At 39.1% G+C, this 230,022-nt stretch overlaps 7 protein-coding genes across 8 annotated transcripts; 4 read left to right on the forward strand and 3 right to left on the reverse strand.

Moving 5' to 3' along the window:
• Positions 1 to 14,640: 14,640 nt before the first annotated feature.
• On the forward strand, positions 14,641 to 24,277 carry LOC136990578 (dicarboxylate carrier UCP2-like). Its single transcript, XM_067288971.1, has 7 exons — positions 14,641 to 14,751; positions 16,006 to 16,131; positions 16,200 to 16,368; positions 17,161 to 17,386; positions 21,114 to 21,320; positions 23,543 to 23,825; positions 23,891 to 24,277. The coding sequence occupies exons 3-7, from the start codon at positions 16,246 to 16,248 to the stop codon at positions 24,012 to 24,014; spliced, it is 963 nt and encodes a 320-aa protein (XP_067145072.1). The 5' UTR covers positions 14,641 to 14,751; positions 16,006 to 16,131; positions 16,200 to 16,245; the 3' UTR covers positions 24,015 to 24,277.
• Positions 24,278 to 50,923: 26,646 nt separating this feature from the next.
• Positions 50,924 to 82,286, forward strand: LOC136990576 (spondin-1-like). The gene is given in 16 exon segments (XM_067288969.1): positions 50,924 to 51,165; positions 51,296 to 51,328; positions 51,331 to 51,416; positions 51,531 to 51,664; positions 56,531 to 56,604; positions 56,669 to 56,794; positions 56,866 to 57,017; positions 62,894 to 63,148; positions 63,218 to 63,416; positions 63,910 to 64,180; positions 64,246 to 64,429; positions 71,376 to 71,571; positions 71,631 to 71,804; positions 78,244 to 78,336; positions 78,396 to 78,635; positions 81,870 to 82,286. Coding segments are annotated over 16 exon segments (2,619 nt in total). The 5' UTR covers positions 50,924 to 50,942; the 3' UTR covers positions 82,049 to 82,286.
• A 62-nt stretch (positions 82,287 to 82,348) lies between these two features.
• On the reverse strand, positions 82,349 to 95,958 carry LOC136990580 (inositol 1,4,5-triphosphate receptor associated 2-like). Its single transcript, XM_067288972.1, has 8 exons — positions 95,813 to 95,958; positions 95,492 to 95,661; positions 95,358 to 95,379; positions 95,077 to 95,217; positions 94,883 to 95,014; positions 82,947 to 83,150; positions 82,776 to 82,880; positions 82,349 to 82,526 (listed from the first exon to the last, which is right to left on the reverse strand). Exons 1-8 carry the CDS (start codon positions 95,819 to 95,821, stop codon positions 82,401 to 82,403), a joined length of 909 nt encoding a protein of 302 aa, XP_067145073.1. The 5' UTR covers positions 95,822 to 95,958; the 3' UTR covers positions 82,349 to 82,400.
• Arp6 (Actin-related protein 6) lies at positions 95,941 to 146,819 on the reverse strand. Its single transcript, XM_067288970.1, has 11 exons — positions 146,663 to 146,819; positions 141,871 to 141,988; positions 136,441 to 136,509; positions 134,367 to 134,490; positions 116,804 to 116,939; positions 110,596 to 110,751; positions 105,544 to 105,658; positions 102,238 to 102,361; positions 96,406 to 96,481; positions 96,273 to 96,335; positions 95,941 to 96,102 (listed from the first exon to the last, which is right to left on the reverse strand). The coding sequence occupies exons 1-11, from the start codon at positions 146,737 to 146,739 to the stop codon at positions 95,973 to 95,975; spliced, it is 1,188 nt and encodes a 395-aa protein (XP_067145071.1). The 5' UTR covers positions 146,740 to 146,819; the 3' UTR covers positions 95,941 to 95,972.
• Positions 146,820 to 153,146: 6,327 nt separating this feature from the next.
• On the forward strand, positions 153,147 to 161,760 carry LOC136990617 (L-sorbose 1-dehydrogenase-like). The gene is made up of 10 exons (XM_067289012.1): positions 153,147 to 153,249; positions 155,547 to 155,986; positions 159,104 to 159,256; positions 159,335 to 159,438; positions 159,503 to 159,676; positions 159,907 to 160,060; positions 160,167 to 160,315; positions 160,798 to 160,981; positions 161,048 to 161,270; positions 161,361 to 161,760. Exons 1-10 carry the CDS (start codon positions 153,188 to 153,190, stop codon positions 161,509 to 161,511), a joined length of 1,794 nt encoding a protein of 597 aa, XP_067145113.1. The 5' UTR covers positions 153,147 to 153,187; the 3' UTR covers positions 161,512 to 161,760.
• A 1,712-nt stretch (positions 161,761 to 163,472) lies between these two features.
• On the reverse strand, positions 163,473 to 182,637 carry LOC136990609 (glucose dehydrogenase [FAD, quinone]-like). 2 transcript variants are annotated; one of them, XM_067289004.1, is made up of 11 exons: positions 182,476 to 182,637; positions 177,009 to 177,211; positions 176,745 to 176,934; positions 174,876 to 175,007; positions 173,204 to 173,325; positions 172,968 to 173,138; positions 172,703 to 172,856; positions 171,845 to 172,008; positions 170,594 to 170,771; positions 165,784 to 166,006; positions 163,473 to 164,009 (listed from the first exon to the last, which is right to left on the reverse strand). In XM_067289004.1, the coding sequence occupies exons 1-11, from the start codon at positions 182,603 to 182,605 to the stop codon at positions 163,811 to 163,813; spliced, it is 1,866 nt and encodes a 621-aa protein (XP_067145105.1). In that variant the 5' UTR covers positions 182,606 to 182,637; the 3' UTR covers positions 163,473 to 163,810. The 2 variants fall into 2 exon arrangements, with proteins under 2 accessions (XP_067145105.1, XP_067145106.1); XM_067289005.1 differs by lacking the exon at positions 182,476 to 182,637 and having other exon boundaries at positions 176,745 to 176,948; positions 177,009 to 177,065.
• Positions 182,638 to 192,870: 10,233 nt separating this feature from the next.
• LOC136990587 (PIH1 domain-containing protein 1-like) lies at positions 192,871 to 213,528 on the forward strand. The gene is made up of 8 exons (XM_067288979.1): positions 192,871 to 193,014; positions 197,365 to 197,517; positions 197,748 to 197,865; positions 202,493 to 202,636; positions 210,430 to 210,529; positions 210,601 to 210,742; positions 212,257 to 212,400; positions 212,460 to 213,528. The coding sequence occupies exons 1-8, from the start codon at positions 192,949 to 192,951 to the stop codon at positions 212,499 to 212,501; spliced, it is 909 nt and encodes a 302-aa protein (XP_067145080.1). The 5' UTR covers positions 192,871 to 192,948; the 3' UTR covers positions 212,502 to 213,528.
• Positions 213,529 to 230,022: the final 16,494 nt, after the last annotated feature.

Here is a 230,022-nt window from a genome sequence, read left to right on the forward strand (position 1 = left end):
TCTTGCAGTTCGGATAGTTGTGTTTGTCGTTCGTTTCTAATAATAATACTCTTATGCAGGTATGAGCAGTAAGCATTATCAAATGTAGACAGGTGTAAATCTTCATAACGTTATAATTAACGAAAAATAATAAATTAATCAACATGGCAAAATAAGCAACCTTTTTTTACCAGTCTAAATGTTATATTTCTCATTCTTGACATAGTTTAATGTATCTGTATACTTATATATTACTCAATATACTCGTATATTATGTACAACATTTTTATGAAACTAATATTTTTAAAAGTATTTTAAACTTACGTGTGTCAAAAATATGGAAACTTTTTATTTACTTTGACAAACTTCCCAGGAAGTTTGTCAAAGTAAATAAAAAGTTTTCTCTGCAAGTTGATTTCCTTTTACCTTTTTAACTGTAATCTTTTTTATTCATTGTTAACACAATGTTTTAGAAAATTTTTTAGTTATACAATATCCATAAGTCAGAACGGGAAGAAAAATATATTTTTTCGTATACTTTAAGAGTAAAACGTAAGAAGAATAGAAAGTCTGACTCCATCGTTTTTTATAATTATTTTGGGATGGTTAACGTCCTTAAAAAAAGTAATGTGATATACAAGTTTAACTGTACTAATCCTATGACCTATGTCGGTGAAACAAAAAGATGCCTTGATGTTCGTATAAAATAACACATTAACGCCATCAAATACAATTCTGAATACTCTGCAGTTAATAAATACTGCAATCTATATGGTTGAGAAATTGATAAAAGCGCTAAAATTCGAAACTAACACCAATAAACGTAAATATTTTGAACATAGAGATTTTAAAAATTAATAATATTAATAGAATTAATTATAATTCAGATGTTAAAATTGACGAAGGATGGCACAATTATCTTTTAAAAATAAAATATCTTTGTGAAGTTACGACTCTATCTTGTTAAAACTGTTGTAAACTTGTAATTATATCATATGTCACCACTGTAACACATCTCCTTTATAACCGCTCCCTGCACCTTATAATGTCTGCACCTGCAACTCTGTCGTCTTACTGTTTTTAATATGTATATAATCTGTCTGTATAACATTAATTCATAACTGTAAACCAATAATTGGGCTAACTTGTAACTGTTTTGTATCAGCACCCTGTACGTCACGCTACCCTGCAACGTTATGAATATTTATTACACCTGTCTACATTGATAATGCTTACTGCTCATACAGTTATAGCGGCGTTTTCATTTTTATATTGTATAGCTTTAGGCATAGTTTTAAGTTTATCTTTACCTTGTATAATTTTTAAGTATATTAAAACCTTTGCTTAATACCAACTGATGGGGAACTAAAGTCCGAAATGAATTTTGGGTTTTTCGTTTCCATACGTATGTACTCATTTTTATTGTACACCTGTTTGTTTTTATTAATTGTTTTTACTTTGATTCCTGAGCGTTTGTGCTCATTATCATTGGTTCGATAAGCCCTTACTATTATCTGCCTCACGTTTGTAGATATTTTAATTAATTTAATTCATTTAAACAATTATATGTTTTTTTTAAAAATTTAATCGTTTAATGAAGTAATAATAAAAACTAAAACATTAGAGCCTGGTTCTTTCTCCGTCAATTGTACAAATTTATATCAAGAGATGTTCACGAGTTGTGAAGGTTGCATAAAAAAAATCTTCCTCGCTTAAGGGCTCCATTTTATCGAGAAGTTTGGGAAAGGTTGGGTTAAAAGAATATTTTAAATATCCAGAAACGAGTGGCATAACTTTTCCGGTAAAACTTTAAAATTGTGTGTGGCGCCATCTGTTACGAGATTTTATTTTTAAAACATTTAATATTATTAATCATCATAAAATAGCAAAAAGCTTAATTTAGAGGATAGAGATGATCTTTATAAAAATTTGAAATTGCTAATAACCAGTAAAATATTTAAGCCCAACCGCATTGGATACGAAAAGTGACTCCCTTTATCTCCCCCTTATATACCCGCTCGTCCTTAAAGAAAGGCAGTTTTCGGTTATAAGTTTTTCCGTTGACGCCTTCTATCAGACGGTTCTTCAAAAACGTATAATCGAGGTTTTACCACAATTATTAATTTTAGGAATAAATTTCGAGGTAGAGCTTGGAATTATTGATTTATTTCCAATCGAAGTAGAGTCTTCCTTCTTCTAAGGTCATTCGAAAAGCCTAACGCCTCGGGAGGTGGTAGAAAGAGGAGGAGTGGACAACTGGACTCTCCTTGGCGGAAAGAAACAAAGTTCGCAAAATATCTACGGCGAAAAGAAGTTACAAAACACAAACGAGGGTGGATCGACAAATAATCCAAAAATCAATTATTGGGTCTCTAGGTGACCGATAAACGCTATCGCGATGGGACTTTCGTATTATTATCTGAAAATTCACCTTGTCCCAAATTGTGGGGACGGTTGCGCAAATCCTCCATCTCCACAACCGCGAAAATTTCGAAACGATATAAGGGATGCAAAATGGCGTGTTATATCTGGGAGATTCGTTTTTCGAACTGTTTACGATTGAAACTTTTTGTACAAAATGTAGCCCAACGATTGTAACTTTACGTAAGATAGTTACGAAGTACACGATTCGTAGGTAATTAGGTGGTGTAGGAAAACTCTTTTAGTTAAGACGAAGCCAGGTTTAAAATTACACGTATGGCTCGTTCGTCGTGCGGCATAAATAAATTAAAATTAAATAATTATCTCGTATAATAATGGGGTCTTTGAATTATCGTCCGTCCAGCTCTACGGTGGAAGTCTCGGGATTTTCTTGGAGTATTCCCAGATTCGAAGCTCTTTCCTTTAATCGTATGAATAATTTAGAAGTGCGTAGATCGTTGGTAAATTCCTCGGTACAAAGGAGGCGAGAAAGTAATAATTTAGAGACTTAAGAAACTAGAAGACGTAATCTGTTTCACCAAGAAATTGGTACGAATGATCACGTCTTCGTGGCTAATAGAAGAAAAGATTTCTGGAGATTCGGTTTTTATCCGAAAATTACAGGTAAAGTGAGCAAAAATAGATTTTATTCCGGCACGAGTTACTTGTATTTTAGGTAAAGAACTTTGAATTCGGGATAATTGGTTTTTTTCCGCCAACGAGAGATAGCCACGCTTCCAAGGATATCGGATTAGTTTGGTTGGTGGTGGTTAGATAGGCCGCCATTAGCGCGACTATTAATAATTCGAAGGTCCGTGATGGCGTAAGAACGGTCGAAAGTCCGGCGTTACGTTTATCCGGCCACCGAACGAAACCGGAAGAGGGCGATTGCGTATCGAGTGGAAATGATTATTTCTATTTTCCGAAGTAAAGAAGAAGAGAAATAAACGTTTCTTATCGAATTTTGCAAGTCGAGAGTCGTCGGAGTCTCTCTTTTAATTACCACCGAAATTTCGTCGACGTCGGATACCGGGAATATTCCTTAACGGAAACGGCAGTTATTTAAAACGATTCTCCTTCTTTCGGTCGTTATAAATTTCGATTATAATTCTGAACTCCAAACGCATTTGAGAATAAAGTCGACCGGTATCTAAAATTCTGCAGTCGGAACCGAAATTGTTTATTCTGTGGCCGACAGAAGCCGATTATTCGGAATCTCTTCGGTGGTCTTCAATGTATAGGCCTTATAACTTAATTTTAGTACATCTGTAAATAGTCTTGTTATATTTGATTCGAATTAATTTTCTCTTCTTGTTCCTTTCAATATAAAATAATAACATAATAAAGGGAAAATTCAATATATTAAAAATATAACCTTTTTTAATACTAAAACATTAATAAACCGGTCTCGTTTTTATTTAATCTGGTTAAATAAAATATAAATATTTTGTTTCGTAACTAAAGCTTATTTAATAATTACAGTTGATATTTTTTTAATCTCGTTTCCCGCCGATTAGCTTATCGCTGACAAACTTTGTCACCCAGGAGTAGGAGACACTCGAAATTTATCCTTTTTATTTCGTACGCGATAACGTTAAATAAATAAATAAACAAATCTGCGAAATACTTTTACTCAAAAGATTTTTTCCCGTTTTTGATAAGTATCTACAGAAATCTAAAAATACGCACGTTCGAGGACTCTAGTAGTTTTTCTGTTGAAGGGAAAATATCACCCCAAGTGCTGTTACGGTACAGAATAGATCGATCGTCGCGTTTTGTTACGCTCTATTGATAGTTCTTTTTCTTCTTCGTACCGCCTGATTTCCGGTTGTATTAAAATAATATAGTATCTAAATGATCTTCGGATTGTCTCGTTAAACCTATTTCGTCACCGACAAAAGAGTGGCGATGTGGAAAGTAATTATAGGAATTAACTTAAACCGATCACTGATATAATAGATAAAATAAAATAAAGAATTCGTCAAGTGTTCAATAACGCAACAAAGTAGGAAACTTCGAGCAATTAAAAAACCCAAATGTAAAATGGTGTTGTAGGCGCGGGTTAATGACGCCCGTGTCAATATCCTGTAGCGTGCTTTAAAGTCATCCGCTTTCGTTTCTCAGCAATCAATTTTTTAAATTATATTTTTGGAATTTTATAAGTATTATAAAAATACAATTTTCATTTTAAATACTTTAAATACTTTTTACAGAAGCGTTTAAACGTTTAAAATATTTGACAACTGAAAAATGTGTGTCCTGTACTCCTGTTCATATATACTGTATTAATTGTGTTTTGACTGATAAAGTCACGTCTTACAGAAAAAAATATCTCGTGTCAAGCGGTGCATTCAAACAACATTCCACAAGCTCATTCGTCCTCTGCCGAGTGACGTTACCTAAAGTTATATACGCTATTGTTTAATTTACACAATAAAACACCGCCACAAAACAGGAGTTCGTCGTCAGGAGTTTTTTAAGAGAAGAAAGGCATTGAGGGTTGAGAAGGTTCGTAGTCTACAACATACGACGAACCCTCTCCGGTTTAAATTACTTCATCCTTAATGGCGGTTTTTGTTTTATGAAGTGCATTACTTTGTAAATTTAAATTTAACCTCAGCTAATAAGAACATTCAAACAAGAAAGTGAAAATGTGGTCAATGCGTGATTTTATTATTGTAAACCCCATTGGATATCAGAAATTTAGATTCCACCTTCTAGTATCCTTTTAAGAATCTTCCCAAATAATCTGTTAGTGGGGTTTGAATCACAAATTCTTCTGTAATTTTTAATCTCCTTTCTTGAAAATTGTTGTCGCGTATTTCAATGCCCTTTCTTCTCTTCCGAAAATAATGCAATGGAGATTGTTTCTCCGTGGCATGTTTCTCGGAAGAGTATTGTTAATACTTTCTCGCATGCGTGAACAGTTCCATACGATACAGTTTGCGATGAAATAAATAGCAAAATATAATTTGAGAGATCTACCGAAATATGAAGGCTAGTGAAAAAATCTACGTTTACATACAGAAAGATCAGAGTTTACTCGACTACCGTGAATGAATAGATAAAATGGTTTACTTTAAGACATTATCAAGAGTAACAAGGTGGCGATTCCGAGAACGAAAACAGACAAATATTACTCAAGAAAATAGATACGAGCAATTAATTATTTATTGTGACATCATCACAATGTCGGGCTGCAATTTTTAATCATATTTTTAATTTATTTTAATTTAAAATATATGCTCTCCACCTCAAATTATTAGTTGTGTCTTACAGCCGTATGTCATACTTTTCCTTTATCAACAGAGTCGTGCCGGTAATCTAAAATTTTTTGATTGAAATAACATTACTTCCGCATTAACAACGTAAAACTCGTAAACAGATAATAAAAATATTTTTTTTACTCGCCATGTCCAATCACCAGGAACAAACTCTTCTCCACCAAGTGTTTTTTCGTTGTTAATACTGTATTTCCGCCAGTCCTATTTTACAAAGGAATTTTATATTTTTAATTGTGAAGGGATTGTGACCTGTGAACATTTTAGACTGTTTTACATAATTTGGCAGAGGCGTAGCTTCTAAAGAAAGATCGTCTCTGCTGTGGAGAATAGTTTGTTTTTGGTGATTGGACATGGCGAGTAAAGAAGATATTTTTATTGTCTATTTACGTGTTTTTTACGTTGTTAATACTGTATTTCCGCCAGACAATTTTACAAAGAAACATTACTTTCGGTTTGCATCGGAAGTTCGTATATAGTTAATCGGGGTCTCCTGCCCCTAAGTTTTCATATCTGGTCTCGTCTTTCATCTATCTAACTGCGTTGTCCAGAATAACCTTTTCCCTCCTTTCCAATGTGGACGTCATTTATATACAACTCCTTTGTTGACAACGTGAGTGGCCACACAGATGTACAGTACTGTACATATGGTACACTTTGTACTCTGTGCTGTGTACCAGGGCTATGGAGTCGGAGTCGGAAAAAATGTGTCGACTCCGACTCCCACATTTTAAATTTACTTTAGTTTTTTTTTTATTTAAATGAAATAAAATTTATCATATATTTATTAATTTTTTTAAATCGTTTTGTATTTTGTTATAATTCATTTATTTTAAATACAAAATGCATCAATTTAATTTATTAAACTTGTAGTATTTGTGTTTAGTAGTTAAATTATTTTGACCCAATTGAATTTGAATATTTTCGAATTATTCCTTTATTATCCCCGCTTTAAATAAGTACTCTATTTTTCTGAATGAGCCAGACTAATTGATCAGAGTAATATTTATTTTTTTCTGAACAAGGGGCTGAAGTAGCTAGCTAGATCGCACACTTTTTAGTTGGACTAACTCTTCTGGAAGGGTGAAATTGAAGTGCAAATGCTGTCGAATATTTGTAGATGTAGAATTTTATCGCTCCTTTTCTTCTCTTATTAAATATTTGTTAAAAATTAATAATATTATTATTTTTTGTACAAATACATATTAATGTAAGTTAAATATTAAAAATACTAACTATAAAAATATTATGGTAAACGCCCCAGGTTCCTTTCAGATTTCAGAGTAGGGTACCCCCTATAGAGCGCCTCTGCCCCCCATAAAACGACTTGGTATTTAATTTTACCGGAGTCGGAGTTGAGTGTTATTTTACCGACTCCGCAGCCCTGCTGCGTACAGCTGCGTAGCGTAAAGCTTTGTTGTTGAATATTTTTTCCAGTTTGTGGCGGTTGACTCTCCGAGCTTTTTGCAAATATTCACGTTTTCAGATCTACTAAATCCAAACAAAGTATTATTAATCATAATAAATAAAATTTTGTCTGGCGTCATGTGTTAGATTTTATTACAAAATTTTTTAATATTATTAATTGTTATAAAATGGCAAAAAGCTTAATTTTGAGGATAGAGTTGAGTTTTATAACAATAAAAAAATTATAAATACTAATAACGAATAAAACTTCATTAAGTCTTATTCCACTCGAGATAATATACATGTCCTATCTCCCTAACCTTTCTGCTAACCTAACTTTTAAATACCTAAATTTAGTAGCATCAATGCCCCTTATACACGAACTACCGTACCAAATTACGTTCCTTCATCATTACACCGTTATCATACATAAAACGAAATAAATACACGCCAACACACACGCACACACATAAATATATATCCACGAAATGTTTTTCGTAACAGCCGGGAAAGTAAAACACGGGAAATGTGTGTGTTGTTTGTTGGCATCTATTTCGTTTAATATGTCAGGATGCGATAGTGATTAAGAAACGAAATTTTTGTGCAATAGCTTGCTCATAAGGGGCATCGATGCTATTAAATTTTGGTGAATAAAAGGGTGAGGAGTGGAGAGATAGAGGAACAAATAAATTTATTTGCGAAAGAGTAGAAAACAAAAGTGTAAACGGAGACGGAGACGAAAGATTTCTGAAATAAAAGTAGATTTATTAGCGTAGTAAGTATGGTTGCTGTGTATACTAATTCTGTATGTGACAGTTTACTTGACCGTGTAACAGATAACATTACAGCACTTGTCAGTAAACTGTAACACGGTCAAGACCGGATAAACGCCTGCCTTTTTAGTTTTTACTCATCTTCACCCTCATTAGGAACAATGCACTTTCACTGCGAATAGAATGTAATACACCTTTGTGTTAAAATATAGAAAAATATTTTTAAAAATGTACCAACATATGATATCCCTGAAAAGGGGTTGGGAGATAAACCAACCCGAAATGCATTTGATTAAATAAACGAAAATTTTTCTAACCATTGCTGTATGATCGTCTACCAGAATCATTATTTGGATTACAAGGACGGTGCACACAGAATTAGATTTATTAGGTCGATAATTAACTTTGACCGGGCAAATCGTCCGAATGGGGGGACTTTAATTAATATCTTACGTATTTCCTAAAGTAAATATTCTTGATAAATATAATATTTAAAAACGCCAAGGCGCTCAAACATTAACGATACGTTAAGTCTCTCGCCCGAAAGGAATATTATTGTAAGGACGATTTATCGAAGCGGAGGGCAAAAGTAAAAAGATCAGAGTCGAACAATAGTTACCATCGACGATAACGCATTCAAAATACCTCGATAATAAAACCCGACGCGAAAACACGTGAGAAGATTTGTTTACAATTTGAATACTTTACGTCGACAATTATAGATAACGCTTCTCCTCCAAACATTCTCTCCACCCCGCGGAGGTGGCCTACCAGCAGGGACGAAAGAATCCTTCCAATTTTAATTCGATTTAAGAACCGATTTTATGTTTTTCTAGTTTCTACGGCGTAACGGAAACGAAGGCGATATCGTCCGAGTTGGGCAATATTCGGTATCGAGTTCCAAGGACGCACGTTTCGGTGTACGAAGTATTAGGCGTAGTTTTGTAAAGCGCTATTCGCATTTTTCACCGGATGCTCGCCCTCTGGTGTTTAAAAACAAAACTATTCCATCTGGGTCGTTTAATTAATTTTTGTGTATTATCAGCAGTAAATATGAATAACAATAGAAGAAGCAAAGCTTTCTGTTGCGTTCCAAATTGCAATTTCAAAGATTTACGGGAGCCTAATATAAGTTTTCGTCTATTCTCACACAAAAAACAGATGATTATTCGGAAATCGGTCGGTTATATTTATGAGCTTCTCCGAATTGTGAAAGAGTGAATTAGACTTAAGAATTGGCAGTTTCCCGATTGTCCAACTTTACACGAACAAGTTATGCTGCCAATTTTAAAATATATTTTCTTAAAGTTAAAATGCCAGTTATTTTGTGTGGGACACAGGGTCGGGTTTAAGCATTTCGAAGCCTTAAGCTGAATGTAAGTCCCCTTACCAACCCTTCACAATTTTAGAAGTCAATCATAAAGAGAAAAGAATTAAATCAGACTATCTCTCTGATTCAATACGGTTATTGGAAGAAAAAGATGTGAGGTTTCACTAGTCTTCTGTTTTATAACTGAATTTAATTAAATTTTTATATTTTAATTAAATTTAAAATTGGTTTTATCATTTTTTTTAAAAAACCTTACGTTAATTCTTAGAAAAAAAATTAACGAAATACTACACAAAATAAAAAGTAAAGTATGTTTTGTTGGTTTGTAAAAAAATGTTTATTACAAAATTCGACTTTATTTTTTTTTTTTTTTTGTTTGTACAAATGTTTGAGGCTGCTTGAAAGTCGAAGCCTAAGCAACAATTTACATAGCTTTTTATTTGTAAATCTAACCCTGATTGGACAATGTCAAAGCTGACGTTTTTAACACAAAGGGCACAAATATACATAGAACGATCTCGCTCACTTGCTTTGATACCACATAATGACGTATCCCGCTAGCAATAATTGCTCTGCTACTATAAAATTTCTCGATAAACAGCTACTAGCAGCATATATCATTATATCGGGCAGTAATATACTGATTAATTTTACATTACTAGTTACAAGCGACCCAGATAAAGTAGCCATTTTGTAAAAATTCAGCGCCCTCTATAGTTCATGAAAAACGCGAATAACAATTTACAAAGCCACGGTGTCGAGGTACAGTACATACTTCTTTGTCGTCAATGGCGATTAGCGATTATAACTCCGAAACCCAGGTATTGCGTAAAGGGTAACGCTAGATGGGTACGGTAGCAAATACATAATAAGTGTTACGCAATTCAGAAATATGAAAATTAATACTGGGCGTTTCAAAATCATGTCGCATCCTTTTGAACTTCACTCGTATCGGCTACTCAAGTATCGCATTCGAATATTAACGTCGGCAGACAGTAAACATTTTGCTATTTTGTTTCTTTCGTATTTGGAAAGAAAAATAAAATTTCTCTTCGTGGGATTCATAAAATATAATATTTGAAATCTTTCGTTAAGATATGTATTCTCTTCTGGCGGAGAAACTATTCGTAAACACAAGGCAGGTTGACGCCGGCGACTTTTAGTCGCGCCACGAAAAATCGCTAGTCGCCGCTTCTGGCGGATTAATCCCGTATCCGACCACACCGGCGATAAGTACGTAGCTGCGACGGAAGTGCAGCCGATGTCGTAAACGTTGGCACCAAGGTGGTGCCTTGGTTGCAGTTGCGACCAAGAAATATCCAAAACTTTCCAATTTCTACTTTTCGGTACGAAAATGGATTTGGCAGAGCCGGCTCCGTAAGAAAAAGATACAAAAGCGATATTAGGTTTACCCATCGGTAAACCGACGTTGACTGAAGGGGCAGTTTTAAAAACTACCGTATATCGTGATTTAAGAAACGAGAACGAACAGAATTAAGAAATAAGAAATGAGGAACGACAAAGCGAGTAAGTCGTTGGCGTGAACGTGCCCTAAAATCGGCAAAAATGGGTTGTAATTCGACTAAAAAGTAAAATATATTTGTCAAATCGCATTCCTCTGGCACGATGTTGGATTAACTTTCGATATATAAGTTAATCACCAAAGTACAACGGATGTAAGCAATCTAAAGTTCACTTATTACTGGCGGATAGAGTAACGTGTCGGAATTTCGACAGTTGAGCGTCGGAGGTATAAAATAATAACAGCGTATCGATATCTGCCATTTACGGAAATTTTTCCATCGTCCACGAAAGCTTAAAATTATACAAGGGACGAGACGTTTGGCTATATTCCGCGGCAAGTAACCCGGGAGAAAGTCTTAAAAGTAAATAGAGTAGAGCTCCGGCGTTACGCGAGGAGTTAGATTGGCTGACAATGAATGTTTTAAGATGGGTAATAATAAAGTTGCCCGTCGCCCTTTATCTATTCGGTTTGCCGAGAATGATTCCGGGGAAGTACGGGAGCCAGCTAAATAATTATAACCGATATTTTTCTCTCTTCTAAACCCTTAGCTACGGTCAGAGTGTAGCCGACGTTTTCTCGACCAAAACACGTATTATGTTTCGGACGTGGCAGAAAAGAAGAAGGATCAAAGAGGCCGGGCCGAAGGCCGTTAAGAAAGGCCAAACGGGTTACTGGCTATAACTTTTACAGAACAGAGGCGAAAAACGAGTTAGGGCGGCAGTCACAACCGGAAGAGGGAGGCAGAAATTACTTGTAAACAGGCTGCCAGATGTGGCTGTAATAACCGCATTATTGCAGATTTTGTCTGGTCAATAATATTGCCATAGAAACGATTGGAAACTTTCGTATCGACGTTATCAGAGTCGGTAAAAAGTAAACCGTCTCTATTTCGTTTTAATACGCCTATGACTTTGTAGTAAATATAAGTAATTACTTTTTATTATATTATATATATCTTTATTATTACGCGGCTCTAACTTCTTATACGAAAACAAATAATACTTGTATAACGGTTTAAGAGGTAATTTATTTACAGATTCCAGGATAAGTTCCTATCCGACGCTACCGGGAATTGTTTCGGATCCTCGACTTGGACATTGTTTGAATTGTTTCCGAAAGGAAAAGATGAATCGAGCGAGGCGGTAAATTAAAATTACGCGCGATAAAAGGCGAGAAAATGCACTTTTATGTTAGCAAAAATGATGCGTTCGAGTTCATTTCTAACGGATGGGTTTACCGTTGCATTTTCTCGGCCTTTAGTACACGGTTAACCACCGACCGTCACCGGCTTCGTCATCGGTCCCGATCGGTACCTATTCCGTCCCAGCCGACAGTTTGCCACCCCACCCGATAAATACGTTTTACGTCGAAAGCCGGCGCTACTACACCTTCCGGCCTCCGACATTTTCTTTTTGCCATTAAATTTTCAATTAGGAACGTAATGGAAACAAATGCGGACGAAAGGCTTCTTTACTCATTCAGGATTACGGGGGCCGGCTGGCGTTTTCCCACTCTTACGGGAGGACCGTTTTCTAGTCCGCGGGAAGCGTAGCCACTTTTAATAAGAGGTAATAATAAAAGCGGAATACCGTCGACCGAGAAAGAAATCCTCCGGACGAAAATAAACGTAAATACTGTAGTAATAGTAACCATTATCTACGGCCAGTGGCGTAGCGTAGTGGGGGCGGCAGGGGCGGCCCGCCCCGGGCGGCACTTTTAGGGGACGGCATTTTTTCACAATAAATAATAATAATATCTTGTAAAAATTTGAACCATTTTATTTCATATTTTTATCGCACCTACGATTCGGACCGATTGAAATGAGCACGGAATTTTTCATTACTTATTCTGTGACGAAACTGGGGAATCCCCTTTCTTTAAATGTATGTATAATAATGGCAACTTGCTCATTGTAGCGACTGACAACACCATCTGTACTGACTTGTAGGGATCCCCCGTATTTTATTTAAGAGGGAGCGAAATTTTAAGGGGCGGAGGAAATTTTCTTCGGCTCCGGGCGGCTGACACCCACGCTAAGCCACTGCCGACGGCCGCAATTTGTAATCGTATTTTACTTTAAAATATCGGGCCACTTCTGGTCCACTTCGGAAGTTCGTACGTAGTTAATCGTCGGTCTGAATTTTCGTCGTACGGTATCTAATTTTTTTCCGGACATTAATTAAGGAAAGACGGTTGGACGACGGTGGTAATCGACAGGTGCAATTTGAAAATCGCAATTCCTGGGGATAACTTTTCTATAAAAAGTGATGGCGGAAGCGCGGATGAAAATTTAGGGGGCACCCTTGTTTTACGACGGAGCGGGAATAAAAGCTGGTTGCTTTTTAATTCTATACATGCCTTAATTAATATAGGTAGCCTAAAAATATTCGGAAGTAAAAAGACTCGGATAATGCATAAATATGACAATTGTGCCCGGTAATTGTCTCCCGACGTAAACCCTACGTTTCCAATTACGGATCTACGTGGCTAAACACCACCAAATTCGAAAGATGACAGAATTATGATAGAAGAGTTCTATACTATCATTATTAATTTTTCCCCGGTCTTTCAAAAAACGGTAAGGAGTTATTAAATGCCAACGAAAACGTCACTCCAGATTTGAAATTTAGAACCGAATATTTTAAAATATTTTATCGTTTTAAGGGTAATTAAAAAAGAAGGGGTTGATACGCACGGGGAAGAAGCCGTCTTCGACGCGCATCGAGTGGATGGCAATTTACCGGTGGAGCCAAGAACGTAATTAAAATAGGGGCCGAGGTGGAAAGCAACCACCGGACTGGAAATTCGATCTCCGGTATTAAATACGTCGTTTACTTAATGGAATGGGTTATTTTGGAGAAAGGAGACGGCAGGAACGGCTAGATGGAAACCATCTAGGAAAAGACCAAACGTCACTACCTCCCCCGGAAATCTACCGCCACTACTACGATTACGTTTTGGAACGGAAAAGCTTAGTTTCGTCCGGTGTAGAAATACTCAGGCTCCGGTGGCCAAACCAAAACGGTAAACGTCATTTACTTAGAAAGCGTCGTCCGGTATTAAAGGTAGGCGTCGCGTCCATTCGTATTTCCCTCACCTCGTACCGTACGAAATATCGCCGATAGGAACATCCGAAGGACATTTCTAGTAAAATAACCTCTAAGAATGTTTCTTTGACCTTTCAATCGATTTTTTTCTTTTGGCAGCCGAGAGAGCCATTCCGACGCTCTCTCTATTGGTAGACTTGTGTTTGTAATCTACTGTAGAAAAAGCTTATAAGGAAAGTGGAAATTTCTGGTTTTAACGGCGACAAAACAACAACAGTACGAAAACTAAAACGTGTTTTTACTGGGAAAGGCAATTTTATCGGCCAAAACATTAATCCGTTTAAATAACAAAGGACGTCGGGCGGGGGTGGAGGCGTTCTTACGAAAAGGAATTAACAAATTCCACCGACCGACGTCATTTCCGTCGATAATATTAAAATCCAAATGACATTTATTTAGGCGAAAGACAAGACGAACATCCCAGCAGAATTTTCGTTAGTACTCTTCCCTGTCTTTTCTCCGTATTTACCGTCCAGGACGATGGTTAAAAACGCGTCGTTGTCCGGAAAGGAAGCGCCGCCGCGGAGGTTCAAAGTCCTGGCTTAAGCAAATCAGGAGGTCGCCCCCGAAACCTTTATTTTCCGGATAAATTCGGGACCGATTTTTCCTACAAAGGTTCACATTTCGGGGTGTCGGGCCGCCGGAAAAGTTGATCCTCCCGACCACCGGGCGCGCCACGTACCGTATTTTCCCCCTCCCATTTTCCTCGTCTTTTTACTTCCCTTCCATCGCCCGGGAGAGGAAAGAGATGTCCACCGGGAGTGGGGGCCGTCCGCGGCCGGGAGGACCGGTCGGGCGCCGTCGCGCTCCGCGGGAGTCGACGACGTCGGCAGTTCCGGCGGCCGCCGGCAGAGGGCGGCGCGCCGACTTATATAGAGCCGGAGCGTCGAGAGTGGAAGAGAGTTCGAGACGAGAGACAGAGTGCGAGGTGAGTGGCCGGTCTTTCCGCGGCCGACGGAAACGACTGAGTCGGGTCCTCCGTCAGAATTTGGGAGAGAAACGGAAGGAAGGGTGGGAGTTTTCTCGGCGGCTCGTTTCTAACTTCGGATCGGCGCGGACGAAGGCCTCCGTCTTTCTCCCGGTCGGCTCTTCCTCAGCCCGTTCTTTGGCGGCGGCCGCGGCTCACCCGATTTATTCCCCCACACGAACATTTCCGTCGGAAACGTTCGCGTCTTCTCGTCCCGGCAAAGATGGCGGTCGGACCGGAAAAGTCTTCCGCGTCGGCGTGGGTCGCCCGCCGAACGGCGGATGACATCAGCCGCGCGGCAGTCGGGGACGGAACGGACGTCCCCGACCCGGACCGGTCGACCTCGGCCCTCTTTCTGGCCGGGGGGAGGAAGACCTCGATACCCCTTTTGTCCTTTTCTATTCTTTCCCCAGACCGTAAGAAAGCGCTTTTTCCCCCTCGGACAACCCGCCACCACAAACTTTCGGGTGGGCTGACGGAATGGATCCCGGGGACTCTTCGGTTCCCTCGACCCGAAGAAGTTCGTTCTTCGTCCTCACGGATGCGAAGCGTCGACCGCGGCGGCGCGCCCGTGCCGTCGCATCGATTGCGGATAACGCGCGGAATAAGCTGCGTTTTGGCCGCTGAACCGGTCTGACCGCGCCCCTTTCATGCCGTCTCCAACGTCTTCGCACCCTTTCGGCCGACGTCGATTTCGTGTTGAAGGTCTTCCGTCGGGAAGATCGAGACCTTCTTCTCGATTTACCGTTCGCGGTGTTTTATTAATAACCGGGTTATATTTACACGGCCGATTCTGTCTTCCCTGCCCAAATAACGCATTTTTTCCGTAAATAGTCCCGGGTTCGGCGGCCGACGTGGCGCTCGGCGTCCGGATCCCGAAACCCCCGGCGGGGATTTATCACCCCACCGGGCTGCGGTAGATTTGGTCCCACCGAGAAAGAATTGGCTGTGGGTGGATTTAGCGACACCCCCGCTAAAATCTCCGAAACGTATCTTTCGCGTGGGTGGACGGAATCGGCCACCCCACCCCAGGGCGCAGACTCCGTCCCTTCTTCCTTTCTTTGTACCGGCCATTAATCGTAGTCGATCGATAAATACGTCGCGCGCTACCCCAAAATCGAAACCGAAGAAGAAACTTTGCAGGTTTCTTCCCTTCCCTTCCCTGGTCCGTATTCGGACAAATGGATAAAAGTAACGGGGATTTTGTCTTTTCAGGAAAAGATTATGAAATTATTATCGAAGACTTTTATCCGTCCATCAGCGCGGCACAAAAACCAGCTCGAAAGGCACCACCACCTTTCCAGTCCCTCCGAACTAATCGTCGATTCGGCGCACTGACAGGTAAGAAGGAGACACCGGGGATTTTTCGTGCGGACCGAGCAACCTAACGATTTCGTTTCTTCCGGCAGCGGAAGAACTCGTTCTCCTCCCATCTCCCGCTACTACACGACCGTCATGGTGGTCGTCCCCGGCCGCTCCGAGCCCGGACTGCCAGTCAAAGTACTGGGCGCCGGCGCCGCCGCCTGCGTGGCCGACGCAATCACCTTTCCCCTGGACGTGGCCAAGGTCAGACTGCAGGTGAGTCTCAGCCGCTACTTTCTCCTCTTTTGGACGTTGCGCGTCTGTCTACCATTGTTTTATTTTTCCGGCAATTATACGTAACACGAGAGAAAGTGTGGCCCGTCGGAAAATGGTCCCCGAGATTTTTACATTTTTGGATTTGCGATTCCTGACAACGATGAGAAATTAAAGATAAAATATCCGACAACTGGTTGCTTAGCTTTCTCGGCAACGTTTAAAACTGCGTGTGTGGCGCTATCTGTTACGTTATTTCATAAACAAAAATTTATATTCTTAAGTTAATTATAAAATGGCAAAAAGCTTAATTTTGAGAGTAGGGACGAGTTTTATAAAAAAAAAGAAAGTTGTAAATGCTTCATAACCGGTAAAATCGTCACCTACTCGAGATACGCGTCGCACCACCCTTTTATCTCTCCACCTCCTCAACCTTTAACCATCAAAATTTAACAGCATCGATCCCCTAATATATAAACCTTCTCCAAAATTTCAGACAACTTTCAGGTAAGTTTGTGTCTTTGGGTCATCCATGCTAGTAAAGTCTGTTGGTTAAAAGTAGAGGGGATGAAGAGCTAGAGAGGAATCACCTGTCGTATCTCCAGCGTGATCGAACTTAGATTTTACTCGTTACTAGCATTTATAACTTTTCATCAAAGGTGGTTATCGATGGCTGTCGACCCAAGGCCGAGATAAAACTGCCTCCGTCCGATAAAGGACCCGGAAAAGAGGAAACTTGTTTGATTAGTTTCGGGTTTCGGACCGGGCAGAAAGGTAATAAAGGATTCTTTTCAGATTCAAGGAGAGACGCTTTCGCAGGGACGGCTGGGCCGGAAGGGAGGACTAAAGTACCGAGGCGTGGCCGGCACCCTATTGACCATGGCCCGACAGGAGGGATGGGCCAGCGTCTACAACGGACTGTGTGCCGGACTGCAGCGACAGATGTGTTTCGCCTCTATCCGCATCGGCATGTACGACACGGTCAAGACCTATTACTCCGACCTCACCGGCAAATTTACCGGTGAGTCTCTCTTCCCACTGTTCGCTCCTTCTCGCCTTTCCCGTTAACAGGCAAAGGTCGATCCGCGTTTACTCCTACGTAATGGCGTTACCGGGTGGTCGTAGGGCGCCGCCTTGCCATTCACCACGTACGTGTTGCCACCTGTCTTTCGGATCCCGGAATGAAAGATAGAAACAGAAGGCCGCGCCCGTCGTTCGTTATGAGACGTGTAAAGCACGGGCACGTCACAATTTTAATTTTACGTATTTATAATTTTTCGGTTCATTTAATTCTATCGGTTGTTACTTCCCATTACCATAGCCATAACTACTGTCGAGTGTCGATGTTACCGTTAAAGCGTAAAATCCGTTGTTTTGTACATTAATTAGTCGTCGTATTGTACTGTACGTAATAAGAAAACAACGAGTTAAGGTACTAATTTTTATGCCATTATTACGCCACAATATTATGCCATACTATTGTACTTAAACTCTAACAATACAGCGCTAATTATCTAATGAAGTAGCTAGGTATTTCGTGTATTATCTAATTAAACTGCGAATTGTAATTACATTTTTACACTAACGAATTCGTCCGGTTATTGTTTATTACTACACTACCCGCCACTCGTTGGGTTACTTAATATTTAAAATTTACAGTTATTATCTCTGGAAATAAACCTGGAACTTGAACCCGTATTCCGCGGTACTAGGCCAGAGCTCATTTGCATTTTTTCCCCAGGATAGTGGATAAAATACGGGCGCGAATCGGTCAAAGGGTCCAAAAGTGTGTAGAAGATGGCCGACGCCCTTATATTTTATACATATAAAGAATGAATTTTAAATGAACAGATTATCTATTTAAATGATAACCAAATTTATAGTTACGTATTTCTCTACCCATCGTCACCCGTCGGGTGCCCTAGTACTCGGAAGGGGTAGAGAATGCCAGATAATTTCCATACTACGCCGAAATTAACCCCTCGGACGATTTAAGTATAGTGACAAGAGGGTAATAAACGGCTTTAAAACATGGCGTGGTAGGGAACGAGGTCGCGGGCAGGAAACTCGGTAATCCGTCGTCCCATTTAAAACGAAACCTGTTTTATTTTGTTTCTATTTTCGTTCGGATCGGGATATGGAATTCTTTAAGACGTGGCGGTGTTTTGCGCCGTTTTTATTCTATTTAATTACCACCGGCCAAACAATGTCAGGCTTTTAGTGGTACGTACTGTACGTAGATATAAAATATCTAATTTATTTACTTTAACCATGATACGGACGAATAGAGAGCTGGTGATTCGGATAATATACTGTATAATATCCACCTGTTTGTTAATCTGCTAGGACGTTCGTATTTTTTATACGAATGGAAAAATCACGTCGACGTCGACGTGTAGGGTTACAAATCGAAAAGAGATGTTTGGAAAATCTGGTCTGAGCGACTGTAAGTCGAATTAACACCGAACGAATACTCATTTGTCTTACGACGACAATCATAGAAGGGCCGATTAGTAGTTTGGGTCGGACGGCGTTAAAACGAGGGGAAGGGGGAGTGGTCGTCTCGGCATTCGTCGCGTACAAAGATAGGTGGAGGAAGTACTTTCGTCCACTTTTTGGAAACTTCGGTGATAGAAGGACGGAAGTAAAACGAAGATGGGGAACATCCTCCACCGATTCCTTCTTTTTTCCTCCGAATATAATCCAACCGTTACATTTTTCTCTTCCGCCGACGTCTTTCATTTCTCGAATCCTTAAAGAATCGAAAGTTCTTCGAAATATTATAAAAAACATTCTAAAATTAACAGTAAATTAAAAAAAATAAAATAAAATTCTAAAAATAATCATTTTCTGTTTACAAAACGGAAATGTCGCATTTTTTATTTCCAAGTTTTGAAATGAAAACAGAACGAAGGTCAAACGAGTTTCAACAGAAACGACTACAAAAAAATCCTCGAGGTCGAGGAGTTTCGGCTTTTGTAAGGTCAGTTTCTCTCGCATTTTGCATTTTATTTATTTATTTTCTTTGTTAGCGACGATTTCGCTGAAAAAACGGAGGCGTAATGTTGTTGGTCCAATTTTCCATGCGCATTCTTTTTCCGCCCAACTTCGTCTAAAACTAGAAATACGAAAGGAGAGAAAGAAAGATCGAGGTCTACTTTTTGCATAGATTCAATCACCGGAGGTCATTTAAAAACATAAAACTGGTGGGTTTATTGAACAAAAGCAAAAGTTTCGAATAGATCGGTCGACAAATTGTCCCGGAAATTTCATTGTTGGTAACTTTCCACCATCCGGAAACTACAATTAAGATTTTGATAATAAGAGAGAATAGGACGATGTGGAAAGAGTCCTTTGCTTTCGTCCACCGACCATTCGAAGTAGAACGACGAAAGGAAATACGTCGGCCACAGGACCCATCAAACGGCTGGAAGCTGTTTTTGTCATCGAAACATCTATTAATTAAGAAATAGTAAAAAATAAATTTATTAATAAAAAGCGTTACTTTAAAAGGTTATATATATATATGTAGGCCTATATTCTACTTTTTAGTTATAGTATGTAACACTGAACTATCGAAATTCTTCTTAGTTTAGTATTTAATTTTGTGTGTCAATATATTCTTCTGTGTAAGGTTTCGATTCAAAAAGTCTTAAGTCGGTTAAATTAGATGTAATGAGTGATCAGTCCTCTCAATTACTTTGGTGATATCTTGAACGTGACAGCGTTTCGTTTTACCGGCTTCTACGGCCTGCAAAATTGCTGATAAGGTGGTTAATAAAAGTAATCAAGACTAATATCTTTTACTTCTGTATATTTTTAATATTTTCTTGGTCATGGTCCGTACCGGTATGGTCATTAAGGGACCGTTTAAGTACTACGTCGGCAGAAATTATTTTCTGTTTTGATTCCCCCTCCCGTAAATTTAATTGGCCCAGAAGTGAAAACTGTTGGCAAATCCCCAGCAATTATTTTCGGATATTTTGTCGCCACCGGGAAGAAAAATAAACGACCGACGGAATCCTACATCGTTAAAAATTCGTCATATCTTCCCCATCGTCAGACTAACGAACCTCCTCTCTCATAAACGGCCGACGTAACCCGGAATGATCGGGTGCGTTCTGAAGCTCATCCGACAGTCTCCGTCCATTGACTTACTTGTTAGTATGACGTAGACACCAATTCAACACTAACCAAATAAAAGTCTTTCGTCGTTTTTGACGTAGTTCGACGGCTTTCAGTTTTCATCAGTGTGTTCGGCTCGTCACCGATCGACGTGACGAGATTGGGAACGTTTTATCGAAATCACTTCGTCGTCACCGATTTTCAACTTGACATTTGGAACGCACCCGTGACTAAGGTTGGTCTCTCGAGTTTAAGTGGGAGAACGGGACTTCGAACCGGGAGAGTCGACGACTGGTACCAGACTAACGAAAACTTCTTCGTCGATATTCCATGCCGACCACGGGCGGAAAATAAACGCTGAATAAATGTTTCCACTCTGTTTCGTTTCGTTTTACCGGCTACCGTTAATTCGGTGTTTACCGACTTAAACTTAGTTGGTTGCCAGTGCGCCAGTTCTTCCGAATTTTCTTCGCGCGATCTAAACAGGGACCGATATCCGGTAGAAAAGTCTTGCCGGGAATTAAACGGGCCAGTGACCCCAGCGACATTTTCTTAGCTAAACGTGTATAACGGGCAAAAACGGAAAAGGTCGGACGAACTAACCGAAACTTTTCGTTTCTCAGGTAACGACAAGAAGAGGAACGGGGTGGGAATCAGGATCCTGGCCGGCATCAGCACCGGCGGCATCTCGGTGGTGTGCGCTCAACCCACCGACGTGGTCAAGGTCAGGATGCAAGCACAGAAAAGCAACGAGCCCAAGAGGTACACCGGAACCATCCACGCCTACAAGACCATCGGACGCCAAGAAGGACTGGCCGGTCTGTGGAAAGGTAGGTGTCGATTCCTCTCCTCCGCCGTGGCGGCCGCGGAAATCCGGCAAAAGAAACGGCCGAGATCACTCCGGGTCCGAATCCTAATTGGGCTGGGGGAGAAGGGAAGGGCTTCCGCGGGGACGAGATCTGGCGGCAAGGGAGGCCGACAGTTTCGATTCGGACCCCGAGTTTTCCGGTCGGAGGGAAACGGCGCGGTTCTTTCCACGAAAATACTTTCGTCTGGAGAAGAAACGACGTCGCTCGGTGCATTTCCGGTTTTCGAAACTCTCGAAGAAGTATGGAGAGTGTCTCCGGGCATCGACGATTTAATCGCCGTTTATTAAGAAGCGATTCGAATCGGATCGAATATTTCATATGATAAATATTATTGATTTTCCCAAATTTAGTCATCCTGGTATTTACGAAGTAATTTTTGTTAAAGTAATTTTCAGACAGAAAAAAGGATCCGCAGCGTAACTCGAAATGAGCTTTCTTGGGAGCGACGTGGCAAAACGTAAGTTTCTTCCCCGCACTCCGTCTGTACTTGGGCGGAACAAAACGTCCGGTCCGGAATCTAGTAACCACGCAAGTATTATTTTTGTTTTTGCAGAGGAGGAAACGGCTTGGGACCGAAATTTTTTGCAAAAGACAGACAACAGGACTTTCTTCCTGGAGGTAAACCACCGGATTGTCTCCCAAGAAAATTCTCTACATCTGGCCGTTATGGCCGGATGGTAATTCGCGGTGCACGGCAGCCGCGATCTCACTTTCCAATCTACGCAGAAGAAAAATTTTATGTGGCTAAAATTGCCAAAATTCTGTACGCAATGAAAACTTTCCAAGATCAAGAAGATTATTTATTCGTTTTAAAGAGCTTTTGTTTTCTTTATTTTCTGTATTTTGTTTTCCATCGAAATGTTACGGCGGTTATTTCTGTGCAATCGCTCCTCTTTCATTTTGTATCGGTCTTGTTTGTTTACCGAATTGTGTTCTACCATCACGCGATAAACCCAGGATTGCGCGGTCTGCTCGGAAAGACGTGTGACGTCGACCGCAAATCCATCACTCGACTGTCTTCGGACTTTCCCCATTAAAATATAGATTGATTGGTTTTATTTTTTACTTTCTTTCCGGCAGCCGGTCGTCTCTCCTCCCCGCCTCCGTCGGTCTAATTCGGTTCTCCGTCCGCGGAAATCGGCCGATGTCCTCACTTCTCTTTTCGGGAAGGCCCGGCGCCTTGACGGAGACGGGAAGAAAAAGGACGGACGGAGACGAGGGAGCTGGGGACGACCGCGCCACCTCCGTGGGAACGGGACGACGGAACGCCTGGGTTCCATCTAACCCAAAGAAGAGTTTCTAGAAGACTCGTTTAAATCTTAGGAAGACCGGAGAAGAAAGCGCAGCTTCCACCGGAAACGGAAGTCGTCCGTCAACAACCAGCTTGCTCCTGAAGTCCGGTGGGAAGATTAGTGCCGGCCGTATTGCAGCCGACATGGAAAATTACGGTCTCCGCGGCCGGGTAAAGGAAGTTCCGAACCGGAAGTCGTGGGAGAAGCCTCCGAGACCCAGTTTTGCCACATTTTTACGGACCGAAAACGGAATCCCGGAGAAAACAGTCCCGTCGGAACCGGTGTGGACCGTGGGATCAAGACGGGAACGTCGATACTTCAGAGGTGCCAGCGTGGAAGAGACCCGCGGATGGCCGTCGCCGGATTTCTGTTTCTTCGGGACCCATCCATGAAGGAGGAACGTCGCCTACTTTTTTCGGGATTTGGGTTGTGGCGACACCCGACGCTTCCCCTTTCCTATTGTCTTCTTTATCTCCGTTTCGCGCACCGAGGATTGGAATAAACTCCGGTGTAGCGTTACCGACGATGTCTAATTCCGCCGTTATTCCGATCTTCGGACGGGAAACGGGGTTGATGCATGCTCCTATTCTTGTTTTCATTTCTTAATTTTAAGTTTGTTCATTTATTTAAATTAATTACGTTAATCGGAGGCGGGTGGAAAGAATCCCGGTATAACGGAATACGAACGGACCCTTCTATTCGTATTCCGTCTGGGATTTTCTTACTTTTGGAGAAGCGCGTTATTGGGCTAAATTAAAGCGTTAAATACACGAAGACCGGTCGTAAAAGCAAAAAGGCAATTTTCCGACAGACGGGGGAGTCGGGAGATTTTACGGCTCGGTCTTCGCGGGTAACTCATTCTTCGATGTGTAGATTGCGTTTTTCTCGCAGGAACTGTGCCCAACGTCACTCGCAACGCCATCATCAACGCCGCCGAACTGGTGTGCTACGACTGCGTCAAGGAATTCTTGATCGTCCGTCGCTACATGTCGGACAATCTCCCCTGCCACTTCGCCTCGGCCTTCTCCGCCGGCTTCTGCGCCACCGTGGTGGCCTCTCCGGTGGACGTGGTCAAGACCCGCTACATGAACTCTCCCCCGGGCAGTTACCGCGGAGTGATCGACTGCGCCGCCCGTATGTTTGCGGAGGGAGGACCCACGGCTTTCTACAAAGGGTGAGTCTCTTCCGCCGCTTTTTCTTTTCCGGGCTTTTTTCCGCTGAACGCCAGCCTCTTTTCAGGTTCGTGCCGTCTTTCGTGCGGCTGGCCTCTTGGAACGTCTGCATGTTCGTCACCTACGAACAGTTGAAACGCCTGGTCACCGCCTTTCAACGAAAGAACGTCTTGGTGTTGGCAACCTCTTGATCGACCGCCGACCCAGCCTGCGGCAGAGGCAGTTTCGGCCTCCCCTTTCTGTAGGATGCATTTCGGTAGACGTTTATACCCGTTTCGGAGGACGACCCCTCTTATTTTTTAACAGTTTCTACTCGTTTCCAGGTTTAAAAATCTTTTGGATCCGGAAATGGCGGACGGAGTCGCCGTCCCTCACCCAATTTTATATTAGCTCATATATATGTGTATATATATATATATATATATATTTGTTAGAAATAAACCTTATCTCTAAATTCTGGAATTTCCTTCTTCTTGGCGGAAAGTCGGTCGGGCTACGTGGGTTCGAAGCGGGTTAAAACGTAGTCGATCACATCCAATCCGGCGAGTTTCTATAATTAGACCCACAGCGTCGCACTCGTCCTAAATTTAATAACAGGCGGAAAACGTCGTCTCGCTCCCAGAGAGCCCGGCTACCCCCACGCTCTAGATACGAAAAATTCGGAAACGACCAAAGATATATTCTCCGCTAATTGTCACCGCCCGACCCGCGGATGGACAAACGTAGCCCGACTGGATAAACCAACGCGATACGAAAATAGACGCCTTGGAAGCGATAAAAACTTGGCCGCGTACGTCGTTACGTCTACTTTTTGGCGACGAAAATAATCGCGTAGCTACGTCACCGTTCCAATAAATAACCTCGGAGTAAAATAATTATTTGGCCGGACGAAATTAAAAGAGCGCGATAAAGTATAGAAGGATGATAACCGATGGAGAAATTGAAGAGAATGGGTAGCCAGGAGCGCATTGGTCGGACGGTGTTACGCGCCCTTTTAGTCCGAACCTCCGTGTTTCGAGCCGGATGGAGTCCGATTTAAAGTTTATTCCCCAGAAAGGGCTTTTCCTCGTCCCACGGCCCGCCCACGTCGTTTCCTGTTACTATTAAAATGACGAATGGTTGCTTTCCGAGTGTTTTTATCTCTCCTTTACGTTACTCGATAAAGGCGTTTACGCGTCGACGGACGACTAATCAAACACGCATTATGCATAATTTACTTGCAATTGTAAAATATGTTGTCTGGAACCAGTGTATTTCCGCCGAAAATTAAAAGTTTAAAGAATAAAAAAGTAATTTTACTCCTCGGAAAGATTAGAAGAAAATCTCTCTTCCTCGTCGAATCTTGGGACGGGCCATGAAATTCCATAGGAAATTATTAAAAATTTATTAAAAAGAAGCGATAGGTTTTCGTCGCACTCTATAACGTGCCTACGAAACTGAACTCTAAATAAAAAATTTAGCAACCAGTTGCGTAACATTTCCCGGCAAAAAATTTAAAATTATTTATGGCGCCATCTGTTACAAAAGGTATTTAAAGTAAAATAACGTATTATTAATTACTATAAAATGTGAAAAAGTTAATTTTGCGGGTAGAGACAACTTTGATCATAAAAAAAAAAGGTAAAAGCTAATAGTACCAGTAAAATCTTAAGTTCGATCCCACTCCAGATACACATCAACCCCTGTAACTCTCCGTCCGCTCGACTTTCAACAACGAAAATTTAATAGCATCCATGCCTCTAATACACCAACCACCCCGCAAAATTTCAGTAATTTTTCACAAAAAGCAGGAGAGTTATCGAGCTTCGAAGAGAGTGAACAAAATGTTGTCTCCCCCACACGCTGACATCCGCACGTACTGTACTGTACTGTACATAAAAGAAACTCGAACGACACGCGCAATAAGATATCTTCCTATGTCGGGCCCCGTCTCTCACCACCCGGTCGCCCCATTGTGGGCCTGGCCGAACCCATGCTAAAAGAGGCCCACTCATTGCCCACGGAGAGGAAAGAGCTTTTCGAGAACTTAAAAAAAATTTCCGATTTCGAATTATCGGAAGGTAATTCGAATGATTTCATACTTCTCTGTATTGTTTACATTTTAGAAACGTACAAAATCGAAAGCTATTCTCAATATCTGATAAAGTTAACATTTTAAACGTATTAAAATCAATTTTGCTGTAGTTTAAAGTACAAGACATATTACTTATCGTATGTTTGTATCCTTTCTTTGTATATCTTACGTTTGTATGTAAATATAAACATCAGATAGCTATACAAATACGGAAGATATAACTACGGGCACGATAAATATCTTTTTACCATTATTATTAAGATACTATATTTGTGTTTACGCAGGAAATAAGTATGTAAATAAACAGAAGATCGCGTCCAGATGGTAATTCGAAATAGTTGGAAATAGTGTTACGCCCGAGTAATTTTAAATCGATTTCATCCCACCTCCAGGTAATTCGAATGAGATTTTAAGTTACCGCGCGGTAAAGTAGGAGTAATCCGAAATTTCTAGACCCACCCTTTACCGAACTAACTCTGTACTACGACCACGTGGTACGGACGATATTAGTTCGGTCTACTAGTTTAAAACGCCACGAATTGGTTTATATTAAACGAGGTTAACTGGGGAGTAGGTTAGTGGTAAGAAGGTCAAACTTTCCGATAGGATAAACTTCATAAGATTCGCAAATATAACTTCGCCCTGCGGATACCCGGATGTTCTTTTGGTGGAAATTAGAATTTTAAGATTATGGATTAAGAATATAAATATTATTTTCTATTTTAATTACGTAAGAAATTCCGTTATTCCGCGGTGTGAAAGGAAAGGACTGTTTAAGCAAGAAGCGTAGAAAGTTCCGAGCGATTATTACAAAGAACGCAGCCGGTAAATTCGTATAACTTCAAACGTGGCTATTACCTAACGTATTTGACTTTCCTTGTGTAAACATGCCATAAATAGATAAGTCATCGTACCGTAACAATTGCGAAGGACGTAGACGTCACTCTTCCGAGAAATCGACCCGGAAAGTGTCGTCGTTACCCAATTGGCTCGAGAAAAAAAGATAGATTTCGATTTGGCCAGTTAGTGTCCGGGCGGATGAAGCGTAACGTTGTCCCGATTTAGGCCACATCTGTCCGTACGTCTGGCCGAGGCTCTTCACCTAGGAAAGCTCTCTTTATTCACTCGACGTTAACTCGTTTAAAAATTGTATTACGCATTTATACGTGCCACCGGAAGTTGTAAGAGGTTGGGAATCTTAATAAAGAACCCGGAAACAACTATTATTTAAAAGAGATAAACGTGAAAATAATTGTAGAATTTAGAGGTACAGTAATGTTCTTATTCCCAAAATCTGTATGGTAGAACTTTATAATATACTCGAAAAAAATCATGTATACTTTATTATGCGAACAGGTTATTCTAATAACGAAAAGGATAAGAAGTGTAACCTGTTTTACATTTTTCGTTATTTAAAAAACACATTTATATTCAAGTGTTCCTATTCGACTCCAACGTATTTCGCATCCGTTTGTGATCCACAGGGCCGTGGTGGGTCGGACGCTTTAACACCGAGATGAACACGGGGTTTAACCGGTATTAAGAGGTGAGAATTTTCCGAATTCCAACCGAACCGGAGAGAGGCACCCAAACTTTTTTGTCTGCAATTAGGAAAAAAACTGTAGACCTGTAAATTCCCGCTGACGTCTGTCCTTCTTTAATCTCGAGAACGGAGTTAGTTAGATGAAAGCCGTAACCAGACATGGAAAGCTCAGGGACAGGAAGCCCAGATTAACTGTATACGAACTGCCCATGCAAACCGGAAGTCACGTTTATCGATTCAAAACGGCGTTCGGTAAACGACGTAATAAAAGAGAACTAACCACATGTTTCCAGTGTATTTTCCCGTACTGCAGCGCCACCATAGAGATACTGCAAGAACTACAGAACTGAAAATACAATTGATTTTGAAATTACTAATAGAAATTTACGTTGGTGACTCCCACTTTGTTAGTAATTGTAAGGATTTTTATATTTTAAATAATAAAGAGTATTTTCCATCATTTTTACACAAGTTAATTTTTTTTTCTAACTTAAAAAGAAAGCGTACTACGTGTACGTGGGAAAATACCTTTTAAAACTGATAAAAATTCAAAATAAAGTTAAGAAAACCCGAATCTTATTTTTTATTTCTAGAAAGTAATTGGCAAAATTGACTTTTCTAATTTTCCTGCTATTCCACTGTTATTATCTATTAGGAAATATTCATATCGCCGTTTAAAGTAGTCCGAAATATTCACAGAATATCATACAATTAAGTCTAATGCAAAATTTTCGGAGTTTTCCATAGTTTCTTTCACAAACTTGTATTTTCTAATTCATTTTTATCAAATAGTATTATAAAACCGTGGAATAACGAAGAAGAGGATGCCACCTTTGGAATATCCAGCTATATTTGAAAATCTTATTAAAATTCAAGCCTAAGATTACCAAAAAATGCTTAATTATAGGGGAGTCGATTCTCATAATTATTTTTCAAGTGGTAAAGTAGGCGAAATTTTAATTAATAAATTGTCACAAAACTTTTGTGTCGTTAAGATAAATGTGGAACCAACACAAACCCTATCTGCGAGTAATCATTCTGTACGGACTTACGTGTCTTTCCACGGAAAAGTTATTTATCTAGCCTGAGGCATGACTGGCTGCCCATTCTCTTCTTAAATTTTTATCACGAACTGGAACGGTCGAATACGTGGACAATCTCCACGCAGTATGTTTTCGTGTACAGTGCATGCAGTACGTGCAGTTTACTGCACGTTTCTTCGAGTTCGAACTACAGAATGAATTCCTTTTGTAATTTCAAATAGAGTATTTTTTCGTTTAGAAGTAACTCTTGAAACATAATTAAAGACTTTAACTAAGTAGGTTTCAAAATATAAAGCTATGTCAATGTTTAATAAAGCACCAGGATACATTTATTTAGTTTTGAAATGCAAAATTACAGAAGAAATTTGGAGATATTTGTTAAAATAAAAATATATTTTGTTTTCTATATTCAAACGCACTTTTACATTACACAAACTGCAAAAAAGAGCTCAGATTAAACATTTTTTATAAATTAAGATAAAAAAAAACCATTCTCACTAACTTCACATATTATGTAAAGTAAACCTTCAAAAGTGTTTGCAAGAGAATAATTTCCTTCATTTAGGATTCTTGTGCATAAAAACTAAATTTATTTATTTTTATAGAGAATTAAATAAATATATTTATAAAAATTTATTAAACAGTAGACAAAAATAGAAATATCTACTTATGATTATTAAGCAACAATTATTCATTAGAATATTCAATTTGTACTGTTTACAGCATAACTGCTATATCCTTTTACGAGTTTTTGTACTGTTACATTACTCTCAATTATTACGAAATATTAATTTAAATGGCTGAAAATTTAATTTCAATTACTATATTTAATTTTAAATTTTAAAGTGTGTTTTTAGTTCACAAACAACATATAACAACATTTAATCTGTTTAATAAGTTACATAATGTTGTCATACAACCTGTCAGAAAACTAAAACTTTACCACAAATGTCTGTAGACTAGTACTGATCCGAGAACCATGTTTTAATATATTTTAAACAGGGTTAATTAAAACCACTTTAATGATGCATACTTCAAACATGAACTGGAAGATAATAGTCAAACCCAGCGCGAAATTGGACAGAAGTCGCGCCGGCCCGGCCGTCTACATGGTGCCTCGTCGAGGCGTAAAGTACTGAAACGTACAGACGTAACCGGGAAACTTCGGAAACGAACGTCCGAACGACAGTTCGACCTGAACACTGGCCGACGAAAGCAAATCGTACCTATGCGTAAAGGGCCCACCCCGTGGCTAGGACAGGCTGGCCACGTGGAGTTTTCCGGGTTTTCTCCACGTCCGTAATGCCCGAATAGGGCCAATTGCCCTTAAAAAGACTCCCCAGAAGGCATCCCCCTTAGACAGATCGATCAACTGTTGTGTTGCCGTAACTTAATAAAAAAAAACCTACGCGTAAAGCCGCGGATATTGCTGGACGAAACGGATCTTAATCTCTTTCCCGGTAAACACTACGGAAGCGAGTCAACACAGGACGACAACGCAATTAACCGGACCAGTAGAAGTGGAAAAAAGTCGGTACGAAAACCATTCCCGGTGTCAAGGGCATTGGCGGCACGAAAGGTGCCGTCCGTGTTCAACTGTTTCCGAGTTTTATCCAAGACAATACAGGCGTAACGACAGGTAAGGTCGTCCGTCCCGTTTACATGGCGGATAACGTCGGATTCCGTCACGGTGTGCCGGAGCCACCATTATGTGGGAGAAGAACAGTCGCGGGGGCCAACAAATCGACAATTAGCAGACCCGCCAGACTAAAGTGCGATTTACGCCGGATGCCAAGGGCTTCTGTTTAAAATTCGAATCTTTTAGAACTGGAAGTTTTTCTCTACCAGCGTCTGCACTGCCGGAAAAAGAAAAGTACTGAATACAACTTTTTTGGCGAGTTTTGCATTTTTCGATCGCTTAGGCTATATTTCGGCACCGCTTTATAGAAAATCTTTAAATTTTGCACACTACTAAGTAAACTATTATCTTTCGAACGAGATATCCGGAATTACTTTAGACGTTTGGGGCGGAAAAATCCACCACCGAAAATAGGTTACTCCGATTCGGCGATTCCTGTATATATTAATATATACTGTAGTCGGTCGGTGAATTTTTTACTTGGCTGAGAGTGGCTACCGTGACTCTCAATAGACGTAAATTATGTAAAACCTGGTGATTAGACAGGAAGGAAGAGAAAACGACTTAGTTTCTTCTGTATTTTTATATTGTGAATATACGTCTGCCTTTTAATTGAAATTATACAACACGAAGTTTTAATTGAAGCGGAGCCTTAACGAATCCTATGTGACTTACAATATTGCGTTCGATCTCAAAATTTGACGGTCGATTTTGATGAAACTTTGCCGATTTCCATTAATTGCGACGAACCAGGGTTCATTGAAATGTAAGAAGTAGGAGTTCGTAACTTCGTTTGCGATATACAATGGGGTCAAAGTGACAAAGTTCGTGCTCTCCGACGCCACTGAGCGCGCCTACTGAAATTTTACGGGAGAAATATAAAAACCAGCAATGAGTCCCGAAAAACAAACAAAACACAAAGACAAAGCAATCTTCATCGAACACTTCGTTCTCGGATTGTCTCTGTGTACCCGGATAGTGCAAAGATCGTCTCCCCGTGGCCGGCAGATACAACGATACACTCCGTCGTGGAGGCAAGTGCAAAGTTCCACCGTCAGGTACAAGAATCGCCCTTCCTGTGCTTAACAAGTGCAAAGATCACTTCTTTCTTTCCTACATTCCATATTTAGCAAAAGTTTTTCTCTGGAGAAATCTTTTATGTAAAATAAAGCATTAAGATGTCGACAAAAGGAGACGCGATCCTGTATACTGTACAGTACAGTACATGTATATGGAAGAAAGGACGCGTGACCATCATAAATTTAAAGAGAACACTAATAATCGGTCCTTCCGTAAGAAACAACGTAAGTTTTTCGTTAAAACGGTTAAAAAATTCTTATAAAATACCCGGACCATTTCGTGAAGTCGTAGAATTTTCACGAGTAGTTGGGGTTCTCCAACTTTGTTTTGGCATATCCTTTAGTTCTCGAGAAATTACAATAAAAGAGAGAAAATTAAAATAAATTTGAAATTTTAGACGGCCATCTATCGACATAAATCGAATTTAAATTTCCCGCCGTCATCTGATTGGTTAAAAAAATTAATATTCCTAATTGGCTCGCGTCAGAAAAAAGTAGGTGTGACTTCTGTAAATGACGCTATCGCGAGAACACCGATGCATCCCGAAAAAGTAAACAGCCTACGTCATTAGTCTAACGGTCCTTGTCTGACCTACTTTTTATAAAATCAACATTAGAGTAAGCTGTAGTAAGACGTAGTAGTTTATAGTAAAACGGTCTTCGCTAATATTCATAGTACTTTGTAAAGCTTGGATTTCAATTTAATAAGTATTTTTGTAAATCTTCGTCCGATGGCGATAATTATGATTAATTATTTGAAGACAAAGTCCTTCCGAAAATAAGGAACCACCATTTATTGTGTTCTGGACATTACATTTTTGGCGACTGACCTTTCCTTTGAGGCTACTGGCCGCCAAACATTCCTTTAAAAAACACAAATATAAAGTGATTAAAAATATAAACATTTTTAAAAAGCAGTTACTGGTGATATGCGGACGTCTTCTATTGTTCCATCATACCTTCTTGGGTCGTTTCGGCTTTCTACCCCCTTTTCTCATCTACATTTTACCAGCGCCTATTTCGTTGTAGATAAAAGCCGAAACGACCCAAGAAGGTATGATGGAACAATAGAAGACGTCCGCATATCACCAGTAACTGCTTTTTAAAAATGTTTATATTTTTAATCACTTTATATTTGTGTTTTTTAAAGGAATGTTTGGCGGCCAGTAGCCTCAAAAGAAAGGTCTCGCCAAAAATGTAATGTCCAGAACACAATAAATGGTGGTTCCTTATTTTCGGAAGGACTTTGTCTTCAAATAATTAATTAATAAGTATTATCTAGTTCAGAAACATTATAAATACATCATTAAGTAGGAGAATAACGAAAAACTTTATTTTTTAGTATAATACAATTTACAAAATCGAAAGTTCGTATATCGTAATATTATAAAAAACTAATCGAAACATACAAAGTCACCTAATTTACTTAAATTCAGTTCATTATACAACTGTCGATACTCTTGCCTTCCTCAGTTTCCTCAAACAAAATTCGAAAACTTCAATTAATCTTATAAATATTTAAGCGCCATTACTATTCGAATGATATATTATTATATCAAGCTGAATTTTACATAATTTGTAACTGTAATTACAAATATAACTGAAAAATATTTTCGACATAAACCCTAGGCCATAATTATTAAAACAAAATTCTTCAAGTATAAATTTTTCTGATCGAGTAATATGTAATAATAGTTTTATCTATTACTCTTGTCATATTCTACTTTCTATGTTCACATCCATTTAGTTTCATCTAATTACACTTTAAATGTAAAAAAATCTACCAACAAATTAATTTGCTAATAAAGGGACTACTTGCTAATTAAAGTTTGTATTCTTCTTTGACGTAGTTCTACGTTTTAGCACTAAATTGGCAGACATGTCTAAACAACACACTTATAAACACTAAAAACCATAAATGTCTCGAAATTAGAACTAGATAATTATATGCAGAAATAAATTAGTAAACCTATAATACAGGGGTGGCCAGACTCTTTAGAACTTGAGCCATATATCGAAAACAGAATTCGTTGAAGAGCCGCATATACAAATATACATATTTTTCCACAGCAATTCATTTAAATATTTATTAAAAAAAACAACACTTTAGCTATTATTTAATTTTATATTATGTTTTATAATACAATATAATTTTTTAATAATAAATAAATTATAATTGCCATATTAAGTAGTATAATCTAAATTTAAAAACCAAAAAAATGCTAAAACGTTTCCTAGTTTCAATTGTCAATAAGGAAATATAAATTTCAAAACTATTAACGTTATAGAAATTGTTATTCATTATATATTCATTTTTAATGTTGATTTGGATAAATAAGCATTATAATTATTTTTTTCAATGAATGTTTTTACGTATTATGATATTTAATAAATATTACATTTATTTTTCAATAAATAATGTATAATGTTGCCATATTTTGATTTTTTTATTTCAAACAATATATTATTTATTTTAAATTATCCAGGAATCATACATAAAATATAATAAAAGCAAAATTAAAATAAAAACAAATTTGGTATAAATTTAAGTACCTTGCAGTGAGCCACAAGTATACTAGAAAAGAGCCACAGTTTGGCCACCATGGCTATAATACATGCCTTCATTTACATCCAAACAAAGATCAGTTCTCGCAAATTGTCGAAAATAAATTATTTTCAACTTTTCTTTTTGTAAAGTAGCATATTCTGAAAAACAAGTTCTATATTCGGAGTAAAATTTCCACCTTTTATCCGTTAAAATCAACGCAAAATGTATGGATACACGTAATAAAAAATTATCGCAGTGAACTTCGAAAAAACGAGAAACACAGAAAGATTAAACCGCACTGTACGAAATCTGGCGCGAATTGATCATATACAATAGACAAAACGAAAATGCTCTTGTCCAATCTCATCGGGTGACAAAAAGTTTCTAAATAAACGCTAAAAGTTTTAAAGAATTCTTCCATAAAAACCGATGAATTTAATTAATACACAATAACTAAATCTGTTTAATAAAGATTAATAATTTTCCATTATAATTATGCAAATTAGATATAAAAAAGATCATTGCGCAAATTCTCCCGCGAACCATGGATGACTCTTACGTCATCTGGATTGAAGTTTTCCTGAAAAATACTAAAAATTTTATATAATTATTTTACTAATCCAGTCCAATTTAAATAATATAAAATGTCTAGATCTGTTTAATAAAGATTAGTAATGTACTATTACTAATATGCAAATTAGATACGACAAAGATCAATGTGGGAAAATTCCCGCCAAGATAAAAATAGCTTTCGGTCACGTGATCACCAACAAATACAAAGAAATATGTCTACAGTTTAATATTTGTGTACATATTAAACTGTAGACATATTTCTTTGTATTTGTTGGTGATCACGTGACCGAAAGCTATTTTTATCTTGGCGGGAATTTTCCCACATTGATCTTTGTCGTATCTAATTTGCATATTAGTAATAGTACATTACTAATCTTTATTAAACAGATCTAGACATTTTATATTATTTAAATTGGACTGGATTAGTAAAATAATTATATAAAATTTTTAGTATTTTTCAGGAAAACTTCAATCCAGATGACGTAAGAGTCATCCATGGTTCGCGGGAGAATTTGCGCAATGATCTTTTTTATATCTAATTTGCATAATTATAATGGAAAATTATTAATCTTTATTAAACAGATTTAGTTATTGTGTATTAATTAAATTCATCGGTTTTTATGGAAGAATTCTTTAAAACTTTTAGCGTTTATTTAGAAACTTTTTGTCACCCGATGAGATTGGACAAGAGCATTTTCGTTTTGTCTATTGTATATGATCAGTTCGCGCCAGATTTCGTACAGTGCGGTTTAATCTTTCTGTGTTTCTCGTTTTTTCGAAGTTCACTGCGATAATTTTTTATTACGTGTATCCATACATTTTGCGTTGATTGCAATGGATATTTTAAGGCGTAAAGTTTACTGTGAATTAGTTCTAAATTCAGAAAGAAAAGTTGAAAATAATTTATTTTTCGACAATTTGGGATAACTGACCTTTGGATATAACATATGGATATAAATGAAAGTATGTATTATTGGGCTACTAATTTATTTGTGTTTATGTGTATTGTTGTACTGTAACTTACTTTGTTTTACTATGTTAGAGAAAGTAGGTCACACATTGGATTTCTGACATAAAACTGTCAGCTTTTTCAGAGTGAAGCGGACCCTCTCAGTGAAGTGTTTTAGGAAGTTATGCTTTCATTTCTGATGCATGCCAATGATGAAAATTGTTTTTAAAATTAAATATCGGTCAATGACGATAACATATGTTATAAATGTGAAAATGAATATAAAAATATTTCTACATTTCTTTATTGTTTTGTTGTTTCTTAAAGATTAATTTATTTAAATTTATTATATGTCAAGTAAGTTTATTTACAAAATGCTAATATTTTAATCCGCTTTAATATTTCGGTGTAAATTTGAACAACGAATTTTAAAATTTTAAATAAAAGATATACTGAAATTTTCTTTTATTTACAATGATTACGTCACTTCTACAGAAAGTAGAACACGAGACGACCTTCACCCACATTTCAGTCTGGGGGGAAAGGCCGCCAGTTGTCATAGTTGTAACATAACAACCTTTACGTCTTCTATTGTTGTGGATGAAATTCGTTAACTGTCAATTACATTTTCTTGAATTTGATTCGCAGGTTGGAAAAAATCGTCATGACTTAAATGCCTAAAACTTTAAAAAATTATATAAAATTGAAAATAAATTCAAAACTTTTGAAAAAATCGTAACGGATGGAAAATCAAAAAAGAATTTAATATAAATTTGAAAAAAAAAATTTTAGCAAAAAATTACCGCGAAAAAAATTCATATATAAAAAAATTATGTGACAATAAAGAACGATTTTTTCTTTACAAGACGTAACTGTTTAAAATTTTTTTTCCTAAACGGAAACGAGAAAAACGCGTGGGAAAATTCTTAAAAAATTTTCCACGCTTCTACTCCACAACTAACTGGAAGCGCCACGTCTGACTGTTCCACTGTTAAGAGGTTAAAACCCATATCGTGGGCGCAAGGTGGACATAAGTAATCCGATCCTTCTATTAGGCAGAAATCCTTAATATTTTAAGCAACGGATACGCCGTAGTCACCTTTTAAATACGCGGATAGCGAAATGCACGGCCGAGCTTCCGTCTACGCCTTCGTCACCTACTTTTAATTTAGCGGCGACGTCCGGACATTTTGCCGGAAGAATCGGTAAAAACGTAACAATCCCACCGTCGGAAAAGGCCGTATTTTCGACATAAGTATCGACCGACCGGTAGAGATAACCGCAACTACCTCGTGGGTACAATATGGGAAAAACCAATTTATAAAAGAGCAACGTGGCTGCATAATAGATGCAATTACTTCTCGTCTAGACCAGAATTTCTCGAACGTTTTGCCGGCGCCAGCCAATATATTTGTTCGGAACGTTCCGCTAGCCAAACGTCAATAATATAAAATTTTCAAAAACCTGGTAAACCGGAGTCACCTTATATTATATAAAGAAATAAAATTATGCATTATCGATAACAATTGTAGGCGTGAAATGTAACATCGACTACAATTCTATTAAGAGCGGTTCGGGCCAAACTCCTGAAATTTCCAGGCCTGAGTTCGGATTTATTTTATGTTTGGTGGGAATTTGCTTAATTTCCAGATCCACCAAACATAAAATAAATCTGAACTCAGGCCTGGAAATTTCAGGAGTTTGGAACGCAATACTCCCTCACTAGGGGTTCTTACTTATTCCGTCGTTGGCTGCACGTCCTCCTATTTTTCCGCTTCCGCCCGGAGATTTTCCTCGGACGGAAGGCCGTAAACCGCAACCGGCCCGACAGGTCTCGGACGTCGAGGAAAATGGCCGCCGATACGAAAGGATCCGGCACGGAGTCAGTAGAGTGGCGCCATCTGAGGAGGGAAAAAGGAAACGGCGGCGGTCTCTTTTCTACGGAATTAGGACAAAAGCCGGAAAGAGTGGGTTAAATTCGACGTTAAGTTGGTGTTCGAAACGGAAACGGTCTCCGGACGGATTTCTTCGCCGTAATTTTCATTCGATTCACCCATCCGGCGGCAAAAACGTTGTAAAATTAATTAGGGGAGGGGAGAATTTCCGTTTTTTCTTTCTTAACAAATAATTGTTTTTTTTCCGCATGGGCTAATTACTGAATGTGAGTGGGAATAAACTATTGCAATATTTCCGTTCGACCTCGGAGTTCTCCAAAGCGTTTCTCTGGCCGCGTTCGGACACTCGAATTATGATAATTCGTCGGCGGTTTAAAGAATTCGGGGTTCGAGCCTCGGACTAAGTCTCTTCGGAAAAATACAAAAAGTTTTCGTCTTCCGACCTGAAACAAACGACGACGGGAGATTTCCTCGTCTTTCCTTTCCGTTCGACTTATTCGGAGGGGGTCGACGTCCACTTCCCTCTTCCGTTTTCCCACCCCGCCACTCGTCAAATCTTCCTCGTGGGCGTAGGGAGGAGACTAAAGTTAACATCAAAGCATTTCGGAGAGGTCTTTCCTCCGGATCTTCTTTTTTAGACTGGTCAGTAACGCGCCTCGGACCTCTTCCCACGCCCACTTGGCCATTTTCGGTGATTTTCTCCTACGGCCGAAAGAAGAAGGGGCAGTTTTCCCCGCCGATATTAATTAATTAAGCCGCCCGCCCGCCTGTGGCTTTGTTTGGAGGAAAATCGAACCGGAGAACTTTATCCGTTTCTCTCTAGCCCGTTTCCGGTAGCAAAAACCCCACCATCTTTACGGCTGGCCAGTCTTTCCCTTACTCCTTCGCCTCTCCCGGCCCGTCCGTTTAAAACCCGTCCTTGGCCCTCGAATTTCGTCTCTCCCTCCTCACCCGTCGATTTTAAACCTCGACCGATTCGTTCGGATCCCGTCCAGCCGTTTCCGTAATTCCCCTTCCTTCGACGGACCCTGTTTTCCGGCGGGGGCACCCGGATAACTAAGGACGGCGTTTCGAAATCGGCCTGTTACCGGTAAAGGGCAGCTTCCTTTTTCCTCCACCAGCACCTCGGTCTTCGTTCTCCCGGACGGAAAAACGAAGGACGCGTCGTTTCCCGGGACGAAGATTCCGGAGGGGCGAGGGGAGTACCCCGTCTTCGGGCGCCAAATCCCATCCTATCCTACTCCTTCGGACGGACGTCGTTCCCTCCGAAGTATTTCTGGAGGTGAGGCCGTTTCCTTCCTTCGGACGACGAAGGAGGGAAGCGGCCGTTCCTACTTCGTCGGATTAAAGAGATTTTCGGAGGTGCGGTCCCCACCTTTTCCTAAAAATTCGGATTAAAGTCCGAGAATTAACCAATAATTTCCTCCTGGCCGAAAAGAAATCTTTAGCCGGGAAGAAACGGCCGGTTATCTACCGCCTCCTGCGTTTTTCCCGGCATTGGACGGGAGAAAAGGAAAGGAGGAGACCGATCTTCTCCCGCCAAGAAGGGAAAAGTGCCCGGGCCCGAGAGCCGGTAATTAAAAATCGGGCGGCGGACCGGCCCGGTCTGGTGGGAATCTTTCTGGTAGTTTCTTCGGTAAAAAAGTTTGGAAGAGGACGATTCCCTCTCTAACCCAGCTTTAAAGCCGAAGACCCCTGGGCCCGCAGCCCATTTAAAGCCAATGAAAAAGACGAGCATTTTTCCCGCATCCAGCGTCTTAAGTGTCTTAATTGTCGCCACTCTTTCCGACCGTGGCTTCTAGGAGGAGTTTCCGCTCTTTCACTTAATGTCTGTTTTAATTCCGGTTAATCTTATTCCCTTAAATTGAAAAACCAGATAGTTGACTACGACGCTGGTGATTAGGCCGCGCCCTTTTGACTTCTCTGTGAAACAGACACCTACTTTTTACGTCGTATTTTCCACAAGTGTTAAGATGTTCATTGTAGGTATACTAACCGCCTTCTAGGCCGACGGATTGATTTCTAACGCGTTAACCAGTCCTTGGCCAATTACGCGTAAAAAGTTTAGATTTACTTTACCCTATTAAGGAGACGGGAAGCTGTCGAACTCCGCTTAAAACACCGGTATGGGAGTTACGAGACAATAGATTATAATAGGTTTACGGCGGAGAACGACCGGACTGCGATTAGACTGGGCAGATAAAGCTAATTATTAACGTCATTTCTCTCCGGCTAGTTGCTTTCTTAAATGGAGGTCAGTCACTCCGTTTTGTCAAAAATGCTTTTAATATTCTTCCTATTCTTTGGTAAGACGACGTTCCGATCGACGTTCTTCCGTCTTCCCCATCGCCCGATCAAAACGTAAGCCGCATCAGTTATAAGTACGCGCGCCCACGGTCGACCGTGTACTGTACTATACGTATCGATTTTCGGGTCCATAAATTACCCGCGGTAAGTTGGTATTCCGCGCGAAAATAACGCCGCTTGATAACTTAAATTCTTCTTCTTTTATAACATTATACTACCTTCCTGCCCGCTGTCAATGTAACCTACCGCACGCGCATCTGGCCGGCGGGTGCGGCGCAGGGCAGTAATTAGAAAGTTCAGTAGAGCTTTCCGTTTAATTTGCAACAGACGTAAGCCCTGTTCGGAAACGGAAAGAAGAGGGCAAAAAAGCACAATGGTTGGCTATTGTGCTTTTTTACCCTGGAAACACCGTCAGGATACGTGGGTGGAGGCAGCAGATACAGAACGCGCGCACCGTCCGATACGGCGTGGAATTGGTACAACGGGCAGCACCACGCGGGCTGCGGCTGGTGTTAAAGTAAAGAGAAGTTCGTGGTAACGTCGGTTGGGCGTGGGAAACGGTTGGCACGGTCCGTCACGGAGGAAAGTCGACGGCGGAAGGTGATTTGGTCCGATCACTCGCCCTTTACGGTAGTATAAGAAAATATCGGTATGAGAGTTGTGGCGCGGCCGAATGAAGTACTGGCTGGAATCTGTGCCCAGCCAGAAAGTAGAGTCTCTACTCGCGGTGTAAACGGGGCAAGGCTTTGGGTGAACCCACATTATCGCCTAGAAAATTCGATTTGGCGCCGGTTTTGACCATAGGGTGGGGTCCGACTCCGTCTGTAAACTTTGCGATTTTCCGTGGTTATTAACGAATTGGTATGGGACCGGCATATTACATGACCGGTGGACGGCGTGTAGGCTATACTTAAAAACTTTTCCGCATCGTTTATGGTATTTCGAAAGTCATGCAATGTAAGGAATGCGGAATGCCGTATCCCGACGTTATAGAGGAACCGTTTATTCGCATCGTAAACTTACCGTTCGGGGTGAAATACTTTTCTTGTGACACTATTGCCACCCCCGTTTCATACTTTTCCCGTTAACACGGTGGTGCCGCTCATCTATCTAACTCTGTTTAGGGGAAAACGTTTGTATTAAGATAACGTGATTTTCGTTTAGAATAGGAAGTTCGTATATAGTTAATAATCGGGACCTCCCGTCCCTAATCTTCGCACGTCCCGTCTGGCTTTCCGTCCGCGTAACTCCATTCTGCAGATTAAGGAAGAACAGAGGGATGCCAGCGGGAATTTACGGGTCAAAAATTTTTGAAAATTGCTGCCCAATACGATTAAAAGTAGCAACCGATAGGACGAAGAAATAACAATAACTGAACGATTTTATTTCGAACTTTATCTTCTTGCCTGTGGGCGGGAAGACGATGGGAAACGCGTTTAACGGGCGGTGGTTCGAGTCCCGTTTTGTAGTGTTTGTTTCTGTTCAATCGAGTATTTTATTCCACAATTCTTTTAAATTACAGCCCATTCTTTGTAACTTTACTTTTAATGATGTATATTCGACAATAAAAATTGGCGCAAAAACCGGGTAACCCAAAAGCGTTTACGTTAGAGGACGATGGCGTATAAGGCGGCATCTTCGTTTAAAACGTATTTTAATATACAAGATCTTCCCGCACATTATTTTGTAGGCTAAAATTAGGTTACGGCTAGCAGTTTTGTATCGGAAGAGGGCTATACCGGCGCCCGAATACGACGGCCGGGCCTTTCTTACCACTAGTCCGACTCCACCGCACCGATAATTACGATATTTTAGTCGATGGTCACGAAATCCGGGAAAATATTAAACTAGAAACCCGAATTTTCTTCGAACCGACCGGCCTCCGACGATAACCGAATGGCCGACGGCCGTCCTTTCTCCAAATTGGTCAAAACGCCAAGGAAATAACTTAAAAGTGAATATATTAAGAGAACCACTAAGCGTAAAAGTACGTTGTTTTAAATGCGAAATTTTGCCAAGGGCGGAGGATGGGCTTCCCACCTCCTCGGTAGATATAAGGGGTCCACCCCCGGCCGGGAAGGGGTGGCGCGGCAACTCGGCCCAAGATGGCGGCGGGTGGGGGTCCCGGGCCGAAGAAAAGGAGAGAAGAGAGGGGAAGAGGACGGCCGATTCGACCGGTTAAAGAGATAACGAAACCGTTAAGAATCCTTTTATTCCGAAAAGGAAAGAGACCCATTTTCGGGGCGGAAGCGGGAGGCGGAAAGAGTCTTTCCGCCGCTTCTTCCGGTTTCCGTCCACGTTCCGCTAATGCCCCGGGCTTACGGATTTGCGGCCCAAAGACCGCCGCCTCCTGAAACTTTCATGGACCGGGATTTTCTCCTCTTTTCTCTCTGGCAGACGACCGACCGCCCGCCCGCCCGCCCCGCGCCGCCTTTTCCCTTCTCCCCGGGAGTTGCGACCCGACTCGGAAGTCGCCCGACCGCTCGGCTCCGACGCCCTCCGCTCCCGCCCGGGACCCGGGAAAAGAGGGAATGGGGCCTGTCCCGGGTCCACCTCCCCGGAGGGGAGAAACGCGTGGTGAAAGGTAGAAACGACCCGACCGACGGCCGCGAGAAGGTCGAGCGGGCCGACGCGCGGAAAGAAAAGGGCAGCCGCGTCCTTTTGTAGTTTACGCGGGAGTTGCCGGATTACTTTTTTATCGTTTTTCTGCCGGGGAAGGAGGCGAAACTTTCGCTGGGATCTGGTCGATAACACTCTTCCCGATACTTCGATCGCCCCGGGAGGCTGTCGATATACGACGCCGGTTTCGATGGACCAGAGGGTTGGGGGCTCGGCCGGAAGTGCCTCCGTGGGGAACGGTTCTGGGACTTTTCGGCCGAGGGAAGAAGCGGGTCCACCGTGGTCCGGTGTTCGTCCCCTCCCGACTTTAGGAAGACGTTGCCGGTGGGGAGACGAGTCTCTCCCACTTTCCGGATCGACAGGGACGGCGGGGAAGAGAAGTTTTGGCTTAAAACCGGGTGCGGGAGGCGGTAAAGAGCGCGAAATCTCCCGCCGGGAAAGCGCGGGATTAAGGCGGGGAGGGGAAGAAAGGGGAGCGAACGTAGGGGTCCTTTCGGGAAGACCGCGGATCGACGGCGCTGGCAGCCCGATGAATTTTGTATGGAGCGGATCGAAAGGTCTGGCTTATTGGCAGCCGGTCTTTTCGCAGTCACTTAGCGTCTGCCGATTCTTCTGACAGAAACAACTTCCAGCACTTTATTTGTCGTCTGGCCTAATCCCCTTACTCGGTCGTCGCCATCGATCGACGTCCTCCTCTAATTCTTCCTCCTCCTCCCGCTTCTCCCCGTTCCGTCCCCTTTCTCCTCCCCCGCTCCGCTCTACCCCGGTCGGAAGTCAAAGTCCGGACTCCAGGCCTTCTTTCCGCTGAAATTCGGACTGGTCCGGAAGAAAGAAGAAAGGAAAGAAGGAAGGAGGAACCGGCGTTCGGCAATTAATTAATCCAATAAAGGCCGAAGGGGAGGCGAATGGCGTTAAAAGACGGCAGACCCGTATCTGCCCGCCACCGACAAAAACTTTCTTCCACTTATTTTATCTACGAAGCGCATTTAAAGCGAAAATAGAAGAAATCTGCCGGGAAGGAGACGATAAAAAGGAATTGCAGGCAAAGAAAAAATAAAATTGTCGAGAAGAAAATTGCAAAAATTTACTTTTAATCCTCCAATCCGGCAGAGATTTGGCAGAACATCTACCAATTCTCGACGGCCGTGACAAAACAAAAATCTTCTATCGAAGCAAAGAGACAAAGGCCGGAAAATAACCGAGGACAGAGTCGGGTCCCTTTAGCGAAATACGGCGATGGGTTATTCAACGTTATTTACCTTTACCGCGCGGGATCGCGTCCGACCCCACCGACGTCTTTACTAATTTTTTAAACGTCGGCCATTGACAGTAATAAGGACAAAAGAAAAAAGGCCGGGGTCTTAAATCATACTTCGGTCCGGGAAGATCTCCATCGGTGGAAATTTCTACCCGCTGGCATGTAGGTAGCGGTTTACCGTTACCGCCGTCGAATTTCCCCGGTCGACGGTAAAAGGGGAGGGGAATTCACGGCGGGAGTCGGCCGAGCTTCCCACCACCGTAGCCTTAGGCCAACTTTTTTCTCCTCCGGCCCAAATACGTTCGCTTATTCGGACCGGTGCCGAAGTAAACGGGATGTCCCGTCGACGGGACTACCCCGATTACTTCGGAATTATTTATCGGCCTGGAATTTTTCCCAGGAAAATAAGAAGGTTAGGGAGGGTTACGCTCGTCCGGATGCGAAATAAGCGTTACCGAATAACCGGTAAATCCGGAAAGGACCGTACCCGGTAAAAATAACCATCGACCGGCAGAAAGGCGGGTGGGGCAAGATGGCCCGGACCCTAAATCGGGCGGAAGCTAGGGACGACGGCCTCGCTCCCCGCCTTCCAAACTAACATTACCACTGAGCCCACGGCGTTCTCCTTCCCAAAATACTTCCGGAGCGGGACGATTGCGGAAAACTTAAGGCGTAATTTAGTAATTGCCAAGTGCCAGGAGGAAGAAAAAATATAAAAGGTAAAACGGCGTTAACTCAGGTTGGTCCTGGGCTAAGACATTAGGATTTTATATTACGCCAGATTCCCGTCGCGGTCCACAGGTGTAAAACTCCTCCGCCCCAATCGATACGGTCCGAAAATAGTATTTCTCGCTCCGACGCTTTACCCCTTAGCCACGCCGGGTGGTCGGCCCGCCCCACTCCTTCCAGCTGGCGTAGACGGACCCGCCGGGCACGCTTTCCGTTACTTCGACCCGGTGTTCCCCCGCCTTCCGACGAGTCCTTCGCGCGAGCGCGGAGGGTAAGTAAATTAGATAATTTAAATAATTCGATTCGTCGATTTAAATAATTTAGCGCCAGAAAGCCATCCAAATGCCGGAGATAATTACCGCTTGGTAATAACCGTCCGATAGCCATTAAAATCGTAGATTCTGTCGTTAGTAAGTGATGAAAATTTCCTTATGGCTTTCTAACCATTATAACAGTAAATAGGCTACGAAAACCGGCAGCCATCTTGGCAACCTTTGACGGCCGGAGGGGAATTTCCGTGGCTTTTTTTTAACCGGGTACGGTAGAAAATTATTTCCTCCAATTTTTTCTTAAAATTTACAGGTTCCTAGCTTTAGCTTAGTAAGCTTAATGGTAAATCTGGAACTGGACGTTGCTCCAGTCGGACTTGGCGGCCTTCGAGGGTCTGGGTTGTTCTTACTCTTTTACATCTAGAATGAACCCGAGCAATTTTACGGAAGGGTGGGTAGGGGAATTCACCTTTCCGGAAATTAGGAGAAAAAAAGTGCCTGGTAACCCGGGAGGTGTCCCAGGCCGAACAAAAGACCGTCGTCTCTTAATTGGAAAAGACGGGCGGGGGTCGGTCACCCATTATCGTTTAATTGCCGCTCCGGTCCAACGGTTGCCGTTAACGCCTAACTACCGCCGCGACCGTTCTCGTTCTTATCGGGCGCGTTAACAGTAAAGAAACGACGCAGAGACGTTCTTCTCCTACACCATTAAATTCCTTAAGGCGGCGAAGGATGCCTGACCCTTACGCCTGACAAATTTTCTTTCCCATACCGGATGACCACCGGGTGCCACGGGTCCGATCCGGGATAATCGCAGTTTTATTGTAAAGGTAAAAAAGGGAAGTAAATGCGCTCTGTCTTTCCCGGGCGGAGGACGAACCCAACGGGCAAAACTGGTGTCGTTCTCTTCTTTTCACCTGCCCGGCTCAAAGAGTACAGTACATTTCGTTCTTTCCTTCCCTTGGAAATTCGGCGTTTTTCTTGTTTCGAAGATGTCTCAAACATTTCTTCTCCCTTACCTACAACCGACGAATACATAAATAAACCGCACAAACCTCCCTTTCCTTTCCACCCGCGCTCCTTTAACCCGACTTTTTCCCATCTTTTCCCTGACCCTACCCCACTCTCCGGAAAGCCAAAAATTGTCCAGGTTCCTGGTATTTTTTCAGGTAAGAGTCCGTGGCCCGTCGACGAGACGAACCAGGTTTTCTTGGCTGGCTTTCCGGCTTAATAACTCCCGTCTTTTGTCGAAAATTTCCCAAATTTTGCCGGGAGAATGGAAACCATTAAATTTAGGGGATAAATGCATTTCTCGACCTTTCGAATCCTCCGCGTACAAAACGTAAAAATCTCGGAGGATCATTTCTGACCCACGGTCGTACTCTCCCTCCGTTACGTATAACAACAGGGAAAGTAATACTCCCATTGTGTTTTTGCGCCGCAGACGCGTTCCCGAAGAGTAGGTGTAAAAAACGTCGAAGCCAGGCATATAAGTGGAGCATTCCCCAGAAATTTCTTTTCTAACGGGAACCATAAACAACACCCGGGTGAATAACGCCGAGCAGGCGCCCCAAAGACCGTAATACGAAAGAAATGGAAATGTTTTTACAATTCGGTCGACAACGTTATAAGAAAATAAACGGTGTAAAAAGGAAAATTGGGTGCATTTATTATTTATGTAGGAAAGAGAAGAAAGCTAAAATTAAAGCACTTCGGAGACGACCGTTCTGAAAAATTTTTTTATTTCCAAGATTTTCGTAAATAAACAAATTTCCGATAAGAATCATTTCGAAATAACGCACGCTATGATACAGTCAGTACCTTGGGCAGTTTTATTTTTCGCGACTGGCTCTGTAGGCAGCCCACAGCTCGGCCTTTGTGTGATTTAGGGGCCGTCCGTAACACTAAAAAGGAGAGAGTTACCACAAGTGGGACAAAGTAAAACCGGGGGGGACGTCCGTTTTATTTCGCTAAATTTTATGCAGTTTACGCATTTTATTATTAGTAAAGTAGGAAAGATTTTGGGAGTAAAGTTTTGTCCGACTTCCGAAGAGGGGAGGGGTAACGGAAACTGGGACGAACTGGAGTAAAAATTTCGAGAAAAATGCGGAGGTAATTTATGGACAGCCCCTTAGAACAGCCCGGGAAAGGATTAGGCGTACGACCAAGGGCGTCGCCGGGGGGGGGGCAAAGGGGCAGCTGCCCTCCCCTAGAAATTCGAAAAAATTATTTAAATGCTAAGTTTTAATTAAAATAATCCTCTTAGGCTTCTTGTAAGTTAAAAAAATGTTTTAAGATATTTCTTTTCCGGTACATAGTGAATGATTAAAACTTTATGAATCGTTTTTATTTTACCTACATGCAATTCATATCCTCTATTAATTTACATTATCTTGCCCCCCGGCCCATTGGCTGGCGTCGTCCTTGCGTACGACGGTCTAATGCCCCGTAAAAGAAAGCGGTAAAAAAAGGCCGGACCCGATTTTAAACCCTGGCAATTACTGGTTAAGGACTTCCCGCGGGGACCGGTGGTCCTAACCCGGACGGTGCGACGGATGTTCGTCCCCCAAGTACGAGAAGGCGCTCCCGCCCCGGCCGGGCGAAGATGATGGGTGGCAAAAAGGATTTTTTTTTTTTTTTGGCAGTGGGAGGAGAAGAGAAGACGAACCGTTCCCGGGACGGCCAAATCCCCATTTACATAAGCGGTAAACGGGAGCTTTGGCCAAGACCGCCGCCGCATCTATCATTCCGGCGACCTCCCTCCCGTCCAACGCCGGGTGGTGGCAATCTCCGCCTTTTAGGCTCGGGCCGTCTCGTTCCGCTTCCGCCAGCGGAACGACGAAACCACCCCGAGCGATTTCCGTCGTCGGTAATTTCGCCCAGGCCGACGACTCTCTTCTCGCTTCCGTTGACAGAGGAAGGGAAAAGGCGGCAGTCGAAGAAAAGGGAAAAGGGCGGTTTTTCGGTGAACCAGGTCGGAAAAAGGCCGGCGCCTCCCGGGGAGAAGGGACAACCCGGAAAGCGGTGTGTCCCCGGAACGTTTCTCGGCCCGCGACCCGGAAGAGGCCGCTGAGAAACCGAATCTACGATCGGGTTTTGCGGCGCCGAAACGGTAAAACCAAAATGGGTGGGCAGGCGGGATAATTTTAACGAGCAAAATAAATTATCGATCGACAAAAAGTCTCCTTATTGACAAATTACTCCGGTTTTACGCCTTATATTACGGCGGAAAATATAAACAGCGAAAGTAGCTTTATTTTTGGCCAATCTCTGGCGGAACGACGTCGTTCGATAGGTAATTCCGTCGACGGCGGAGGTACGTACTGTACCTCCCTCCGGCGCCCGGAGGAGTCCAATGGGGGTGAGCGTAAAATAGAAGACGGTGGAGTTGGGCCCGGCCGAAAGGGAGAGTCTTTCGGTCCCTGGACGGAGCTAATTCTAATTAATTGGGCGGAAGGAATAAAAATGCAATCCGCTTTCACGCCCGACCCGCCGCCCCCGGAAGGGACGGATTCTTCTGAGCCGCTCGGCGTACGGTGGGTCAAGTCACCAAAGTTACCCTCCGCCCTTTCTTTTTCCCGGAACCGCTTAATCGAGCGAAAAGGGGAAAATGCGGGAACCGAATCCGAGGTTATAGTGGGGAAGAAAGGAATAAGCAGAAAGGCATCAGACGCGGTTATAAGTACCGTACTGTATGCGGGGGATTTCTATTTAGTAAAAGGCGGAAAAGTATCGTTCACAAGTTTTCCGACGGCTTTTACAAAAGACAAAATACTTATTGTCACGCCGTGGGAGGACGTTAACGTCGGTTGGTCGTCCTTTGGCCGCACCCGGGGGTTGTCGGCCACAGTTCTTTCCGGAAGTCGAACTTATTTCGTCTTTGCCCGAATCCCAGCTACTGGACAAAGAAAGAAGCGCGGGACCTGGGCTCTTTTCCAGCGTTTCTCGGTTCGGATTCTTTCCCTTCCGTCCGACAATTTCTCGGGCGCCGCCGCCAGCCGTCGGCCGGAATCCGAATGTTCTTGGCATCGGCGGGTTATATCCTTTGGGTTTCCAGTCTACGTATGGACGGAATAAACAAATCTCCTTATTCTAATCCTCTTTTTTCCGGACTCTTCTTTCCCTTCAGACCGACCCGCCTGCCACCCATCTTACGGTTCCGCTATTTTTCCCGACGAAACGTGGCCACTAAAAGCCGTGGGCAGTGGGTTAGACCGGTTGGGCGACGACGAAGTTTTTAAAATAGTTTTTGGTGGTGCGTTATTGTTTTAATCCGGGAAAGTCCGTCGAACGCATTGAAGGATTGTTTTTTCCAGTAAATTTATCTTCCGGCCGCAACCGGGAGAGAATGAAAAAATTCTCCTTCCTTGGTCGTGCCGTTCCTCCCGCTCCGGTGGTGGAACGCTGGAGTGGATGGGCTCCCCCTCCGCTTTTGCCCGTACACAGTTCCCGGTTTCCGTTTTTCAGCTCGACGGCGGTCTGGTATGTTTCATCAGAAAGGTCGAATTAGCCTAAACCAGTGATTCTCAAACTTTTTCGATCCATCGCCCCCTTTGTTCCATAAAGTTATACCCAACGCCCCCTAACACATTTTCTCTTGTGTGAGAAAGGATTGGAAATATTCTTAGGTAAACTTTTCTATGAATCTTACACTTTGTGCCCTTACCGTACATTGTTCTCAACATCTGGAAACCATTAAACGCAATGTTTCCTCTTATCCGTTTAACAGAGGAAAGGGAACGGCTGTCAGTGACCCCAACTTTTGCCTTTGGTCATCGTTCAGTACCCTGCCTCCAGCGCCTCCTAGATTTACTCACCGCCCACAAGGGGCATTATCGCCCACTTTGAGAAACGCTGGCCTAAACCAACGTCTTCCTTTCCGCGGCTGCCGTAAAGGGAGAGGTAGGCAGCCAAAACCCCTCTTACCGCAAATGTTTCGTAATTTCCTCCCCTTCCGTGGCGCGGGGGACCAGGAACGACGAAATTCCGCGGAAAAATAGAAATGCGGAAATATTCTTCTCCTACCCAACGGTGACGTATTCGTACGCCGATAAACGCCACGTTGGTCGCTTCCGACTCTCTCGGGCGCGCGTCGACCGGCGTCGGAGCCGCGCGTGGTGGTTTATGCAATTAGAATCGCGCTTCTTTGTCTCCGCCCACTTCCGGCGGGTGGTCGATACGGTTTTTAACCCGATGTACCCTACGGTAATTTATAAATATAATTAATACACTTAATAAAATTAAATATCTTACACCTTGCTTTTTGCTGGTAATTTAGAGGAAAAACGCAGCTTCCTTCGTTTGGAAGTGGTTTCCGTATAAATTTGTAACCGATTTAAAGGGGTAAGTGGTTAGTTAACAGCTTCGGCGGGCCACTTTTTCACCCGTTTCTCGGTCCGTCTCTTCCCTCCAACTCCCATACGCCCTAAATGGTTCGGGCTACGTTACGGAAGCATTTTCCCGTTAGCCGAGGAAGAGTACCGCGCCGGTGCGTGACTCCCGCCGCTTCCGCGAAAAGGAATGCGCATTTTCACCGGTGGTCAGGCCGTGGGATTGACGAGATAATCGTGGGAGGTCGGCAGGAATGCCGACTTTCTTCCGGAAAGGCCCGGAAGCCCAAACCCGTCCCTCTTCCGCCTCTCCCGGCCCGGGTTGCCAGAGTGGCGTTAGGCGGTCCTTGCTCCGCCGGAAACCGTCACCGCGCCCGACGGATCGAAACCGGAAACCGCGCCTTAATCTCTTCCTCCCTCCCGGCGGCCAGTCCCTTCTCGCTCGAAGGTCCGACTCCTTCGGCGGTTTCGGAGGACCGGGTCCGGAAAGTTTCGATCCTCCGGAAACGGAACGGAGGCCAAAAAAAACCAATCTGTACCAGTCGCGGTTTGCCAGTTCCTGGCAGTTACCTCTTTCACGTCAATTAATGTCCATAGATTACGTAATGATAATAGCCTTTAGATTTGGTGAGTTTTCTCGTCGCGTTATTGTTTTCTTTTTATTGCTGACGGCAAATGAATAGCTTAAACGCCGCTAGAACGGACTCGGCCGCTCTTACCGCCTTTACTGTCCCGTCCACCCCTATACGTCGGCACTTCTTGGTTCGCGAATAACAGCGAAAATGCAACGGTCCGCTTCCTTCCCCCATCCTCCGCATCTTCCTACGCTTTCATTCACCTCCGGAAACGCCGCGTACCTGGCGGATCGAACTTTGCCAGAATGGTAAATTCCTACCGAACGTTTCTTTCATTTATTTGCCCGCGGACGGAACAGGAAGCGGGAACCAAACTCTGTCCATCCACCGCCGGCTCCTTTCTTCGGGAGGCGGAGAGCGGCTTCTCCGGCGGTGACCGCCCTCCGACCGCTTTTAGCCTTTTTCTCGGGCCCGGTCCCGTTTCAGAAAGCGCCGCCTCCCGCCGGTCCCCTCCCCTCGGGCTCCGCCCTTCTTTCCGACGGGCGCCCGCCCACCGCGCCCGGGCCGCGGGCGGAAGGCGGGAGGCGGCCGGAGAGGGCCGGTCTTGCGTGAAGAGGCGGGATGCTGGACGCTCCGCGCACCTCGTCGTGCCCGGCCGCAGAGTGCGCCCGTACCCGACAGAAGAGAAGATGCCCGGCCTGCACCGTCGCCTCGTCCTGCTGTTGCTGTGGCTGGGCCCGGTGGCGGGCGAGGCCTCGGGCCTCGCCGGTCGCCCGCCTCCGGCCGAGTATCCGGGTCACTGCGTCAGGACCCCTCCCGGCTTCTCCTCCGCCAAGACTCCCGGCGACAACGGATTCAGAATCAGGATTTCGGGAAACCCCGACCGATACGTTCCCGGAGAGATGTACACGGGTGAGTGTCGGCGCGCGCCCCCTCTCCGCCCTGCCGGAAGCGGAAGATGCGACGTCCGGAACTTCCGGATCGGCGCCGTCTCCTCCGTCGGGCCAGGGAGGAGTGGGGCTGACCCACTCTTTCTCCGCAGTGGGACTGCAGGGCTACCGGACCCAGTACAGCGTGCAAAGTTCGTAGGATTCCTCCTGGTGGCCGAGCCCAAGGACCGCAAGAACGACGTTTCCGCTCTTTCCGACGTGGGTGTGTTCCAGGTACGGAGTCGGCGCGGCCGCCGCTTTCGCCGGCCCTTTCGGCGGAAGAGAGGACGACGGGATTTCCGCCCGGCGGACGACGATCGATGAAGTCTCACCTCCTTTTCCTTGCAGCTGTACGGAGACGCGCTGTCCACCTTCTCCGAAGACTGTCCCAACGCCGTGGTTCAGACCTCGCCCATTCCCAAGTCCGAAATCCAGGTGATGTGGACGGCGCCCCCGGTCGGATCCGGATGCGTCGTCTTCAGGTGAGTTTCCTCTTTTCCGCCGCTTACTACGTCCCGGCCTCCACTTTTTACCTGAAGAGGTAAGAAGTGGAGGTCGTCGTCCCTGTAAATTGGCCGGGTCCGGGGTAGACACTCGTCCCGGAAAATTCCGATACTTACCACGGGAGGAAGATTTCCGGTGGGAAAGGACGGTGGACGGTGGCGTTATTATTAATAACGAATAATTCGTGGCGCACGTTTCCCGCTTAGAGCGACGTTCGGCGGGGAAGAGCCGAACTAGACATTTATTTTCGGGAAGGATAGCGTTTGGTCGTTTACCCAGTCTCTCCCAGCTAAATGGATGAGATAACCGCCCGGGACGTAGTAGTCCCGGTGGGAATTCGGAGCTAAGAAGAAAACCGTCAACCGCGTTACGATGACGGCTCGATGACGCGTTACGATGAAAAAGCGGAATGACAGCTAACCCGGTCGCGCGCCGTTTCTCCCTCCCGGCATGGAAACGCGCTTGGCGATTGGTGAAAGGCGAGAAACGGCGGGAAAATCGTCCGGGAGGCGGATGAACCCGGAACTGGTGGAAAATCGGACCGCGGCAAGTAGACGTAAAAGGATTTGGCGCGGTTTCCGTCGGGGGCGAATATTCCATCTCCATCCGGACGTAAAGAAAGGGACCGGGGAACCTTCCTAAGAGCGGGTGCCGAAACGGACAAATCTACCGGACAAAATTTTGTCACCGGCCAACCGAAAACTTTTCGGAGCGTATTATTATTATTATTATTTGATGTAGCGACTAGACCAGGGGTCCCCAACCTTTTTGTACCTAAGAGCACATTCTAGAATACCGGCCGGACGGCGGGCACCATTTATTTTTTCAAGGTGAATTTATACTTGGACATAGTTAATAATACATACACATGATGTAGAGAAAACTTTTAATTCCAAAAATGTAATGAAACATACACAAGACTATTAAGGATAATTTTTACAAAACAAGTAATTACTAAACAATGCATACAAAATCTACAAAGTATAAAAATTCTTTATAAAAAATATAAATCTGAAAGTAAATGTGATTTTTGGCATTGCATTTCATTGGCCATTGCTTCGTAATTAGGAGAGTATGATGATATTCCTGCTCGTAAGCAATCGTCAAGGTGTTCATCTGTAAGTCGTGATCTGTACTTTGATTTTATGATATTCAGAACGGACCGGTTTATTTCATTTCAGGTATGGGAAATTTGGTTGGTGAAGATTTGGCGGAGGGGAAAAAGAGATCGGTCGCATTTCGCTTTGTGCTGTTATCTGTGTTGGACTCCATTTCTACTTTTGAGTGGTTAATCATTAAAAACGAAAAAACTTTTACATAGCATTTTATTGAAAACCGAAATATTTTTATTTTTATCGTGGTCGCACAGCGGCGGGCACACGTAAAACGATCGGCGGGCGCTATGGTGCCCGCGGGCATAGGGTTGGGGACCACTGGACTAGACCGTGCGGCGGGAAAGCCAAATCTAGCGAAAAATCCGCTAAACCGGCCACCCGGCTGCTAAGTTTGTAAATTTATTTTGAAAATGGGATGTTTTCTTATTTTTGCCAAACGGTGGACGGCCTTTGTCGGTTTATTACACTTTTATTTATTACGGTTGAAGTCGACCACGTCGTATTCTACCGCCTTAAAGTAGACGACTGGCCCGAAATTTCGGATATTTACTTTTTAAGGTCTGCCCCGGGTGGTGCGCCGGATTCTTCCGTAATTCGACCGGAAACATCCGGTAGCCGTTAGGGCTGGTTTCGTTTTCTGCACCCGCAGACTAACATGGCTTTCTTACCGGTCGCCGCTGTTTAAAATACTGCGACCGAACGCTGGGCCGTGTCTCTTCCCCTTAAGTTTTCCTTGGGATTTTAAATCCGGCAAATACCTATTTAACGTAAAAACTAATATTATAATAAAATTTCGACGTATACGGGGTGGTAAGCATAGACGCGCTCACCCCATATTATCCTCGACCCCGGTCAAACGCGCTCGCATCTATAAAGAACGTTTGTCGTACCCGTAAGCTATTGTTTTTAGGAGGTACCTATCTATCTTCGGCGCGCCTACCGTTGGATCCCACCTCCGGACATCTGCGAGCAGGATTCCATTGACTTTCCAAACTGGTGTTTGGAAAGTCAGTGGAATCGTGCTCGTAGAACTTTATCAAACTTCTAAGCTTATAGAAAGCGGCGCTGAACGTCCGACGTACACGTTTTTGCGTTTAAAACTTCGGCCTCAACCTCGCTATTATTCACAAACTGTCGTGTCTTCAAGACAAGTTCCTAATAGGGAAAGTGGGTGGGCCTTCTTCGCCGGGCCTAATCCTTTTTCACAATTATTTAACGTTTACCATCCCCAATCCTCGTACTTTCGATAAACGCCGGCCATCGATAAGTTTATTACCACGGGTCGTGGTTAACAGCCGTATTTTAAAGTACGGGCGCGCGGTACGGTGGCCATCCGCCGCCCAAGGGCCTTGCCCGGGGCAGGAAAGGAGGACAATTCGGCATCTCCGTCAAACCGACACTCAGTTGTCTCATTCTGCGGAAACGTCGTCGATCGGTCTGGCCGCGTTACAAACGGGAGCGGTTCCCGTTGGATGCGCTTTGGACCGTGCGTCCAGTGTAAGAGCGCTCTCCCAGCCGGAACCGGGGAGCCGGACGCCGACCGGGGACGCGGTTGGCGGACCGGCCATCCAACGGATCGATCCCGCCAGAAATAAATTTAATACCCGGCATTTCCAATTCGGTTTCTGCGGTAATCGTAACCGAGAAAACGGTAAAACCACCGGAGACCACAGTAAGACCGTTAAACCGTAGTTCCTCGGCGGAATTCTTCTCTCACCATCGGTAATTAACGAAAGGGGCCGTTGGGACACCCCTTCCGCTCCGCTTCCCTATCCTTCGGGGTTTAATAGGTCGGCCCGGAGGCCCGGTCGAGAGGCGTGGTCCGTTCATCGATCGGAAGGAGCCGGAGCGTAACGCGCTTCTCCTTTCCCACCCCTGAGCGCCGGGGACCCAAAACGGCGCCCGCTTCCGGTCTTTCCCATCACCCGCGCCTGGTTACCAGGTCGGCCGATTACCCACTCGTAAAGACCCATTCGGCGGACCGCCTCCGTCGCACCCCGACACGCCGTTTCACTCGGCCACCTTTACGCTCGGTCGGACGGGACCGTACCCGCTTTTCCGCTGGCGGAGAAGGAAAAATATCCAACTTTTAAAGCGGCCCAACCTTTAAATTTCCACCCTCGTCCGTTTGACTATTGTCTGTCCTTAATCTCATGAACCATACGGAAAGTTTAGAAGCTTAACTGTATACCGGGATCCCCGGGTGGCCCAACGGTTCCGTTCCCCGAACATTAGCGGTTGGGTAGCGGGTTGGTGCGGGCCGCAGATGAAGTTTTCCGGGTTTTCTCCACCTCCATAAGATCCGAACAGGACCAGTTGCCCTTAAAAAGAGGGGGATCCCCCTAGGCAGATGGCCCAAGTGTTGCCTTGCCATAACTTAACAAAACAAACAACTATACCTCGTATATGAACTTCGGATCTAGACCGGAAGTCACGACAACTAAATTCAAAAATCCCCTCCATATCCCCCCGCACATAGATGAGCGGCACAACTCTGTCGTTATTGGGAAAAGTACGATGTACGAGGGCAAGATACGTACTACTAATTTCATACGGAGAATGCGCGTTTTAAATTAAATAAAGAGGTTAATGTTACCTATGGTCCAAAATGGCGGCTCGTCTCTGATTCCAACAAATAGAAGAAGGGAAACAGTGGAGACGCACGTTCTAACCTAACCTAATCTATTCTAATTAATAAATTACCATAATTATTACCAACAAAATTATTAGAATAGGTTAGGTTAGGTTAAAACGTGCGTCCCCACTGTTTCTTGCTGGAATCAGACGAGCCACCATCTTGGAACCATAGGTAACATTAACCAATAAAGAATATGATTAAAAATTTTAGTCCGGCATTGTGACTACGTGGCAATAAATAATCGCCGGTAACCAATAAAATTGCCTGTGACGCCATCTTTTACCAGATTTTATTTAAAAAACTTTTTATATTATTATTATAGGATGGCAAAACACTTAATTTTGAGGGTAAAAACGACTTTAATAAACAATTTTAAATGCTATTAACGTAACGCTTCAACGGCGATCAACGTAACTTCTTACGTGCGAGGAAAATAATTGAATAAAGTAATGCGTCTGGTAAAGGCAACGGAAGTTATGGCGGAATAAAACACTCAATGTTAATAACCATAAATTCTGTAAAAATAACCGAATTAGTAGAACCTGGATTTCCATACCGAAGCTTTTATCGGCTCGGACCATCCACCCGAGGGAGGTCCGAATTTAGCCGATTCGTAAAAGAGTTTTGCCAAGGTCAGCTTATCTGCACCTGGAATCCGACGTCTCCCTTCGACATAAATCATTTTCCCTTTTTTCTCGCTACGTCACACTTCCTGTAAACCAGAGAGTCGTCCGGTAACCTATCTAACTGTTCCGGAGAAAAGTTTTGGATGGAAGTATGGCCACGTCCGGTTCGTATATTGTTAATCCCGGCCTCCGGTTCCTTTAACTGTATATTCCAAGCTTTCCCTCTCCGGTCTCGACTTTCGTCTGTCTAACTTCGTTCTGGAGACTAAGGAAGGACGGACAGTGGGAATTAATAGGTCCGCAATTTTAAAATTGCCACCCAATAATAATAGATTAATGGAGACTAACGTGGCCGCGTTACTTCTATTCTTTTAGTACGGTATTCCGCCTTAAACGTTTTTTCGGCTTAAGCTCGTTCTTGACCGCGGTACGAAGAACGGGTTTTGAGAAGATGCCTCGTTGCAGGGCCACGGTGGTGGAGCAGAGGGACGTGTGGTACATGGACGACGGCAGCCTGACCAAGGAACTGTGCGAAGAAGGTGAGGTCCGACGGCCAGGCCGCGCGTTGACAATAAGAGCGGGACTGAAGCGGCGCCTTTACAGAGCGAGACAACCAAGACCTGCAGCCGGAGGTGATGGACGAGTGCTGCGCCTGCGACGAGGCCAAATACGAAGTGACCTTCGAGGGACTGTGGTCTAGACACACCCATCCCAAGGACTTTCCCTCTAGTAAGTGCCGGGGCGAGGGAGGGGGACGGGCCGAGCCTGGACCCTCCGTCGCCACTTTTTTCTCTTTTCAGACGAGTGGCTGACCCACTTTTCCGACATCATCGGGGCCTCGCACGCCGCCGACTTCCGAATGTGGGAGTACGGAGGCTACGCTTCCGAGGGTGTTCGTCACGTGGCCGAGAGAGGAGCCACCAAGAAGCTGGAGTCCGAGCTGAAATCCGAGGTGAGCCACTTTTCTCTTCTTTCCGGTGGCGCTGACGATCGACGGCGGGTGGCGTGAGTAATTTAAATACAGTACTTAAAGTATGCGCTGCCGGGTTAACCAGTCGTAAAATTATTTTACAATTTTTATTATTGTACAATACTCGTCGTCACGGCTATTAGACGTGATAATTTACCTCGATCTCCTTATATAATGCCTAAAAAATTCATTGATCTCTTGGTTTTATAACTGGCATAAATTTCCTTTTACTTAAAAATTCCTCCCGCCTAATCAATCGTCTATCCTTACTTTCAAATATTTATCCACCTGCAACGGAGCTGCTTGTAACATTTCGCGGTTTACAATTTTATCCACATAGGCAAAACGCGGAATTGAAAAACCCGATACGACGTGCCATTTTAGGTTTATAGGCTTCTCTACGAAAACATGCCTAATATCTAAGAGTCCACAATAGTTGTAAATTTTTAATTATAAAAACAACCGGCAGCCAGTTGCGTAACTTACCGGTGGTTATCACATTTCGTTAAAAATATAACTTTTATATTATTTTTAATAAATTATTTTGTGCGTGGCGCCATCTGTTACTAGATTTTGTTGTAAAAATTTTATACATTTAATTATTATAAAATGGCAAAAAAGCTTAATTTTGAAGGTAGTGATGATTGTTATAAAATAGGGAAAAGTGGTGCAAGATGGGGCCATGGGGTAAGACGGGGACGTCTGTTTATTTGTGGTTAACGCGCTTTCATCTAGCTGTTATTTGGGGAACTAAATGTCAACCTGAAAAGGGATCACGGGACCAGAGAACGTCCGAATCGCTCTCTTTGTTTTGAAGTAAGACAGTTTTCCACGTTTCGGCAATACTTCATCTAATTTTACGCCCTAAGTTTCTAATATCTAAATATCTAAGTTTCTACAAAATAAGTATTATTGTGAACTTTTACATTACCTTTTAGATGAAGATATTATGGTATTCGAAGTAACCTTTAAAACTGAAATTATTTAGTTTTGAAATAAAGTTGACCTATGTTTGCAGTCAATATAAAAAGGGGCAAGACGGGATACCCCATCTTGCCCAAGGTTGGCCACGAATTCTGTTTCTGGCTAGAGGCACTGCAATATAGTGCAGTGAACTAGTTTTAAATTCGTTGTCATTAATAATTTTATATAACGTTTTCGAATATATAAAATAATAATTTTAAAAATAATCTTTTTATAGAAAATGAAATATTCCACTTTTAAATCATATCTAACTGTAATATATTTATACAGTATATACTATATTACTTTATTATTTATGTTTTTACGTTTTAATTTATTTATGAAAACATTTTTTTAATTTAAATACTATCTTAACAAGAAATAAAATGTGAGATAACAACCGAAATAAAAATTTTTTCCACGGAAAAAGATATCGTCTGCTTACAAAATAGCGAAATGCGCGAAGTGACTGTCGTCTGGTGTATCAAAATAGCGCATGCGCTAAGTGACTGTCGTCTGGTAAAGTAAATACGAGTAAGTTCAAACTTTTATATTTATTTATTCGGAAAATAATAATAAATGTAGCCGTTGCGATAAATGGGCACACTGTTCTTTTGCCAATATTAAAGAAAACGACAGTTTAACCATTTTAATTTGTCCTTGTATATAAAAATAATATCCCCATCTTACCCTATGGGTGGGGCAAGATGGCGCATTTACATATAATTTTAAAATATTAAATTTTCTTGTTTTTAAAAACGTTTTTCAAAAATTAAATTTTGTATTATATATTACCAAATGTTTTAGTTGCTGAGAATAAAAAAATTATTGTTCTCATTAAAGTGGTTGCCATCTTATGACTTTTCAAACCTTAACGTCCTCATCCTGCCCCACCTTCCCCTATTATATAATTTTCCTATTCAAATGCCACCATACCGCTAGTCTGACAGAAAGAAGAGACTGTTGCGAATGAAAGTTGAAGTAATTCGACCAAATCGTAATTCGACTAGTAGTCGTTGACCTCCTCCCGGAATAGAGGATGGTCAACGACTACTAATCAATACTGATCTACCATTAATATTTGAAAAGTGATCGGTGTTGGACAGGTTGTGATGGCCCCGCACGTGATCGAAGTTCCTAACCTTAACGTCCGAAAGTCTTCGTATGACTTGTTTAAATAAAAAAAAAAGACTTGTAAAAATGGCAAAATAATTGTTTTTATGTGATAATAAAGTGTTTATGTTTTTTGCAATAGATGGTATAAAGTATCCTGGTATGATATAGCGTTTATAGAAAAATTATTAGGCTGCAATTTGAAAAAATTGTAGACATAAATTCCTAGTATGGTCCAGCTCTCTGCCTGACATTCCTTAAACTCGAGAAACGAGGAGTTAGATAAATGAATGTCGAAACGAAACATGAAAAGCTTAGAGCAGGAGGCCGAATTAAGTATAGAACTTCTGGTGCTAACCGGAAGTCACATCACTTCTATTCAAAAATTTCCTCCCCCGAAAGGAGTTAGATAGATAACCGGCACAACTCTATTGCTAACAGGAACAGTACAATGTACAGGGGAAGATCACCACTAAAAGAATCGAAAACATTGTGACGAAAAATGGTAGCCAGTCATTGTTTATTGCAGATTGTTTATTGTGACATTGTCACAATAAACAATCGCTCGTTAGAATTAGTTGGTTCATTTGGTTACGGTAACCTGACACTTGAACGATCTGCCGATGGAATACCTCCCGGGAAGACATTTTATGTGAAGCTGGACCCTTTTTACGTGAAGAAAAACTCCACATGGCCGGCTCGCTGGCCATGCGCTAAACCACGACTAACTAACTACCAGAATTCGGTGATTTTATGCACTCGCCACCGAAGGGCACTTATTAGAATTAAGAAAGTACCGTTCGGAAATGAAAAATCCGAGTTGTTAGACTTGGAAAATAAATACTTATATACATGCTGTAGACTTTTCACAAGATAACACTTTCGATTCCATGCAGGTAAGATTATGCTACCTGACGCAGTAATGGTATCGTGCGTCTGTTTCGCTCTATGTCTTTGTCGCAGTAATTAAGTGAATATAATATATACTTATAAAATGTTGATTCTTTTTTGTAAAGTATATTTAGTTTATTAGTTTTTTAAATTTTTAGATTGCTAATAGCTGGCGCTACGTAAAGCCAGAAAATCGAACGTGGACAGAAATTAATTAATTTATAGAAATCAAATCGATATTTTGGGGTAAGATGTAAGACAATTGTCAGAGTTAGAAGTATGTGAACGCATCTTCCGAGTTTCGTGGCAATTGGTCGAACGGCCTAGGAGTGTATAGCGAACAAACAAATAAACGTCCTCATATATATATATGAAGATGTTTATTTGGTATCACTGGTTATTAGCGTATGTATATACACACACACATATATATACGCTAATAACCAGTGAAATTATTAAGTCCAACTCTTCACGGCACGTGACCACTTCCGTCTCCCTACCCGTCGACCTTTAACCACCAAAATTTAATAGTATCAATCACCTATTACGCAAACCTCCAGACAAAATTTGAGAAATTTTCGACAAAAAGCACGGGGATTATTAAGTCTCAAAGAGGGTGAACAAAATCGTGTCACACACAATAAAATTCAAACATAGAGGAAAAATCCCAAGTTAACGGACATCCTCGGAAGCTCGACTCATCCTGCTCGTTTTAACTTTTTCCCTCCTTCCAGTGTGGCCATCATTTACGAACCCTTATCGCCTAAGAAACGATTCCAGAAACTTGTCTCCCAGCGCGTCACGGCATTAGTTTCGTCAGTCCCGTCTGTCATACACCTTTCGTGGCTACGATAAACGGTCGGTGCAGACAGAAAAATCCGACTAAACAGACCTAGCTTCCATCCGCCGAGAAATGAAAAATAATTCCGGGTTTTTTCTGTATGTACGGATGGATGTTTGCGTGTGGGGGGCACCATTTTGTTCACTCGCTTTAAAGCTTAAACTCCTGAGCTTTTTGTCGAAATTTTCTGAAATTTTTCAGAGAGGTTTATTTGTTAGGGGAATTAATGCTATTAAATTTTGGTGGTTCAAAGTCGAGACGATAGGGAGATAAAGGGGATCTAATACGGTCGGAGTTAATGACGATTTTACTGGTTATTAACCTTTACAATTTTTTATAAAACCCCTCCCTATCCTCAAAGTTAAGCTTTCTGCCATTTTCTAATAGTTAAAAATATAAAAGTTTTTAAAATAAAATATCGTAACAGATGACGCCACTAAAAGTTGCCGGGAAAGTTAAGCAACTTTTTACCATGTTTAAAGGCAATCGTTTAACACTTCTCTAGAATTCGGCCGATGAATTTATGTTATGGAATAGATTACTATAATAATTCTTTTCTTCAATTCGTATTTTACTCTTTATTCGGCTACAATTTGAAAAAATTGTAGATCTATGAATTCCCACTGTCGCTCGTCTGTCCTTCCTTAATCTCGAGAAAGGAGTTAGGTAGATAAGAATCGAGACCAAATAAGGAAAACTTACGGGTAGGAGGTCCGGATAACTACATACGAACTTCCGGTTGAACCGGAAGTCACGTGTATTTACTTGAGATATTTTTTTTCAGAATAGAGAGTAACGTACTGTACGATAGACGACCGGTATGACTGTATTATCATCAGGTAAAGTATGATGTACAGGGGCAAGACACTTCTAATTTCAGATCGAGATTATAAGACGATTAAAAATTGCAGCCCGATGTTTTCTTTAGACGAATCTTTTATTTCCAATAGTGTTCTATTACATTGATTCTGTATGTTTCAAATTTTCTTTCATTTCTCCGACCTTTTCTGTTTTATTAATCGGGTATCTTTTGTTAAGAATTGCCATAGGAATATTTCCCAGTTGGGTTTACTATTTTCTTTAAATTCTTTCATTAGGAGGTATTTTTGACGAATATCAATAGGAGAGATTGTAATTTATCCGTTAATTGTTCTTTTACATAAAAGTTCTTCCAAGAGAAGCAGGATTATAACGCATTACGCAGTAAGTTAATCGAAGAGTTGTTTATTTCTCTACGTTTATGATAACAGCTTCACCTGAGGAATAAAGGAAGTTAAAGGCAAGTGCTCAGATACTAATTTCTGGTTATTGAACATTCGGTCTCACGTACTGTACGTTAGTTAACCTCGGGTCAAGTAATGAGGGAGAACTTGTATCAAATCCCGTCGGTTGTTTTATATCTGCCAGGATGGTAAGATTTTCCGAAACGCATAGTTAAATCACACGTATCGGTAGCGTTGTCTTTAAGTAAATCAACATTGAAGTGTCTTATTATTACCGGTTTATACTTTTTGTATTTATCATTATTTTTAGAAGAGATGTCCGAACAGAGAATATCTAATTGTAGTCAGTTTCTGGAGATGGATAAATTGTTACTATCAAATATTTATCAATTGTTACGGTAATTATAAGATGATTTTGTAAGTAATTAAAAATTACTTACAAAATTAAGAAAGCAAATTTTAGAAAAGAACCGCGCAGTAAATAAACCCATTCCCGCAATTATTATCGTCCGGAATTGGAAAAATTGGAAACAACGATAAACAAGAAAGAATTGGTAATTAGGAAAATATTCAACAAATATATAAATACTCGGAAAATGTATGAGGGTTACCGAAACGTGCCGCAAGTACTGAAAATCGTCTGATAAATGTTGTAACCCGCAGCACGATAGACCCGATGGGCCCGCGACTGGCAAAATATACACGCCATAGACGAAACGCCGACGATCGTTTCCGCGCCGGGATTCCCTTCCGGGTGGCTGGGAGGGCGACGCCGAATTTTGAAGGGGCCGAATGCCGAATTGCTTTTCTCCTCCTCGGACCGACAGTCGAACAAGATCCGCACCATCATCAAGGCGCGAGGACTTTGGTACCCCAACGTCAACGGGAGGACCTTTGCCGTCTTCCGAGTGGATCGCTATCACCACCTGATGTCTCTGCTGAGCATGCTGGGTCCCAGTCCCGACTGGATCGTGGGCGTCAGCGCCCTGGAACTCTGCCTCAAGAATTGTTCTTGGATCGTGGAGAAGGTCATGAACCTTTATCCGTGGGACGCCGGAACCGACAGCGGAACCACCTACATCGTGAGTAATTCTCCGCCCACCGCAACTGTTTTTCGCCGGTCCAATAATCGCTCTTATGGTTTTTCGCAGTCGCCCAAGTCTCCGACGGTGCCGCAGGAACGCATCAGGAGGATCATGGGCACCCAGCCCGACTCCCCCTTTTACAACGCCAACGGCAACCCCACCAAGCCCGTGGCCAGGATGACGGTCACGCGGCAGAGAGTCTACGACAAATCCTGCGACGACCAAGACCTGTTCACCCTGCTGCCCGACATCGACGTCGACCGACGTAAGTCCTTCCCGGGGGGACTGGAAGCGGAAGAAACGCCGAAAACCGCGGCCTCCCTCTAGCCCCGGTCGCCGAATGCGCGGCTTTTGTTCCGAGAATTGCGCGGTGGCGCGACCGATTTCCGTCGTCACTTTCGAAACTCATCGGCCGCCAAGAGTTTATCGACGAAATGACGAAAATTGGCCACGGCCGTCGTATCGTCGGGAGCTTGTCGTCGCAACCTCTTTTATTGGCCACCGATTAATTACTAAGAGTCGGATAAAGCATCTTTAGTAATAAGTGTATACTTTCGGTAATTTAACGAAATAATTGCCACGTTCTTATTTGTATAATATACGACCGGAAAGCCGAATCGAGTGGTAAATATTTCGATGCGGGCCAGCGCCGCGTCGGACGCGGCATCCATAAGGGCCCCCGCCGCGGTTTTCGAAAGGCCTTCCGCTTCCTCTCCGTTTTTCCCATCGACTAACGCTTTCTTTCGTCTTTCTCGCAGCCGGTAGCAACGTCACAGGTAAGTCCTCTCTTCCGGCATTTTCACGTCCGGGCGAAGACGGAGAGAGACCGACTCCGCCCATTTCTTTCTGGGATTCTCGTTGGACAGAATGCGCCGCCACCCCGTGGTCCGAATTCGGCCCGTGCAGCGTCAGTTGCGGCCAGGGTTACCAGATCAGGGTCAGGTCGTACGAAGAGGAGCGGAGGGCGTCGTCGGTCGACTGCGACCTGCAGCTGGAAGAGAAAGTTGCCTGCGAGACCGAGTGCGTGGGGTAAGTAGGCGACGAGGCTGCCGCCACCCAAAGAGTTCTTTCGCTAACCGGGTTCTCGTCTTCAGCGAGGTCAGCTGCGAGACGTCGGCCTGGAGCCGGTGGACCGAATGCAGCAGCACGTGCGGCAGAGGGCTGAGAACCAGGAGCAGAAAATATCGGAACTACGCGGCCAGAAAGGTCTGCACTCTGGATCTGATGGAGAAAGAGGCCTGCGGTCCGTCCGAGACCGACTGCCAGACGGGAGAGACGGTAAGTTTCTTTCTTTCTTTCTCTTCACCCCGCTTCGTTCACCCGTCGGACCGGAAGCCAGGCCAAAATTAAAAGAATCTTGACCGACTCGTCTTAAGTCTCAGTCGCCTCTCGCAATTTCCAGTCGCGCGGGCAACTAGTAAAACGCACCTTCCCCACCGTTCCCGCCCGCACGTTCTTACACTGTGGCCTTTCTTCTTCCACTCGTGTTCCGTCCGGCACAAAACTCCCGTTCCGCCCCGCCGGTCCAGAGTGGCCGTCGTCCTTTGGCCAGTCTCTACCGTAAGACTTTTTTCCCCCCGCTGTCCCAAACTTCCGTTTCTTCCTCTACTTTACTCCCGGCCTCTTCTCCGCTCCCAAAGACGGAAGGAGCCTTCTTCCGCGATTAACACACTCCGCGAAACGGCTGGAGCGTCGACGATGGTTTTACCCCGTCTACGTCTGGTTTAGCCACTTTACGGATCTGCGTTTTACGCCCCGAAGCTTTTTGGGACACCGTCCACTGGACGCAGGGACGTGTGGGCTACAAAATAAGAGACGAACGGATAAGTATATGAAACAACCCTAAGCCCGGTATATATATATAGAATCATCGCCTTCTTTTCTTCCACATGATTCTAAATTATTTAATGAAGTATTTAAATTATAATTTATTAACTTACATAAGAGATGGCGCCTAACGTCTACCTCTAGTAGCAAATTACTTAGCATTAATTATTAAAAATAGCGCATTTATAGCACGAGTATTTAAGGCAATCGTTTGGCTATGTATCCGAGACAAACAATGGACAAAATTTAAATTTTTTCCTATATAAAAATTACCATTCCTTTCCATTGATCAACCGGTAAACGTAATATTTTCTAAAAACCAGTTAAACATTTTGTAATCTTAAACATTTTAAAACGATTTTGTAATTAACAAATACGTTTACGCACGTTTCATACATTAGAACAACAACAAAAAAAAAAAAAAAAAAAAAAAAAAAAGACATGAAATTCGAAACGAACTTTTTATTTTAAATTGATTAATTCGTATTTTAATTGCACTAGCAGATAAGTCCGGCATTTTTTGGGCAAAAAATAACAACAAACATTAAGATTATTAGATTAGTTCCTATTCGATTACTTATAACCTTTCTATTATATTATTAGTATTTGATTTATATTATATTTACAAAGGTTATCTTACTTAAGGGTCTAAGTACTTACGTTAAGTAAAATCCTCTATTGTACAGAATTTAAAGAATTTTTAAATTGTGTTAGATTGGGCACTCGTGATAAACCCTTACGTGAGATAACCTTTGTAAATATAAATGAAACACTACAATACAACAAACATTAAAACGGAAAGCCATATAAAGAGTTTGTTTATTTCAGCCTACCATTGTCGTGTTTGTCACCATACTCGGGTGGTACAAAATGGCACAATTTCATTGTAGACACCAATCGATATCCTAAAGAATTTAAGATATCGTATTTTTTCCCTAATGTTAGCTCTAACAAATTATTTCATTCACAGCCGAATATCAAATAGTGATCAGCCAACCAATCAAATTTCGCGAAAAACGGACGAAATATTTAAACTCGGTACCCTGAAAAACCACTTAAAACATATTTTAAGCTGACTGGTAACCTCGTATTATGCAATTTTCCTACTCGGATGCCACCATACCGCCGGTCAGATGGAAAGAAGGAACTGTTGCCAAAGGAGTTCAAGTAATACGATCAAAACTAGTAGTTGTTCTCCCGGAAGAGAAAATGCTCAACGACTACTACTTAAAACTGGTCAACTATTAATATTTAAAAAGTGATCGGTGTTAGACAGGTTGTAATGGCCCTGCACGTTGCATTTTTACAAGATTTCGTTATTTAAACAAGTCTTATATTATGACTTGTTTAAATAAATTTTGTAAAAATGCGAGAATAATTTCTTTTACATGATCCCATAAAAAATAGGTGAAACCAAGTTGAAAAAGTAAAGCTCAGCAAAAACATCGGAGTAAAGGAAAGTTTTGAAGATTGTGGCATAAGCATACCGGAAGCAGATTTGACAGTAAGACTCAACACGTAAGTAAAGTGCACACGGACTACAGGAAATTTTGAATGAAACAATGTCGCCACGATAATAAATATGAAAAATAAACATCGGCACAGAAAAAGACTTCCAGCTCTACTTTGTGCGTTAAAATCGTTGCACGCACTGTACATTAATTTGGCTGAACGTTATAACCTCTTAAGCAGTATCAGTGAAAGAAGTTTGGGGCAATGGGTCAATGGGTTTATGGGAGATGAAATCAGAATAGGGGCCGGGATATCCAGGTTTCCTGATAGTTAAGTATGTTCTGGTAAATATCGCGTTTATAGAAAAACGATTAGGATTGATTTTGTTTTGGCAACGCGGAATATCGCGTTGCCCAAACCAAATAAACCGTTTTGCAAACGTCACAAGAATGCAGCAATGAAGTGTAATCTACGGTAGCGGTGTGGCCGATGCCCGACACAATGCAGGAAAATTATCATATTTGTTATAAAATCTAGACGCGATCGAGAAGCTGGGGTAACATCGTATTTAGCTGGTTTATATTCTCGAATATATTTGAATGCTAAACGCGTGGCCTGGGGATTCACTTTCCATCAACTCTAAAAACCGTTTTCTTTTACATTAGCCGAAGTGTTTTGAGAAATTCGTCGACTTCATTCAATACTTTTAGCAAACATTTTAACGCCCGAATGTAGAAGACGGGGCCGCGTTCAATACTTTGCGGGAACAAAACCGACTACACGCTTGACTTTATCCACGGATGTAGAGTTTTTCCAAAAACTCGGCACAAATAACTTTCGTGTATAATACAATGATAGAATACGACACGGGGATTTCTGGTTTGGACGAGCCCAGACAGCCACGATTTTCACTAGTATCGCAGGAATACCACTAACCACACATACTCTTTTCTACTCGAGACCAAAAGAACTGTGCGTGTTGCCGAGAGCTTGAAATATTTTTGACTGCTCGCCTTTATTCGGTGCAATTAAAGGACACGGGGAAAATGGTTAGCAGAAAACGTCACTAGAATTAGTTCATTCACCGATAGCATGCGAATAACACTGCCAAGCGGAGTGTTATGAGCTCGCTATTGATAAATAAGTAAAAGAACAGAAGTATTAAGTTCGCGTTTTATACCATCACCGGTAGTCAGCTGTATTAAAAAAAAAAAAAAATACGATGTTGATAAATTATTAGCCACCAGACGACCCGTGACCCATCGGATCACTTACTAAAGATTTATATAGAAGATACCGTAATGGGAAATCTCGAGAAAATGGGTAGCGTCTAATAGAGGCGCAACGCTCATCTCGTTTTAGATTTCTCTTGAAATAAACCGAGAACTCGAACTTGGGTCCGGCGGGACCAGGTCAGAGCCGGACAGCCTTTTTCTAAGTATACGCCCAGTGACATTATATATATATCTTTAACGACACTATGGCCATTGGCCTTTTTCAAGTGTCGAAATGATTATACACATAAACACGCCTGGGGAGGCAATGCTGGTCCTCGTCTAGTATCATATTTATTTGTTTTACACGCCTGTCTTTATATTTTCATTTATTCGTAATGGATATCGAAAATCCAAATGTTTAGTCGACGACGTTTTTAAAATTTTTGTTATATTCGAATGCCACCGACGTTCGATTTGTATTTTTACCCCCATTTTCCGTATTTTACCAAGTCGGTAAAATACGGGTGCGTGTCGGTCAAAGTCTTTAGAGGCGTAGAGGAGACCACCAGTGGTCCAGCAGTCCGTTCCCCGAACACTGGGAGTTCGGTGGTGGCGCCTGGCCAGACGAGATGACCAGGTGGAGATTTCCGGATTTTCTCCACGTCTATAACTCCCGAATAAGAACCAGTTATCCTTAAAAGACATCACGGAAGGCATTATTCCCCGCGTAACGACCACTACAAACGCATACAATTACTATTACATGACAATTACTTCACACTTTACCACGGAGCGATATAGCCTGAAAGCTCATGCCTAACTAGCCGATACAAGAGAAGACAAGGCGCAGAGACGGACGGACGTTATTTTAATATAAATAATAACTATTAAATAATTAGAACTCACGTTATCCGTCTATAATTCACGCGAAACTTCGATTCTTACTCCGTCATTCGATTTACTAATCGCGCCAACGTTTTCGGGCCTTGGTCGGGTACGCCGTTCCGTCCGACACTGAATAAATTAAAAGTAAAAAGTGGTTCTCTACGTAAAGAGACGTAATCGGCAGCGTTAAAAACGGAACGACGCCGCGGACAGAAAAAAACGACGATAACGAAACTTGTTTTGTTTCTACTGTCGTCTGCCGTACGAGATTCTTTAAAATTTGGCGCGTTTTTTTGCATTTAATTACAACCAAACAAACAATCTCGGACTTTTAGCAGTACGTAGATAAACAGGTAAATTGATAAAGAAGACGGTTTGGAAATTTGTGCCGACGAGGTATTTTGATGAAATGTAAGGAAATTTCGTTGTAGTGTTTACGAAATTTATTTTTTACATACGAAAGTGGTAAATTCACTTGGCAAAGAGTAACGAAAATCTATCTCTTGGGTGGTAGGATTACAGATGCGAATGACGCTATTGGAAGCTTAAGAGAGCTGCAGAGCATGTCCACAGAAGCAGAAAAGTTAAAGGAACCGTACATCTAAACTTAAACCTTGGCAAGATGCAGCTTCCTGAAATCAGCCTTAAGTCTACTTCGGACGCTATAGGGAGTCACGCCGCCTGCTCCGCTAAGCCTATCGCTAGTTTAGCAGTAAGTACAGCACGGCGATCGGAAGTTCTAATGATATTTATCGAAAAACACTAAAGAAAAGTCACGGACGTCAGCTTGGAAGCAAGTTATGTTATAGGCACGGCGATCGGCGCCTAAACAAGTAATAAATGCATTAACTTCTACCGACTACTGCCAATTCTCCATGCTCCGTGTTGTCAAGGCTCGCTATAGCTAGTAGCGCCGACGCTCCGCACGTAGTCGTGCGCTTCGGTGCTGGTATCGCTCGTACCTCGGTGCCTGGGGGCGAACTCCCATACCCCCTAAAACTATATAACATCGAGTACTCAGGAACGGTCGAGTGGGCTACTCCAAGTCGACAGAGTCGCCTAAGCTAAATACAAAGTAGTTAAACGCTAGTCTTAGCGGAGCGCGTGTGGCTGATTTAATGGGAATTAGCCGCACGCGTAAGATCACATTTATAGGTATGGTTCCTTCCATTTGTTTGCTCCTATGGACACGCTCTACGACTCTGTTAAGGTCCCAACAGTCATTCACATCTGCAATTGTATCCTGGCGTGGGAGTAGTAAGACGGTTTGCGAAGCAGCACGAAGAGGGTATGGACGATTAATGCATTAATATTGCATTTCTTGAAAACTTTGAGAGTTGATACAAAAAAAATACGTACAAATACAAGTGATAATATAAATTTTCGTATTCGTACGAGAGTTTTCTATGAATTTATTAGTTGGCCCGGGTAACAATTTTGGCGCTCCCGCTTTTTCTCGGCTCCGTTAGAAACTAGTCTCTTAACTGCCGAAAAGAAGTTCTCCGTTCGAATGCGCGGCGTTAGTAATCGCGGCCAATTGGCGAGCGAGTCTCTATGATCGAATCGTTTTAAGGGTTTGAAACATTGGATTGCAGCGCGTTGCCGTCCACAATAAAGACATTTTAAAGATTCGAAAAGCCGAAACGACTGAAGCATTTCACCGTAAATAGAAACTAAGTCGATTGCCAGGGAATATAGCTTGGCATTAATAATATAAAAGCTATAGTCCATCTGCGTTTGTGAATTCCCCTGATATTTTTGTCCAATTCAGATGAAATTTTGGCCATTTTCTTTTATGTTCCGACGGAAAGTACAAGCTACCTAATTTTTACAAAATATTGACTACTCTTCTCAATTCTTCCATTTTTACTTCCTTCATAGAAAGTCATCCATATTCTACGGAAAAATAAGAATTTCTAGTTTTAATATATTCTGCTTAGTTTTATTTTTCATTAATGCAGCAACGCAGTGAATATCTGGACGGGCATATAAACTTAAAAAATATATTACGTAGAACGGCAAAAAATACAATGTGCTTATTCGTACAATAACGAAAATATCTAATCTTAGAATTTCCGGGTTTTCCTGCAGAAAATGAGAGAAAATTGTAGCAAGAGATACGAAATGGAATAAACACAATGGCCGCCAATCGTTTAAAAACAAGTTGAAACAAAACTAAACGATTAGATGACAATTATATTATACTATTTGGCTTCTTTTCGAACGACCATTTTTTCCGCGATTCCAGTATTTCATACAACGGTTCGTTACGGCATCAACCGCAGCGCCGGTGTTCAGGGACGATCTTTAGTGGAATTCGAGTGGGATACGTTCGTCTCTTATTACACAGCCTGTCCTGGCCGAACGTCGTCGATAGTGTTGGTGAAAACCGCGACGTTAAGCCAAACGACCAGTAACGAAACAAATTTGACCGTACACTAATTGATATAAACGATATATAATTGAGTTAAAATTACTCTAATTGTTAATTAATGTGGGAAAGAAATGCCGGAAGGCGTGTTTGCCCTCCGGCATTTCTTTCCCTCCTAGAACCGAGAGTTTAACAAAGATAATTGTAGTCGATTACAAAGGTACTCGTACCTTGGTCGGAAACCACGGTAACGAAACGACGTGGAGCCGGGCTTGCCATACTTACAAATAGAAAACCGAGGAGATTCTGTATTACTTCCGGAACGACGCCAGAGGGAGAAGTCACGGGAATCCGACTGGTCCAGGAGTTGGCCAACTCGGAATCGTTGGGGGTTTTAAAGAAAGCGTACCGACGGAATGGCGTTTTTCCCCATGGCTCTTCCAGGAGCAGGCTAATCTTTCGTTCACCCCAGACAGACCCGACGTGCGAAGTGACCCACTGGTCCGAATGGTCTCCGTGCAGCGCTTCCTGCGGCAAGGGGACGAAAACCAGAACCCGGTTGTACACCAATCCGACGGGACCCACGGTCTGCAACGCCGAGTTGATACAGAAATCTCCCTGCGCCGCCGACAGACCCGAATGCACCGTCGACTACGCCGAAGCCAAAGGTAAGAGTTACGTTTCTGGTCGTCCGGGGCTCGGACTAAAATCTCCGTTGTCCCATCAGAAATCTGCACCAAAGAAAAGGACTCGGGTCCGTGCAGAGGATATTTCCCCCGCTGGTACTACGACTCCGGCCGCACCATGTGCCTGCAGTTCGTCTACGGAGGATGCCGCGGCAACAAGAATAACTTCGAACGCTACACCGACTGTAACCGAATGTGCGAAGTCATGCTCAGAGGTAGGTACTCCTTCCTTTTCGCATTTACGTTTTCGGTCGAAACGCGACCTTCTGTTTCTTCTGTAAGCGGCTAGCCCGTGCCGTAGAGCGCTCTCCCTTTCCATCTTTACCACTTTCGAGTGGCAGATTCCGAAAGAATTTTCCAATCGGAAGCGAAAACCCCAAACCTACGGGTTGCCTTCGTTGTACAAATTACTGCGTGACTACGATCGGTCGTTTTGCCAAGTCGTTGCACTGCCGTGCAGAAACCCGGGCTTCGCGCCTGGTGTTGTTGCGATTCTTCCGATTCCGTGCCTTTTGTCTGACTCGTAACTTTAACATATTTACTTATTGAGGAGGAGCGTCAGCCAAACCTTCTTTGTAGCTTACGAGATCGTGTTCGTTCTCTAAATCTCTTCCATCGATTTTTATAAAATATTGCCACTTTCCAATTCCTCATCCATGACTTTCTTTCGAGATACCGTGTGGTAGTTCGAGCCCATGCGACAAAGGGATATCGTGCAAATCGCGTGACAAAGTCTTTGTGGCTTATAGAATTGAGTTCGTTCTCAGAAATGTAATAAAGAATGTTTGTCCGAGTTGGGTTTGATGATGATCTTTATTTATATGTCCGTGACTTCGTTTTCGAAATACATTGAGGTCAAAGTAATAATGTCTATACGCCCCGAATAGATTGAGCATGCCTAATAAAATTTAGGGGCAAAAATAAAAGCATTTCGATGGCCTAAAGGAAAATGGGGTCGAAAAACGAACAAAGGAAACTACGCCGATTGCTTTACTGTTAGATCCTGTCCATGTCGGCAAATGCAAGGATCACTTCTATGCCATCCGTGAGAGAAGGAGATAATTCATTGCCAATCGATGGTATCCGATCGAAACTGGGAGGTGATAATATACGAAAAACCTAAAGTTCGATTTGCAGATATATGAAGGCCGCAAACATCACCCGGAAAAGACAGGAAAGTTAATGTCTGGAGTGTTGACCCAAGAATAATGAATGAGAGTGTGTTATGCAAGGCGATGGTCAATTCAAAATTCGCCATTACTGTTTTTAGACGAAACGAGAATAAATTTGACCACCCACCGACATCATGGATATTCGCCCGAACGTATAAATGCGACCAACGAATAAAGGGAGGAATATAAGTCTCGTAGCTATTTTAGCTCCCATCGGAATTGTGAAACATGCGGCCGTGGAAGACTCGTACAACTCGGAATTATTTCTATCCTTTCAACGTAAACATTGTGACGATCCGAAAAACAGATTTCCGGGATTTTATTTAATAATGGATAACGTAACATTTCATCAATTACGGTTACAGACTGACGGAACAGTCCATAAATTACAAATACTAACCACTGGCCCTGCAGTGCCTGCAGTTCGTCTACGGAGGATGCCGCGGCAACAAGAATAACTTCGAACGCTACACCGACCTGTCCTGGCCTGAACAACAATTACAAAACCTTTGTAGGCAGACGGCCGGATGGCCGAGCGGTCAAGGTGGCAGCCTACCGCTCTGGGGGACCCGGGATCGAATCCGAACGGGTCGAATAATCCCCAGGAATTTTTCGGGGGGTGGTCCGTTCGGATATGTCGGGCCCCGTCCCTCACCACCCGGTCGCCCCATTGTGGGCCTGGCCGAACCCATAATGGGCCTTCTAAAAGAGGCCCTCTTAGTGCCCACAGGGCGGAAAGAGTTTAAAAAAAAAAAAAAAAAAACCTTTGTAGGCACGAACTCACCACAACTTAATCCTATACAGCAGAGGTTTCCAACCTTTTTTCATTAGCATTTCCAACTTCCCAACGAGCAACGAATGCGCAAATCTCGCACTGCCTATTTGCAGAGAGTGTCGCCATTTTAAATTTTATTTTGACTAGGTTCTCGGTCCCCGAGTACCTAAAAGTCTGGTATTTTTATGCGCTCATGATTTGGCACCTAATACTTTGTGCCAAATTGCAACTTTTGACGTGTACTCCTTCATACCTCTAAGCTGATAACATAGCAGGCAGTACGATTTTATAAACAAGACATAGTCTTGTCAATAAAAAATTAATAAAAATACTAAATAAATAATGAAAAAAATTACCGCTTGTAGAGAAAATCTGGAGAAACTAGCAATGTCCTTTTCCTTGCTATCAATAAAAAGTACTTTTTCAAACAACACGTGGAAATATTGTTGAGAGATAATAATAATAATAATAATAACGGTAACACGCCTCACCATCAAAAGTCCGTAGCATAATCACTAATCACACATAATGGTATCCCTACTACCATTGACCGACTGCGCCGCATTTATTGATCTGTTGCATTGTACAATCCGCAGCATAAGTTTTTATTTCTATTTTTGCATTTTGAAATGTATAATAAAGTCTGTGATTGTTGCAAGGAACATTTTTTATGTAATAATTTTTTAATATTATTAATTTGTGGTACATAATATATTATTTTTTTCTGCCATAATAACTAACTTTTTTCTGTACCCCTAAACAACTTGGGTTGTTTAGGGGTACAGAAAAAAGTTGGTCGAGTTTACGGGGTTGAGAATCGCTGCTATAGAGGAATGCTTCTCCGCATTCGAAAGTAGACTACAATGTTACACCTAAACCTAGAACCGATGAGTCGACGCGAGTCAATGATCCTGTGGTTGATACAATGAATCCGGACATTGAATTCTATCGTTTACCTGCGTATGAAAGCATATAATGCATTACAATCAGTATAACTTTATCGAATTTCAGTAGCAATCTTCTGTCAGAGTAAGAAAAATCCGTTTTATGTAATCTATGCCTGTCTTTATATCAGCCAGATACTAAATTTTCGAATTCGAAATGATTGCAAATAAAACTTAGTTTGTTATATTAGTGAGAGTTACTTCTTACATTTACATCACGCGAATAGAATAAAAAAAGAATAATTTTCGCCGCAACATACTACTCTGTCCGTAATTAGACGAAATCATTCCGTTAAATTGTGGGATCCATCCTATTATGTATAATGGGTCGTATTTTCTGCCACACCGTACGTTCGAGATAGAAAATCCTTCCGATCATTGGTGCGATTTGTTCGATCGTTTTTGCTACGAGTCTTCCCGTTCGTGCAATCTGTCCATAGCCATTTCTACGTCGAACACTAGTGCGAAATTAATCCGCAAATAGTTGCAAGGTGTTTCCGTATTCGAGACACTAGTTTATTTGCGAGATCTCTCCGCTAAACTATTCCATAGAGTGTAAATCCCATGAAATACGTGACCAGATAACAAAGTGGTGAAACTTGAGTGATCATTTCTGAAATTATTCCGATGATAAACTGCATAAAAGAAAATGTCGCATCTTCAAAACTGGCAATGACAATGTCTGTGAAAGGTATTCTTTTCGATAATAAAAATAAGCGATTTCTCAACGAAGAACTCTACTCTACCTTTCCCATTCTTTCGCCACACCCGAATCCTACATTCAAAAATTTATATTTGAATCACCCAGCAGTTGGTGAAAAACCCTCTCGAGCCAAAGGATCATAAAGCTCAACGCTCCGTCCCGCTGTTGGGTGATTCGATCTCGGTAGAGGCTTGTAGGCACGAAATGAGACTGCCCTTTCGATTTTTTGGAGCTACGATACCATGGGAAACCACGAATTGATCGTAAACTCGACCAATGACAGCATTGTCTTCAAATGTACTAGAACCGTGGTTCGAGACGATTTTCCCCGGATTGTACAAGCGCAAATGTATTATCCGTAATGGACCCGCGGTCCATTGGTAATGGATCTCTGTACCCTCGGAAATAATTTCAAAAGCGGGTAACGTCCTAGACAGAAATGGGCTGTCGGGATAGCGGTTTGAAAAGCAACTTTATCTTATTGATAGTGCCTGATCCAAACTAATTTTCTGTACAAATACCATAAAAATAAGAATTCCGATTTTCTACACGCGGCTCAAAACTTTAAAAAATTGAATTATACATACGCAAAAACCGGAGATCGAGTCACCTATTGCAAGAAAAGATTTTCGTTGGTTCCATTTTCGCCCAATTTTAAAAAACGCGCAAGCGAATCACCAATTACGATCCGTTTGGTAACTTTCATGGCGCAGACAGGAAGAAACATCGAACCAATTACAGTACAGTATATATAAAATGGATATATAGATTTTATTATATTGTATTTGTAGGTATATTGCATGTTTATTCATGAAATACACCTAAAACAGTTAAAAAATAACAACAAGCTTAGTTTTGTGCGTCGGAAACGAATTAATCCATTTTATATTGTTTCTCAAGAAAGAATTTCAGTTTAAGAATATTAAGTTCGAAAACCGAGGTTTAACTGTATCTTCGTGCCACTGCTTACGAATAGGCAAGATATTTGAATTTTTCTAACTACACGGAACTGCCGATTATTCGTGCTAATCAGTGCACGAAAAACACGAATTATTCAAAATGGTCCTCTGAACTAAGAGACTATTCAGAGGTTTTAAATGACCTACAACTGTTATAACGCAATGCAAGCGCGAGTCCCAAGTTTCGTAAGCTGATGCGTATATTTAGTCAATAAATATACAAAGTAAAATATAATTTCTTCTATTTTCAAAAATATCGCGCACAAGTTTAAATTTTACATTTATAAGTACAATTCTTACATTTTTACTTCCCTGGCTGTTGTATATAACGGAGGAAGTGTGATGATTAATCAAAAGACTGCAAGATTTTAATTTTTAGGCTAGTGGTATGTCGAGGGGTGCAAAAATTTCGGGATTTTTTCCTATATGTATGGATGTTAGTGCGTGATGGGAAAGATTTTCTTCACTCACTTTGAAGTTTATTAACTCCCGCGTCTTTTGTCGAAACTTTCTGAAATTTTGCAGAGAAGTTTATGTTACGGGGATCGATGCTATTAAATTTTGGTGGTAAAGGTCGGGGGGGGGGGTGAAGATACAAAGGGGTGGTGATGTATCTCGAGTAGAGTCGGATTTAACGAATATTTTACTGGTTACGGGTGCTTACAATTTGTTTTGAAAAATAAAACTCTTCTCTACTCTCGAAATTAACCTTTTGCCATTTTATAATCTATATAAATAAAAATGTAAATGTTCGTTTGTTCAAAATCTTAAATCTCAGAAAGTTCTTAACCCATCGCTTTGAAATTTTGACACAACGTTGCATTCGAATACGCGCGTTTTTATATTATGTAAATGTCGAAATTTCCCCCCGCGGGGAGAGGGATAGGATTAAGGCTTACCGTGAAGAAGTCAGCTTCTATTATATTTTAAATGCGGTTTCTTGCGTTTTTTGATTGCATTTTAATAGTGTACGTCAAGAGAATGTACAGTACACTAAGAAGAGATTTTTCGAAATTCCCCCCCCCGCGGGGAGTGTTATACAGTTATAATAGATACATTTTGAGCCACAGCAACGCGTGGCCGGGTACAGCTAGTAATAATATAAAAAGTTTTTAAATAAAATATTCGTAAATTTTTAAATGTTTTTGCCAGGAAAGTTACGCAACTCGTTTTTCCAAATTACTGTATTTTAATTTAGGACTATTAGAATATTGTTTGAAATATGCAGTTCATAGCGTATAAGTGATATTTTCAGACGTACTCTACCAATAAATTTCTAAAGTTTCGTAAGTAAATCGACCCCGTGGTCATTTTAACCCTTTCCTGGAAAATCGGCCGGTCCGGTAAGCCTATCCTCGTATTCCGACGATAGGTACGCGACTTCTCATTCGTTACGCCGCGGAGTAACGAACGAGAAGTCGCGTATTAAATTATTCTCCCTGGACGGCGCTCCGTCCAGGGAGAAAATAATTTGACGATGCACGGATAATCGGAAGTGGGTATACCAGGAAAACGGAGAGTTCTTTACTTTCCTACAAAGAAAATCCGTAACCTGGAAGTCGGTAGAGAGTATAAGGGTATAAAAAGGACGGGTTTTACCAACACATGAAATATTTAAAGACGGCTTCGCAGATCGGGTATAGATCGAATGCCGAATTATTACTCGGGTCAGGGTTTGTCACGCACTGACAGTCGTAGGATTATTTGCCGAGCGTCGGTGGGGGAGGAGACGGGAATGACTAACATCGGTCAAACGGTAATTTGTGCCGCTGTTTTCATAGTTAAGAAGCGTTCGTATCCATTAACGAAAAATAAGCCATCTTTTTGGCTTTTATATTTCCTCCGTCTCTACCCGCTCCGCTTTACTTGGTTATAACGCAACGTAAACGACGCCGTTAACCAGTCTCTATTCTTTAAGAGCTTCCATTCTTTTATACGCATATTAAACCCGGTTTGTGATTTTATGTCCGAGGCCAAACGCCTCCGGAAGTCGCGACCCGTGAAAATATTTCGGGTGGCGGCGGAAGGAATTGACGTAATTCGATGGGTTCCCTCTCCTTGACCGCCCGGACCAATGCTTATTTTTTGTCTCTCGGTACAGATTACGGGCGGGTGCCCCTGCTGCCTTCGGCCTTCGCCTACGCCTACAGCATCAAAGACGCCTCAGTCAACCTGGAGAAGGGCCTGGTGTGCGGTAAGCAGTTTCTCTTGTCTCCCACCACCCTTTCGTCCAATGATCCGCTTCTCTCGCAGCTCCCATCGGCGCCCTGGCCGCCCTCCAACCGGGTCCGGCCGCCCCCGTCCCAGACCGAGAACGACCGGTCATCGACTGCGTGGTCACCGTCTGGTCGGAGTGGACGCCGTGCTCCAGGACCTGCGGAAGCGGCCGAAAGGAGAGGAGGAGGATGGTCAAACTCAACGCCCAGAACGGCGGCAAGCCCTGTCCCAGGAAGTTAGTCCAGAGGAGGAAGTGCAAGGACAACCCCGCCTGTGGTGAGTGCTCTTCCTTCCGGAGGCATTAAGACAATAAGTAACGTAATATAACAACCGATGCGTACAAAAATGGCACGGCTTCTCGTTTTAAGTCGGAAATTACGATTTACGTTAAGCCCGGTCTGCGCGTAACGGCTCGATCGGGTAAGATGTCGGATAAAACCGAACGAAAACTCGTGTAGGGTAAACATTGGTAAATTCGTAATAAAATTAATCGTTCTTTAATTATCGGATATATATTTCGTAAATGGGCGTGTTAACTATACTATTAAACGGACCGCACTCTTATTCTATAAGTTACATATATTACTTTACTTCTCTAAACGACTATAATTATTGAATATTCCTTGTGTTTGATACGTCTAGAATTTCAGCCAAAGCTAAAAATGCCCGAATAGCAAAGGAAATTTAAACGCGCAATACAATAAAAAATAATAACAGCGTTAAATTAATATGCCTCAATGTCCTTATTTTATTATAATATGATTTTTGTCTACTAGTACGTATTTTCTATTATCGGGACTTATTGGACTGGCTTTACAGATACTGCAACACAGTTTCACAGATCAGAAATTTGTTTTATTTAATATACCTGTGCAGTATTTGTAAAGCCTGTCCAATAAGTCCCGATAATAGAAAATACGTACTAGTAGACGAAAATTATATTATAACAATAACAGCGTGTTTAAATACATCTCCAGTTCTTAGTTTATCGAAATATCAAAGAATAATTCACTTACCAATCTTTTCTTTGTAAATTTAAGATAAACACTTGTACAAATTTGAAAGTTTCTTATTCTTACAATAGAGATCTTTGATAACAGTTGTAAAATGAGTTATTCGAATCAACAGAATTTTCAAATTTAACGTATTTCACGCTATCTGCTAGCAAAATTTCAAATCTCGTCTTACATTACTTATTTGTCCAAGACGAATTTAAAAATATCACGAAATTACCAACGTTTATCCTACGTTTATCGCTTCCGTCTTTCGCTCAGTTTCATTAAAGCCATGGGTCGCTTTATGCATTATTTCATTGTCTAGTGAAGTTAAGATCAAAAAAGTTGTTCGTCGCTTACGGTGGTACAAAAGATGGGCTTGTTTTATAACTCTTTCCGCCCCTACACACTAAGAGGGTCTCTTTTAGCCAGCCCATTATGGATTGGGCTAGGACCACGACGGGGCGGCCGAGTGGTAACATCCGGACGGTCTACCACCCGAAAAATTCCCCAGCGTTTCGGAACCGTACGAATTCGATCCCGGGTTCTCCGGAGCGGCGGGCCGCCTCCTCCACCGTTCGGCCACTCGGTCGTCGATAGAAGACGGTTTCTCCAGAGCAGAAGGTTCGTTCGCGCGAATTTGCTGGACGGATTACGTCATTTTGGTCTCTATAACCGTAATCCTTTAACTTTACCTTCCACAGGCGAGGACAACTACGATATAATTTGACGAATTCGGTAAAAAAATTCATGCGACCATCGCCGTAAGTCCGATATGTTCACCGCGTAATAAACCGTCGAGAAGAAAAAAACATAACAATTACAGTCAAACCTGTTTTTATGCGCTCTTTTTATCTGCGATTTTTATTTGTGCGATTTTTTATTTGTGCGGTATAGTTGGCGACTAGTCTCGTGCGATTCGTCATGTCTTACGTTGACTTATTATAGCTAAATAAACTTATTATAGCATAAATGCACTTATTATAGTAATATTATTGCATGAATATGCGAAAAATGAAATAATTTACTTTTTAAGTCAACAAAACACCACCTAGACAAAAATATGTAAAACAGACGATAGACCAGACGATGCAGTCAAGTGCTGACATCTGTTGTCAATAAATTCTATTTCGTACGGTTTTGAGTTATTTTCTATGTGAGACTTTTTTTATGCGGTCCCTGTTGACCGCATAAAAAAATATTTTTTAATTGTGTTGCGAAAACTATTATTTACAGCCATTCGTGAAGTTTTGTGAGATTTTTTTTATGCGTTTTTTTAATGCGGTCCCTATCCCCCGCATAAAAACAGGTTTGACTGTATTTGCGTTCTGTACGAGTCGAGAAAGGACGAGACCCAAAATCAGTAGAGACGAACGTGCGTCTACACGTCGAGACATACTCAACGATTAACCGGAAAACAATGCTCTAGCCCAGGGGTGGGCAACATATGGCCCGTGATTAATTTTTCAAAATTAGCTACTTAACTTCCAATAATTGGTGGAATGGATTCGCGATACTTCATGTTTTAAAAAAATTCCATTGTAGAGATTTACAACTTTTGCATTCGTCTGTTATAAATTTACACTATTTGAAGAGCGAAAGACCCCACACTCACTGAAACTCATCTGCCATTCCGCCATGTCACTCTGTTTATGCTGACGTGACGCACAGCGCCGCTTGCCCGTCGACCTTTTTTTTTGTTCGTACTGTACGTTTCTTCAGATGACATTGCGCATGCGTCAGGAACTTCTGTTATTTAACATGATTTAATTTTAATATTTCGTCCGGCCCGTGAAAGAATTTTTCTTTCCAATCCTGCCCGGGGGCAAAAACTATTGGCCACCCCTGCTCAGCGCCGGATCGAATAGGTGCGAGGCCTGATTGAACTTTTTTTTGCGGGGCCCCTCAAACTTTAAATAACAAAATTAATTAACTGTTAATTTACATATTGAAATATGTTGTTTTATTTTTAATTTTGGAGGAATTTAATAATAGGAGGATAGGAGAATTTAGGAAATAGAGAAATTTAGGAAGAAAATTTAGGAGAATTTAGGAATAATAGGAGAATTTAATTTGGAGGAATTTAATTTGAGGAATTTAATAATAGTATAACTAGATATTTATTTTTGTAACATGGACTATTTTTAAATATATAAATTTTGACGTGATGCGGGGCCCCTTCAAGCGCAGGGCCCGATTGGTACCAATCGCTCCAATCGCCTAAAATCCGGCCCTGCCCTGCTCTAGCCCATCCGTTTTCATTCATTTCGAGTAAAACGTCCATCCAGACGTTACGTGTAGACCGGGCTTTAATTTCTTCGGCCTATGGCGGTAAGGGAGTCTTTTTTCCCCCAAGAATAGTGGACGACCACCACGGGCCCGGTGGCCTTTTCTCCTCTTTTGTCGTGTCTTTCTAGCGGTGTGGAAAACGGACGCCGGCGCGTTATACGATTTTGGCAGATCTTTCCCGGCGGCGGTGTAAACGGCGGCAGACTAAAGGAGGTTTTCGTTACAGAAACGGACTGCGGATCCGGCAACTGGGAGCAGTGGAGCAGCTGCACCAAGACCTGCGGCCGCGGCGGCATCCAGAGGAGGAGCAGAAACGCCGAAAGCGGCGCGGAGAGCGGGGGCGCCGCCGTCTGCCGACCCAAGACGGAGAGAAGATACTGCCAACTGCCGCCTTGCGCTCCCTGACGGACGGCGGGTCCCTTCCTCCGCCCGGTCTGACCGCCACAGGTGCCGTGCTCTTCCTCCGACCCATCCACCCACATTTTTTACGCTCCGCACTTTTCTTACGTTTCCGGAAGTAGTCGACGGGAGAATTCCGAAGTAGTCCGGCGCTTCCGGTAGAAGCGGTCCCGTCGGACGTCGGCCGGCCACCGGCTTTTCGTCTGTAGATTAGAATGTGGAAGAATAAAAGACGTCGTCCCGACATAGCCTCTGCGTCTTCTACTCTCGTACGCGCCGGAAGAAGAAAAAGAACGAAGGCGGAAGAACGGGGAAAACCCTTTTTTATTGTCGCCCGGGCCAAAAGATGACTCCTCTTCTATCCGGAGTCGGCGTTTTCCGGCGGCGGGACGCCGGAGACTTCTGCCACGGCTTCTTCCGGTTCCGGGACCGGGACCGTGACCGAAACGGCAGGGGGATCCGGGGCCGGAGCGGGTTCGACCTCCTGAAAAGAAAGAAGGGGTTAGATTCGAGGGATAAACTCCGTCGGACGTCTCCCGGCCGGGCCCTTCCGTTATTCGGACTGCGGATGGCGTCCTTTAAATATCCGGAAATTGGGATACGGCCCTCCCCGGGCGGCGAGAAGAGTTGGAACCCGGAAACTCTTTCTCCTCCTCCTGCAGTTTTAACGGGCCCAGGCCGAGGAGTCCGCAGTAATTTCGAGAAGTGGAAGAAGAAGAGGAAAGAAACTGACCTGGCGTCCGGAAGCGGGTCGGATGATCCAGCTGTTAGGGGCCGTCTTGGGATCGAAGGGGGGTAGTCGCTGGTATCCGGCCACGCTGGCTCTTCTCCTGGACACCTGTAAGAAAGGTCAGAGGTGGAGATGGACCGGGCGCCGCCGCTCTCCGCTCGTTCCGACACTTACCGTGACGGAAGCGGGACTTCCTCCGGAATCGACCAGCGGGGAGCGACGCAGGGCGGCCTCGTCTCTCTTTCCTCCCGACAGCAGCCGCGTCTCCAGCAACAGACGGCGCGTCTCCTCCAGTTCTCCTCGTTCTCTCTCGCGCAGTCTCCTCAGGTTCTCCACATGTCGCACCATCACCTCCACCGCTCGATTCAGACGATCCTCCTGAAACGTCACAGACCGACGGGCTCAAACTCTTTGGCAAAAATTCCGCATTCCACCTGGACCGGTCATCGTAAACGCCCACGCACCGTCGGAAGAGAAGCCACGGTCTACCCTCCTCCCCACCGTTGTAAATGGGGTAAATCGGTGTTCTTCGACCTCGGGTGCACGAAAAATTTCCTAAACCCGTCGGGAAATTTTCTAATAAGCAAATAACATCATTTTAAACGCGTAGTTAATGTAACCGGCTTTTATTTATTTTTTATTACTGTCATTGTTTAAATAGAGTTACCACGGTGGCGCGCGTGTAAGAAAATTTATCTTTAGCCTCGTGCTGGTCGGCGGATATCGAAAGGTCGAAGAACGCCGGTGTAAATTGCCCCGGCCGGAAGCGGAATTTAATATTAAAGAGAAGAAAAAGCCAAAGAAAGGCGGAAGAGACGGGTCTCGGGCCAAAAGTCAACTTTAAAGAAGAAACGCTCGACGAAGCTCCCGTGTTTAGCTTCGTCGACTCGATGAAAAGCGGACAGCGGATGGCGGACGATCGGGATTTTTAACGGTTCCGACCGCCGGCCGAAAATTTGGTACGTCACGTTACTAAAACCGTCGATTTATTACGACGGTTCGTCTTTGTTACCGGCGGCGCACCGCCTAAGATTTTGCCAATGCGGCCGGACTAAAATCGTAACAACAACAGGCCATACGGTCACTTAGGCCCCAAGGGCGTCGCCAGAGGGGGGCAGAGGGGCAGTTGCCCCTCCCTAGACATGCGAAAAAAATTATTTAAATGCTAAGTCATTTATTGCCCGATTTATAATTCCCGCGCGAACAACCCAAGAAGATTATGTTTTAATTAAAATAATCTTCTTAAGCTTCTTAAAATTTATGAATCGTTTTTATTTTACCTACATACAATTCATATCCTCTATCAATTTATATCATCTTGCCCCCCCTGGCCCATTGGCTGGCGACGCCCTTGTTAGGCCCTATAACCTTTTAAACACACGACCGGCCCAAAAACGGCAACGTCGAACGGATTTGTACGGGCCGTATTGCTAGCCGCCGTTCGAACGGTTTTTCCAACCTTCAGACGTGTAAAAAAATACCATCTACATCGGAAATTAATTACGATTAACCACGGTAACGGACTGCCGGAAGTTTTGTACAATTTCGTACGTGGAGATTTTGTATTTTTTTTTTTTTTTTTTGTAATCTTAAAGATCTATGGATTCCCCATACACCGAAAGTCGGAATGCGATAAAATTGGTTTTTAGAAAATAACGCAACTTTTAAAGATAACGTCACCGAACTGTCCGGACAAGGGTTTTCCTTTAAGCCCGAAAAGTAAATTCGGCCCGGGTAACTGTCGCGTTACAATGTTTAAGAATTAGCGAAAAGTCCTGAAACAACAAAAAAATAAAAAAAGCTTATCCAAACGTAAGAAAGGCCCGAATATTCATCAGACCCATCTCTGCAGACGGTGAGTGCAGCCAAGTCGAGATGCCGAAAATACTAAATAGTAAGAAAATCTGCGATAGAAAAAGAATTGAAAAACCTACCCTCTATACCAGGGGTTCTCAAACTTTTTCGATACACCGCCCTTTTGTTCCATAAAGTTATACCCAACGTCCCCTAACCCATCAGTGACCCCAACTTTTGCCTTTGGTCACTGTTCAGTACCTTGCCTCCAGCGCTCCCTCTAGATTTACTCACCGCCCACAGGAGGCGGTAACGCCCACTTTGAGAACCCCTGCTCTATACGAACAAATAAGACGGGCAAAAGAAAAATGTTTCCTTCTCCGAGACGACAGCATATTCGGCGAATGGTCGGCCCGAGTTAAATACTGTAATGCTAGGAAGCGTGACAATGATTTTTAAATGGGGAAGCCACGGTAGCGCCCGATAAAGCGGTTATAAGCAAAAACAGACGAAAGTGAATTTGAAGACGTTAACAACTTCCTTAATACCATGACAGTCGTACGGTTTGGACCAAGAAAAACCCTCGGTCGTCATCTACGGCATGTCCAGATCAGGCCTGGCCAACCCAAATTGTTTCACGTGCCACTTTGATCACGCGTAACATTACGGTGAGCCACAATTTAGGCAAACATGCTTTTAAAAAAGTAAAACAAATACAAAATGAATAAGATTTTATTGTTATACCGAGAGTTCTTACTCGCACTTGCGCATTATAACAATGACACATGCAAATTTTCATTTATTTAATTGTTTTGGTATACACATAACGGGAAACAAAAGTTTTAATAGATATATAATATCGCTTAGCGGGCCACACAATTTAACGTGACGGGCCGCGGGTTGGCCAGGCCTGGTATAGACCTTGTTCCCTACAACTGAAGCGCGCGCCATCTGCTGACCGTAAATATAAACGGCTACCGCCCATAGTCGAAAGTGGCACCGACCGCGATTTCTATTAAACTTTTCAAGTTTGCTCAGCGCCGGATCCAATAGGTGCGAGGCTCGATTGAATTTTTTTTTTGCGGGGCCCCTCAAACTTTAAATAACTAAATTAATTAACAGTTAATTTACATATTGAAATATGCTGTTTTATTTTTTAATAATATTATACCTAGATATTTATTTTTGTAACATGTACTATTTTTAAATATATAAATTTTAACGTGATGCGGGGCCCCTTCAAGCGCGGGGCCCGATTGGTACCAATCGCTCCAATCGCCTCAAATCCGGCCCTGAGTTTGCTTAGATCTTATCGCAAATGAAAAAGCACAAAAGCCAAGAATTTGGATAAAAGACATATTTCGAAATGGTTGGAAGTTAGGAATATCCAATACTTCCGTATCCGAATTGCGATGACGCCATTCCCATTACTATTCGACATTTGTATTTAAATCGGGGAGTAATATAACAAATAACAGAAGACAACGGCCGTACACGAAGCGTTTAGCCGGAGAAAGAAGGGAAAGGGGAAAAAAGAAGGAAAGGAGATAGAAAAAAGAGAAAGGATCACTCTGATCGGCATACGTAAAATTACCACTCCCTTTACGTTAAATGTTGGCGTGCAGTTTTTAGGCTGCCAAGCCGGGGTCTAAAAGAAAATCCGAGTTGTAGCTTACATCAATAAGTAATGCGGCTACATAAAAGCCAGCCAGAGCGATGATTAAGGCTGAAATCTAATACTAATATAGCATATAAAATATATTAACTTATTAGACTATAAATATAGCTTTTTAGCCACGCCGACCGCCATAGTTCGAATGCTGTCGTCCACGTGACGCTTATGACGACGTGGCTAAACGGCCTTCCTGTCGTTCTAATTTTTACCGTTCCGCTTTTCTCCACGGCAAAAGTCGAAAATTTTCCATCACTTTTGCCGTTCCGTCGTCCGTCGCGACTACCGGGCTTTCGGATAGTTTTCCATCCGTGTTCTTTCCGGGAGGAGTAGTCTCGGCTCGCTCTATTCTATCCAACCGAACTCGACGTCCTCGGCGATAAAGCGCGATTTACACCGGAGGCCAAAGAATTTCAGCCAGCATTAGTTCTAACTTATGCCGCTGCGGAAAACGGCACCAATGGTGGGAACTCGTTTTTGTGGTACTTTCTGGTCATAATTACAAATTACGAATGCTTTAAGGTCCGTTTACACACAACAGTGACGTCATCGTGCTCTCGGTGAGTGGTCATGAACTTTTCTGAGGATGAATTTGCTATGATAGTTATATGTTTGGATGAAGAAGAAAAAGAAATGCAATCAAGAAAGCGCCGCAAGTGAGTGGACGAAAAAGATCAACAGAATGGGAGTTTCATACTCTTTATAAAAATTGAGATGACGAATCTATACTTTTTGAATATTTTCGAATGCCCCAACATGCATTTCATATTTTATTAAACAAAACCATTGGAAAGCAAAATTTACCGTTCCGGTCAAACGTACTTTCACGGTACGGTCACGCCACCGCCATTGCACGGCACTGTGACGGATGAGTCTGAATAGGGTGGTTTAAAATTAGGTCAACGATTTCCCACTTTACTTTACTTAAAGAGTACAAGAGCTGTCTGTCATTTAGCGGCAGACGTAGCCCTATAAGAAACGGAAGGAAGAAAGGAATGAGAGACCAAGTGTGAAATAAAGGGGAATAGGAAAGTGAAAAAAGACATGAGAGCCCATGGCAATTGCTTCAGTAATTACTAGTGTAACAAGATACAATACAAAGTTACAAAACAAGGTTACAGTATAAATGAAACATAAATAAACAAACAAATTGCCTTTCTGGCAATGATAAACGCATTGATTTTCAAAGGTTACATTGGAGCGGACACTGCATTATTCGTAATAACTATTAGCTAAAAATGAAAAAAAGTTGAATTTTTACACCTTACTTATAAATGATTTCTCAATAAAAAATTACGATAATGTTTAGAACGGAATGCTCTAATTCGTAAGATTATAAGGTGCAATTATGAACAAAATAAAATACAAGGCGACTTAAAAGTCGATATTTTCTCACTCTAAAAATGCTTCTGGAAATCTTTTCTATGAATTCTACAATTCCAAAGTTATGTGAGAGCTGTAAACCAGAAATCGTAATCGACAAAACTTCCATTAACGGACACTCCCGAATAACGGACGTCTGTACGTAACTGGCATTTTTACAATCCTTGGATCCATCAAACTGTACGGCTATTATATTTACTTCTAAATAGCGGACACTGCAAATAACGGACGCCGTCGTCCATAACCTACCTTACAAAAACGTAAAGTCCCGCTTTCGATATTCCCAAAGAATTAATTACGTACGAAATATTTTAAAACTAAAAGAATCGACTCAAATACTCTTTCGGAGGACGAATTTTATCGTAGGGATGGAACAGACACTAAAAATAGTAATGGAAGAAAGGCGGGTTGTAAAAAGCCGAACAATACTTTTTGTGTGTTAGAAAACACTAATCTCCTTAAGTTGTCAATCATCACTCATCGTCGTACACGTTAATTTTATTACACTTGTCTTATTGTTGAAATTAAGCTTACGGTATCGAGAAACCATAAACTTTTCCCGAGTAATTCATTGGTTGGAAGGGAACCGTAGTACGGAAGCAACGTAAAAGAAACTTAAACGGTGCGACAACGGCATTGGTGGTGGAAATTCAAAGGTCGTATTACCAAGGCGATTTGCCGACCACTTTAAAGTGTGGGAAGATACAGTATTCGGTTTTCTGACATTTACGATTTATAATTTATGATCTTAATAGCTTTGCGGTGACTTATATATATATAAGTTACACCTATCGAAAACATGCAAAAATGTTCGAAAATTAAACTCGATAACTAAAACGCAGACAAATTCTACATCGATTTTTATTAGTCGCTTAAATCGTAAATGACAATATAAATGCAAGAATACCGAGCACGCGAAAAAGCCGACGCCACGGTGCGGAATAAATTAACATTAATGCTGGCTGGAATCTAGACGTTTGTACGGTACGTATTTCGTGGCTGCCGACGGCCGTTTCGCAGTTTTACCAATAGATGGCGATTAAAAAAATTCGAGACGTACCGCCACGTCCGGATTAACTTTCTTTTCGTTTACCGCGCAGCCTAGTCTTCTGTAAATCGAATTATATACCGGTATTAGGTTGGACGGTCCGTTCCGTCCGGGGCGCAAAGGGAGCGACCAACCCGGACGGCATAACGGAATCCGAAAAGCTAAAACTTCTTACCGGTTTGGAAGAAAATGGCACCGCCGAGTAAAATACACGGTAATTAACATCACGGAACTAAAATTAACGCCGAGAAATTATCGAAGAAAACAATAAAAACTTATAATTTTAATTTTTTTAAAATTACTTTAAAAAACACCGAACAAATCAGAAAAATTCAATAGGTATTAACGTCTACTTTAGTTTATTTCAGTTGTTTAAAAACATTTTTTAAGATCATTCATAATCATTTTTTGGCAGTTAAAATATATTTTATAAAATTATCTGCCGGGTGCCGATCCGGTCGGTACTAAGGTCCTAGAATGGTTACCTCATACAGCCAGTTTAGCTACTTCCTGCCAGATTCCGGATATACGTCATCCGTAGTCGAGCGACTGCTTCACAACAGTTACCAACAGAAGAAAATTTAGGAATTTTACTATTTTTGTTACTTTGTTGAGAGTTTTTAGACTCATAATCTTCGAAGGTAAATATATCTATCGTTATTACTATTAATAAACATAATCATGATAATTATATCGATAAAACTTGTACGGAAGTAACAAAACTGTTCCTAGAGCCGTTTGACATTCTGTTATAGTCTTTACACTTCTTTCTGTAGAAATTACAGAATATGATTACAGATGAAATATATTTATTACTAAAATACTTTAAAATACTAAGAACAGTTTTCTACGTGTATAAAACTAGTACCTGAACGATGAAATGACGACTACAAATAATAAACTGGCCGATAACCCTTTTAGGTTGATGTTACCTTAGGTAGCAAAATGGCGGCTCGTCTCTAATTCCAGCAACGAAACAGTGGGACGCACGTTCTAACCTAACCTAACCTATTCTAATAATTTGGTTGCTAATAATTATGGTAATTTATTAGAATAGGTTAGGTTAGGTTAGGTTAGGTTAGGTTAGAACGTGCGTCCCACTGTTTCGTTGCTGGAATTAGAGACGAACCGCCATCTTGGCTACCTAAGGTAACATTAACCCACCTTTAAAATAACTTGAGATGTAAAAAAAGAAATATTGTTTACTATTAATTAATATAACTTTCTTAAAATATGCATATTTACGTAAAATGCATAGAAATGCAAAATATAAAAATGTTTTATACATACAGTAGAGAACCGAACATCGGAATCAATTGGGGACTGGGGTTGTTCAGATTAGTGATTTGTTCCGATTACCGATTATGTACGAAAAAATATATTAACCTGTCCGATGTTCAAATTTTTCTCCGTTGCGTGTCGCTTCGTGTTGAATTTTCGTCGATTTTAAGCCTAACGAAAATTTTTATAATAATAATCGAGGCTATCGTATCGTTAAAAATTATTTCTTCATTTTTTACAAACAAAATAAATATATTGAAGAATATAAAAACACGAAAATTATACTTTAGAAGTAAATTTAGTATCAAAAACGTTCGATTCAGCACGACACAGTCCGACTGAAAATCGTTCTGATTACCGGCGATTCCGATTACCGGGGTTCCGATTAACGAGTCTCTACTGTAGTACAAATTTATTGTAGTGTTATTTGTATAGTAATTTTTATGTAAGAAATGTTAATGTTACTTTCTTCTACTTCTGAATATTATATCTTGATTAGATATATTTGGGAAAATAAAAAAATATCTAAATATTATTATTATTATTATTTTTAGATGCTACGAACAATGTGCTATTGCAACTTGTAATAACAGCTATCATAACACAAAGTTATTAAATAGGAAAGTTGTTTATTTTAGATTTCCTAAAGATCCAAGAAGAAGAAAATGGATTCATAATTGTAAGGCCGCGACTCCACTAGCCGTAAAACAGCCGTAAAACCCCTCGCCGTAAAAGCTTTTAATCACGTGACCTATTTGCGTTTGCGCTCGGATTGCGGTGGAGGTCCGGCTAGCGAAGCTTTTTACGGCGACAGTATTATTACGGTCACGGTGTATACGTGATATATCGATATAAAGACAATACAGTCAAACCTGTTTTTATGCGGGGGATAGGGACCGCATTAAAAAAAACGCATAAAAAAAAATCTCACGAAACTTCACGAATGGCTGTAAATAATAGTTTTCGCAACACAATTAAAAAATATTTTTTTTATGCGGTCAACAGGGACCGCATAAAAACAGTCTCACATAGAAAATAACTCAAAACCGTACGAAATAGAATTTATTGACAACAGATGTTAGCACTTGACTGCATCGTCTGGTCTATCGTCTGTTTTACATATTTTTGTCCAGTTGGTGTTTTGTTGACTTAAAAAGTAAATTATTTCATTTTTCGCATATTCATGCAATAATATTACTATAATAAGTGCATTTATGCTATAATAAGTTTATTTAGCTATAATAAGTCAACGTAAGACATGACGAATCGCACGAGACTAGTCGCCAACTATACCGCACAAATTAAAAATTCGCATTAAAAAAATCGCACAAATAAAAATCGCACATAAAAAGAGCGCATAAAAACAGGTTTGACTGTAATTATATTCTACGAGTTTTCTCTATACTATAATTACAAATATAGTAAAAGTAATAAAAGTCAATATATGAAAGTAAAGTTATTATTATATTATTAAGATAATATACAGCATTTATAAGCTTAGCTTTTTTATTATATACTCCTCTAAATTGAAGGATTTTCCTTTGGCCGTTCATATCGCGTGTTTTAGGCATCCATTATTATAATCGGGATACCTCTTGTCGTAGATACACGAATACTTTCGGATGTTTTCGATAAATCTTTCCAGATCTTCTAGAGGAGCCACGAGAGAACTTACACAAAAGCTCGTTTTCCGCCATTTTCGCACCGTGTCACGATGACCTACATTTAACTGACTTCTGATTGGTGGATGGTACCGGTTTACGGTCGTATTCACTTCGAAAGTTGAACACTGCTCAACTCGCTTTTACGTTGGTTTTACGACCTGCTCAGGCGTAAAATATCATGGTCACGTGATTAAAAGCTTTTACGGCGAGGGGTTTTACGGCCCTTTTACGGCTAGTGGAGTCGCGGCCTAAAAGAAAAGACAAATTCAATCCTGATTCTTGTCACGCTCGCTCTGATCATTTCACAGAAAATGATTTTGAGAGAAATTTAAAAGCCGAATTATTAGATTTATTGGCAAAACCTAAACTAAAGGAAACTTCACAACCGACTGTAAATTTAGGAAATATGGAAAATGGAAATATTAATCGGTCGAATCAAAGAAGGAATCGTTTATTAAATAGAAATAGAAAAACTTTTAGATGTAAATAAACAGGATAAACCAGAAGAATCTCTTAAATGTAATGATTCTAAACTTTAGATCTTAATTTTAAATTGAAATGAAAATTCTATTTTAAAAACTGTAATAACAATAGAAAATTTTAAAAAGTTTGTACCTGATTTCTTTTAATTCTGTTTGTATGTAACACTTAATTTGTATATATTGATACTAAAAATATGTTCATAACATGAAAAATTGTTCGTTTGACAAAGTTATTTTTGTATATTTACGAGTAAATAATATCGTTTTCGGTACATGGGTATTAAAAATTAAAAAATAGACCAATATAATTTTTGGTTTTAAGAAAGAAGTCGTTTGACGATATAAATTAAATTAATTTACTTATATATAAATCACCTACATAGAATTTACCAAAATTAATCTTTTAAGAAGCTATTGTTGTTATAATATCATAAAATAGATTAAATCGATTTCATTTACAAAAAAGCGCATTTTAATTTTAACTTTACACGTAGAAATTACGAAGATTTACTCAAAATTCCAAATTTTTCTTATTTATAATCAATTTTTATTTATATTTAATTAAGTAAAAATCTTAATTAATGAAATATTAGCGTGTAATTAAAGCTACGAGCCTCTGATCGGTAATATTTTTACCATAAGGACATGGTAAGAGGTTTCGTTTTCACTATGAGTGACGTGAAATAAGCAACCAATGAGAAGCGTTTCTTCTCTATGAGGCAACCTTATAATCTAGAACCTTGATCCAGTACGACGATTTGCCATCGCCACGCGGCCGGTAAAGTACGGCAGAAAATGGATTCCGTATCGAAAATGGCAGCGAGATATCACAAAATTTACAAAAAATTGCGGGACCGACGACGAATTTAAAATGTTTTGTACCCAACGAAAGAATTAGAAAAGGAAGGATAACATTAGAGAGGTCGAGGCGCACGTATTTAGCCCAAAACGTGAACGGCAGACGGGCGAGCGCCCCCATCTGGCAATTCTATACGGTCGATAATGGCGTTCGCTACGTCTAGAATGGCGAGTAGAAGACTGGTTAAACTTATTCATTTTTTGTGTTTGGAGTTAAAATTATAACCTATTTTATTAAAATAATGATTATTTAAGCATTTAGGAATAATATTGCAAAGAAACGGACGATTTTAATCCAGAAATTATTTAATTATTCAATTTTTTAGCAAGTGATGTGAAGTGCCTATAGAATTTTACATATATTTGTCTTCATAATAGTTTAACTTAAGGTAGATTTGTTCTTCCACGGCATCTTCTACCATCAACAGCGTAATAGGTTTGTAAATTTTCTAAAAATTAATTTTTCGAGCTGCTTTCGAATTTACATAAGCCACTACTTCCCTCGACAAAAGTATGAGGTAGTCCGATCGTAAGGTAGGAGAATTAAAAATAATTATTTAGTGTTATTAAACATCCTATAAATACTTTTAAACAGTTTAATTTGTTTATTTATTTTTAACGGACCGGCGCTTTTAAATTTCGCCCGCCTTCCGTTTTCGTAAAGTACAGTTCGGGAAGAACCGCGGCCCACCGTTCGGATCCCTCCTTTTTCATCCATCGCCTTCCACCACCCGGGAAATCCGCAGGAAGGAAACACCCGAGCTGCGGACGCTCGATAGACTTTTTCGGAAACCGCGCCTTCCCCGACCCGGTAATCGTCGACCGAAGGAGAAGAATCCGGACGCGCCATAAAGTTAAAAAAAAAAAAAACCTCCGCGGGTGGAGGAGGCCCGGCCCTTGTCTAGCCTCCCCGCTCCGTCGGGTGGGAATTGGAACCGCGCACCTAAAATGTCATCCGGTCTCGTTAACCGCAGCCGTCCATTTAAATGGACGTTAAAATTACCACGCCGGAAAGTGGATATGAGACTTTTCGCCGGTGAGTTACCGAAAAAGGGCGGGGACGTTTCCCTCTTCTTAAAAAAAACGTCGGGTCAACGTACAGACCGTTCAGACCATACGGGGAAGAGGAAAGAATCAAAAAGTTTGGCTCCGTCTCCCGCCCGGAAAAGAGAAAAGTAGAAAACCGGAAGAAGATAAAACATTTCTGCGGAGATTTCGTGCCCCTGCACATACATTATAAAAGTACTGTATATATATTAAAAAAAAAAAAATACAATGCTCAATTAAGAAAGCGTTTAGTCCCGCATCCTTCTTTCGGCTGGTGCCGTAATTCTCACCGCCGGCGTCGTACGATTCTCTAACAAACCCTATTAATTCTTCTTTATCCCTTTCTACTTATTATGGTCTTTACGCGCCGGTACTAAAGCCGCGGCCTTGGTAAGCTCCGGAATAGGTTTAGGCACCGGCCACTGGGTCGGAGGTCTCCCTCCGTCCGTTTCTTCCCCCGAGAAAGGACGATTTGACCGGTGTCACCCACCGCCTCCGCTAAAGACGGACGTTCCGGTACCAGGCCCGGCGGAAGATGGGAGAACGAAGGGAAAGGCAGAAAACTAAACGGAATCTTTTCCCCGGCTCCGCGGAATGGGAAAACGTCTACGCCGACGTTTGCGCCGAAAACTAAAATAAATTTTCCGATTTCGGGAAAGATTGCGTCCGGGCAGCGTGGGCGGCAATTGCCAGTCGGACTCAAAAGGCGCGACGAAAGAATTGGCAAAGGACCAGAGAGAAGAGGAAGCGCGAGAAGAGGTGTTTACCTCTAAGCGCTATATTTAGTCCGAGGACGAGTAAACGATGGGGGTGTCCGCCCCGTCTTAACGCGTCCAAACGGAAGCGAAAGTTTTAGTATTTAGAGGAGGCGCCGGACCCACCTGTTGGACGGCTCCGTACAACTCGGACTTTCCGGCCACTCTTCGGACGCACTGCCGAATGACGTCTAGGTGTCGCTGCAGATCGACGAACAGCTCCCGGGCCGCCGGGTCGGGAACGAAGCGATTCAGCGTCTGAAAGAGAGTCGCGGGTCAGAGGTCGGCGGACAGAGTCCTCTCCCCCCGCCCGCACTCACCTCCAGGGCGGAGCGCACCTCTCGTAGCTCCGACTCGGCGTTCTCCTCGGCCGCGTTCCGGTGTCTCTGCAACAACTCCAGACGGGTGGGTAAGGTGAAGCGGTCGGTCTTGAAGGCCAGCGACAGCGTGACGAATTCGCTCTGAAGACGAGAATCGTTCCAGCCCGGAGTCTCTGGCCCTGCGCGCTCCCGCCTCCCTTCCCCGCTCCGGTCCCAAACCCGAGGGTCCGGAGCCGGAGGGGAGGCGGGCAGCGAGAAGGGATACCGAACAGGCTACCTACCTCGATCTCCCGGTCGCGGCCGCTGCGAAGACGACGGCGTTAAGTTTGAGGGATGGCCGGTGGTCCGGGAGGGGTTCCGGCGCGTCCGGAACCACGGCCCGGACGGTCGGCCGTCCCGGGGCGGGGAGTCTCACCTGGCGGAAGGGTCGGCGGCGGAGAGTCGGTCCAACAGGGAGTCGGGAAGACTGGGGAAGACCTTTTCGGAAGCGTCTTGCGGATGGTCGTCGTCGTCGTCGTCGTCGCTCTCGGATCGCTCGGTCAGGTCGGGCATGCGGTCGGACGGCTTGGCCAGGCGGTGCGAAGGCTGCGAATCCACAAAGCGGGACTGAGTACCGCGCCGCTCTCCCCCGGGCGGTCGGTCTCGCCTCGCCTCCGACAGAACTGCCGTTCCGCACGCGGCGGGCGCCGGCCGCGGCCGCCCTCCCTTCCCCTTCTCCGCGTCCTCCCTTCCTTACCGTCTTCATGGCGGAAGCCTTATGCCGGAACCACCGCGCCGCTGCGGGTCTCCGGCCAGAGGGCCGCTCCCGCTTCCGCCGCCCCGACCGGCGCCATTGGCCCGCGCGGACGAAAGAAAGAAGACTACTTCCAGTGTTTCACCCACGCGCTTTATTGAAATCACACGTTGAACTTCTCCAGACAGAAGGAGACGCCGTTTTCTTCGTACTGTTTCTTGGAGACGATCAACTTGGAAAACTCTGCATCTTCTGACAGGACGCATCCTCCCCTCCACGAGTTGGTCACCGGGCTACCGAAAAGAAAGAAAAAACTCTGTCGGCCCCTTCCTCCTCCCGCTCTTCCCTCCGCCCGCCCGTGCAAAAAAGTTCCGGGAAACTTCCGCCGCCGGAAGTGTTTGGTGGACGGGAAGGGGAGGAGGACGATGGGCGAAATTTATTTAATTTCGTGGTTTTCACTTACTTGTCAGGAAGAGAGACTCGGACGGGGTAGAGATCGGGCGCCAGCGAACGGACGTCGTCGAATCTGAAAATAGAAAGCGTCGGCGAGAAGGGCGACGGAGAAGAGGAAAGGGAAGAGCCGGTAAAATACTCACACTCGGTCTCGGAATCCGGGAAAGCAGCAGTTGCCTCCGGTCAGCACCACGTTGTTGTACAAGTGGGGGCGCATCTCTGAAAAAAGTCACTTTTCGTCAGATCCCGGCGGGCTCCGGTTTCCCTTTCGCCCCTCCCCGCGGCCGGAAGGGACGAAAGAACCGGGTCGGCGAAATTCCGGGTTCAGACTTCCTTTCCGGGAACGGGCAAGAAACCGGGTGCGTTTCCGGGTTTAAACGCACCTCGGGGCGAGCCTGCTTTAGTAAGGTAGAAGGCAAGACAGACGAGTAGCCATTTCCGGGGCGAAAACAATACTTCCGATTAACGCAATAAAAAACCAACGGGATTTTTCTTATTATTAAACCAGGGGTGCGCCACCCGGGATTCGGCCGCCGACAGTAACGATTTACATAATCGGAAACGAAACGGGGATTTCCGTCCGTCGACACTGCCAGCGGAGGGAAGGTGGTTGCACCCCCTACCGAGAGGGGGAACTGGCGTTTCGCGCTTGGTCGCGGTGGCGTAAATTCTTCGGCCCGAAGACGGCCGGGCGGGCTGGAAGTACGAAAGGGAAGAAGCGGGAATCGGCCTCCGACGGAAGAACCGCGGGGCGCCGGAGCGTGGATAAATACGCGGGTCCGGCCGCCGAGACACGAAAACAATAGAGAAAACAAATAAGGAAGGGGAAAAACAAACGGCAGGAACAAAGCTGCGGCTCGGCCGAGCGCAACGGACCGGGTCCGTCTGCGTTTCCAAACGAAATCTACCCACTTCCGTTTGCCTGGCGGCAGCAGGCGCGTGTCCGATGAAGCCCGTTTAGTCTTTCTTCGGGCCGCAGGACTCGGACCACCTTTCCGTCCGAGAGAAACAAAGAATGCGGCGCTTCCAGGGTGGACGGGGACAAGTAGGAGGAGAGACGTCGCCCTCCGGACGTTCCGCCGACGTAACGTACGAAATTACGAAGAAGAAGAATTCCCATGGACGGAATTAGTGCCGAAAAAAAGAAATCCGCCGTTAATGCGATGAGGAAGGTTCGTCCGTCAATTCGGCACTCGCGGCGGGCCGGGATCCCGGTTACCTCCAGTGGCCCGAGCCAAATCGGGCCCGGGTTCTTTCTCCGGGACACCGTCGACTGGGTTACCGCTAACCGGGTGACAAAATAACACGAATAATAAGAGAAAATACCAAAGCTTTACGTTTTCATTATAAAAGTAACGTTCTTTTCTATTGTTCACCTGCATGGTAAATTTAAATACTTTTTACGAGGCCAGTTAAGACATTTTGTAATTAAATATATTTATACGTATTGCATACCGTATTTATATAATTTTAAGGGTTGTCGGGTCATCACGTCCACACTAGAGGTTAAGGAAGAGGGAAAGGATGGACGTCCGGTTTATTTCATTATATTTTATACAGTTTATGCAAATTTTATTATACTTATTTCGAAATTTTTCGTATATCTTGTTTCTAATTACGGTATCTATCATTCGTAAAATGATAAAGGTTTTAAGAGGATGAAGTTTTGTCCCACGTCCGATGAGGGGGAGAGGTTTACGAAAACTGGAACGAGAGGGGAAAGGAGAGTAAAAATTTCCAGGAAAATGCGGAAGTAAGTTATGGACTGCCCCTTGCAAGTAAATGGAAATCTGGAAGGGAAGTCGATATCTATCCCAAAATTAACAAATATACCTAAAAACAAAGACGACAATTACTGACAATTTAGAAAACATTAAATATGATATAAATTTAAACACAACAGTATAAAAGTTCTTCAAAAGAATTGGTTTTCCAAGAAACGCTTTTCTTTCATGCCCTTTGTTAACCGTTTCTGATATAATCGAAACAGAACATCCGAGATGTAAAAATTGATGACAATTTAGACGACGGTTAAAATTTCGCTTAGGAGTTTTTCTTTGGTAAAGATAAGTCTTGGAGCTGGGAAGTCGTGCACACAAGATTTTTACCCGTATTATTCTTTTCTACATTTCGCCTCCGAACGCCAAACTTATCTTTACCAAAGAAAAACTCCTAAGCGAAATTTTAACCGTCGTCTAAATTGTCATCAATTTTTACATCTCGGATGTCTTTGTTTGCGTATCAATTCTTTTTGTTTATTGTCTTATTGCGTCAAAACATAGGATCGGTCGGCGCTCGGCCACCGTCGACCGACGCTTTCGATATAAAAAGTTTTAATTGGCATAAATTTCAGTTTCTCTAATTCTGACTTACATTTGGAATAAAAATTTCTTTGTTTTCCTGCAACTTTATCTTTATAAACATAAAATTAAGCCGTAAAACAATTAGGTGTGTGGGAAACCCCCGGGAAATTTCACCTCACGGATGACTAGAAAGGCTTAAGTTTAATATTAAAGCTTTAGTTTTCTCTCTACGAGGTGTGCGGTGCCGGATGAAGAAAGAGAAAAGGAGGAGGAGGAGGAGGAGGGGAAGAAAATACGGCTTTTTTGGCGATTTTTGCACTTTCCGGTGGCTTATATTTCGGCAACCGCTTTATAGAAAAACTTAAAATTTTTTCACGCTACCTAAGAAAACAATTTTCTTTCGAACGAAATATTTGGAATTACTTCGGGCATTTGGGGACGGAGAAGTCCACCCCCGAAAATCGGCAACGCTGATTCCCGTATATTTCGTCCGTCGGGGACATTTTTACTCGGTGGAGCGTGGCGGAGAGTCACTCCCGATTAACAGTAAAATGTTTCGAAACATTTCCTTTTCCTAAGTCGGAAATAACTCGTAACTAGTAGTTCGTAAGTCTTAATTACTATATATAATTAAGACTTATTAATTAAGAATTATATAATTATATATATATATATATTACCAAATAAATAAAAAATGCGGCGCGCGGGTGACGGTGGAGTCCTTTCCGTCTCCCAACCCATACGGCTGTAACGCTATCCTGGGTGGCGCGTAACCGAGTCGACGTAGGCCGGGCCAAGAAAATAAAACCGGAAGTTATAAATCGTCCCCTTCCGGGCCGTTATAAGGTATAAGAACGGTCGTCGGTCAAATTTCCACTTCCCGACGTCTTATTTAATTTTTCCCCGTCCACCGGACCGAACCGTCAAATCCTTACAAAATTTTGCGTTATATCCGGGGGCCGACCGAAACTTTTCAAACGCGGCACATTTCTTTTTACATTCGGACATCCGCGTTATTAGATTTTGCTGCGTAAGAATCGACCGGACCTTTCCCAGCCGGCACCCTTCTTCCTTCCGTAGCCTCCGGAATTCCGCCAGGGGTGGCAAAAATCTTTCGATATGGGGAAAAGACCTCCTACCGCTTTTCCGCGCCTTTCCGATGGACAGAAATTCCATCGGATTACTCAGTACCAAGCCTTAATTCCCGCCAAAAAGTCGGAAGTAAAACTTTTGGCCGTACTGACTTTTTTCTTACCACCGACTGGGTTAACGGCGCCCGTAATAAGCGGAGCGGCGGTAAAAGTACCGTCTTCTTCGCGTCACAATAGTCTTTTTGTGGAGAGACGGCCGGGCCGACGTAAGTAAAAACGAGACACGGTTACGAAACCTCTTTCCGTTCCAAAAGACCCTCTCTTTCTCCGGCGTAAACAAAGGTCTTAAGACGTTCGCCCGACCTCTTTCGGCCCGTAACCCGACACCGTCCGCCCGGCGCTATTTTTAGAGGCCGAAACGGGAGGCACCTCCGCTCCGCTAAGGACGTCGGCGGGGGAGGAGGTCCCGCACCTCTCCGGCCGGAAGTATTCTTCGCCTCCTCCCTCCTTCAAAAGGAATTCCGAAAATAATAGAGTCCGCGCCACCCGGAAGTCGGACTCTAGCGCTGGTAAGTAAGGGCCGTTAGAAATAACGCCTTTACCGGCAGCGAGCGCTTCCTAAAATAGAAGACGACTCGGTCCGGTCCGGTTACTCCGGCGAATTCCAAACGAGAAAACGCGGGCGTGGTGGCCCATCTCCCGGCCGGAGCCCGTTTCCCGTCAAAAGACGAAAATAAGAATCGGAAAATTAAATTTAAAGCTATATTTCCCAGCTAAAAATAGAAAGTAAATAGAGAAACTGGTCCGGCCGCGGTAAGAAAGAAGCCGACGGCCGTTTGGCGTAAAAGAAGCCGAAAGAAAAAAGTATTTCCCCGGAAGTAGTTACGTCGGGCTGCTATCCCACTGCTTCCTCCTTCACCGTCGGGGGCTCGATTTTTATTTTCCCTTCGGCCGCATTGACTTCTCGGACTATAGCCAGAACACTCCCAGTAACGAGTAAAGCCAAACGGGCGCCGCAAATTATCCTTTCACGGAACCGAAATCGCGGGCGAGGAAAAGATGCTAGGTACGGCGCCAATCGTCGGAGACGACGTTAAGGGCTGTTTCACACTATGACCGACTGGGCCGACCGGTCCGACTCCTAGTCGTATTACCATGGCAACAGCAGTCGGTCGACCGACTGGTCGTTCCAGTCGGACAGATTTAAAAAGTTAAATATTTGTAGTCGCGTCGGAGCAGTCGGTGAGCTACAGCCAATGAGAGCTTCGAAGCTGTAACCAATCAGAGTTTAGATTTATCCGAAGTTAGAAAATGGCGGAAGGTAAAGTTTTCTCGGAAGCTTTAATAAACGAAGTCAGAAAATATCCATGGCTTTATGATATTCGGCGAGCCGATTATAAAGGCGACATTGAAAAAAATAATTGGTTAGAGTAAAGCGAAAGGTATCCAGCTAAAAAATAGTCTTAAACTTCATATTAACGAATAGACGTAGACATATCTAAATGTAATTTGATACGCTGAATCGATTGGTATTAAAAAAATATTACTTACGATCAACCGTTTAAAAGTTACGAACGATTTTTTATTTCCGTCTATTTGCTTCGTTTAAGAACAACTTTATTAAGAAATACGCAGGCACTTATCGATATTAACAAAACGAATTACTTTAATTCACCATAATACATTTCATTTACAAGAGAAAGTGACATTAAAAATGCTAAAATGGTGTCGTTAGCCCGCGAACACACGACAACCTTTCAAAGACGGCCATGTTTTCTGTTTAAATTGAAAAACTTACCACGATTGGCTAGTGTTCTGATCTGTAAGACGCGTTCCGATTGGTCCTTACGAGTCGGCCACCGACATAATCGTACTCAGTGTGAATTCTTTTACTACTAGTCGGTCCGATTATAGGCTCGGTCGGGTCGGACCGGTCGGACCAGTCGGTGACAGTGTGAAACAGCCCTAAGGCGTAGCATTAACGACGGGAAAACTCTCGCGTTCCGCATTTTGTCTACCCAAACACTTTTCCACCTTTGATTGGGCTTTCGGTCCGGTAACGTGGTCATTCTGGCCCAGCGGCGGATGAAAAACTTTTCCCGCCCGTTTACGCTGCCGTAATAGCTGGCGTCTTTGTCCGTGTCTTCTCGTCCCGCCCGGTAATATAAAGCGGAGAAAATTCCACGCGCTATTGATTATTGGGTCTTTTTTCGATTCTAAAGGACTAAATAAATAAATTCTGAAAATAAACACTTTCGGTAGGTAAATCTTTTCCTTTCCCGGTGGTCTTTCCGGTACCGACGTAGCTTTCCCCGGGACGGGCGGCGGATCCAGTCCAGTCCCGTTAATTACGGGGCGGAAAATCGTCCCCAGGTCGATTTCCCACTCGAGTCTTTTACCTCGCTCCGCGCTACCGCCTTAGCGGCCGAAACCGCGCACCAGTAAGACTTTCCCTCATGACGTCCTCGCCCCTCCTACGTAGGCCTACCCTATGGTATTAAGTAGGAATTCCGGCCTTTTCTTTACATGTTTGGGTGAAAAGCGATAATCCGACCGTAAATCGACAAATAACGATAATTACCTTCGGGCATGGCTTCTATGGAGTTGACCACAGCTTCGCTGATACCCATTTCCTTGATGCCAACGTCGGACGGGTGGAAGAGGATTTCGGGCACCATGAAGCGTTCGTTATTCATTCGGATAATCTAAACAATAAAGACACTCGATTATATTTAATCGTCTCCTTTCACAATTCCAATTAATAAGAGTAATTGCCTCGGCTCCTTTCCGAAGTATCGTTCCGGCCGCCCCGTCGGCCTTTTCCCCGCCCGAACCGCCCGTAAACCCTTCGATGACACCCCAACGTTTCGCAAAACTGACAGTTTGGTTTTAGTGGCCTCTTCCTTGCACCTTACTCGTCGGCTTTCCGGAAAAGAGGGAGGTTTAAAACGGTATACTTTTTTCATCTCTTATCCTACGGTAATAAAGGGAAAGCCACCAACTACCAATTTACAAGTACGACCAATTGTTTCTTCCTTTACAAAGGAATAAACAATGCCGACGCTGAGCGTAGTAAATACCCACCGACTGTCGGAACGAGACTACGAAAAAGCCAACCCGGAAGGTAAGTTCTTGGCGCCGGTCGAGTCCGACGTCCCGGGTCCGGGGGGGTCACACACCCCTTTTTTTACAGCCGCCACCATCCGTTAGCCAAATGCATTTTACATTAGCGGAGCCACTTTTTGTACCGACCGGAAACGGAAAAACGAACCGCGGGGCTTTTACTACCGAGTTTCTCCGGCAACTTCCTTTTTGTTTATCCACGGTGTCGGACCCGGTAACGTTTTCCTTCTTTTTGCGAACTGTTCCCAGGCTGTCGGCCAATCCCGTCGCCAAGCCGATAAAACCTCCGCCAATTGCCAAGGTGGTCAATCCGGGAGTGGCCGTCGAAAAAATTTTCGGTCGTTTCTCCACCCAGAGTGGGAGACAATGGAGACGGGGCCGTCCCTAAAACGTCGTTCAAATGCATCTTCGTCGGACTTAAATAGGTTCCGAACGTTTCAATTACCAGTAGATAAAATTTCAGTTTCCACATTCGAGGAAATACGGAGCCAGTTTAATAAAAGCCTTTACGGTGATGCCTCGTACTTCCAATTAAATTCATTCCAGAGTCGTTCGAACCCCAAATCAATTTTTCCCATTATGAGTAACGAAAAACCAATAATTAATCTATTTCCGGACCCCGACCGATAGCCATTTCCATAAACCTAAACAGCAAATATACATAATTTAACGTAAAAATAACACAATTAAACGCCCTAACCAGCAATTATTTATTGTGACGTCATCACAATGCCGGCCTGAAACTTTTCGTCACAATGTTCTCAATTTTTTTAGTGGTAATCTTGCCCCTATACGTCATACTTTCCTGTTAGCAACAGAGTGATGCCAGTTATCTATCTAACTTCGGAAAAATTTTGAATCGTAGTAACGTGACATCTTTTATAAACCTGAAGTTCCTATATAGTTAATCTGGGACTCCTGCCAACATTTATTCTCGACATTCATGTATCTAACCCTTTTCTCGAGATTGAGGAAAGCCAGACATGCAGACGAACAACAGTCGAAATTTATAGATCTACAAGTTTTTCAAATTGCAGTCCAATAATTTTTCTATAAACTCAATAGTTACGAGAATATTCTTCCCACAGTCTATACAATCTGTTGCAAAAATATAAACACTAACATAAAATGATTGGTACTCTTCGGTTAACGGGACACCAGTCAGTTTTACTACGATTTTTAGCAAAATCGATTTTATTTCATAATTCATACATATTTAAAATTATAATGAATTAATGAACACTTTACAAAAGAATAAACTCATTTTTGTTTTGACATCCGGTTTCAGGGTCTACAAAGTTTTTACTTGTGGTTTACCCGCAAATGTTCCTATCCGGCTTCTTCTAACTCGTCTTTTTGGTACGCTTTCCAACAGTCTGAAAATATTACACTACCTTCTTTTACGTTATTTCATATAGCATCGATCGATGTCTTAGCCGAACGGTCTCGCACGGTGACTAAAAAACACACTTTCGATTCACGACAAATTCCACCGAATGCCCGCTGCTACGCCCGACTTTCGTACACCTCAACGACTATGTTTGCATCATCTAATTTTACAATGATTATAGATATTTAAACAATTGGTACAAATATAACGCATATAATCATCCCGAACAACAATCATGCTGGGATTATTTCCTAACTCACCATGTAAGATTCCAATTTCAATTTCTTCATCAGTTGACAATTGCCATATCCGAAAATCCACTTTAAATCAAAGAACCTGACCAAAATTAACAATTATTACACTTTGAAGGAAAAAAAAAAAAGAAAAACATTACAGTATCTAACTTTGAGGTTCATCATGTCTACCAAGAAATGTAACTTACATAATCACGTGAAGTTGAATAACACAACTATGAGATGCGGTACTATGCAAAGAAGATTGAAAATAAAATTAAAAAATTATTTTTAACTATTCTCACCTATAATTTATAACGAAATAACATAAAATAACAAGTTATATGTATAAAATACAAGTATAAGTTTAAATTTAACTTTTGCGACTATACCAATACAAAAATATGCTAATTGTTTTCAATATCAAACGTGTATTAACAATTATTGTTTAATTTCCTAATCCACTTTTATAACTTTTATACAAACGGGTGAATTTGAATTTTAATAAACTATGCATACTATTTGAACTAAAATAAATCAAATATTAAGATATAAACATGAATCGGATTGCATCGATTAACGGGACGTCCCGTCCCGTTAACCAAAGCGTACCAAATAATTAACCCCATTGTAACCAACCAAGGTTCATACAATAAAAATTTAAAATTAAGGTGGAAAAAAAGCACCGAAAACATACAAGCATAACTGCAAGAGCGAGAACGAGAGATGTTTTGAAGGATCATGTTCATGCTTCCAAGACACTTTTCACACCGCGTGCAGCTGGAACTCCGAAGTAAATTTTTGTGGAATTTTGCGTTCGAATTCTGAAGCGTTAGAAGTACGAGATATCACCGTATTTTGAAAATAGTCTTTTCGTTCCATTTACGTATTTATAGGCCTATACTACGGCGACGAAATTTTAATTAATTAGTTAAAATGTCCGCAGCCAACGGACTCAGATAACAAAAGCCAGCTAGCCACGATGCCGGCCGGGCTAAGTTGGCCACGGAGAAATCCGAAAAGTCCAAAACGTCCGGTCCGGTTAACCGAGTGGAAGGTCCGTTCCGCCGCCCAAGGTCGGGAGAAGGAGAGGGAAGTAACGGTAGTTTAAAACATTTTAAAAGGTGCAGTATATTATTACCTGTTCCATTTCTTTGGATTTGCTGCTCTCTTCGGGAGATCGTACGTAACCTCTTTTAATAACGGTATAATCGGGAAGTACGTAATCTCTGACTATCGGGTTATTCTGCTTCTTCCTACATTTAAATAAATACAAAATACAACTTTAAAAATGAAATCGGCACAAGTGCGCCCCAATCATCGGACGACTTAAAATGTCTCGACGACGGTAAAACTCCCCCCCTTTACCCACTCGATCTACTGAGGGCCCTATGTGGACGCCGGCCGGGTGGCTGAACACGGCCGCGCCCGATTTTTTCCGCAGGAACTGTGGGACGACGACCGCACCACCGGAATTGCAGAGGCGCCGTGGGAAACGTCCCCCTCGTGGAACGCATTTACTGTCGGTGCAAAACTGCAAGGAATCCTTCGTTAAACGATGATAACGCGGTGTATTTCCGTTAGGAACGATCGAAAATACGGTCTTAAAAAATGGCCGATAATTTGCGCCCACCCCGCACACTAACTTTCGACACTAAAAGCTTTCTAACGTTTCATTTTAAGCGTTAATCTGGAATTTTCCTTTGTTATAGAGTAAACGACCAATCGACCGTTATTCGATACTCGAAAGTCAACAAGAACAGAAGACGAAGAATTCGGGTGTAAAAGATGGTAAGTGCCCTTTCCGTTAGTACGTTATAACGGCTAATCGACGAGGAATTTCCACTTCGATATTAGGAATCTAAAGTAAAGGAACCGGCTGTGGATCGGGAACCGATCGTTGCGGATCTGAATGATTTATGTCATAATTTTCTCAGTTAGCAACATATGGAACAAGCACAAGTAACTTTGAACCTTTTGGAGCTTCTTTTCACATTATAGCTGGATTGCAGTTGAAAGTGAACACGTGGCATGCAGTTGTTTCTGATTTAGCCAAAATTTAAAAAGAAACTGAAGGTGAGTTCATTTTAAAATTGTTTCAAATTATACTAATATGTATAGTACTTAGAATTTATGTAGGTATAATAATGTAGGGTATAATTTATGGAGAAAGATCACGAACTTCATATTCTGTCCCTTTCACTATGTTCGCAGGAGGATTTTTCTCATCCATGTCTGCACCTTGTGATACGGCAGCGACACACATGCTTAGTTTTAAGTACTAAACAAAACAGGAAAGAAATGTTCTCTGTTTTAGATGCCAAACAGCAAGGAAGCTCTCTAAATGGCTGTAAATGGAGTTACGAATAGTAGTTACCAGTATTAAGGAAGCCGAATGAACATATGATGGGGTACCCTTCGATGCAATACGGAGAAGAGTTAATGGTTTCGTAGATATAAACAGCTCAAGACCAGGTCCAAAGCCGGCATTGTTACACCACGCCCTTATCGGACTGCGAAAGCGTAGTATGGTCTCGGCAGGAAGTAAAGCTTACTGGGAGAATAGATGCAAAAAAGTTATATCAACTTCTAAAAAACGCGGAGCCTTCGAAAATTGGTACAAGGATTTTATGAAAAGACAAGACTTAGTTCTGAGGCAATATGAAAACCTTTCTTGTGCGGTTGTGCTCAACCATCTACCGAGGCAGCATCGGATACAGCCAGCGGATCGTTGCAGTCACCAGTAGCTGCAGTGATAAGGGAACTTCTGAAACCTGCCGAAGAAACCGGAAGTGCAACCTGACGGTTCATCAGTAGACGATGCGTAACTTGTGAAGAGTTCCTTAAAGAGTTAGAAGCAAAGGAGAAAAATAAACAGAAACGGAAGAAGAGGAAGAGAGAAAACTCGACATCCGATGATGAAATGGTTGACGATCCTAGACAAAACGAGCAATTATTTATTATGACACCGTCGCAATGCCGGGCTGCAATTTTTAACCATTTTTTAATTTATTTAATTTAAAATATATACTCTCCACCTCAAATCAGTAGTAACTTACCACCGTACACGATACTTTTCCGTTAGCAACGAACTCGTGCCGGTCATCCATCTAACACCTTTTGGGGTTGAAATAACATGACTTCCGGTTTACATCGAAAGTTCGTGTATAGATAATCGGGGTCTCTTGCCCCTAAGGTTTCCACATCTGGTCTCAGATTTCATCTAACTTCGTTCTCGAGATTAAGGAAAGACGGACGGACGGACGGACGGACGACAGAGGGAAATTTTAGGTCAACAATTTTTTCTTAGAACGTTTCAGCGAATAAATATTTCGTAACAAAATCGAATCGGTGTCAATATACAGGTAAATTTTTAAAAATATTCGTCTTTATAAATTTCGCGCAGAAATAGGCAATTTATAAAAAGTTATGCGCAGTATTGTTTTTAATTTGCTAGTATCAATCGTATTTTCTCCGTAACAATATTTAAACAGACGGACCAGTAGACGAATTAGGCATTTTATGCATTTTGGTCTCTTCGGGGACGGGTGAATATGAACATATCGTTTAAAAATTTAAATGTAATAAGCCCCTCCCGTTCCCGACGGTTAATTTTTCTCCACAAAAATCTTAACCGTGTTAAACAGAGAAGAAAAGGAGAAACAAGGCATAAACGACGATTTATTTATCTCACAAAATGAAAACGGAGAAGAAATGAATGTCGCGGGTACATTAATACTGAAAGGCACGCTTAAAATCCTTCTAATTCGTCGTTCTCTGCCTGTAAATACGCCTTCAGACCCCTAACAAGAGAGAAAAAGGTACAATTCGCACTAAGAAGGAAACGTAATCCCTTTCGGTACATCTAGCGGGAAAAACGCAAGTTGGCAAGGCGTATTGGAAGGATGTGGACATAAACGCGTAAACGATCGGCGGGTGTCGGGAGAAATAACTGTTATAGTCGGGATAATTTCTCCATATATCATCTGAAAAAATTCCTAAAGCGGGAACCACCCGTTTATAAATTTTTCTCTACCCGGATTACCCGTATGATTCTGGTATTTTATAAACGAAAACCTTAATACGTACGGTACAGTAGATACTTTTTGGCTATTTCGCAATAGCCATCGGCTATTTTAGGCTACGGTCGTTCACCGTCCGCCGGCACCGATGGCAAAATTACGTTCTGGGTTCTAGCTTCTTTTCTTTATTCGTCGTCTTTCTTCGCCGTAATAGCGGGTAGTTTGCAATGCTAATATTCCACAGCGTACCACTGCGAAGGTCGGAAATCGGGGACGAGACTAGCAGCCATTGCTCCGCAAGGTTTCTTGTCGCTAAGAATGTTTCTATTTTAATATTTTTAAAAATGTAACGAAAGTACTGTAAATATTAATTGCCATTTAAGTTGGTGATTGTTCAAAATAACTGCCATAAAAACGTTTTGTAAGGGCCGGTCCGCTTAAGAGAGCACCATCAATCGCGCTCCCTAGCCAGAAGTATCACTACCGTCACACGAATGTTCGTTAACGATATTCGATTCGCTTCACTTTTTCATGTCACGTGAGTTCAGTTTTGCATATTATTTGGAAATGGCAAAGTTCATCGTCGCGTAATTTTACTGTACTGTACTTACATATTGGTTTTCATTCTTACATCATCGGGATCAACTCAGAAGAACCCAAGTTGGCTAAGATCGAAAATTTAAACTATTTCAAGGTTAAAGACAGTAAAGTACGTAGGAAAATAAAGTGGATGTGGAAAAGCTCACTGTCTAATGTCGACATTTCGTGATATCTCGAAACATAAACATATTTGAATTAATAAAAGTACTTTTTACTAACCGTGCACCATTGTATTGCGAATGGTCCGGTAAATCGGATTTGTCATCGTATATGTTTTTGAAAACGTTTCGCAGTTCGAACAAACAAATTAAAATTTGTTTCTGCCTCCGAGGGGAGGTCTTAAGTCCTTGGATCCGTCTCTGTACACCATTACTTTAATTATTCTATCGAATAATACAACATATGTACTGTACTAGTCATTTTACTTTCACTTCCTCTCAGACCTACTGTACAGTGGATGATTAGCCGTAAAGATGTGAACGTCCTAGCCCAAAATTTCTAAATGCTCTCTAATTGTACGTACGTTATAAAAACAAATAAGTACAGAAACGCCTTAAAGTCACATGACAGCCGAAATCGTGACGTCGCACACAAAAATGTTCCAAGTTCCTGGTTACCTTCTCTACTTATTTCTAATATCGACTACTCGTAACAAAAATTTCGTGACGATTCAACCCCTCGCAAAAAGCTAACCCCAATCGCTTCGCTCCCTTGATTCTATCCTCACACGGTGGACGGCCCAACTTCCCATCCTCCTCACTTCATTCACTTTTTCAAAACTTTCGTGACGAATTTAAGCTAAGTATTATATAAATATATAGTAGTTCGATAGTCACGGCAGTAACTCCGCGACAAATTAAAAGTCACCGACTATATATATCCAAACAAAAACTCTGAGATATAAAAAAATTATGACAATTTAGACGACAGTCAAATTATTTTCTTACAGGTTTTTCTTTGGTAAACATAAGCTTGGCGCTTCGAAGCGATACCCACAAGATTTAAACCTGTATTAGCAGATAAGCCCGGCATGGCCCGGGCAAAAAATAATAGCAAAGATTAAGATTATTTCGTACTTCTAACCCTTCTACTATATTATAGTATTTGATTTATATAACTTCAAAGGTTATCTTACGTAAGGGTTTATCACACCAAGTGCTCAATCTAACACATTTTAAAAATTCTTTATTCCTCTAATGTACACAATTTAACGAATTTTTAAAATGTGTTAGATTGGGCACTCCGTGTGATAAACCCTTACATAAGATAACCTTTGAAGTTATATAAATCAAATACTATAGAAGGGTTAGAAGTACGAAATAATCTATAGTATTAGATTACTTCGTACTTCTAATCTTAATCTTTGGTGTTGTTATTTTTTGCCAGGGCAACACTGAGCTCATCAGCTAATATTATCTATATTACATTGCAGTATTCCATATTTTGATATTATAACAGTCAGTTAATTTTTTTTAAAACACATTTAAAAAATGATATTTTGAAATAAAATAGTAATTCTTAATAATAACAATAATAATAAACAATTAAAACACTAATGAACTGAAACATACTTAGCTAATTCCATATCTTTCCAAAAATCACTAGAAATGTAACAAACATCTTCCTTTACTTGATTCATTACGTATGTTTCATCCATGACATGGAGTTGTCTATAGGATATGATGTCTTTCAAATGATTAGTTAACACTTTTCCTCCAACATTGATCCTGTAATGAATTAAATCAGTTAAAAATCATAATTAAATTTATTTTTAAAGTAATGAAAATTTAATATTCTATTATTATTTATTAATATTTCTATTTTTAAATCTAATTCACCTTATACAATACAACAGTATAAAATTCCAAGATTCCTACACTAACATTATGTTCAGATATTGAATATCCTATTGCAATACACACATTACTTCCAGCTCATCATCATTGTATCAGACAAAAGCCTGCAGAGAAATTCTGCCAAAATTTTGTTTTGTACATTTGTTGTTATTAGAGTAACAAAGTGTCCCAGTTTCTTGTCAATAATTGTCTACATCTTGCATTTCTTCTTTCTACATGCATTTTTAGCAGCTATTTCTTATTGTCATTTGTTATTGTTTAATAAATAAATAATTTTCATAATATCTCTCTTGGCAGACCCTCTCTGTAATTAACAGTTTTTAGGCTCTGCAAATGTCTATTACAGAGAAGTTTCACAATGTATTGTCACAGAATAAAGAATGCTTTCTCAAAAACACAACAAATTTTATTGTGTTTTATTTTATGTTTTGTGGGCATCCACTTCTCCTCTATTAAAAAAATATAAATAAAACTTCTAAAATATATTTTATTCTAAATTAACTGTCTCATCTGATTCCCCTCACATTTCTTGAACCTGTTTAGAATGCCTTGATATTTTAAATGTTTAACATATTTCAATCAATTATTTACATAAAATATTATAATATAATTTAAAAATATTAATAACTATTCAAGTTATGTTCTCAATATGATTGTAGTAGTAAGAACATATCATATACTGTTATAAGAAGAGGATATTGCGAACTTATTACAGGACTCAAATTTTGATGTGGCAGAGGGAGTTAGGCTTTTATTGCGATTGCATGTTTCGCTGAACGGTAAGGTTGATGAATTTATCAGAAGACTGGATCATCTGACAGAGTGGCTTCAGAATGTAGATGAGGCATTGATTGACTTCGAGATGAGGTTGGGGGAGGTTGAGTCGAAGGTTGGAGGGGAGGTAACTGGTGTTGGGCATTCGTTGGATATGGATAAAATTTTCACGAAATTTTCTTTTTTTGAGAGAGAACTGGATGTTATGGATAATCAGAGAAGGATGAACAATGTTGTTATCCACGGATTGGAAGAGAGGAAAGAGGAGACGTCTTTGGAAATATTTGACACTGTTAATTCTTTTGCGGTTAATACATTAAATTTATCCTCGCTGCATATTGTAAACGCATATCGGGTTGGGAAGAGAGTTGGAGATAAACCCAGACCAGTGATCTGCCAATTTGGGTCTTTTAGTGATAAATTGAGGTTTAAAAAGACTGTATTTGAGAATTGGAATCTTAATGTTTCTGTGTATGATGATTTTTCTAAACGTTTGTGGGATATTAGATACAACCTAAGGGTATTTGGGAAGAAAAAAAGGGAAGAAGGAGCAAGAAGTGTTCGGTTAAGTTATGATAAGTTACTGGTAGATGGAGTTCGGTATAAAGTCGAAGAAGTATCAGCTAAGGTGGTGCCGATCTCATAGCAACCAGTAATGTCTTCTGTGTTTTCTGTTATGGCGTGGAATTGTGCTGGGATTGGTAATAAACTGCGGTCTTTTTGGAGTTATTTATTGAAGTATGATGTGGTCTTTTTATCGGAAACTTGGTTTATTAAGGGTGGGAGCAGATGCTATTGAGAGGAATTAAGAGAATATCATTGTATTGTTGGTGATGCTTTGAGGGCTCACAGTAGGGGTAGACCTATGGCTGGTTGGTTGCTTTGCATTAAATCATCTTTGAAATTTAATATTATTTATAGGGATAGTTATATTGTATTGATTAATATTCTGCTACCATTAGGAGAGTTTAATATTGGTTTTGTTTATATGCAGGAACAAAAGTGGCAAGAAATTTTTGATGTACTGTCCAGGTTTGAGGTCGACGAATCGAATTGGATTTGGTTGGGTGATTTTAATGCACGGACTGGTAACGATAATGTGATTTCGACAAATATATGTGATAGTAGTGGTATTGCTGTTAATAAGAGAAGTAGAGCCTCCAAAGATGTAAATATGAATGTGAGAGGATGGAAAGTTCTTGAGTATTGTGCAGATAATGATCTAATAATTTTAAATGGTCGTGCTTCTGGTGATGAAGCGGGAGAGTTTACTTTTGTTTCCAACCGAGGGTCCTCAGTAATTGATTTGGGAATAGTTACTCCTTCTGTGTGGAACTGTATTAAATGTTTTAGAGTAGAGAGTTGTTTTTGGTCTGATCACTGCCCGATAGTACTTTATTTGGAAGATCGTGCCATAGATTCTTTGGGCGGTTCTGGTACTTGTTACCAGAGGATTTTCTGGGACAGTGGTCAGCTGGAGTCATTGTCTGCTGATTTGTGGCGTTGCTTGGAGCAGACCCCCAATTTATCTTTGTTGGAGCTAAGTAAGGTGATATTGGATTTTGCCAAAGTGAAGGGATTGACTCAAAGGAAAAAGACTATGATTGGAATTGATGATTGGTTTGACTTGGATTGTCGATTAATGGTTAGAGCCAGAAATAGAGCTTGGTTAGAGTTCAAGAAAAATGGTTTGCCGGCTCAGAGGAGAGTTTTTGTGTTATACCGAAGTTTGGTAAAAAAATTATGTTTAGCAAAAAAGAAAGAATTTTGTAAAAGGTTACAAAATGTTAAAAATTTTTATAAAAATAATAGATTATTTTGGAATTTATGTAAAGCAAGGGGAAATTATGTTAAGGTTAATATTAGTTTATTTGATTGGTTTAGTTATTTTTTCTCCCTTTATGGCTCTGAAAGTCCATATGATGTTGATTTAGTGGTTTTTAATGATTGTGTGAGTTGGTCAAATGAAATATTGGATTCTTACATCTCAGAGGAGGAACTTAGAGTTGTTTTAAGTAAGTTGACTGTTGGCGGTGCTCCTGGAATAGATGGTATCCCTACTGAATTTTGGAAAATTGATAGTGCTTTTCTCTGTTTATTAGATAATTTTAATAAGGTTTTGAGAACTGGTGTTATTCCAGATGAATGGAAGAGTTCTTTATTGGTTCTGGTGCCTAAGGGTGGCTCAAGGTCGGTGCTTACTAATTACAGAGGTATTTCATTGTTGTGCTGCGTTTCTAAGATTTTTTGTAGAGTTTTGTATTACAGGTTAATAAGTTGGTTGAATATGAGAGATATTTTGTCAGAGAGTCAGGCTGGTTTCCGTGCAGGTTACTCTACTGTTGATAATATTTTTATTCTGTATACTGTTATCTCTAAGACATTAAATAGGAAACGGCGTAAGGTTTATGCTTTTTTTTATAGATTTAGCATCAGCATTTGATTCTGTTGATAGGAATTTATTATGGAGGAAATTATTAAAGTTTGGATTAAGTTTTAAGTTTGTATCTTTATTGGCAAGTTATATAGTGGTTCGAATGTTAGGATTAAATGGAGGAATTCTTGTTCTCAGCCTTTCTTTTCTGATAAGGGTGTTAAACAGGGTTGTATCTTAAGCCCTATTCTTTTTAGTTTATTTTTAAATGATTTATTAAATTGTATTGATGATTCCGGCGGAGATGGTATAGTTGTCGGTGGTGTGTCTGTTAAAGTATTAGCGTATGCGGATGATGTGGTAATTGTGGCGGATTCTCCGAGGTCATTACAGAGGTCGATTGACCTTCTGGATAATTATTTAAGCGATAATAGTTTACAATTGAATCTTGCTAAATCAAAAATTGTGGTCTTTCGAAATGGTGGTAAGGCTTCTAAGGCTGACAAATGGTGGTTTCGAGGTGTTCCAATTTCGGTTGTATCTCAATATAAGTATTTAGGTGTAATTTTTAAAAGTAATGGTTATTTTAATACTCATGTGAGGTCTTGTCAAGTTAATGCTGAGATAAAAATGGACAAAGTTATTCATATGTGTCAGTCTGCTAAGTTGTGTAATTTGAAGGATCGGTTAAGGTTATTTAATGCCGTGGTGGGCTCATCTCTCCTTTATGCTTCGGAGGTGTGGGGGTTTCAGGCGGAGAGTTTGGATACGGTATTAACTACTTTTGTTAAGAGAATGTACGGGCTTCCAAGGTGTACTCCTAGTTATCTAGTGTCTATGGAATGTTCATTGATTCCTTTGTCTTGTTTGATCTTGAACAAATCTGTTAATTGGATTTTTAGAATATTGAGTTTAAATGAAGAACGCCTTAGTAAAATTTGTTTGCGTTATGTTGTGAAACATGTTCAGTTGCCTTTGTCGAAGTATTGGTGGGTTAGTTGTTCAAGGAACGGAATCAATTTTGATAATCTGTTACAAGATTTTAATAGTGTTTATTTACTAAAGTTAAATAATTTTGATAATTATATTTTGAAGTTGAATCATGGCATATTATTAAGTTCTTATTGTGAATGGTATAAGAGTTTGAATAAACCTTTTTTTGATTGTTCTATTTATAATAGTAATTTTTCTTCTAATGTTATGGCCGTATTAATGCAAATAAGATGTAATTCATTAAGTTTTTTATGTAATTACAGAAGGGACATTTGCATATGTGGTGTGGCGGACTTACCATTGGATGCGTTTCATATTATTGCTGTTTGTTCTTTTTTGTCAAAATTACGTGAGGAGACTTTTGGGGTTCCCAATTTTTCATTTAATCAGTTTAAAAAAGTTATTTCTGATTTTGATTTATTCTTTAAGGTATTTATTTTCATAAAGAGGGTTAAATTGTTTATTTCATAATGTTTATTGTATATTTGATTTCGATTTCTTTTTCATTGTTTTTTTAGGCTTAAAGCGAAAGCTGTGCTTATTTATGTAAATTACGTTTTGGGGCGTGGTCTGCCTACTATTTAATCTGTGGCTGCTTGGACTGCTTGGGAGACTATCCGATTTTCTTTTGAACAATTGGTTTGAATTGCTGTTTTTTTCTTTTTCTAGGTAAGTTTTAGCTCTGTTGGTTGCTAATTTCTTTCGGATAGTTCTCCCAAGTAGTTCTTTAAGTTTTATTTTTTGATTTGGATTTAGTTTAAAATGATAATTGCAAAATTTATAAATTATTAATATGTTATTACAATTGATGAATATATCTGTGAAATATGTTTTGTTATTTTATAAGATTATGTATACTTTTGTTTTGTTCTATCCCCGCATCAGGGTCTTTGTACCAGAATGCTTAAATAAATAAATAAATAAATATACTGTTATAAGTATATACAATTTGCAAACATATATTTATGTATCTACAGATAAAGATGAATTTTTTTTAAATGTTTGATATTTTGAATTATTTTTTGATATAAATTAATATATAACTTAACAACCCGATGAAGACATTTTAAGAATCCAAAACTATATATGTTAAAAATTTGTGCTGGTTAGTAGAGCTTTGGATTATTAAGCTGCAATTTGAAAAAATTGTAGACCTATAAATTCCCACTGTAGTCCATCTGCCTGTCTCCATCCTTCCTAAATCTCAAGAATGGAGTTAGTTAGATGAAAATGGAAAGCTTCAGGGCAAAAGCCCTGATTATATGAACTTCTGATTTGCACCAGAAGTCACATTATTTTAATTCAAAAATTTTTCCCTGAAAGGAGTCAGATAAATAATCTGCACAACTCTATTGTTAAAGAAAAAGTATGATGTACAGGGGCAAGCCACTACTAATCTGAGGTGGAGAGCATATATTTTAAATGAAATAAATTAAAAATTGCAGCCTGGCATTATGATGTCACAATAAAATAATTGCTTGTTATACTTATATTATTTTAGCTTTGGTACTTATATCAAGTTTGTAACTCATAATTTTATTCTACATAAAATTAAATGTTTTTAAACAAAATTTGTTCATTTTTCTTTTAATGTTAAGTTTGTGTGTAGATACTGTAAAGTAATATAAAGCACTCAAACATTGAGAAATCTAGACATTTTTGTGCAACATAAACAATTTAGTCTCTTTAAATATCAAAGTCAATTTGATTTTAAACAAATATATATTATTACAAAATATTACATTCATTACATTATAAAATAAATTCCATAAAAATTCTTACCTTCGAATTGCATTCTTTAATTTTTTTCCTTTAATATATGGAACTATATGTGTAAATGAGAATCCAGAATCTATAACTAAACAGCAAAGTTCATCGGGGTTTTCTTTATGATATTTATGAGCACTGAGTGTTCCTGCTAAAATAAAAATCATACATTATTATTATTGCTTCAAATTATAGAAATTTTAGAAACTTCATCTTGAGATAAAGAATATATAAAACCCAGTTAAATAAAAAAAATTCATCACAAATTGCAAATAAATCAATATATATTATAAAAGTAAATGCACAATGTGCATGCCGCTAAAACTCAAAAACGAGTCCCGGTACGATCAAGGGAGTTATATGGTGTAGTAGCCCTCTATCTCCCATCCATTAAAAAGGTTCCCATTTTTACCTGAAGGGTGTGCTGTTGAAGATATAAGGGCTGGAAGTTTCACCCTCTAGAAATTCCTAAAACAGTCCAGAACATTCGAGAGTACTCGAGAGCATTCCACAACATTCCAGAACACTCTCAAATGTTGTGGAATGTTCTGGAACATTGTGGACCATTCGAAGCCTTTTTTATATGGGTGGGACTACCCATTGGTGGGGTATATAAAGCAAGATCCATCGTGGTTCGAACGTCAGTTTCTTATCAATGACGAAGGGAAGAACCGAAAAAGAAGTAAAAATTCCAAAGTAGTGCAGTGAGTGAATAAAAACAAACAGTGAAGTGTGAGTAGTCAAAGTGATACAGTGAATATAATCCAGTATAAATGCCACACATTAAATCGGTGGGAAACCAGTCTCTACATCTGGGTTAATATTTCAGCCGTCGTAAGATTTTTTCTTTATAGGTGATTAGTTTTACATATTATATTTCCATTTTGTTCATTTCTTCTTCAAGAATCCAAAAAAAAAATGTTTCGATTTTATGTATCTTTACAAAGATAAACTTTATTATCGCTTATGAAAACCCACGGAAAACGTTTTTATTTAGAAACAAACGTCAAATTTTCAAACGTCGACTCTACGTCCGAGCTAATGGCTAGAAAGGTATGAAACTCGTTCTTTACATAAGTGAGAGATTCATTTATACGGAGTATTATTTACGCCGTAACAAATTGGATGCCAGAGTCTGTGCATGTGGAAATTAACCAGTGTAACCGCTATGACTGGCATACGCCTTCCCGTCAGAACATAGTGTATTTGACCAGATGCTATGTATCTGGGCTTGGACAGCCTGGGATATAATCTTATAATCGAGATGGGTTGATAATAATAATATCAATAAGCGCAAAGCCCAAACTGTTAGGAGTTGAAAGTTAAAATTTGGTACACAGTTAGGGTCCGTCATGAGAATGTACTACACTAAGAAGAGATTTTTGGAAATCCCCCATGGGGGAGAGGGAGAGGCTTAAGGATTACACTAAAGAACTCAGCTTCTACTGTACTATTTTAGACAGGATTTTTGTGGGAAATGAAACATATTTTCAAACCCATCTAAAAATTCTTTAATACGTTTGGGAAGAGGGGTAACCTAATTCTTGCACTCAGTAAAAACGGGTAAAATCAGCTATAATGTAATAATCTTAATCTTGGCTATGATTACTTTTTGCCTGAGCAACGCCGGGCTCATCCGCTAGTAGTGTATAAAAGTGAATAACTTCATCAAAACTTGGTAAATATGACATTACTTTCATTTTCAAACAAGACAGCAGACTCACACTGTTCAGCTGATTTCTTACTTAATTTTTAATAAAATTCATGTTCAAAAATGTCTGTTCGCAAAAATATGTCAATCTGAAAATCGACAGAAGTTCAAATGTATGTTTTTAATTAAATATAAGTATCAGGGAAACGGTTCCAAGTATCAAGAACAACTTGATCTTGTCTTTTAAGATTTTCTATCTAAGACTATTTATGTTGTGCAGCAAAAGTAGATTACTGTCTCTCTAAATTTTCTAATTCACTTTTAAGACTTACATATTTTTGAACTTCACATTTCCTTGATTTTTAAATCTGCTAGTTCTAGTTGAAACACTGCTTGATCAATATTACTAAAAGATGAAATATTCAAATAGGTAGAATTGATTTCGAGTGGTTTTGATAAAAATAATAAGGTTGCCTTTTCCTTTCTAAACTCTTTAAATCTCTCGCCAAATTCCAATTTCATATTTACAACTATTTGTTTGAAATATGTTAAATCCATTGAAATATGATCCTGTTGATATTTCTTCAACATAGGAAAATGTAGCAATGTGCCTTTCTCTATGTCTCTGATAAACAAACATAATTTTGTTCAAAAGCAAGTACTTTTTCAAAAAGCAGAATTGCTGTATTTCCCTTCCCTTGCAGTTTCTTGTTTAGTGTGTTTAAATGTGAGGTCAAATCCATTATAAAATAAAATTTTTGTAACCAATTGTGATTATTAAGCTCAATATATTCAAGATCTTTTTGGTTTAAAGATAATTTTATTTCTTCAATGCAAGCAGCAAATTACATTAACACTGCTCATCTGAAAGCCACCTTACTTTATTCTGTTAAAGGTCAGAAAATTGGCTATTGACTTCATTAAGAAGTTTGCAAATGACAATAATATAGTGGTCTTGCCATTATTTTGTCCAGAATTTGTACAACAGGATCTATAACTAATGTTATTTCCTTTGGAAAGGTTTGTGAGCAGTGTCTCATGATGGATTATGCAGTGAAAAGAAAAAAATTTCATGCAAAATTTGTTTTTTAAACATAGAAACAAAACCTTTCTTTTCATCTTTCATACTTGGTGCTCCATCAGTTGCAATTGATACTATCTTGCCGCGTACGTCCTGACCCGGACATTGTGGTGGCCTTCCACCAGGCGAAACTCGTTCACACTATGTTACACAATGAACACCTTAAGTGGCTGGGAGGCCATTCAAATCTACAAATTGTCCCTCAATGAGAACTGCATCAATGTTAAGGATGAATCGATTCTGTCGACAGCATGGCAGACGTTCATAGACTCTGACCTTTAAGGTCATGTTGGGTCAACTAGACGAACACACGTGTCTCATGTAACACCTTACTATTGTTTCTCGAATTTCCTTTAACGATTTGCTCCATCCCATCAGTAATTCAGTCTCACACCTGAAGAAGAACTCCCAGCAGTCCAACAACGTTTGTGGTGATAAGCATCCTTTGTTTTTTATATCACACTGGTTATAGGTTCTAAGAGTGCAGAAATAGTGAATATACTAGTAACTTAAAATTAACTTATAGCTATCTTAAATCTAGCTTATTACTTTAAAATATAACTTTAATATTATAACTGTAACATTAGTTATACTAACTTAAAATTAACTTATTACTAAACAAAAATAATGATAAGAACAATGACCAGACAGATTAGTGTATGCAATGACAAAAGACCTATGAGCAAGATACCTTTTTTTTCATTTTTTTACTATTTTTATTTATCTATTTTTTTATACATTTTTTCATTACATATAAGAAGACTAAAGATAACATGAAGGAACAATGAAAGATACACAACCAAAAAGAACTAGCTTTACAATTAACCATAACTGGAATTATAAAATGAGAATGAGGAAACCTATGTGTTGTGAGTGCCATCGGGGAGAGAGACCACAAGGACTTTGCTGTGGGATATGAATGAAAGTAAGCAATGGTACATTGTAGAAGTCTAGATGAGTTGCTATAGTGTGCAAGGCCAGTTGTATCCCTCTAAAATTGCCCTCTCATTAAGCTATCCCTAATGTTCGTGTATCTATTGCAATGGAAAATTAAATAGGTAGACATTTGGTCCTCATGCAGCCTGCATTCATAGTGCAAGCTGTTCCCAAGATTAAACTTATGCAGATAGTATTTGAAGTTGTCGTGGCCTGTGGAGAAGCTGAGTAAGGATAAAGAAGAGGAAAAGTATGGAAGAGTTGCAATAATGTCAACTCTAGGGATAAAAGTGTAGGTGAGCCTACTGGTAATGTTGTGATCCCAGCTCTCTTGCTAGAGAATGATAATTTGTTTTTTGACACGCATGTCAATGTAAGAAGTAGGAATATAAATGAAAATGCTAGTGACTGTAGACTTAGTAGCCAATTTGACAAGACAACCAGTGGCCTCGTTTCTGAGGAGCCCCACATGACCCAAACCCATTGAAAATCTCCTTTAATGTTGTTATTTAAGTGTCTGAGAATGTGATGTATATGCACAAGTTTAAGGCAGCTATCAGACCTGGACATCCTGTGTAAATCTACTCTACTATCCAAGCATATGCAGCAGTATACAAAGTGTCTTTTGTTCTGTCTATGCCTAATGTGGATCAAGCTCAATATAAATAAGCTAATGTTTCTGGCTGAGCAATTGAAAAGTGTAGACCTAATTTGAAGCATGCTTGAGTAAGCTCTTGATCTAAATCAAAGTAAACTATGAATGCAGCACCCACCTCTTTACCCATTTTGGAGCCATCAGTGTAAATTCTAAACATCATGTAATCCTTCAGATCATCAAAGTAAACATCAGAAGAAAGCTGATGAGAGGAATAATAGTCTAAGTCATAAGTAGAGAGGATTCTTTTATCTATGCCGAATTTTCCCATGTCATCAAGCAAAGCTAGACTACGAGGGTATCATACCTTAATAATTTTGGCAATATCTGAATCACTATAATCTCACCAGGGCATGTTAGTGAGGTTCTCCTTCCAAATGATTTTCTTAATTTATAAATCTATTGGGGTCAAATCTGATATTACAAATAAAGCACTAGTGGGTGCAGTCCTGTATGCTTTGCAGATGCAGAGAGTAGCAATTCTCTGACAGATAATAGTTTATATTTGTTGTGTACTTTAGCAGCCACATGATGCAGATCTGAACAGTATAAAGGAGGGCAGGTTAAATAGTCCTCGTGTAAATAAGTTTGGTAACACTGGGACCTAGGCCCCAAGTGTTCCTAGAAATACTAGCAAGGTCATTGGCCATCTTTTTAGCTTTGTCTGTGATGTATTTGATGTGGGATGTGAAGTTAAGCTTCTCTACAGCAAATGTCAAATCATGAACTGACAGCACGGGTATGAGCCATAGCATCTTGAAAATAGTCCAGTGTTCCTGTTTGTCTTGTTCAGTGCTGTAGAGTCGGAGTCGGAGTCATAGACTTTTGGTATTTTAGTCAGAGTCGTCAAAAATCCCCCAACTCTGACTTCTTTTTACTTTTCCAACTTGTTATGTATATAAAAAACAAAAAAAGTATTTGAATCATGTCACATTTGACTCTCTGAGTTTTTTTGCAAATCTATACGTTTGGAGATCTCTCGAACCCAAAAAATGTCAAATAAAGAGAAAAATTCGCACACCCACGTGCGTATGTTGGTGTCTAATTTATTTAATTTCTTTATTCTGTTCTAAACTATTAAACAATATCTCAGAATGAGTAAAGCAAGGCAAAGAACAAAGATTTGGCACAGTAGCATGTGTATAAAGGACATTAATGCTATTTAATTTTGGTTCTTAATTAAAGGTCGACAGGATAGAGACATAGAAGGGGTTATGTGTCATATCTCCAGTGTGGTTGGACTTAATGAATATTTTACTCGTTATTAGCATTCACAATCTTATAATATAATCGAGATGGGTCAGTAATAATAATAATGATAAGCTCAGAGTTCAAATGGTTAAGAGGTGAAATTTGGTACACAATTAGGATACATCATAAGAATGTACACTAAGAAGGGATTTTTCAAAATTCCTCTCACAGGGGGGAAGAGGGAGAGGGTTAAGAATTACCCTGAAGAACTCCGTTTCTACCGTACTATTTTAGATGTGGTATTTTGCGTTTTTGTGAAAAATCGAACATACTTTTAGACCCATGTAAAAATTCTCTAATTAGTCTCGGAAGAGAGAGAACCTAATTGTTGTACCCAGTAAAAATGGGTAAAATCAGCTATAATCTATATATCTTGATCGTTATCATTACTGTTTGCGTGGGCAACATCTGGCTCATCTGCTAGTTTGTTTTTTTTATAAAACTCGTCTCTACCCTCAAAATTAAGCTTGAGTTCTAATATAGTACAGACAGAAAAGGAAATCTTACAAAATTTGCAGATGGTATTTATTATGCACTGGAAAAAATAAATCACATTGACCACTCTTCAAGTTTGGATGTTAAAATGGCAATACTGCACTATCCAGACATTATCCAAAATACAATATTGATTGTCACAGCATTGCCACCAACCAAGTTTTAGTAGGGTGTTTATTTTCTGCTCTTAAAATTATAAAATATGATTTAAGAGCTTCAGTGAATGCTGACTTAATAGAAGTGATTTTTTTTGTAAGGAGTAATTCAGTTTATAACAGAGATGAAAAATAATAAATTAATCAACATGGCAAAATAAGCAACCTTTTTTTTTACCAGTCTAAATGTTATATTTCTCATTCTTGATGTAGTTTAATATATCTGTATACTTATATATTACACAATACACTCTTATATTATGTACAATACAGTCAAACCTGTTTTTGTGCGGTCTTTTTCTGTGCGATTTTTTTTGTGCGGTATATGAAAATTTCAATCAAATTGGAACATAATTGACTCCTGTAAAATTTTTTAAAAACTCTATTGGTTGTTTTCTATGACATCAGCAGGTTTTTTCATTTTTTATTCAGTAAAATTTTTTTGCTCATACGTTTATTTCGGTCCCCTCTTATTTTAATAGCATAAAAACCATAAATATTATGTTATATTTGAACAGATGCGGTAAGTTAGCTCCCCTCCAGCTTTAGACTGCAGGTGTGAAATTTCACGCCTTGTTAAATGAAATAACACTTCCTGCAGCTATATTTATCAAATAAAATCATTATTTAACGATTATTTTTAACTTTTTAATGTTAGATTCGTATTTAAGTGGAAATAATTAATTAATATAAAAATTAAAATTCTTAGAGGATTTTTTCCCCATTAGGTGTTGCAGAAAAAGGCCCAAGAAGTTAAAAAAGCAATTCCTAGTTATTTCGTACGGTTTCGAGTTATTTTCTACGTGAGACTTTTTCTATACGGTTCCTATTCACCGCATAAAAAAAAATATTTTTTAATTGTGTTGCGAAAACTATTTTTTATAGCCACTCATGAAGTTTTGCGCGATTTTTTTTTAATGCATTTTCTTTTATGGGGTCCCTATTCCCGCATAAAAACAGGTTTGACTGTATTTGTATTAAAGTAATTTGTTTGTATAAGTATGTATTTACTATTTTTATTCATACACGCTTACCAAATACCAATGCCATCATCAAACGAGTCAATAAATGTGAACTTATATATTTAGTAGATGTGTCAAATTTTAATGTTTAATTAATTTTTGAAAATCGTTTTATTTTGTATTTTTAAAAAAATAATCAGAATCATTGTCATTATTACTTTTTCAGCTGTTATACAGTATAAGCCTATGACAAAGGAAAAGAATGACAATCAGTCAAAAAATGACTTTCTCAGATTTTTACTCTTTTGGACTCAGAAAGCTTTGAAACGTAGAGAAGTGCAAACAGATATTAGAATGTGTACCAACCGATTTAGTTCAACTATTTTCAAGCTTAATAACTCCTGTGTTAAACCATCTGACTCTGATTCCAAAATCGTGCCCTCCCATACATTCTAACATTTGTACGTACAGAAAAAAACCCCCGAATCTTTTGCATATCTCGACATTTCAATGTGCCCTGATTCAAAAAATGCAAAAATTTGGGGTGGGATTATTTTTGACCGATCACTACACTTTCCTCTGTTATATATAACAGCCAGAAAAGTAAAAATTATCGTACTGACTCATTTCTTAGAGGAGTATTTTAGCTTTGGAATAAAAAAGTTTCTACGTTCTATCTTTATTAGAACTATATTTATTGAAGCTAATATTCTGAGGTCAAGTGATGATGTCAGAATTTTTAGGTCTATTTTGTTAACAAGTCTGCCCCTGGTCGGAGTTGGAATCAGAGTCATGTAAAAATCTACTGACTCCACAGCCCTGGTCCTGTTTTTCCCAGGACAGTCCCACAGCCTGAATTTATTCCAAATATCCCACTTTTTACAGAAAATAATGAAATACATACAGACACTGAACAATATGAGGAGTTAGAATAGTGCTTGTGAATAGTAATGTTGGAGGTGTTACTGTATGAGAATATTGACTATAAATCAATGCACTGGAGATTTCGACAATTCTTATGTTCAACTTTGCCAATTTACTTCTGTTTCATCTGCATAATACCAAAACATAACTGCAGTATTAATAATAATATTAGAAGAGAATTTCCCTTCATTAAAGGTGTAAATGCAATATACACTTTGCTACTCTAAAGTTTGCATTTCACATGGTGGTCGGTCAGACAATCATCATATGAAAATGAAAAAAACATAATAGTGCCGATTTCCAACAGCAGTATAAGCAATTTCTTAAATGTGAAAACCCAAAGTAAAATGGAAAAACAGTTATCACTGGTGGCACATGAGGCAAGCTATGCTTATCCATGGACTGCATTTAAGTCCATGGACTGGACAACAGCCATCACGAAAAATTTTTCAATGATAAATTCAGATGTTCACAAAGTGTAATGCAATAATCACCAATGTTATTGCACCATTTATGACAAAGTAGATTGATTGATGAAAAGCTAAAAGCTCATTTCATATCAGTATTAATTAATGCATCAAACCACTCGACAAAAATTTAGTGCCTCTAGTTGTGAGATATTATCATGCGGAAAAAAGAGTTAAGGTGAAGATGTTCGAATTAGTTAATTTGTGGAATGAAACTTCAGAACTCTTATTTTCTTATGTGTTGGAAGTGTTAGACTTTTGATCTCCTTGAAAAAGTTATAGCTGTATCAGCAGATAATAAAAACACAAAAACAAATAATATAAAGATTACAAGCAGATAATACAAATACAAAATTTGGTGGAAAGAAGAGAAAGGGAAAGAATAATCTACACTACAAAAAGCAGGAAAACACAATGGACAATTTAATTAGCATTGGTTGTTATGCATAATGTTGCACAGACTATTGCAGATTATCTACCTATAGATCTTCACTTAATAACTAACAAGATTTATTACACAATAATAAATAACAAAAATTAATAAATCTTGTTAATTTAACAAGATTCCACAGTTTGTACCCAATAAATGTGTACAAGTTGAAAAACTCCAATTATTTTGCAAATTCACCAATATAGATTATAAAACTGGGATAACAGCAAGACAAGGTCACTCTCTCCCTATCCAGAGTATTATTGACCTTTTCCCAGCATTGAAGTGATATTTCCTTTCCATTGACAAAATGTCCTGTCAGTCTCAAAAATTTCTTTGAGAATCCACTTTCACTTATCTTTCTACATTTCTTTGCCAGCCAGTTAAAAACCTTTTCTGATACCATCAAAGTTAAAAAAACAAGTGATAACAGTAATTTAAATAAATGATGAAGTAAACAAACTGGTGGAAAAAAATTGCAAGAAGGCAGAGAAGTTTCTTACTACTACTGTGAGAAATCAGTTGCAAGAATTAGAAAAAGAAGGATATATAATAGTTGAAAAATTTCAGTTATGCAGTAGTTCTATGACATTTGCATTCAATATATTCAGGAGTGGTGTACACCATTTCTTGTGCTTCTCCAGTCTACGGATTTGGTCAGTTTGAAGAGAAAAGAGCCTATGACTTGGAAGAATATACAAGAAAGCTACATATTCATGAAGAAAGTGTCACCAAATTTTACTGTGAATGAAGAGGACTTTTGATTAGTTTGTATGGGTAAAAAGATATTGTGAAAGCAAATTTGAAATGTGGAGTGAACAGAAAGATTAAACTGTTAGTGATAAATGATGTGAAATGTTTGCTCATATTACAAAGCAGGATATAATATTTAAAATCTGAAATGCCTAGTTAGGTTTTGTTAGACATTACCAGCATCCAATACAACTGTTAAACATGTTTTTTCATTAATAAATTTGCTGTGGTCAAAGAAAAAAAAAAGACAACCTGAGACAGTGAAGGTTTTAACATTTTCAAGATTATTCTTGTGCTGAGTTCTCTGTCCAAAGATCAAAAGAAAAACCTTCTTGAACAAGTCCATAAATATGATAAATATTCTGATGAATCTAAACTATAAAACTTGACTATGTATTTTTTAAAGCTGCAACTTTTCTAATTAAGTACTGTTTGTGATTTACATTATTCTTTTCTAAAGTGGAATATACATTAACTAGCAGGTAAGCCCGACGTTGCTTGGGCAAAAGTAACGATAGCGAAGATTAAGATTATTATGTTATAGTCAACCTTACCAGTTTTCACAGAATGCAAGAATTGGGTCCCCCTGTTTCCAGACTAATTAGAGAATTTTTAGATGTGTCTAAAAATATGTTCAATTTCCTGCAAAAACAAAAAATCTGCATCTGCATCTTGCATGTCACTTTCTCTTAACAATTCCATTGTTACATAACACATCCATTGTTGATGGAAGTGTTAAGCCTTAATCCTGTCCCTCTCCCTGTGGGGAGGAATTTTGAAAAATCCCTTCTTAGTGTGTGTTTTCATGATGTACCCTGTGTACCAAATTTCAACTTTCAACTCCTAACCGTTTGGGCTCTGTGCTGATTATTATTATTATTATTATTATTATTAACTCACCTAGATTATATATATAGATATGTGTATTGTTATACCAGTATTTTACTTAAAGTGAAACATATAATATTTAATAGATTTATTTTTGATTTTCTTCATTTTTAAAATGTTCTGTTTTTTACAAAAATGTCCTGGGTTTTTTAAGTAAAAATGTGTAAATGTTGCAGTTTAAAAAAAAAAACATTATGGGAACTCTAAAATAGTCACTTATTGCAGCAGGATCCTTGGTCTTGAATTATACTAAGAGCAGCATGAATATATTGATATATCACAGAATAGGATTGGGTTTATTTGAATAATTCAACACATTCCTATCATGAAGATCTTCAACACATTCATGTTACTACAAAGACAATTTGAGAGTCAAGACTAAGGGTCCAGGGGACCTAGTCTTAACTACTTTCAGTAATATTAAAGTTTTGGTATTCAATTGCAAGCAATGGGAAGTTTATGTCACACATTCAAACATCAAATGCACGTAAGCAGTGGTGATGTTCAGTGGGTTCGCACAGGTTCGGCCGAACCCGTTGGTAAAATTTTCAGTTTCCCAAACCTTGTTAAACACACGTAACATTTCTCAGTGGTTTTGTTTCTTGTTTTGTTTCTTTTAAAAAATATATTAAAATATACGCACCTGTATTATGCTCTGTATTATACTTTGTAACACTACTAAACTAGAGCCTTATACCCCATTCGCACCGAGCATTTCAATCCAGATTGTGAGCAAGGTCGGGGACTATGCCTTCGTGCAATCTCTCAACCGTTTCAATCTCGACTGAAACGAAGTTTAATCGCGATCGATTCAAGAGAGTTTTTGAAACTAGATCGAGTCATATGAGAGATCCCACGATCTCACGCCCACGAGATAATACAAGATGTCTGTGGAACATGTGTTGGGCTACGGACAGCAAAATAAAAAGGATATTGTATTTCAAGAGACGATGACATCTGTCTATTATCAGCAGTGCCATTTGGGGTGAAAAATTTCTCTGCCTAAGAAAGAAAAAAAAAAAAGGTTGACAACACTAATATAATATTGTTACCTGGTCTTCGCCCAGGGACCCTTACGTTCCAAATATGCCACTGATTATTAGATATATCGCAAGAAAAGGTATTGTATTTATTTCTAGCCAAAACTTCCATTTTGTTTGTCGGTGATTGTTAGGCAAAAATTTCCTGCTAGAGAACCCTTTGTTAAATATTTCGAATATCACGACTGCATGTAAGCACTCAAGAGACTAACATTCAATATATTTACATGTGGGATGACTTCAAATATACTTCATAAGTCTGTTGTTACCCTTCAGTACTGAAACTTCAATATTATCGAAAGTAGTTAACCTTTCATCAAACATGACTCCATCCTCAAGATGGTATTTTTTGCTTATGTGCACAACTGATTTAAGTGCATGTAGATTTAAGCCTGAAGTATAGGTGTATTTTCAAAGGGATAAGTGCAATATAGGAGTGAGGAGTGTATTGGTTTCACAAAACAATTACTGTTTTCAGAAGAAATATTTATAACCTATTCTCATAACATATTGTGTCTGCTTGTATTATGATGGATGTGTGGAAAAGATGTAAATAATTCTTTCAGTTTCTCTGCTATTTTTATCTTTCATTCCTTACTTTTGTTAGTAAACATTAAGAATTAGAATACATTTAGTTTTGAATAAAAGTAAACTTTATTTTGTATTATAGATAATTGATAAATTATAAGTTACAACTGTTAGGTTATGTTTGTGTTTTTATATGTTTTACTCTAGAAATTGATTGGTTCATTTTTACTACTGATTTATACAACTTTTACACTTTTAATTGCAAGTATGATATTTTTATAGGTTCATCCTACTACAAGAGATGCCTCACATGCTTCAAGATCATTTGAAAGGAACAGCAGCAAAATGCCAAAATTACTACACAATTTTAGAAAGTGATCAGCAATGTGTGGTTCCAATGAAAACTTGAATAGTGCTCAAAGTAGTGATATATTGTATTTTTTCCCAATTGTCCTTATTGCTTTGTATTGTTTTTTCATGTATATATTATTTTTTTAAATAATAATTATAAAGTATGTTAATAAAGAAAAACGATTGTTGTAAAATGTTTTCCAAGTTGCTTGAAATTTTCCTTTCTTCCTTAAAATTAATACATTCCCTTCTCCATCCTTGCTTTGTAAATTTCTAGAGCTTCCTGGGTTTTAGCCTGCTCAATTTGGATAGTATACCCGATCAGGCTAGTTTGTTCTAAGTTAGGTTTCACTTCTGTTTCAGAGGCATATGTGGACAGAGTGGTGGTTTGTTTCTTCTTTTCAATGTCATATTTGTGCTCCACAGTACATTTATTTAGTGATCTCACACATTGACGACATCATTATTATCTGGAAAGCTAACTGTGAAACTTGAACAATTAAACAATAATGCAGCAGATTTTTTGGACATAAATATCCAATTCAAAAGTGGTTACATTGAAACCGATATATACAGTAGAGCATCGATTATTCAAAACAATTCGGGACTGGGGTTGTTCGGATAACTGATCATTTACGAAAATATATTAAACACAAAACCGTACTGAATGTAATTTGTATCACACGTTTTACAAATACATACCTTAATAATGTAGTACATTAAACTAGGCCTACAGTTTACGTTGGCAGGGAGGGGGAGAGTGCTGCAATGCCACAGCACTATAGGAAATTTGAATACACTTTTGGTTAATCATTGTTTTGGTTGATTGGTATTCAGATAATCAATGCTCTACTGTACTACAAAACAGGATACCAACCTTTATTTATACCAGTCAACTTCCAATGACCTATAAACATACAAAATGACTGCATTTAGAGCTCTAACTAAACATCGCATTCACACATTGTTCAAACATCTTAAACACCATAAGAGTAAAATGTATGAGAATATTGCTAGCAAACTTGGAAATTCTAAACAAATAATCAGAAAGCTAGCATTCACATATGCTAATAAGAATAGCAAGTGCACCAAAACTAATTATCACAACCCCCAACACACAGGTAATCTTAGAAGGATAATAGTAGAATATGACCAAAGACTCCACCCAGTATATACAGAAATATCAAAAAAACAGAAGCACCAAACTTATGTACAGAAGTTACTCTCAATTTATAAACTTTTACATAATTGTACAGATCCCATAAATAAAATGAGAGCACCAGGAATAGGAACCTGATAGTAGATGAAAGATTTAAATGTGATCTAGTTTATATCAGATACACCAACAGATCACTAAATAAACTTATTGTGGAACACAAATATGACATTGAAAAGAAGAAACAAACACCGCTGTCGATATATGGCTCCAAACTATCCTGATTGGGCACTACTATTCAAATTGAGCAGGCTAAAACACAGGAAGCTCTAGAAATTTACAAAACAAAATGGAGAGTGGAATATATTAATTTCAAGGAAGAAGGGAAAATTTCAAGCATTTGACAATGATCTAAATGAAAAGCAAGATGGCAGCTCTCACTGAGTGTGAAGAAAAACTATAATAAATATTGTTTCATCTGGAAGAAAAAACTGTTCATCTCCAGGATGAGTTGCACCTGCTTGTTTCAAAATATAGATTGCACCTGAGAAAAGGTTAAGACTAGAGTCCCAAGACAGTAAATATAAAATAGGCCTACTGTGGTAAGGTAAACCGAGCTTTCTGTAAGAAAGTAATGCAGTAATATGTTTTGCCCAAAAATTAACCAAAATTTAATTAAGTATGACATGTAGCAATAAATAAAAAAATTTGAACTGATTATAGTATTTTATTTCAAAATGTTCAATTTTCCCAACTTTTCTCAGATTTTTCCAGATTTTAGAAACTCAAGCTTAGATAACGAAAAAAGAAAGACAAAAATATTATGATAAATTTATCCAATAACTTGAAATTATCCATAACGAGAGGAAAAATATGCCTAGTTATCACTAAATATAAAGTGTGACAATATGGTTTGGTGAATGACCAAAAGAAAAAAAACAGATTGTAGTGCATAAGGAAAACAAAACTTTACTGGCAAAAACAAAGTAATCATCCTATGATAATATGCACTTTTGACAACATTTGTATAAATACTGGAAAGCTTTAAGAAAATCTTTTGATAATGACTTCATAATGGATGTCACATTTGCCTGGATGTCTGGAATGTGTACAAATTTCTGTCCCTTAATAGACAGCTTCAATCGTGAAAATAAAACATAGTTGGCTTGAGAGGTGTGTAAGTTGGATGATTCAGCTTATGTTTAGCCAGAAACTCCTGCACTACTGTAAGGTTGCCAACCTTGTGGAGATAGGGTACTTGACAACCCACTCCTCAGCACCAGTGTGAGGTTGCCATCTTTTAGGGGAATCAGTTAATCCCGCATCAGAATGAACCTAAGGTGGGCTGTGGTGGAGGAGACAAAGGATGACAAGTGTTTTACAAAAGAAAGCCATTTATTTGGTAACATTTATGCTTACATCGACAACTGACAGTTCCAATTCTCTACAGTCCTTTGGGATGGTGAGAACTTCAAACTTGGTCTTAGTCCAGCGGTGGACGAGATGGGATCGCTGGACATTGCAGATGATCGCAGAGATGCTGTGGCATCCTAAATGGTCAGTGGCAACACAACACAATATAGATAAGAAATAGAATCACTGGGTGTGGCGTTATGTTTGGTAACAAGGAAAATCAGACAAAACAATTAGCACATATAAACTGGAACTATACTAACAAGGAGCGCCTCTAAAAGAAGCTGAAAACGTTCGAACATTAAAGTTTATTGTTCATTTCTGCTGGAATTAGCATTTAAGTGTGAATTTTGTTAACAAGGAAAATATTTGGTAACACTGCACACAGTGAGTTCTACTTGTTATTGATGTTACTTGGCATGAATAGCAGCGGCTTGGACCTAACCCCCCAATCTTGGTCCTAACCCCCAATCTTCTCTCATTCTGGATTTGGATCACTCGTTTTACTACAAGACTGATGACCTTGTCCACCTCTGTTTGCAATTCACTGGGAACCTCTGCCTTTTGAGTGAGGACAATTATCTCCAGATAGTTGGATGTTGCTGCCCCTTGAACCTTTCTAATAGCATGACGAAGAACACGTTCATTCACCTTATGTTTGTGGTTCTCTCGTTGGACACTTGTAATGAATATTCCATCAAAATCAATGTCGTCTAGATTCCAGAGTTCTGTTGGCTCTACCATCGGTTTATCTGGCAAGAAATAAAGAAAGGTGAATTTTAATATGCAAGAGTTTATACCCAACTTCAAGGATTTATGTTGTATACGACATAAATTTGACAGGTATACCCACATTCACAATATATCTAGGAGAGAAGGATTTCTAAGACTGATTTGATTTATTACTGTTCTCTGTCCTGCTCTGTCCCTTCCACAGGGCTCCAGTTTCTCCTAGGCTGGATAGTTACCATGACTGACAGGGTCAAATTTTCAAGCATTTGCTCTAACATTCTCGAATGCAGGATTAAGCAGTCGCCAGACCAGGTGATTCTTTTGACGTTGCCGTTACACTTCTCAGGATTGATTCCCACGAGTCTGCCCTTTCTTCTAATTTCGATTTTTCCTTTGAAATGGTTTGTGTCTTGTAGAGTTCCAACATTTCTGACAACGATATAAAAAAGGTAAGAATTTTGTACATTCTCGGTTTTTATAATTTGAATGAGAAAAGTTGGTAGCAATGTAGTCGTGTGAACCAAGTTAAAGGTTGAATTAAATCTAGTCTGATTATTAGCATTCGGGCAGCATCATGATTTAGGTGGAGTGAGGGAGAATTTTTGTCAATGCTTCATCTCTATAAACAGTTTTCAGCATGTCATGAGTTTCTGATGCAGTTTTACCCAAGTTAAAGCAGAACTTGATGTTGATTCATTGCTCCATTTCTTGCTAATGACAACCATCACATACACAGCTCATGGGGGTGTTCTTTTATTCCTCACAAATTTTTAAATGGATGCCACACATGTGGCATCCATTTAAAAATGGATAGAGGAACAGATTCATATATTCCTGCCAGATTGCATGCTGTCACATGGCAAAAATGACCACTTGTAGTATTTTATGGTGGAAAGAAACAGGGCATCCTCCATGGCTCAGATAGTTTTGTTTAGTGTCGTTTATGTGATTTTATGAATGAAAATTTAGATGTTGTAAAAGCTCATGTTAGTGCATGTGGTGATCTAAGTGTCATCTTGAATTTTTTTGTGTGGCTGTTTTGAATGCTCTGTTGGCAAGATAATCCATTTTATGGTTAAATTTTACAATTGGGACCCTTCTTTTGTTTCTAAAAACATATATTTTAAAATCATAGATCCCTCCATCAAGACACTATCGATAATATGGGCACTGCCATCTTTCTTCCTTTCACCATCATTCCTAAATGCCTACAATCAGCAGTGCACTCTCATAGTAGCAGAAGCACAGAGTGAGCACTATTAACAAATGCACCCATGTAATCATGCATGTACACGAGCTACAGGTCTCAATCAGTCAAAACAAGTCCCTACTTGCTAGCACATCTGAGCTGTACTCTGTATATAGTTTCACTTTCCAAAATCACTCACCTTAACAGTAACATTTCCATTCACTGACTTTTATTGTCACACCTTATATATTGTATATTATCAAATTTATTAAATCTCTTTGCTTTAGTAATTTAATATAAATCTTACAGTCAAATAATTTATTCAAACTTGCTTCCAGCAAAATGCAGATGAAATCATAATCCATATCTTATAAAGTAAAATTTATAGTTACAGTTATATTAATAAAAATTAGAAACTAAAATCTGTATAAAGCATTATGACAACAAGTTAAATTTGATTTGTTTAAAGTACTTTTGGAATTGACTATTTCATAACAACCATAATTTTGTTTCTTTCTTACCATTTATTCTTAAAATTGAATTAAATTGATATTCTTCAAATAATATTTCAGTCATATTTTCTTGAATTGATGTGAAATTAAAGTAAGGTTCAGTGACAATTAAACATGTTTCAGAAAATTCAACCTAAAATTAAAAAATTTATTAGTTTCTTTCATTCTTTTATTTAGCATTATTAAACATAATTAAAACAAAAAAAAATAGTTTTTTGTGTATTTTATTTTTTTATCATTTTTACATAATGAAAACATACACCAAAAACTGTAAACAAAATAAAAAGCAATAATTGTTACATGATGTTAAAATTAATTCTATACATATGGTTTTTAATCAAGGATGATACCTTGGTGTGTTGCAGACAGTAATTGGGAGTAATTTATGTTTTCCAAGTGAGATGGGTCTTACCTCTTGCATTGCAAACAAAATATACAATCATATTGATGAAAAAACATTTTTTAAGAACAACAAAAAAGGCTGCTGTAAAAATCACAAAGGTTGTAAAGAACAACTTCTTGTTGACTTTGTTATCTTACGGCAAGTTCATAAGCAATACAGAAACATACACAAGGCATACATTGATTACAGAAAAGCACTGAACAGCGTCCACACCTTGGCTGCTGCACACATTTCTCACCTACAAAATCCATCCCCAACTCATTAGTTTCCTTGATTTTACCATGCTCCACTAGAGAACGACATTACATCTTAACTTCTGTAACACTCCTATAGAAACAAATATACATCAAATGAGGAATTTTTATGGCATGCCTACAACCAAGTTCAAGACTATGTTGACAAAACTGCATCAAACTACTGGCTGACTAAGGGCTTCCTATCTAGAGAGACTGAAAGGTTTATGGTTGCCATTCAAGGTCATAATGTAAACACACTAACTAGCAGATGAGCCTGGCATTGCTCAGGCAAAAAATAACAGCAGGAAAGATTAGGATTATTAAATTATTTTGTACTTCTAACCCTTATATTATATTATAGTATTTGATTTATATTTTCAAAGGTTATTTTACGTAAGGGTTTATCACATCAAGTGCCCAATCTAACACATTTTAAAAATTCTTTAAATTGAGTATAATAGAATAAAGAATTTTTAAAATGTGTAAAATTGGTCATTCAAAGTGAAAAACTGCTATGTACGATAACCTATTTAAATATAAATCAAATACTATAATATAACAAACATTAAAATGAAAACCATATAAAGAGTTTGGTTATTTCAGCCTACCATTGTCATGTTTATCACCATACTCGGATGGTACAAAATGGCACAATTTCATTGGTCAAGTAGACACCAATTGTAAATTTTCTCGAGCTCAAATTTTTTCACATATCTTGTTGTTTTCCTAATGTTAACTCAAGAAACTACATTCACTGTCGAATATCAATTGTTAATCTGGCCACATGAAATTTTGTGAAAAACAGACCACATTTAAACTTGGAAAGAAAATCTACAGAAAATCTAGATACCTCTTTTTTTAATCAGGTACACATCTGTTCAGCTAAGACCACCATTCTAGTGTTAATCTCAATCAGTAAACTAGCCAAAAACTAATAAATGAAATCCTCCAGCCATATGAGTTCTTGGAGGAGAGTGTATCTGTAGCGTCAAACAGAATGGATTGCCTTCGTTAAGCACACAAAACAGTTTCAGAAGTAAAGAAGCACAACCATCTGGTAGTGGATTCTCCAGGTACACATCGGATGAAGTCCTACATCCCAGCATTCCAATAGAAAAACAAGTTTAGCATTGTTCTTGCAACACCAGCTTGTGGTATATCTTGGCATGCAAAGCATGCCAAGATATACCACAAGCTGTGAAAGCCATTTAGAAACTTATTGGAACCTGAAGTAGAGCCCAGAAGGGGTTTGAAAATGTTTGTTGGTTGATATTTTTTAAGTGATCACACCTTAAAAGGTGCTGGGTATGTAAATTTTTTGAAATATTATTTAATATTAAACTGTGTTCAATCATTGAATAATTTTTCAAGTATTACACCATTCTAAATATTTGTTTAATGCTTTGTGCAGCAACTATAAGAAAATACATAAATTTGTACTTACTTTAAATACATCTCTTCCAAATGTGTAATCCCAAACTTGTTTTTCAACATCCCAATTCACCAAATAACCCTGTAAATAGTGAACAGTATACAAATAAAACTTTCTAGTACATACATTAACTACAAAACATAGTACTGATTATAATTGTAGCTATCACAACTTCATAAAATAATAAAGGAAACAAATACATGCATAATACATATCAGTTGCTAAAATAAAATACAGTCAAACCTGTTTTTATGCGCTCTTTTCCAGAATGGTTTTTATTTTTATTTATTTGATATATTTATTGTCTAATTTAAAAAAATGTTTTTAAATTTTAAATACTTGAAATTTGTGTGTATAAAGTTTTGTTTGATTTGTTTAAATTTTGTGTGATGTGTAACCTAATGATGATTGCTAAATATGATGAACACGATAGTTAGTTATTAAATAAATTACTGGAATATTTATCTATTCCAGTAATTTATTAATCTATATTTATCCAAACAGGGCCACATTCCCTGGAAGGGGATAGAATGCAGATTTAATAATACAAAATTTGTTTATCAAGAATCAATTAATTTAATTAAAATTATTAAATCAAATTAATTATAACAATTATATTATAAGAACAAAATAACAAACTCAATAAAAGCTTGTTTAAAAATTATTAAAATTTATGTTACTAAATCATATTGATAATTCAGGACATTTAGATGGACTTATCAAATCCTTGAGATAGTCATTCAGCAAGACACATTTCAGTTCTAGACCTCTCTTCAGTTGCAGAGTATACAAAGAGTTGATGCTAGATATGAATAAAACCAAAATGAAAATTAAAAAAAAAAACAAAAACAAAAATTGTTTAAAATAATGTAAAAGATAATATAATCATAAGTGTAATATTGATAAAGTGCTGAGTTAATAAAACTACGACATCACATGACTTTGTTATAATGCAATAGAAGTGGGCAGAGCTGGAAAGAAAAAAGCGATCCCTGCACTTGTCGTCACAATAGAAGCTATCATCATACTGCCGGTAACCAGAGTGACAATCCTTCCAATGGCAGGGTATGGAGAGGCAATCCGAGAACAAAACAATTGCCATCAATTGCTTTGTTCCTGTTACATGCCTATATTTCATTAGGTACATGAAATGCTGTATTTTATTTTTGATCCCCAGGCCTAAACTCCATTAGGCATGCTCAGTCACATCAGAGAGCACGGACATTGTTACTTTAATACCTCTGTACATTGAAAACAAAGTCACGGATTCCTATTTTTTACATTTAAATGGACTTTCATTACATTTTTGGATTCATCGTCTCAATTAATGGAAAATGGCAAGGTTTTATCAAAATCAATCAAATAGATTTTGAGAATGAATACAATTCTGTAAGTCACACAGAAGAGGCGGCACTAACACCCTGCCTCAATAAATAAAATAAAATAAAATAAAATCATTATTATTAAAAAGGGGAAGTTACTTGGGAATACTTTTACTTAATTATTTTTAAGTAAAAGTATACACAGGTAACTTCCCTTTTTTAATAATAATTTTTTTATTTTATTTTAATTTTTCTTTTTATTTTCTTTTATTTATTTTATTAATTCAGCATATGACTTTACATTATCAATTTTACACTTAGAATTATATTATCTTTTACTGTAAACAATTTTATTTTAAAGTTTCCTTTTTGTTGTACTCACAACCAGCATCAACTTTTTGTATAGTCTACAACTGAAGAGAGGTTTAGAACAGAAATGCATCTTGCAGAATGACTATCTCAAAGATTTGATTTGTCTATCTAAATGAAATGCATTTCTGCATGATAAGTCCTTAAATTATCAATGTATAATACTATATGATTTAGAAACACAATTTTTAAAGAATAGGAAGCTTCAAGTAAATTAAAGTTTATATTCTGCTATAGATTATTTTAAAAATTCTAAGTAATGCTCCTGTCTAAAATTTTTCAAATATTGACAATTGTACAATAAATGAGGTATAGTATTAACACCTCTATCATAATACAGATATTTATGTTTAAACAATAAATACAACTTATAATCTACAAAAAACATAGTTTACTAGAACTAATGAATGGGGTTTATTATACTCTCAGTGGATTTATTTAACTCTTTCCAAAACACATTTTGGTATTATTGGCCCAGTCTGTTATTTGATCTAGATACAGTAAGATCCCGCTTAATGCGGGGATGCATTCCTAGACAACAAAGTGCTAAATGAAACAGCGTTAAACGAGGTTATTATTAACACAAGATAAATAGGGAAAGGGGAACATGTGACCAAAAATAAACAAATTTTACTTTAATTTTAAGTTATTTTTATATTCATTTGTATAATAATATATGCTAAATAACACATAAACATATGCTAACAGAAATGTAAAGTTCATTTTTTGTGATGAAAGTCCTGACTTTTATGAAATTCTTGTTTTTTTTGCAATAAAGTCGTTAAGTTTCATTTGTCACTTTTTTCTTTCCTTAAGCAAATGTCAGTAGCAAAAGATTGCATCCAAAATGCCTCGTTTCGCTTTTGCACTCCTTTTAAAATCTAAATCATTCACTTCAATTTGATCAATGATTTCGGTTATCATTACCAAATTTTTACTAAGGAATTAATCTGTAGAGAAATTTTTTGGTTCTTCGTTTTCAGAATCTCTATTTTCCAGTTCTAAATGAATTCCTTGTTCTGAAAGTTCTTGACGGTCGTCATTGATAAGGCTCTCACCAGAAACCTGCTGTAACTCCTCAATATCCTGCTCGTCTACATCTCCTAGTCCTCCTGTATCGATTAGGTTGAGTTTGATCAACCTAATGATATAGCGATAGGCTCTTCTCGTTGAAATTCTTGGATATCTTTAGCCGTAACTTCTTCCACACTTCGTTTGTGCATTTATCAGTTAATTCTTGCCAAGCAAGGCTGATATTGCCTATGGCTTCCATGATGATGTTATATTTTTTCCAAAATTTCATCAAACAAACATAGAAAGTACACCTTTTTGCCATCTTTTGCTGATTGGTTCATGTTTGTAAATAATCGATTATATACAAATCAATGAAATGCCATGATAATTTAAATCAGTGTAAATTTTGAGCTTTTTTCTAGGCTTCGAGCAGACCGCATTATATCAAATCAGCATTAGGAAAGGCAGCGTTAAACGGGGTCTTACTGTATATCTTAATCTTTAGATCTAGATAGGTCAAATCTTTAAATGGACTGATGAGGGAGTCTGTGTACTCAAAATGCATTCCTATATTCATAAAAGTTATATTTGAATGAGCAATTGTTTATTGTGGTATCGTTACAATGCCAGGCTGCAATTTTTAATCACTTTTTTAAATTTATTTAATTTAAAATATATACTCTCTACCCCAAATTAGTAGTTCTTGCCCCTGTGTATCATACTTTCCTGCTAGCAAGAGTTGTGCCAGTCGTATATCTAGCTCCTTTCAGGGGAAGATTTTGAACTGAAATAACATGACTTCTGGTTTGTATCAAAAGATTGCTTATAGTTAATCAGGGTCTCCTGCCCATAAGATTTCCATATCTGGTCTTGGCTTTAATCTATCTGACTCCCTTCTTGAAATTAAGGAAGGACAGACAACATGGACAGACAGCAGGAAACAGTACAATTTTTTCAAATTGCCGCACAATAATTGAGTCTGGTTCCATCATTCCTGATGTGATAAGCATCTTTCATTTAGCAATTATCTGATAGGCTGTTTGTTTAATGGATATAACTTAGTTCTTGCACTCTATTGATGTGGTTGAAATGTGGATAAAGACTCTTCTGACGAGGGCTCTGAATGTCACCAATTTATAAGAGAAGAGATTGTACAATATCACACAAATGAATAGCAGATGGTATGACAGTTTCCTGTATATTCTGGTAAATATATAACCTTCCTGAATAATGATGTTAAGATTGAGGAAATGTGCTGAGATAGGCTTTCCTGTAGATGTAGAACAAAAAGGGTTAGAATTAATGGAGTTCATGAAATCTCGGATATTGGCTCTGTGACATCATATGATAAGGATGTCATCAACGTACCTCATGTAAAGAAAGACATGTGAAAGGATCATTAAACATTTTCATTTTTGATGGAGAGTTTGATTTTTCTTTCTTTTCATGTTTTCCTTCAACATTATTATCCAGTTTCTACATTGTTTATATGCTTTTATATGTTCTCAAAATTATTTTTACTTTTAATTAATTTATTAAATTTATATTAAAAATAAATATGCATATCAAAATTGTGCAGATTTTTAGTTTAGACTCCTATATCGCGTGAGGCCCAAGAGATACTTGAGCTGATGTGTTAAAAACTTAATAAAAGTGTCAAATCAAGGGATTGGGCTTTGATTCTAAAGCTCGTAAAAACTGGAAGAAAATCCTAAATAAAATCAGAAAAGAATAAAATTATTAATTGAGAGGAAAAAAGTTTTTAAATAAATTAAAAGGAGATCTAGTGCAGAGATTATGTGTCAGACTTACAAGAATTCAAAACAATGAAATACAAGTAGGAGTTTCAAAGAGGAATTAAGTTCCTCTGATCGAATAAAGCAGTGTCGAATTTGACTCTTCATAGCCTGAAATGGTCTGTTATCCATCTGGATACAAGAAACCGACCGATCAGAAAGATAGAGATCCAGGGGAAAGAATCCTTTAAAAGCATGGATCTCAAGGACAAAGGCAGACTTTCCTCTGCTTCTAGTTGTGAGTTGTCTCCCTGGTCTTCATTGTTCTACATACAAACTCTTCATCCCTAACATCACCATCTTACCTTGGACTTTTTGGTTTTAAACACTTTGTCACTGGACTTCCTGACACCCTTAGAAGGATCTCAACTGACCACCCAGGGGCCATCGACTCTACAGTCCAGCTCCAACAGTTGACAAGACACACTATAGATCGTAAGATTTAGCATAAATAAACGGGTTTATTTGTCACTGCAGCTATCTGCCTCACTTTCTTTCACCCCACATCTGATAAATCCTGACATTTGGTTATCTCCAATTCGGCAACCCCACAATTGTCATAGAAGTAAATTTGTGTTAATATTCTTTAAATATATAAAATATTTTTCTTTTTCTCAAGAAGTATAAGCCACAAGCTTTCTAATGATAGATTACAAATACAGTAAAACTGAAAATTATTTTTTTGATATTCTTTATCAATGCCTTTATGCAAATTTTTATACTGAAAAGTTAGCTGTTTTTAATAACACAATATTGTGTTATAAAATAACTGCAGATGAAAATTAAAAATTCTGTAGATAGAAAGATATTAAATTATTAAACAACACATTAGTATTTCTATTTGTTGCTAGACTTTGAAATTTCATTAATCAATAAATACATTCATTGCATTATCTTTATATTATCAAATTTAAGACAATCTCATTAAAAATTTAATTTACCTTTTGAAACGGAAGAATATAAAATAATCCAGACACATCTTTGCAGTCATCAATCTGATCTCCAGTGAAAGAACGTTGGCGTTCACTTTTTGCTTTTGTAATGCAGTTTGGAATAATTCTTAAAAAAAAAAAACAAAGTTTAATCAGAATTTCAAATCATATATAATCTAATTAAAAACTATAAATAATACTAACAAAATTTGTTTCTAATAATATATTTTAATTGTTGGCCAGATAGCTGGAACAATTAAGGCATCACTCAGCTCCATGTCTGACTATCTGGAAGACCTAACATTAAAGCCAAACAACTACCAAACTACGTTCGGCTATTTTTCCATGATTATATTTAATTAATTACTAAATAATTTGTCACTAGAGGGAGGCACCAGGTTCCACCTCCTATTAAATTTAATAATTATAATTAAATTAATATTTATTAAACAATTTAGAATATTCTGAAAAAAAAGAATTGGCCCAGAGTGAGACTTAAACCTGCAACTCTCGCTTACCACGTGGACATGTTGCCAGTTACACTACCTGAGCCTCTTTTCTGATCTTAAAATCTTAACATGTTTGTGTATGATGATTTCTCAAAGCATTTAAAAAATATTAGATACAACTTTTGAAGTGTCATCTAAGTTTGAGGTTGAAAGAGTCAAATTGGATTATGTCGGGTGGCTTTAATGCACAAAGGGATGCTGGGTAATAAGGTTCTGACAAGTATATACAAAATTTTTGGTATTGATGCCAATAACACCAGTTTCTAAAGACTTAAACATAGGGTAGATGTACCAGTTTTGGCCAGTGTAGTACCAGTTCTGGCCAGAAAACAAATTTAACTTAAAAATATAATCACAAATGAAACAAACTTTTATTGTTAACTGTGTGAATAGTTAACAATAAAAGTTTGTTTTGTTGGACAGATTTGAATATGTGGTGATTATATTTTTAAGTTAAATTCGTTTTCTGGCCAGAACTGGTACACTGGCCAAAACTGGTACATCTACCCTAAATGCTAGAGGTCAGAAAGTGCTTGAGTATCGTGTGAACAATTTGATTATTTAAAACGATAGAGCGTATGTCAATGAAGCGGGAGAGTATATTTTTGTCTAACCGAGGATCTTCAGTAATCAATTAGGAATAATTACCCCTTGCGTATGGAATTGAACGAAACTTTTTGGTATCGAGAATTGTTTTTTGTGGGATCGTCATCCAATGGTTCTCTAATAAAATAAATAAATAACTTACTGGAATATAAACTTAAATTAATTAAACATCTTAGTATTTCCAGCAACAAAATAATTTAATAAAATAACAATGTTTTCGACTATTTTCAATAGTCCTCTTCAGTTAAGCCTCTTTAAAACAAAACAGAATGTAAAATAGAATGCAAGCAATAACACGGTTTAAATTTGAAAATAATAACCACAAAATAAAATAAAAATAAAAAATAGTACAAAACAAAAATTAAAATAAATTAAAACAAAGTATTAAGAAAATTAATTGTTGTGGTAAAACTATTTCCATTCACAGGATAGACTATCAGCATCTCTATGGTTGATGCAACCTTTGTCATTATGAGCCTTGTAAATTTCAAGCTTTTCAATGTATTTAATAACTTGTTTGTTAGTGGCAGTCTTAATTATGGAAGCTTTATCCCAATGCACATTAATATCTTGTTGTTTTGCGAAGGCTGCAAGGACAGTACTGTCCAAGTTTTACGGTTAGGATTATGGCGATAAATCATTTTAACATTGTTCTTGGAGCTATTTTCTTAAAGATCGAATGTAGGAAAGGAATATAGTTGAGAACTACCTTTCGTTCTTGGTTGATAGTTGTAAGTTGCTTATTTGTTGGATTACAGAATTTATCAATAAGAGCATTAATTTCACTTATACAATATCCCTGTTGTACAGCTATTGTGCATATGTAATTTAGTTCTCTGTGTGTGTCATAGACACTCGTACAGTGGGTATAGGCCACTAGAAGACAATGAATTTATGACCGTAATGGATTTTAAATCATTATTTCCATCTATAAAATTACCACCTTGTTTTTGCGAGATAAGAGACTTCCTTTTTTTGAATGTTAATAATGCAACAAAATATTACGAACACATATTAGAACTCGCACACCTAATTTGTTATGCTTCGTTTTTTGTATTTGAAGGCAACACATATTTACAAGAAGGAGGAGTTCCAATGAGGAGCCCGATATCCCCATTTTTATGTAAACTAGTATTAAGACGTTTAGAAAGTTAATGTACTGCCCGTCTTCAAAAACGACATAATTTTATATGCAAGATATGTGGATAATGTTTTCATCACTTGGAGGAATATTAATAATGCTCAAGATTTCCTTAACAAAATTAATAGCAACCCATATGGTTTGACATTATCAATGGAACAAAAAAGTGACGTTAATGTAAACTTTCTGGATCTATCCATCACTTGTAAATATGGTAAAATTTGGACGAATATTTATCGAAAGCCTAGCTATCTACCTATTATTATTCCAAAGAATTCACTTGGTACCAGCAACTTTAAACATGCAGCCTTTAGATCATGGATAAAGTGGGCCTAAACCCACTGTACGAGTGTCTATGACACACATAGAGAACTAAATTACATACGCACAATAGCTGTACAACAGGGATATCGTATAAGTGAAATTAATGCTCTTATTGATAAATTCTGTAATCCAACAAATAAGCAACTTACAACTATCAACCAAGAACGAAAGGTAGTTCTCAACTATATTCCTTTCCTACATTCTTTAAGAAAATAGCTCACAAGAACAATGTTAGAATGATTTATCATCGTAATCCTACGATTTATAGAATTCTACAAAACAATAAGTTGAAAGTAAATCGAAACAATACTTCAGGAGTATATTCAATTCCTTTAACTGACGACCGTTTTAATTCAGACTTAGTTTATGTTGGTGCCACTATGAGGTCTTTAAAACAGGCTTCAAGAATATAAATACTCAATTACTAAAAACTTGGACAGAACCGTCCTTGTAGCCTTCGCAAAACAACAAGATATTAATGTGCATTGGGATAAAGCTTCCATAATTAAGACTGCCACTAACAAACAAGTTACTAAATACATTGAAAAGCTTGAAATTTACAAGGCTCATAATGACAAAGGTTGCATCAACCATAGAGATGCTGATAGTCTATCCTGTGAATGGAAATAGTTTTACCACAACAATTAATTTTCTTAATACTTTGTTTTAATTTATTTTAATTTTTGTTTTGTACTATTTTTTATTTTTATTTTATTTTGTGGTTATTATTTTCAAATTTAAACCATGTTATTGCTTGCATTCTATTTTACATTCTGTTTTGTTTTAAAGAGGCTTAACTGAAGAGGACTATTGAAAATAGTCAAAAACATTGTTATTTTATTAAATTATTTCATTGTTGGAAATGCTAAGGTGTTTAATTAATTTAATGGTTCTCTATCTGGACAATTCTTCTAGATTTGTTAGGTAATACCAGTAGTTGCCACGAGAGAATTTTTTGGAATGGCAACCCGGTAAAAACATTTTCGGCTCATTCAGAGTACCACGGATTTCTAATATCTCCCCGTCGAAGCCGAGTAAGACTATAATGCACATTGCTAGAGTATACGAGTCGAATCATAAGCCTAAAAAAACAGTGGAAATAGACAACTGGTTTGATTTGGATTGTCATTTAATGATTAAAGCTAGAAACGTTTTTAAACGTATCTTAGTAAATTCTCACGGCACGGCATATTTAAACCAAAGCACGAGTTTAAACATCACAACGTTGAAAAACTACACCGGATGGGGCCGACTGCACTCAATCAATCGACGGGACAAGGGTGCGGTCAAAACGACGCCACCACAGGTCATTCTAGTATTTCATTTCGGTTTTTCTCTCTGCCTTCTTTCTGTACGCCAGCACCGATCACCTAACTTTCTAAAACCTCCCTTTTGAATTTGACCCTGAGAAGTCAGCAGACCATTTACTCCGATCGTCCAAACATTTGATTTACCCAATACATCCATTAGTTTGCACAAATCTCAAAAACACTCTATCACATTTATTCAAAGGCCACACTCCACAACTTCGGAAGATTCTAATAAATTTTTTGGCTGACGCCGACTCCACACGACAAAAATTGTCTCCGAGGAACTTCGATTTCGGCTTCAGCTTTGGCTAGCAGAAGGTAGAATAAAGATATTGTCACGGCATCTCAATTTTGGTATTACGATAAAAATAACTAGGTAAAAGAATTTGATACTTGTTAATAGATATCCATTTTTTATTTTGTGTTGAAGTTATTTCTATTATTGTACCCTTATTATTTTTCTTAATAAACAGTGCTATTTCAATTTTTTTTAAATGGTTTTATAGCAAAATGGTTTTCGTAGTTCTTCATAATGTACTGGTATACGAGGATTTTTAAAAACAATACTCTTTTTTACTACCTTGGCCCGTTTTTAATTAACAGAACTAAATACAAAGTGAATTCGTAACACTTAATTTACTAATTTTTACGAGTTTAAAAAGTATCGGGTAGCAGCGAGAGAAAAACATCTCACGGGGCTAACCGGCCAATAACAGAGCACGTGGGTCATCTCCAAGTACAAATTAAAAATACGCGTAACGAACACGCGGACGGACATTTAATACTCGAGTTTTCCGCCAATTAGACTGTGCATCCGTCCTTGAACTCGGCGTGGGACCATTCCTTAACCAACGATAATCGGAAACGGTTTCGGACCCGAGGGCGACGAATAGGAAAAATCAAAGACTAACCTGGGATCCGTTTGAGAGGCATATCCCACTTTCTCCGTAAAAGCGCCGTTATCCAACACCAACACTTTATTGTTCATTTTCGTTTCTTCCGACAAATCAACCGCGCGCCATTTTTTTCCTACGCTACGGATCAGTGTTGCCAGAATACTTTTAGCTCTCTTTTTGGCTCGCTGGTAAAGTCCCAGATTTGAGCAGATGTAATGAAATGACAAAAATTCTGCTGTCATTTACGATTTTTGTAATATTACCAGACGTTAATAGCCTCTTCCTTTCTGTTAATAACTATTTTTTCAATCAATTTTACACCGTTTTGGTCGTTATACAACTTAATCTAAATCTACATAGGTCGAGATTCAAAAAACCGTTTCCTTCTAATATTAAATTATTACATTTCTAAACAAGATTTCTGCGTACTTCGAAAACGTATTAAAATAGCAGTGATTAACCAATAAAACGTTTTACTTCAAAGTACTAAAATTCTGTAGGTAAACAAACACGAGAATATATATATATATATATATATATATTTGGTAACTCTTTCCGCCCAGTGGGCACTAAGAGGGCCTCTTATAGCAAGCCCATTATGGATTCGGCCAGGCCCACAATGGGAGAGTCCGGGTGGTGAGGGACGGGGACTGACATATCCGGACGGACCACCCCCGAAAATTCCTGGGGATTTTTCGACCCGTCCGGATTCGATCCCGGGTCTCCCAGGGCGGCAGGCTGCTAACCTTGACCGCTCGGCCATCCGGCCGCTTACGAGAATATATTAACTAGCGTACTGTACGTAATGTCGGAAAAAAAAAAGTTTGCTTCGACAAATAGTTCTTTCTTTTTTAACTCTTTCCGCCCTGTGGGCACTAAGAGGGCCTCTTTTAGTAGGCCCATTATGGGTTTGGCCAGGCCCACAATGGGGCGACTGGGTGGTGAGGGACAGAGCCCGACATATCCGAACGGACCACCCCCCGAAAAATTCCTGGGGATTTCTTGACCCGTTCGGATTCGAACCCGGGTCCCCCAGCCATCTTGACCGCTCGGCCATCCGGCCTCCTCGACAAATAGTTGTAAACGTAGCAGATTTACGTTTCTTGAACTTTAATAAAACTGGTGGATATAAGCTTAATTGCGATTATAACCTAGATAAACCTTTATTAATTAAAACTGAACATTTAAAGACGCCAGTAAAAAACACGCATTGTTATCGGTTAACCATTAATTAAGTAAGTGGAAGTTACATAAAGTTTGTCCGAGTGCAATTTCGTCTGCCGAGGGCGCTTATCTGATAGCTAAAGATAATCGGTCAATTCGACAAACAATTGAACTTAAGCTTCGAAACAAAAATAATACGTTTCCGAATAATCCTCTTTTACTCCGTCATATTTCAACAGAAACGACACTGAAATGGGAAATTTTAATTGTCGCAATGGCGAGTAATATCAGAAATTACGTTCGTGCACCGTCTATACTTTCTATGTAAGCCTATGTACTAATGAAACCGCTACAGTATTTTCTAGGAAAACGAAACTAAGCTGCGCGGCCTAGGTTTTACTTTCTCGGCTTTCGAAAACACAGATCTGGTGAAATGCTTCTGACGTTCTGTCTAAACAGTTTAAAACCTCCCAGTCCAGGAAGATCATGCACGTCCAACCGATAAAAACGTCAAGAAACGTCTAAAACACCCACGTGCGGCCAGATGCCTACCGACTCCAGTAACTGGTAAAAGTGCCTTTATGCTGTGAGGCCGCAGACACGTATGTGCACGTTATGTGCCATCGTAAACATGGAAATACAAATTTGTCGTAACCATCAACTTAAAGTGATAACAATCGTAAACTCTGTTGAAATGTAGCACTCAACCGACAATCGAACCCGTAGACTTTACATGGAAAATTTTGACTTTTTATATCTCAGTCCGTAGACGAAACGGCCGGATGGCCGAGCAGTTAAGATGGCAACCTACCGTTCTGGAAGACCCAGGATCGAATCCTAAGGGTCGAAAAATTCTTAGGAATTTTTCGGGTCCCGTTCCTCACCGTCCGGCCGCCCTTTGTAGGCCCGGCCAAACCCATAATGGGCTTGCTAAAGAAGCCATTTTAGTGCCCACGGGGAAAAGAGTTGATGAAAATTTTACTTATTGTCATTTACAATATGTTTTAAAAAACCCATCTCTACCCTCTTTTGTGGAGATGAGATTTTTAGCCTTTTTTGCATTTTTATCAGTTAAATTTAAAGTTATTTTTAATAACATCTCGTAACAGATGCCGCCACATACAATTCTAACTGTGAGCCAGTGTTTAAGTGTTTTTGAAACTTAAATATTTTTTAAACGAAGATTTTTAACGTAATTCTATAGGACTGTCATTAGGCCTGCGACGACATATGGGCCGAATGCGTTTGTCAGGGGAAGCTTACACGTCACCGATTTAGGAGATAAATCGAGAGAAAGAAGACCGAGATGGTTCGGACATGTTTATAGAAGACGAGAAGTCGAGGGCACTAGAGGAAAGTACGACCAAAGAAAATTGGGATGGAGCAGATGAGGACAGACTGGAAAAAGTGTGGAATGAATGTGGAAGATGCCCAAAACAAACTGAATGGAGGAGTTTGATCTGACAATCCAACTCCAGGTGTCAAGGAGAACAGTTTTATCGTAATTTAATAAAGCAAAAATTGCATTACAAATACTGGTCGTCTCTTCCTTGCTCCCCACGTCCAATTACCTGGAACAACCATTCTCCACTGCAGAGATGGCCTTTCTTTGTAGGCTACAACTCTGCACAAATATGTAAAACAGTCTAAAATGTCCACAGGTGACAATCCCAACACAATTAAAAATATAACAGTTTTTTGTAAAAATCCCTTTTTACAAAAAAAAGGAATGTAAAAAGGAATTTTTACAAAAAATGTTACTTTTAATTGTGTTGGGATTGTCACCTGTGGACATTTTAGACTGTTTTACATATTTGTGCAGAGTTGTAGCCTACAAAGAAAGGCCATCTCTGCAGTGGAGAATGGTTGTTCCAGGTAATTGGACGTGGCGAGCAAGAAAGATTCAATTAGTATTTGTAATGCAATTTTTGTTTTATTAAATTGTAATTTCCGCCAACCCCTTTTTACAAAACGTTATATCGTAATTTAAGACAATTACTCCTTTTAAGCCTTGTTATTACATAAATTTTACACCCTAGTATTTGAATAATATCGGATTTACTACTGTCCCACTACGTCAAGGAAAGCAACGAACGCTACTGCACACTGTACTGCACATGGACGGAAAAGACAAGATCCATTAGAAAAATAGGGTAGTTCGTTAAAGAATGAGTTTGTTTGAGTTTGTAAAGAAATTCGCAAATAAAATCAAAATTTAATTAATTAATTTGATTTAAATTCAACCGTGGCGCGTACCGAATAATGAAACTAGTTTCCGCATGCGCATTGAAAATTAATTTAACTAGCAACGTCTTCGGTGATTCGTATGGTGACGCCAGGCAATCTCGACGTTACTAACTTCCGAATCGGTAGTCCCGTCCTTGATTGGTCAGGCAGTCGACTTTCTTTAACATAAGAAGTATAGGAAGTTGACAATCGTTGGCTGACTCTGCCGAGTATCTTGTTCGGCAACCGGAGAAAAAAAAGAGTTCAGAATTTTGTTCGAAACCTGAGGTTGGCTGTACACGAAAATCCGGTCGTAATCGGAAGTTACGTGATGTTTTAAATTTAAAAAATAAGAATAATCGAGTTTTAGAAATAAGAAGTTTTTACGAAAAAATATTTCTGTGCGTTTAATGCAGAGCAAGGGGCTTCCCAAATCCAAAGTAATTGATTAGAGAATGATTAAGATAACCATACTTTGACAGAAAAAATAAAATAAAAATTTTCCTAAGGCATGTTTGTTATCAGTAATAAACACTCTTTCTGAATTAGTTTCTCATAAAAACGAAACTCTTTCGTACGTTACAGCGAAGAGTATTTTAAGCAAATAGCCCGCTCCATTCTGAGCAATATGCTAGACATAAACTTTAGAATATGACTTTTTACTAATACGTCAATGCAAGTAATAATTTAATCTACAAATAAGTAACTTATTTAAGATTTATTTCCGTCTGGTGGAGGAAAACTTACAAGTTAAGAAAATAAGTAATACGATTTATTTGAAGGTATTCAAAAGTGACGTAGAAGCGAAGCTAGCATTAGAAAATCGATCGTTAACGCATTAACATATCCATGTCGAATTTAAATACCCTTAAGATGTTTTATAACTATTTGTATTATAATATGGATATACATTAATAATTACATTTAACGTTACGTGTTGAGAAGAAAATTGCTAAAATCCTTGTGGAATTACGAAGGTACCTGCGAAGTTTCGAATATTCTTGTAACAACACCCAGTATAAAGCGTTTTATCGAATAACAAAGGCATTCGTTAAATGGTCGTTATAGCAAACGTTTTTAAATCGAGAAACGATTTTGATCGAGCGTCAAAATCGGGAGAGCCCGTTGGTGGCCGAGCTGTTCCGTTCCCCGAACACTGTTCGAACGCCCCATACTTTTATTTCTGGTAGCATAATACCGAGAATACTGGCCAGACACCAACCCACGATCGAACGAGTTCGTCGTGGGTTGGTGTCTGGCCAGGACGACCTTGGACGAGTGGAGTTTTCCGGTTTTCTTCACGTCTTTAACGCCTAAATAGGGGCCAGTTACTTTTAAAAGACCTCCAATAAGGCATCCTCCCTAGGCACGTGGCCTAAGTGTGCGTTGCCGTCACTTATAAAAGACAATAGCGAGGTTGAGTCCGAAGTTTTAAACGCGAAAACGTCTACGTCGGACGTTCAGCGCCGCTTTCCTGTAAGCCTAGAAATTTGACAATGGCGTTTGGAATGTCGAGCATGATTCCACTGACTTTCAAAACACCATTATCAAACTTTTAGGTTTACAGGAAAGCGGCGCTGAACGTCCGACGTACACGCAGTAGTGATATTCAGCGGGTTTGCACAGGTTCGGCCGAACCCGTTGTTAAAATTTTCAGTTTTTCCGAACGGGATTGTCAGGGAAAAATTTTCTGCTAGCGAACCCTTTGTTAACTATTTCGAATATCACCACTGCGTACACGTTTTCGCGTTTAAAACTTCGGCCTCAACCTCGCTAATACAGTAGTGCCTCGTACTTCGAATGACTAACTTCGAACGCAAAATTTAACCAACGAGTTCGAATGATTAAGTTCGAACTGCGAAGTAAAAATGTGCTCGAAACATAAACACAATCTATTATGTCTCCAAGTCACCTCTCGCCAGAGCGAGTAATAACTCAGTTTATTGTTTCGCTTATGCTTGTGTTTTCTGTGCTTTTTTCGCTTTATTTTTGGTATTTTTGGTTATATATACTGTATTGCGTGTTATTCGTCGATTTTTAACAATTTCTTCCTGCACGTTTTTTATTGTCGACGGCTTTTGGGTTTCGCATTATTTGGCATTTGGCACGTTCGAAGTTTAGAAACATTTTCTCCAGACACATTACATTTTTTTTTTTTTTTTTTTTTTTTTACTGTTTGTATGGATTTTACTGTTTACAATTTTTGAAATTGTTGAAGCTTTTTATACCCGAGAAGCTTTTTATCCGAAAACATTATAACGATTTTATTCAAACAGAATGTGAAATAAAGGGGATTAAGATCTCAAAGAAAGAATAAAATCGCGCACATCGTATGTTCACTTTCACAACTGTTATAATTAAATCACAGATCTAAGTTAAGGTGCCGCGATCGGTGTGCGACTAATAAATGCAATTTGTTTTATTGTACAGTAGTTACGTATTCTAGTTATGTTTTTGTGTTTTAATTTATTATTAGGGAATTTAATTGTTATTTGTAACCTTAAATTATGTGTATTTCTTGTTTTAACTTTACCGAAATAGATATCGTTTAGCGTCCGGGGATGGATTAATCGGTTTATCGTTACTTCAAATGGAAAAAAATTGATTCGGACTTCGAACGACCTGCTGGAATGAATTAAATTCGAAGTAGGCTACCAGGCTTCACCGTATAAGAATAATTACTACGAAGAATGAAAGCGGGAATTTAGACACTTCTTCCGTGACGAAAGAGGAAACAAGGAAACGGAATCGAACAATTCGTCCCAACAAAAATCCAATTTTAAAGAACATCGTATTCATTTCTGTGTAACCGATTTGTTGGCAACCGTAGTTAAATTTCGTTTTCCGACCTGTCCTTACAAAGAATCAATTTAATTGTTTTCCCACAAAAGGAAGAATCCATTCGAAGAAAGGAAACAGAATACGGGGTTTTCACTCGGACGCTTCGATAAGGTTTCCCTCTCGGAAAAATCCCTACGCACTCAAAGGCTTCTTGGAAGAAGCCACGCGGTCGTCCTAGGATGTGGAATTCGCTTGAGGCGGGTAAGCTGGATTTTCCGACTGTCCACTCCGTGTACTCCCGTACAACCTTTTTAATTTCTCAGGTATCTTGGCCGTTTTGGCTCTGGCGTTGGCCTTCTTCTCGCTCGCATGGAATTCTTGCCACCCCAATGTCCGCCACCGTCCTCGGAAGGCTTACGATGTGGTTATCGGTAAGTAATTACGTAACTCACCGATCGGTTATTGCTGACTTTTCTCTAACGGCGATTAAATCACCGATAGCGAAATTCGCTGTTGGGTCAGGTGTGGACGATTGCGAAAACTTTTGTGACGTGTTTAGTGTTTGTGATAATCTAGTTTATCCATCGAGATTCGTCGGAGCAATTGTTTACTCGATGCGCGGTACCTAGTTGTTTTAAATAAGAAATTACGTTTAGTGACCAACGGACTAGACGGTGATTGAAACGTGTGGATGATCTTTAAGCGAGTAGCAGGGCAAATATGTTGGCAGAGTCACGTGTCGCGAACTCGTTCGGCGAATGGTGACACTAAACGAACTGGGACCATGTGATACAGCACGTACGTGTTGTTACTCCCATTACTGGAGACTAGGTAGTCGGGCAGCTTCGACAAGAAACGATAAAACAGTTTACCGAAATTACCTGAAGATCAACTAAATCGCAAACGACCAACACACCATCCGGCCGATATTTTGGGAATTTCGAAACTTTGTACGTTCCGGTCTTTATTGTGAGTCGAAAATGCCACACGTTTGTTCTCACATTGTTTGGAGAAAGTTAACACGAGCGACTTAAAGGATGTGTAGAAATCGATGGACACAGTTGATAAAGACCCAAATATCTTTAAAAAACACATTAAAAAGTTTTAAAGTAACTCCTGTTATTCACCCAAATGCGCTAAAACGTAAAAAATAATTTTCTTTAGCTTTAAAGTGTTCTCGATATTATGCTACCAGAAATAAAAGTATGGGGCGTTCGTGCTTAGAAATATTATTAGTTACAATCTCTATCAACTTTAATAAGCTTTTATTTTTGCTGGCATAATACCAAGAATACCGTGAAAGCTGAAGACTTTTTTTTTTTTTTACTTTTTAAAACATTTACGAAAAAAGTGATACTTTTTAATATATTTTTTTATTTGATATCTATTAGTTTTATATAACACTGAATTATTGAAATTCCGTTTCTTTTTCATGTATTATATATTATCTTCCAGAGCAGTGATGGCGAACTTATGACCCGCGAGTCAGACTGTCCCATGCAGTCTTTTTAAATGGCCCACGCGTTGATTTTTATAAACTTATTTTTTATATCATAAAAGAGAGAACAGGCAAACAAAAAAATTTAAAAAAGGCTGTTGTATAAATTACTCCCTATGGAATTTCGGGACTTTGAGTATATATCTGAACTCAGGGGACCGAGACGAGTTCAACGATACTCTACTTTTGGACCGGAGACGAAAAATAAGAAAGTTATATTTACGATTTCTTGCCTTTCACAATACATTCTACGTCATTTTAGTTTTCCACTAGGTGGCGTTTGACTGTTCGTGCTCCCGACCGACTCCTCCCGGAGGAGAGCCACCGGCAGGCCGCCCAGTGTATAACGTCACTAGTTATTGATTCAGGGTAGTTCTTGATCAGAAGAAAAAAAAAAGGAAACGTATACTGAACTACGAGAGTTTTTCACCTAGTGGAAAACTCTAAAATGGCGTAGAATGCATTGTGAAAGGCAAGAAATCGTAAATATGTTAACTTTCTTATTTTTCTTCTCCGGTCCAAAAGTAGGGTATCGTTGAACTCATCTCGGTCCCCTAAGTTAAGATATATACTCAAAGTCCCAAAATTCCATAGAAAGTAATCTATACAACTTCCTAAAAAAATAAAGTATATATATCTAATGTCAAATTTAAAAAAAAACAATCTAAAGGCCCGATTGGCATTCGCAAAAAAGTAGTTTTAACCATCCTCTCCTTCCCTTTCCAAATGACACTACTTAGTGACCCACAAGCTAGTACTAAAAAACTTAATGAACATAATTTGACCCACTTCTCAAAAAAGTTCGTCATCACTGTTCTAAAGGTTGCTTTGAAGAACAAAAACAAAACATAGCTGTTCTAGAGGTTGCTTTGCTTTGAATACCGGGGAATTTTTCCCAAAACTTCTTCCGAAAAAAAAAAAATGTCTGAAGTCAGCACTGTACACGGGACCCTGTTCTTCAAATTTGCCTTTTTCGAAAGTATTTTTTACATAAGATATTTTCGTGTAGATCAGAATTTTTCAATCACAAAAAATTTACAGTATCGACGCTGGCCAGTCGATTATGGGTGACATTAAAATAATACCGTACGTACTTTGTTAAGTACGGTCACTCTAAATAAGTATATATAAACGTAACAAATAAATACAATTCATAATCGCATGTAGTTACCGATCCGCAACGAGAAAAGGTCGAGAAACTCTGCTCTAAAGTATTCTAATGCGTTATAGTGGGCGCCGGTACGGCCGGATGCGTCTTGGCCGGAAGGTTGTCCGAAGCAGGGAATGTCCGCGTGCTGCTGATAGAAGCCGGAGAAGAAGAAAGTTGGTGGAACCGGATTCCTCTGTCGGCACCCGCGCTGCAACTCTCCTCCCTGGACTGGAAGTATTTGACGGCGCCGCAAGAAGACTCCTCTTGGGGATGGTGGAAAGGGTAAGCCGCTCTTTTTTTTCCCTTCCGTCGACGTTGAAAGAAATTCGGATTGGATTTCAGAGATCGCGTTGGGCCAGAGGAAAGGGACTGGGAGGATCAGGTGCCATTAACTATTTCCTACACAGTTGGGGAATCCCTCAAGACTTCGAAGCCTGGCCCAAAGGATGGAAGTATCGCCATCTGTTACCTTATTTTCTTCGTTCCGAAGACTACCGAACCGCAGGCGGCAATCACGCAGGTAAGTTTCTCTCGGTAACTGTTGTAAAAACGTAATGGACGACTCGTAAAATTTCCGTTGGGACAACGTACGGGTGCGCGGAAACGAAGTAGGTTGATTTCGAAATGGTAGAAAACGAATCTCTCCGAAGAACACTTCCGAGAGTAATTGTAGCGGAACGAAAGTTCCTTTATAACCGTTGGCCTCTCCGCATTTATTCGTATCTTTCGGGATATGCCAAAGCGCAATTCTCTTTCCTTATATTTCTACGCCAAAGCGTCTGTCATAACGAAAATGTTCCAAGCTTTTGTTTTCCAAACCATCGATAATCGAAGGAGAACTTTCTGATTATTTTTAGCGCTTATTTTTGACGCCGAAGGACTCGGTTGCGGAATTCTCCCAGAGGAAAAACGTACAGGATGTTGGCTTTTTCGTTTATCCTGGTACAAAAGAGATCTCGGCGTTGCACGAGTTTGGTGGTGCATTGGTTCTGGGCGGTGCTAGCGGTTGTTACGGTAAAATAGGTAATTGGTTCGAAAAGGAACGTATAAATCGTGCGATACCTAAATTTTCCAAACGAGAACGAGATGCAAATCGGAAATTTCGCACGATTTGCGAAGATTTTTTATTTGCATCTCGTGGTCTGCTAATTGATACGGCATTGCCACATTACCTTACGCTGGCGAACGGTACTGCAAAATGATTATACTTTATGGGGAAAATCTCGAGGTGATTCATTAAAGCCTATCTCTAGAACTTAATGAAGATTTTACTCGTTATTAACATTTACAATTTTTGTTTGTTTTTTTATAAAATTCGTTTCTACCCTCAAAATTAAGAATTTTGCTATTTTATAATAATTAATAATAAAAAACGTTTTTATAATAAAATCTTATAACAGATGACGCCACACACGAGTTTATGTATTAATAGTAATAATATAAAAGTTATTTTTTAAATAAAATCTTAACAGCCGGGAAAGTTAAACAACTCGTTGTTAACTATTTTTACTCATTTGGGTTCAGGAGGTCCCAAAACGTGAAGATTTGTAAAAAACTCGGAGGTTAAATTTGACGGGATTAAAATACTTTCCCTTATTATGTTTACATAACAGCCGGGAAAATAAAATACATTAACTCATAGCTCTATACTATGTTTAGGTTACTCTTACTCATTACATGATTAGTTTTAAAAGAGCAACGAAAAACTTACCCACTGGGTTACAAAATCCTACCGGACAAATTCCGGTTGTGTGTTGCGCCTGAATAGTCGAATAAATAAATCCAGCGAAAGGCTACGGAGTGGCCCGAATAGACGACCGCATTCCGAAAAGATGGGGTTTTCCGCAGCTGTCTGTCTTAATTTTCTGTATTTACAATTTTGTATTTTACGCAGTAGAAAGTTTTTCGATTGTAAAAATTACTACCAGAATGGCGTTCCGGCGCATTTCCACCCGAATACACAATCGATGGTTTTCTGTGTCGTGGGAATTTATACGTAGAAACAACGAAAATTATTCCTAGAGGTAATTCCTAATAAGCAAACACGAAAATAAATTTCGTTTTCAAACATTGTCCGTTTTGATATAAACTCTAGTCTGCATTTCGTTCGGTTTAGCGAGAATGCCATGCGATTGTTTTGATCATAGATTAAAGTTCTGTTCGCCTCCGTTGATAGTGAGATCAATTACAGAATTTTTGAGAAAACTTGTAGTACATTTGTAAGAAACTAATTTTATATTTTTATTTTAAAATACACGCTAAATATTGCTGAATGTCTAAATCGTTCTATAAATATTATAATCTTATTTAATTTCTAGCGTTGTCATTTGAAACAAACACGGAAAGATGGCCATGTGTGTGGCGCCGGGGCGACCCGGCCGAGTCCTAGATATAAAAATAACTACACGTTTCTTTCATTGGCTTATGCCGACAATCGCTATGTACGATTGGTACAGTACGTAGAGAGATCAAATATCGACGGAGTTCGATTCTGCTCAAACGATAAAGGTTATTGTTGCTTGCTGGTTATTTGGACGGGCCATCTAATGCCCTAGTAGATTAGTTCTTTGCGTTATCCGAAATGAATTGAAAAAGTGTATTTTGTTAACAAAGATAAAAAGAAACATAGTGCAGTAGCCCTATAGTTTGTTTCACGACTACTCAATACGCGATACTAAAAATGGGTTCTAGAAATTTAAAAATAACTACTGTTCTTTTATTCAGTGAGTTTTTAAACTTAGAACGTATTACATATTTCGTTTACATTTAATTATTGTATGTGACTTGTTAACAGAAGTAACTAAAATTGTTCGATTGGATAATTTAAAAAGAGTTCTCCGTACTCTGTAATTCCCTTTTACCTGTATTCGTTTGTTATTAGTATAATGAAACAGGACGATAAATTGTATTCCACGTTGAATTACTCGCGCGAATTAAAGAAAGGAAAAATTACCGAGAGCGCGTTCTATAGACTGAGACGTTTATTTTCGGTTTCGGTTTTTTCTGTAAATTTTTGTTCATTTGTATTCTCATTTGTAGCATTTTGAGGTTATTCGTAAAAAAATAAAATCCAACATTTGAGGCGGAACGTTTGCGCCTACTCTTCTATACGGCTTACAAAATTACGTTCGATTTCCAAATTTGATACATCAATTTTAATTAAACTTTGCCATTTCCATGAATTGCGATAAGGAATCCAAAAGTGTAGTAATAAAATATGGGGACTCACGACTACGTTTTCGAGATATAAGGTCGTAGTACCAGCGCGCGCGGAAAAAGCCATATCGCACCAATCGCGCGCCTTAGTCGGGCGCTGTCCAGAGGTCTTCTTCGGTTCGCAAGATGGATTTCGCCCTCAAAATTTGATGACTCGATTTTGATAAATCTTTGCCGTTTTCCAGGAGGGTCAAACCGACAACGTTCCCCCTTCTCGACACGATTTATCGCGCCTAACGGAATTTCGGGGACAAAAGTAGAATCTGTGGAGGAGCGGACGAATTTTATTACAGAGAAAAAGTCGGAACGGCGACGATGTTCGGAATTTGTCGTCTTTGCTAACAGTCGATGGGCCGCGGATTTTCGTAACGGGAGACGACCATATCTGTATTTGCGGAATTTCTTTTCCCTATTTTGCCAGATCACCGAGGAAAGAAAGGACCTTGCAAGGTGACGGAGTTCGACGCGCAAAGATCGAAAGTGGCGAAAGCGTTGATGGAAAGCGCCCGGCGTATGGGGGTAGACTGCGGAGATTTGAACAACCTGAAGATCGAGAGCGTCGCTGCCAGCCAAAGTGAGCCCATCTCGGCCCAACGATTTCTTTAGGTACCCGGTTTTCCATTTATTTTTCTTTTTTTTAAATGTATATTAGATAACATTTACGAAGGAAGGAGATGGTCGACTTTCCACGGTTACCTGGGATCTATCGGAAACCGACGCAACTTAGACGTGGTCACCGGCTTTTTGGCCACCAAAGTAAGTACGTCCGTTTTCAGCAATAGGTTTCTCCGCTCGACTTCACGCCCTCCTTTCTTGCCAGATTCTGTTCCGAGGAAAGACGGCCGTGGGGGTCGAGATCCTTTCTGTCGCCGACGGAACTTCCCTCCGAGTCTTCGCTCGCCGGGAAATCGTTCTGTGTGCCGGGGTCGTCGGTTCTCCCCATCTTCTGCTACTTTCCGGCGTGGGTCCGGCCCGACAATTACGAAAATACAAAGTAAGTGGCCGACTTCTACTTAAGTGGGCGCAAACGTCCTGCGAACTTTCCTGTATCTTTCGTCACATTTACGGGAGTTTAATTTTACCTGGAGAACTGCGCTTCGGTAACGCGATTTGCTTAGAAATATTTTCGTTAATTCCAACCGAATGACCACCAAATAAACGTAATTCCTTGTTTGAAAATGTATAACGATTATTTTACGAATCCAGTTTATTTGTGTTTTCCAGATTTCGGTGGTCTCGGATCTTCCCGACGTCGGTCAAAATTTGCAAGACCATTTAGCCGTTCCTCTTTACTTTCATCTAGACTTGCCTCTTTCTGTAAATTTGGCTAAAGTCAAGTCTTTCTATCAAATATGGAATTATATCGTTCACGGATCGGGTAAAAGCATTCGTTTCACTTATTTACGCTAGACTCGTCTCTTGGGACGAATTTCTTTAGAATCGTGCTGTGTTTTTAAAGTTTACTCTGTAGTTTTATCTTTCAGGTCTCCTGAGTAATAGCGGAATTGAGGTGACGGCTAGGATGTTTCGGCCGGGAAGTAATTCCAGCAGACCAGAATTATTCTTTCTGTTATTCAACGTCGGTTCGATCGACAAAGATATCTTCGGACGGATCAGCAACATGCGAGACGATGTAAGTATAAAAGACAATATCTCGATTTAATAAACTAATAACAGAAAAGAATACATTTAAAAAGTAGAAGATAAACCTACGGCAGTGTCCAACAGTGTTGAACGGCGCATCTTTGTTGGCGCAAGCAAAAACGTACAGTACCAACATTTTTTTAAAAAAGGAACGAGCCGTTTAATTTAATGCCGAACGATATCCATGACAATTTGTGACAGAAAAAATACCGCAAGAGGATTGGTTTGCAGCTTGCGAGAATAGATTCGTTTTTTACTGTTGTTACGATGGAAAAGAAGTTCGAAATATAAAATAAAATATATATACTGTGTTATGTATTTCGTTAACAAATTATCCGGATTTTCGATCATCCGGATCGGGCCCGGTCGGTTCGAACCGGATAAACAGGGTTCCACATTGTTGATGCTTTAGTATCGTAGAATAATTTTAATTTTTGTTACGGTTGATGTTACGAAATTTCTTTTAATTAGATTTTCGACCAGTCGTTTCCGGATTATCGTAACGAATCGAAAGAGGGGTTTGTCCTGTTATCTTCCTGTCTCCATCCTTCTTCCAAAGGTAGCGTCAGCTTGCAATCGGCCGATCCGACGGTTCCTCCTCTCATCGATCCTCGATATCTATCCGAAGAGCGAGACGTACGATGTTCCGTACAAGGTAATACGATCCGAAATACGTCACTTCCTGTTTTGCTCGCACCAAATAACATATGAAATATTGTAGCTATGGAAACGGGAATCAAATTAGTTACTTCGGACGCATTTCGAGAAATGGGAGTTCGGCTTCATCTTCCGAAGTTTTCTCATTGTTCCGGCAACGAAGCGCACATCGGCGATGGAGAATTTTTAAAATGTTGGTTTCAAACTAATGCCATCACCGGAAACCATCCTCTGGGCACGAACCGGATGGGAGATGATAATCGCTCCGTGCTGGATCCCTACTTAAGGTGAATTACAATTACTTTTCCACGGCACAATTCAAAAATGTCATTTTTTAACATTTTTTCGTTTGTCTCGATTTTTTTTGTGAATTTTAGAGTTCGAGGAATTAGGAACTTACGCGTAGCAGATGCTTCTAGTATTCCGGGACAGTTATCCGGCCCTCCCAATGCCGTGGTCGTGGCCTTGGCCGAGAAAGCTGCTGATATTATTAAATCTTCCTTAAGGGTGGCTTCTCCGTCTAATTAATGGCTATTTATGTAGGCCTATTTAACGTACGAAATTACTTAAAATGTACATTAAAATTCGACAATCATACGCGAAACACTGAAATTCACTTTGTACTTCAAAAATACAGTACACTGACCGACTCCAAAATGGAAACTTGTCTAATAGGAAAGTAAAACTTGGAACAAGACGATTTACTGTGTAAAGTACTGTTATACGTCAAAAACCTGCCTAATGAGTAAAGCTGGATATATGTGCTTGTCATGGAAACCGTCCTGAATTTCTGTATATCTTTCGTGTTCGTATCATCGTTTTTAACCCTTTCATTAAAGCTCGGCAAGACCGAATGTTTCATCGTCCACCATTGGCCGATGGCTACTAAACACTAAACATCGATAGTCGGTGGTAGATTGGCGCCCGGCCGACGGGTCGGCCACGTGAAGTTTTCCGGCTTTGCTTTAAGTTTGTAACACCTCAATAGGTGTCAGTTTTCCATAAAAAACCATGGTCAAATCTCTCGAGGTCGCGTTGTCGTAATTGAATAAAACCTAAAATCTAAACCGAATGTTTTAACAATCTTTTATTTGAAAAATTCTGATATACAAAAGAAGTCGTCTGAAGAAATGTTTGAAGAAATGGACGTAATCTGTATCGGATTTGAAAAAGTCTTTTAGTTTAATCTTCCGACACAATATTCGATTAGTTCTCGATTACGTTGTAGAAATAAGAGAAACGCTAACGGGGGTGCAGTCGCCTGATGTAACGTCATTGTTTCGCCCACCAAGCAATCATCCGCCATATCGATTGCCGATTTTGGTTTGCGTTACTCGTTTACTCTACTGTGTCAACATGGAAGAAAGGAATGTCGCCTGGCCACACACCCGATTTGTAAGGTGACAGTTCAAAAAGTATCGAAAGGGTTAATGTTACGCTAGGTATACAAAATGGCGGCCCGTCTCTGATTCCAGCAAGAAAACAGTGGGACGCACGTTCTAACCTAACCTAACCTAACCTAGCTAATAATTATGGTAATTTATTAGAATAGGTTAGGTTAGGTTAGAACGTGCGTCCCACTGTTTCTTTGCTGGAATCAGAGACGAGCTGCCATTTTGTATACCTAGAGTAACATTAACCATAGAAAGAAAATTTCTTTTATTGGATGAGACCCATACGAAATACAATCGACGGATTTTTACCCAACGGTTGAATTTCGTATCTGTTTATGTTTGCAAACGGAATAGAGATCATTATTATATCATTTCCCAAGGTTTTTACAATTTTGGACTCGGGGAGTCTCGAAATGTCGAGAAATGAAAAAAGTAGGGGGTAATTTCTGTTTGTATTTCTGTGTGGACAGGCAGCACGATTTTGTTCGCTTTCTTTGACGCTTAATAACTCTCGTGCTTTTCGTCGAAAATTTCTGAAACTTTTCAGGGGGGTTGGTGTAGTAGGGAGCTTGATGCTATCGAATTTTAGTGTTAAAGGTCGAGGGGATGAGAAGGTAGAAGGGGTCGTGTGTAATTTCTCGAGAATGGTCGGACTTAATGACGATTTTACGGGTTATTAGCATTTACAATTTTTTTTTTTATAAAACTCGTCCCTATCCCGAAAATTAAGCTTTTTGCGATGTTATAATAATTAATTACATAAAATGTTTTAATAAAATATCATAACAGATAGTATCACACGCAATTTTAAATGTTGTCGGGAAAGTTGAGCAATTCGTTGCTGGATTTTTTAAAATTAATTTGTACTGAAGTAAATTTGGCGGAACGGCGGCACACAGACAATTACGTCACTGAAATGGGCAGGACGGTCCTTAAACGGTTGGGTTTTTTGTCGAAACGACGCGGTTTGGCTCCTTCCGACGATTTTTTCGAAACCGTTACGTTAGAGAAGGAATTACACCACTTCTTACGACCGCGGTTCGGCGCCTTTCGTATTTAAGTGGTGGGCTTAAAGCCGACGAAAACGAAACCGTCTGAGACTTCGGAAGAATTTCTTTATTTGTACCAAGAACGAATACATTATTCCATTTCACCGAACTTGCTGGACGAAAACTGATGTGAAATAACAATTGTGTTTTGTTTTTCGTTCTGGCAAAAATGCTTGTAATTCAAGGAGGCCAATTGATTTGCCGCCACTCCCACCTAAATCCGCGGTGGGAAGGGAATTTCCACCTTTATTGGTCGGAGGCAGGAAAATTCTTTGTACAGTACCTTTGTGCGTCGTAGAGAAAAAGATTTTAAACCGGAAAGGGTTTCCGCAATAAATTACATTAAATTACGCGCCCGCCGTCGGTATTGCGGCGGTGGTAGAATTACGCGCGGCGTGGATTTTCCGAGTCATCGGGGACTCGGTTTCCCGGTTTTCCGGAGGTCCCCGAAAACGGTCGAGACTTCAGTATGAGGTCGGCGGCTTTTTCGGCAATCATGATGACCGGAGCGTTGGTGTTTCCCGATACGATTTCGGGCATGACTGAGGCGTCCACCACTCTCAGTCCTCCCACTCCTTTCACCCTGTAAATACAGTAATTTGGATTCTTCCATTAGATATGTTTCCCTCTTTTTCCTAATAAAGTACCTCAGTGTTATAAATTATAATAAATTACTTCTTTCCCGTCGTTTTCGTCTCGGCGCTTTTATACTTCCTCGTCGCATCTTCGCTTACGCTAACCGCCGCGTCCGGTTGCTGGAAGGGCAAAAACCCACCCCACCCACAGATGAACCCGGTACTCGCTTGAGGAAACGGATGACGAAACAGCAGTGACGTCACTTTTGCCGTGGAAGTGGAAAATTTTTCGTCTTTGCCGTGGAGGAAAGCGAAAAAAAACCGATAGAAAGACTGTTTAGCCACCTGGTGGTTAACGTCAGGTGGGACGATAGCGTTGGAACTCTGGTGTCGGCAAGGCTAAAAATCTTTATTTATACTCTAATACGTTAATATATTTTTTTACACACTACATTAGTATCAGATTTCAGTAATATGAAATAGACGCACTTACCGCGTAAAGTATTGGGAATGGTCTAACTGTAATTCGAATATCGAAGTACAGTATTCGGTATTTCTAAGTTATAACAATTTCCAAACATTTTTTCTTATCCAAATTATTCGGTTTTGTGGCTTTTTTATTTGCCATAAGATCGTAGGCAAACTTAGAAAGTTTAATGGATGTAACCGACCCATCCCGATTGGCGCCGTTTTCCGCTGCCATCAGGTGGTGCACGTTTCCGTGGTACGGCAATATCCGCTCATCGCGGCCCACTACACCCTCCTTCAGACAATCGGACGTCACTGACAAAATGATAGACGCCATAATATGCACAGACTCGAAATCTATACTAACGGCCTTCTACGTAGGCACATCGGAAAAATTCCCCACCGTATTACAAACCATTATTGCCACCCTCGATCAAAGACACAACCACAGCCTACACACCAAGCTCGTTTGGATTTTGGCACAGAAAGGCATCTACATAACGAACAAGCCGACAAACTAACCGAAAGCGAACCGTAACGACTCGGACATCACCCACTACATAACCCACTCTCATCTAAACAGACAACGGGAAACACGTGAACTTAGGCGGAAAAACTCTCCAAAAAACAAATCATTACCGTTGATTCACTAATGCATCAGATATCATCATAACCGAAATTACAGATGGCCGCACCAACGTTTTGGTCGATGGCGCAAGTACTAACTCATAGCTAACGAACCATTTTCTTTACACCCGCAATCAGTGCCACCGACCAATGTAAATACTGTCAAAACGAAAAACAGACACAACCATATACCGCCTCCACGAATGTTCGCGATTCGCCAAAATCAGGGAAAATCCTCTCCAATAATCTCGCCTAACAAGAAATCATCTCCACAAAATCAACCAATGCCAAAAATTAAACCCAATTGACGTATGCCTACACACTTCGACGATTTACTTTAATGAATATAAAAACCTACAACCTCTAAAATCGCCAAATATAACTTCCGAGGCACATCACTACGGGGCACCAGAGCCTAGCAGCTCTCGCCCAACCAGGAGACGAGAAAAGACAATTTCCGCGAAGCGGAAAGAAGACCAAACGGCAACTTTTAGCTTACTCTTTTCCGCTTTCGCATTTGAGTACCAGGCTAATCGTGACGTCAGGACATATTAAAAAAATTTCCTATATTTTTTAGTAACGAAGAAAGACAAAGTGGATCAATGCGTAAGGAATTAACTCTTTTCCGGCACGTGACGGTAGGGCGTTTATAAATAGCGACCGGCATTGACGGAGACTCGACCTCACCTGAGTTGGGGGTCCAGCACGGCGGTGGGATCGGAGAGGTTTCCCATCTTGCAGGTTCCGGCCGGATGGTAGATGGAGACGGTGTAAACTCGAGCCATGCAGGCCAGGTACTGGTCGCTCCACCTCTGGTACTTTTCGCATCCGGGAAAAGGCGCGTCGAATATTTTCGAACCGAACTTCTTAAATGCCGAAGTGAATCCCAGAGCTTTGCACAGCTTCATTCCTGTAAAGGTGACGTTGGACAATTTAAGTAAAGGCTCTGTTTTCTTTTCGGCTTATCGCAGTCGAGCGCTCCCTTTAGTTTGGGCCGAAAGACGTCTCCTGCCGGAAAAACTCAGATTCCACCTTTTCCTTTCTCCGTCTTCCGGAAAGAAACCTTAAGATAACGCGGCAGCAATCCCGGGTTTTAGGCCAAACTCGGTAATTAATTTTCCGGTGTGGACGACGATTTCCGAAGCCCGGGTAATTTTTCCGCCGGATTTTTTTCAGAAAGTTCTTACCGTTTCGGAAAGGGTGGTGGAGAGTTTTGACCGACTTACGAAAATTGGCAGGAATCTCAGAAAGAGAAGGCCAGGAAATTTGGGTAGGAGGCCGTCATTTACGGGGCCGTTAATTATTTATTTAGACCGAAGAATTGTCCAAAGGAATTGTTCCAAGGAAATTTTCTTCGGCAGCCAACAAACCGCGGATTTCCTTAGTATTTCATTGTTCGAAAAACAAAAAGCTAAAGAGGTAGCCAATTTTTGTAACTTAGATAAGAATAATGTTTTTATGGTCGGTTCCCCGCCGTAGTTATGAAAATCACCGAATATCTAACTATTACGTCATTGGCGTTACCGGCGATTGTTCGGTAACGGTGATTAAATCGCCGGTAGCGAAACGTGGCCGATGGCTGAGAAGGGAACTCGGTGATTATACCATACGGCACGTGAAATTGCCGTTCGACCAGACTCGTGATCATGGCAACGCTACACTAGAATGCGCTCGGTCGGGCTAACAGCCTTTACCATGCCTTAAGGATGGGTGGACGACACGGCGGTTTTCCAGCGAAAGTTAAACAATATTCACGAATTGTTCCACACAGAAATACACAGAACTTTTTAAGTCGAGAAAGCTTGCATCCGACTCTCGTTCCGCTGTTTTTGACCAAAGTTGATCCAAAACGCTGGGATAAAAAACTAGCAAGATAACCGGACCGATTAGAAAGTACGAAGGAAGCGAATCAAAGACTTATTTTTTATTTTTGCTCTTTTCCCCCTGTGGGCACTAGGAGGGCCTCTTCTAGCAAGTCCATTATGGGTTCGGCCAGGCCCACGATGGGGCGGCCGAGTGGTGAGGGATGTCCGGACGAACCACCCGTGAAGAATTTCTGGGGATTTTTTGACCCGTCTGGATTCGATTCTGGGTCCCCCAGAGCAAGCTGGTTATAGTGTTTAAACAGTTATAGCTTTTTATAACCTTTGAGAGAATAAACCAATTGAGTTCTAACTTTTCTCGATACGTATATATTAATAAGACAGTTTTAAGAAATTGATATTTTCCAACTCCGACTCTACTTCGGGAGTAAAAATATATAAAAAGTACTTTTTGGGAAATTCTTTGAGATAAACATTTTTCTGTGTTATTAATCACAATTTTCATCGAGATTAGACCTAAAGATCTTTTACATGTTGATGAGAGGGGGAATAATATTTTGAAAATAGTCGAATGACCTTCATTTTACCAGTAAATCTGAAGACTTGAAAGCAACAGTAACAATTATTAGAGATGAAACAAATAATGATTGCCGGAAATGTCCGGCAACAACGTTGCCAGCTTTATTCTATTGCTTTTTTGTTATCTGAATTGTTGGAATTTTTCGAAAAGAATGATAATTTCAAAAATTAAGAGTCCTTGGAACAACTCCAACTTCGAATTCTAAATTCAAAAGAAATTGGATTCGGAGTTCGAACGATGCTTCTACATTTGACTGCACGCGCAGTAAAAAATGTGCTGACTGTGTAATCGCCATCTGTTGGGCGCCCGAGTCGTCTCTCGCTCTGGCTGCAAAAGCGTGTCTTGCGTTACGTTCGTGCGTTTTCGGTGCCTTTTTCTGTTTATTTTTGGTATTTTTAGTTATATAAGTAACCCCAACCTATTAACCGAGACATACAAGAAAAGTGTGGAAGCAGCGAAATCTAAAAAAATGGTTGTAGTATCGACGATTGAGATAAAAAAGGAACTTATCGCGAAGCCCGAAAGTGATAGACGTGTGGTAGAACTGGCGTCCGTGTTTAACATGCACAAATCGACGGCTTGAGACCATAAATGCAATTTTCATTTCATTATACAGTATTTGCATATCTTATTATTGTTTCCGCGCTTTAATTTGTTCTTTAGGCATTTAATTATGTTATTGCTACCTTAAATTTTATGTATTTGCTATTTAAGTTTATCGAAATGGGTATCGTTTAGGTATGGGAACGGATTAATTTGCTTTTCCTTATTTCTAATGGGGAATTGATTCGGACTTCGAACGATTCAATAATATAATTTTTAGGAAAATCAGCGTAATAAAAAATTCGACGACTTTTTGAGACTTTATCAGCGCTTTTTGTGTAAGTATCTGCAATGACGTTTCTAACAAAAGCGATTATGATCTTGCTGTAGCGATCGTGTTTGTGTATTGATAAATAAATATGTTGGTTGTCCTTATTTTTTGTGTGTTCAGTGTGCTGTATTGAACAAAATGGTTATGCGGCCTGCGCTCGTTATTCTCTCAGTTATTTGGCCCGCTGTGAAAAAAGTTTGGTGATCCCTGATTTAGTCGAAATTTTGCATAGGCCTCCATATGTATTCCCGATGACAAAACAATTTTTTTTAGTTTGTAAACAATTTTGGCAATTAGCAAAAAAATTAGTACTAAATAAAATCTCAGCAGATGACACTCGCTACACGTATCTTCATAAATTGAGAATGCACTGTGTCTTGCAAAGCCATAAACCCTTGCTCCTTTTTAATCCGACTGCCTACATGAAACAAACTAGCAACAAGTTGCTCAACTTTCCTGACAACATTTAAAATTTTGGTGACGCGATCTGTTGTCATATTTTATTTTAAAAACTTTTTACATTTTTAATTATTATAATAAGGCAAAAAGCTTAATTTTGAGAGTAAGGACGAGTCTTATAAAAATAAAAATTGTAAATGCTAATAACCGGTAAAATCGTCATTAAGTCCCACCCAACCGGAGACAAACACGATTCCCATTATCTCCCCACCCCTCGACCTTTAACCACCAAAATTTAATAACATCAATCCCCAATAAACAAACCTCCCTGCAAAATTGGTTTCCCACGCTTTTATGTTTGGTCCCATAATACGAAGAACACTGAAAGATGAAACAACAGAAGCATTGTATACTTTTTAGTACATTTATGCGAATAAAAAGCTTTTCTTTAAGAAATATTTTAATTTCTCTAGTTTGTCTATAGGAAAAAACGACTTGAGAGGAACGTCACTCGTGATGTCCTTCAGTTAAATCAATGGGCATATTCCCTATGACGTCAACACTTTCCGCTTAATTGTCAGGCAATGTGTGAATTTATTTTATTTTCTCTCACTAGATGGCAGAACGACTTTTCCACTAACTATGTTAATTTTTTATAGCGTGCATTAACTATAAAAAAATCGTGCATTTAACAATTACTATAGCAAGCTTCTTCGTATTCCAATACCAGAACGGGAAGCTTCCGTAACACTTTTTATAATAGCAGTAACATGTTTAACAAATGAAGAAGAAATCGGAAGTAACTCGACACGACTAAGTGATTGATGGCTGTGCTCTAGCCCCTGAGCCAGCATTGGATCTAAATTATGCCACTACGGCGAACAGCGCCAATGGCAGGAACTAGATTTGTGTCAGTTTCGGGTCATAGTTACAAATTACGAATGTTTTAATTGTAATTTGTATTAATTAAAAATGAAAATATGTTAAATTTTTAATTATATCCGAGTTACGTAAGTAATGCGGACCGTAGACCTTTACGTAACTGGATTTTTACGCAAGTCATGTATTACGTAACTCGAAGTATTACTCTACTTATCAATAAACGATTTTTTTTCATACGCAACGTCAGCCTTTTCGCCAGATCCGAAGAGTAAAATTCGAGTAATAAGTACAATACAAATAATTAATACAATCAGATTCCAAATATATAAATTACACAAGTTTACAATTCAAATATACATTTATCATTATTCATTAGCTTTCCGAGAAACAGTTTTTATATGTAATATCTTATCTGGACGATGTTGAAAGTATTCTTATATGTTGAGCATCAAACACAAGACCGTGTTATTTATCAACTAATAGAAGTGGAAAAGTGCCAAGTGTTTAATAAATAACACGGTCTTGTGTTTGATGCTCAACATATAAGAAAACACGGTTTCAAGAACACCTAAATTATTTTATTTTTATGCTATTTACCCGAACACAAATTACATTTAAATAATTTAATATCTTTATCGTTGCTGTTATAGTCTTTTATATGCTTCGATTTAATGTCTTTTTATGCTTTGCTTATATTATATTTCAAATTACACTCGCCGCATAACATTTTATAAGACGGACAATCCACTGTATATTAGCAAAATATTTTGTCACCGATACAAATCCAGTTCCCGCCACTGGCGCCATAGCGACTTAATTGAGAACTAATGCTCGCTCGGGGTTAGACGCTTGTGCGGAAAGGGAGGATGGAGACTAGCTAAAATTTGCGTTTCGGCCAATGACGAACACGAAATCAATTAAAAAAAGAAATTACTTTACCTTCGATGATGACTTTGAGATCGTCCGGATGAGACAGATATTTAGGATCGATGACGGGAGGATCGTACGGATTGGTCGTTTTCAATTTAACAAATCCTCTGCTCTTGGGTCGTAGCAGAATGGGAAAAGCCGAAAAACTCTCTCTGTACAAATAAGGCAAGTAAAACTTCTTCCACACCTACAAAGAGAACTTTGTTGAAAAGACCTCTTTGCCTAGAGCGCTGACAGGATCTACTTTATTTTTGCCCAGGCACCCGCTAACTCCGTAAAGACTTTTACGCTCGTACGCCTTCCTTTTTTCACTATCGAGTCAAGCACAAACCAGTCGATCCGTGGCTTTTGACGAATTTCCGTGGCTCAGCCAGTATCGACCATCTAGTCGCGTTGCGGTTGGGGATATCGCCGGCGACGTAAATCTGAAAAACCTATAAACGTTTCTCGAACCGCTTTAAAACCATGGCCGGGGCGAGCGTATCGACAAAATGAAAAGCGAGGTTGAGGCCGAAGTTTTAAACGCGAAAACGTGTACGTTGGACGTTCAGCGCCGCTTTCCTGTAAGCCTAGAAGTTTGACAATGGCATTTGGAATGTCGAGCATGATTCCACTGACATTCCAAACACCATTGTCAAACTTCTAGGCTTACAGGAAAACGGCGCTGAACGTCCAACGTACACGTTTTCGCGTTTAAAACTTCGGACTCAACCTCGCCAAAATCGACGGTAATGCTACGTATAGTTTCGCGCTACCGCTTGATGCGATTAACGCTTATTAATTAATAAAAATTATTATAAAAATAAAAAAACATAAAAACTGCCGACGGAACGAAGTTTCTCGACGTAAAGTCGTCAAAACGTCGCCACCTTAATCGCGCTGTAATTATTAATCCGGGTCGACATTTCCTGTTTATAAGGACCACGGGCGAGAACTTTTCCGACGGTGGTAAACCATTTGTATAAATTGAACGATTTCTAGCAACCGAGGAAAGCTTCGGCTAATTTTGGCCCTCTCTCCGAAGTGTGGACAGCGAGAATAAACGGGAGAACGACGCCGACTTTTGCGTTTTATTCGGGCGTTTGAACTCCCGAAACGGTGGAAAATTTAGGGCTATGCTAACCTAACCGGTGACAAATACGTTATTAACTAATGGAAAGGCGGAGATTCGGTTTTCATTTTCCCGTCTTCACCTTCGGATGTAAAACGTATTTACGTTATTTAAAACGACCGAAGCACCGGGGGACGGCGCGTACCTACCTTTTCGTTAAGGCCCATCACCCTCTTAATGGTCAGACCTCCGTCGGAAGAAGGGCTGCTGGACACGAAGTGGATTTCGATGTCGGGCCAATCTGTCGATTTGTTGGCGTAAGGAGTGTCGACGAATGCCAAACCTTCGACTCCGCCCAGCATGGTCAGCATACCTGCGGAAAACGGTTTCCGAGTATCATTGCTACGTTCCCAAACCACTACGAACGAGAAGGGAAAGTCACGCGCAGCGCGAACGTTTCCTCACTTTCGATGCGGCTACAACTTCCGTGCGCGTGAGAAATGGCGCGTGCCAAAACCATTTTTGGCACCGGTCCGAAGAGCGGGACGTTGATCCCTTTTTGGTTGTCAGTCTCTAGTGCAGAAATTGAGTTTTCCGGAGAACGAAAAGTAGTCGCATTTGTTCTGGTTCTTGGGACCTCCGACGTAGGGATACCCGATAAAGTTAACTTTTACAAAGAATAAATAAAAGCACAGACGATGTTCGACGGCGATAACGGAACGGGTTTAATTAACAAATGCTCCTTCTTTGTTCCGTGTACCGATCGAACTTTATAAAGTTCGATTTAAGATGGATAATTAAAATACAGACCGACTCTCGGCTTAAGTCCGACGGAAATAAGGAGCCTCGACTGTTATGCGGACCGAGCGTACAAATTATTAATTTCGTGTTTGAAAAATACCATTTTGCGGAGCAAATTTTGTTGGGGAGGGCAAAGTGTAAAAGGAGAAGGAACGATCGGTCCGAGTCTTTTCTGCGTTTGCCAAGAAAAAGAAGAGGGAGAGGAAATTTGTCGTTTGTAATGGTAAAGAGTTCCGATGAAAGCAGGATATTTTTCCAGGACTCACCTTTGTGTTGTTTGAGGAATTCGTTGAGATGATCCTTTTCCATGATCCTGGTCCTGACTACCGAATACGGAGCGTCGATGGTAAAGTGAATGCCCGATGCTCCGATGTGGTCCTGTAGGTTGTGTCCCACAGGCAGATCGGCCAAAACTGGAATCTGTAATGGCGAGAGTAGAACGTTATTTTCGGGAAAAAAACTCAAGATTAGGGGTTATTTTCTAGAAATTTCCTTTTCAACCCGGCGATAATATCGAAAAAACAACTTTACTTTTAGGCGTTCCAGGTCGCGACGGGGTCCGATACCCGACAGCATCAGCAGTTGAGGTGTGTTAATGGCTCCGGCGGACAGGATGATCTCGTTTTCGGCCAGTATCACGTGATTCATGCCGTGATGATCCACTTGCACCGCTCTGGCTCTCTTCCTACTGTCGAAAAGTACCTGATCGAACATCACCATCAGTAATTATCCATCCGTCTTTCTGTATTTTCGTATTCGAGTATTACCTTGGTGACGAAAGCCGAGGTGACGATGTGTAGATTACTCCTGTTTCTAGCTGGAAGCAAGAAGGCCTTGGCGGTGCTGCAGCGCGATCCGTTCCTCACCGTTCCCTGAGGCATTACAAATCCTGAAAATGTGCAAACTGGCTTAGAAAGCGAACGTACCCGATTTTCTCTTCGTCCGCCGTATAAGCTATATAGCCCATGGCAGGATGGCCAAACTTTTTGAGCCCGCGTGCCATATAGTAAGCGTAATTAGCTTTGTTTAAAAATGTTTACGCATGCCAAAGTTTTAGACTTCGAATAACGATATTTAAAGAAATTAAACAATATGCTTTAATTAGAATGAACGTAAAAAAGCCAATTGAGAAAAAACAGCGATCGGGTAATAAACCGAAAAGATGATTGAAAATGACACGATAAATCGAAATATTAATAGTACGATACGTCACGTGCCAGGCGGTTTCTTCTTGCGTGCAACAGGTCGGCCACACCTGGCCTACAGCGTATCAAGCACGGTTGGTACCTCCGTACTTAAATGGGACGATCCGCGAGAACAGTCGTCGAAAAGAACGAGTGGATCCGATTGATAGAATAAGGCGATCGGATATTTAAATCACTCCTCGGCCCACCAACACCCGAGTGAAGAAAACCTTCGAAGACCTGTAGTCGGCCGGCCAACGGACCGTCCACGAGGCATTTTCCGGGGTTTCCTCACCATGGTAATACGTAATACGTAAACAGGAGCCAATTTCCCATAGAAATTCCTTCCGGGAGGCATCCTGCTTCGGCAGATGTCCCAACGTCGCGTTGTCGTACGCAAACAAATATTTAACCAATCGGCCATCGGTGGTCTCAGAAGAAACGACGATCGATTTTACAATATGTAACCGAGGGAGAAAGGAAATCGAATTTTTACCGATAAGCTGGCAATTCTTTCCAGCGATCTACGAAACGTTTAGTATTTTTGGCCTTGGATTTTTCTAACAAGTTTAAATTCAAAATCGCATTTTACAACGAACTAAGCTTCTAGTTGAAGCAGTGTCCATTGCAAATATTAGCCCAAAACATATGCAAAAAGAAACCAATTAAATTCTCCTACATATAAACAAAACACGTTAGATACGGAGAAAAGCCCTAAAGTGTCCTCTCCCCACTCTGGCGACGGAAGTTCACTCACAGATATGAATATTAGGCGTGCTTCTAGAATTGGAAAATTTAAACCGAATAAAAAAAAAATTGGTTATTTGTGAGTTGTTTAATTTTGAAGATAAATTAAATTTATAAAAATACTAGTCACTTGAAAGGTTTAAATATATTCATGATTGATTGTTCGACGAATACCAGAGCCTTTACAAAAAAATTAAAGCTCTATGGTAAAGAAATGCGCTCAAAAGGAGCCAAGAACGTTAAATTAAGATACAACGGATTAATTATAAATATTCGTCTGTAATTACAAAACTGAAATTTTCTAGACAGACGGAGAACAATCTTGTAAATGTCGGCCACGCTCCACTTTGTTATTTGTAGTAACGTACAAAATTTCGGTCGAGTCGTCATCGGGCCAAACATCTTTCGGACACTCGGTTCGAGTGGCCGCGCCGGGATAATAAGTTTTACCACCTTCGGTTAAGATTCGACTCGGTCTGCCGGAGGAAAGGCAAAAAGTCAGTCTTACCTTTCTGAGTGGGTCCGTTGGGGTCCGTCTCCGGGTATCCCAGTTCCGCCCCGGCAGCCACGAAGGCCCGGGACAGGGGCGAAAGATAAGGCGGTCGAGAGACGGTCAGTTCTCCTCCCGCCCGATGATAGCCTGAAAGGAGTGAGCCTGGTTAATAAGTTACAGTTACCGCGGCTCCCGACATTTTCCTTTGCGGGCTCCTTCCTCTCCGCCGGCCTCCCGCGGCGGGTGGGGAGGACGGAGGACCCACTTTCGGTAAAGAAACGGCTTTACTAAAGGTGGAAGGTCCGGGTGGGAGGGGCGAAAAACAAGCGCCTTCCCCGCCGGACCGACGCAGTGTAAGATTTCGCCAATCTAGCGGGACAAAATTATATTAAGAATTGAACAATTTAATTGTAATCAAAATATATCTACGATAATTAGAATAAATCTTAAAACATAAAAGAAACGTAATTTTATACATTACTTAGCCTACTATCACAAGTACAGTGTTTTTATTGTCAAAATCGATAGCTTCACTACGAAGACTATCGTTTTCTCGTGTGTTTGTGCCGTTGTTATTTGGATGTTTGCAGCCTGTAATGGCTTTGTTACCCCGTGATTAATAACCACTCTGGTATGCTTTTCTTGTTTTTTTCTACGTGACGTTTATTATTTTGCAAAAACGCATTTTATTGCATTCAAAATTTCATTGTACAAGGTTTATAGATCTCAGAGATTATAAAAAAATGCAAATTTCGATGTACAAACTTGTACAAAATTTTGGCATTACGTTATCATTGTTAAATGTAATTAATTTCCGATTAACTTCCAATATAGAGAGATGGTATTTTGTTAGAAATGTAAAGGTTGGAGAAATTATTTACAAATTTAAGTTTAAACTACGTACTCCGATGCGATGTAAACGTTCCACTGAGATTGGGTGAAGTACCTATAAAAGATTTAATTTGACAACCGAACATTATAAAGTGACCCTCACAGTTGCGGCGCTCTTTTCGACTAATTCAGTCAAAAGTGGTTTTTGAACGGTGATTAACAATACAAGCGGAACTTATCGCTTTACAGTTTTTTGTGAATGGTTTTTGTTGTATCCGCTTTGTTTTTAAAAGGTTATAAGGCCCGCTTGTATTGCATGTTATTTTTATGACTTTTGTCTTGCTAGACTGGCAAAATCTTACATTGTGCCACGCCGGGGTGGAGGCAGAGTCCTGGGCCTGGAGCCCTTTCCTTTTCTTTTCTTGACAAGTTTCCACCCTGTTCGAAACTAAAGGCGAATAATTGGCCTTCTCTCTCTATTCGGCGCTCGGCCGGACGCGGGATTCGTCTTCCGCCCCGCCTCCTTTACCTCCGCCGCCACCGACGGAAGCGCCTCCTTTACCTCCGCCCTCCACTCACTTAACGTCTTAAATAACCTACCGTACGGCTAAGCAGGAAGACCTCCCAACCCTGGCGGGATTTTCGACGGTCGGACGGCGCCCGGGAAGGCTATCGGGCGTCGGGGCGACTTACGGTCTTCCGTAGCCGCTCGCGGCTACGCGGGAAATTCCGGACTTCTTTCTGCCGTCGGACCCGACAGTTCCGGATTACGGTCGCTTCCTAAATCGACTCTTCGCAAGTTTTTAGTTACGGCCGCCGCCGGAGAAGGTGGAGATTACGCCAGACCGGAATCCCCACCTCCCGACTCGTGCCACTCCGTCCGCAACGCCAAGCCGGTGGCTGGATTTCTTCTTCCGATGCCGAAATTCCGAGTAAATAGAATAGGACTTTCGAACGGCGTTAATTATTCTGCGGTCGACGGTTTATCCGTTAACCAGAAACGTGGCAGATCAACTGTCTTTAACCCGGGTAAGATGCCCCCTCGATTCTTACCGTTTCGTAGTATGTCGGCGTCTCTGTTGTCCTCCGATTTGAGGAAGTAGGGAAAGACGTCGTTCCAGCCCCATCCGTCGCATCCCGCCGCCTGCCATTGGTCGTAGTCGTTCCTATTGCCTCGAATGTACAACATGTAATTGAGAATACTGCTGCCTCCCAGCACCTTGCCGCGGGGCATCCGACATCTCTGAAAGGCCAGCACTTTGGTCGTAAGTGTTCAGACAATCTTCGTCTCCGCGGCAGTTAAAAGCGCTTACTCACCCCCTGGGTCATGCCGTAGCAGGCGTTCTTCTGTTTGCTGGTCCGATACCTCCAGTCGTATTTGGTCAGTTGCAGTTCTGCCGCGAACAGGGGAATCTCACTGACGTAGTTGGGCGCCTCTCCCGCCTCCAGTAACAGAACTTTTATAGACGGATCTCGAGACAGGCGATTTGCCAAGGTGGCTCCGGCCGATCCCGCTCCCACTGCAATAATATTTCAATATTTATTCCACGTTTACCTTAAATTTTCCTTCGCCGGCGACGGGTAGGACTCGGAGCGTACCGGTCCTTAATAAATGCATATCTTGCATTTGTTAGAATTTCATGTAATTTATTATTATGTAATGGCTTAATATTTATTTATTTAACCTATACATATTTTTTATATTACTTTGTAATTTATTATTATTTTTTTACGTTATTATATGTATATTTCATCCGTTATTTTATTTGTATTTAAATTTTTGTTCCATTTCGTTTGCATTCGAATATGTTTAGCCTGATGATGGCCAACAGGTTTGGCTGAAAACGTTTGTTACGTTATTTATTAATTTTTTTCTCAGCAACTTAAGGTGTTTGGTTTTTTTCTGATTTACATATTGCTGAGTGCGTTCACTTCAATACCTGAATTTTCGAAAAAAAAATTGCAAAAATCGACAAGCCTCGAGGCTCGGATTTTTTGTAAAATAATTTAAAATTGCCATACTTTTCTTGAATTTTGCGCTAGAGACGCGCCGTCTTTTTATTTTGTCTATAAACACTTCTGTCTCTCTGATTATCGTATTTGTTTTTATAATTGACAAGAAAAAATTTTTAAAAAAACAAAAGTTCGACGTATTTTCATTTAAAAAAATTAATTTAAAAGATTGTATTGTTTAATACCCTCATAATTCTGTACGCTCGTCGATCGGGAGCGTGGAATTATTTGGAAAAAATGTCTCCATCATCCGAGAAGTGAATACACTTCTCGGATGATGGAGACATTTTTTGTAATAAAGTACAATTAATTTTTGTGACGATAAAAAATGCTGCGATAATTCCTGTAATTTAGCAGACGGTATAAGAGGTAAACGTTCTCCCGTACTTCTAACCCCACGGCGGTAAAATTTAGAAACGAATACCGATTTATCTATCGAGGAAACGTGCAGTGTTTACGAAACACGCCAATATTGCACTTGTATTAATGTAATATTTTAAATTTAAGTTCGATATCTTACATTTAAAGTTTGTTTACGTTCAAATTCTATATTTGATTAAGAGTCAGGGCAGTCACTCCCCGCCGAGTAAAAAAGTCACCGACCGATACGTATACGGGAATCGGAGTTGCCGATTTTCGCGGTTCGATTTCTCCGTCCACAAACACCCGAAGTAATTCCGAATATTTCGTTGGAAAGAAAATTGTTTTCTTGGGTAGTTTGCAAAATTTCAAGTTTTTCTATTAAACGGTTGCCGAAATGCAAGTCGTGGAAAAGTGTAAAAATCGCAAAAAGCTGTATTTTCTTTTTTTCATCCGACACTGCAAACGCTGGTAGAGGAAAAACCACTGGGCCTAGAATCCTTGGCGCTGGGAAGCGGTACCCACAAGATTTTTACCTGTAGTATGGTTTTCTATATTTCGCTTCCAAATGCCAAGCTTATCTTTCCAAAGGAAAATTTTAAACTTCTAAATGCAGTTTTACGTGGTACGATCCAAAAGTTCGGGGACTGCAGTAATCTATGACAACAAAAGCATGCATTTGAAGTTACAGCGTATGAAACGGATTCTACCAAACCATCTCTACGTGTTCAGGTTAATTTCACCCATGTCATGTGATTAAACCGCGAGCGCTGCTGTTTTTTCCGGAGAACCTTTGTTCTGCGACGTAATAAAAGTGGAGTTTCGAGAAGAACCTCCAACATTTTGTCAGCGTTTAGGTAAAACACCTACGGAGACTTTAAAATTGCTAAGAAAGGTGTATGGTGATTCTACCATGGCGAAGTCGAAATGTTGGAGGTTCTCCTCGAAACTTCACTTTTATTACGTCGCAGAACAAAGGTAACTATCTCCGGAAAAAAAACAGCAGCGCTCGCGGTTTAATCACGTGACATGGGTGAAATTAACCTGAACACGTAGAGATGGTTTGGTAGAATCCGTTTCATACGCTGTAACTTCAAATGCATGCTTTTGTTGTCATAGATTACTACAGTCCCCGAACTTTTGGATCGTACCACGTATTTTAGTTTACAGATCTGCGCGTTTGTAAATCCAAAGATGCCAAAAGTTTCGGCACTAATGATTTGATGGATGGGCTGGCGTCGTCAGTGTGCAAAACATCGACGTTACGTGTTTTCATTTACGTGGCAGCAAATCTAACTTTATTTCACCTTGTTTAAATTATCAAAATTCAATTAAAAGATATGGATATGAAGATCAATCTCTATACTACTTAACACCGGACTTTAAATGTAAGCTAAATAACATTAATTCAACATTATGAAATTTGTTCCGTGTAAATTTTGCATATAGTGAACTTTCGGAGAAATGCTTTGCAGTGGTTTCTTTGAAATTCTTCTACTTTGACATTTATTTTATAAGTGATTTCGACCAGAAAGATTTATTTCAAGCCGAAATTCACGGGAAAATAACATTAATTGCACCAGAGACAAAGTTATTCGAAATGTTTCTGCCGAAATTTCATTTTTGCTAGTCTGACTGACGAAATAAATCCAACAACGAGTTTTTTAACTTTCCTGGCAACGTTTGGTGGCGTTATCTGTTATCATATTTTATTATATATCGTATATTTTAACTATTACAAAACAACAAAAATATTAATTTTGTGGGTTTTATAAAACATTATAAATGCTAATAACCAGTAAAATCGTCATTAAGTTTAACCCTACTGGAGGTACTGTACACACCATTACTTTTATCTTCCTACTCCTCGACCTTTAATCACCAAAATTTAATAGCATCGATCCTCCTAATAAACAAACCTCCCGGCAAAATTTCAGAAATTTTCGACAAAAATCACGGGAGTTATTAAGCTTGAAAGAGTGAACAAAATCGTGCCTCCCACGCAAAAACATCTATACGTACAGAAATTATCCCCGAATGTTTTTTGCATTTTTCGACTTTTCCAGGTCCCTGTGGGGGAGTAATTTTTCGACCGATGGCCATACTTTCCCTTTGTTATATATAACAGCCGGAAAAGTAAAAAGAAATTACCTTCTATTGACTAAAACTATTGGTGCGATAGTAAACTGCAAACGTGCCGTCCCGATCCATCGGCGATCGGGCCAGAACACTAGTCATATCTACACTTGTCCGCCATACTCTGGTAAAATTAACTTTGTAGGTTATTGCACAAAAGGTAAACAGTGATACGAATATAATTACGGAATATTTAATACGAAACGAAAAACCATTATTAATCGACAAATGGCCACTTTATAGTAATTAAAAATATAAAAGATTTTTTTATAACAACATATGGTAACAGATGGCGCCACACATATTTTATTGTTATATTGTGATTAAAACTATAACGGTTATTTTCCATACAAGCTCTGGTAAAGTAATTTTTCAAAATCCCAGCGGAAAATTCTCGGACTTTTCGGAAATGAGAAAAGTCCAGATTTCTTTTCGGAAAGGCGCGGGAGGGCCACCGGTGGGCACAGCGAACCGAAACCCGAGAATGACGTCAGAAAAGAGGCGAAAATACGGAGAACCCGCCATAAACCGATTAATGTTGTCAGTATCCGAAAGCGTGCGTTCGATTGCGCGACGAGGGAGAATACGGAAGAAGTTTCGACCACGACGACAATTCTAGCCACGCGGGTCCGACGTAATATTCTCCTTTCAGCATTAATCCGGGCAAAAATGAACGTTGTGGGCGGGAAAATTGCGCAAAACGAAAAACAGGAAATCTTTATTTATAATCGAAATTCACTCATTTCTCTATTTGGCTTTTAGTAGAAATTATATTTAAGTTTCGGGTGTTTCCCGCCGCTAAAAAACAACGACGTAAACTTTAAAATAAAGTTTTAATCCAGCCCCATAAGTTATAAATAGGCGATTGCCCCGTTTTTCTCTTTCGTTTTCGTTTATTTGCAATTTGGTCCGAAACGGCACCGTAACGAACACAGTCGGACCGCCCGGGACAATCTTTAAGGAGAGGGGGGTAGTTTCGTCGATGGGTGGAAGATTCGGCCGATAAAGTAATAAAATAATTTTGTTACAGGTAAAAAAAATCGAATACTGCCAAGGTCGAACATACACGGCGTAGTTGCAGCGACCGTCTTCTCGTTTACTCAGCTATCGACTTTATAAGGTAGACTTTTCGGAGGCCCTTTTTCGGAAAGCCAAACAAGCGGGCCGTTATTCGAACTGGGAACCGTTTGCGTTTAGAGCCGGGAGTCGGAGAAATTTCGTGGGAATCGGTCCGGTCCTCTCCCGGTTAGTTGGGTCCGAGAAGGAACCCCGACATTAACGTCTCGACCCCTCCGTTAACATTCGGTAAAATATTTGCTTTCCACCTGGTTGACGTCCCGGTTTTTCCTTTGGTCGCGCACCTGTCGACCCAGTGCGATGGAAAAACGTCGGCGATCTTCGACTACCGGACGATTCGTCCGTCGAAAAGTTCCACCGGCCGGGCGCCGTCGACTTTGGCGGCGAAGGAAACGGACGGCCCTAGAGTCCAAAGAGGGGGAGATGTCCCCACGGCCTATCCCGAAGGCGCTCTGCTCCGGCGCGGCCCCACTCCCCGTGATAATAGTTTCTACCCCGCTCTACCACCCGACGCAATTAGGGCCCGGAGCCAAAGTATACCGTCTAGCGGTAGTTTCGGCCGCCGGGAGAATTCTTCCATCACCGGTCGACTCTCGTCCTCCGAATAATGCTCTTAATAATAAAGAAATGAATAAGAAAGAAACTGGCATCGATCCAGGCGACGTTCCCTAAAATGGGTTTGTCTACTCGCCTACGAAAACGCCCCCCTCCACCCTTGCTGGCTTCGGTCCTATGACATTATTTTCCGCTTTCTCCACTCCTATCAGGGACCGGCGCGGCCGCTGGCCCCTCTATGGCCTCTTCCTCCGTTCTGGCAACTTCTGCCTTCGTTTGAGCCGGGGAGAAACGACGGGAGACGGAGATCCGCCGTGAAACGGAACGGGGTCGGGCGGAGGCTTCGCGACTTTGACCCCATCTCCGTTACCGGGCCACCCGGTCGAGTCCCCGTTTCTTTCCCGGGCTAATTCCCCGCCCGGCGCTCTCGGGAGGCCGAAAAGAGGCCCGCCCCGCCCGTCGGACCGTCCGAAAAGGGACCGGAGGAAAGGGGCCTGGCCCCCTCCGCCCGTCTTCCGCCGCGCTACGAAGGGACCGTCTCTCTTTCGGCGGCGGGGAGGCGGGCCCCGAGTCGGACCTCCTGACCCGGGAGATCCGGCAGCGGCGGGAAGCGCGGCCCCGTCTCCGGGGCGGGAGGACTCACCTACGACGTAGTGGTAGCGGGAGTCCATGGAGCTTCTGACCGAGAAGTCCAGAAGGTCGTCCGTGCCGGGCAAGGTCAGAAGTCCCAGCAGCGGCAGCGCCGCGTTCAGGAACCCGAAGAAGTCGGCCATTCGTTCCGATCCGCGTTTCTTCCTCGACTGAGCCTCCGGCCTCCCTTTCTGGGTCGACCCTCCCGCCGACGTCGGCGCGCCGCGATTCGGCTCTGGCTCGGCGCCGGATTCGGGCGGAGAAGAAAGGAGCGCCGCGCCGGCGGGGAAAAGCCACGGCGGCGAAGGACGCGGCGCGCGTTGGTCGACGATTCGGTAGTCCGAAGCGGCGTAAACGGCGCCTCCGCCGCCGCCCGAAGCCGAAGGGGCGGTCCCGGTAAAAAGAAAAGGGCAGACGCTCTGCCTCTTCGCTCGTCGGTAAAGCTACAATGGATTTACCATCTCGTCCGCCCACCCTTTCCCTTCTCGGCACCTCGGCCGCTTCTTAAAAAGATTCGAATTCCCCGCCGAGAAAGTGGCCGAGACGTTTTCCGCTTCCTCCCGTGCTCGGAACCGGCCGTCACCGGCAACGTAAATTTATGGCGGTGGATTTTCCGGTAATTCCTGCCGCCGGCGTTTGCTTCGCGGCTCTCGAAACGCACCTTTTGCACCTTTACGTCTGGACGAAACCGTAATTCCTGACTTCCCATCGGCGCGGCGGACTCGGTACGCAGACGGTCCGACTCCGACTCCGACTCTCACCTTTCCCTTTTTACTTTCCCGGCCGTCGCGTATTACGCGGATAAGTACTTTACCCACTTAATACGTGACGGCCGAAAAATGACTCTCGGAGATTTTTACCTTTTTGAATTCGGGGGACACGAAAACATCGAGAAAGATAAAAATCTTCGGGATTTTATTCGCGCCTGCGGGGAAGGCATTACTTTGTTGGCTGGTTTCCCGGCTTAATTAATAACACTGGCGTGTTTTGTGGAAAATTTCTGAAAGTTTGCCGGGAGGGAGACGGGTAACGGCCATCGGCCATCCAGACAGTTAAATATCGGTGGTTACGAGTGGAGTGATGCGTCGTACCGGAGCGGATGGCCACTTACCAAGCATTTACCGGTTATTAGCGTTTAGAATTTTTTATAAAACTCGTCTCCAGCCTCTAAACGCAGCTTTTGGTCATCCTGTAATAATTAATAACGTAGAAAGTGTTTAGACGAAAATATCGTAAAGGGTGGCGCAACCACAAATTTATGTTCTTTTGCCGGAAAGATTAATAAATTCCGACTGAAAACGCGTTACGGGAATTTATTATTCCGCGTAAAATAACGTAGAAATACGCCCGCCTGTGGGAAATAAGGACGCTTTACTGTTACAAAAGCGCGGGGAGGGACGAGCTTCCTCCGTCGGTTACGGATCCGGGCCCGCCCCCCGGAAGAATTTTCCTCCGACGGAAATTCGGCGCCGGGGTACCGAATTTCCGTCGGAGGAAAATTCTTCCGGCGTGGCGGATGGAAAACGTTTCGGCCGAATGAGAAATCGGAAGGTATTTCGGGGGGAGAAAGGCGGAGGAGGGCGACGAAGGTAAAGGGAGCGGGTAAGACGGTTTCTGGGTCGCCCGCGCTTAACTAGTTCTCGGGAATTTCGAAAGACGCTGGTTTCTTAACCCGGTCGAATTGCGTAAAGATTGCCGGGCGGCCGCGCTCGCCCGCGGCCGGAAATCGTCGATGCTTCGGGAGAGCGTCCCGCCTCGGCCCGGCTTCCCCCGACGAAATTTTCTTCTTCCCACCGGGACCAATGTCTTTCCTCCACCCGTCCGCGGACGGTTAATCAACAATTACCGGAAAGGCGGTCGAAAGATCGGTCTCTTACCCACATTTTCGGCTAACGTCGGGAACCTTTTCGCCGAGAACCCGTAACGGATGCGAGCGAGACGCCCCCGGCATCGATTTTTTTCTTCGGTATACTTAAAAAGGTCGACGTCGTTACCCTTTCGCATTGACCAGGCGGAGTGGAGACAGGACTTTTATTCTCGCGCTCCGATAATCCATAAACTCCTTGGAAAGCGCGGGAGCGTCCGACCACCCCCAAAAGTAAAACCGACGGGAAGGGAAAAAAACCCTCCTTCCTTCTCTGGGGTTGGTGCCGAAAGCGAATTTCGTAAGCCACGGGCCTTCCTCCGGTCCCGCACTTCCCCTCTTCCGCCTCCGACGGAAATATGGCCTGGGGGACAACCCCCGGCTCGGACGTTTTCCTTCGGAGCGGGTTTCGGCCGGCCACCGGGCCGGGACGGAAAATTAAAATGAGGAAGAGGTGGAAATTCCGAGAAAATCTGTCGGGTGTCGGCGGCGGGAAAAGGGCGCCTTAAATACCGGTGGGAAGCGCTCCGCCCGTTAACTGTGGTTTACATCTATCTGCAAGCGGTAAAATGTGCCAAGAGGATCCTCTTCCTTCGTTCTTCCACTTTAACGGCCGTCCACCCACCGGCCGCTTTCTACTTTTTTCCGGAAAGCGTTTGAAGACGAGTTTGCCGCAAGAAAAACATTAAGAAGGCGAAAGTAAAGCGTAAGTTATTCCTTCCTTACCGGTCCCTTCCGGTCAATTATCGGTGAAAATCGCAGGCGGATAATCCAAGTCTTCTGGCCAGCTTATAAAACGATTTATGCCGTTTCTTAACCGTAAATAACAATCAAACAATTGATCGTTTATTAATTTCTTTCTTAATTTTGTAACGGGCCGAAAAAAGTTGCCGCAGAGAAAACGGGCCGGGAAAATTCTCATTTCTCTTTCCGTCACCGTCGGCATTTATAATTTTTATCGCGCCGTTAACAACTTTCTACCGACAATAAAATAGCGAAGAATATTTAAAGAGAGTGAACGGGGACGGGTGACGTAATAACGGCGCGATTGAAATTTATAAAAACCAAGGTTTAACGCCTTTTCTTCCGAAAGCGCTTTCTAAAGTAGGAAAGGGGAAAAGCCAATTACCTCCAGATGACGGTTTGGGCCGTTTACGTAAAAGACGACGGCCACCGAATCCAAACGCATGTGTTCGATAAAGCCTATCTCGACGGGACTAGAAGCGGGTAGTGAGAGGTAATCAACGTACAGTACGTAAGGACCGCCCGCTGCTACACGGCAACGCTACCGGTGGCGGTGTGTCCGCGGTCTCCGTAATTATCTGCTCGTGTTCTGGCAACGTAACCGAAACGCCCCAGTAAAGGTAATTCTCTAGGAGGAGAGGAAACGTCGGAAGAAACCGGAGCATCGTTCACACTTCTTACCAACGATCGACAATGACACCGGAATAACGGATAACTACCGTATTTTACGGACTATAAGACGCACCTTAATTTTTAAGCAATTTTTTTTTTTTTTAAATACCTATAAGACGCTACGGACTATAAGACGCACCTGAATTTTGGAGGCAATTTTTCGAAGAAAAAAGTGCGTCTTATAGTCCGTAAAATACGGTACTTAACGGACATTTTTACAATCTCCAGATCATTAAAATAGGAATCTCTTATCTTTATTTCTAAATAGCGGACACTGTAAATAACGCACTCCGTCGTCCATAACCCATCTTACAAAAACGTAAAGTCCCGCCTTCGATATTTCCAAACAGTTAATTACGTACGAAATATTTTAAAACTAAAAGGATCGGTTCAAATACTCTTTCGGAGGACGAATTTCCACCGTAGGAACTAAAAATAGTAATGGGAGGCGAGTTGTAAAAATCCGAACAGTACTCTTTATCTGTTAGAAAACACTAATTTCCTTGAGTTGTCAATCATCACTCATCGTCGTACACGTTAATGTTATTAAACTTCTAGAACTAAGCTTACAGTATCGAGAAACCGTAAAATTTTCCCGAGTAATTCCATTCGTTAGAAGGGAACCATAGTACGGTAACAACGAAAAAAAAAAAAAAAAAAAAAAAAGAGAACACTTAAACGGTGCGACAACGACATTGGCAGTGGAAGTTCAAAGGTCGTGTTACCAGGGCGATTTGCCGACCATTTTAAAGTGTGGGAAGATATTCGGTATTCTGATATTTACGATGTTAACAGCTTTACGGTGAATTAAATAGAGTTAAATAACCTAAATAAATAGGATTTAACAATTTGGAGGGCTTATCACACCAAGGCCGACAGAAAGAAGGACCAGATCTTTTACAAAAAAGTTAGTCTTTAATAATCACATACAAATTTAGGTAAGGATGCATTTCGGGTACGAGGTCCCCTCATCAGCTTACAAACACATGGCACAACATAATAATTATGACACTAATAGTTAGCTAATACAAAGGGATATCTAATACCGTATTTTACGGACTATAAGACGCACTTTTTTCTTCAAAAAATTGCCTCCAAACTTCAGCTGCGTCTTATAGGTATTTTTTTTTTTAAAAAATTGCTTAAAAATTAAGGTGCGTCTTATAGTCTGTAAAATACGGTATATACAGATAGATATCCCTTTTGTATTGGCTAACTATTAGTGTCATAATTATTATGTTGTGCCATGTGTTTGTAAGCTGATGAGGGGTCCTCGTACCCGAAATGCATCCTTACCTAAATTTGTATGTGATTATTAAAGACTAACTTTTTTGTAAAAGATCTGGTCCTTCTTTCTGTCGGCCTTGGTGCGATAAGCCCTCGAAATTGTTAAATCCTATTTATTTAGGTTATTTAACTCTATCTAATTTATAGCCGTGGGCTAAAAGCGTTGTTTATTATTAGCTTTACGGTGGTTTAGGTGTATTTTTTTTAATAAATGATATATCGAAAAAAAGCAAAAATGTTCGAAAATTACACTTACTCGATAACTACAAAGCAGACAAATTCTACATCGATTTTTATTAGTCGCTTAAATCATAAAGACATTATGAATGCAAGAATACCGAACACACTTCCCAACCCTGGAAACGACTAGGAAATCAATCGCCTTGGTAACTGGACATTCGAACTCTGTCTAAACCCACCTTCGTCCACTCTTCCGTTTATAACAAGTTATTTTTCTTCGCGGCTACTTCTGCCCACGTCGTTTTTGACTTATTAATAATTAATCAATGTACAGTACGAGTATTTACGCTTTGTCCTAATTTTTGAGAGCCATTTAAAGTATCCCGTCCAATCCGTTTCCTATTTACAATTCAATAGGGGAAAAAAGTGAAATCTACTCCGCACGCGGCGCTAGTATCGACGAGGTTGTAAACAGACTAAGCGATACGTTGTCGGTTCTAAAGTACGATTTGTTAATTCTTTAAACGAAAATCCAATAATTATTTTAAGACTGGGTAATGGCTGATAGAGGTTTTAACATTCAGGAATAACTAATTACTAAAGATGTTGTGGTAAATATACCCACTTTTATGAGAGGAAAAGCACAGCTGAGCAGCAGTTTGTCATCTCGAGACAGAAAAATATCTAGTAAAAGAATACATATTGAACGTATTATAGGAATGGCTCGTACTGTACATATAAAATTTTGAGGCAACACATGCATCCGGCAGTAACCAAACTTGGCAGTGAAATTATATTTATATGTTTTATGTTATGCAATTTTAGACCATGCATTGTTGGCAGAGATTCTTAATTTGTTTCACTGTTAGTCTAGCTCTCTATTAATACCGTATATAATTTTTTTTTCCCATTCTAGACCCTAGCCTAATTTAAGTTTTCCATCTATAGTATTTTTAAATTTTTGTCTGTTTATAAATTCTAAGATTAAGAATGTATACTATCATACACAGTAAGGTCTTCATTGTGGAACTTCAATTCAAAGTAATATAGTGGTTTTAAAATTTGTACTATAGTTGAATAAATACTTGTAAGCTAATAAAAGAATTTTAATCTTTAAAACAAAATCTCTTTTTATTATTTAAAAAAATTCACACTATACACCATCTAGAAAAATTTTACATAAACTCAAATTGTAAAATAACAATTAGCTCAATTATTTTATAAACTTAATGTTTATAAAACATTTTTTTTAAAAAAGAACTGGCTTAATATGCTCATGGAAAAACATAATTAGTGTTTCAATCATGTCTGCAATGAATTTATTATCTCTTGGAATGATACAAACTTTGAAGTCACTTTTTGTGTAAATAAACAGATGAGCAACTTGTCTATTTGTCACTGCTAATTGTCCTTGGATTTGATGAAAATAATCATGATTCCGTTTTAAAGTAATTTTGTCATCAGTACATTCCAAATATGGTATCTTTAGCACATTCACAGGAAGTTTAAAACTGGAGTAAGGACATTTAACTTCTAATATTTTATCATCATCCACTAGCCCATCTGGACTTGCAGCTAAGAATGGGTATTTTGAATGAAGAAACATGCCACATTCTTTCACAGGAGTATTTACAAAAGAATATGTTTCAATTGCTTCTTTTTCATACCTTAAGCCGTGAGAAATTGCCTTACTTTTTATTGGCCTACTTGACAGTAATGAGCCACACAATTTTACTCTGTCTGTTGATTTTAATTTACAAACTTTTCCAAAGTTTGAAGATGTCAAATGCAACAAATGTTCCTTCTTCCAAACTGCACTTTTTCATTGTAATCTGGTCTCTTTTTCCAAATGTTTTATGTACTCCCTACTTGCTTCAGTTACATGTAAAGCACTTAAAAAACATTTCAGACATTGTGCTTTTGCAATAATCATGATCTGATTCTAAAGCCCTCATGTTTGCTGGTTGCCTTAATTGCAATATCGGTATTGCACAACCACTTTGCATGTTCATTGCCAAATTAATAACAAAGTTTGTATAATCAGGGATTGTACTGCCAGATGGTCTGGGGTCAAATTTTATGTCTTCCAATAATTTTCTTTTCATTCCTCTCTTCTTAAATAAATGAAATGGAAGCTCACTAGCCTTAACTGGGGAACCTTTATGTTGGCAGGTAGGCTGATGGAATGTTTGCAGAACCTGTGTGCATGTTTTGTGACACTTATATGTGCCTGTTCTTCCATATTCTTCTATTGCCAATAGTGTTACACATACATGTTTGCAATACGCTTTAGGCCCTTTACCTGCTGTACATTCACATATTACATTTTCTATAACCCCATCATCTGTAATTACTAAATCTGTGTAAATCTGTTCCCCTTGGTTAATTCAGATTTTACATTACCTTTAAAATATAAAAAAATGTTTCTCTTTTGTTCCTCTTATTATTAATAAGAATTCATTAAAATACATCTGCACAGCAGACAGTGGCATTCTTTGATCTGACATCTCCATGTAGGCATCAATTGTCTCTATAGTCAAAACTGGTATTTGTAAACTTGGAGAGAGATCCTTATATTCAGATGAATCAGGAAGTTTGAGTTCAGGAGAGCTATCACAGGATATAGAAAAATTATGAGTTTCCTGATTCCTCTCATGCCAGTAACCTGAAAATTATTGTAAACAAGTTTAATAACTAGTTAAGATATGATCACCAATATTTTATTTAGTTTTTTCTGTCTCATTGACAGGAAAGGCAAAAATTATTATTATATATTATATTCTTACCTTAATATATTACATATAATATAAAAATAAACAGTATAAGGTAACTGAACAGTATTGACAAGCACCTAAATATGGCATATATATAGTGTATGCCAGATTTAGTAAAAGAAAATGGGCAAAAATTCACTTGTACAAAAAGTTTATTGGTGAAGAAATTAGTCTTATTGCATTAAATTATTGAAACAAGATGACTTGTGACCAATAAAAAAGACATTTTGATTATATTTATTTTAAATACTCCAAATATTGTTTTCTCTTGGTAAAAGATTAAGATATATATCTCTTATATTGTCTTAGAACTTCATAGAAAGTAGTTTTGTTTGTATTGATTGTTGTTCTAAATTACAGTGATAACCTATTGGTACAGTTAACATTTCAGATACTGGTATAAATTGGTTATAATATATCAGGCTCGGTACATGACCATATTCCAAAGGAAAAAAATTTATTTTAATTAAAGTTTTGACCTTATGTATTGGTTAGACAAATGTGAAAGGAATCAATGAGAACTTTACTGATCTTTAAATGTTTTTATCGACGAAAAATGTGCATTTTGTGAAATCTTATTCTTAAAACTTTCATCTACTGGTAAGTTACCTTATCATGTAATAGTTATAATGACTTGAAATTATAAATGTAATAATTAACGATAAAAATATAGATGTAGATTATTTTAACTTACCTTCTATTAAATCGGCTTTTCTACCAGCTAACTTGGCATTGTACTTTTTTAATTCGGTTAAAGTTTACTTAGGGAACCCCAATTGCCCCGCTTCCGGTCGCCATTTTGTTTGCTGTACTAACCACGCGTACTACGTTCAAAAAATTATGCAAATTAGTATGTATAATTTTTTTTGAAAAAATAATAATTACATTAGTAAAAAATAAATGTTTTAGGATTATTTTGCAAGTTCAGCTAGCTATGAAATATAAAACAAACTGTTACTCACGTGTTTGACGCTCTGTCATACATTTCCTTTCCGTTTCTTCTCGCTTTTCCTTGATTTGCGATCCCTGTCGCTGATGTTTCTATTTTTACTTGATATTTTCACACGTTTTTTAGTTTCGCCACACGAATGTGCCTTACTTTTTTCCCCCTTCTTACACTCGTCGCTTTATGGAGCAGCTGGAACGGACTCCGGTTCTTTCCATTTCGGCTCGATTCCGGATCCTTCTCTGCACACACCTCCTACAACCCACCTCGTCCCCTTCAATTTTCTACCTTTCTCGTATTTTCTCTTTGCAATTGCTGTTTCGTCTATTTCCACAACTTTATTTATCCCGCCAATCTTAAAAGTACATAGGTTATTAATGGAAACCATCATAACAAAACGTAAAAAGTTTGCCCAGTCGACTGCTGTTTTTTTGGAGATTCCCGAAGCTCCAGCAGCAACAGTTAGCGAACACTATAAACACAGTAGGTGCCAGATAAATGACAAAATACTCTCCCACGACAAACGACCACATTTCCCTTTAAAGGTTCCTTGGAAAGCTGAATAATTCGTCTTGCAAACATTACATCGCATCGATACAGAGTTTTTATCTGCTCTATACATTAATTTACGACGTTTCCCACATTTGTCGCATACCTCTTCTACGTGTTGCAAATTCGAGAATATTGCAAATTTCACATCACTAGGCATTTTCTTATCTATTGCTAAATCATCGAAACCAGAGTACATTAATCTAAAGAAACGACCGGAGGTACAATTAATCCAAAAATTTTCAGAATTAATGTATGCAGTTTCCATTTTGTCGCCAAAAAAAAGAAAGAAACGTCTTACAACAATTACGAATACAATAGAATTATTAAATTTGCTGCACGTTGCATCACGAAAAGTAGACGGAATAAAAACTTACCTATTTACTATTAAAAATAGCAGAAAGTAGCATTTTTTCTTCAAAAATGTTTAACTGGTGGAAAAAAAAACCACTCGCAGCAGTCGAGCCGTCACGAAAAACAAAAAATTTGCATACGATAGCGTTAATTTAAAAATTGCGCCACCTACACCGAATTTCTAACATCACCTGCCGTCGAGATTACCGGAAGCGAGGCCATTGGGGTTCTCTAGGTAAACTTTAACCTTTAATTCTTCCTTTAATTGTACCGTTGTTAACCTTCCTAAAAAATATTTTCGTTCTTCCATTATTATAAAGTAAGCTATCCTTCGAACGGAACAGCTTGTTTACAACCGTATCGATATGCGCGACACCTATGTCACGTGATCACTTTTTTTCCCTATTGAAACGATATTCTTATAGACGAAAAGATAAACAATATACTGTATACATACTTCGTAGTTTAATTATATATTCTACCTATACTATCTCCGATAGGACAATATGCACCGATATGGCGGCCATCCCTATTAAAAAACTTCTTTTTCGTGATAAATAGATAAACACAGTGGCGTAGCTAGGATTTTCCGGGCCCAGTGCGAAACCAGATTTGTGGGCACCGAAAAAATTTTTCGGGTCTTTTTTCGTGATTTTGGGGCCCCCATGAGCCTATCGTTTTCCAGGGGCCCGGTGCGGACCGCGCCTACCGCACCCCAATAGCTACGCCACTGGATAACACAGCCCGCACCTAAATATTTTCCCCACTGCCGTCGTGGTCCTTTACGTGCTTACAGCCTTAATACCCCTGTTTAAAAGCTTTGTCTACGATTATATTTTAAACCACACCGGCTACGTTCCGTTTTATTTAATATATAACGAGTGGGTCGACGTCGACGGTAATTTTAACAACGATAGAAAAGCTAGTTTTATTACTCTCGGGATCGGGCTCTAAAGCCGACGTCGCCTATGCGCCGCGGTGTGGAAGAAATGACATTAATGCTGTCTGGGGTCTAGACGTTCGTATTTTCTTGGTCTGGCAACGTGGAGTCGCTTCCGTCGACGGCGAAAGACCGAGGAAGACACGAGTCGAGCGGTTAGAGACGTCTGGTGCGAAATGAGCGGTAATTTTTTAGAAGTGGGGGAAGGAGGAGATAAAAGTTTCGAGAATCTTTTAATTGAGGTAGGATGGCCGTCCGAACGTTCCTCCTTTTAACGCCAATTAAGGTTGCGGTAGGCCTATACCCAGCAAAGAACAGTAAACTTTGGGGTCCACCAGGCGAATTATTTTCTCGTTTCGTGAGGAGAGCGTAAACAAAATCGCGCTGCCCTCGTGGAAGCACGATTTTGTTTACCCTCTTCGAAGCTTAATAACTCCCATGCTTTTTGTCGAAAATTGCTGAAATTTTCCTGGGATGTTTGTTTATTAGAGGGGTCGATGCTGTTAAATTTTGGTGATTAAAGGTCCAGGGGTGGGGAGATGAATGGGGTCGCACCTATTTCCGGAATTGGTATTTAATGACGATTGTATTCGTTATTATCATTTACAATTTTTGTTTTATAAAACTCGTCCCTACCCTCAAAATTAAGCTTTTTGCCATTTTATAATAGTTAAAAATATAATGAATGTGACGTGCGTCTGATATACAGTAGAGCATCAATTATCCAAAACAGTTTGGGACTGGGGTTGTTCGGATAACTGATCACTTACGAAAAATACATTAAACACAAAACTGTACTGTATATAATTTGTATCACACGTCTTACAAATACATACCTTACATAATGCAGTACATTAAAGTAGGCTTACAGTTTAGGTTGGCAGGGAGAGAGAAGAGTGCAAACTCAAATTTTGAGTTTGCACTCTTCTCCCTCCCGACTGGAAATTTGAGTTTGCCGACTGGAACGCCTTCGGTTAACCGATGTTTCGGTTTATCGATATTGGGATAATCGATGCTCCATTGCAGGGATGGGCAACCTGCAGTAGAGCCCACATTCATATATTTTGCAGCCTGCAACGCATAAAATGTGAATAAATATATCAATTTCCCAGCTTAAGGAAGTATGCAACAAAAATTCAAATGTTATTTTCTACAACCTATGTATGTGGATAGTTTTTTCCGCAATGAATTTAGTAAAAATTAAAACAAGAAACCGGCTAACAGACACCTCGAAACTAATTTAAAACTAGCAGTGATGAATATTTAATCAAATATTTCCAATATATTACGTTTACATCAGTTCCAGAAGCTAAATTAACTATACCTATGCTAATTTATAATTATATATGAATAAATTATCCTGATTTATCAACATTTTTTTTTCTCTCTCTTGTATGCGGCCTGCATTAGTTCAAAAGTTTTAAAATGCGGCCCTTATGTAGAAAAAGGTTGCCCATCCCTGCCCTACTGTATGTGTATTTGATTGACCTTTTGCTGTGTTTGAGTTTGAGACCTCTACATTAACTTCTACCTGCCGAAAATAGTTATTATCCAAACCGGTACTACTGCCTGTGCTCCATGCTCTGCTTGTAGTCGTGCACTTTGCCAGGTTTTCTTCACAAATCTTAACACCCTAAATAGAGTCAGTTTCTTGTAGAAAGTCTTCCTGGGAGGCATTTCTCCTTGCCAGATTTCTAGATGTTGCATTACCTTCTTTCATAAATCTATCCGTTCTGAGATATTTAACTGCTTTTTTTATTTGACATTGTTGCAAACATTGTCTGAAAACACTGAAAATTTTTGCACAGTGTATAGTGCTGAATAATAGAAATTTTTATTTAATTAAACATTCTGTTACTGGTTTTGTTGCAGATTTTAAAGAATTAAAAGCTATTTACTTTGTTTTCAATAACACCTTACAAGAAGCAGTTGTTGTTATAGGTTTTATTGGAGGAAATGCATTTCGGGTCTTAATGACCCCTCTTCAGTCCTTATACTTTACAAAAGGAAGATAGATAAGGATTACATCATACATAATAATACATATAATATTTTTAAAAAATTTTTTAACTTACATAGTTGATTATTGGTTACAAATTGACATTAAAGAAAATATTGAGTAATTGACTGAGTAGAATCTGTTTACAAGGATTGCTGTATAAGATAAAATAAAGGAGGATAAATAAAATGGTTATAAAGTATTTGTTCTTATCTTTTATTTCAGTTGAGACTGAAATAAAAGATGAAGAAATGCCATGTGATCGATTAATCACACTATATAGTGTTTAAGCAACAAATAAGAATAACGACATGGTTTCAGATTATCAAAAAACTTATAAAGTAAGTAAAGTTTAAGATGATTACATTATAAAATGGTATAGATTGTTAGTAAATGGATAGATGGATAAAAAATACAATGTTTAAAAACCAAAAGAGTAAACTAAGTATTTAATGTTACATAAGGTAGAGGCGGGCAGAGTTTGGATCATCCTTAAGTTCACAGTTGCACTTGCAGAATGCAATTGTATCTATATGGAAAGGCAGAATAACCTCATCAGATGGGGGGTGGAATAGAATCGCTTGTGGATACTACCTGTTAAGGAGGAGTGGTTTCCAGATGTCACAAATAGTTAGACCATTGTTTAAGTTCATTTTATAAGTTTTTATTTTAATTTAGTAATTTCCAAATGTTCAAATAATTTCTATTTTATTATATTTGTTTTTTATCCTGAGTATTTTAGTGTCCAGGTTGTTGAGATAATTCAGATAGCAGATTTCTGAACAATGTGTGGTCCACAAATCTCTGTGGGACTAGGCAAATATATTGACAGCCAACTATGCAAATTAGGTAAATGGCACATTAAAATTTATTAAACAGGTTTACCAGAAGGTGAAGTTTGAGAAACACTAGGTTAATGCATGTCATTGGGGTATTTTGTACTTAAAGACATGAAGTTCTTCCAGTTTTTCAAAATTTGTATAAAATTTTTTTTTTTTTAATTTAAATAACGATGCATGGTTGATAAGAATATTAAAACAGTGAAATGTTGTCTTAATATGTGGGTGGGGTTTGTCTAATAGAAATATAAAGAAAGCACAACTGCTATTCATCAATTTTTACTATACCCAAAGACCAAGTTCTTAAGCAGTTTTTTAAACTTTGCAAACAATATGAAATGAGTTAATTTTTACATTTTTTACAATTTTAGATTTAATAATCAAGCGTTACACAATGTTAATAAGTACACATAAGACCTATTTTTCTGTTTCAATGTAAGATTGTATTAAATCATTCAAATCAGACCTTATAAATTGTGATCACTTTGTGTATTTTTTTAAACTTTTAATGTTCACACAGTTATTACAGACGTTTACTTCTTTTACTGATAGTGCAGATTAATTTTAAAAACTAATATTGATTGTTTATGTGAAGAGTTATAAAATGCAACTGGGAGGAGAGCATTGCAAAATACCATGGGATCAAACTAAGTCCCAAATATAACATGGCAATATCAATTGTCATTTGTAAACTTTAAAACAGCTGTATTAATAATTTAGTATTACGAATTTGAGAGAAAAATCTGTAATAAACTTAATAATCTAACATTGATTAAAATTTTTTGAAATATTTTAACTGTTTCTGAATCCCTCACAATTACAGTTTACATTCTCAATTTGAGGACAGATGTTAATGATCTGATAAAAGAAATGATAACAAAGTATAAAAAATAGAATAATTTTAAATTAAATGGTATTATTTATTATCATTTTTATTTCAATAATTTTGTTTGCATTACGAAACATTTTCTGATTTTTTCCAGTTTATTAATATTTTATAAAGTTCAGGATATTTATTAAGAGATAAATATAATAAATATATACTTTTGTACATGGATTATACAGGATTTGTTAATGAATAAATAATGGCTTTTTTTTTTTTTTTTCAAAGCATTGTAGATTTATGATTGTAGATTACTAACAGGATAAACATTTTAATTTAATAAAATATTTTATTTTTAATTTTAATAATTCAGCAATTATAAAAATAAGAAAAAATAACTAATTAAAAAGTCAAAGAAGCAATAGCATATGTGTATAGTAAGTCAAATGCTGTTTTATTTTTTTAATGTGCTGTACTGTAAGGGACATAAGAATTTGTACAAAGTTGGTCAGGGAAAATCATGGAATTTAAAAAAGAATTTGAGTAGGAACCTTGTATTTAAAAGTTTTATACTTTTATTACTTCTAACCATTATTAATTGCATGATAAATGATACTTTAAATGCATCCTTTCTCTTCAAACTTTGAATGGCTGCTGTCTGTTCAAACAAGGCTTTACCTTTGCCACCTTACTTATAATTTGTATTTAATAAGAAAAACGATGATGTAACTCTGTTGTTTATGGAATCTTTTTCCTACACTCATGATTGTGTAGAGACGTTTTAGTTTTTATCTTTTTACTCACTCAGCTACAAATTTTTAACCATTGTGTATCATCTATAATTTTCTGGTCACTGGTGAAGTTTATTGAGTAATTTATAAAAGTCTTGCTTAAATACTATAGAAATCCATGTTTGGTTTTTTCTACTTAGGCCAGCGATGAATTGAAGCAACTGAATTTGCCTCTGTCATCTGGTGATCCGGAGGGAATATGCAAAACCATTCTGCCGACTCCTGGATTCTGTATTAAGACCAAAGACGATGAGGATGGAAAAGTGTTCTTAAATGTCTGCCATTCTCCAGAGGTAAATTTTTTAAAGCCTTACTAATTAATAGTAGACTTATATCATAATACACATGACATAAACCTACTATTTATAAACTTCATATATAAGAAATAATTAGTGTACAATACTGTGCCTTATTTACTTTTAAAATGGCTAAATGTTAAGAGTTGAAACTAATATAATTAAGATGTTAAGACACAAAACAAATTTTTATCTTTTATATGTTAATCAAGGTGTACTTTTTGCAGTTACCAGAACCTCGTGAAATTGATGAGGATTTACTAGTCTCTATACTTAATTCAGATGATCCTACTACCTATCGTATTCCTATGAGTCTGGGTGAATGTCGAGAAGATAAAGATAAAGGTAATTTATATGTTTGTAAAATTAGTATGTTTGTCATAAACAAAGAAAACTTGAAATAATGAACTTCACTGTTGTTTATATTTATTGTATTATTAAATTCAAATTTACTATAATAGTGGTAAATCTGTTTCAGCTTACTCAAATTTTCAAAATTGAAAAAGTTTCCAAAATAATTTTTGATCAAATAGAGAATTAAAATACTGTATATGCTAGTATATAAACTTTTAAGCACAATTTTATTGTGGTAATAAGGTGTGTAAACTATGAATATTCTATTGGAAGTTTTCATTTTGGTTTGAATATAGACTTTTTATGCATAAGTGTTTTTAAGAAATCTTAGTGGAGACTTTCAGTAACCACTTGATGCTCTACATTGACAAATATTCATTAAAAATACTAATTTAACAAATATGAAATAATTACATTTATAATCATTGCTAAGTGACCAGCTGTTTTCGGATCATCTCTTTGAAAATGACATTCACCTTGACCTCAATAGCACTGTGAGTGTGAACTATACATGGTTCACAAAAATTATTGCAAAATGTAAAGGATCCTTTGCTCACATGTATAGGACAACCTAGGTTTTTGAAGCAGTGAAAAATGACTAAAATCCTCATCTTATATGTAAGTAAATATGGTATTTGAGTATTTTCCGAAAAATACTCAAATACCATATGCATATATTATTTATTGGTTGCTGCTATTTTTTTAGGGGATTTCTAATATAGATTGCCATGCCTTAGATATGGATATAGTTTTTTAATTGAAAAAATTGTATACCTACAAATTCCCACTGTCATCTGTCTGTCCGTCAGTCTTTCCTTAATCTCGAGAATGGAATTAAATGGATGAAACCAGATGTGGAAACTTTAGGGGCAGGAGGCCCGATTAACTATACATGAACTTCCAATACAAACTGGAAGTAGTTACTTCAATTCAAAAATTTTCCCCTGAAAGCAGTTAATAGATGACTAGTATGACTCCATTTCTAATGGAAAAGTATGATTTAAAGGGGCAAGACACTACAGTACTAATTTGAGGTGGAGAGCATATATTTTAAATGAAATAAATTAAAAATATGATTAAAAATTGCAGTCTGGCATTGTGATGATGTCACAATAAATAATTGCTTGTTGTTAATGCAGCTTCCTTTAAGTGTTGCAGCAAATATTTCAAACACCTTCATGGTTCTTAATTTATGGTTATCAAATGTGTGTTTTGAAAGCTTTGCTTCTGCCCATTGTGAAGACACTTCTTGCTCACTTGCATATTGTGCTAGAGCTCTACTATATTTGCTTTTACTAATATCATATTGGTGCTCTTTAAATCTTTGCATTAAGGATCTGTTACTTAAGCCAATTCTAGAATCTATATCACATCTTGTTTGAACTATTTTTGGTATCTTTTTATCCCATTTTGTAGTTCCATCATTTTCAATAAAATGTTTAGCTTCAACCAGCATCTTCAACAGTTTCTCTGTCAGCTTTATCTTGATCAACAGTGCATTCTTCACTAAGGTCTGTCCCAAAAGTTTAGGGATATGATTTTTCTTGAATAACTTTTAAAATACTGAACTTTCAATTGATTTAATAAGTGAAATGAAATCACATTAAATATCATTAAAAAGATAAATTTAACAATTTAGTAGTTATTAAAATTCTTACAAAAATAGAAATTTTTCTAAACATTGTTGTCTCAAAAGTTTAGGTAAATTTCAAAAATTACATTAAAAAAAATTTTTAATGGCTAATTGTGCTTCCATTATTTTCAATAACATCATACACGTGATTTGGCATTGAATTCACAAGTGTGTGTGTAACAATTCTGGTTTCAAGTCATACCATGAATCCTCAATTGCACATTTAAGTTCTGTAACATTGGAAAACTGACAACCACCTGCATACACCTGTCTTGCCATTATTCCCCATAACTTTTCTGTTGGGTTTCAGTTATGACTTGCAGGCTGTTTCATAACGTTTTGATTCTGAAGCCATTGTTTGGTTGAATTTGAACAATGAATGAGAGCATTGTCCTTTTAAAGTGTCTAATTTGGACCACCTGTCATTTCTGCTGTACGAAGGTGATGTTCTCAGGTGTCTTGATAATGTTCTGAAGTCTGAAATCCAGAAATAAATGCTAGACTGGAAATTTCATTGATTCCAAATGCTTACTACACCATTAAAGAGCCACCACTTTGTTGTTTGCTGTAAAACATCTGGTCTTCTTTTTTTCAGATCATGCCAGTAGTAATTCCAGCCATTAGAACCATCTAAGTTCTGCTTTTTTCCATTACTGGAGAGTACTTAACCATTCATTTTTCTGTGGCATGTAACTTTTGGCCCATTCCAATCTTGGTTTATGATGTTCAGGTTTGAGAGGTGGTTTTTACACATTCTTGTTAGTTTAATATAAGGATTTTTACTTATTATTCTTGCATAGTATTTTCAGAAATATTTTAGTTAGACTCTCTAAAAACTTGTCTAAATGATAAATTTAGTCACGATACCAGTCTAATAATACATCTTTCATCTGTAAGCGATGTTACTTTAGGTTGATCTGAATGTGTTGCTGATTTAAAATTTTCTTTTCTTGCCAAAACTTTATATATTCCTGACCTATTTTGCTTGAAATTTCAGTAAATGAATGTCCACTTGCTTTCAATCTCCAAATTTCAGTTAGTCCCACTAGTCCGAACTAATTGGGACGGAGCCCTGTTCAGATTAGCCGAACAATTGAAATAATGCCAAAGCAAGCAGTAAAGCAGGTCCGGTTTATATAGATCCAACACCATCAATGACTTTTGTTTCTGTTTTTGTGTGTAAGTACAGTATAAATCTGCTGTTTTAATAAGCCATGTCAAACACTGATTTATTAATTTTGTACAGTATTAATACAGTACTACAACAAAATACAATTTTTTTTGTTGTGGAATTCTAAATCTTTTTGTACCATTAATACTATTTAAATTCAACTGAAAAATACAAAAAAAATGTATATTTTGCAAGCTAAAAAATTTCCTCTCCACCGGACTGAAACATGTTCAGATCAGGCGGACGTTCGGATTGGCGGTGTTCGGACTAGTGGGACTCTACTATACTTCTTCTGAAGAAAATTGATTTTCTTTAGGCATCTTGAATCATCTTTAGGCATCATTATTTCTTTGTTAATTCCAAAAATAACCTTTATAAAAATGAGATTTCAAGAGATTTTATTGTTAATGGTCATAACTGACGTCATTCATTACAAATTATGAAATTGTGTAGTAATTTGCTCAGAAACAAAAGAAAAAATTTTATTATTACTAAACTTTTGGGACAGCAAAATTTAACAAAATTTTTATTATTTCAAGTAAAAAAAATAAGCACTGCAAAAACCTAAAGAACCAGTGATAAAATTATACATAAAGTGCGAACGTTTTTGCTCATGTTAAACAGGCATTGTCATGCCTGACGATGCCTGTTTATTTTTGGCAAATATTAACCAGTTGTAAAGTAGCAGTTATTAACAAAATTAAATACCTTCTATAACCAATAACCGGCATGAAATATTTTTAAACTGGTGAACGTTTTTGCTGCCCCTCCTGGGCTCTTCCTCAGGCCAATTTTTTGCTGGAACCGGATTCGATAATCGAATATTTTAAATAAATGGAACGTTTTCCGTTTCAAAAGTTCAGGTACGTGCGGCAACCGCCTGCCATTCTAAACATTTAAATTTCTTTTATTTCTTAAATTAGGAATAAAAGAAATTTAAATGTTTAGAATGGCAGGCGGTTGCCGCACGTACCTGAACTTTTGAAACGGAAAACGTTCCATTTATTTAAAATATTCGATTATCGAATCCGGTTCCAGCAAAAAATTGGCCTGAGGAAGAGCTCAGGAGGGGCTGCGAAAACATTCCCCAATTTAAAAATATTTCACGCCAGTTATAGAAGGTATTTAATTTTGTTTATACAACCTGGTGTGGGAGAAGCGGCAGTTATTAACATATTCTAAGTAATTTAATAACTATTAAATTTTTAAATTTATCATTTTAATGACATTTATTATGATGCGTTGTGATCTCATTTGTCTTATTAAGTCAATTGTGAATGTTCAGTATTTTAAAAGTTTTTCATGAAAAATCATTTTGCCTAAACTTTTGGGAAGACCTTAATAAGCTTTTCTTCATTGGCAGTTTCTTCTTCATCTTGTTTGGTATCATTGCTAATTTCGTTCTCACTATTATCAGAATCAATAGTCTGGTATGTCATCAGTCTTCTAACAAGTTTCTTAAATGTGTCTGCTCTTTTTTTTGAAAGAAACCATACTTAATAATATAGAAACAAATTAACTAAATAACTAACTTTTGTTAATAATTTTTTTTGTCTTGTTACATCTAAGTATAGAAAATTTTTATAATAGTATTGACGAGGTAAGGTGTAATACTTAGCAACTTTCAAAAGTTATTGCCTTTAGAAAAGTGTTGGGATTTGTCACACATCACCTTGTCAGTGCTCGGTTAAACAATGTTAAATGCAATGTAATTTTTATTAATGTATACTTTGTGTTTTCTATTTACAGTTTGTTTTAAAATATAAAGTAATTACAAAAAATATTATTAAATAAAATTAATTTCTCTTTTGTAGGTGGTCAGACTTGTTCAGTTTATGATATTGTTATCAATAGTGATTATTATAAAAAAGTGACTAATAGCAAAGTTTTCAAACAGTTTTTAATCACTGTGTGCTTAGATGGGATTGAAGACAAATATCATATTTCTGTTGATAAAGGTAACTAGAAATAATAACTTAGACATTTAATTTAATTTGTTTAAGTTCAAGTTAATTTGTATGTTTAATTTTGTGTTAATATTATTATTATTATTTTTTATATTGAAATGGATGCTGATATTCTCAAACTCAGTTCAGTGTATCAAAAAATAAACCTTGGTACAAAAGATGGGCTGTTGGGAACTTGCCATATTTCAGTTGTTCCTGAAGGAAGAACAAAAATTAACTTGTTGGATAAATATTCTACAACTGATATTAATAAAGTTACATTAAATTAATAAGTTATTGGCTACAAAATGCATTCCCAATATAGTGGACAAAAATATTACTAATACATGTTAAAGCTATATTATATATATCACTAACAATTATTAGCAATTTCTCATGCAGTATAATAGCTGTTATAATCACTTGGCAATGAGTAACTATCAAGTTTACAAAAATGTTTTAGGTCTACAATAAACTGCATACATAATTAACAAAATTATTTGCAAATTTAAGATTTTAAGAAATATTATTAAGATAGTTTTATTTTTAGTCTTAATTTGTCCTAAACACAATTAATAGTCAATAACTTATATCTATCAACTAGCTTTTAGCAAATGCATGTTCTCAGATGAATTATGACTTCAGGTTTAAATCGATTGGATTTTAAATCTATTTCACGCCTTTAATGTGTCCAGCATACTGTTAAATTTTCAGAACAGGAAAGTGGAGCGACAAGTTAATTTTCTTGATTTGGAGATTATATGCAGAGAGGGGCACATAGTAACGAAAGTATACCGCAAGCCTATTTATCAACCTTACATCATTCCCAGGAATTCATCAGACCCGGAACACCTAAAATTAACGGCTTTTAAATCATGGATAAAGAGAGCTCACATGCACTGTACTAGCATTTATGATACGTACAGAGAGTTAGATTACATACGCGAAATAGCGATTCAACATGGGTACAGAAGACAAACGATAGATACCCTTATTAAGACCTACCAGCCACACAGCCGACGTATAAAGAAAAATGAGCAGAAAGAAAGGATTGTCCTTAATTACATACCGTTTTTAAACCAAGTCACTAAGAAAGTGGCCAGAAAAAGGAATATCCGCATAGTTTATAGACGTAATCCCACGGTTTATAGACTTTTGAGAAATGACAAGGAAAGATATAGATACGACACCCTCACAGGAGTTTACTCGATACCGTTGAGAGATAATAGATTCAACTCCGACCTTGTGTACGTAGGGGCTACCATGAGGAATTTGAAAAAAAGGATCGAGGAACATAAATACGCAGTCAATAAAAACGTTGATAGTACGGTACTGGCGGCATTCGCCAAGGAGCAGGACGTGACGGTTTATTGGGACAAGGCGGAGATCATTAAGTCTACCAGATCAGCACAAGCTGTAAAACACATAGAAAAAATGGAGATACACAAGGCGCACCTCAGCAAACACTGCATCAATCATAGAGACTCGGACAGCTTAGCAACCGCCTAGAAGTCTTTCCATAAAATGGACACGATGTAATTTCACATCTACGCACTAGCCGCTTCTCTTCATTCATATCTTATTTGGTTTTTTACCATTGGGTAATTTATACACGGGGACTAGAATTATTTGAGTTATTTAATTTTTCAATTTTTTAATTTCTTTATGTTAGTGGTGACGTCATTATGAACGGAGTTACGTTTTTCACCGAAACATTCGATCTTTTTAAATTCGAATTTTGTTCGTTCTTTGTAATCTGTAACTGATGAAGATCTCTAAAAGTGATCGAAAACGTTTTTATGAAAATTTAACAGTATGCTGGACACATTAAAGGCGTGAAATAGATTTAATTTCGGGTTTAGTTCCAGTAAGCATTTCTTATTATATCGATTGGATTTTAAATTTATTTTATATTATTGCTTGGGACTATGGAGGGTGCAGACCACATGGCTGTACCATCAGACAGAAAACACCAAAATGACACTGTAAAATTTTGTGGAGTGTTTTAACAGGAATTCACTTTTTATAAAAATATCTGTTAGTGCCGTCAACAAAATCAACTTTTAGTGAAACTGATTAATTGGTTTTCAGGAAATGATGTTTTTAGCAAAAACTGGGAACCAGTTTTGAATGGACAATGAAATTGATATTGTTGTTATGGTATCATTGTGTTTACTTGCTTATTTGGTAATTAGTTTTCAGTAAAGTATCCATGGAATTAAGATAATTCCATATAACTGATGTACTGTCAGAAAATTTCAATGTAACATTACAATTTGTATATGGGACTAATTTACCATCCATCCTTTTTTTAAAATAATGCCATGTATCACCAACATTTAAATTTTAAAATTAAACATTAATGTGAAAACTAGTATGAATTAATTTTAAAATGATAGTTTTTCAAATGCTATTTGTTAAATACTCTAGCATTCACCAATATCAAAGAAACACTAACCTCTTCTTGATGGAAATAATATGTGATATAGGCATATTTGTGAATCATGGCTAGTATTTAGTGTAGTACTTAATTAACATTAATAAAATTCAATAACAAAACATTAATTCTACTGAATTCAAAACTCTTTTTAAACTTGTTTTGACATCTAATATTTAAAAACTCATGCTATTGAAAACCAGTTAACTGATTTTGAGAATTTCCAGGTTTGTTAGCACTAATACCTGTAGTTAGTTATAATGAAAGAAACATTTTTGTAAGTGGTTACATGTATCAATACACCTACAATTCTGAAACTATACTAATTTACTTTTGAACTATTTAATGGCACAAGGAATTTGTCTGTGATTGTCTAACATTAGTAACACCTTATATACAGGATTCACCCATGCATATAAATGCTAAGAGATTATCTACAATAATGCAAATCTTAAGAGAGAAAGGTCAAATTAATGACGTGATGATAACACGGATATACAGTGATCACTGAAGGGACAAGCTCAAAGTAGTCATTTGACATAGGTTTCACTGTATATGATTAAACTGGTCAAACACACAGATAGTTTATACTATATTGGTTCTATATGTAAATCCTTATCTAAAAGGACAAAAGAGCATTAGTGTAATTACTAAAGGAACCCTACCAATATCACTTTACTATAATTATTGGGCTTCAAAAATGACTGTAAAGTTACATGGAACACTCCTGTTTTAATTTCAGAAACAAGATTGCTATCTCAGCTTAGATTATTAGAATAATTGTATATTTTCATTTTTTCTGAACATACTAAACTAATTAGCTCACATGATGCCCAAGATCTATATGTAGTTTTGAGCTGGTTGCTACATACAAGTAGTATTGATTTCTCCATTTGTACAAAGTTCTTAGCCAGTTTACTTAAACTCATATGTAGTCATTATGTAGCATAACATTTAATTATTAAATGTTTTTATAAAAATTTATATCTAAATTAAAGTTCTTAGTAGTCTTTTCTATTTTACAACTTCTATATTCTGGAACTTCATATTTAAATTATTCTAAATCTGACTGTCAATTCTATTTTATAATTGTTCTAAGTTTTGTATGAAGAGCTAGCTGAGGATGGACCAAATAGGTCCAAAAACATTGCTTTCAAATTAATTTATTGGCTTTCTCAACTTGGCACTACATTCAAAATTCAACAAATAAATTGCTTAGACAAACTTTTGTTTTGCCATTATGTTCAGTGATAAAAGGAAATAATAACTTCATAATGATATTAGTACATATAAAAAAAAATGCTAAAGGTCCTGTATTCCTTAAATTCTTAAATTGGGATAACAAGATGTTTGCAAATCTGCAGATGCTAAGAGATTGAGACAAAGGCTTATGCCTACACATTCTCAAATGCAGCAAATCTTTTATTCGGATTTGGAGAGACTTTGGCACAAAAATTTTACTTTGAAGTGCTGTGAGCATGTGATGTTACTCTAAAATACAATACATTAAATTTTATTGTAATAATTAAATTGGATTTATGACATTCATCTTATGGCATGCATCATTAACAACATGTTCACTGAAAAGGGGTAGATACAATTGCTGACTAAAACACAAATTACTCGCAGATTGTACACATCTGGGAGTAATCTTATTTCCAGTCATTTGGGTCAAGATTTTAAGTATCATAAACCATTAACTTTGTAATATTTTGATATTTTAGTTGCTTTTTTAGTCTTATTTATGAGAATATATAAATTAAATTAAAATACTGTAATGTTTGTAAGTAAGGATATATATCCTTACTTACAAACATTACATATAAATAACTATTGGCTTGTTTCCCAATAGTTATTTATAGTTATTTATAATACAAATGTAAAATCTAAAACAAAGTAAGTATTAAAATATTCCATATGTTTTATTGGGTCAAGTAATCCAAACAAAATTCTTGCTACAATGGGATTATTAGTATATGGTAGGTTACTAAGTTTATTTAGAAGAAAATAAATCTTTTGAATTTCTTTAATGACTTCATTTAAATGGATGAGGTTGTCATTGACCAGACTGGTAAACAGTAGTACATAGGCAATATATATCTCACACTAAGACTGAGGTATCTGATCATAAAACCAATCTTAAATGAAGGAAATTATCTACATCCCTTGCAGAACACAAAAAAGAAAGCTGCTCCTCCTGAAAGAGAGACCAAGATTCCAATTAAAAACTATCAGATATTTGCTATTTAGAACTGCTGAGGAGTTTACCATCACCACTGCCAAACTTTCAGTTTTAAGTAAAAGAGAAAGAAACTAATTAGATCATTGATATGGATTCTCTCTCCCCTATAAAGAGCCTGCTCTTGAATTATGATCAATTTTTTTGATCAACCTTAATTTTATGATCAATTTTTTTTCCTTGAATGATTTTCTTGCATGATTTCTGAGATGTCCTCCTCTAGAATAAAATCGACCTGTCCGAGCGATTTGCTTAAATACAAATCCAACTATCTAAAAACTCTGCCATTTCATTTTTGTTAGCCCACCCTGTGTATATATATATGTTATGGACAAAGTGATTAATACAAGCATTATTCATAATGACCAATAAAATCAGGCATTGTAATAAATTTCAATAATTTATCAAATTGACCAGTCATTATGATTACTGCTATCATCTAGTTCAGTGTTTCTCAAACTTTTTGGTTCGTGACCCCCCTTTTGCACTTAAAAATTTCAAAGGACCCCAAAGAATGAGTATGTGTAGAAAAACATCCCGGAGGGAAGGGGTTAATTTAAATTCAGGAGGAGTTAATTTCTTTTGTTTAATTAATCTATTCTATGTTGAAATTTCTCTCCATTGTGTGTCGCTTTGTGTTGAATTTTTGTCAATGTTAAGACCAACAAAATTTTTTAAAAATTATTTCTTTATTTTTCATGAACAAAATAAATATATTGAAAAATATAAAAACATAAAACATTACATTTCGGAAGTTAATCTAGTCTCAAAACGTTCTGATTCAGCACAACACAGTCCTCAGAAAAACAAGCAAAACTTACCACTCACGATGGGAAAAAGTCTCGTTCAAATACTGGCACATCCTTAAGTACCCTCTTATGGTCGCACCAGTGCTACCAGCTAAAAACGTATATCAACAAAATAATATCGGAGTATCCCAAGACAGAGCCAAATATTGCAGCGCCGCAGCACTAGCAGAAATTTGAATTTGCTGACTGAAACGCTTTCGGTTGATCGGTTTTCGGATAACCGACGCTCTGCTGTATTTCTAACTCGACTTGCCTACAGATGCAATGCTGCTAGCGAACACCATTCCAAATGACAACACTGTTCTATCATAGTTTAGGCGGAGAGTGGAACTCGGGGGATTTCCCAATAGCGCACAAATTTATGAATATTATATTTAGGCTCGTATTTAAATATTTATATTATTTTTATATGTGCAGTTTATTTAAGTAAAAATTATTTTATATATTTTTTATTTCTATTATTTCTAAACATGAATCCATAGTAAATTTATAAAATATTTGAAAAAAAATTGATCTGGCATCAATTTTTCAGCGACCCCCCCCCAAATATTTTTCACGAGCCCCACTTTGAGAATCAATGATCTAGTTGGACAAAGTGTTAATAATACGTTGAGGAGTGATCATCCAAAATACACTAGTCAATCAGCACTCTCATCTGAGTTGTGTGTTCATATTGCATTTAGTACCGAATTTGGCGGTGGTCGCAACTGTTTGTGCTCTTGACGGATTCTTCCCAGAGGAGAGTTGCCGGCAGGCCGCAGATTGTTTAATGTCACTGGTTATTGATTCACAGTAGTTCTTGAACACATATCAATAACTAGTATGTATCAATATCTAATGACATTAAACAATCGGCTGCCTGCCGGCAGCTCCCCTCCGGGAGGAATTCATCAGGAGCACAAACAGTTGCGACTACCGCCATGGTGGTGCACATAGGTAAAATTTTACTATTTAATTAATATAGTTAATAGTACTTAGTTTTAAAAGATTACATGTTCTTTTTAAAATACTTTGAAATAATTCACAAAAAATAAATATTTCTAAGTGAAATAAGTGGAGTTTTTTTAATTAAATTAATTAATGTCACACGATTTAAAATTCGGTACTAAACATGATATGCACTCAACATGATTCAATCGGCAACTCAGAGTGCCGATTGGCTAGCGTAGGTTGGATGATCACTCCTCAATGTAGTATCATCACTTTGCTTGACTTGGTGATAGCAGTGTTCTACATAATGACTGGTCAATTTGATAAATTAATCAATATTTATCACACTGTGGCCCTTTTTGGTCATTATTCATAATGCCTGATTAATCACTTTGTCCATAACATATATATATATATATATATATATACACGTTATAAATAAATAAATAAATATTTATTTATTTATAATGTAGTTTTAATTATATTAAAAAATATTTCAAAATTAGTGGAAAAGATGGAAAAAAAAATAGTTTTTCTGCATTGAACCTGTTTTTTCATTAATACTGTTAAATATCAAATATTTGATTTAAATGTTTCACTCTTACATAAACCAGGCAAGTATATAAATAAAAATATCAAACACATTAACCTAGCAGAATGGTGAAAAAATTAAAACAAACAAATGCTTTCGGTCTACTTCTAATACATGCATCAGTTACTTAAATGTTTTGATATTGAATTTGAATTTATACAAGGTTCTTTGAAGCATTTCATTTTTGAATATTGAAGTGTTTCAACAACCTGATGCAGGTCTTTGAAGTAGACCAAAAGCATTTGTTTATGTTAACTTCTTACCATTCTGCTGAGATAAACATAAGATTAGTTTTTATTTTTATTTATTCTATTTAATAAAAAACTAAATGTTTGTGCAAAATAAAACAAAAAAGTATTCATTAATTTGAAGCCCTAACGTTCGCTAGCAAAAAGAAACAATTTATATTAAAATTAATGAGCTCGAGGCTCAGTCTCAATCAAGCTTTGGGCTCTGTCTCACCCATCCATAAAACAAAACAATTTCAACATCCTATGGGATGAACTGATTATTATGATCCATGGGTCTTTGCCATATAAGGAATTTTGCCTTCTGCAGAAAAAGTATAATTATTATTATTAATTATATTTTTATTATTTTATGCACTTAGACAGTTCCAGCTCAATTTTTGGTTTTCTGTTTCACTTGTTTCTTTACTTGATATTTCTTACTACTAATGGAAAATTTTAAAAATGATGATCATTGATTTTCCATTTGTGACAATAGTCTACTTAATTATTATGTTTTAATAAAATATGAAATAGTCAATATTCTAATTAAAATCTTGTTGAAAAACAGAATCTTATGTTATTTTAAAGAATAAAAAGTATCATGGATCAATGCCTGTGCATAATATTAAATTGCGTCCAAAGACACTGGTTACCGAAATTGAGGAAAGGTAAATACATTTTGGAGAGCATCTTTTAAAGATAAAAAGAATTTTTTTTTGAAAATTTTTATTTCCATTAGTAGACAAAATGAAGATAATACAGACATCAGTCGCCAAAGAGAAGTATTACTAAAGGAGAAAATTCCTTCTTACATAATTAAGAAAGAACCTATCCATGACTTTCCACAGAAGTTGTTGTGTGAAATAGATCTCCCAAAAGTGGTAAATATGTTATAGTTTAATAATCTTTTTACATTAATAAATCATAACCTTTGTGTTTATACATTTGCAATAAACAAATTCATGTAGCAGAAATGAGGTACTCAGAATTATATGTGCCTGTCAACAAAATAATTGCTTATTATTTTATTAGTTATATGAGATTTAGTCACAAATGAGAAAAAAAAATAGTCACTTTATGATAAGCCTAGTAACAATTGATTCTACAATATTTTTTTCAAAGTAATGTGTCTTCTACAACATATTTCTGTTAATGTTCATATCACATCTGGAAACAAATCCTGGAAAGCTTTTTAAAGTACATCTAGCACAGCAAGCTGATGATTTGAAATAACTCGTCTTCATTGACTCCTTAATCTTCAGGAGCCGAATCCTAAGAGTAGGCATTTGGAAAAGAATAGATATCTTGTGTTTGGTAAGGTATTACTGTATAAGTAGAGAGCAATATAAAGGTTGTTGTGGTTTCAGATTTTGCAGCTCACAATTTAAGACTTCCTCCTGATTAATTTGCATAAATACTGCAGAATAACAATGAACAGTACATCTCTATTAACTGTGTGACTCTTAGGATGAACTGTTTATGAATGACTCCCTTATTGTCATAGGAAACCTTGAACATGACTTTCCCTTTTAATTTGTCCTTGCAATGCTTTTTTTCAATGCATAGAGGATGGTGACTTTCAACTTAAAAACTGTCTCTTTATGTGTCATGCAGGTATTATATTTCATCCCCAGTTGTCACCTAGTTTAAGAGATCAGGATCTTTATCATTTGCAGCAATCAGTTCTCCATACTTGAAGGATCATTCCACTTGTTGTTCATCTGTCAGCATTTTTGAGACAATGTACTGGCAAACATGATGCATTTTGAGATTGTTAAGAAGGATCTTATAGAATAGACTGTTAAAAATTAAATTTTTGGCCAGATCATCAGTTGTTTGCTGACATTTGCATATAATTTTCTCTTGAATCTGATTGATTATTTATTTCACATTGTAGAAGATCTGTCTGGATGCAGATACTCTTCCATAGCTTTCCTATCTTCTTCAAACTTCCTGTACCACTTTTAAACTCTGGTTTGTGATGAAAATTCATTACCATACACTTCCTTAAAAATTGTCAGTCTCACTATGACTTTCCCCATTTTATAGCAAAATTTTGTAAATTCATTATTTATTACAAAAAAATTTGATAAACTTTGATACTCTGGAAGCATGAACTGATACTGAGCTTTACGCATGTATCACTTTTACACATTGTGCATGTGCGTCATGCACCTGGTGTATCCCATAAAGAAACTGGTGGAACCAGGTTCAGGAGTAAAGCTCAGTGAAAACCTGTAAATAAAGGAAACTTTTGAAAGTTGTGACATAAGAATACTAGAACCAGATTTGATGGTAAGACTTTACATGTGAATAAAGTGCACATTATGCAGACTACATTACACTATTTAAATTTCCATAAGCCCAACATTAAAAATAGAATAATTCTTGTCAGAAAAACAGCACTGACCTGACCTTGTACATCGGAGAAGATCGAATAATGTTGATTGACAAAGATGACATTTATCACTTGGACTTGTTTCTGCCATATTTTGTTGACCCAGATCAGAGCCGAGCCAAGTTTTTTATCCAAAAAAAGGTAATCCTTTTTAATTCCTTCATGTCTTCAACAAAATAACAGTTGATATTCTTTTTCAGAAACTGAAGATAAAGATTCCTGTGGTCTCTTTCATGAAGTGAAGATAGAGATGCCAATTAGAACAGAAAAAAATTGAAAGCTGTCCATTGGAGCCAAGTGGTGGCTGATGACCATCAGGTGTTCATTTATTACACCACAAACCAGTTAAATCCATTGAGAAAAGTCACAACACCCATTGCTTGGTGAGTGCCCCCAGTGGAACTGTGGCCAGGATACAATATGAAGGCATTTACAATTACAGGGATTTTTTCAATTTCTGATATGCTCGGAAAAACAACAGTTTTGTGATCTTCACTGTTCTATTTACAAAAGTTAGATACACTTTTCAGCTATTTTTCTACCTAATCACCATTTCGATTTGGGAATTTATCATACTGTGGCACCAGCTTTTCTATACCCCCATCAAAGAAGGTTACTGCCTGATTCAACCTTTCACACTGGCCTTTAACTCCTTATTAGTTTGGAATTGCTGCTTTCCAAACCACTGCTTCATGTGAGGGAACAGATAGAAATCACTCAGTGCTAATCTGAGCTGTATGGAGGATGATCATACACTTCCCATTTGATGTTCTGGAGGTGTTCCATCACTGTATGTGAACATCACTGCAGCAATATACTGCAAGACTCTTTGACAACTATGACAAACAATACAAAACAAGAGAGGAGGAATGTTGTTATTGGCAGTTGTTCTGTACTAGAATGCTCATCCTCACACTGCATTACACACAGGAACACCTTCAGAAGTACAAGTGGGAAGTGTTTGATCATCTGCTGTACAACCCTGACTTAGCATCAAATGATTTCCATATATTCACTCATGAGGCAGCCATTACAAACTTGAGGAATTGAAGGTCAGCATGAAAGTAACCTGGTAACAACTTTCTTTGATGAATGTATAGAAAAGTTGGTGCCACAGTATGATAAATGCCTAAATGATGATTATGTAGAAAGGTAGCTGAAAAGTGTAAAAAGTGTTTTAAAATAAAACAGTTTTTATCTACATCACTTTTTTACCTAGCACACTGGAGATCAAAAAAGACACCTCATATTAAAGTATTTTGCATGTTATTACTGAATGATTGTAATTTGTTTTAATAACAACAGAGCTCAACAAATTTAGTTTTTTTTTGCTGAACATAGGCTAAAGTAACTACTTTGTGAGTAGCTAGATGAGGTTTCTGCACCACCCATAAAAATTGAATAAACATACAAATTTTAACATTTTTAAAGAAAACAAATAAACAATAATTTTTTAATTTTTTTCAATAGATTTATCAAAGAAATTTTTCCTTAAAATAACATCAAAACCAATCAATTTTATCTTTGTTTTATTATAAAATCTTCAGATAATTCTTGATATTTAACAACAATTTTTAGTCTAAAACATATAATCTATCTAAGTCATTAACTAAATGTTCTGATAAACTTTGATATAACTAAATTTATATTTAATCTTAGAGTTTGATTTTTAATAGTCTTTATTTCAATCTTCATATCGAGATATAAAATCCCAATTAATCATATCTTTAAAATTCAAAACTATTGTCTCAAAAGTGTTTGGTTTTGTCAAATGAGTAACCACTTAATTTTGTGATTGCATTCTCTTATAACATTTTTAGATAACTCTTGATATTGTGATATTTTAATCCAACTTATCCTACGTTTAAACTCAATAAAAATTCAGATATTGTTTGATGTTTAGAAATTGAGTTTCATTTAACTCAATCCTTGGCTTCACTTACAAAGCATTCTGATAATTTTCAAAATATATTTCCAATATCTATTCTGTTAAATTTAGTTGTTTAGAAAATTTATCCCTATTCAATAGCTTTAGTTTAACTTTTCTGAGGTCCTGGACAGTCCGAATCCTTCATTAAACATACAAAAATTTGATTAATTTAAGAAAATATTTTGTTACACAAAATTGTGTGAAAAAGATGCGTGACGAAGGTACGAAACAAACAAGACGGTCACCCCCTCGAGGTCACTAGTTGACACGAACTAACAGGTTGGAATGTTTATAATGTCAGTGAGAAAGATCAAACTTTGACTCTGACACTTGTAGTCACGACAGAATTCAGAAATAAATGCGAGACTGTAGCATTCCTTTAAAAGAAAAATTATCATGCTGTAAGTAGTAAAAACACAAAAATTCTTAGGTGTCAGAACACATTTTTATTTTGTCATCCATAAAAGTTTTTTATAATAAAAATTTAAAAAAGACTTTCTGATATTTCTGTTCAAGATTGACAAAAAAGCTCAGATAACAATACTTTGTAAAGAAAGTCCTTATTTAACTTTAATATGAACACTTAATTGTGATTGTTAGTTAATTATCGATTACTTTAATAAACAAATTTTAGTGCTACTGTGAAGCTTCGGAAATAGGTCTAGAATTTGTGCTAAAAGGGAAAAATAAATTTTTTTTTCTCATTGTTTTGGAATAGAAGCCAATAATAATTATTATTATTATAATAAATTTATGTTGAAAAAAACCATCAACAAGACAAAGGGGGAAAACGAAAAATGAATGTTTTATGTCCATAAATGGGCATGTCTGTAGAGATTTCCAAGAAAGTCAGACTTCTCAGGTTAAAACAATAGATGAATTTGAGTACTTAGATCGAACATCTTCGGTAGGAATCGAATTGTCAGTCGATGTTGACTCATCCAACGACCTGGGTTCCGATCTCGTTACAATTCGTAGCGAAGGGGGGGGACCAATTAGAGAGCGGAGGCAAGTCAGCATTGACCTATCGGAGTGTTCAATCTGGGACTCAAAGGAAAGATATAAAAACCCTAAGAAAAAGGAGGTGAAGTTCTTGATTCGTAGTGCTCCTCTCCTGAATTTTTGCTGCTGTCATTCAACAAGGAAAGCTTGTTCGACGTCCAGGAATTGGCTTCGTTCTCCCGTCCCGTCAAGTTTCGCCCACGTACTGTACACCCAGTTGCCGGAAGTCATCTCTTCAAGTCGTACTGTCCATATTACCTTCACCGGAAGAGAAACGATCGTCGAAACATTTGAACTTTTTGTACAGACTGGTTTCCCCATCTTTGGATAGGCATTACGCCTTGTTATAAGAATAGTTGTAAGAAATTTTTATTTTATTAAACAGTTTTGAGATGGAAAACCTGTCTCCGTGAAATTCTTCCACTCCCACACGGCAGTGCTGACCGCTCGATTGTGACATCTTTTCACCCAATCGGCTAACCTCACACTACTTTCGATTAAAAGAAATTAATATTAGACTTTACAAATTCAAACTGTATTGTATTCTTTACTAGTATGAAGTCAAATGTAATTTTAAAATAAAATGCATAATAATACCAATATGCACCAAGTCCAGAATTTATTGCGGCAAAAAATTAAAAATTGTGGTGGTCCTATCTCATATGATATTTATTTAAACCTTTTTACATTATTAATTATTATAAAGTGGAAAGAGCTTAATTTTGAGCGAGGGATGAGTTTTATAAAAAAAAAATTGTAATGCTAATAACGAGTCAAATCCTCATTAAGTCTGACCCATACGAGATTTGACGGACGACACTTTCTATATCTCTATCCTCGACCTTTAACCAACAAAATTTAATAGCATCAATGCCCTTAATACACAAATCTCCCTGCAAAAGTTCAGAAATTTTCGACAAAAACAACAGGAATTATTAAGCTTTAAAGAGGGTGAACAAAATTACACCCTCTCTACAAAATTACAGACACTAACTTCCATACAAAAAAAATGGCGTTTTCTGTTTTTTTTTCAATTCTGGACGTTTCAAGGTCTTCTGAATCTAAAAATGTAAAATTATTGAAGAGTCATTTTTGACCCCGCCAGGATTTTCACATTTTTCAATAGCGAGGTTGAGGCCGAAGTTTTAAACGCGAAAACGTGTACGTCGAACGTTCCCGCCGCTTTCCTGTAAGCCTAGAAGTTTGAAAAGTGAGTGGAATCATGCTCGACGTTCTAAACGCTATTGTCAAACTTCTAGGCTTATAGGAAAGCGGCGGTGAACGTTCGACGTACACGTTTTCGCGTTTAAAACTTCGGCCTCAACCTCGCTAATAAATCAGAATTTTGTCAGTGATCGAAATTTAAATAACCTTCCGATCACTATCTAGACACGATTTTTTGCAAATGTGTACAACGCAGTAAGCCCGATATCGTGACGAAGACGGAAATTTGAAATTTTCCAGGGCCTAATGAAGTTGTAAAGCGTCATTGTGAGTGTAATATTCTGGGTGGTTATCCAGCGGATGATGTCGGCATTCGTGATGTATCTAGTATGGTGAGAAATTTGAAGATTTAAAAGTTACCTGATTTAATAATAATAGGGGTTTTTTTTTGTAACTCTTTCCGCCCAGTGGGCACTAAGAGGGCCTCTTATAGCAAGCCCATTATGGGTTCGGCCAGGCCCACAATGGGGCGGACGGGTGGTGAGGGACGGGGACCGACATATCCGGACGGACCACCCCCCGAAAAATTCCTGGGGATTTCTCGACCCGTCCGGATTCGATCCCGGGTCCCCCAGGGCGGTAGGCTGCTAACCTTGACCGCTCGGCCATCCGGCCGCAATAATAGGGGTTTGAAATATAAAATGAAACATTTTACGACGTCACACAAAGTGGAGAAAATCCATCCAGATATCCATTAGCGTTTTACGAGAATGCAGCTACATAGGAGACTGCTATATCGTTATCATACAAAAGTATTTATAAAAGTTTATTTTCATCAAGCAATTATAATACATAATAAATTCAAAATCTAAAATTTTTTGTTAATCTTTTTCAAAATCTTATATTTTTTTAAAAATTAATAACGTGAAATTTATCGGTTTGTAAGTGGTTGAATTATAATAAAATCACTCGTATAAGACCCGGTAAATTGTAAAAAACAGAATTTCTAAAATAAATAGTTTCCACAGACAGTAGATAACAATTAATGACGCGCGACAACAATCTCTTTGTTTTTCGATTGTCATATCGAAGCGATTTGTTTTGTTGCTGAAATTTTCGTGCGATTTTCAAGAAAGATGAGAGAAAAGACGAAAAGTTTTTGGAGGTGGATTGGTAGAATCTTCGGACGAAGAACTCCAATTCAAGAGAGATGTGAGCGGAGAGTGGAGGAGACAAATGATCTTCCACAAAATGCAGACGTCTTCGGGCTTCCGGCAGAATCGTCGGAACATTCAAAGGATTCAGAAGTTGGAGGACTTACACCAAAGTCCTCAGAAATTCAAAAGAACCCAGACGTCAGTTGGTTTTTTTCGGGCTCCTCGGAAATTCAAAAGGACCCAGACGTCAGTTGGCTTTCTTCGGGCTCCTAGGAAATTCAAAAGGACCCAGACATCAGTGGGCTTTCTTCGAGGTCCTCGATGCATCATCCCGAACGTATAGAGTGGGACAACCCTAAGATATATTGGGACAAGGCCAAGATAACAGGATTGAGAGAGGCTTTCGTTAAGTTCGAAAAGGAGTTGCAGATCGAAGCAATGTTCGGAGGTCCTCGGCAAAGTAAGAAGTTTAAGATAAACTGGAACTTCTCTTGCTGTTGCTTCGGCAGGGCCTAGAAATCCAAAACTTGTTTGTCTTATGAACGGCCTTTCGAGTAAGTGCTATTTTAACAGATTACGCATTCGCTTAATTCACTTCATTTATTGACGAAATATTTAAACTTAAATTTAATTTTACAGACCTGGTATGCAGGCTGCTAGTATGACCGAAGCCGAAAAGAAGGAATTTGAGGCATTTCAGAAAGAATTTGCGAGAATGAACGGATATCTATGGAACTGTGAGACGGATCTCGGTCTTTAGTTGTGAAACAGAGATTATATAATCGATCTATGACGTAAATCTCGGACTAGATAATAATACAGTAGAGCGTCGAAAATTGGAACGTCGGTAATTGAAATGGCCGGAAACGAACGATTTTCAGTCGGACTGTGTCGTGCTGAATCGAACGTTTTTGATACTAAATTTACTTCTAAAGTATAATTTTCATGTTTTTTATATTCTTCAATATATTTATTTTGTTTGTACAAAATAAAGAAATAATTTTTAACGATACGATAGCCTCGATTATTATTATAAAAATTTTCGTTAGGCTTAAAATCGACGAAAATTCAACACGAAGCGACACGCAACGGAGAAAAATTCAACAGGAAGCGATACGCAACAAGAAAAATGGTTAATGTTACCCTAGGTCACAAAATGGCGGCGGCTGGATTTTTTCCCCATCCTGGCGACCGCGGTGGGGAAAAATTTTTTCCCTAGAGTCGTGACGTCGACGCCTTGGAGAATTTTTCCCTGTTCGGTTTCATACCTGAGTTCGACGTTGGCGAGTGTTCTGTAACCTCGAAACGGCGACTTTCGTGTGTGTAAATTTGGGACGGTAGAGGGAGCTTTTTCGTGACGTCGTGCGAGAGTAATATCGGCGGGTAATTCGTAGTGGTTTTACGAACGAATATGCAAATGCTTGATCTGTGACGTGAATTCTGTTCATTTCGATTCAATTTTATGCAAATTGCCTACCAGTTGGAAACGCCTGCTGCTGTGTTACAGTTCGGTTGAACAGTCGTATTTCTTTTCATAACGATTTATCGGTTTCGAAATAACTATTAGCGCTTAATATTTGTTATTATTACTTCCTGTATTTGTAAGTATTCCTATTTCTTTTATTGTAATATTTCGCTAAGCGTTAGAAAAACCTCTAATTAGAAATTAAGGAAAGGCTTTGTTTTTTTTTTACCTACATCCCAACCTCCCCTCTTTTAGTTTATTACAAATTGTTCGGAAATGAGTGATTTAGTCGATTTGCTTTCCAACGACGAATTTTGGTCGAAATGCACTTGCCGTGATTTTTACAAGTTGATGGAAGGCGAATTTTTGGAGTTAGGTGTACCTCCTCTTATCGATAGCGCATTTAAATTTGCTGCGAAATTAGGAATACAGCCGACCGAGGCCATTTGCATTTATTGTGATTCCCTATGCAAATTATACTACCGGAGTAATAGAGAAAGCTGTTTCCTGCGATGCACGAAGTGCCGTACAATGACTTCAGCCTTCGAAGGTACATTTAAAAGTAAATTTGGTCGCATTTCCTGGGGTAGCATTCTGTCGTTTATATGGAACTATCTTTGTCTGGAATGTACTGCGACGACCTCTGCGATTGCGGCAGGCATATCTAGAAAGGCGGGTGTCGATTGGTCCAATCACATAAGGTTGGTAATGCTTATTGCTATGAGTAATATGTCATCATTTAAAATCGGAGGGCCAAATAAAACAGTGGAGATTGACGAGACTGTCATATGTAAGAGAAAGTACGAGAGAGGGCGTATATTAAAGAGCACGAAATGGGTGGTTGGCGGAATCTGCCGGGAAGACAAGAATTGCTTCGTATGTCAGGTTAACGACAGATCAGAAAATACTTTGAATTGGATCGTGTATAAATACGTAAATTCAGGCAGCACTATAATAACGGACGAATGGAAAGGATACATGCATATTGACGACATCGAAGGGGTAGCAGTCGAACATAGGACAGTAAATCATTCGAAAAATTTCGTCGATCCCAAAACAGGAGATCATACTCAGAATATCGAACGCCTCTGGGGCTATTTAAAAAACAAGAAACACCTGCCAAAACACTATACTAGTGATCTATCTGACTCGTACATGTACTTGTTTATGTATAAGAAATTCTTGAATTGGCCCTCCAGGAAACCAGGCGAGAGATTTCAAATTTTTGCTCAACACTTACGCAACATCTATCCTGGCAGTGGAAAAGTGCCGATTTGGCGCGAGCCCGAAACCGTTCCTTCGGCGCCCGCGGCGATTACGAAGCAGAAAGGAAACAAGAGAGGGAAAGATGCCAAAAAGCAGGAAAGTGCTTCCACATCAAAAGAAGGAAAACGCCAATCGACAAATAAAACAGCGGCCGAAGGAAAAAGAACAGGGAAGAAAAGAAATGCACCGAAAGAAAATCTGGAGGTTTTTTTTTTGTAACTCTTTCCGCCCGTGGGCACTAAGAGGGCCTCTTTTAGTAGGCCCATTATGGGTTCGGCCAGGCCCACAATGGGGCGACCGGATGGTGAGGGACGGGGCCCGACATATCCGAACGGACCACCCCCCGAAAAATTCCTGGGGATTATTCGACCCGTTCGGATTCGATCCCGGGTCCCCCAGAGCGGTAGGCTGCCACCTTGACCGCTCGGCCATCCGGCCGTCAAATCTGGAGGTTAGCGAAACCGGGAAAAACTTGGATCCGACAGGAAATAAACAAAGGAAGAAGTAGCCAACGTTCATCGAAAAGTGAGTAAAAAATTACTTTTCGCTTTTTTTTAATTTGTTATATTTCGGATAAAATCCGCGTATACTGTCGAGCTATTCAAGATGGCGGCCGGTCACGTGGCCATCTTGAATCGAGGGAAAAATTTTTTCCCCGTCGCAGTCTCCAACGTAGGGAAAAAATCCAGCCGCCGCCATTTTGTGACCTAGGGTAACATTAACCAGAAAAATTTGAACATCGGACAGGTTAATATATTTTTTCGTACATAATCGGAAATTGGAAAAAATCACTACTTGGAACGACCCCAGTCCCCAATTGGTTCCAGTTATCGACGCTCTACTGTACCTTGATTTGACGAATACCCCGAATATGACAGTGTACTTCTGATTTGACTTTAAATCACGGATGTGACAGGATGTTCGACAGGCGATTTGTAAATGGACTTAATTCAAGTCAAAGAAGCTAAAGTAACTTACACCCGATAATTGTTATTTAAATATTGTGTGTGGTGAATTTTATCATTATTATGATTTAACATTGGTCAATAAACTGATCTTCATAACGTTTCAAATAAACTGTAAAATCATTAATATTTACTCCATTCTCATATTGTATATACAGTAATTGTATTTATGTATTAATACAAGTAGATTGAAACGTAATGCACACATGCTTGTAGAACAAACAAAAACAAACAGCTTTGCTTTTGTTGAAGATTGCTGTTTGTTTTTGTTCGTGTTATACACTGTTAAGGCTAACACATTTCTCCCAACGTGTAACAAGTTTTTTCATTCCGTCACTGAAAAATTCTTCCGACTTTTCTCGAATCCAGGACTTGACAGCTGCCTTCACCTCATCGTCCGAGGTGCAATGATTACCCTTGAGGTCTCTCTTGAGTAGAGGAAAACAATAAAAATCGCAAGGCGCAAGATCGGGAGAATAAAGAGAGTGTGGAATCGGTTTAAAATTCAGGTTTCGCAGAGCCTCTTGCGCGCGAGGTGTGTGGACGAGCTTCGTCATGTTGCAAGATTATTGTCGCCAGGTGATTATTTGTCATGTTAGAGGCAGCCTGGTTAGTTAAAACACTTTGACTCTAGCCAGGGTCAGATTTAGGCATTTCGAAACCCTTGAAACTCTGTATGAGGTCCCTTACCAAACGTTACAATTTAGAAATCGATCTTATAAAAAAGAGAATTAACATAAACATATTAATTTTAATAATAAATGTTTTATCGTTAAAAAGTATTTGCAATGTATTATAAAATAAGATACAATTTAAGAATGGAAACACTAAAAATGTCGTTTTCATCATTTTTTGATGTCAAAAAAGCTACTAAAAGCCTAGATAAAAATCAAATGAATTTTATATTTAAAAGAAGAAATTACTAGAAATGTAATATAAACAGTATTGGTTATTAATATAATTAAATACTACACAAAATAAAAGTAAAGTATATTTTATTGGTTTGTAAAAAATATTACAAAATTCGACTTCAATTTTCTTTTTTGTACAAATTTTTGAGTTCCCTTCAAACTCGAGGCCCTGAAAACGAGAAAAGCTGGCCCTAGGGCCAGCTTTTCTCGTAATTCATTGCGTACCTGTAATAGTAATGACTTCGGAAGACGACAAAGTTCTTTAAAGCGTGTATCATTTAGCCGAAAAGAATCATCTGGAAGACGAAAAACCGAGATTCATAACGTTCAATGCTAATTTTCTTCATCTCCAATTGCTCGGGAAGTAATATCATCCTTACACCTAAAATCGCCATGTTCTTTACACTTTCGTTACGTTCCTAACGGCACCTCGAGAATGATCGATAAAAAAAGCTTAGTTATAGCACGGAGCTATCGGAACCGAAAACAAAACGTACGGCTCAGAATAGCATCTTCACAGTTGATTAAACGCCAATCACGTGGTTCCGATAAAAACTGGTTTTTATCGTATTCGTTAGCTTAACGATACGACTCGGGATAGCGACTGAGGAAACTGTCTCTCTCTCAATCCTGGACAGGTGCAATCTTGTGCTCCAGTTCCAGAAGATTCCAGAACAATAAACTGCTAGCGAGATATTCCAGAAAGTTCCAGAACATTTTGAATAGAAAAAATTGAATTTTTATGTTTAATTGTGAAGTTTGAATGTTATTTAAATAGAAAATTAAATAATAAAGTTATGATTTACATTTATTTTACAAAAAAATAAAGCAATAATAAAAAAATCAATTTATTATAGATAAATTATCAAATATAAATTATTATTAAAAAATGAGGGTCACAAAAAATTATGAAATATTTGGTGTGCTGCGAGTATAAAAAGGTTAAGAACCACTGCCCTAGACCATCACTGACGCGCAATTAACTGATTGCTCCTGAAAGTCGGCTTCTTACAGAAACGCAGCTTCCCTATCATCAAATGTCACGGCGCACCACTGGTTTTTAGTGTATTGTGTCAGTTTCCTAATTGCTGTCTAATGTCATTTATTTGTGTTTCTATTCTTCTCTGCCAGGCAGGCTTGTGATAGAATTTTGTTTTCTGTGTATTTGTCTATGATTGTACTTTCAGTCCATGGTGTGTCACTACTGTGACTGCCCCAGCATAAACTAATGTATGAATGTCTGCGAGTGTAGAAATTGAATGAATGTAGTGTGGTAGTAAGTGAGTGTTTACATAATTTAGTGTTTTTCCTACTTCCTTTGACGTGTTGATTTTTGGTATTCGTGGTCGTTGTGTGGGATCTGTGCCTGTATTATTTAGTGAGTGTTTCCTGAAATATAAGTGAGAGCGTATTAACTAAATCCATGTCTATGTTATCAGTGATGGATGAGGAAGTGTCTGTAGTATCATTAGTGGTAATTGTTGTATATGTGTTATTATCGATGCTTGTTGCTGGATTATCCTGACAGGTTACATGATCTTCATTAATGTTAGATGTTTCTGTCTGTCGATGTATTTGATCAGCAACATGTTGTTTGATAAGTTCAAGTGTTGTTTGTGGAATAAGGTTTTTGTGTGTAATTGTTCTTTTTTGATCAACAACCCTTTGTTCGGTGGCAGTGAGATGAGGATACTGTTGTGTGAATCTATGGTGTAGTTGTTGTCTGTATGCTGTCATGTTTGTTTCGAGTTTTGTGATGGTAGAGTAAGTACGGATGATAAACTCGTTCATTTCTACTGTCCATTTCATCCGTTGGCGTGGTTTTCCAGCCTTTGTGGTCTGTGGATGCATTGTCACAGAAACACTAAGGCTGGGTTGGTTCCTCACATCTGTTGAGGGCATTGCAGTAGCCATGCTTGGGCCGGTGCTGTTTTCGCCACCAGTAACCAAGGGAGACTGTGACCTATTTTTCAAACGTGAGCTTCTGCCTAACCCACGAACGCGGACCTTGTTAACCCGGGCGACGTCCGAGCCGGTATCACACTTTGATCTAGTTATTAGCATAATAAATATCACCACAGAATGTGGGTGTGGTCACTCTTAGCTTCATTTCTCCCCATAGACCTTACTGGCATGGGTGTCCCTACCAGGAGCTTGAGCTCCAGCCTGCATTGCCCCATGGATCAGTAAAATTACTGGGCTCTCCCACCACGACCAGGTGGTGACCACGGGAGAGTTATTATTATTATTATGTTGGGTTAAGTGAGAGATACTCGGTTAACACCGGTGGCTGTGTACTATGCCGGACCAAAGTCAAGGCATAGTAACCAAAACAAAAATTAAAGAAAGTGTATCAGTGTGTGTGTCTGTATTCAGGAATTTCCTTACAATATGACATGTATTCAATATAGTGGCCTTCTGTAGTGTGATGTATGTGTTTCTATTCAATTGTAATGTGCCCAGGCTTTTGTGTAGTGTGTGTGGTATCACACCTGTAGAGGAGAGAACAACAGGTACAATAAGCACCCTATCCATCCTCCACAGATGCCTTATTTCCTGCGCAAGTTCTGTGTACTTGCTAATTTTTTCAGTGCCTGCGTTTTGTATATTGTGAGTGTTTGGAATGGATATGTCTATAATGTATGTGATTTTATTGTGTTTGTCAATGAGTGTGATGTCTGGTCTGTTGTGGTAAATTGTTTTATCTGTGATTATGGCTCTGTCGTAGTACATTTTGTGCGTGTTGTTTTCCAATACTGTCTGTGGAATGTATTTGTAGTATGGTTCGTGGATGTCTACTAATTTGTGTTTCTTTGCAAGCTCTTGGTGTATTATATTTGCTACTTGATTATGTCTGTGTAAATAATCTGTCTGTGCCAAGAGCTTGCAACCAGAGGTGATGTGTTGTATAGTTTCTGGCATGATTTGACATTTTCTGCACGTGTCATTTGTGAGTGTTGCATCTTTGAGTATGTGTTTTCTGTAGTTTTTAGTATTTATGACCTGATCCTGTATGGCAATCATGAATCCTTCCGTCTCCCCAAAGAGGCATCCCCGAGCTAACCAGCTGTTTGACGCAGTTTTGTCAACAAAATCCTGGGCCAGATCGTAAGGATGCCTGCCATGGAGTGCCTTTCGAGCCCACGATTGCTTAATGGTGTCTATGCTTTTTATATGTTGTGTTGTGTCCATATGATGCGAGTGTAAGTTTAATGGTGTGTTATTTGAGTCTGCTAGAGTTACTGCTTTATGTAATTGTGATGTTTCTTGTTTTTTATAGAAAAACTCTCGCAGTGACTGTATTTGTTTGTAGTGAAGGTTAACTATGTCAATCAGGCCACGTCCGCCATCTTTACGTGGAAGGGTTAATCTTTCTGTGGCGGATTTAGGATGATGATGTTTATGCTTAGTGAGTGTTGTTCTTGTTTTCCTTTGGAGTTGCTCAAGATCTGTGTGAGTCCAATGTATAACTCCAAAAGAATATGTGAGTACTGGAATGACATATGTGTTTATTGCTTTAACTGTATGTTTTGCATTTAACTCTGTTCTGAGAATAGCATTTAACCTACTTTGGTATTCTTTAATTAATCTTTGCTTTATTTGTGTATGTTCTGTTAGTTTGGCCTGTTCGAATCCTAAATACTTGTAGAACTCGCCCTCTTCCATGGATTCAATAACGTCTCCATTTCCAAGTGCAAAATCTTCTTTCTTCAGGATTCCTTTTTCTATGTGAACTGTTTTGCATTTATCTAGGCCAAATTCCATTTGTATGTCCTTGGTGTATGAATGTGTGATTTGTAAGAGTTGATGAAGTTGTTTTTGTGTGGATGCATAAAGTTTTATGTCATCCATGTACATGAGATGTGACAGTGTAAACTGTGTTGTTTTTTCGTGTCTGATATTGTAAGCCATATTGTGTGTTATTTAACATGTTGGATAATGGGTTCAAGGCTAGGCAGAACCAGAGAGGACTTAAGGAATCTCCTTGAAAAATTCCTCGCCTAATAAAGATTTGGTTTGTTTGTATGGAGGTGTTATGAACCCTGAGATGTAGTGTTGTTCTCCAGTGCTGCATAGTGTTTTGGAAGAATGTAATGAGTGATGGATGTATTTTGTACATGTGTAGAATATGTAGCAGCCAACTGTGTGGAACACTGTCGAATGCTTTTCTGTAGTCTATATATGCCATGTGTATGTTTCTGTGTTGTTTGTGTGCTTGCCGTAGAATGACTGAATCTATGAGTAACTGTTCTTTGCATCCCCTGTGATTTCTACGGCAACCTTTTTGTTGTTCCGTTAGAATGTCGTGTTCTTCAACATGTTTGTATATTTTGTTTGTGATACAGGATGTCAATAATTTGTAGAGTGTTGGAAGACATGTAATTGGTCTGTATTGTGTGGGGTCTGTGGTGTTGTTGTTTTTAGGTTTCATGTAGGTGATGCCCTGTGTAAGAAAATTTGGCATGTCTTGTGGATTGATGATGACGTGTGTTAGGTGTTTAGCTAGTTCCTGGTGCAGTGATGTAAACTTTTTGTACCAGAAATTTATTATTATTATTATTAACCCATCTCGATTATATTATAAGATTGTGAATGCTAATAACGAGTAAAATATTCATTAAGTCCGACCACAGTAGAGATATGACACATGACTCCTTCTATGTCTGTATCCTGTCGACCTTTAATAAAGAACCAAAATTTAATAGCATTAATGCCCTTTATACACACGCTACTGTGCCAAATTTTGTTTCTTAAACTTCACTTATTCTGAGATATTGTTTAATAGGTCAGAACAGAATAAAGAAACAAAACAAATTAGACGCCAACAAAAAATGTCAAATAAAGGGAATACTTCGCACTTTCACGCGCGAATTTTTCCCTTTATTTGACATTTTTTGGGTTCGAGAGAACGTATAGATTTGCAAAGAAAAAAAAAAAACTCGGAGAGTCAAATGTGACACGATTCAAATACTTTTTCGTTTTTTATATACATAACAAGTTGGGAAAGTAAAAAAGGAGTCGGAGTCGGGAGGATTTTTGACGACTCCGACTCCCGCTGAAGTACCAAAACCTCCACGACTCCAAATCCGACTCCGACTCCACAGCCCTGGTAAAAATTTTATAAAACCAATAAAATCAATAATAAAACAGATGTTAATAAAATGAATTTTGTATTTAATAAGGTACGATCGACGTCTCCTCTTCGGATATCAAACAAACTACTACAGTAGAGTCTACTGTTGCCTTGCCGACTTGCTTGCCATCGGTAGATTCCTTAGGCAATTTTCGGTAGTTTTCAGTAGATCGACTTTTTGTGGCAGAAAGGGGGTTCCACATAAACAATAACGTGTTTTTTTCGCAATTTATTTTATTATAAACAATAAAAAAATAAAAATCTAACACAGAACACTTACGTAAAAAAATGATAATTTACTAATTAAGTAGGTACATTTTGTCTTATTTTTCTAACAAAAAATTACCTTTTATTTTTCGGATAATAATAATAATTCAATATCTTCCGTTTCTATGTTGTTTAACACACTATTTGTTATTTTTGAAATTAAATTAGCTGTCACAAGAAAATTGTAACAGTAATTTTTTCCAACTAATTGTTTAGTAAGAAGTAAGCCAGTAATCGTTTCAGAGCTCAGTTTATTTCTTTGTTTCGTTTTTAACAGATTTATTGACGAAAATATTCTTTCCGCATTAGCTGAAGAATATCATTCTTCAGCTTTTTTTTTTTTTTTTTTGTAACTCTTTCCGCCCAGTGGGCAGTAAGAGGGCATCTTATAGCAAGCCCATTATGGGTTCGGCCAGGCCCACAATGGGGCGGCCGGGTGGTGAGGGACGGGGACCGACATATCCAGACGGACCACTCCCCGAAAAATTCCTGGGGATTTTTCGACCCGTCTGGATTCGATCCCGGATCCCGGGTCCCCCAGGGCGGCAGGCTGCTAACCTTGACCGCTCCGCCATCCGGCCGCTGGATATTCTTCAGCTAATGCGCTGAAGAATATCATTCTTCAGCGCATTAGCTGAAGAAAGATATTCTCAACAAAACGAGACAACACTGGAAAAACAAGTGTTTCATCGTCCAGAGTAAGTTTTAATATTTCGCCAGAAAACTTGCACACCATTGCTAAACGACTGTATTTCTTGATTATTTCTTAATAGTCTCCATTCGGAATCTAAACTTTGAAGCTCGCGATCAGTTATGAGATTAGGAAATAACAAAGCAACATCTGTAATTGTATGTATAGTCCCACTTTTAACAACGGTTGGGTTCAAAAAACTAAATTTTTTTATAGAGTTGTTTATAAGAGGAAATCTAACAGTAATTTGGGTATAGCCTTCAATGTAAAAATCCAAACAACGTAGTCGAAAAAATTTAATCTGTTCATCTGCAAGGTTCAGTTGAGTCATTGAAGCGACGACTTTTGCTTCAAAATACATGTTTTCTATAGCTAAATAATTTCTTGGATTTTTAAAATCAATATTTTCGATTGGAGTGGTTGTTATATAATTTCTTTGAAGGAAGCAATTTTGTGAATATAGAATTTTGTGGGTCTTAATATTGAAAAATTGCTGAAACTGGCTGAATTCACAAACTCTTTTTGGGCTAGAATTAAAATAATCGTAAATATCGCGGCAGAGATCTTCGACATACCTAGGTAATTTGTGACACGCATATGATGCGCACAAGTGAAACGAATGGCATATACATTTTATAATATATAAATTAGGTACATCATTTTTTAATAGTGTCATCAAAGAATAGTGACTTCCTATCATAACATTAGCTCCATCGGATGCAAACCCTATCAAATTGTTTTTGTATGGAATATTATTGTGGTAAAACATTTTAGCAATGTGATTACGGTATATAAGGTAGCTGCATCAGAAGCGCTTAATTTAACAAGACCAAAAAAAAAAAAAACTATCTTGAATAACGTCATCTTTTAAATACCTTACAACTAAGCATGAGTGTTTTATTGCGCTCCGATCCGTTGATTCATCCACGATAAAGGAAAATTTCTTATTTCGTAAATCTTCACAAACCTGAAGAAAACCCTCGTTACCAGTAACGTACTTCATAATGGCTGTTGTTTTGGTTTCGCTGCATGCCAATCCTCGAGCAATTTTTGAGTCGGGACAAATGTTCGTAATTAGTTTCGGCAGATGCTCTATGACCAAGAAAGGCAGGTTGCGCTCTGCTACGAGTGCTGAAAGGCGTATTTCCCCTGAATAGCAAATAACATTAATAATACTAAATATAAAACAGCAATGAATCAATTCGTTCTATTTTTTATTTTTAAACTGTCACAAAAACGTACCTTCTTTAATTGATGCCATCAATTGTTTTTGCCTTGATCCGGATATAGCAAAAGTTTTCATCATTGAGACATGTTTACTTGAGATTGTCTCCACATTTTTATATGAAATTCCCCGACGCTATGTTTAAATAAAGCGCCTTTTCCACTTGAAATTTTTATGTCTTTGCCACAAGGCTTGAAAAGTGCAAATCGTCGCCCATTTTTACTTTGGGTTAACCATTCTTTGAACTCTGGCAGGGCTTCCCACTCGTGTTTGTAGAATTGTTCATATTTTTTTTTATTTTAGTAACACCGGTAGTACTAGAGCCTTCACCACCACTATCGTACTCTTGGTCACTCATTTTTGGATTTCTAATATTTTTTAAATTATTCACACCAACTCTTGCAACAGTTCACTCAACGAATTATAGAATGACGTCAAAATAATCTGTACTGCTCCTATCTATAGCCTCGGGTGCTGAAATTTTTCGGAGATTTACAGAGTCTTGTCTAGTTCTGTTAAGATTAATCATATTTGTTATTGTAAACCGCGCTTTAGTTAGGCGCTATCTGTTCATTTTTCTGTATGT

Source organism: Centruroides vittatus, unplaced genomic scaffold (genome assembly GCF_030686945.1).
Source record: "Centruroides vittatus isolate TY-2023 unplaced genomic scaffold, ASM3068694v2 scaffold_946, whole genome shotgun sequence".
NCBI classification, from domain to species: domain Eukaryota; kingdom Metazoa; phylum Arthropoda; class Arachnida; order Scorpiones; family Buthidae; genus Centruroides; species Centruroides vittatus.

Coding starts and splice junctions, on each gene's coding strand:
- LOC136990609 (XM_067289004.1), bottom strand. CDS start 182,605: ATGGCCGACTTCTTCGGGTTCCTGAACGCGGCGCTGCCGCTGCTGGGA. Junction 176,935..177,008: donor GCTACGGCATGACCCAGGGG/GTGAGTAAGCGC, acceptor CTGGCCTTTCAG/AGATGTCGGATGCCCCGCGG. Junction 173,139..173,203: donor CCTCGGCTTTCGTCACCAAG/GTAATACTCGAA, acceptor ATGTTCGATCAG/GTACTTTTCGACAGTAGGAA.
- LOC136990578 (XM_067288971.1), top strand. CDS start 16,246: ATGGTGGTCGTCCCCGGCCGCTCCGAGCCCGGACTGCCAGTCAAAGTA. Junction 16,369..17,160: donor TGGCCAAGGTCAGACTGCAG/GTGAGTCTCAGC, acceptor GATTCTTTTCAG/ATTCAAGGAGAGACGCTTTC. Junction 23,826..23,890: donor CCCACGGCTTTCTACAAAGG/GTGAGTCTCTTC, acceptor GCCTCTTTTCAG/GTTCGTGCCGTCTTTCGTGC.
- LOC136990587 (XM_067288979.1), top strand. CDS start 192,949: ATGAGCGGTAATTTTTTAGAAGTGGGGGAAGGAGGAGATAAAAGTTTC. Junction 197,866..202,492: donor TCGAGAAGATAAAGATAAAG/GTAATTTATATG, acceptor TCTCTTTTGTAG/GTGGTCAGACTTGTTCAGTT. Junction 210,530..210,600: donor GTTACCGAAATTGAGGAAAG/GTAAATACATTT, acceptor TATTTCCATTAG/TAGACAAAATGAAGATAATA.
- LOC136990617 (XM_067289012.1), top strand. CDS start 153,188: ATGGAATTCTTGCCACCCCAATGTCCGCCACCGTCCTCGGAAGGCTTA. Junction 159,439..159,502: donor CCGGCTTTTTGGCCACCAAA/GTAAGTACGTCC, acceptor CTTTCTTGCCAG/ATTCTGTTCCGAGGAAAGAC. Junction 160,982..161,047: donor CGTACGATGTTCCGTACAAG/GTAATACGATCC, acceptor GAAATATTGTAG/CTATGGAAACGGGAATCAAA.
- Arp6 (XM_067288970.1), bottom strand. CDS start 146,739: ATGAACAATAAAGTGTTGGTGTTGGATAACGGCGCTTTTACGGAGAAA. Junction 102,362..105,543: donor AATCCAAAGAAATGGAACAG/GTAATAATATAC, acceptor TTTATTGTTTAG/ATTATCCGAATGAATAACGA. Junction 96,103..96,272: donor CGAGTCTCTCTTCCTGACAA/GTAAGTGAAAAC, acceptor TCTTTTCGGTAG/CCCGGTGACCAACTCGTGGA.
- LOC136990580 (XM_067288972.1), bottom strand. Junction 95,380..95,491: donor GCCGCCGACCCTTCCGCCAG/GTGAGACTCCCC, acceptor TCGTCTTCGCAG/CGGCCGCGACCGGGAGATCG. Junction 83,151..94,882: donor TGTACGGAGCCGTCCAACAG/GTGGGTCCGGCG, acceptor GTGACGTTTCAG/GAGGATCGTCTGAATCGAGC.